The sequence below is a fragment of the Mesocricetus auratus genome, unplaced genomic scaffold (genome assembly GCF_017639785.1).
Source record: "Mesocricetus auratus isolate SY011 unplaced genomic scaffold, BCM_Maur_2.0 Super-Scaffold_100004, whole genome shotgun sequence".
NCBI classification, from domain to species: domain Eukaryota; kingdom Metazoa; phylum Chordata; class Mammalia; order Rodentia; family Cricetidae; genus Mesocricetus; species Mesocricetus auratus.
This window is the reverse complement of record NW_024429189.1, coordinates 97,814,050-98,085,840: the sequence shown is the minus strand read 5'-3', so window position 1 is coordinate 98,085,840 and position 271,791 is coordinate 97,814,050. Positions and strand designations below refer to the sequence as shown.

Below are 271,791 nucleotides of genomic sequence, written 5' to 3'. Positions count from 1 at the left end.
GCTGACCCAGGGGAACATCTTTGGGCTGCCTGGCAGGTTTGAAGAGGGATTTGGAGTCTTGAGACCCTCTAGACAATGCAATTATTCTTCTAAGGTAAGAAAGAAAGGGGAAAAACTCCCAGAAATCCCACACCAGCTGCCTTGCTGTGCTGGCAAACAAAGGGGCTCTGTGTCTGTGCAAGCCTCCTCCCACCCTCCAGCCTGGAGCAGGCTGCCCCAGCTTCCAGCCAGACCCTTCCCAGCCTTCTTGCCCAGGCCACAATGAGTACTCTGTGCAGCCCCACCAAACCAGAAGGGTCAGGCCGATGCACAGGAATAGCGGAATAGAGGGGTGAGCACAGTGGGCAGGCAGGGCAGTCCTGCTTGCTTGCACCCTAGGAAGATCACATTTGCTCCCACCTCCTGAGGCTGTGTACTGCAGCCCCATCAGACACCTACCAGTCTTCAAGCTTCTCCGTTTGTAAGTGGGGGAGGGCTACCTACCTGTGGAGTGTCGGTAGAATGAAACAAACACAGGAGAGAAGTGTGGTCACCTACAAGTGCTACCTCACAAACAGGTCAAGGAAGGAAGGTCCCAAAGGACTGTTACAGAGGATGGAGTCACCCTCCAAATGCATAAAGCCCCACTGCATGTAAAGGAACCCAAAGCTTTGTCTTAGCTCAGAGCCCAGCCCCAACCCAACAGAACCTTGGTATCAATCAAATACCCACAACTTGACTCCCAGCCCAATCCTAACTGAGTCCGAGCCCCTCAATCCTGACTCTGCCCGACCACCCTCCCCATATTCAATGGTCGTTAGGCAACGCCAGGTTCATGACAGGGAAACAGTAGAGGGACCTCAGTTCACAGACCAGCAGTAGCCCTGATGACAACCAAGGTCCCAGCTTCCTCCTGGCGCCTGGCTTCCCTCCCAGCACTGTGCCTTTGCTATGCCCTCTCTTCCCTCAAAATGTAGTTCTGAAAAGGACAACTTCAAACGGCTCCTTGTAACCCCATTCCAGAAGAGAAGAGGGGAGCCAGGCACTCTTGGCAGCCCTTGACTGGCAGGACACACACGAACACACACACACACACACAGGACACGCCCACCCTGTGGGTGGGGGTGGGAGGTACATTGGGAGGGGTGAGTACCCTGGACCAGACTTAATTTCCTGCTACACTGCAAAGCAGAACAGAGATAAGGCACTGTCATAGCTCCCTGAATGAGCAGACCCAGTAAGCAGCCTAGTTGGGAGATCACCAGAGTTTACTCTCTCACACTTACAGTCACAAACAGTGCCCTCCTACAGGACAACTTCAGCACCACAGTTTTCATGTATGTTCTGAGATGTGATCACCAACTTTCCAACATCAATAAGGTGGATGACAGGCTAGTTGGCTTTTGGTTTTTTGTTAACTTGACACAGGCTAGAGTTATCTGTGGCAAGGAACTTCACCTGAGAAAATGCCTCATCAGGTTGCCTACAGGCAAGTCTGTAAGGCATTTTCCTGATTAACGATGTGGGATGGGAGGGCCCCGCCCATTATAGTGGTTCTATCCCTAGAAAAGTGATCCTGTGTTCTATATGAAAGCAGGCTGAGCAAGCATGAGGAGCAAGCCAGTAAGCAGCCTCCCCTCCACAGCCTCTGCTTCAGCTCCTGTCTTGGCTTTCTTCAGTGGGCTGTGACTCAGGACATGTAAGCCAAATAAATCCTTTCTTCCTCAGGTTAATTTTTGGTCAGTGCTTTATTACAACAATAGAAACCTAAGACAGGTGAACTCATCAGTAAAATGGGTTGTGTGACAACACATGCAGAGGCCTAGAGCCGAGCACATGACAGCAATATTTCTTTATTCTTCCACAGGAGTCACCATAGAGAAGACTGAACCAGATGAAAAGATGTAGGTGGAGCTTGGAGGAAGCAAACCCACCCAGGAAAGGTCACAGGCCCTCCTCTCACATTAAGCTCTGTGAACCCGACAGAGCTACCCATTCCATGGAGACACTCCTGTTGTCTTACAAGGTGGGAGAGTAGGGTCAGCCCAGAACCCACCTACTGTTGGTACTTGGGCCTACCAGGCCAGAGTTCACGAGTGCTGACTTCCAGTATTCATGCCCTAGTGTAGCCCTTTCCTCTTCACCTGATCTTTGTAGCTAAGAGGACATTGCTGAAAAGATAAAATGTGACATCTAACACTGGGTTATAAAAGACACAGTGGCCATGCCATCCTGCCAAGCAGGCACGACCCACCATGGAAGTAGATCCTCCACCCCACCCTACCCACCCCCACCTTCAGGAGGCCTGCAGCCTCCTGGGAGACCCTGAGCCAGAGCCAACTCGCTCAACTGCACTCACAGATGAGCTACAGGTGAGGATTTCACTGTTTTAGAGCTACTAGTGTTGAAGCAATTCATTGCCCAGAAATAGATAATGAATAATCTTCAGTTTCCTATCCAGGAAGCCTTGAGGGTGAAGGAGATCCCAGGGTAACACCTCCATCACTCAAGAGCTCCATCCCCGCCGTTCTGAAAAGCAGAACTAGAAACCAGGCACTGACAGGAACATCACATTCCCCAGGAGATGTCTACTAACACCTACACTCACAGCACCTTGTTTAAGCTGGACTCCATGGGATGGAGCCCAAGCATGGGTATTATTTTAGGGTCACCTGTGAAGCTATTTCAGGTGCGGGCTTCAAATGCAGAGACTCCAGGGGACTGATGCTGTATCAGAGGAGGAGGCTGGCAAAGTTGAGGCCAGAGCATGGCCAAGGTCCCCCTTTATGTTGTCACTGCCTGGCTTCCAAAGTCCTCTGCAGCCCAGATCTGGATACACCTGAAGCCATGAGTGTGCTTACCATCACATTCATCCCTGCTTTCCCCTCCTCTGCAGCCTCTGCAGAGATACTTCCCCTGCAGGAGAGGGCCCAGGACACAGGGCTGGGTCTAATTGAACAAGCTTGAAAAGCCTTTTCACGTCACACTTGCCCTGGTCTGGATGCTATGCTCCCCATCAGAAGGACTCAGTGAGATCTTTATTTACACGTTTTTGTCTCCTACAAGATTCAGCCTTGCCTTGTACTGCATTTGACCCTGAGGAGGACACAGCATCAAATTATAGAGACAGGGCTGCCCCGAGGCTCACAGCTAGTTAACTCAAATGTACAAGAGGCAGCTAAGATCCAGACTAGGGATCCTAATAGTCTGGGAAGCAGTCGGTTCTGGTTCCAAATGGTGATGCTTAGAGGCACTGTTGATGAAAAAACTCTCCACATGAGATCAAGGTGCCCCCTGCCCTCCCTACCAAAGGTCTCCTGCTGAGCTCTGAAGCCCCAGATGCATTCACCTGACCTTCCTTCCATGCCTGAAGAGTTAGAAATAGACATCTCAGGGGAGAATGCATTCCCCCTTATCCTCAGGGTCTTAAGCCACACCCAGGAGCCTCACAGAGACAGCTACACAAACAAGCCCTGTGTTATTCCTAGGGAGCGTCCAGGCCCACCTGACGGATAACAGAATGACCCGTGAGCAGCATTTTCCATCCCTCCCCTCCAAAGGGAAGGAGGCATGTAGCCACCCAACCAGCAGCAGATAGCATCGGTCTCCACAGGTGTGTCCAGTGGCTGTGGAATCTGGGTGGGCACAGGTCATGTGGGTGGGATGTCAGTTTCTTATTAATTCACAGGAACATTCTAGGCCTGGACTGGGCAGATCTGAAGATCACACACACAGTGAGAGAAATCCATGTTGAACCAGAGCCAGGTGGTAGGGACAAATCTTTTATTCATTGAGCATGTTTTAATGAATGCTACTCTTTGGCAGCCCTGGGCACCAGGAATACAGAAAAACTAGAACTGAACGTGACAGGTTGCCAGGCACGCCTTTAATCCCAGCACTTGGGAGGCAGAGGCAGGCGTATCTCTGTGAGTTTGAGGCCAGCCTGGTCTACAAGGGCTAGTTCCAGGACAGCCTCCAAAGCCACAGAGGAACACTGTCTCAAACAACCAAAAAAAAAAAAAAAAAGAACCTGACAGGTCAGCGCATACAAGAGCCACAAAGAAAGAAGTCGGGGTGGGGGACAGGGAGAGCACCGGCTCAGAGGAAGTGAGAATGCTGCGTGGACCTCCCGGAACTTACAAAGGAGGATGTGGAGTCAAGGCAAGGCAGGCCAGCATGACTTCAATGACCAGTCATGACACTGCTGGGATAAACCCAGACTAGTTCTTTGTCATCAAGCTGACCATGTTACCCTCATAAGTCTAGATTGTGAGAAAGATCAAAGCCTACCCAAGACCAAATACCACAGCTCCACAGATTGAGGGATGAAGCCTGGTCTCTTCTCCTGCCAGGGTCATCACCAGAGGTGAACAAGCTTCTGCAGGGCACAGCCCCTATCGCACACACCCCCAAACACAGCAGAACCCCGCTGGGCATCACCTGCACTGACTAGGCACCACCTACAGAGAGAGGCAAACGCACCCAGCATCACCTGCAGACACAGGCCAATCCACCCCGGATGTGAGTCATCATGCCCAGGGCCAGATGCAGCCGAGATCCAGCCTTGGTGAATATTAAAGAAGGGCACCTAAGCTGGCAGATGAAGGGGTGGCTTCCTCGTGCGTGTCTTTCCTCTCCCTTCCCACACTCTGGCCACCCCGCTGGGGCAAAGGAGACTAGCACCGTCAGCACTTTCTGCTGACTCTTTCAAAACCACTCGCAAGAACTGAGGCCGTGAACACAGCTCAGCCACTCGCTCCCCCATCCCTCAGTGGCCCTCGTGACTCTGCACAAAGCCCAACTGTGCCTGACAGTAGATGGGGGGGCAAGCCTATCCTCTCCCCTGAGTCACAGAGCCTCCACTTCACCCAGTCTGAGACTTGTGTCCTTGCATGCAAAACCCTTCAGCCCCACAAGAGCAGGGCTGTCTGAGGTCTGCTGGATCTGGGGAGCATTTGCAAGGAGGGAGCCCTTGTCTTCAATAAACCACTTTCTAGCAAAAGTAGCAAAGCCCGCCCCCACCACTACAGCACAAATTACAAAGCTGAGGCACATGATCCCCAAAAGCATCTACATTAACGAAAGAGCCCCCCATTCAACAACAGATGAGCACCAGAGCAGACAGACAGACTGCTATTTGATTCTCATATTCTATACCAAGCTCTGGGCTGGGTTTTCCATTCACCACATCCACCCGTTGTGCAGATGAGGAAACAGGCTAGGAAGGCTGAAGACAGCAGATAGAGGCCACAGCAGGGTCAGATTCAGCTCAGTCTTTACTGAGTTCCCAGGCCCTCACCCTCACCACCCCCACCCAGGGCAGCAATCCCTGTCTTACCCCTCCCCACTGTACACATTATGCCAGGCACTTGGGGCTGGGAAGAGTCACTCAAAGTCTGTCAGCTCACCCCAGTTGCACAACCTGAACCTGGGACTGTCACTAGGAGGCACCTACCTCATGGCCGGGATGCTTGGAAGACCATTCTAGTCTCCCTGCTCCAGGGGTTAGCTTAGGCTTGCCAAGCCAACACTGTCAAACTCAAGCCTTCACCTTAGTTTCTCCTGCATAAACAGGGTACAGGATAAGGCAATGTTACTTTGCCAGGTCAAATGGAAACTCCAAGAGTGACAATCCATGATCCCCACTAGACAGTCACCTCTCTCACTAGACCAAGACTTCCCCCTCCTGGTGAGTTTAGGGTGCTAACAAATGCAGGAGGCCAGTCAACGAATACCCACACAATACACAGGCAGGCAGTCTGCAAAGCCAATGGCGTTGCCAGCAAAGGCCACAGCTGGGTCTAGGGCCTGTGACTTATCCCATAAAACACATGGGGAGCTAAGACACCGAGTTTACGCAACAGACGTACCCTTCAAGTCTTTCTGTTAAGTTCAAAGAGACTCAGTAACTCCCTGCTTTTGAAGTCAAAGGTCTCTCAAAGCATTCTGCCATTGTCGCTATTTTTTATGGATCGAGTTGAAGGCACAGAGTGTAGTGCTAAACACCTTCCTGAGGAAGGTCCTGGTCCTCACAGCAATGATTCCATATTACAGACACAGACGTGGGAAGTGAGTTCAGAAAGGTCATAAATGTCATCCTGTGAGACACTATGCCTGGGGCCCACTCTCATTTCTGTCAGGGTAGTGTTCCATTGTCCTTCCCAAAGCTACTCTCCAAACTCCAAACCCTTCCAGTGTAACTCAAAGCTTTGCATTGTGTATGGTTTTATGTTAATTTACCAAAGTTAAGGAGAGTGAGAGTCCTGTGTACCGAATAATGAAAGTTCTTTTAACACTTTCTTCAAAGTGTTTGCCTGCAGGCCATCCTAGATGTCTCCTGCCACCATTACCCCAACATCTATTGATCTGGAGTCTAGGGTTTTAGTAGTCTTTCATAGACAACACCCTCAACCCCAGGATCAAGGCAGCAAGAAGACGGGCAGAGTAGGGTGGGGCACAATCACAGGTTTAGGCGCAGTTCTGAGGGAGATGCTGGATGACGAGAGAACATCAGGTGGAGCAGAACCTGGGTCTGCCAGTGTCCCCTCTCTGTGAAACACAACAGCAGTAGCCCATGAAGATGGGGGTGGGGCAGGAACTAGCTCACAGCTGGCAGGGGTGGCTAGGTTCTTTGTTTTCTAATAAATCCCAACTCACTTCCAAGTAAGGCTTCTCCTGACCTTAAATCATACTGGCCTTAACACTCTTCCTCAGCAGACAGAAGACTGGATGGCAGGCGTATTAGATCCCACACCAAGTCACCCAGTTATGCCTAAACCTAAACGCAAATCCTTTTCTCCAACCTCTACCCTTGGATCTCTACCCCTGGACTTGCAGAGAGACGGGGGCTCCAGCCTGTACAAGAGCAAGGGCAAAGGACACTGGGATGCAACATACCATAGGGTTGGGCTGAGGCTGGTGGGGAGCCCCACTGAGTATCCTCTGCCCAGACTTCCCAGGGGGCCTAAGACACCAGCTTGTCAGCACCTGACACTGCAGAGTCGGCCCCTCCTCTAGGACTGCTGGGATGCCACACCCTGCCTCCCCACCTGAGCTGCTGAACAAAAAGTCTTCACACTGCAGATGTGCAGGGGAAGGGTGGGAGAGCTCAGACTATCCCCACCAGTCACTGGGAGGCGGGGGTCAGGCACCCCAGACCACCTCCTCCCCGTCGCCCTGTGCAGACCACACCCACTCTGAGAAGGTCACAGAGACTCCTGATATTTTGCAGAATGATAGAATCTGAGACTCAGGGTCACATAAGCAACCACTCCCCACACTTGGAGCCGCGCGTGGGGGCACAGACACTGGGGATTCCTGTGAGCACTGCCATGATTCCCATCTGGCTCCCTAGGGCCTAAGTAACTAAGACAGGCTCCTACCAGCCTCTTACTTTCGCTGTTTGTTGTTGTTACTATTTTTTATTTGTTTTGGTTTAAGATTTGAGATAGGGTCTCACTATATAACCCAACCTGAAACTATTGGCCACTTCCTACCAGTGGGATTACATGCAGTTAACACCATGTCCTGCTTGGCCCCTGTTTTCTCAAGGGGATCCTCTGGTCCCCCCCCAGGACCAAACTTGTGATATCTTACCCCCCCACTTCCTCACCGCACTGGCCACTACTCCTGAAGCCAGTCCCTGCTGCCCTAGCCCCCCACTCTTCCTTTGCCTAAGCACTGCAGGACTCCACCCCAGCCTTGGGCGTGTCTCTGCTGGCTTTTGTGTCTCTCTTACCGAGGCAGGCCCTTCCCTGGGTCCTTTCTGGAGACACACATCACTTCCATCCATCTGTTACTCACACTAGTGAAAACTCAAACCGGGGCTCCATGTCACACAGCCCTTCAAAGGAGGCAATATTCTCCCCGTGGCATAAATAAGAAACTAAGTCACAGGGAGGTTCAGTTTCTTGCCCGGAGATCATGACCCTGCTCAGATAACTTTCGGAATGAGAGGGTGAAAGAGGAGTACACCAAGAAAGTGGCAGGGTAGTGTGACACTGGCAGAAGTCCCTCCCAGGATTAGAAGATCCAAGCCTGCTCGTCAGGTCCTGGGCATCAAATCAGTCCTTCTGGGTCCCTCAAACACTCACCCAGTGAAGAGAACAGAGACCACAAGAGCCCAAGACCAGCTCGGGGCCTGGGATCCATCTAGCCTATCCTGGCCTCTGCCAAGCCTTTTGTGTCCACCGACTGTCCCACCAAGCCTGTCTCTCAGGAAACAAGCCTTCAACCCTTCCTTTTCTTCCAAGCTGAGCCCATCCACCATCCACGTTTGTGGCTTCCAGTGAACAGCATCCGTCCACACCAGCCATTCCCAAAGGGGATTCTCCTGCTTGGAAAGCTATTAGGAAACTTTTAAAAACCCATATTTCCTTAGCCAAATCAACTTGAGAAACATGAGATCTTTTTTTGTTCCTATATAACTTGTCTGGACCTCCAATTTTCATAAACACGGCATGGCCCACCCCACATGATGGTAGAGCAGACCTGCCAATTTCTTCTCTTATTTGTTTCATAATCCCTAAGGAGACTCACACCCATCCTTGAGAAATGGTACCCCCAATCACCCTTCAGGAAGGCCTGGCAAAGTGGGGAGACAGGCTTGACTATACACTCCTTTGAAGAGTTGGTAGAACACCTGCAGAACTCAACCTAAAAGCAGGCCAGCCCCAGCCTTGCCAGCCCCTCTGGGCGCAGGGTGACGTTCACCTTCCGTGTCTGTCCTCCCACCTTTTACCGGAGAGTGATGACTGCATGCTGGTGGTGCCAGCATCTAGTGGGACCTCAACTGACTCTTAGCTGCGCTGAGCCAAGACTGCAAGAAGCCTTGGGAGAGCCCAAAGCAACCAGCTCTCCATGCAAATTACTCACTCCACTGCATCATTAGCACACAACTTTTAATGGTAAACCAGAACTTAGGTGTATTAAGCTCCTACTCTGGAAATACACAGTGCCCCACCCAGCAAACTCTGTGACATCATTCCATAGGGGAACAGAACCTCTCTGTTTACAGACAAGGAAACTGAGATGGCAAGAGGGAGTAGACACTTGCCTGTAGTGGTTCAACCCAGGCCCTGACTCCCAAATACACCCGGGAGGTGACCAGGGCAGAGCTCGACCACAGCCGCAGCTCATGTGACCATCAACAGCAGCTACAGGGACTCCCACAGGACCAAGGGGAAGGCAAGTGCACACTGGAGGAAGACAGGGCTTGTCAGAAGTGTCAGCTGTGCTGGGGCTGAAGCCAGCCTCAGCCCCAATCTCTCGCTCCGCCCTGGCTAGAGGAAGGGTGCTCATCCCAGATTGGCTCCGACACCAGACAGGGCTGCAGGCAGAGATAAGGTGCCCTGTCTGTCATCTACATGTCACCCTGTGTGAGACCCAGTCTACATGTGTGAGACCCAGTCTACATGTGTGAGACCCAGTCTACATGTGTGAGACCCAGTCTACATGTGTGAGACCCAGTCTACATGTGTGAGAGAGACCCAGTCACCCCAGACCCCCCTTGTGGTCTTGAAACGCCAAGAAATCAGGCCTGTGCTGCCAGCTCCTGAGACCCAAGTGCCCACAGGTCCCTCATCTAGCCCTGCTTCCGGGCAGGCCACCCACAAGCATCCTCTACAGGTCTTTCTGCCCCTCCCCCATCTGCTCCTTGCTCCACAGAGGCTGCTCCCTGAACTCTGCCAAAATAGCCCACAAGGGACTTCTGTAGGTCCCATCTGAACTGGGCCTGTCACATAGGATACAAGTCTAAATTCTCTGCACTGATAAATGGCCAATGGAGTAGCAATTCTACACAACCTATGCTCTTAAATCCAGTCTCAACAAGGCGTGGGGCACACCTTTAATCCCAGCACTTGGGAGGCAGAGGCAGGAAGGTCCTGTGAGCTGGAGGCCAGTTTGTTCTACGGAGGGAGTTCTATCCAGAAGAGCTATAGAGTGAGACACTGTCAAGAGAGAGAGAGAGAGAGAGAGAGAGAGAGAGAGAGAGAGAGAGAGAGAGAGAGAGAGAGAGAGAGAGAGAGAGAAAAGGGGGAAATGCATATTCCCAGACCTTGCCCTCAATCAGACAGGACTGACCTGCATTTTAGTAAGCTGAACAGATGGTATATCTGTGCTCAAGTCTGAGAAGCACTTTTTAAAGCCCCAACTCTAATCATAGTGTGATAGCCATGGCCTGTAACCTTCAGTGGTTCCCTGGGGCCTGGTATAAGTCCAGGTTCTGCAGCTGGGCAATCAAACTTTTTCCCAGCCTGGCTTCAACCTACTTCCCCAAGCCTGACCTCCTTTTCCACTCTGGGAATGCCACCAGTCCTCTGACGAGCTTCAAGACACTCTCAAAGCACAACTTCTTCCAGGAAGCTTCTCCAAAGTGCACCTGGCATGACTGACTCTCTTTTATTTCCTGAATAGTGATAACCGCACCCTTTGTCCCTGTTGCCTCTGAACACCAGGCTGGGCACAGGAGATTCCAGATGCCAACAATATCTAAGAAGATCCAGTGTCCAGCACAGGTTCTGCACTAGTTTCCAATTCAACTCAGCAAACTAGGATGCAGGCACAGACAGGCCTCCTCCATAAACCTACTGACAACTATAGCAATGCACTTGGTGTGCACCTCAGTTTCCCCAAATGCAGAAGAGACTGTTCAACAAATCCTACTTTCTCTTCTTGGGAGGATACAGAGGATCTGCCCAAGTAGAAGAACAGATCCCATAAACTCTGGGGCTCAGAATTTGTAATAAACATCACCCCCATGTGATCAGCAGCCCCTCCTCAGCCAGCCCATGCCCTAAAGATGGTCATGTATCTGGACGTATCCCTGGAAAAGGCTCAATTGCACAGTGCCCTGGCCTGGGCCCCAGAACTGGCACCCCTTAGAACTGCTGACCTCCAATAGCAGAGAAAAAAGTCTCTCTCATCCCATTTTTCAGCAAGGCAAAAAGAGGCCAATGCCACTCCCAATTCATTGTCTTTATCCTTCGGCTCTGCACTCACATCCTATCCAGCTACCTCAGACCCTAGCTGGACTCTCAAGAGTCAAGCTTGAAGCACTGCCTCATTGTTCTAGGCAGGATCATGAAAAGGCCAGCTTGTCTCTGGAACCCCATTGAGCTTTGTCCTCTCCAGGGAGGGGGAAATTCAAAGAAGCAGTGACAGCGACATAAACCAAGAGGTGACATTCTAATTAGTGTTTAGACTAGAAGCACAAGTCATCCCCCCAGAACCCTGATATCAGTGAGCATGAGCCCCAATCACCTGACCAAGAAGAGAGTGAGGCCAGAAGCAGAGAGTCTTGGCAGCCCATCCCAAGCAAGAGTCCTGCTTCAAAGGGTGTCAGGCCCTGCTTGTTAAGAAGCCCTCCACTGGCCCAAATCCAAAAGGCCTGGATTCCAGAGGCAGATGATTTGGGTTCAGACCTCACTTCACCACTATTAGTTGTAGTACTTACTGTATCTCCAGTCTGCCCTCAATAAAATGGAAGAAAGGACAACCATGTAAGTTGCTAAGAGCATTAGAGTCAATCTGAAGTCCTTAGGTGATACCTGGTGCCCACTGAGCACACTGGGGCATTGCCAACCCACTTGCCCTTGGCCAGATTTCCTCTCCTTTGCCCTCTTTGCCACCTAAGTCAATTCATGGTATTTCCTAGATCTGCCAACCTCACCCCAAATATGAACTGTCAGCTCCTAACTTCACTTCTTGACTCACATATGACTGCTGGGTCTATCCTAGGTTCCTCTGTCTTCCAAATCAGAGGTGCCCTGACTTTCCCCCTCTGAAGTATTGGCCTCATGATTCAACACTCCATTGACTGTCCTGTACAAACTGGGAAGCTGTGGATAGCAAGATGAGAGTTAATAAAAGCACACACCAGTCCCAGCTTCTTCTTCCTCTCAGCTCCCTGACCCCCCAGGGTTTGAGCATGCAGAAGCCACCCAAGGGAGTAGACTGAACTAAATCCCAGGCTGTCCCCGTGTCCTGAGTTAGAGACCCTGCTTCCTATATTCCGCATACCCACTGTCTTGAACACATGTACACCTTCATCTCCAGCCAAGAAAGCAAAGGAAATCATTTAGCTGCAACCCACACTGATCCCCACATGCCTGGTCTCCCTTGTTAGACAGGAATGACCTCAAGGTACCCATATCTTCTCAGCTTCCCTTTTTCACATCCTCCTGGCTGGCTCACATTCTTGCAGCAATTTGCACAACTGCTTTTGTGGAAACAAAACTCTTCAGGATCACTTAAGGCTGCAGGAGTCTCCTGTGCTAACTGTAACACCCATGTCTTCTTCCTGCCTAGCACAACCCACCTTTACGGATCAATATTTCCTGAGTGGTACCTACAGGGCACCAAGAAAGATGCTTCAGATACAGCAATGAGCCAACTTGTCAACAGACAGAGCTTTTAGGAGACCCACAATGGGCCAACCAGTCAAGGTTTTAGCCCTTAAGAACCCCAAATAGCCGGGCAGTGGTGGCGCACGCCTTTAATCCCAGCACTCAGGAGGCAGAGGCAGTCGGATCTCTGTGAGTTTGAGGCCAGTCTGCTCTACAGAGCTAGTTCCAGGACAGCCTCCAAAGCCACAGAGAAACCTGTCTAGAAAAACCAAAAAGGAAGAAGAAGAAGAAGAAGAAGAAGAAGAAGAAGAAGAAGAAGAAGAAGAAGAAGAAGAAGAAGAAGAGGAGGAGCCTGAATAAAGTCAAGATAACTGTAACTCTGAAACATAAGATGAAGAAAGTAAAGCAAGTTCTTTGGAGAAGCATGTGTAGAGGAAGGGCCTTCTACATAGGCTAGGCTGGTATCTGAGGAGGGTATATTTAAATTTAGAACTAAAAAAATATAAGCAAAGCATGTACCATAAAAAGCCCTGGGAAATAATCTTCAAGTCAAGGAAGACATCACAAGCAAAGTCTCTTGGTTGGGGGAAAAGCTTAGGGTGTTGAAGAGACAGATGTAATTCAGTTTGTCTGCACGGGAGACTATAAAGGTGACAAGAGTCAAATAGGCTGGGAGGTCATCAGTGGCCACATGACAGAAGGTCAGAGAGGCCATGGGAAGGCTTTGAGATTTTATTCAAGTGTAATAAGTCATCAAGGAATAAAATGATCTGATCAAAATGTTCTATGTTATTCTTGCTACTCTGTTGAAAATAGATGCAAAAAAGGTAAGCAGGAGCTCTGGGAGAGGGATACTAAAGTGCTTCGGGAGACTTAAAAAGTGGCTTGGCATGGGACAGTAGCCTCAGGTGACAACAACAGAATCAGAGCACGGAGAATGGATCCTAGATGGACTTTTCAGAGAGAGCCAAAAGTTCTTGTTCTGGGACTGGCTGTGAAGGGTGAGCAGAAAGGAGTTCATGCTGCCTGTCCTAAAAGATGGGCAGATTACCAGCCGTTTTCAGATGGCAGAACCTGAGAGGTTCCTGTCCCCAGTGTTGTCAGGATCCTGCTTCATCCACATAAGTTTTCCACCAACCAGGACATGAAAAAAACAACCAGAAGAGTGGAGGACCCAGCTGGGGCCAAAGACAAAACCTGCTATTCAAAATCATGAGCATGAAACACTTAAGATCTTTGTGTTCGAGGCTGGAGAGATTGGTCAACGGTTAAGAGCACTGGCTGTCCTTCCAGAGGACCTGGGGTTCAATTCCCAGCACCCATATGGCAGCTCACAACTGTTCCAGGGGATCAGACACCCTCACACAGACATCCAAGCAGACAAACTACCAATGCACACAAAATAAATCAAAATGATACATTTGCATTCATAAATTTTTAAATCATAAGAAAGAATGAAAACTGGGGTAGAAAGTGAGCAGGGGATGGAGAGAAGGGGAACCAGGAGAGGGGGTGCTGAGAACAGAGCCCTGGAGCCCTCCAACATTTAAGGAAGGGCTAAGTGAAGAGGCTATAGGAAAACAGGATAACGCAGACGGGCAGCGGGGAGGAACTGGAGAGCCCAGAGAAGGATACAACTCTGGGACAGAGCTTTTAGGAGACCTGCAGAGTGGGCAAAGCCTGCTAGAGTGGCCCTTCACTGGAGACCCTGGCTGCCGCTCAGGGCCACCGCTAAGGATGCGACTTCGGAGCAAGACACACTGTAATGGGAATTGGCTCCCTGGCTTCAAGGGGGTGAGGTTCAAAGCAAAAAGGGAGACTGAAATGAGAGGGAGGATATACACCTGTTCCCACAACCTGCTGGGTAAGAAACCTGGGGAACAACACATAAGTGATGGTCATAGGGCCCAGGAGCCTACGAGAAAGCATGGCCCTTCAGGCACTGTAATATTCCTTCCTGTCTAAGAGGTGGCAAAACGCAAATACGAGGGCCATTTACACACCGCCTTGACCCTCCATTTACCCCGAGCCCCGCTGACCTCCACTCAGAGCCTGCTGTTTCCCCCAAGTGGACCCCAGGCAGGATCATGCTGTGACAGTATCAGTAGGTTCCTCCATCAACCTGTGGGTATGGCTGGAAGAAGAACCAGTCACTGTGCGGTGCTTGCTCCGGGTGCAAGATCCGAGAGGTCCGCGGATCGCTCACCTGCTCCACAGCCGCGCCACCCCCAAGCAGACAGCCGGCCTCGGCACCCCTTCCCGGTAAAGCGACTGCTCCAACTCCCCCTGCCCTTCGTGAACCTGGCTCCCGCCAAGCATGGGGCAGACTGCAAGCCCTGGGGCGGCCCTCGGGAGAGCTAGTCCCCATTCTTCCCGCTGTCCCAAAAAGACCCGCGGACGCCGGGCCCCTGCCGCCGCCGCGAGCTGCGCTCTCTCCGCTCCCCAGCGCGCACCCGCCGGGCCGCCAGAGTGTCTAGCCGGCTTTGTCTGCGCTGCCGTGCCGAGCGCTCGGGGGATGCGGCCCGGACCCCGAGGTCGCAGTCGCCCGCGACAGCCGCCTCTGCCCACCGCCGGCCTCCGTCGGAAGCCCCTAGCCTGCCCGGTGCCGTGGCTGCCTGCGTCCGGGCCGGGGAGGCCGCGCCGTACCTTTCCCTGCGGAGCCGGGGAGCGTCTTCGCGAGCGGCCTCGGCCTCTCCGCCTCCCCTCCTCCGCAGCCGCCGGGCTTCCTCCTGCAGCCGCCGCTGGGACCGTAGGGCCGAGCCAGCCGCCGCGGCCTGTGCGGGGGCCCCGCTCCGCCTCGCGTCCCCGGCCCACCCCGCCTGTGCGCTCCGCCCCGGGCCCGCCCACCGGAGGCGGGGAGCCCGAGGCCACACGGCCTGGAGCCGCCGCGGGGACCGCCACCTGTGCTCCCCTATCTTGCAAATGGGGCGCCTCACCCACCCATCTGCCTAGGAACAGAGCCAGCCCTGCGCTGCCCCGCCCTGCAAAGCCGACGAGGTCTTCCGGCACTGTAAGAGCATGCCCGCCTCAGTTTCCCCAGACTCAGGAGTCGCCCTTTGGAAAGGAAAGAGAGCCCCTCTGGTCCTGGGCTGCCTCCACTCACTCAGGGCTCCTTTGGGTGTCCACGTCAACCCAGAACCTAAGTTGAAAGAAAAAGGCCCAAGGTCTGAAGTGGCTCTTTTTAAAAGGTGTGTTTCCCTATAAAAACCCCCAAACTTTTAATGAAAGCTAAAGTTAATATTAAGTGACACTTTTTTCTTTTTAAAAAATTATATTTGCTTAGAAGTCACTTGTTAGCGGGGTAGTGGTGGCATATGCCTTTATTGCAGCTGTTTTCAAGACTTCCTAATGCTGCAGCCAATACAGTTCCTCATGTTGTGGTGACCCCCAACCATAACATTATTTCTTTGCCACTTCATAACTGTAATTTTGCTACTGTTATGAGTCATAATGTAAATACTTGATATGCAGGATATCTGATATGTGACCAGGGTCACAACCCATAGGTTGAGAACCAATGTTTAATCCCTGTACCTAGGAGGCAGAAGCAGGCAAATCTCTCAATTCAAGGCCATCCTAGACTATAGAGTAAGTTCCAGGACAGTCACGACTGTCAGGGCCCATAAAAATGGCTTCACTTCATCTTGGCTTAAGGTTAGAGAGTTCAAAACTACCCTTACTCTTCCAAGGTTAAAGCCATAAAACCTAAAGGTCCAAGGTGTGACTACTGTAGGATGTTTGGCCTTCAGCTTGAATGTCTTCTCTAGATAACAAAAGACTTGGTCTGAGGTATGGTTACTCTTAACCCTCAAGGACAGTTAACGAGAGATTTAGTCTAATGTGCGGTTACCAAATTTTTGGAGAAAGAACGCCTATTTCTTTCTTGTATCATAGTAGTCTTTTGCCATTTTCCCCTTTTTGGTTGGGGCACATAAGAATGTTGAAGAATAAACTTGGTGAGTTCAGTATTCACTGGATTACCCTCCCAACTCTATTTGTGTCTCTCTTTTCCTTAGTGTCTTTACCCTCAGTTTCTCAATCCACATTCCCCTCTCTGGTACAAACCGGCCAAGTCTGCTGGATACCACTGAAGCCCACAAAGACTGGCTGCTACAGGGGCTACTACAGATGGCTACTTACTACACAGGGCTACACTCCCCCAAAAAGAAAGAAAATGACTTATCCATCTCTGCACCCCTGTTCAGCTCTTCCTGTTGTTTTAGTTATACAGCAGATCAGCACTGGCTCCAAGAGAATACAAGTAAGTCCTTAATGTCAACAAAGCCCCTACTTTGGGCTGTGTCTCGGGAGGGTACCCTCCCCTGAGTTCAACCTGGGACAACAGGCCAGTGCTGAGCACAGGTCACCGTAGATTCAGCCACGAGAGAAACTGGATGTGATGACATATACTTGTGATCCCAGCCTCAGGAGGCCAAGTCAGGAGGGTTACAGAGTTCAAGGCTAGCCTTGGCTACATACCAAACTTCAAGGCCAGCTAAGCTGCACAATGAAAGCCTGTCTCAAAGGAAGAAGGAATAGGGGAGGAGCTCAGAAGAAGAACACTTAAGCTTTCCAAAGCTCTGGGTGCAATCCCTAAAACTGGGTTTTAAAAGGAGGCCCTGCAGAAATGGGCTCTGATGTTCCCTGCCTGAGGGAGCCACCTAGGAACCAACTTCAATTGGGGCAAATCAATTTCATATGTGAAGTTTCTTCTTGCTCAAAAGGTCTTGTCATTGACCAACCTTGAAGTCCCTCTTCCCACCCCTCTTTTAAGCACCACATCCTCCTGGGGTAGACTTCACACTTTCCTCCGTGACTCCTTCCCCCTCCAAAGAGTAGACTGATTCAGGATGGCTTTAAGGGCTCAAGCCCTCGGGTGAATTCTGCCTCTGTGTAGTTATTTGGTCTTAGGCATGTCATTTAGTATCTTCTTGTTTCGGTTCTCTCAGCTGTAAAATGGGCTTAGTAAATAGTACCTGCCCCAAAGAGTTTACTAAATAAAAATATTAATCTGGTCTCTTTGAGTAGGAAACTACTTTAATGGCTTTTGAGAAAATAAACAGGGGGTTTAGTTACTTGTGTAACAGACAAGCCCAGCAGTATAACTGACTCAGGTAAGCAAAGGCTCAAAAAATAGATAAATAAAAATCCAGACTTGGTCTTCCTATCCCTAACTGCCCCTTACAGTGAGAACATGTTGTCAGAAACTCTAGGCTCCTTCCTCACACCCTCTTTTCTTTCAGTAAAAATAGTTGGCTCTGACTGGTTCATATGCCATCCCAAGGCAATCCCTGAGGTGATGCCCAGAGTTAACCCATCTAGTCTAAGTGATATGGATAGAGATTGAAGAAGAAGAAGAATTACAGGGCCCTGTTTACTACCAGAAGGTGAACAAGCCCAGAGCTATGTGTGCCAAGCATGCCATAAGTTCCCCTCCAAGAGTCATTAAATATACACATGTTCCAACTGACACAGATAAGAAAGATCCATCTATTCCTGGGGCACTGGGCAAGGATTAAATACTGTTAAAACTCTGTTTAAAACTTGCTACTACTAGGGGGACATGGTAGCACATACCTTTAATCCCAGTGCTCTGGAGGCAGAGGCAGGCAGATCTCTGAATTCGAGGCCAGTTTGGTCTACAGAGCTAGTTCCAAGGCAGCTAGAGCTACACAGAGAAACCCTGTCTTTAAAAAAATCACTATTAATAAAAAGTTTATAGGTTCTTATTGAAGGTATTACTGATATTTATGTTCTTGACAGTAAGCAAGCAAAGATGCTGGGGAATGGAGAGATTTTGCTCCCTAATTACCAGCTACTGGATTCTATCTCTATTGGATTCTTTCTGCCTTGCTTTCTTTGAGCAAAAGACTGGCAATCAAACATCCAAGTGAACTACCCTTAGGCCAGTTGCAGCTGTTTGGAACACTCCATGGACACAAAGATTGCCCTGTTTTTTTCTGGCTCCTGAAGGCACAAAGTCAGGCAAGACTGTTTCACTTTGTAGCAGATTCTTTGCTATCTGAAGCTCAAATGAACTCAGATGATCCCACAACCATCTCCACCCAGGACAGAGGGAACACACTTCCCCTAGTGGCCTAGCAGAGGGACTACCACAACCTATTCTAAACCTGCAAACACAAATAGCCATTTGTATGTTAGGTGTGCTATCATTGGTGCACATATATGCTGTGATTGGTCCAAAGGCTCGTCTCCTAGCTAGACAGATTTGGTTCTTGATGCATCATCTGAAAGACACCCTCCTGTGCTGCCTCCACCGGTGATGCAACATTAAGCTCAATAAGAGGCTTCTCTCAAGTGGCTTTATCTACTTTTAATGGTACTGAAAGAAGCAGTAGAGACAGCAGGAAGCAGTGTTGGCAGAAACATTGCAGTAGCAGAGGTAGCAGCAGCAACAGCTCAGCAATGAGCAGGCCAAGCTGCAGAGTGAACCAGACAGCCAGCTGCTTGACAGCTGATGGAGAGACACATTAACAGTTACAGAAATTGGCCAGAGCAAAAGCGAGGGGTATGAAAAGAGTGGACAGAATGGAAAGCTGATGCATAGAAGGCTGTAAGGAGCACGGGAAGAGAAACTGCAAGCCCTGGTCACCGAAGGCTTCTAGAGGGCTGTCTGGTGTTAGAGCCAATGGTTTTAGGACGCCCCAGGCTCAGAAGCTGTGATACCTTCTGCTGTTAAGGGCTAGGAAATCCCGACTATACTACATACTTGTATTAGTTATACAATACAAGCTGTATACTTGCATTTGTCAGGATTCTCTAGAGTAAAAAGAGTTAAAGAATGAATTCTCTCTCTCCCTCCCTCCCTCCCTCTCGCTCGCTCTCATTTATTAGAATAACTTGCAGACTATAATCCAGCTAATCCAACAATGGCTGGATATGAACAGAAAGTCCAAGAAACCAGTAGTTGCCCAGTCCACAAGGCTGGACATCTCTGCTGGTCTTCAGTATACACTGGAATCCGGAAGAAGCAGGCTCCAATGCCAGTGAAAAAAATGGACTTGCCAGCAAGAGGGAGGGCAAGTAGTCAGGGAGTAAAAGCTTCCCTCTTCCATGCCCTTACATATTACATAGACTTCCAGCAAAAAGTGCGGCCCAGATTAGATCTGAATTAAAGATCTGGATTAAGGTGTGTCTTCCCACCTTAAACATCCAGATTAGAAGCAGACATTCACACTTCATACTCGCAGGTGTACCCTCCGCTTTGGAGTTGTAGTTAATTCCAGATGCAGTCAAGTTGACAGCCAGGAATAGACATCGCAATACTTACAAAGCTGATGGTCCCAAATGCCCTGGGCTGTAACACCACAGGGCACCACCTACCTCCCACGCTCACCCATGATTTCTATCTGGGTAAAATAAAAGGGACCCCAGCCAGAGGACCGAGGCATCAGGTGCCAGCACTTTGGAATATTTTTCTATGTTTGAGGAACTTTCCAAGCCACAGATCCTTCTCCACATCCCTACTTCAAAGCCAGAGCTCCTCTTTCCCAGGCTTCTCTGCAGCTAAGATGTGTTGTGAGATATTTGTACACTGTGTGGAAATGTATTGCTGTGATTGGTGTAATAAAAAGACGAACAGTCAATAGCTAGAAAGGTTAGGCAGGACTTCTGGAGACAGAGGGGGCTCTGGGAAGAGGAAGGGCAGAGACACCAGGGGTCACAGAGAGGAAACGGGAGGTGCAAGATGGAAGAGAGGTGACGCCACCTGATAGGACGTGGGCTAACATAAAGGTGTTAACTTATAAGAGCCAGTTAAAAACAGGCCTAAACTAAGGTCAAGCTTTCACAGTTAATAAGCCTCCATGTCATTTTGTGTGTGTGTGTATGTGAACTTGTGGCCCAAAGAAAAACCTGTCTGCATGTGGCATCCAATTTGGAGGTTCAAATACCCAAACATGGGGCCTGAGAAAGCTAAGAAAAATTCTAGACAAGGAGCTGGACATGGCTTCCTCATCCTGCCGTCTCCCAGGAAAGCCAGGGCTCCACATACAGAGGCACATACTGGCCACTGCCTACGGTCTGGGCCAAACCCATGTGCATTGCCATGCGCTAAGCAGAGTTATGTGGCAGCTGACATGGTAGTTTAAGATTTGTCTCATGCAGTCAGAGAACCCTGCAGGTGGTTAGTAAAGCCAGGTCCAGACACAGAAAACCTCTAAAAAAGGTACAGTGTGCTTTAATGTGCTTAGATGTTAAAGAAAGAAAAAAAATGGGTATAGATAGTCACAGAAAAAATAGTTTAAAAATAATAAGTAAAGTCTTTAAAGAAAAGATAAATATAAAAAATAAGCTATATAAAGATGGGAAATACACAAGGTGTCTCGTTCCTGTATGATACTTTGTTGATTTTGAATTTTTTAAATGCTAATGTACAAAAAAACAATAGCTGCTGAGAGACATTGGATTATGAAACTGCTCAATTAAACCTACCTATATATTTAAGTTAAGAATGTCTTAACTTCAAAATGGAAGTCAGAAAATATGTTGCATTTGGGGAGAGGTTATGCCTTTGTTTCCACAGGAAACAAAACGTTATGGTTCTTTTCCAAATTAATGAAGATAATATTTGCTTGGGGGAGACCTCCTGAAAATCTTGACTACAAGCAGTCTAGAGAACACACACCCACATTCCCAACAGGTGGGAATGGGTTGTTTTTGGTCATCCAATAGATTATGGATGCTCATCCACATTTACAGGGGTTGTATACAAGTTGTTGCAGGTCATGGTCAGGAAAAAAGCTAAACAAAGGAGATTAGGTTCAGGGATCTCCTTCTGAAGGGAAAGGGGGGGACATAGAATGATGGGATAGAAGGGTGGATTGTTGAGTCTACTTTTGAACAACCGCTAGTCTCAAATATTTTACCTTGGTATGGATTTTTTATATAGTGATACAAATTTAAGGTTACTTTGTTGTATTATATATGTTTCTAGTCTTGTTTAAGGTATTGTACATATGCAGCTCATTTAAAAATGTAATGCAAAGTTCTAGTCCTTAAAAGCTATGATTATAAACCTCATAGGATAATTAAGAAAAAGGGGGTTAGTAGTTAGTCATCTATAACAATCAAACTTGTAGTCATGCTAGGTATGTTTTCAAGGTCATGTAGAAATATATTTTAGATAGATAGATGGTCTCCAAACACTTCAAAGACAGACAGATTATGGCATTTTAAATGTTTTAATAACATAAGGCTTTTTGTGACAGTGAGACATGTCTGCTCCTGGCAGCACTATTTTGCTTCAAAAAAGAGTGGTGGACATCAAAGAACTTCTGTATGGAGTTTGCTTTTATTGTGTCAAAGTTATACACTGGGCAAAAAAAAAACTACCCTTGCCCCGACTGCTCACAGTATACTGCTCAAACTGGACAAGGAGGATACGAAAGAGGGCAGCTGCCGAACTTTGCCAAGACAAGGTAGGACAGTTCTTCAAAATTCCTGCTTCACAGAAAAGTTTGTCAAATATTCGAGGCCTGTAGGCCAAAGATGGATGCCCCAACGTTGCAGAGGAACCTTGAAAGACTGTCCAGGAAGCCAGATGTCAATATCATTTCTATAGTTTAGGGAGTTCTACACTTCCTGTTTACTCAATTAATATTGTATCCTTCTTGGGTCTTTTATGGAGCTAAAAACTAGATAGTTATAGTTTTACAGTTTTCCTTGTTATCAAATTCAAATAAGAAACTTACATAAGAGATGTGAACTTTATAAGGCTGAGCAACATAAAGGTTTAAGTAGTTTATCTAAGAAGATGTTTTTAGGTCTAAAAAGATATTTTTCGGATGGTAATACAAATTATGATGGAAAACGATTTAGGTATAAAACTTTGGACTCATTAAGATAGAGATAGATAATAGAATAATCTCTCCAAATTTGACAAATACAAATGGATTGGGCATTGCTAATGTAATTCTTACTTGATAATTGTTCTTATTGTATGTAATTTTACTTATTGTATAAAATTATAATATAATTAGAATTAAAATCTTTCCTTTTTATTAGACAGAAAGGGGAAATGTGGGATATTTGCAGTGTGTGAAAATGTATTGCTGTGATTGGTGTAGTAAAAAGTTCATCAGCCAATAACTAGAAAGGCTCGGTGGGACTTCCAGGGATAGAGAGGACTCTGGGAAGAAGGGTGGATACTCCAGGAGATGCGGAGAAGAAACAGGAGGTGTAAAATGGAAGAGCCGTACCGCCACCTGAAAGAATGTAGATTAGTATAAATGCATTAATTTAAGTTATAAAAACTAGTTAGAAACCAGCCTAAGTTAGGCCAAGCTTTCATAATTAATGTCTCCATGTCATTTTTTGTGAGCTGACATCCCAAAGAAAAATCCATCTACAAAGATAATCACACAATGCAGGCCCTGCCAATGAGGGGAAATCACTAAAAATTTGTATGTAAAACTGTGGTAGAATATTATTTTAGATGATGGCTTTTGTTTATGCTGCATTTGTTTAACTCTGTAAAGCTGTGATTCTTTGCCTGTCTAAAACACCTGATGGTCCTACTAGAGAGCTGAATGGCCAATAGAGAGGCAGGACCATGGGCTGGCAGGCAGAGGGTACAAGTAGGAGAACCAAAGGGAGCAAGAGAACAAGGAGATGAGGATGTCAGGGGCCAGCACCCCGTCATTCAGCTGCACAGCAGTCCACAGAATAAGAGTAGGATTTACAGAAGTAAGAGAACAGGAAAATCCCAGAGGCAAAAGCTAGTCAGGTTAATTTAAGAAAAGCTGGCAAGAAACAAACCAAGGTAAGGTTGGAAATTCACAAGTAATAAGCCTCCATGTGTGATTCATTTGGGACCTGGGTGGTGGGCCCCCAAAAAGAGAAAAAAACATCTTGCTACATAAAAGGAAGTAATATGGAGAGCCAGAAAACTCAGAATCTATTCAGAAGAAGGGTAGCAAGGTAGAACTGGGGGTTTTAGGACAACAGTGGGAGGGGTAATGGAGTGCTTGCCACAATAAATAAAAACTCACTTTCAGATGTCTATTACTGCATAACTCCCCCAAACCTAGTAGCTTAACCAAAACTCTTATTTCTCACAATTCTTTGAGTTAACTGGACAGTTATGCTGCCATATGGTATCAATTAGACACACAAATGGAAATCCAGCTGCAGCCACACAGGACATCCCCAGAAGAACAGTCTAGACTTCCTTACAACAGCATGGCAGCTGGTTTCTCAGAGGGTCTACACGGAAGCTGCTATGCATCATAAGACTCTGGCCCAGGTCTGGCAAGTAATCACGTCTCCTGCACTCTCTGCCAGAAGTCAGAAAGCCAGCCAGGACTCAAGAGAAAAGTAATGGGTGGGGAAAGAAGGGGAGAAATGCTGTAATTATATCTAATCTCAAAAAGAAAAGAAAAAAAGATAAGCCCAGTCCACCGTGTGTAGTAGAGCTGAGCGTTCTCTAGGGTGCCCATTATGAATAGCACAGATTAAATGGCTTAAATAGCAGAACTCACTGTCTCAGAGGTGTGGTAGGCAGTTCACAATCAGGATGCCAGCAAGATTGGTGCCTCTAGGAGGGAGAATCTGTTCCGTACTTCTCTCCTGGCTTCTGGAAAGTGCAGGCAGTCTTTGCCATTTTGTGACTTCTAGATGCATCACCTTGGTCTTGGTTATCATCTATAAATGGTCATAATAACTTCATTTTTTGTGTTTGATTACAACTGTAAAGAATAGGGCATACCAGCTGGACGGTGGGGGCGCACATCCAGCACTTGGGAGGCAGAGGCAGGCAGATCTCTGTAAGTTCGAGACCAGCCTGGTCTACAGAGCAAGTTACAGGACAGGCTCCAAAGTCATACAGAGAAACCCTGTCTCAAAAAACCAAAAGAACAAAAAACAAAACAAAAAAAAATAGGGCATACCTTTAATCCCAGCACTCAGGAAGGAGGCAGAAGCAAGCAGATCTCTGTGGGTTCAAGACCAGCCTAGTCATCATAGAGAGTTCCAAGACAGTCAGGGATGTGTAGAAAAACCCTGTCACATAATGACAATAATAATAATAATGTTAATAATAATAATAAAATTTCTAATTAATGCCAAACAATGTCAGACTTGAGGTACTGGGGGTAAGACTCTAACATCGTTTGGAGGAAACACAAGCCATCATGTAACAAATATGCACAAAGTTGTGGGAAACCTTGGCAGTCATCTTTGCAGATAATAAACAAGAGAGGAACATTTCCAAGGGATGCCTCTCTTATGTATGGGAACAGATTCCAGAGGCAGGCAGGTTCTTTAAGGCCTTACAAGCGATACTGGAGGTGGCAGCAGCCTTGGGTATAGACTGTTTCTTCTCCCCTACCAAGGGAAGCAGGAGAGAAACACAGTGGATTCTCCCTCCCAGAAGGAGGTCAGGACTGTTGACATTTCCCCTTCATACTTGATGTGCAACCAGGCCAGAAGACCAGCTGCCTGAAAAGCTCTGGATGACTGGAAATCCCAGGCCTCCCTCAGATTATTCAAAACCCCTCACCTAGACTATTCGTTTACATGAGCGTTGCTTGTTCCCTGACTTTTTGTCTCTAAATCTGTGGATTTAGACCCTTGTACTCAGAGTTTAGGAATGTGGTCTTAGGCAAGAGTCGTGCCTCCTTGTAAATGCCCATCACCACCATTGTCTAACCTCCCAAGGGCATGCCCACTTCCTGCCACCAACCCAGAAATTTTCATCCACTTACAGCCTAAACAGAACATTTTCATCCACTTACAGCCTGAACAGGTCATCACTCAGAATTTATGAAAAAGAAAAAGCAACAACTAAGGAGGGTATATCATAGCACATACATCACAGAAAGACTCAATCAAAGCAGGCAGACAGAGAGGGCATATGGGAAAAACATACTTGTTCAGGGCTCCTTTACTTATATGTACCTAACTCGTTCATGACAAATAGACACTGGAATTAAGATAGAGTTCAACATTCCCACACCCTGTGCAGTCCTTCTCGCTACCGAGATGCCACCCACTTCCTGAAGAGCTGTGCAATGTGTATTCACTCCAGAGGTCTGTTCTGAGTCCTGAGCCATGCCCAGGCGGCTGGGCCATCGATGTCAGCAGCCCAGCTGACTGTCCCAGCCATGGATGCGTACAGAACACTGAGCCTCTTGGCTGCAGTGAAACAAACAAATGTAGTCACAGTGTGTGTCAGCATCCTGGCCCTTCCCACACTGGGGGGCCTTGGTAGATAGTTTGCTGACCACAACCCATGTGTCAGCAGGGAGTAAACAGGCTGTCTCTGTAGCAGATGCCACATACCAACTAAACAGGAAAGGGAGGACTTAGCCCACACAAGGCCTGCCCTTGATGCTCCATGATGCAGAGGAGAGCAGAGGACAGGAGGAAATGCAGGGGCAGGTAGGGTGGGGTGGGCAGCAGTAACACACGGAGAAGAGTGAAGACAGAGTCAGTAAAGGAGACAGCAAAGACGTGTGGGTGGGATCCCAAAATCAAACGCTATGACCGTACTTGCCAACTCCTCTCTCTCTCTCTGGTCAATCAAGACCCAGCTCACTAAATCTGACCTCCTCCCATCCTGCCCCTGTTCCTTGTCTCCTAGAGACCCCCATCTGTCCTTCCACCATTTACCAGGCCTTGCTCAAGATACAGATTGTCCTGGAAATCTTCAGTGATTAGATCACCCCGGGACCTCTCCCTTTGGTTCCAGAAAGTATCTCCAGTTAGGAGAGCCCTGGTTTACCTTTGGGATGGGTCTTAAATCTACTTATAGTTTAATTACACAAAATCTCCGTTTTCATAAAAGAGCACTGAGCCCTTTGTCAGTCTGCCCAGGGCCACCAGCAAATCAGGAACAAATTTCACCTCCTAAACTTAAGCTTCAACCCTCATGTTTTCTAGAGCCCACATCTTTTTTGGCTCATCTCCCTGGTTTTAGTGGTAATTTTGCCTTGACAGGAGCACCACAGGGCTCGTGACTCAGGTAGGAGGATAGGCTGTCGACTTCCTGGGAGAAGCACTTACCCATAAACAGACCATCATGTGAGTCACTAGCAGGACCGGCTCTGAGTCATCCTTGCTTCCATTTCAGCTGAGAAAGAAAGCACTCCTCTAGGATAGCAGCCTGTTCATTGCCTTTTTTCCCCCCCCAGCAGCACTGAAAGCGGGAATTGAACCATACGGAAAGGTGGGCCTACATCCCTGTGGCTGTCCTGGAAGGAGAACCCTAGGAAGGACAGTCGAGAGGCCTTTCAAAGCACGGTGTGCAAGGACAAAGAGCAGGACACAAAGCTCAACGTTCCAATTCAGACTCCAGAGACAACACAGATGGATGCATTTGAAGAATGTCTTCAACATATTTTTTTAAACACTTCCTTAGAGAGATTTGAGAGTTCCTTTAAATGGCACTGCATTCCCCGTGTGGATTGGTAGATCAGTGAAAGGAAAGGCCTGCTGCCTGGGAGGACAGCAGCCATGCTTGCCTGGACTTGCTCATGCATATGTCCTTGGCTCTCCCCCCCCCCCCCAACCCCCCAGTCAGTGCGTCTAAGATTTCAGAAACTCTGGAGGGTTTGTGAGAAACCAAGTAAACCAGGCCTCACACCCACAGTTTCTGGTTCAGTGGGCGGGGGAGGGGCCCTGTGGTCTGCCTTTCTGAGTTCCCAGGTTGATGCTGCTGGACCATGAACTCACTTTGAAAGTCACGAGTATAGGTGGCTTCAGCCTGGGCTCTCTTCACATCCTCAGAGGACTAAGAAGGTCGCCGCATATTCAGGTCACTGGCTTCCCAGAGCACTGCCCTGCCAGCCCACTGCCCTTGTCCTGGGAGTTGTCCTCAGTCCCCACTGTGACTTCTTTTTACTTTCATAAGTGTTCTCAAGTCTCTTACACCCCCTAACCATCTGGTGACCCAGCTTCACTTCACTGAGAACACAGAAGCCATTGTTAGTGTTTCTACTGCAGCACTAAAGGCCATGACCAGAAGTAACTTGGGGAAAAGGAGGGTTTATTTCATCTTATAGCTCTCAGGTCACAAATCACTGAGGGAAGTCAGAAACTCAAAGCAGGACCTAGAGACAGTAGCTGAAGCAGAGACCATGGAGAAATACTATTGGCTGGCTGAATCCCCCATGGTGTGCTCAACCTGCTTTCTTATACAACTCAGTGCCCATGCGTCCAGGGAAGGCATTATCCCCAGTGAGCTAGACCCTCCCACATGAATCCTTTTTTTTTTCAAGGTTATTTCCAGGTTTATTGAAAATATGACACAACAGGCTCAAACGGCTCCACGTGGTGTTTTGAAATTCATCCCAACTGTAGGCTGAGTGACCTGCAGGTTGGAGAGACTGCCGAAGTCCAGAAGCTTCAGCATTTCCTTGGTGTCAGGATCGACCTCAATGATCTCCTGGTCTAGGGCTGGACCCGTCAACATGGGCCGCGTGCGCACCAAGACCGTGAAGAAGGCGGCCCGGGTCATCATCGAGAAGTACTACACGCGCCTGGGCAATGACTTCCACACCAACAAGCGCGTGTGCGAGGAGATCGCCATCATCCCCAGCAAGAAGCTCCGCAACAAGATAGCCGGCTATGTCACGCATCTCATGAAGAGGATTCAGAGAGGCCCCGTGAGAGGCATCTCGATCAAGTTGCAGGAGGAAGAGAGAGAGCGGAGAGACAATTATGTGCCTGAGGTCTCAGCCACATGAATCCTTAATCAAGAAAACATCCCCTAGGCTTGCCTGTAGGCCAATCTAATGGCAGCATGTTCTCAACTGAAGTTACATCTTGAGTTGTGTCAAGCTGACAAAAATCAACCAGAACAGTAATTTTGTCATCGTTACCTCACTCACGTCAGGATCTCAGTCTCTTCTGGAAGGCACAGGGGGAGTCCCGCTTCCAACAAAGGTCCTTGCACCACTCAGGTTCCTCCTTCAGTTCTCTCTCCTGCTTAGACCGCCATTCCTTCTCTAGCAAGGCATGCCCAGCATGCATGGGGAGTAAAGCACCACTCCTCAGTGCAGAGCAGAGCTTCTTCAAAGGGTTATGAGGGGTTCCCCTCACCCACTCCTTCCTTCCCAACCCACTTCAACCTGGCTTTCATCAGAAGGAAACCCTGTGCTAAAGCACCAAACACTTCCGTTTGGCTGCATCTGGTAGTTGTCACCTCTTTCAGACCCCCAGAAAACTTCAGCACACTGAACGCTGCCTCCTACAAGGTGCCCTTTCCACTTGTTGCTAATTTTGGCCCTATACTCTCTTGTCTTCTCTTTCCTTCTGGACACCACTACACTCTTTAAGTGTATCCTGACCACCACTACCCCTTTCCCTACATTCTCTCTGGCCTCATGGTTCCAACATGGCACTTGCTAAATCTTTATTGACACTTGGGTCGCTATCTGATCCAACTGCCCAAGCATCTTAATCTTAATGTGTCTCAAATCAAACTTTATTCTCTCTCCATGTACATATTAAAATATATATTATATTAGGGCAGGTGACATGGATCAGCTGTGAAAGCCTAAGGGCCTATATTACAACTCCAGGATCCATGTAAAGGTAAAAAAAGGGAACCAATGCCACAAAGTTGTCTGATAAACATACACCATGGTACAGATTAACACCCCACAATTATAATAATATAGTAAAATATATAAATATACCACATTAAAGATATAATTTCAAGTGTATAGTTCAATATCATTGGATACCACAGTATGGATAACTACTATCTCTACCCGAATCCAGAACTTCCATTGTCCTAAACTCAAAATCATGTATCCATTAAACACTAACCCCAGTCTTGCCTAACCCTCAGCCTCTGGTGATGGCAACGCTGCTTTCTGTCTCATTAAACCTCACTAGTGTAGGCAGCTCATAAAACGGGAACCATGTGGGTTTTGTTTCTGTGTCAGCCTGCCTGACTTTTAAGTATCTCAAGTTCTACCATCCCCCAACGGCCCCAACACACATTGAAATAAAAATGTGTCAAAATATATAGTAATAAATTTTTAATGTTACCAATGAAATCATGATACAGCACTGTGTTTATTTCCTATTTGTTTTGAACATGTGCGTGTGTATGTATGTGCATGGGTGCCAGGGGACTTATGTGAAAACAAGAAGACGACTTAGGGGAGTCAGTTCTCTCCCTCCCCCTTGTGGGTCTGGGGACAGAACTCAGGTTGTCAGCCTTAGCAGCAAGGGTCCTAAGCTGCTGGGCCACCTCATAGCTCCATGCCATGACACTTACTAAGTTTACATTTTTATCTCATTATACTTACTTAAACAGCTGTACCTCAAAGGATGCTTCATCAAATCTAAAATGCCTTCCAATTTAACATGCAGCCTCATTTCAGAGATGTTTCAAACTAGCAGACTTTTTTGTTTTAGAAAGTTTTCCTATATGTTCTCTGATACTGCCCCCCCATGCAATTATACCTGTTTATAACATTCTTGCAGTGGGGTGGATGGGGTGGTGCTTTTGTTACAGCCGATGAGCACAGGTTGATGACTGAAGTCCACTTTCTATGAGAGCCCATTCTTCACATTGTTTATGACTTTTGACAAACATGAATAACAGACATCCAGTGTGCTGGCTAGCCTTATGTCAACTTGACACAAGTTAGAGTTATCTCATGGGAGGGAACCTCAATTGAGAAAATGCCTCCATAGTATCCAGCTGTAGGGCATTTCCTTAATTAGTGATTGATGGGGGAGGGACCGGCCCATTGTGGGTGCTGCCATCCCCGGACTATTGGTCCTGAGTTCCAAAGGAAAGCCGGCTGAGAAAGCCATGGGAAACAAGCCAGTAAGCAGCACCCCTCCGTGGCTTCTGCATCAGCTCCTGCCTCCAGGTTCCTGCCCTGTTTGAGCTCCTGTCCTGACTTCTTTAATAGTAAACAGCAATATGGAAATGTAAGCAGAATAAATCTTTTCCTCCTCAATTTGCCTTTTGGTCATGATGTTTCATCATGGCAATAGAAACCCTAACTAAGATATCTGGCACTGTAGTTCTTACAGAAGAACAGTTTTGCTCTCCTAAAAGGATGCTGTAGTCCACCCAGCATGTCTCCCTCCTTTAGAGCCCCTGGCAATCACAGATCATTTCACTGTCTTATAGTTTTGCCTTTTTCAAAATGTCACAATTTGAATCATGCTGCCTTGTCTGCCTGGTTTCTTGCATTTGGCCTCAAAATGGTTACATAGTCCTTAGACAGCTCTGAAATGTCCTGATGTGTAGAGCCTGCTCATCCTACCAAGTCACGGTGCTTTTGGTAAACTTACTGTACTTTTTAATAGTATTTGAAGTTATTTTCCCCACTGGAACTCAAGCTTCCTGAGTTGCTCAGGGTTATTTTGTATCCATATATACGGGAGGAAGTTTGAGATGGGGGAGAGAAGGGCCAAATGTGTTCATCTGATTCAGTACTTAGCAAAGCAGGTGGAGAACTCATCAACTACAACTACCCGGGGAACAGGACTGAAAGAACAGTCCTGGGAATCCTACTCGACAGCCACAAATGTATCCGGTGTGGGGTGGAGGTGTTTGGGGCAGGGAGGGAATCGTAAAATAAAATGAGAAAATGTGGGATTGAGGTATTGTCTGTGTGTGACTTGGCATCTCTGCAACATGATGTATATGCTTCTGTGTCAGAGACTGGGGTTGCATGAGATGGAAGACTCCTGCTTCTTGTTTTTTATTCCCTCTTTTGTTAAGGTATCATTTACAACTAGCGACTCGCTTTTTCAGTACAGAGTTCCACAGCCCTCAGCACATCACACAGTTGTATTATTATCAGTATAAGCAGTGTACAAAAGTTTCATCACCCCCCAAGAGTCCCCTTTGTCCCTTTGTAAATACCCCACACCCTGGAGAGCATAGAGAATAAATTGTGCCGTGCAGCGAGATGTCTTTGGAATCTGGTCTTTTTCACTTAGAAAAGTGTGTTTGAGATTCACCCGTGCCAATATGCCTTTTGGGAGTTCTCAAGAGTTCACTGTCCCTGGGCTATCAGCCTGTTAGCAGCCTTTGAGTGTGAACTAGCATTCAGTTACCCAATCACTCACTTGCAGTTGAGGGACAATAATTGTTTTCTTTTTTAGAAGATTACAAATGAAATCACTAAATACTTAGATATAGCTTGTGTGAGGATATCAAGGGGTTTTGTTCTTGTTGCTGTTACCATTTTGTTGTTGTTGTTGTTGCTTTGGGATTTGGGGAGGGAGTTCTCATTTAACCCAGCCTGGTCTAGAACTTGCTGGGTAGTGGAACCTGGTCTTGAATTCCTGATCCTCCTGCCTGCACACCTCTACAAATCCTCCAGGATTAAAGCCATGTGCCCTCATGGCAAGCTTTATTCCACTTGGATGTATCCTGAGAGTTGATCTCATTTTTGCTAAATGAAGAGATAAATTATTTCTCAAACATTCATTAATACTCTTGAGAGCATTAAGTCAGCTTTGATGTAGTAAATTTCATACTATTTTGGCAAAGGATTATGTCAAGAAATAATTTTATAACATAACTCAGTTCCACATGCAATCACATGTATAATCACAGTAGACATTCCATCAAATAGCTTGTACAATAAATTTGAATATTTTCCTTGTCATAATTTTTTAATCCTAGACAATTGATTTAAAGATTCATTAAGGAGGCACAAATCTCTACCTATAGAACCCCAGCTGGGCATATCTTCTTTTATTAATTAAAACTGTGCTTTGACGGTTTCAGGAATGGGGATAATGTTTTCTGCTCACTCTCTCCTACTCTTACCTCCTGCCTTGTCAACCCCCTCTTCACCTCATTGTTTTCTTAATTTGTGATCCCAAAGTGGCAGGTGATGCTCAGCACCGAGGCATGTCCTTGTAGCCTTCCTGCATCTTCACCAGTGAAGTATCTATTAAAACTTTTATCTTCTTATCATTAATTTTGATAATTCTTCTTCCTATCTCAGTGTTTTTAAATGGAAGATCCATGAAATGAATCCATCATTAGGGCCTTTAGGCCATATGTTTCTCACTTTGGTTTGTATCACAGATTTCAAAACAGTCTTCCTGATAAAAACAAATGTTCTGGCCTTGAAAGTACTTTTATCTCAGAGCGTGCTATAGCGGTGGCCTCACTTTGTTTGGCAGAAACTCCCGAGAGTTGGTCAAGTAGCAAATCTATGGGGGGAGCAGGTGCGTGTTTGGCTCTGAGAGATAACGGAGGGCAGAGCTCCACGCATCGCGCGGCACCCCTGCCCGGTTTGTGTTCGCTCTACTTTCAGCTCTTCGGAGAAATGTTTGTATGACTTCATTTCATCTTTCTTCAAAAACGTTTCAGATTCCCCCACACACACCCCGGATACCCTGAAAACACCATTCTCACTTCCTGTGTGCTTCTACTACTATCTAATTTAAGTGTCTCTGTCTCCCCAACACAAGCTACCTGTTGTTAAGAACTGATCACATAGGACCATTGTAATAGCTCGGCAGATAAGGGCACTTGCTTTGAAGCCCGAGGACCTGAGTTTGGTCCCCAGGACTCTCATGGAAGGAAAGAACAGATTTCCCTAAGCTGTCACACGCGCACACACACACACACACACACAATAGGTGTCATTTAATTTTAAAAGAATTGATAAAATATATAAAGCAAAATTGACAGCAAGAAAAGAAACTCATGATTTCTCTAAGAATGAAATTCAAAACAAATGTCTTTTAACAATCTAGAAAGTAAATTAAGCATGTTTAAAGAATACAGTTTATCTGAACAGTAATCCAGTTAGTTCACTTGAACTGAAGGACAGGTATAGAATTTTGCAGCTATGAAAAGAAAATGCCATCATTCTTCTTGAATGCCTACATGGTATTTATAAAACTAACCACATGCATGACGACCACATAATTAACCACATTAATTGACTAGAGAGTAATTTGCAGCCAGTAGCAAGGAATGGGCACCAGGAATGTTCTCTCGGTAGGAAACAATTGACCTAGCTCTGGAGAGGCAGCTCAGTAATTAAGAGAACTGGCTGCTCTTGCAAAGGAACCAGGCTTTATTCCCAGCAGTCAAATGGCAGCTTAGAAACACCTGTAACTCCAGTTTCAGAGAATCTAAAGTCCTCTTCTGGCCTCCACTGACACCGCACACATATAGTGTACAAACACACATGCTGGCATAACACTCATACACATAAAATACATCTTTATTTTTAAAAGAAATTAGCCAAAAATAATAACTTTTTTAAGGCTACATGTGGTGGCAAATACCCTTAATCTCAGCATTAAGGAGGCAAAGGCAAGTTGGTCTCTGTAAATTTTGGACCAATCAGAACCATGTAATGAGATCCCATCTCCAAAAATTTTTAGAAAGGTAACTTTGAAAAATGTTTTTGCTAGCCGGTCAGTGGTGGAGCATGCCTTTAATTCCAGCACAGGGGAGGCAGAGGCAGGTGGAGCTCCAAATTTAAGGCCAGCCTGGTCTACAAAGTGAGTTCCAGGATGGCCTGGCTTATACAAAGAAATCCTGTCTTGAAAAACCAAAAACAAACAAGCAAACAAAAACTTCTAACTTATTTTAATGTGTTTTAAAATCAATTATGGACTAAAGAAAAATCTATATAACCATAAATCAAGTATGAGGTTAAGAAAAATACTGTAGATGGTTGAGAGATAGTTTGGTGATTAAGAGTGTTTACTGTTCCAGTAGCATAGCATAATAAATGGGACCTCCTGAAACTAAGAAGCTTCTGTAAGGCAAAGGACACAGTCAGCAAGACAAAAAGGCAGTCCACAGATTAGGAAAAGATATTCACTAACCCCATATCTGACAGAGGGCTGATCTCCAAAATTTACAAAGACTTAATAAGCAAGTCTCCAAAACACCAAAGAATCCAATCAAAAAGTGGGGTACAGAACTAAATAGAGAATTCTCAGTAGAGAAGACTAAAATGGCTGAGAGACACTTGAGAAAGTGCTCAACATCCCTAGCCATCTGGGAAATGCAAATCAAAACAACTCTGAGATACCTTCTCACTCCTGTCAGAATGGCTAAAATCAAGACAGTCTATGGACACCCCCAAGGATGGCCTCACCCTCCCTGGGGAAATGAGAGGGTATTGAGAGGTTGGTGGGAGGGCGTGGGAGAAGGGGAGGGAAAGGGAGAGGGAACTGGGATTGACATGTGAATCAACATTGTTTCTAATTAAATTTAAATTTAAAAATAAAAATAAAATAAACTCCAATGACAGTTTATGCTGGAGAGGATGTGGAGAAAGGGGAACACTCCTCCACTGCTGGTGGGAGTGCTGACTTGTACAGACACTTTGGAAATCAGTATGGAGATTCCTCAGGAAAATGGGAATCTGTCTACTACAAGACCCAGCAATTTCACTCTTAGGCATATACCCAAAAGATGCCCATTCATACAACAAGGATGTCTGTTCCACTATGTTCACAGCAGCATTATTTGTAATAGCCAGAACCTGGAGGCAACCTAGATGCCCCTAAAATGAAGAATGGATAGAGAAAATGTGGTACATTTACACAATGGAGTACTATTAGGCTGAAAAAAAAAAGCGATGGAATCTTGAAATTTGCAGGCAAATGGATGGCACTAGAAGAAACCATCCTGAGTGAGGTAATCCAGTCACAAAAAGAGAAACATGGTATATACTCACTCATTTATGGATTTTAGACATGAATCAGGGGAGTGCCAGCATATAATCCCACTGCCAGAGAGTCTAGGAAACAGAACCTTCATCCTGCGACTGATGAAAACAGAGGCATAGATACCCACAGACAAACACTGAACTGAATTCCTGGAATCCAGTGTCAGAAAGAGAGAACTGATGGGCAAAGGAGTTAAAAGTGGGCTGGTTTAACCCACAGAAACAGTTGGCCTGAACAAGGGGGAGCTCTGAACTCCAGATTGATGGCTGTGTGGGAAGCATGGGACTGACTCAGACTCCCTAGGTAATCTATGGGGCCTTGCGTAGTATTTACCCCTGGCATACAAGCAGACTTTGAGTGCCCATGCCACAATATGGGAGGCTCTCTCAGCTGGGACTCTTGGGGGAGGGCCTAGGCCCTGCCCTGGACGAAATGACAGTTACTGGAGATCCACCATGTAAGGCCTCACCCTCGTTGGGGATGGGAGTGGAGATTGAGTGGGGGACCTGGTGGGGAGGGAGAGAGAGAGGGAGCTGGGATTGACATGTGAAACAAGATTGTTTCTATCCTAAATAAAAAAATAATTATTTTTTTAAAGAGTGTTTACTGCTCTTGTAGAGGACCAGGGTTCAGTTCCCAGCACCCATGCAGCAGCTCACAACCTACACAAACAGAGAAGAGGCCTATGATGGCTATTCTTGGTTGTCAATTTGACTACATCTAATCTGCATCTTAGAGATAATCCAGATCATTGACCTGGGAAAAGACTTGCCTTTAATCTGAATCTTGAAGACACACCTTAAACCCAGATCTTTAATCTGGCCATGCCTTATGCTGCAAGCCTATATAAGGACATGGAAGAAGGAAGCTTTTCTCTCTATCTCCTTGGCCTCATCTCGCTGGCAAGTCCATTCCTTCACTGCCATTATAGCCTACTTCTTTGGGATTCCAGCATGTACTGAAGACCAAATGAAACATCCAGCCTTGTGGACTGAGCAGCTACTGGATACTTGAACCTCCCATTCATAGCCAGCCATTGTTGGATTAGCTGGATCACAGCCTGTAAGTCATCTAATAAATCATATATATGTACATGTATGTGTATATGTATATATATAAATATATGTGTACATTTGAGTGTGTGTGTGTGTATATAGAAAGAGATTCATTCTATAAATTGTTACTCTAGAGAACCCTGACTAATACAAGGCCATTTGTTCTTGGTGTGTGTTAGCAGCCACAGTGTAGACAAAGTCACAACCCAGCCATGGCAACTCCTAGGCTACACACAAATTAATTTCTGACCACCAAGTGACAGCAGGAGTTCCATGGGGCACAGTCAGGACAGAAGAGTTGGGAGGATGAGAAGTTGAGAACGCTACCGCCTATTCTATGTACCTGAGGTTTCATGGCTTACTCCTGTTGAGTACTCTGAAGCATAAACGGCCACCATCAGTGTCCCCACCTTAAAACAAGTGTGTTGGACTTTAGTGTCCTGATTTGAGTCACTGATTAGTTTTTGGATCACCACGGGAGTAGTAGACAGGAGCATAGTCTTCCAGATGAGATGTCTGCCACCATCGCCTGGGCAACTCTCTTGAGCAGAGACAGGCACAAGCATCTAACAGTCAACACTAATGGCAGTTGAAGGATGGTCACATGGGCCAACGAATTACATGTGACATGGCCAGGCTACCAACAGCAGCTACTATAACAATAATTTTTTGTTTGGGGTTTTGGTTTGTTTTCTTGGTTTTGTGTTTGCTTGTTTGTTTGTTTGTTTTCTCTATGGAGTCCTAGCTCTCCTAGAACTCTCTCTGTACACTAGACTGGCCTGGAACTCACAGAGATCCACATGCCTCTGCCTTCCAAGTGCTGGAGTGAAAGGCATACAACAACAACACCTGGATAATATATTTGTTTGTTTATTATGTTTTAATAGGACCCCAGAATTTAGTAGGCCCCCTGTCCTTAGTATGACTGACTCCATGATGGAAGTACCATTCAGGCCATAAAGTTCAGCATGTAGATAGTACTGCCTGCCAAAATGAAAACACAGTTCCTGGGAAAGTATCTAAATGTACTAACCTTGCATTTTTAGCTTCTGTAGTTCTGCTCTGGCTAACTGTCCTTGTTAACTAAAGTATGTCAACCCAGGACATGGTTTTTCCGCTTAATAAAAGCTCACCCTGAGAAAAGCTCAGGGTTATACTGGGATCCTCAATACCCAGTATAGTCACCAGTTTTCTATTGACTTAAACTCATGTCCAAGTGGTCTTCTCTGGTGCATATCCCACAACAATGTGTTTGAGTGTTTGCCTGCAAGCATGGATACCATCTGCTTGCAGCACCTGGGGAAGCTAGAAGTGGATGTGGAATCCCCTGGAACTGGATTCACAAATAGTTGTGAGTATACATTGCAAACTTCCAAATCATCATATTCTTTTGGAGATCGTTTTATTTTCCACCAGAGGAAAATAAAAGCATTAGTACAGTTTTGAGCCAAATTTGAAGCAAGATTTAATTAAATAATGCCAGGTAAATGGGCTATGGCCAGGTCCATTCCAGAGTCCCTAGAAAATGGCCATGGGTCACATTTTGCAGAGATTTATAAAGGCAAACCCAGAAGGCTCCAATCAGGTCCAATCAGGAGCAATCATATATCCTGACATATTTCCTGCTTGTGAACCTCTCACCCACATGTGATCAAACAAATTTGGGTTCAACAAATTTGTTTAGGGGAGTGAAAAGATGTGCCTTGTTATTCTCCATAAACAATAGCCTCCAGCATTTTTGAAGTATCTGTCCTTGGGCAAGGGGCTTGCAGGTTAGAGGAATTTTTGTTTTATAGATCTCTTTTACACAGTAATTAAAATTTACAATATAACTTTGGCTCTCACACAAGGTTTCTCTATGAAGTACTGGATGTCCCTGGAACTCACTATAAACCAGGCTGCCCTTGAATTCACAGAGATCCTCCTGCCTTGGCCTTTACAGTGCTGGGATTAAAACCATGCCACCATATCAGGGCTTTTATACATTTTTTTGACCACTTCTAAACTCTTTCCTCACCCTAAAATCTAAAAGAATCTTTGACTCTCTTGTCCTTTTTCTCCGCCTATTTGAGGAGCAAAAACCCATCTGCCTTGTGTTTCTGTCTTTAAACTACAGCAAAGAGGCCCAATGGCACATAGTCAGAGGAATACAGGGACACCTATGTGGTAGTTTGGATGAAAATGGCCCCATAGGCCCATAGAGAATGGCACTATCAGAAGGTGTGGCTTTGTTGGAGAAAGCATATCTCAGTTACTTTCTCCTTCCTGCAGATCAAGATGTAGAACTCTCAGCTTCTCTCCAGCACCATATCTACCTTATGCAGCTATGTTTACCACCACAATGATAATGAACTAAAGCTCTGAACTATAAGCCATCCCCAATTAAATGCTTTCCTTTACAAGAGTTGCCATGGTCATGGTGTTTCTTCACAGCATGGAATCCCTAAGACAACCTGAAAGAGGGACATAGCCATGAGAGCTACTGGGATATCCAAAGCTGGACAGAAGGTTCTGAGGAATTCAGGCAGTAACATCAGGGTTTCTCTCTGTAGCTTTGGAGCCTGACCTGTAGGCCAGACTGGCCCCTAATACACAGAGATCTGTTGGCCTCTGCCTCCTCAGTGCTGGGTCTAAAGGTTTATGCACCACTGCCCAGCTCAGGCTATGACATCTTGCCCAAGGGAAGTGTTAGGTAGACATTGCTAAGTCTAGGTTGGAAATTCAAAAGCACAATGAGTATCTCAGATCTGTGCTATGCTGCTTTTGTCTCTTTTCTTTTCTTCCTTTTGAATGTACAAACAGCACAGGCAGTGTATCAACCTTACTATGAATTAGAGTAAAAAGCTTTGAGGTAATACAGCATAGAGATGGGCATTTCATCTGGGGGGCAGCTCCTCCTCTGGTATTTAGTCCTGGAACAGGAAGGGACATGTATTCAGGTATGTGGGACTACACGGGACTAATTTCACATTTGACTTTTATGCAATCAAGTTAGATCAGGTTAGCCTCTGTATTTGAGATGGTATTTGAGAGTTCCTGGCAAGGGGTGGGCACTGTGTCAGGCTTAGAGGCCACTGAGGAAGGACCCCTCCTTCCTCTCCCTCATAGTTTTGGATCTACCTCTGCGCCCCTGGCAATGCTAGAAAGGAAAACATTGACTTGCCACTTCTTCAGACATAAAAGTTCATAGGAAAGGGAGAACAGTGATGGATCTGACCTTTGTGGAGGCCATAAGGAAGGTCAATTCCTCTGAGTCAAAAGAATAGAATCTAGGTTCTACCCTCCAACCCTGGACATCCTAGCTGTCTCAAACATAACAACTATTGTTCCCTCCCGTAAGAGTTAACCCATCTAGGCCTGCCAATCATCCGGCAAAGGGACAGTGCTTAGTTAGGGTTTCTATTGTTGTGAAGAGACACCATGACCACAGAACCTCTCATAAAGGAAAACATTTACTTGGAGCTGGCTTACAGTTCAGAGGCTTAGTCCATTATCACCGTGGTGGGTGCCATGTAGGCAGACATGGTGCTGGAGGAGCTGGGAGTTCTACATCTTGATCCTCAGGCATTGGAAGCAACTGTGCATCACACTGAGAGTAGCTTGAGCAAAGAAGACCTCAAAACCCACCACCAGTGATACACACTTCCTCCAACAAAGACACACCTTCTCTAATGCCACTCCCTTTTGGGGCCCATTTTCTTTCAAGCCACCACATTCCACTCCCTGGCCACCATACATAGGCATGTAGCAATCTCTTAACTGTAATCCCTTGTAAAATCAAAATAAAAGAGCAGATCATGTACTTCCAAGATATAATGGCACAGGATATACATTTACCATTCCAAAATGTAGGGAAGGGAGCATAGTGATGAAATACTGAACCAAAACAAACCAAAAGCCATCTGGGCAGACTCCAGACTCTGCATCTCCATGTCTGATGTTAAAGCATTCTTCAGATCTCCATCTCCTTTCAACCTTGTTGACTGCAGCACACTTCTTTCTCTTGGGATGGTTCTACTGCCTGTTAGCATCTCTCCTCAGCAGGTGTCCCATGGCTCTGGCATCTGCAACATCTTGGGGTCTCCAAGACAATCCAGGTCCTTGTATTGCCTGGGACATTCTGGTGCCACCCACCATGGTCTAGGCCATCCTATATCAGTTAAGGCATTCAAGACAGCCCCTCACAGTGGCTGGAGAGATGGCTCAGCAGTTAAGAGAGATTGTTGCTCTTCTAGAGAACCCAGCATCCACATATCAGTTTACAACCATCTGTAACACCAGTTCCAGAGAATTCAAACCCTCTTCTGGTCTCTGAGGGTGTCAAGCATGCATGTAGTGCTCATACATATACATGCGTGCAAAAGGCTTATACACATAAAATTAAAAGAAGTCATGCAAAGGGTGGAGGCCAAGGGCTCTGAGCCAGAGAGACACAGTCACCTGGTACCAGGACTTTGAGAAAAGCCAGAAGGCAAGGGAAGGACTGTGCTTGAGAAAGGAAGTCTCACATCCAGGATAATGGTCAGAAGTGGAAAACCCCACCAACGACCCAAATGAATGGCAGACAAAGCCATCAGCAAATGAGAAAGCAGCTTTGTTGCAGTTGGAAGAGAGCAGATCTATTAAGGGTGGAGCAGGTGGGTAGGGTTCCACTGTGAAGTGCTAGGAAGTGGATTTTTGGTAGTCTTATTCCCCATGAGTGAGGCAGAACAAGATCCAATGGCTTTTATCAAGCAAGGGTCAAGCAAGAAAGGCACAAACCACCTTGGTCAATCAAGGGGTGGAGGGCAAAGGACCCGAGGTCCCAGAAACATCCCAGTGGACCATCATTCAAAGGGTGGGGGCCAAGAGCTCAGATGAGCCCAAGAGAGCTGTGGTTGCCTGGTACCAGGACTTAAAGAAGCCAAAAGGCGAGAAACTACACTCAAGAGACAGATGGGCCCTCACTTGTGGAAACAGCCAAAGGTGGGGAACGGGGAAGGGATCAACAATCCTGCCACTTTTGGATGGAAGGACTCGGCGATCTGGAGAAGCTAGGCTGTCATATGTAGACTGGGTTCCTGGGCCCCAGGTTTGCCCCAAACTGTCTCCTGGCAGGAGGAAACACCAGGAGAGCCTTCCCAGTCAGGGAACCAAAGTATTTTTTAAAAAGTGTCATGAGAGAGAAAGATGTCATGCAACAGAGTTCAAGTGGAGGGATTTTTTATTAGGGGAAAAGGATCTTAAAAAGGAGGGATGGGAGGGAGAAGACTGGCATCTGGGGACAGGAGCATCAGGAGAGAAGAAAGAGAAGAAGGGGAGGGGAGAGGAGGGAAGAGAGAGAGGGAGACAGAGGGAGAAGAAGAAAGAGACAGGATGTGAGCAGAGCCCCACTTCTCCCTGGAGGAGCAATCATTGGTACCACAGCCCCCATCTACAAGAGGTACTCCCTGAAGTACAGGATTCACACATACCCATTGAGGAAGAGATGGGTAGACAACAAGGTAAGAGTATACTCTACAACATAAAGGGCAATATAGTACCACCAGAAACTGGTGGTGCTACAACAGCAAGGGCTGAACATCCCAAGGCAGATGATGCAGACAGAAATGACCTTAAAAATAACTTTATGAAGATGTTTGAGACCCTTAAAGAGGAAATGAAAAATTCCCTTAAAGAAGTTGAGAAAAAGAAAAAAAAATTGAAAGAAATTGCTCTTAAGGAAAACCAAGAAAAACAATCAAACAAGTCCAAGACTTGAACATTGAAATAGAGACAATAAATAAAACACAAAACAAGGGAATTCTGGAAGTGGAAACTTTGAATAAATGATCAGGAACCACAAATGCAAGTATAAACAACAGAATACAAGAGCTGAAAGAGAGAATCTCAGGCATTGAAGATACAATAGAGGAAATAGATTCATCTGTCAAAGAAAATGTTAAATCCAACAAATTGTTAACACAAGATATTCAGGAAATCTGGGACACCATGAGAAGACCAAACCTAAGAATAAAAAGGAGGAGACCAACCCAAAGGCGCAGAAAATATATTCAACAAAATCCTAGAAGAAAACTTTCCCAACCTAAAGAAGGAAGTGCCTATGAAGATATAAGACGCCTAAAGAATACCAAAAAAGTTCCCTTGCCACATAATAATTGAAACACAAAATATACAGAATAAAGAAAGAATATTAAGAGCTGCAAAGGAAAAGGGCCAAATAACATACAAAGGCAAACCCATCAGAATAACACCCAACTTCTCAATAGAAACAATGAAAACCAGAAGGTCCTGGACAGGCGTTACACAGACACTAAGAGACTATGGATGCCAGCACAGTCTAATATAAACCCAAAACTTTCAATTACCATACACAGAGAAAGCAAGGTATCCCATGACAAAATCAGATTTAAACAATACCCGTTCACAAACCCAGCCCTACAGAATGTACTAAAAGGAAAACTCCAACCCAAGGAAGTCAACTACATCCACAAAAACACAGGCAGCAGATGATCTCACAGCAACAAAGTCCATTATTTCCTCACTATGCTCCCTTCCCTACGTTTTGGAATGGTGATGTATATCCTGTGCCATTATGTGTTGGAAGTATGTGATCTGCTTTTTGATTTTGATTTTACAGGGGATTGCAGTTAAAAGATTGCATGGCTCTCAGAAGAGACTTTGAGCTTTAGACCTTTAAATAAATTTTAGACTACTATAGACTATGGGGACTTTTGAAGTTAGGCTGAATGCATCTTTGCATTATTATATGACTACATGCCTATAGGGACCAGGGAGTGGGATGTGGTGGTTTGAAAAAAATGACCCCCAAAAGGAGTGGCACTAATAGAAGGTGTAACCTTGTTGGAGAAAGTGTGTCACTATGGGGGTAGGTTTTGAGTGAAGAATTCAAAGCATCTTTACTTGCAGATGATATGATTGTATACGTAAGTGAACCTTAAAGTTCCACCAGGAAAACTCTGAACCAAAGCAAGACCAAAATCCAGCTAGGCAAATTTTAGATGCTATATCTCCATGTCTGTTGTGAAAATGCTCTTTAGATCTCCAACCACTTTCAGCTTTACTGACTGCAACACCCTTCTCTCTCTTTGGGCTGTTTCCACTCCCTGTTAGCAGTTTTCCTCAGTAGGCATCCCACAACTCTGACATCTGCAACATCTTGGGGTCTCCAAGGCAATCCAGGCTTCAACTTCACAGCTTCCCTCAATGGCTTCACTACTAGACACCTCTGGCATATGCCTGGCCTCAGCAGCTTTCCTTAGTGAAGAAGGAAGATGCCATAACCCCTTTCTTCTGGCCTTGACTCTAAAGCCAGAACCATGTGACTGAAGCTGCCAAGTTCTGCTGCTTGGTTGGGCTGGAACAGGGCTCCCTTGTTCAGTTATATCCTCACCAGCTTTCTGTTTTCAGTGGTTTCCCTCACTGCCTAAACTTGGCTGTCCTGAAACTTGCTCTGTCGACCAGTCTGGCCTCGAACTCACTAAGATCCACCTCCCTCTGCCTCCTGTGACACAGGCATTTTTATATAAATATATAATGCACATTCTAAATTAAAAATACACTTTTTGAAGGCAGAGGCAGGAGGATCTTTGTGAGTTCGAGGCCAGCCTTATGAACATAGTGAGTTTCAGGACGGCCAGGACTACATAGAGAGACCCCCCCACCTCAAAAAAAAAGGAAGAAAGGAAAGAAAGAATCTAAGTAGCATCCCCCATGACAATATACACAAAGTAAAAAGTCCTACCCACTAAACGAGCTTTAAAAAGTTACCCAATGTCCCAAAATGAGCTAAAGGAATTAGGAAATTGAACAATGAAGCACCCACCAGCAAACAACTTCATTTCTATAGAAATCAAAGGAACATCAACATGGCCTCCAGCAGCAACATGGACCACAGACATCAGCATAGCCTGTGGAGACAGCACAGACCTTAGACATCTGCATGGTCTGCAACCAGAAGCCATGTCAACGGCCATGATCTGAGCTGCCTCAGAAAACCACATTAAAGTCCACAATCCATGCTGCCCCTTGGCTTCTATGGTAAGGAGGCTTCTTTTGCAGTGGCATGGATGACTGCAGACTCATAGTGAAGAATGAGAAACATTGAAGGCTTCTGTGGCAATCCCTCCCCCCACTCCCAAAAAAGAGGGAGTCCAGACCGGAAGCTGTTAAAACTGTGATAAAGATGCTAAAGAAGCCGGGCAGTGGTGGCGCACGCCTTTAGTCTCAGCACTGGGGAGGCAGGGGCAGGAGGATCTCTGTGAATTCCAGGCCAGCCTGATCTACAGAGAGAGTTCCAGGACAGACTCAAAAGCTACACAGAAAAACTCTGTCTGGAAAAAACAAAAAATTTTTAAAAATAAATAAATAAAAAGCTTAAGTGGAGCTCCTCACGGTTGATGGCTTCTGGGGGCTATGGGAAGGACTCAGTTCCCCTTAAGGAGCTGGCCACTGGGAGTTTGACCATGCTACTAATGAGTATTACATACAACACAAATTGGACTTAGTTGTTTGCTTGCTTGTTTTTGTTGGGAGGGCACAAGAGTGGGAGTGTAGACCTGGGAAGAATGGGAGCTCCTATTTGCCAAATGAGAAGTTTTCATTGGTTACTTTGTCTCCACTCCTGAATTGCATACAACCCCAGGTATGGTGTGGGTTAGATATCTTGCTCAATATGTTACAGGTCATTGAACAAAGAGAGGTTTAACTAGCCTTGCTGGGCAGAGCCACAGGTTTCCCATAAGACTTGGGCTTTGAATTGAACTCATTAATTGCATAAGACTTTAGGGTCATCTCACTTGGGGAAGGAAAAGGGGGTTTTCGTATATAGCTGCATGGAAATACCTCTTTTGACTCTAAATGAGAAAGATATGCACCTCTGCCTCATCCAAAGACAGATCCATAGCTAAGAAGTCATAGTGTCAGAAGAAATCCTGATTTTCAACTTTCTCTTTGCCAGAGGGTAGGGCTATCTGAAGTTCCCAGAGCATCTTCCATCCGTGTTCTAAAAGACTTCCTTGCCTACTCTCTTAGATCCTCAGCTGAAATCAAGACACAAACAACCTGAGCTTAACATCCTGCCTAGTTAGAGCGCAGCAGGAGCCTTCAAGCCTCAGGGATGTATTTCTTAACAGCAAACAAGGCTAAATTAAGCGTTTCCTCTGTGGGAGGGAATGTTTAGAGAGATCACTTAAGTCCAGTGCTTTATTTTTTTTTCATGAATGAAAAAAATAAATTAAAAAAAAAAAGTTTTGCCACCAACATCCTCCAAAGTCGGAAATTCCACTTAACACAGCTCCCAGCTCCACTTCCTGCTGCAGAAGGAAGATGGGTTCCAGTCCAGATATTCTGGGCCCAGCCTTGGCTGGCTTCCCATGATGAGGTGTTTATTTGGCCACCGCCACATTCCTTCTCCACTCCGTGTCCCATTGCAAGCTTCCCTCCTTCCTGTCTGCAGACTGAGGGCAGTGGAAAGTGGCGGCCCCGTTTCAAATGGCTTTCCCTTCCTCTGTGCTCCCATCCCTCCCCGTTGCTCCTCTTTCCCGCTCATGCTCTGCTCATCACCCAAGCCCTTGGAATCCTTCTGCTCTCATCACTCATTAAAACCATTCTTTTTTTCATTTCTAATTTTGAGACAGGGCCCTGGGATGTAGCCCAGGCTGTCATCCTACTCCCACTTCCTGGGATTATAGGTGGATACCATGACACCTGGCTACTTGTTCACTCATGGTGTTGTTAGGGATAGAACCCAGGGCCTCATGCATTCTATGCAAGTGCTCCATAAGGGACTCTGGCAAGCCCACACACAACAAACACGGCTCTGGCGGGCCCTGCCCTTCTCTCCCATCCCCTCTGCCTTGCTAAAAAACTATTAGATTGCCTCTCTAAAGCTGCCACCAAGGACTAGTCCCTTATCTGGCTTCTTCCTCCGCCAGAGGCTTACTACCAGTGTTCAGCAATCAAAAGCCCCCTTTGGCTCACCTAACTAACATGCTCAACTAAAATCAAGCACCTCATCCTAACATGGGGTTTCCCCTTTACCTTTATAAACCACCATTTGCCTATATACCATGTCTGTCTCCTCTCTATCCAGAGGCAGTGCTTTGTCAGGCCCTGCCCCACTCCCAACAAATACCCCTGCTCTCTTTCCCTTGTCCCCCTCCCCTTCTCCCTAGTGCTCTATCTCCTTTACCACTACAGGCACCATCTTATTCTAACCCAGACCTCCCCTTTTTCTCTTCTTAAAAATTACACCTGCAAGGTTATTTGCTACTGCTTTTCTGTCTGAGTGAGAAAGCAGTCACTTTAACTTTTCTTCCCCACTTAATAGAGGATCTCTGTGAAAATGTATGTTTGAGTGTGGTTTGTGCTTAATTCATGTGAAAATGGATTTTTCCATACAATGTATTCTGATTATGGTTTCCCCTTCCCCTAACTCCTCTGAGATCCTACATCTCCCCTCCAATCTGAATCCACAGCCTTTCTGTCTCTCCTTGGAAAGCAGACATCTAAAGAAGAAGATGATAAGATAAAGTGTTCGATTCAACAGCATATATACAAAATTGGAATGATACAGAGAAGATTAGCATGGCCCCTGAGCAAGGATGACATGCAAATTCGTGAAGCATTCCATATTTTTGACAAAGAAGCTAAAATTATACAATGGAAAAAAGATAGCATCTTCAACAAATGGTGCTGGCACAACTGGATGCTGGCATGTAGAAGAATGCGGATCGATCCATATCTATCGCCATGCACAAAACTTAAGTCCAAAGGGATCAAAGACCACAACATAAATCCAGCCACACTGAATCTCTCAGAAGAGAAAGTGGGAGGTACCCTTGAACAAACTGGTACAGGAGACCACTTCCTCAACATAACACCAGTACCACAGACACTGATTTCAATAGTTAATAAATGAAACCTGAAACTGAGAAGCTTCTGTAAGGCAAAGAACACAGTCAACAAGACAAAATGGTGGCCCACAGAATGGAAAAAGATATTCACCACCCCACATCTGATAAAGGGCTGATTTCCAAAATATACAAAGAACTCAAGAAGCAAGTCACCAAAATACCAAATAATCCAATTAAAAGAAGGAGTACAGAACTAAATAGAGAATTCTCAATAGGGGAATCTAAAATGGCTAAAAGACACTTAAGAAAGTGCTCAACATCCTTAGCCATCAGGGAAATGCAAATCAAAACAACTCTGAGATACAATCTTGCTCCTGTCAGAATGGCTACAATCAAAAACACCAGTGACAGTTTATGCTGGAATGGATGGATATGGAGGAAGGGGAACACTCCTCCACTGCTAGTGGGAGTGCAAACTTGTACAACCACTTGGAAATCAGTATGGAGATTCCTCAGGAAAATGGGAATCAGTCTAACACAAGATCCAGCAACTCCATTCTTAGACACATACCCTAAAGATACACATTCATACAATAAGGACATCTGTTCAACTATGTTCATAGCAGCATTATTTGTAATAGCCAGAACCTGGAAGCTCCTCAACTGAAGAGTGGATAGAGAAAATGTGGTACATTTATACAATGGAGTACTACTCAGCAAAAAAACAAAACAAAACAAAACAAAAAACAAAAAACAAAACCAAACAAACAAACAAAAAACAATGGAATCTTGAAATTTGCAGGCAAATGGACGGAACTAGAAGAAACCATCCTGAGTGAAGTAACCCGTCACAAACATGGTATGTACTCACTCATATATGGATTTTAGACATAGAGCAAAGGATTACCAGCCTGCAATCTACACTGTCAGAGAAGCTATGAAACAAGGAGGACCCTAAGAGAGATATACATGGTCCCCCCAGAGAAGGGGAAAGGGACACGATTTCCTGAGCTAATTGGGAGCATGGGAGAGAGGAGAGGGAGTTAGGAGAAAGATAAGGGGATAAGAGGAGGGGAGAGGAGGACATGGGGGAGCAGAAGATCAAGTCGGGAAGAATAGAGGAAAGCAAAAAAAGAGATACCATAACAGAGGGAGCCATTATAGATTTAAAGAGAAATCTGGCATTAGGGAAATGTCCAGAGAACTACAAGGATGACACCAACAATCTAAGCAATAATGGAGAGGTAAATGCCCTTCCCTGACAATGAGTTGATGACTACCTTATATGCCATCCTAGAGCCTTCATCCAGTAGCTGATGGAAGCAGAAACAGACACCCACATCTGAACACTGAGCTGAACTCCTGGAATCCAGTGGCAAACATGGAGGAGTGATGAGCAAAGGGGTCAAGACCAGGCTGGAGAAACCCACAGAAACAGCTGGCCTGAACAAGGGGGAGCTCACAGACCCCAGACTGACAGCTGGGAAACCAGCATAGGACTGATCTAGACCCCCTGAATAGGGGTGTCAGTCAGGAGGCTTTGGCAATCTATGGGGCCTCTGGTAGTGGATCAGTGTTTATCCCTAGTATATGAATGGACTTTGGAAGCCCATTTCACATAGAGGGATACTCTCTCAATCTAGACACACGTAAAACAAGCTTGTTTCTAATTTAAATAAAAAAGAAGATAACATAAAATAAAACAAATAAATTAGAATAGGACAACACAAACAGAAGAAAGAGTTTAAAAAGCACAAGAAACACATATAGACACAAGATTCAGATACTTTAACACACACACACAGAAATCCCATAAAAACCCAAAACTGGAAGCCATAGACACAAAGGATCAGTAAGGATAATAACAACAACAACAATAATAACTAAAATGTTAAAATACCCTGACTAAACATTATAAGACCAAGACCCTCCAAAGATGCTGTTGGCTTTATTTTATGTTATCTATCTATTGTTAGGTATGGGGCCTATCCTTATATGTGGTTTGTATATCCCATGTTGACATTAGCTGTAGGTTTGCTATAAATCACTATTATTTTGAGATGTTTCCCTTGCATCCCTAATCTCTCCAAGACTTTTATAATGAAAGGATGTTGCTTATATGGTAGGTTGCATTTATTGATTTAAATATGTTGAATCATCCCCCCTCCCATCTCTGAGAAGAAGTCAACTTGATCATGATGAACTTTTAGATATGTTCTTGGATTAATTCTGTAAGTATTTTCCTTTGATGAGCATGTAGTGTCCTTTTATATCTCTTCTGATGTTTTAGTTTGAATTTATGTTCATAATGGAAATTGGTCTGTAATTTTCTTTTTTATTGGGTCTTTATGTAATTCAGGAATCAGGGTAACTGTGGTGCATATAAAACATTGAACAGTATTTTGGTTGTCTCAATAATCTGAGGTGTGTTGGCATTAATTCTTCTTTGATAGTCTGGTAGAATTCTGCACTAAAACCATCTGGCCCTGGACTTCTTTTGTTGGTAACTGTTTGAGATAGTCTTTTGAGGCAGGGTTTCTCTGTGTAACAGTCCTGACTGTCCAGGAACTCACTTTGTAGACCAGATTGGCCTCAAACTCACGAGATCCGCCTGCCTCTGTCTCCCAAAGTGCATGTGCCACCATTGCCCGGCTGTTGGTAGACTTTTAATTACTAGTTTTATTTCAGTTGTGATTATAGGACTGTTTAAATTGGTTATCTGATACTGATTTAACTTTGGTTGGTGGTAAACCAAAATACAAGAAAATTATCCATTTCTTTTAAATTTTCCAATTTGGGGGTACAGGTTTTTTAAAGTGTGCCCTCTTTATGATTCTCTAAATTTCTGTGGTATCTGTTTTAATGCCTCCCTTTACATCTCTAAGTTTGTTAATTTGGATCTTTGTTCTTTGAGTTAATTTGGCTAAGGGTTTGTCAATCATATTTATTTTGTCAAAGAACCAACTTGGCGTTTCATTGATCCTTTATATTCTTTTACTTCTATCTGATTGGTTTTAGCCCTAAGTTTGATTATTTTTTGTCATCTACTCCTATGGGACATTATTTCTTCTTTTTATTCTAGAGCTTTCATGTGTGCCACTAAGTTGGTAATATAAGAACTCTCCACTTGTCTTGTAGGCACTCAGTGCTCTGGACTTGCCTCTTAGAACCATCTCCATTGTGTCCCTTAAGTCTGGGTATGTTGTGTTTTCATTTTGATTCAGTTCCAAAGTCTTTCATTTCCTCCTTGACTCATTTTTCATTCAGTGGTAAGTTGCTCAGTTTCCATGAGTTTGTAAGCTTTCTCTTGTCTCTGTTATTGTTTCTGATATCCAGCTACCTTGATGGTCAGATAGGATGCAGGGTGTTATTTCAATTTTCTTGTATCTGTTAATATTTACCTTTACGTCCAAGTATGTGGCCAATTTTGGAGAAATTTTCATGAATTTCTGAGAAGATAGATTCTTTTGTATTTGGGTAAAATGTCCTGTAAATATCTGTTAAGTCCATTTGGTGTATAATGTATTTAGTTATAGCATTCCTCTATTTAGTTTTTGTCTGGATGGTCTGTCTATTAGTTATAGTGGGGCATTAAAGTTACCCACTATCACAATTTGAGGACCAATATGTGATTTTAGCTATAATAGTGTTTCTTTTATGAACTTGAATGCCCTTGTATTTAGTGCTTAACTATTTAGAATTGCAATGGCCTCTTGGTGGATTTTTTCCTTTGATGAGCATGTAGTGTCCTTTTCTATCTCTTCTGATAGTTTTAGTTTGAATTATATTTTGTCTGATACTAAAATGACTACACCAGCTTGCTCCTTGAGTCCATTTGCTTGTAATATGTTTTTCATTCTTTTACTCTGAGGTCACTTATCCTTGATGTTAAGGTGTTTCTTAGATGAAGCAGAAGGATGAATCCTGTTGTGTTTGTTTGTTTGGTTGGTTGGTTGGTTTTTTGTTTGTTTGTTTTGGGGTTTTTTTTTGCTTTTTTTCTTTTTAAATTTCCTCTGCTTTTCTTTTTTAATTTATTTACTTTTAGTGCATTGATGTTTTCCTGTATGTATGTCTTTGTGAGGGTGTTCAGTCCTGTAGAATTGGAGTTACAGAAGCTATGAGCTGCCATGTGGATACTGGGCATTGAACCCAGGTCCTTTGGAAGAACGACCAGTGCTCTTAACTGCTGAGCCATCTCTCCAGCCCTGAATCCTGTTTTATAATCCAATTTATTAGTTTGTGTCTTTTTATTGGAGAATTGAGGCCACTAATGTTGAGAGGTATAATGAACAGTATTTGTTGACTTTTGGTATTTTGCTGTTATGCTATATCTCTCTATATTTGATTTTCTGGTTGTGGTTATTTATTCCTTGTGTTTTCATTTGTTTTGTTTTTTCCAGAACATTAAAATCCTAGGATGTTTATTACAAAGATTAAAACCCTGGTCCTCTTACCTTATAGCCTTATCCACATACTTTTGGCAGTAAGCCACCAGGGCTTTGGAAATGGACCATCAGAAGGCATAAATTTGGACCACATGACCACCACCCTTCACAGAGACCAGGTTATTCACATCAGGAAATCACTCCAAGAACTTATCCTGCAGCAGCATGAGCGGCTTGACCATCTCCAGGGGTCATTCGCCTTGATGATGCCCTTTGCCTGTTTGCAGTGCATCTCAGCTGCCGGCTGTCTCCTTGTGACTGCAAACCTGCATGGACTGCAGCAGACCCTTGGACGGCATGCCCTCAAGTGTGAATGTGAGCTCCTCACCAAGGGGTGCCACCCTGGGGGGAAAGCTAGTGTTCTGATGATCATATGTTGTGTGGAATGTCTTTTCTGGTTCAGTCTCTGTTGTGTTCTGTGTGCTTCTCGTGCCTTGATAAGCATCTCCTTCTTCAAGTTAGGGAAGTTTTCTTCTATAACTTCAAAATCTTTTCTGTGCCTTTGACATGTGTTTCTTCTTCCTCCTCTATTCCTGTTATTCATAGATTTGTTCTTCCCACTGTATGAGGTTTCCTGGGTTTTCGTGCATGGATTTTTTAAGATTTCATATTTTCTTTGACTAGGTGTCCATTTCTTTCTCCTTGTCTTCAATGCCTGAGCATCTCTCTTCCATGTCTTGTACTCTGTTGGTGAGGCTCACCACTGGGATTTTTGTTTGCCTTCCTAATTTTTTCATTTCCAGTTTTCCCTCAGTTTGGATTTTCCTTAGTAATTATACTCCTATTTTCATGTCTTGAAATGTTTTCACAATTTCATTCTACTGCTTGTTTGCATATTCATAGATTTTATTAATGGATTTATTCATATCCTCTGTAAAGACCTTGAACATATTCATAACAGCTATTTTGGAGTCTTTGTCTTACACTTTGGCCATGTTGCATTTCTCTGGGCCTGCTGTAGCAGGGTTACTGAGCTCTAGTGGAGACATATTGCCCTAGCTGTGTTGTGGTTTTTTTCTTTGTTTTTGTTTGTTTGGTTAGTTGGTTGGTTTTGGTTTTTCGAGACAGGGTTTCTTTGTATAGTTTTGTAGACCAGGCTGACCCCGAACTCACAGAGATCCACCTGCCTCTGCCTCCCAAGTACTGGTATTAAAGGCATGTGCTACCACCACCTGGCTATTGTGGGTTTTTGGGGGGGGTTGGTTTTTTTCCAGACAGGGTTTCTCTGTATTGTTTTGGAGGCTATCCTGGAACTCGTTCTGTAGACCAGGCTGACCTCAAACTCACAGAGATCCGCCTGCCTCTGCCTCCCAGGTACTGGGATTAAAGGCGTGCGCCACCAACGCCCAGCTATTGTTGTGTTTTTATGCTATCATCTAGGTATCTGGTTTGGGGATGACTGTAATTCTAGATGCTGATATCTGATGGGGGTGTCCTTCTGTATATATGCTTCCCTTATTGGTTAATGAATAAAACACTGATTGGTCAGTAGCTAGGCAGGAAGAATAGGTGGGGCCCTGAGACAAGGCGAATTCTGGGAAAAGAGACAGAGAGAAGCCTTGAGAGTGTAGCTGTTGGGAAGATAGGATGCCAAACATTCTCCAGTAAGGTAAGACTGTGTAGAAATTCACAGATTATCAGTTATGGGTTAATAATTAATTATTAACAGAGCTAGCCAGTAAGAAGCCTGAGCCATTGGCCAAACAGTTTATACTGTGTCTCTGTGTGTTTATTTGGGGTTGAAGGGTGGCAGAACCAGGCAGAACAGAAACTCTGTCTACAGATATCTGGTGTTGTCTTTATCGGGTGGTGTTCCACTCCTTGGTTTTTGTTGCCCTTTCTGGTTTTTAGGAGAGTGTGGTGGCTGTGTTTTGCCTGGTAGGGAATGCTTCTGAGATCCTGCCAGGTGTGGCCACTGGGAATCCTGGGTAGAATGTGTTTCTAGGTACTGGGGAATAAGCTTAAGAAATGGAGAATGATTACAATGGGGTGGAGTTGCTGAGAGGGTCCCCAAGAGGGAGGAACACACAGTGTGCCACCAGGATCTGAGTTGAGGCCTGGGAATGGGGTCAAAGAGGAAGGAGAGGCCACAGCAGGTAGTCTGCTGCAGAGGTGGGAATGAGACAGGGAGATTGGAATTGGGGGAGAGGAGGCAGAGTGAAGATTGCCTACCTGGTTCCCTGGCCAATGTGATCTGCACGTTTCCAGTAAATGCTGATGGGGGTTGGTAGCTGAGAAAAAAAAGGGATGGGGAGGTGAGGAAACTTGTAGAAGATCTGCGTGGTCCCCTGGAATGGAAGCTGAGAGTACTGAAACTGCTCTTAATGACCCTGCCCTCAGTGGACCTTTGTATATCCGACTCTGATTTTCCCTACTGGGAACAGCCTGACTCAGCAGCTGTTTCCTCCTTTCTTAGAAGCGTACCTGTTTTCTTTGGCAGGGGCTCCTGGCTTTCCTCTCACTGTTCCACAGCCGTCTGGGGCTCCTTCCTCCAGCTCATCTATGCAACAGTTCTTGGAGTTTGGGGTTAGTGCTTCCTTCTAGCTCCACACGGTCTTCTGTGAGTGGCTAAATTTGTCATCCATAGACCAACCATCCAGGGATCTACTCTTTTTCAGTCTAAATGAGGTCCCTAACCTTTCATACATACTCCCAACTACTAGATGTTAGATGAACTTAGAATTCAAATAAAATACAAGTACAAAGAAACCTGTTTCTCCATCCACTCTTTGGTTTGTTTCTTAACTTCCTGACACTAGTACCAATCATGCTGCTCAAGTCATACCTGCTTGGCAGCCAAACCCCATCAATTGTACCTCCTTAATAGCCCTCCTATCCATCTGCATGGTGAAGGCTGCAATTATCTCCTGGATGGCCCCATGCCTCCACTTGGGTCCTTCTCCACCCATTTCCCATTCAATACTTCACTGAAACAATGCTCTTGAACAAGTGGGAAAAGAAGTTTTTCTAATAGAAAAATCAGACTCTAGGCTGGGGAAATGGTTCAGTGTGTAAAGCACTTGCCATATAAGTGCAGCGTTGTGGCTTGAATCCTCAGCACCCATGTAAATAACACATGCAGAGGAAGCAAGATATACTGGAGGACAGGTAAAGCCACAAGCCACATGGCAACACATAGATTAATAGAAATGGTATAATTTAAGTTGTAAGGGTCAGTTAGCAATAGCCTGAGCTCGGCTGAGCATTTATAACTAATATTGAGTCTCTATGTTGGTTATTTGGGAACTGGAGGACAGAAAAGAGAAGTCCACCTACACTTATAAAAGAAAACATTTCATTGGGACTAAGTTACAATTTCAGAGGGTTAGTCCATTACCATTGTGGTGGGGAAGATGGTGGCAGGCAGGCAAACATGGTGCTGGACAAAGAGTCGAGAGTTCTGTATCTTGATCCACAAACAGCCGAAGTTAAAGTGACACCAGACCTAGCTTGAACATCTGAAACCTCAAAGCCTGTCTCCACAGTGACACACTTCCTCCAACAAGACCACGCCTCTAATAGTGCTGCTCCCTTTGGGCCAGCATTCAAACACATTCTTTGGGGACCAATCGTATTCAAACCACCACAAAGGCCAAGTAAGCATCAGCTACTGAGATACCTGCATCCACTACATCACCTCTATACTTCCCTGTGACCTTTCCTCTCAGCTCAGATATCACCTGCCTTTCTGAAATATGCTGTCTGACCTTCCTGCCTCCAGGAGATACCGTCTGCACCTGCAACACCAAACCCAGGTGCTCCTGAAGCCTCACCCATGCTGTAGGCTCCTGGAGGGCAAGACTAAGTCTTGGTGTCTCAGCCGCTCCACCCTGGAAATGTGAATGTAAATTTTAAAAGCAGGATATTAATTGATAATTTCAAGGATAGCTTCATGGATAAAATGGAGTTTTCAATAGACCCTGAACCTGTGAACACTCTAGATAGGTAAAGCAGTTCAAAGAAATACTCCTGGAAATGGCCTTGGCTGTGCCTATTGGCTCGGTGAAACACAATGCAGGTGTGTGACATATTGAGTAGGGTACAGGTATTGGTTACACCGTCCTTTCCACCTTTCCTGATGCCAGGAAGTTGCTACATCATGAAGCTGAGGAATTAAAGCTGTTCTGTGCTGAGAGGAGTAAGAGGAAGCAGGCACCTAAGGGCTAGATGTGGGGTATTTCTAATTTTTTGTAGTTTCATTTTCATTTGTTGTACATGCTCTTTATTTCATTGCAGAGAGTCAAAAGTGCAAATAGATATAGATCATCCAAACCCCAGCTCCTGGGGAAAGCAATGAAGACAGTTTCAATGCATTTCTACCAGGTTTTAAAAAAAATGTTTTATTGAATTAGGTCTGCCTTTAACGTCTCACGCTCCTTGCTATGTTTGGTTGCTCTTTCAGAGACTCGTGCTGCCAGTCACCAATGCCAGGAGCTGTCTGGAGCCCATCTCACTGTTCTGGCCACTCTGTGCTCTGTTGAGCCCCAGGAAGGTGTCAGGTGGACACTGTGAGGCCTGGTACTGTGAGGTTGGAACATTCTGGCCAGTGATGGAGTTCTAGCTCTAATAAGCAGACCCAAACCACACGTTCACAACACAAAGGCATCGCTGCACACTGCTCTCAGCACACCTGCACAAGAACACATTCAGCCGCAGTTATGTAGACACTTCTCTACATGTGAAAATACACCTAGGTTTTTTTGTTTTCTTAAATATTGGTTGGAGGAAGGGCATGGGAGAGGGTCTTGTTTTTTGAGGGCAAAGATGGCCTCAAACTCTGGGCCCACCTGCATCAGCTTTCCAAGTGCCCAGAGAAAACAACCCTATTCACACAACGTATGCCAGCGCATCCTAATCTCCAGCACACACAAACCTGTTACAGACTCTTACACCACACACACACACACACACACACACACACACACACACACACACACACCAGAATGGCTTGGAGGTGTGAGCACTCAGATGCTCCTGCCACCATGCCGTCACTCTGCCATCATGGACTCTAATCTTCTAGAACTGTAAGCCCAGTTAAATGCTTGCTTTCATAAGTTGCCTTGGTCATGGTGTTTTATCATAGTAATGGAAGAGTAACTAATACAGAAGTTGGTACTAGGAAGTGGGTATTGCTGTGACAGACCTGATCATGTGTTTTGTTTGTTTGGCTGGTTGGTTGGTTTTATTTTTTAGGAGGGTTGAGAGTCATACAGACTGTGGAGGCCCTGCTTAAGAGGTTTCAGAAGGGAATAATATTAGTAACTGGGCTCTGCCTTTCTCCTAAGAAATTACCTGAGGCTAAATAAAAAAATAATGAACTATTTTTTTGGTGGAAGAAATGTCAAGACAACCTCATTTTGACTCTGTCACATGGTTATTATTAGTAACCAGTCTTATGCAGGTCTACAACAAAGAAGAGGAGGTAGGGCAAAAAGAAATACAAAATGTACAGTTTGGAGAAGAACGGGATACTGATGAACTAGAGGTTACAGCCCAGGCTTGTGCGGAAGAGCGGCTGCAGCAGGTAAGGAGATGAGTGCCTTCGGGAATTCAGGGAGGGGTGTCCTTAGGGCAAGACCCCACTAGTGAAAGGGAAAGACCCGGGGAATTTTCTACTCTCAGAAAGGAACAGCAGACAAAAGCTACTGCAGGGAGTCAGACTAAGCAGAGTCATCCATGTGCTTCTGGATTTAGTCTCAAAGGATAAAAGTAACAGGGTTGTGGAACCTTTGTCCGGGGTTAAGGAGAGTTGCTGAGGTATTAGAGCCTCCAGGATTTTGGGCAATGCCAGAATTGGGAGACATCTGCCAACAAAAGCTACAGACAGGGAGTGGAACCAGCCCAAAAGAGAGAAGTATGATGCAGTCAGCAAAGCTGGAGGACAGAGCCATCTAAACCCTTTGACATCAGACATGAAGTTGCAGGACTTAGAGTTGGCCCTGCTAGGTTTTGGTCTTATTTTGGCCCAGTGTTTCCTCACTGTGTCCCATTCCTCTCTATTGAAATGGTAATGTGTATTCTGTACCACTGCAAGTTGGAAGTGTGTAACTTGCTTTTTTTGTCTTACAGGGGGCTATAGCTAAGAGACTGCCTTGGGTCTCAGAATGTACTTTAATTTTTTTAACAGTGTTGAGATGTGAAAGAGTATGGGGACTTTGGGATTGGCCTGAATATATTTTGCATTATGGATTAGAGGGGCCCCATAGGTTCACATGTCTGAATACTAGGTTCCCAGTTAGTAAAATTATTTGCAAACGATTGGGGGCAGTACTTTAAGGTTTCAAAAGACTTGTGCCATGCCCATTTCACTCTCCACCTCTTGCTTGGGATTCAAGATATGAACTCTCAGCTGTTCCTGCCACTGTGCCTTTGTTCCCTCACCACGGACTCTAACCCTCTGGAGTCATAAGCCCAATTAAACACTTCTTTTATGAGTTGTCTTGGTCATGGTGCTTTGTCATCACAATAGAAAAACTAACTAATACAAATTACAGAAGGGAAATCAGAAAAAGATCTCATGATGTTTTAATTAAGTGTACATATCAGACACACAGGTGTCCTCCTCCACACTCCCGGTTGTAAACACACATCCCAACATCTAGAGGAAGGAGGGACACCTGAAGACAGGAAGTATCTAGTAAACTATGGGGAAGTTGTCATCCTAGGTTGGGTGAGACTTTTCCAAGGAGCAACTATTTTAGAGTCACCCACATCATTTCTTTGAGCAAACCTTACCCACACACCTGTAAACAACCCCTCCCTTTGTCCCTGTAACACCTCACCCATGCTTCTGCAAATGAAGCCAACAAACTCATTGGTTCTAACATGTGTCTCGGGTAGAATTGCTTCGGTCTGAGGTTGGAAAAAAAGGAACACAGCCACTCCCTGCAAAGTGTGCCCCTGTGATGTGTGGCCAGATGCTGACCCTGATTCTTTGAGGCCAAGAGGAAAACCAGCCACCAGGGCATGTGACACACTGCAGGAACCTCTCCTGAGTGACTCTCCAGGCAGCCTGAGGAGAGTATAATCAGCCCAGACAGCTGCCAGTCTGGCAGGTGACACCAGGCAGTTAAGGTTATTTTAATTTCGCAAAGCTAAGCCAAATGACTGTTTAATTTTTACACCGGGGTGTTGTATGGTAATTCATACCTGTTGGTACCAACAGCAGCTCTAGGCATCTGAGAGTGGCAGAGAGCTGGAGCAACTCAAGTCCAGGATGGGTCTAACTTGTGGAAGGGCAGAGTAATCCACACCAGTGTCCTACCAGGAGAGCCGGGGACCAGCCCCCTGTACCTGTGTCCACTAGTCATTGGGTGGGACCTGTGGAGTCAAGTGGGTACTTCTGGGCATGGGGAGGAAGACCCGCTGGGAACAAAGCTGCCAGAGCTCATCCACTGCAGCTGGAGACAGTGGGAAGACACTGCTGCCAGGAACACAGGCTGGCATCAGATCAGCTTCTCTGCTCTTTTTTAACAGCACTGGGTTCAAGCCTTGGTTCTGCATCTGAATGAGGACCAGAATCCCTACAGACCCCATAAAGCTCACCCACTCCCACAGCTGCAGGCCAGGCAGGCCAGGAGTGAGCTTGTCTCGCCAGCCTCTGGACAGCTGCCAGGGGAAATGCTGGTCTGCAGCCACACGGACAGCTGCTGGTGATTGCAGGTTGAGTTAGGGGCACAGACAGGATTTCCTGGTAAAAATCAAGAGCTCAGCTCCTGCTGCACACTCATTTGGAGCAGGCATAGGGAGAGGGCTGGGAGAAGAAAGGCAGGGCTGAGGGCTTGGGTGGTGTCCCAAGTTATAAGTTGCCAAATGAAGAAAGGTAGTAGGTAAGCCCACTCCACTTCCTGGAACAAGAACTCCTTAGACACTGAGAGTTAGCTTGCAGGAAACTCTGTTTCTGTCCATATCCCACTAAGGATTCCAGGGAATGATGCAAAATTCAGCTCCATTTGTCAGCAGAGCAGGGTGCAAAGGCTATCTGTGAGATGTTCATAGCAGACTAAAGGATCCATGTGTGGACTCAGCTCATTTAAAATGAACTCCAGTTTAAGCCCAGCATCCTGAGTAATCAGTTTTCCAGGAAGATGTTCCCCAAAGGGCCTCAGACCCTCAAAGCAGCCAGTAGAGCAATCACAACCGCTTCCCTGCCAGCCAGAGCACTTCCTACAAGAAGGAGTGGACACACAGAAACTCACTTCTGCAGAAAGAGAATTCCCTGATTCCTGAAATTGAATGTGGTATGGATTCAGGAATGGCTTGCTCAGGCTCAGGCAATGTTTCTCTGCGTCTTTCCTGCCTTCTTCTGAGTTGACTCCTGTCCTGGATTTAAGGACTGTGGCAACTTTGATGTAACCTCCGCCCACAGAGCCCTTCAGGGAAGACCCCTCTTCATGTTACCTAAGTCCTAGAGGCAGTTTTGTTTAAGTCTGGTTGGTCGATTGACTCAGCAAACATCCCCTCAGACAGGGCTGTGCCCCTGTCTGGCTGCCAAGCTGTTCGGTGGCCTGTTGTCTGGCTTTTGGGCTGCCTCGCTACCTAATTATCTAGTTGGCTGTGTACCTAGCAACCTCATCAAAGGCGGCCTACCTGGGCTGGGACTTGGGTTCTGAGGACCATTTTGCTTCTATCAGCCCCTGAAGATAAAGGAGGAAAAGATTTCATTTCTCAGTCTTGTCCTCACTGAACTGACTTTACAAGTCTGCTAGATCCTGTTGAGGAAATAAAGGAAGGTTCCTATTTCTCCTGTAAGTGCCCTCTAAGGAACCAGGGAGTGGGTCCTGGCCTGAGTTTCTGGATGGTCAGCTCCTGACCTCACTATCACTGAGGATAGAAGCTATAAAGAGACTGAGATACAGCAGAAAACAAAGAGCCTCGTCCCTGCCATGGGCTATCTTAGTCACTATTCTATGGCTGTGAAGAGACACAATGACCAGGACATCGCTTGTAAAAGAAAGCATCCAATTAGGGTTTGCTTACAATTCCAGAGGTTTAGTTCATTGTCATCCTGGCAGGAAGTATGGCAGCATGCAGACAGACTCTGAAGGAGTAGCTGCATCCTGATTCACAGGCAGAGAAAGAGAACTGGACCTATCATGGGCCTTTAAAACTGCAAAGCCCACGCCCAGTGACACACTTTCTCCAACAAGGCCACACCTCCTAATCCTCCTAATCCTTTCAAATGGTGCCATTCCTTAGTGACTAAGCATTCAAATATGTGAGCCTATGGGGGCCATTCTTATTCAAACCACCACAGGGGCCCAGAAGGAGGCAGGCAAATTCAAATCAGAGTATTTCTGGGGGCTTAATAAAGACATCTAACATACAGATCCCCCACCCCTGAACTTACCCAGCCAAGATGTCTGCTTCTGCATGTGGAACACATTTTGCTATTCTATATGAGGCGAAAGCACCTGCTCAGCACTGTCTCAACTGCCGCTTAGTCAGCCTTCCCTGTCCTTCAGAGGGCTGCAATTTACTATTACCACTGCCATCAAAGTCTCTGCAAGCAAGAGTCTGGCCACACCCAAGTTTCTCTCTGGCACCATTGCAGGTCCAGTACTGGGCTGTTCTATAGATGCAGACCCTGAGCTTTCCAGCTCCCCAACATGGTTTAGAAGCACCCCTAACTTAAACAAAACCCTGAGTTCTCATTGCTACGATGAAAATGGTATCTGCAGGATGGACAGCCGGTCCTTTGGTGAATCTGGACTGCAGTGGGAAATTACCTTCCCGGTTCTCAGTCTCTTGACATGTGGCATGGTACAGAAAAAGGCCATCCATGGGAAACTTTGGGGTCAACCTAGTAAACAGCACCCAGATGCCTGTGTTCACACACCTCACACATAGCATCACCACCATCACAGGTGACAGGAGTCAATCGAAACCACTGCTTTTCATACCTGTGTTGGTCAGGGGTCTCTGGAGAAGCAGGACTGCTAGGGTGACTGATTAAATCAGCTTATGCAATACGGCCAAAGTACAATAAGCATCATGAATGCAAATCTAAGAACACAGTGGTTGCTCATCCCACGAGGCTCGGTGGGATCAAAGGCCTGGAGGTTTCCTAGAAAGCTGTGGGTTCTCAGTTCGTGGTGGAAGCCAGAGAAACTGGTCCTAATGTCACCAAAGTAATCAGCAACAGTAACAAGGTAAATTAACTTGGTGTCCTGAAAACCTGTGCTGCTACCCAAAGCTGCTGCCTATCTTGGGGTGGCTCCTCCCACACTGACTAAGGCAGTCAAGGCTATTCCCCACAGATGTGCCCACAGGCCAGCCAGATATGTACAATCACTCAATTGAGGCTCCATACTCAGGCAGTTCCAAGTAAATATTTAAAACCAACCATCACAGCCTTAATTAGGACATCCCTGATAAGGGACTCAAGATGGGCACAGCTGCCCAAGCTCCAGCCAACAGAGTAATATTTTCCATGGCCAACCACTGACCATACAATTTTACACTCTTAGTCCATTGCTAATGTTCTGACTGGTCTCTGGTGGGAGCAACATCCTGTATCTAAGGAAACACTCCTTTGGAGTTAAGAACTGTGGGAGTTTCTTGTCTCTCAGAAACAAATAAAAGCCAATCATAGGCTGCAACCTGTAGCCATGAGTGTTGTAATTTAAGAAAAGTGGCAAGCAGAGGGGATTTTTATTAGGGAAAGGGAAGGGGAAAGATCAGTCTCTGGAGAGAGGAGCAGCAGGAGAGAAGAGAGAAGAAAGAGGGAAAGGAGAGAAGGAGAGATAGGGAGATAAGGAGAGGGGGGATGGGAGGTGGCCAGGGTCCTTTTAAAAGGGAACACAGTGAATACGCACAGGTGGTGCTCTTAGTGGCTTGGCCGCAGCTAAGAGCATATCATATCAGAACCCCAAGGACAGGCCAGTACAGATGCCTGAATACTAACAATGAGAATTCCAAGGGCCATGCTGCCACCAGGGCCATGATGATCTGAGTGGCTTGCCTGTCACCCAGGGTCATGATGTCAACCAGTCCAGAACTGTTGCTGAGGACCATGTCTGGGTCTGTGGTCTACTTCAGCTGGGGTCTGTGATGATATCTGTGGCCCATGTTAGCAGAGAGGGGTCATTGGAACTTTCACTGACCCTGGGATAGCTGGCCCTGTCCCTCGAGAGCTGGCCCCACCCCTCTCCCCAGGCACATACCTCACCTGGGCAGCACACTACAGCTGACCCTGCCGTAGGAAAGCAGGTGAGCTGACTCTGAGGGTGTGAGAGCAGGAGAACCCCATTCCGGCCCCCCTCATCTGCCACACTGTGGCATGGATGAGGGAAAGATGTCTTCCCCACTCTGCTCCTTGCTACCTGTGGCAGGCGAGAGGCCTGGCCACAAGAGTGAGAGAACTAGGTCTGGCCTACACCAACTACAGCACACAGGAGAGAGAGCCCTGCACTAATCCTGGGCAGCACGCTAGAGCTGGTCATTGTCGGTGTTCAGGTGACCCAGCCCTAAGCGAATTCGAGCAGGAGAGCTGACCACCCCTGCCTCATATGCCACCTATAGCAATCAGGAGAGGATACCCTGCTCCTTGCCTGGGCCAAACAGCAGAGCTGATCCTGGTGGTGTGAATGTGGGTGACCCAATTCTGAGAACTTGAGAGCAGGAGAATTGGCCCTGCTCCTAGCTGCAGGCTGCCTTGGGTGAGCTAGAGACCGTGGCAATGCTGGAGAGCGTATCCAGTAGTGATAATGAGGGAAAGCTAGCAAGCTGAGCAACCCAGTCCAGAACCAGGGCAATGAGTTGGCCCACCCCAACATCCACCTCATCTATGAACTGTTGGAGCAGGTGAAGGGGATCAAGCCATCGATCCAAAACAGCAGGATCTCCATGACACAGGACAACAACAGGATATCCAAGAGGAGTCCCAGTGAGATCCCATTATCAGTCGTGTAGCAGAAGCCAGGCCAATGACTCATGGAAATGGACACTTGCAAGTAAAGCCGAATGGGCTAGAGGGTAAACTGTGTGACTTAACACAGTCACACTACAACTTCCCTTCCACAAGATTCTTCTCTCTCTCTTTTCTGTTTGTTTGGTTTCTTTGTCTTGTTTGGTTTTTTGTTTTTCTTTTAAATTTGGTTTTGTTTTGGGGGGTAAGTTGCAGGGACAGAGGGCAGATGCAAGGGACAGAGAGATGAGTGGGATCAGAATGCACAATGTGAAATCCCACAAAGTATCAATAAATTTTTTAAAAGCCAGTAACAGAAGTTCAGCACACACAGCACACACCCAAACCACAAGCTGTCAAGCCCTCATCCATCTGAAGTTCCAGCATCTTTGACAGCAGTATCTCACTTCCTAGAATACACAACACTTGGCATGTTTTTAGAAACAGCTTAATTAAGATATAATTTGCTGAATGTTGTGGAAAATAGCATAATGGGGTACTTACCTGGTGGAGCAGTCAAAGATGTGGCCTCTTCTCCCTGTGTTTTTTTATATGCTTCTTTTCCCCTTTTAAGACCATCTTTTCTACTTCCAGTATTCTTTCCCTCTTCTGTAGAATAGAATTCCAAGTCTAGAAAAACAAGGAATCCCCTTAAAACAGCTGTGACTGTGAATTCATGGAAATGTCCCTATCTTTCCAGTCCTAGTCCTAGTGTTCCACCTCTGCTTCCCCATCCCTCTTCCACATCCCACTTCCTGCTTCTCCATCCCTCTTCCCCATCCCTCTTCCCCATCCCTCTTCCCCATCCCTCTTCCCCATCCCTCTTCCTGCTTCTCCATCCCTCTTCCTCATCCCTCTTCCCCATCCCGCTTCCCCATCCCACTTCCTGCTTCTCCATCCCACTTCCCCATCCCTCTTCCCCATCCCACTTCCTGCTTCTCCATCCCACTTCCCCATCCCTCTTCCCCATCCCTCTTCCCCATCCCACTTCCTGCTTCTCCATCCCTCTTCCCCATCCCTCTTCCCCATCCCTCTTCCCCATCCCTCTTCCCCATCCCTCTTCCTGCTTCTCCATCCCTCTTCCCCATCCCTCTTCCCCATCCCTCTTCCCCATCCCTCTTCCCCATCCCTCTTCCTGCTTCTCCATCCCTCTTCTCCATCCCTCTTCCCCATCCCTCTTCCCCATCCCACTTCCTGCTTCTCCATCCCACTTCCCCATCCCTCTTCCCCATCCCGCTTCCCCATCCCACTTCCTGCTTCTCCATCCCACTTCCCCATCCCTCTTCCCCATCCCTCTTCCCCATCCCTCTTCCCCATCCCACTTCCTGCTTCTCCATCCCACTTCCCCATCCCTCTTCCCCATCCCTCTTCCCCATCCCACTTCCTGCTTCTCCATCCCTCTTCCCCATCCCTCTTCTCCATCCCACTTCCTCATCCCACTTCTCCATCCCACTTCCTCATCCCGCTTCCCCATCCCTCTTCCCCATCCCACTTCTCCATCACACTTCCTGCTTCCCCATCCCACTTCCCCATCCCTTTTCCCCACCCCTCTTCTCCATCCCACTTCCTGCTTCTCCATCCCACTTCTCCACCTCTGCTTCTTCCAGACTTATAGTCATCTATGTTAAGCCACCTTCCCAGCCATTCTGTTGTTTTGACCTGAGGAGTACATGTTCACTTCCTCAGAATTCTCTCTTACTCTTCCCTGCTGTGCCTTCAGATAAGCTGAACATTTCAATTTTTTCTGTTTTTCTTCCCCCAGACTTTTTTCTTTGCTTTTGGGGTTCAGAAGGTTCTGCTTCTGAGTGCCCAGATGCAGCCTTGAGCTGTACATTTTACAGACACTCGTGTGTGTGTGTGTGTGTGTGTGTGTGTGTGTGTGTGTGTGTGTGTGTGTGGTGTCTGTGTTTAACTATTTGGTCTGCACCCTGTCTTCCTTCTCTCCTGAGTTTCTTCTTTCTACTTTTCTGTAACAATGTAGTTCATTTTTCTTGAACTGCAGGTTTTCAGTACTTGAATATTAAATATGTAGTTACCAATTACTAAAAGCAGGAATGTCACTGTCTTGGAAAATATGCCAGATTTCTTGGTGGTTCTTGTCGGGCGGTGGTGGCGCACGCCTTTAATCCCAGCACTCAGGAGGCAGAGGCAGGCGGATCTCTGTGAGTTCGAGGCCAGGCTGGACCGACAGCCTCCAAAACAATACAGAGAAACCCTGTCTCGTAAAAACCAAAAACAAACAAACAAAAAAAAAAACACTGTATTAAAAAGAGCAGAGAGAGAGGGCTTCTGGGTAAGATGGTGGTTTAAGGGTATGTCTGAGAGGATATTGATCATAATAGAGTAACAAAGAGAAGGGAATATTGCATCACTGGATCTCCAGGATCTACTCCCCCTCCATTAGACTCTGTGGGCCACTACTTGCTGCTGCCATCATCGACAGAGACACCAGCTGACCAGCCTCTTCCAAGAACTCTCTCACAGAAGTCTTGCCACTAGGAATCAGTTAGAAGGACCCCCTGGTGACAGCAACCTGAGAACTTCCATGGATGCCCCAAGAGAGAACCCAGATGCATCACCCCCAAACAATGCACAAGCCCAAAAGAGTATTGCAGGATTACCTGCCTGGCCTAACAGCAGCAATGATCTAAACAGCAACCAACTCAGCTAGTCACAGCCAGCTCATGCGCTTTTACACATGTTCTATTTCCCCAACATCCTCAAAGCTAAAACCACTGACACAATCCTAGACAAGATATAAGGGGAAGTGTGTTCCTGGCATCCTGTTTGCGGTAACAGAGCCTTACATTTCCCATGAACCCACTGGTCATGCTTAGTTTATATCTTATTGGATGGCCTATTTCCTTCTTGTTTTTGAGTAAGATGAGTTTACATTTAATTTTGGGAAAGAGATATCAGAGCCTGGTACAGTCTGTAAACATCTTAACTATCTTAGTTACAGAGTTTAATTGGACTTTTAGGCAATTATCTCCAAGTGACCCTTATACGGGTATGGCCTGGGTACTTCTAAGGGAAGAACTGGACTAGTGAAAAACAGCACAGTATAATCCAGTGTGGCTCTTAAGGAGAAAAGAACCCAAAAGCTACACAAAACCCCATCGACAGACAATCGGTTTGTCTCCAAGCCCTTTCTCCTTTACCATTCTTCCTTCTTTCTCTAAGAGCCAATCAGTTAGCAAGATGGACCTAATCCACTACTGTTTTTGTCTTAAAGAGTTTCCCTTTGTCTTTCTCTTTTCTCCATACTCTTTCCTTTTCAAAGACTGGTCTGGCTTGCAGGGGTCTCTGTGGCTCAGTCACCTGCCTGAGAAATAAGGTTGTTTTGTGTTATCTAATTTCCCATCTTTATCATTCCTTTTCAGTTTACCTCAAACACGAATATACATAAAATTTAAAAATAAATAAAAACAACCTACAAGACTGTTGGTGTTTTGACAGTTTCAGAAATTGCTCTTTGGGGTTTAATTGGAACACAGTATTTTAGTTAAGGAAAGAAAAATACTTTCTAAAGTTGTTTAAAGAAAAATGAAAGAGAGAATAAATAAAGTAAAGAATGGGGGGCCAGCAAAACAATTAATCAGGTAAAGGCACTTGCCTGATGACTTGAAATCTGCCCCCAGGACCCACATGGTGAAAGGTAAGAACTAACTTCTGCAAGTTGTCCTTCACACTTACACAAGCCTACACCCATATACACACACACACTTGAACACACACAGGCAATAAATGTAATAAAAATTTTAAAAGAACAAAAGATGTAGAAAGTTGTAGACATAAAATATACCTTTGGTAAATGTTAAATCAAAGGAAATACTTCTAGATTTAAAAAGAATTTTAAATAGCGATTTTTGTCCCAAGTTCAAAATAAAGCTAAGACTGAAGATGAAAACCAAAAATCTGAAACACGTAATAAAAGGTCTGTGTATTAGTTGGGATTCTGTAGAGAAACAAATGAATAGAACATGTTTTATAAAATAGATTCCTCTCAGGTTCAATGGAGAGCTTCAGAGATGAACTTTCAGGTGAAATATCCTGTAGTCACGCTAATCACAAACCATGGGAGAACCTGGGATAGAGATCCAAAGTCATCTACAGAACAAAGGACATTCCTTACATAGACTTTGGAGGGTAGGGGTATCTGATTGTAGGTGATCATTAGATATAGATATAGATATAGAATTAGATAGAGATAGGGATAGAGATAGAGATAGATATATCCATCATTTAGGAACCTTATCACATGGCACCACCCTACATAAGACTTCTCCATGCTAGGAGCTTAGCTGCTTAGCCAAGGCACTAGATAATATATACAAAGTGATTGATCCCTTCTATAGCAGTAGCATCTTGATACAACATTCCAGCCAAGGAAGGAAGGAAGGGACTAATGGACCAGGGGTTAAAGGGAAGTGGGGCCCAATAGATTAGGACATCAACTTTCATTCTGGCTTCTTCCTGCCAAAATTGGAGCATCTTGGGTGCTAAGGTCAAAATCCCTCATTCTTCATCCTATGATGATATCAAGGGGATGTTGTGCTATGAGTTCATGTATCATTCTAGATTGTATGAATCAACTAGAAAGGGGTCTTTCAAGTTCAAGGATTCAGCACCATACTTTAAAGAATTAAAAATTCTATACATGTTTAGTGAAGAGATACACTGAGACGGGTTTCAGGTGATCAAGTCCTTTAATTATGCTGGCTACTCCCAGCAGGAAAAGCTAGAATATGGCAGAAATCCAGGAACATCCCATCTTCCTTTCCCCGCCTCCCAAGAAAGGGTTTCTCTGTGTAGCCCTGGCTGTCCTGGAACTTGCTCTGTAGACCAGGTTGGCCTCAAATACAGAGATCTGCCTGCCTCTACCTCTGCCTCTGCCCCTGCCCCTGCCCCTGCCCCTGCCCCTGCCCCTGCCCCTGCCCCTGCCCTTGCCCCTGCCTCTACCCCTGCCCCTGCTTCTGCCTCCTGAGTGCTGGGATCAAAGATGTGTGCCACCATACCCAGCTCTCTTCATCCCTTCTCAAAGCTTAGTCAAAGTCCTTTGTGTTTTGTATTATTACCAACCATTTTACTCTTCTGCTATACTTCCTTGTTGGATGTTTTAGACCAAGTTAGCCAGGTTGGTTGGTTGGTTGGTTTTGCTTTTAAGGCTGTCTGAGGCGCTGGACTTTAATGGCTAGTCTTTGGAACTTTAATCTTTCCTCTCTGTGTTAAGCCATCTGTTGACATGGGTCAGGGTCTTGCTGACCACGTGGCTTCCTGTGGAAGCATGAGGCACTTCCCTCTGTGCTTACTCTTGCTGTGGAGCAATCTTTGTACACTGGAAATATGTATTACTCTCATTGGTTAATAAAAAAACAGTTGACTTCCCAATAGGTGGACAGATAGAGGTTAGGTGGGACTTGAGACAAAAAGACAGCACAAAGAAGAAGGTAGGAGTCTCAGGAGTCATGAGGAGATGTGGAGAGAAGCAAGATGAACTTGCCATGTTGAAAAAGGTATCGTCACATGGCAGAGCAGAGATAAGAAATATGGGTTAATTTAAAATGTAAAAGCTAGTTAGTAACAAGCCTGACGTATCGGCTGAGCATTTATAATTAATAATAAGTCTCTGTGTGATTATTTGGGAACTGGCTGGTGGGCCAAAAAGTCTGTCTACATGCTCTCCTCTTTGCAGACTACAGTAGTAGCCTCTGATCAAGAATACAAGTGACTTACCAGAGCTACAGAACACTTTGAGAGGTGTCTTGCCATTCTCTAGGACCTCACTGGCAGAGGCCAAAACATGGGCTAAGATGGTTGTTTAACACCCACCCACAAAGTCAGTTACATCAGGATGTTACTAAAACTTAAATTGTCTGTCATTCTAACAACTGAAGCAAAATCAAACCCTCATGGGACAGAAAAAAGATTCCCAGGGAGGGGAGTTGAGTGAGAGCAGCCCCATTTTGACAAAAAGCACCTAAGTTAGGTTAGCATAGATGTAGAGGAGATAGAAGTCCATGAGGAGCAAGAGCCGGTGATATGGGCTATGTTCCAGGAAGTAAGAAAACTCCTGCAGCTGGGCACAGAAGTCCTTGTACAAGGGAAGCCATAGGAAGCAAGGAGAAGAGAGTTTTATTTTCTCAGTCCAAGGGAGGGGGACCCATGTCTTACCACAGAATGATGACGGAAATCCAGCAGTAGCCGGGAACAGAAAAAGATGTCACCCAGGTCTCTTTTCATCTTCCTGGGGTCCCCTGGACCTAGGTTCTAAAAGCTGATGCTGGAGGCAGGAGCTCATGAAAGACCCAGGAGGGATGAGAAAGAGCCCAGTGTGCATCTGTGCTGCAGTTTTGAGTGCATATGGAGGAACCAAGAATGTTGGAGACAGTTGCCCATGGCATGCAGAGGAAGGGGCAGTTCCGGTTTGTGTAAGAAAGCTCTTACACAAGAGCGTTTCTCACAATGTCGCATAAATTTTCTTTAAGATTTTTTAAATCAAAAATATTCTCAGGACCTAAGCCATCACCAAGTTGTGATTCTGGCTGAAAAGAATTACAAGAGAGAATACATTTTTCTTCATTCACTCTCATCCCCCAGATAGATCACTTTATGATTTTGAACTAGACAGCCAAGGAGGAAACCTTTGAGGCAGCAAGACTGAGTGGTACCCATTGGAGAGAGAGCATTTGTTAAGTCAAGGGGAAGTGGGGAAAATAAGAATAGATACATGACTTTGTGATTCTCGTTCACAGTTCCAGAAATGGGTGTCCTCAGAGTGCACCACTGAGATCCTACTGTCATAGGCAACAGGGCAGCAGACTCAGAGCTAAACCCTGTAGAGAGCCTCCAGCCCAGTGGTGGAAGTGTGGGCAGTGAACAAGGGACCCCAAGAACCCACAAATTTGCAGTGGGCAAAGTTCTGATAAGGAAAATACCTCAGAAAAAAAGGTCCTAGAACCTGGAGGAGGGCCAAGAAAGAGAAACGGCCACCAGAATCTCTGATCCAGGGGAAGCCTGCTCAAAAGTGTGGAGGGGAGGGCTAGCTGGCAAGATGACTCCATGTGGACAGGCATTTGCCTGTAAGCCTAATGACCTTCAAACGCCAGCACCCACATGTTTACCTGTAAGCCTAATGACCTTCAAATGCCAGCACCCACGTGCCTGCATGGATGGAAGGAGAGAATCAGCACTCAAAAGTGGTCCTCTGGCCTACACACACACACACACACACACACACACACACACACTACATACATACACACATACACACACTACATAATACATACACACACATACTACATGCATACACACACTACATACATACATACATACACACACTAAATACATACATATACATAATACATACATACACACACATACATACACACTACATACATACATACACACATACATACAGAGAGGGGGAGAAAGGGAAAGTAAATAAATAATTTAATGTGTCTTGGGGGTGCCAAATAGCTAAATATAATGTACTCACACACACAAAGAAGCCAACACCAGCTACCTTTCAAGCGCCAGGGTTTCACCCCATGTGTTTCAAATAATGAAGATGTCAGGTGAAATTACCTGGAGTAAGGCCAGCCATTCACAGATGTGGAAGCTTGGGCAGGAGACCCAATAGCTCCTCTCAGAACAATCAACACTCCTTACCTACAGACTTTATAAGAGAAGGGTCTCTGGGCTTACCAGGCTAGGGAAGGTACCAGATAGGCTGTAAGGCTGTAATTTAGGAAGTTGATCCTATTGTCTCAACCCTCCTCTGGGCTGCTACCTGATAGGAGTTTAGCAGTTAGGGCTGGCACTTGATAGGACAAAAGACTGATCCCTCTACAAGGGTAGTAGTACCTGTGACCAGGGAACAAGCTGATGGTAAGTGTAGGGGTGTGTGTGTGTTGTAAAGGGGATGCACTAAAGGGGTTTATAACCAATCATGGGGGATCCACAAACAAGGCATCTGCGTGTTGGAGAGACTGAGAATCTAGCTGTTCCACACACCAAGCTGTGTGCCTCTGCGGTGCCAACATGTGCTGAGGGCCAGGGAGATTCCTACTCACCCAGTCACAGGTCTTCAGTCCACACTTACCCAAAGGGGCTTAATTCTGATGTCCCAACGGAGCAAGAAGCACTCGCAGGCTGCCGGTGAGGGCAGACAGGCTTTTCCTCAGGCCTCCTAATGTCTGAACCCAGTAGGGAAAGGCTACCTACCCTGAGGGAGAACCTCCTCTCAGTTACACCTTCCTTTACTTAGTTAAAGGTTATTTAAACTCAAGTCAGATTTCCAGATGTCAGGAGAAAACTACACCGATTGTAAACTTCAGACACTCCAAGTCAACTTTTATTATTTGAGTTTTGAAACTTTTTTGCCAACAAGAATAAAACAAAGACAGTCTAAAGCCCCAGAGGAAATGATTATAGACACCAGAACAAACACAACAGATAACTTTCTCCCTGGGAAATCATATATTTCCCCAGGCAGATAATAACTGCTTTCTCAAGAGACCCCAGTCTAAAGATGGGACTCTCAGAGGAAATGGATGCTGGGGCTATGAGAAACCAAGACAGTGAAAAGTAACTTCTCATGATGGGGGTGGGGAGGGGGAGCAGAACTTTGCCTCCTCCGGAAACAGGAAAATTTAATGTTAAGATGGGATGGGCCTCCAGCTCCAGTGAAGGCTGCCCTTAGAGACTAGAGATGTTCAAGGGTCCCTGGCGAAAGCTCCACTCACTCCAGATTACCATCAGGTGCCCTGAGGAAGTCTTGGTATGGCAAATAAAAATCTTAATTTTCTTTTCAATATGGGAGTTTTCTTCTCTGCCTTAATCAGTAAGCTGGGGACCCTTTCTAAGTAAATTTATATAGTAACCAGTGTTGTCAGGAATGTCCAAAGGCAAAGGGGTTAACACTGCCAGCTCCAGCCTTGGAATTTTATATACATACATATATATAATGTATATCAGAATATACATGAATTGTGTATGTTAATATATATGTATGTATACATATATATCAGAAAGATATGGCACAACATTGGAGGGTGCTCATCTAGAAGTCCAGCTAAACTCTGTAATCAAGATAGTCATGTTTACACACTATATCAGGCTCTGAAACCTCTTTCTCAAAATTAAATGTAAGCTCATCTTACTGAGAGAGAGAGAGAGAGAGAGAGAGAGAGAGAGGAAGAGAGAGGAAGAGAGAAAGAGAGAGAGAATGGGCCATCCTATAAGATATAAACTAAGATGGATAGTGAATTCTTGGGAAATATAAGATTCTGTTACCCCAAACAGAGCTCCATGAACACACTTCCCCTTATGTCTTGCCCAGAATTGTGTCAATGATTTTAGCTTCAAAAGAGGTTGGGAAAATGGAACATGTGTAAAAACATATGAGATGGTTTATTTGTTTTCTTTATCTTAAAGGATTTCTTTGTGTAAAGAAAATGTTAATCCCACCAATCTAAAATAAGAACCATTAACACATTTTAAGGCCAGTTTTGAAGCAAGCTTTAACTAAATACTGGCAGGTGGATGAGTTTTGGCCAGGCTTATTCCCAGGTTCCTGGGAAGTGACCAAAATCAAGTATGCCAAGGTCTTTAGAAGGAAAACCCAAATTCTTTGCATTTCCCAGCAGGTCCAGTCAGGGGCAAGAATATATCCTGATGTATTTCCTGCCTATGCAACTCCTGCCCACATGTGATCGAGCACATCTGGTGCAGATGGGTCAAACAAACTTGTTTAGGAGAGTAAAAACTTGTGGTTTGTTATCTCCCATAAACAACAGAGTCCAGCATTTCAGGACCTAACTGTCTTTGGGCAAGGGGTTTGCAAATCAGAGCCATTTTTGTTTCATGAATCTCTTAGGCATAGTAGGCATAGTAATTAAAACTTAAAATGTAACTCTGGCTCTCAAACAGACTATAAGGTGTTTTTTGGTGTTTGTTGCTGTTGTTTTGGGTTTTTTTTTTTGTTCGTTTGTTTGTTTGTTTGGCGTTTATTGCTGTAACCATGGAGTCCCTAGCCCCTCAAGAGACAGACATTAACCATCCTAGCTACTTGTGCCTTAGAAACTGAATAAAATGAAGTCCACATGCAAAAAAAAAAGTCATAGAAGCCTATCAGCTCCATCCCTGTAATGACCCAATAGACAAAACAGATGTCTCAGCTGGGGAAATAATACCTTCTGGTGACTGCTGACACCCAGGGTGAACAGAGGCCTTCTTGACCCTGACTAAAAGAACTTTAAAGAGAGTATTCTCTAAAATGATTCTCCATTCTGTGCCTTCACAGCCTCAAGGACATCTTAGAGACAAGCTGAGCTGACTGATTTCTGTCAACTTAACACAAGCCTAGACACATCTGGGAACAAAAGTCTTAAAAGAGGAATTGCCTGCATTGGCTGGCCTTTGGGCAAGTGTACGGAATTTTCCTTTTGTTATTGTTATTTTGTTTCGTTTTCAAGAAAGAGTTTCTCTATTAGCCCTAGCTGTTCTGAAACTCACTCTTTAGACCAGGTTGGCCTTGAACTCAGAGAGACACCTGCCTCTGCCCCCTAATTTCTGGGTTTAAGGGTGTGTATCACCACCAGCCTGGAATTTTCTTAATTAACGATTGACTTGGGAGGGCCCAGACGACTGGAAGGTACAACCACTAGACAGTGATCCCGATTGATGTAAGAAAGCAGGCTGGGCAAGCCAGTGTGTAGCATTCCTCCATGGCTCCAACCTCGGCGGCTGCTTGAGTTCCTACCCTGACTTCTCTCAGTGTTTGACTATGACCAGGATATGTGAGCCAAATAAATTTTGAAACCCACAAAGTGCTTTTGGTGTTTTATTTTACTGATACACCAGAGACTCAAACTAAGACACAAGGTCATTTAAATTCAAGAACCATTTAAACAAACAGAAAAGGATATCTTCCTTATAAATACAAAGGCAATCCCCATTTACAAGTCCCCCATTCCAACCCGTGGTTGGAAACTTAATTTGGGTTTTGGTTCTAAATTCTCTCCCTGCTCCACAGCTGAGATACTATATACTCAATGATTGCAACATCTATTTCCCTTTTAATTTTGCACCATTAGATACCGTCTTTAAAGTGTGTGTATGTGATACTGGAGAGGGGAGTCGGTAGTTAAGAGCATCGGCTGCTCTTGTAGAGGACCCAGGTTCAGTTCTTAGCATCCATATGGCAGCTTGGAACTCCAGTGCCCCCTTCTGGCTTCCAAGGGCACAAGACATACATTAAGACAAAACACTCATATACATAATAAAAATAAGAAAATTAGTAAACCAGCTCGTGTTTTTACATGGTCCTTTTTCCAACCTCCTTTGAGGCCAAAAACACTGACTCAACTCTGGATAAGGCACAAAGAGAAGGTATTCAGCAACTCCTGAGAAACTTCTTTCCTTTGTAGAAGGCATGATTGACACCACTTTCTTTGTTTCTCCTGTTTTACCATGGACATAATGCCTGTATCTAAAATAGTGATGCTGTGACCATGAGATAACAAATGTGGGGAGATGCATGGACACAACAAGATAATGAAGCGGAAATACAGGAAGAACCTGGTTGCCTGTGTGGCACTCAAAGCCACAGCAGACTGACGATTTCTAACATCCAGGCTTCTTTGAATAACAGAAGCTATGTTTTTCAATCCCATCATATCAAATAAGATTTGATGTTTGCTTGCAGCTAAACATACTGACACATACTATTTAGAAGAATAGCTCATACTTTAGACGGGAGAGATTATAACTATGAGTACCGCCTTTAGCAAGCTTGTTAGCCAGCTCTCTGTTTCAGTAATTAATAGCTAGGGTAAGTCACTCAAAAGGAAGAAAGCATTTTTTTTTCTCATTTCATGACTCAAGCAATTTCAGTTCATGGTTGCTTAACTCTGTTGTGTTGGGTGAGTGGCAGTTCAGTGAATCAAGGCAGGGAAGATGTCATAGAGGAGAATTATATTACATGGCATCCAGGAGCCAGAAACAGGAAGGTGAGTCTTAACACCCCCTACAAGGGCATGTTCCCAGTGACCTAACTTCTTCACCTAGGTCCAACCTCCCAAAGGTTCTAAGCTTTTAGAACCAAGCATTTAACTTAGGAAGACATTTCATACAGAACTATATGAAGAGAGAACACATTCTAGGTCAGGTGTTAAGGGGACATATAAACAAGATAACTTAAAATCATGGTAAATGAAGAAAATAAATAAAAGAAAAAAGTACAGGCTAGTCAAGCCTCTTCTATAATATAATGGGCAGGGCATAAGGTAGAAAATGCAAACGCCACAAACGTTCTCAGTTGATCCACTAGGAGGCGGAAGAGCGTCCACTCTGGCTACGCTCACTCTTGTTCTCAAATTCCGGCAGGAAACAAAAGACTTCGGTGAATCGGGTAGGGGGATGGGGTGTCTGGAGCATGTCGAGCGTTCCTTGTACCCTCACCTTTGCAAGCAAGAGTTTGACCACTCAGGGAACCAAAAAAGAAGGGAAAGGCACAGGATGAAGCTGGAGAAGACAGAAGGCTCCAAACAGTGAAGAGCTGAAGGGCTGGGACTTAGCCCTTAAGTGCAATAGAAACATTCACAAGTTTTTCAGTGTCACCGCCGAACACTGTGGGTAAAAGACTTCTAGCTGCAAGGTGAAATTCGGAAGCAAAAAAGTCCATGGGAAAAGGGCTACAGTACATACAAGAAAGGCAAGAAAAGATTAAGGTTATTTATTAAAATGGATAAAAAGGAAATCATGGCATCTGATAAAAACAGATGGGCTATACTGATGGCAGAGGTCTTTAACCTCAGCACTCGGGAGCCAGAGGTAGGTAGAACTCTGCCGTGACAGCCAGAGCTACATAGTGAGACCCTGTCTCAAAAACTACTGGGGGGGGGATTTCCATGTGTTAGGTTAAAGAAATAATTTGAACTTAGACGGGTACTATATGTTTTATATGCAGAACTTAATTTTAAATTCTGTGTGTGATGAAACTACAAAGGTGGACAGGAGAGGAGAGAACCTTAAAGGAGGTAGGAAAGCACAAGTTAATGTGACGACCATGCAGAAGAAGGGTCCTCTGCAAAATGAAAAGCAGCCATTCGGGGTAAGGGGACAGAGGGAAAGGTGATGGTTGGTAATGGATGAGACACAGTGTAAAACGCCACAATGAAACCTATTACTATTATGCTAATCCAAAACTTAATAGTGTAAGGGAAAGGGGGCCAGCCAAAGAAACACACCCTGAGCAGAACCAAAGAAATACACTTTGACCCTGCAACAAGAACCAAAGAAATGTACCCTGACCCTGAAACCAGTGCCAAAGAAACACACTTTGGCCCTGGAATCAGAGCCAGTGAAAGAAATACACCCATGCCCTAAAATTAGAGCCAAAGGCTAAAAAGGACCAGTGAAACACACTTTGGCCCTGAAACCAGAGCCAAATCTGACCCTAAACCTATGCAGAAAACTAGCCAATCCCTGAGCAGGAGATCCAGTCAATCTGAGCTCAGAGACTGAAATCTGACCAATCTCCACTCTAGAAATCTCCCTGAAAAACTCCGCCCCTAAGAAGCAGTATATAAACCCTGTGCCTGTTCAGCTTGTGGCTGTTCCAGCTACCCAGCTGTCCTCTGCCACCCTGGCAGAGGGCAGCTATCCTCCTGGATTCTTCCTTCCCAACAAATCTCTTGAATGAGGTTTGAGTGAGACCTTCTTTCACTGGAGCAGAGATGACCCTGGGCAGAGCAGAGCAGAGCAGGGTTGTAACACTTTTGGCTGGGGAAACCTTCCCTTGGCAAATGAAAGTTGTTACACTCGGTTCTTCTGAGGAATGTAGCCAAACTAACATCATCACACACACACCACCTCCAGGAAACCCTGTCCTGCTGGAACAGAGCTGATACATTGGGGAAGCCTTTCCCTGAAGCAGGGCTGTAAGGTGCTATGCTTACTGTGACCTGTGGTATTCCTTGGTTCCGAAGTTGCCAGAATACCTTTCCACCCGAGATGTAACACTCACTATTCTTTGGCTCCCAAGTGCCAGGATCCATTCCTGTCCAATCCCATCCGAGCCGTCAAAATGCTTAGAAATAGTGGTGATATATTATTTATGATTTATTAAAGCTTGCCTGAAGATTCAGAAAAGCAAAGTCAGACTCAAACTATAGAGACAAGGCAGTGGTGATACACACCTTTAATCCCAGCAGTCAGAAGCTAGGAGATGATAGGACACACCTTTAATCCTGGGACTAGGATTAAGAGATAGACAGATCTCTGTGAGCCCAAGGCCACCCAGATCTACACAAGATTAATCCAGTCCTAAAGAGAAACAGTTCACACGAAGATGCTGTCAGCACCTGGAATCACACGCCTTTAATCCCAGCACTAGAGGAGTATAAAAGATAGGAGCAGGGTCTTCAGTATTCAGTATCAGGCATTCATTCTCCAGCCACACCAAGGTTAGGAAGACATTGAAGTCTCAGGATTCTCCAGCCATGCTGAGGAGAGGTTATAGTCTGAGGTTTGGTAGAGCCAGGATCACCATTCAGTATGAGGTAGAGTAAGAACTAGTGACCAGCTGCTTTGATTTTCTGATCTTCAGTTTGAAGTTTGAACCTCAATATCTGTCTCTGGGTCATTTATTTTTCATGCAACAATTAATTATAATAATAAAATGTGTAATGTGGCTGGGCAGTGGTGGTGCAGGCCTTTAATTGAAGCACTTGGGAGGCTGAGGCAGGCTGATCTCTGTGAGTTTGAGGCCAAACTGGTCTACAGAACAAGTTCCAGGCCAGCCAAAACTACATAGAAGAACATCATCATCATTATCATAATAGTAATAATAATAATGTGTAATGTGGTGTCATTTTGCTACCTGGAGGACCAGCCTCCAGCAGTGCAGGGCTCAAGGGGAAATCCACAGAGTGCATACTGTGACTTTTTTATCTGCTGCGGTGAGGGAAAAGACACTCACACAGTCTCTTGGTGGTTTTTTCTTTATTCTTATGTATCCTCTCCTTTATTTTTCCTCTACAGCTTATATCCCCCCAAAAAATCCTTCAGGCAATACAGAAATTACAATGTGGTTACAGTCTATTTTTCAAGTGAATGAATACAGGTAAAAACATGTTTTTCATCTCTCTTACATGATTAAAACAAAGTCATCCCAAGAACCCACATACATTTACATCTAAGTAACTTGTTATAGATTAACAAAGTGAGCAAGAGGGGTATTTTTCCCAGCCAGCCATTTCTTTTGCGGACAGGCTGCATATTGCAGTTACAAAGAAAGAACCAATTGCTTTCTTACTTATCTTGAAAGGTAATCTTATAAGGAATCTTTTGTTTGGTTGGTTGTTTTATTTTTCGAGACAGGGTTTCTCTGTAGCTGTGGAGCCTCTCCTCTGTACACCAGGCTGGCCTCAAACTCACAGAGATCTATCTGCCTGTCTTTGCCTCCCTTGTGCTGGGACAGCCACTCCTACCAGATGTGCCTGGCCAGCCTACTGACAGTCAATTGGCAGCCTGAGGGCTTCTGGCGAGGAACATGGTCCCTGAAGTTAGGAAGTTCTCACCAGGTAAAGAGTGCATGCAGGGTAATCCCTCCAGCTTCTCTCCCGCTCTTCCCTGGGTGAGAACAAGGGATGCCTACACTCAGGAACCCAGAGCCTGGAGAGGGACCCAGACCCTGGAGAGGGCTATCCCTGTAGCTGTGACAGTCCAGGAAGCTCTTGCAGCAGCAAATCTCCTGCCCACTTCTACACAGGCCCAGGGGAATCTTCAATGTCAGTGGCTCCCTGCCTGCTTTGGTTTAGTTTTTGAGAAACAGCCTAGGCTTGCTATGCAGCCTAAAACTCACAGTCCCATTGTCTCAGCTTCCTGAATGCTGACATAACCGGTGTTTTATGCTACCATGTTTTGGGTTTTGACCGATTAATGTTCCCCCAGGGACCCAGGCTTTCTTTTTATGACGTTGCAAAAACCAAAGGCTGCATTCTCACCACCTTATCACTTCAGCAAAAAGGGGGTTGTGAATTCTCTTTTAAATTAATGAATATTAACTGTATAAAGCAATAGAGCAGAGGAGATAGCCAGCCTAAAGATTTCCCTCCATTTGTCTTGCAGAAACCCCTTGTGCCCCAGAAAAAGCCCTCCACCCTCCCCAACCTTTGAAGATGGAGGTTTGAGACAGAAAGGCCTCCTCCTTTCCTGAGGGCTCTTAGAGAACCAACCAGCCTCCTTCTGCCTCCTGGGCTTTGGTTGAGTGGCGGGCAGTATGACCCTCATATCTGTCAACATGAGCACCCTGGCCACCTTTGAAGGACCCTCCTACTTACGTGCACCCGGCAAGAGAGTCCTTTCCTATCCCAAGGCTGGTTGAGGAACCCTTGTTCTGTCTTCTTAATGCTTTCTCTTAGGCATTCCAGATGTCTCCAAGGGAGCTTCTCTGGCCTTCCTATGCCTTAGAAGCTTGCCTTCATTCCAGAGTCCTAGACCCAGCATGTGCCCCTGTTTTCCATCTCTGGAATTCGCTCTGCTTGCCTGACAGTGTTCGGGTGTGCAGTTTATGAAGAGACCAGGTCCCAGCACAGAGCACCTGAGAGTTCCCATACTCCTTTGCTCCCCCACTCAAGGTCTCACCTTTGAGCCTCTGTAACTCACAGGTCCTCTTTCTCCCTCTGCAAGGACTCCCCTCTTCTCCATCTGTTATGACTTGAATGTGAAATGTCCCCCTACAAACTCGTGTGTCAGAACACTCAGCCCCTACCTGGCAGTGTTGTTTGGGAGGTTCTGGAAACTTTAGGAGGTGAAGCCTGACCGGAGGCACGTCTGCATCTTGCCCTGGACCTCCCTGCCCATCTTCTCTCTCCGCTTCCTGAACACTGAGAGCTGAAGAATCCCCTCTGCTACATCTTCCCACTGCCATAATTGTCTGCCCATTATCTTTTCTCCCTTAAGATGGTCTCTCAGGCATTTTGGTCACAGCTGTGTAAAAGTGGATTGCACGCTGTCCATACCCAATGCTGGGACTTGTGGAGTGGGGTGTCAGCCTCTATGGTAAGGCTCAGCTCACATGAGTCTTCCAAAAACAGAAACCATCCCTTCCCACCAAGTTCAAAACTCCCAGGCAGTCGAGGCCAACAGTGCCAGGCAAAGGACTTCCCAAGGAGACAGTGAGGACAGCATACTGAGTGAAGTGCCCTCCTCTGCTGGGCAACTCTCAGACCTTAGCCGTACATCCATCCTTGCCAGGCAAGAGATAAGAGAATGACATCATTTTCTCTTTCTGTTAAGAACCTCTTTTTCCCAGAATCAAAACAGCACAAAGCTCACATATGGACCACATGGGGGCACAAGAGAGAAGGAATGACAATGACATGGACTTTCTGTAATACACACCAGGTCATGTTGCCAATAAATCCTCATCACTGACCTACCTGAAGCACCTTTTGAAGGATTAGTGCCCTAAGAGCCTCAGGTAGGTTGAAGTTCTTACCTGACTGATCACACCTGTGGAAGCCTCTGAGCAGGCAACCCACATCCCAACCCCGCCATACCGGTACCTACCGCTTCCAACTGCTGGGGAACTGACCTGCAGATGGAATCTTCCATCTGAACACAAGTTCCCCTTTTCCATGGTATAAAACTCCAATACCCCCCACACCATGCATACACGGTCTCCACATCTGCAGAGAGACCGTGGTCCTTCAGTTCTGATTAAAGAACAATTCTACTTCTAGGGATGCCCGTGTGCTTTCTCTTATTTCCAAGTCACCTCCATCAATCCTGATCTAACACCCATATCCAGAGTTCACGCCCAGTCTGTTCATGGCATCTGCCCCAGGCAGCACCATCTAGAGATGCTGTCGAAAGGGCTGTCCTGGGAAAACCTTGCTGAGGATCTGTGGAAGGAGGAAAGTGGTGGTGGGGTGGTAGAGGTCTCCTCGTTGAGGACCTGTCTGGATGTGCACAACTTCAGGTACAAGCCCTGTGAGTGTCAGATGAGCACCCAGCTGAATCCGGCAGATAGCTAATCCCCATTAAGGGATCTGGAGTCCGGCAAAGAACATCCAGGATAGAGGAAGCAAGAGAGTGAAGTCTAACCAAGGGCCCCCAGTGGAGATTACCCATGATGCATTTAGAATCTATCCTGCAGAGGAAAAAGCCCTGGAGATCAGGGAGCTGGAAACCTGGCATTACTTCATGGAAGGTGGAGAAGCACACAGTTCATCTCCCCCTCCCCCTCCTCAAAAGTCTTCCTTGATGAAGACATAGCAAAAAAAAAAAAAAAAAAGTAGAAGGCAGAGAGTGACATGAGCCCTCAGTGCTGTTACCTCACCACCTAGGGCCCTATGTGAGTCTACGATGCTGCAACCGTGATGCCCTTACCTAACTCAACCACGTTTAAATACCAAAACTGGTAGCCTGTGCTCTAATAAACTGATCTTCATGTTCCCCTAACCCTGGCCTTGGACTGCCGGCCCCACTTAGTCCACGGTAGCTGTCACTTACTCAGTGTGTAGAGAGCACCTGCCATGCTAGATCTTTTACTAGATAAAAGGAACATTCAGTAAGCAAATTAGAACAGCTCCTTCCCTTCAAACCAGGTGTGGTGGTACATGTCCATAATCCTGGCAGTCAGGAGGCCAAGGCAGGAAATTGTAAATTGGAAGCCAGCCCAGGCTACCCAGCAGACCTTGTCTTAAAAACAAACCCTGAACCAGTCAGAGTGTCACATGCCATAATCCCCAGCATTCAGGAGGTAAAATAAGATGATAGTGAATTCAGGTCCAGTCTGAACTACATACTAACTCCAGGACCAGCCTAGGCTACATGGAAAGACCCTGCCTCAAAAAATAAGTAAATAAATAAACAAACAAATATATATATACATACATACATACATACATATATAGTCGTGGAATCTTTTTGTACTCTGTGAATATGTGTCTTTGCCAAGGTGCCTTCTGATTGGCTAGGCAGAAAGAGGAGAGCCAAAATAAGAGAAGGTTGAGAAGAAGAGCAGAGTCAGGAGACACAGGGAGAAGCAAAATGATTATGCCATGCTGAAATAAGGAATATGGATTAATTTAAGTTTTAAGAGCTAGTTAGTAACAAGCCAGCTGCATTAAAATTAATATTAAGCCTCTGTGTGGTTATTAAAGAGGTGGCAGTCCCGTCAAAAAATTCCACAGCCCACAACAACCACACATTACCTAACATATATATTGTCTACATGAAACTCACTTCAAATATACTATAGGTAGGCTGAAAGGGAAAGGGTGGTTATGTTATACATCACCAGCTTAGAGGGAAGCAAGAGTGGCTATGCTCATAGCAGATAAACAGATGTCAGAGTGAGGGGAATGTCCAAGAATATTATATAATAATGAGATGGTCGATCCAAGAAGACATGGCAATGCTAAAAAACATGTATGCAGACATACAGAGGATAGCTGGCTGGTCATATAGAAAGAAGAAACAAATGCCTCTGTAGCTGGAGACTTTAACTTCTCTCTCGACTACAGACTCAGACAGAAAACTAGCAAGGAGGGCCTAAGGAAGTGACTTGGTGGGCAAAGCATTTGCTATATGATCTTAAGGACTAAAGTTCAGATCTCCAGCACCCATGTAAAACCCACCTCTTGGGAGGCGGAGCCGGGAGATCCCTGGAGCAAGCTAGCCAGCTAGACAAGCCAAATCAAGTGAGTGACATATAAGGTGGAAAGTGACTGAGGAAGGCCCCCTCTGGCCTCCACATGCATGTGCTCATTGTGTCCTCCTGGGCACACGGGGATGATGATGCTCCCAGTTGGTCTGCGGACTTGGAAGAATGATCCTGGCCACGTGCGAGTAGCTGTTAAGTATGCCCTTAGCATCGCCTACCACCACACGGATTGTGCTATTATCTGCTGAGACTGGAAAGGCCCTGAAGGTGCCATGGGACTGGGAAAGGACGTGCCCCATGAAGAGGTGCCTATGACATCCAAGCTGTGGAACACCAAGTACCACCCCGAAAATGTGGAAGCCAACCTCCTGAAGACACTGACTGACTCCATCTGGACTCTCTGGATCTGTGCCTTATGTCTTCAAACAGGAAGACAGTTCCTTCCCCAAGAATGCCAATGGAACCATCTGGTGTGGCCCTACCCACTATAAGGGGACTGAAAAGTCTCTAGAGGCACTAGGCGCACTGGGCTGGCCCAACTTCAGTGGATGCTAAACTGCTGAGATACCCAGTGTGGTCTCTGTGTGGTAGAATGGTACCTACGCCTGGCTCACGATGAGTTCACTGACCACTGCAAGCACACGGCTTAGAGGTGAATGATAGCCTTTGAGTTCCCCTGATGGTGCTTGACACCACCACAATGAGCCTGACCTGCTAGAGGAGCCAGTGATCCTGGCACTGCTGAAAGTGTGATCAGTCTCCAGCTAAGATCTTGCTCGGGTGGCGGGTGGCAGGTTTAGTAGGAAGTAATCTGCATCCCCAAAGAAAGACCTGCCCTGAATGTGGGTGTGATCATCCCTTGGGTTGATGGTGAGTACCAGCATCCATCTCTCTCTGCTTCCTGGTTGAGAATACAATGTGAGCACACACCTCACAATCTTGTCATCATGCCTTCCTCACCACGATGGACTGCATCCCCCTGAACTATCGGCCCAAATGTAGCCTTCCTGCCTGACATTTTTGTCAGATATCTAGGCATATCCATGGGAAAGATAACTAACATAGGAATAGAGAATACAGTCATCGTTGCCAGGGTTTAGGGGTGTGGAGTAAGATAGATGGGACAGAGAGGTCACACAGGTGTGGTGACTGACTGCACAGTGAATACATGTGATAACATGTGCATGCTCTATCAATATCAGTCCCCGGTTTGAGACAGGACTAAAAAGTGAGATGTCACCAATGAAAGACTCCGGCAGGGCTTTTGGGGGACCACTCTTTACCATCCTTGCAACTCTCTGTGAACCTATAAGCATTTGAAAGTGAGCAGCTTTTTAATCGGTGTATGTGGGGATCACAGACCCTGGCCGGAAACCCACCCCTTCATCAGTCTGGGAGCAGGCAGCTGCGAGACAATGTTTACTGAAAACAATTCAGTGCCATAAGCTCTTGATAAGGGCTCACTCACTGAATCACCCTGACTTTGATCTTCCTGATGGCTAGCTACTCCCTGCTGTTCCCAATTCTGGTGTCAGAGATTTAACCAGCAGCCAGGAGGAAGGAGAGGGCTCTGTGAGAGGGCTGTTGGAGATTTGTGCATGTATGGATGGCAGAAGCTTTTTCTGGAGGGAAGCATTTTTCTTGGGAAGTTCTCCTAAGCCAATTTGGGGAGCATAAAGTTTTCTTAATGCAACCGACTGGTCTCTGTGTCATCAATCCTCGCCACATTTTCGGATACAGGCTGTGCAGGAGGTGCGGCAATTGGAGGTCCCACCGAGATTGTGAAAGCGAGGTAAGTGGGCGGATTCGTCTCTTTTTCTGGCCAGGGACAGATTGGGGAAAATAGAAAAAGAAACGATGGGAAATAGTCCCTGGAAGTTTAAATTACAGTATCACATAAAAAAGTTACTTGAAGAACAGGAGACTACAACCATGGAAGGCTTTTTAAAATGGATTGAACGAGAGAGTCCATGGTTCATTACTGGGGGAGGCTTAAATGTCCCAGATTGGGAGGATGTCGCCATGATTTTCAGAGAGCCGAGTGTTGGTGGCACAAGCCTTTAATCCCAACACTCAGGAGGCAGAGATAGGTAGGATAAAGGCCAGCCTGGTCTATAGAGCGAGTTCCAGGACAGCCTCCAAAAGGATAGAGAGAAACCCAGTCCCAAAAAAAGGGGATGGGGGGGTAAAATAGAAATAAAATAAAAAATCTCCAGTCTTTCACCTGATCCACTGAGGTCAGGAAAGTAAAGGGAAACTCAGAGATCTAAAAGGCTGGCCAACAAGTAAGGCTATAAGTATGTATTAAAAAGGGGGTACCAAGCTAGGGGTACCAGATTAAATGTCTAGGCCCTCGCCTGACAAATGTCAGGAAAGCAAGGGAACGTAAGAGATCGCCCTCAGTTGAAGGGTGGATTGGATTAAATCTCTAGGCCTTTGCCTGACACAAGGTCAGGAAAGAAAAGGGGAACTAAGAAGTTGCCCTCAATGGGAGGATGGATTAAAGATGGGTAAATTTAAAAAATTGGTAACAGTTAATAAATGAGGTATTAGTATTCAGTAAAGAAAAAGGCAAAGGTATATAAAATAAAAATGTTTGGTTACATTTATATGGGGTAGGTTAATGATGCAAATTTAAGGTCAATTTTATAAGTCATCTCTAAAAACTTTTGGCAAAAGCCTGGCCTCTCCACTTTACATCTACAGAATTACAAGGAGTGGGTATGGCTATAGCCCCTGAGTGTAGCTCAGAACTTCTCAAATGAAGAAATGATGAGGGACATATAGGACTTTTTCAACCTTTTGTTTTAATTCAAGGATTGACTGGAGTTGTTCTGTTAAAGAAGTTTCATTTCAACAAACTAATCATAACTTAGGCAAAAGGAGAGATATGTATGCATGGTCTGTGTGTATAGGCATGGCCACGTCAGTATGTATGAAGTGTGAAATGTAAATGCATGAATGTTGACAAAAGCAACTGTTCTAATTGCCTTGGAGATGATTAAAGGGATACTTAAATCCCTTCAAACAGTTAAAAACTACCTAAATAGATTTAGATATAGCCAAAAGAAACATCTAGTCAGTCGGTTAATATCTTAACAAAAAAGTCAAGGGTTAAGCCTTCAGAGCCAGTCAATTTAAAAAAAAAAAAAAGAGAGAGGTTTTTTTCAGGGAACTGCCCCGCAGCTTTGGCAGGCCCCACCCCCAAAGGTATCTGTGTAGATGCAAATTAGGCCTTGTCAGCTGAGATGCAAACAAGGCCTTGTCAGCTAGTTTAGAGCTGGTTAGAAAAAAAAATCACTCACAGACTTCAGATAATTTTCAAAAAATTATTTGGGGCATGGTATAGTTTATTATCCTTAAATGATTCTCAAAAGTATTTAATGGTTATGTCCCTTTTAAAGGACATCTACTAATAATTTAAATAGTGATCCCAATTCACCTAGATAGTTGTCTAAGAAGGGTAGACAAATCCTTCTACTGTTATGGTCCAACTTCAAGAGTTCAAACAAAATTTAAAAAAATAAAAAAAGGGGAGTAATGTCTCTAGTCCCCACATGATTCATCGAATAATCCACTCCTCATTTAAAAAATTTTAAAATGTAAATGCCAGTGAGCAATCTGCTTCAGACAGATTCTGGCATAATGGAACTTGAGCAACTATTACTCAGGTCAAATGGAGACATCCATACACTAGACAGTGGAGAAGACCCTAATTTGGGGTTGAGGGCATGTTTGTGTTTTCTTGCAGGAAAAGAATAAAGCTTCAGCAGCTGTCACAACATTTGGTGAGATGCATGGAGCACAGAAAAACTGGACCTGAGACCGTGGGAGCCTGCCCAAGCCAGTTCGAGATCTCTTAAATCGGTGTTCATGAACCTTGATGTCATCAAATCTACAGCCCGAGAAAGAAATAAAACAGTCGGTTCGAGATTTCCAGTTTCTCAACAGGCCTGCTACATCAACCTCCTGGACCTGTGAGTTTTTATCCCGAAGCCAACAAAAAATTGGAAGAATAGCAGTTTGCCCTTGACACACCTTAAAACAACAGAATTCATTTTGCCAGTTTTTCCCTTTGGGGGAACAAAAGGACCCATTTAAAACATTTGGACATTGGTATGGACTGTGATGAATGGCAAAAGCCTCTTTTCAGTATTTGAACAGGATATGGTCACTTGAAATATCAGACTTGGTGGTTCCTGTTTCTGGAATCGCACCTATGCCAGTGTATTTTTCTGGAGAAATGCAATTTGTCCTAATGCAACAAAAAGGAGACTTTGACTCAAGTTACATATTCAACTGAGGCTACTGACGTTAAGTCAACAAACAGCATCACCACAGGAACAAATTGGTACTCTGTAAATAGCGCAACAAGCCTCTTGTTCATATTTTTTATAATGCTACATGTGTAACATCAATGATTGTACCTAATGTATCTGTGCAAGTGCACTTTCTAAATGCTTTCCTAAGTAGATCTTGGAATGATGGTAAACTTTATCACTGTTTTGACCGTCAAATTGTAACTGTAAATCACCCTTGTAGCAAAGAAAGGCTGGTGGTAGAATGCTATGGCTCAGATCAGGGGATGGGCAGATGACAGAGAGGTGCTATGTTAGTGGGGGTCCTAGGAATGGTGACAGTGGCAGTAGGCATTCTGGCTTCATGCTGAGTTCAAACGTGCCTTAGCCCATGGCAATCCCGATAGCCATAAAGCCTGATTACAGATGATTCTAAGATAAGGTTTCTCTGAGGACAGGCAACTTATGGGGTACAGTCCCCCCCACCTAAGGCAGGGGTAGCAGGGTACCCCAAAGACGGGGTGGGGGCCACCCCATTTGACCTAAGACAGGAGTGCCTCATAAGAAAATAAAAAAGGAGGAATTGTGGGGATCACAGACCCTGGCCGGAAACCCACCCCTCCATCAGCCTGGGAGCAGGCAGCTGCGAGACAATGTTTACTGAAAACAATTCAGTGCCATAAGCTCTTGATAAGGGCTGGCTCACTGAATCACCCTGACATTGATCTTCCCGATGGCTAGCTACTCCCTGCTGTTCCCGATTCTGGTGTCAGAGATTTAACCACCAGCCAGGAGGAAGGAGAGGTCTGTGAGAGGAGTGTGAGAGGGCTGTTGGAGATTTGTGCATGTATGGATGGCAGAAGCTTTTTCTGAAGGGAAGCGTTTTTCTTGGGAAGTTCTCCTAAGCCGATTTGGGGAGCATAAAGTTTTCTTAATGCAACCGACTGGTCTCTGTGTCATCAATCCTCGCCACATTTTCGGATACAGGCTGCGCAGGAGGCGTGGCAGGTGTGAGAGGAAGGAGGCTTGTCAGTCAGCAGGCCTTGTAGAGTGTATCACTCCTAGCCGCTGGGAAGGTCTGAGAGAGGACCTTGCATAGCCCTAAGAGAGGCACTTAGAGCAGGGAGCCAAGCTTCCAGAAACCAGGGCTTCAAGAGAGGGTAAGCCAACTGGGCAGGAGAGGCCACGGGCACAGAGAATGTTCTCCTCACTGGAGCTTCAGACTGGCCTACTCCCAGCAGCAAGCTCAACAGCTGAGGAGGGACACCTCAAAGGCTTCATAACCCAATTGTGAACGTTTCCCCTGCCTTTAAATTTTTTATTAAAAAAATAATAAATGCAGCCAGGCATGGTGATACATGCCTACTATAATCCTAGTACTGGGGGAGCTGAGAAGGAAATTCACAATTTTTAAACTTTTATTTATTTTAGCCAGGCAGTGGTATCCCACGCCTTTAAATCACAGCACAAGAGGGAGAGGCTGATGAACCTCTGTGAGTTTGAGGCCAACCTGGTTTACAGAGCAAGTTCCAGGACCTCCAGAGCTACACACAGAGAAACCCTGTCTCAACATCGCCTCCTAATTTTTAAAATGTATTTTATGTATGTGAGCATTTTGCATGTATCTCTGTACACCACAGGAACATAGCCCTACAAAGGCCAGAATAGGGTGTCAGGTCCTCTGGAGCAGGAGTTACAGACAATTGTTACCTGCTGTGAGTGTTGAGAATCAAACCCGGGTCTTCTGAAAGAACAATAGCTCTCAGCCACAGAGCTCTCACCCCAGCCCCCAAGAAAGACCATGTAAGGCCAGCCTGGCCTACATAGCAAGTTCAAGGCCAGTTTCGTACATAATGAGACTCTACCTTTAAAGAGAACAAAACAAGGCAGTGGTGGCACACCTTTAATCTCAGCACTTGGGAGGCAGAGGCAGGTGGACCTCTGAGTTGGAGGCCAGCCTGTCTACAGAGTGAGTTCCAGGGGTTTTACACATAGAAACCGTGTACTGAAAACCGGAGGGGAGGAGCTAGTGTATGCAATCTCCACTGGCAGGAGTGAGGGAACTCAGTCGGTTTTGTGGGTCGAGAACAGAAAAGGAGTGAGCTTTGGCTTTCACATGAGGCAAACATGGCACAAGCTTTTGCTACGGCGGGAAGTCGCATGTAAGCTACAGAGCCTAGAGGGACAGCCTACACGGCAGTTCCTGGACCCGGGGCCAGTCTTCCACTCCTCTGTGGCTTCTCTTTCTGGAGACTCAAGAAACCAGTCTGTTTCAGTCCTTGACAAGCCTCTCAGCCAACTCTCCCTTGGCCCTAAGACTCAGAGGCAGCAAGTTCCCATGTGCTCACCACTATGCTACTCCACTGTAGGAACATGACTACCCTGGCTTCTGAGTGATGACTGGAAGAACTGAGATGGAGCACGCAGGACGAGGGAGAGCAGCTGGGGCTGCTGACAAACACAAGGCGTCAAACGAGCGTGGGCTACTCAAGCAGGCTACCCTGGCTGGACGGGGCCCTGTTTACTGTGATGGGGATAGTTGTAGTGCAAAGGTTTACTCTTTTTCCTCTTTGACCTTTTGAGGGGCCCACCACCCAGCTCCAAATAAATCAAACATGAAGGCTTGTTCTTAGTTATGAAACCCAGCCTTAGCTTGGCTTGTTTCTTGCCAGCTTCTCTTAAATTATCTCAACTACCTTTTGCCTCTGGGCTTTTTCCTTTTCTTCTTACGTATCTTACTTTCACTCTTCCTCCATGGCTGGCTGGGTGGCTGGGTGGCTGGGTGGCTGGGTGGCTGGCCCATGAAGTCCTCCTCCCCTGTTCTCTTGTTGCTCCTCTCCCTTGTTTCTCCTTGTATTTGTCCTCTCTGTCTGCCAACCCTGCCTATCCTTGCTCCTGCCTCACTATTGGCCGTTCAGCTCTTTATTAGACCATTAGGTGTTTTAGACAGGCAAAGAATCACAGCTTCACAGAGTTAACCAAATGCAGCGAAAACAAAAGTCACACACCATAAAATAATATTCTGCCGCAGATAGTGGCAAGGACTGGGGTTAGAGGATCATGTGTTCTGCGTCAGATTTGCTCAGCCCTGGGAAACAGGACACTGGACTCTGTGGGTCTGGAGCCTTCCCGAACTGGGTCTGCACCAGGGTTTGGAATAACCTTTAGGGCAGGCAGGTCCGTGGAAAAATCTAGATTCCCCCAAGCACAAAAGCAGCAGCAGGACCTGCTTATAGATGTTGGAGTCAGAAGAGATGGCCACATAACCAGGCAGCAATTATAAAGTGACTCAATTCCTACAGTCGCACTGATGGTTACAGTTAGAAATCAGAGTCGAGGCCATCCTGCAGTGGCCACACAGTGAGCGGCTTCCAGGTCGGCTTGGCTGTGCTCCACAGCTTCATCCTTCTCAGCTCCTCCTTCCCAGGAATTCTAGAGCACCTCTTCTAACTTCCCACGGGGCGTCATGATCCAGGGCTGAGCAAACTGGCACAAAAACCTTTCGGTTTATCCAAATCCACTGGCCCTAGGCCCCAAGTTTACTTTTGTAGATTCATTTGCATGCATTTTGCATTGCTCAGCAAACCCTGGATTCCCCTTTAAAGTCCTAGTGCAGTGGCTCTCAACCTTCCTAAGCTGCGGCTTACAGTTCCTTATGCTGTGGTGACCCCAACCATAAAATTGTTTTTTTTTTTTTTTTTTTGCTACTTCTTTACTATAGTCTGCTACTGTTAGGTCGTAATATAAATACCTGTGTTTCTTGATGGTCTTAGATAACCCTATGAAAGGGTCGTCTGATTCCCTTGAGGGGGTCATGACCCACAGGTTGAGAAGCACTGCCCTAGTTTAGCCGTTCTTCATTCATATCTTTAGGAAACATGGGTTTTGGAGGTGGGGAGAAAGAATAGGTCTCAGTATTCATTCAGAAGCTGTTCACAGAGGAGTCCAAACTCCTTTACTAAAGCCAAGATCTGAAGGATGCGCCTTACTTCCCTGCTCCATTCCCCAGCATGGCAGTTCTCAACCTGTGAGTTGTGCCCGTTTTCAAGGTTGAATGACCCTTTCACAAGGGGTGCCTAAGGCCATCAGAAAACACAGATATTTACATTGTGATTCGTAACAATAGCAAAATTGCAGTTATGAAGTAACAATGAAAATTATTTTATGGTTGGGGTCACCACAGCATGAAGAACTGTATTAAGGAGTTGCAACATTAGGAAGGTTGAGAACCACTGCTCTAGCACACGCTGGGAGGGGACAACACCCCCATCCCTTAAGACTCTCAGACTGGAAGGGGGCTGGTGCGGTAGGGGAGACCCTAAGGAGGTGAGATAATTAGGTCACACTCCTTTGACAAGTCACCCTTCACTCACTGCAAGAAAGCATACCTCCCAACTTTGTTCCCCAAATCCTGTGTCAAGCTTGCTCTAGCCCCAGAAGATCATAAAGACCACCATAAAATCAACTTAATTTAGTAAGTTCAACTTTATAGAAAGTTGCCAAAATTTTTCCAAGGTGGTTGTACCATTTTCTAAACCATATGTAAGCACAAATTGCTGTTTCTCTAATTCTAGTCTCACAAAGACAAATAGCACTTCCTTGACTGTCCCGCATCGGGTATAAGATGCAGGCCCTGGCTGTACTTAGCCTCCATTCTTTCCTGCCTGACCTCTCCCTCCTCTCTCCCTCCTCCTCCTCCACTCATTTTCAAGCAGCCCGGCTGCACATCTCAAGCTGGCCGTGAACTTCTTTGGCCTCCTAAGTGCTGGGATCACAGGTGCATGGCCTGAATGGCTAGCACCTCTGCCGCCTGCAGGTGCTCTAGTTCCCCATAATTTGTCCCAGTTATTGTCACAAGTCCCCAGATTGTCTCACTTGAGCTCAGCACATGTTCTCTCCTAGAAAACCAAGGTCTTAGAAGGCACACAGGGGCAGCAGCGCACCATGGGCCCTGCCATTCCAGCCTGAGCCTCCAAATTCCTTCAGATTACATCCATTTAGCCTCCTGAAGTTGCCAACCTCAGACAACAGTAAGTCTGCTTGTCCTAGATAAATGGGGGGTGAGGATGAGGCTGCAATAGTCTGTAAAGTTGCTGCAAATGCCTTCCCCTTCCCCTAAGACTTGCCCTGGGCTGATAGATGACCCTGGGAGACTCTATTTACCTACTTGTCCCCAACAATGGATTGGATAATGAGGACAAAAATGTGGTCCATTCACATTTAAAGCTCCCTGTGAATTGGGCTAAAGGTAGAACTCAACTGGGATTCCCTTGCTGTTGAACCCTGACCCATGCCCAGTCTGCCCCACGCATGCTCTCCTAAACGCCCCTTTGGTAAGTCACTCGCTCCAGAAGCCCATCACGAACAGCCTCTTACTCTGGAAGAAAAGATACCTTCCTACTTTGTTCCCCAAACCCTGTGTCAACCTTTCTCTAGCCTCAGAAGACCCCCATAAAATCAGCTCCTGCTTCTGCTTCAACCACTGTCTGCAAGCTTGTGGGACTGGGAGTCCATGGGACCAGGTTGGAGCCTGTTACCCACTCCTAACCCTTCTCCAGTCTTCCCTTGTCCCACTTCATCGCTCTCCCGGGAGCGCACCCACCCGCCACCATATTTCCTTTTTCCTCATGCAGGACTGCTTTCCCACTGAAACCATGCTCTGCACAGTAGATTCGCCTGACCCTTGAAACAGTCTCACTGCATCAGTGCCTGTGACCCCCTGCATCAGTGTCCCTGTCATCAGTGCCCCTGTCCCCCTGCATCAGTGTCCCTGTCATCAGTGCCCCTGTCATCAGTGTCCCTGTCATCAGTGCCCCTGTCATCAGTGTCCCTGCATCAGTGCCTCTGTCCCCCTGCATCAGTGCCCCTGTCATCAGTGTCCCTGCATCAGTGTCCCTGACCCCCTGCATCAGTGTCCCTGCATCAGTGCCCCTGTCCCCCTGCATCAGTGCCCCTGTCATCAGTGTCCCTGCATCAGTGCCCCTGTCCCCCTGCATCAGTGCCCCTGTCATCAGTGTCCCTGTCATCAGTGTCCCGGCACTAGTGAGAAAGCCAGAAACCATTACCTAAGCTGTTGAAGTTTAAGATGCTTGCAGAGCCCCTTCCAGATCCCTACAATTTTGCAACCATGGGTTGTTTTGTTTTGTTCTCTGTTCAAGGCCTTAGCTAGCTTGGAAATCTCTCAAACTCACAGAGATCCTCTTGTCTCTGCTTCCCAGGTGCTGGGATTAAGGTCTGTGCCACCACACTCAGCCTCTGTGTTTATTTTGAAGGGAGTTCCCAGTCGGCATCAGCTCAGGCTCCTCAGAATCTAACTTTGTCTTTGGAGAAACTGTGACTCTAATAGGGAAGACAGTTTGCCCAGGACACAGGCTGGTAGCAACAGAAGCAGGATGTGGCCTGGGTTTGCTGCTTCCCAAGTTCTTTGTCAAGACTGCATCCTATGACTATCCCCAAAACTCCCCTAGGAGTAGGCTCCAGGACCCAGCCCTTGGGTCCTCAACACTGTAGCATGCAGCTTTCCCTGCTGCAGCCATCAGCTCCTCCCTCTGCTCTGGCACATGACTGCGGGATCTTGCCAGGTCAGAATGTGCTTGCACAGAGCTCTATTTAAATCTCAGAGGTACCTACATAGGTGTCGTCAATGGAGAAACACACAGAGACTTAGAACTTGTTTGCCTGTATCCTCTTAAACAGCAGGATTTATAGGGCACCATGGAAGTCGAACTTACGTCAGTTAACATTTGCTGTATAACAAACCACCCCAAAATATAGAAGCCTAGGACAACAACTATTTAGACCCCCCAGTTATGCAGACCAGCAACGGGGGGTTGGCAGTTTGTCTCAGCTGGACTTTCTCATACATATGCAAGCAGCTGCCAGGTGGCTGGGACCCGCAGTCAACTGGCATATCTTATCACTTGCCCACATGGGCACCCGTCCTCCAGTGCAGCCTAACTGTGTGTACAACGACTGGTAGAATTCCATGACAGCAAGCACAACTGACCACAGTCTCTAAGGGTCTCAGCACTTACACAGCACAAAACAAGCGCTAGGCCAAATATGAGGATTAATTTCATGTGCCCACGTGGCTGGGCACAGTGTATTGGTCAAACATCACTGAATAGTTTTGTTTTAATGACGTTCACTTTAAGTTGCAGACTTCAAGTCAAGCATAAGGATTAGCCTCCATGATGTACTTGGGCCTCATCTAATCAGTTGACAGCCTGAATAGAACAAAGACTTTACCTCTCCCCCAACAAAAGGAAATTCTCTAGTACAAAGACAGCCTTCAGAAGGAACCTGCCATTCTTTCTTAGTCTCCAGCCTGCCAACTTATTTTGCAAATTTTTGTGACTATGTGAGCCAGTTGCTTAAAATAATTCTCCCATTCACCTGCGTATCCTGTTGGTTCTGTTTCTCCAGAGAACCCTGACTAATGCCCTAGTCCAGATTTCACCCCTTGATAGGATGGGTGGCAGAGTCACATTGTCAAGGACAGGGCACTGGAGGGGCCCAGTCTAAGGGCCTTTGCCAGGGAGCCAGCACAAGCTGAAAAACAGAGGCAGTGTGAGTAGAGTTTGGAACTCACAAACTTGGGTGTCTGACTTTGAACACTGACATCCTGCAGCCCAGGCATGTGGAACTTTTAGCAGTCCCTCTCCTCCCTGGGTTCCACAAGCTTCTATGGGAAAGAAGGGACTCTGCCCCTGGATTTGAGACTATAGATCTCTCCTACCCACCTATTCCCACTGCCTTTGATTCCTGTGACCTCTTCCATCTTCTACCATTCACCTCGAAACCCATTGGGGGAGCGGGAAGCTGCACTAGTCTGCCCGGAAAATCGTATGCACTCTGATAGAAATTTAGTCTGGTCCCTCACATGGCCCCAAAACAGTTGGCAAAATGGCCAGGACATACTGAGCCTCCCAGAGTGAGCTCTGAATGGACAGACAGGAGGAGTGGCTCTTGCCTGATACAGAATACACAGAGTCTTCGGTACTGAGACCTGCAACATCGGCATCCAGCTATACAATGGGTCCAGATCACAAATAACCAAGACAAGGGGCACAACTCAGACCTGCGTAGCCTCTCTTGTGTCCGCCATGCTCCTTCTGTACTATTAGCTCTACTCCTGCCAGCACGCCCCTGCACTCCTCCAATTGCTTGACCAGTTGGCTAACTCCAAGCTCCCAACTCTGTTTGGGCTCCTGTTTACCCTCCTGTCTAGGCTCTATGAGTCTGACAAGACCAGTTGGCCTTGCGCTGGTTCATATGCTGCTGGCTTCCCCTTCCCTGCCTGCTAGACTCTGAGTAGCTGCAGTGAATGGATGGCGGTTATCAGAACCAGTACAGCAGGCACTTGGGGCAAGCATGGGCAGAGTCAATCTATTAGATAGCAACAGCAGATTCCAGAAGACTCATGACAGTGACCTAAAATATAGTGGAAGACCCAGAACCCATAGACTCCAAAGTTTCAGCTCTCGGTCCATCACAAACCCACCCCACATGATTAAGGCCTGTAACTTGGCTTTTCGGTTTGTCCCCATGCTAAATGTCTATGAGAAAGATCTAGAACAGATTTCATAAAAGCTCCCTATCTCTTTGGTGCTACATAACTTCAGGGAGCCTCAGCTGCCTTCCATGTACAAATCTCCATGTCCTCACTTAGAGGGTTTTCCCTCTAAGCTTCAGAAGGCTACAGAGCAGGCTTGAAGAACCAGGGGACGAACAACCCTTGGAATAATCCCCCATCTGTAGCTCAAACCCTTGGTCCCTCAAGATTACCCTGGAATACTCAAGTTTCTCAGGTTATCCACAATAGAAGCCGGCTTGGCAAGACGCCATGTGTGGGCTCTTCCTCCCTGCCCCCCATCAAACTACGCTTAGATCCTAATTTGAGTGTCTACTTCTAGTGGAGCATAAGGACACTACCCAGCCCTGTCAGACACAAGCAACTTGTGATCAGTGTTATGCTGGGACTAGTGGTAAGTGTCAGAACCCAAGGCTATGTGAGAGGCTGGCAGTCTCTCATTTCTCTGGACCCAAATGCCATAAGAAAACATGAGAGGATGCAGGCAGGGCTTCTCCTGTTGTCCCAGAACAGCAGCTGAGGCCTGAAAATGAGGACATGAGGTACAAGGTACCCATATTCTAGAATGAACAAGAAGTGAGTCACAGACAGCCAGGCAGTCTGACTCTTCACTTCCTGAAAGTGTGGAGACCTGTTCCTCCACCCATTCTGCCTGAAGGGAAGTCAGAGGTGGGGTGAGGGAGACCATAATGAAGATGTCACCTGGAATGGCAGGATTTCTCTTTGGCTTTCTAAAGCAATGGACTGACTGGGAGTTCCAAGTTAACTGGGGAACTATAAGTGACATCTTTGTCCAGTCCATTGTGCATCTCTAACTCATCTCTTACTCTTCACAAGGGCCATCAGAAGCCTCCGGTCTAGTCTTTGTGTCTCTGCCGTCAGTCTCCTGCCTACCCCAGTCCTAACATGAGTCCTTCTGATTAGGAGTACAGTTTTGTAGCAGAGTGCTTGCCTGGCCTGTGCAAGGCACTGGGTTTGATCCCCAGCAATGCCCAAAATGGAACAAAGTAAAACCGAGCATACAACATAGATACTTGGGAAACTGAGGCAGGGGGGTTGCTTACCTCAGGATTTCAAGATCAGTCTGGGCAACATAGTGAGACCTTGTCTGAAATGAATGTCTTTCAACATCAACCTGGCAAGCTAGAGCTCAGGGATCAGCTGCTGCCGCCCATGGCTTGTGTGGTTTGTGAGCTAAGAATGGCTTTTACATTTTATTTTTAGACAAAACAAAACTATGTGACAGCTATTTGCCAGAGCCTGCTTAAAGTCTGTATCACATCTGACTTAAAGGGACATCCTTATACCACTCAGACGTATATACCTTAAGCCCATACCCAGACTACCACCCTCCCTCCTCATGCCACGTCAACTACCTGCATTCCAGAACTCACTCCAGATGTTCTATCAGCTGAACCTAAGCCTGTGAGCCTTTCCCTGCTCAGCCTACATGGCAGGGGCTAGCTGCTACTTGCTCACACAGGCTCACAGCTGGGTGAGCAGTAAGTGACAGAGGGAAGGGCAAAAAGAGAGAGATTGCCTGTCATTTCTTCCCAGGCACTTGCACTAATGTGGTCCCTGCTTCTACTAGTTTTGACCTAAGCCTTCGATCCCTGCCCCGCTTCAAAGGCTTAGTAACAACGTCCGTGCCTTTGCTAACTTCCAGGCTGCCCTCGACTGACTTTTCGGTTCTTCATCATCCATATGACCAACTCCTCGCATTTAATTACCTCTGTTTAAATGGTTTTTGTTTGCCTGCTAGGACTCAACTCACACACCATCTCCCAAGCACGCACACTCTCAGAGTTTCCTCAGTGCTCTGTGCCTTTGACAGTTTTACGCAAATAACATGCTTTTACTCATGACTTCAGAGATGATTGGATGTCTGTGGTGTTCCTTCAAGGCCAAGGGTCAACAAACTACAATCAAATTCGGTTCACTACCTATTTTGTTTATATAAAAAAAAATGTTTCCTTGGAGCACAGTCACACATTCATTTACATATTGTCTGGCTACTTTCGGTTTTAATTCTTTCCAGCAATGACTAGTAACCATTTTTATTTCCTTGACTCACTCTCTCTCTCTCTCTCTCTCTCTCTCTCTCTCTCTGTGTGTGTGTGTGTGTGTGTGTGTGTGTGTGTGTGTGTGTGTTGCAGATCAAACCCAGGGTTTCTACATGCCAGCCTTCTCCAGCTGCTTTCAAACTCAAACATGGTAGAAGGAGAGAACCAACTCCCATAAATTATCCTCTGACCTCTACACATTCACTGCAGCATTGCATATGCATGATAAGTGTACACACACACACACACACACAATTTTAGTGCAATTAAAAAAAATTTTAAATGCAGAATCCAAGGCCCCATCCCAGATGTACCAAGTCAAGAGTCTGCAGTGTTTTTTATTTATTATGTGTACAGTGTTCTGCCTGTATGTACATCTACAAGCCAGAAAAGGGTACCAGATCTTATTACAGATGGTTGTAAGCCACCATGTGGTTTCTGGGAATTGAACTCAGGACCTCTGGAACAGAAAGCAGTGCTCTTAACCTCTGAGCCGGCTCTTCATCCTGACAGCCTGCATTTTAACAAGAGCACTAGAAAATGGAGCATCCACCTGCTTGAGACATGCTGGTGGGGGCATCAGAGAACTGTCACCCAGCAGCCCCACCTGGTTTTGGTGGCCTGTGGCCTTTGTTCATAACTGGGGCTTCATCCCTCTAAGACACCAGGGCCCAGACTGTTCCCATTATGGGAGGCTTCCAGCCGCTGGCCGCTTGCCCAGTGCTCTGGCAGGTCCTCAGCACAGGAGACAGCTCACTTCCTCCTCCTGGAACTGCTGGGGCTGCTTACAACAGAAACATCTGAGAGTTCTTTCCAACACAAGTAAAGATGTGTCTGTCCAGATCAGGTTTCTTTGGAGTTGGTATTTATTTATTTACCCATCTACAGGGGCTTCTGGGTACCTGATACACTGGCCTAGTGATGGAAGCAGAGAGAGGGGAGCCACTGGAGGAAGACTTAGGGAAAAGCCAGGAGCTTAGCTGTTGCTGCCTCTGAGTCTTTGGTCCTTCTGGAAATCTTCCAGGCCACATCTGGAAACCACATCTGGAAGCCATGATGTCACTGGACTTTTCAGAGCAGCAAAGAGGAAGGAGGGGGGAACTGTACTGACGTCAACACAGACCACCCAGGAGCCTGTAGCCAGAGCACTAAGGGGGGGCGGGGGGGGGGAGGAGGCTAATTTCCCCCCACCACACTCCTGTCCCCACTCCAGCTCTGACTCCAACACCTGATGAAGACAGATCCAACTCCAGCCCAACACCAGACACTGATGCCATCTTGGGCTCTCTTCTGCCTAAGCTACAAGCAAGCTGCTGAAGCTGAGACACCTCCTCTGTGGATCCTTCTTCTCTTCCTGACTCCTGATAGCAGCCCTCCCCCAAACAGATCGCTTCTTCTTTCCCATTCTCTTCTAGGCCCCTCCTCTGTGTAGCTACCATCTCTTAAAAACAAAACCCAGGCCGGGCGTTGGTGGCGCACGCCTTTAATCCCAGCACTCGGGAGGCAGAGGCAGGCGGATCTCTGTGAGTTCGAGGCCAGCCTGGTCTACAAGAGCTAGTTCCAGGACAGCCTTCAAAGCCACAGAGAAACCCTGTCTCGAAAAACCAAAAAAAAAAAACAAACAAAAAACAAAAAACAAAACCCATAAACTCATGAAAAAATGTGCAGTCCAAAAGATATATAAGATGCCCCCTCACCCTCCACCCCCACACCCATCCACCCCCCCACAACACACCCCACCCCCACCCCACCCCCACACTTACTCCCCCCACCCTCCCCACTCCCCCACCCCCACCCCCACCACAATCCTCCACTGCAAGCTCAGAATTCCTACCCTTATTCTATAGCAATCAACAAGCCTAACAGAGAGCTGGACAAGATCAGGGCCCTAAGGCCAAAAGCTCACCTGAACTGCCTGCCATTTATCAGGGCCTCACATCGTCCCAGTGCTGGATTCCGAATCACCCAGACCATCAGATAAGCCTTTTGTCCAGCAGCTACCTGCTGACATCCCTAGTTCTGTGAATGGTTATAGCCCTTCACTGACCCAGAGGCTGCAAATTCAGAGACCTGTTTCCTCCATATCCCTTAAAGCATCCCCTACCCCTGTATACACCCCTTGGAATGCAGACAAATCCCGTGACTCTCTTTCTAGAAAGTCACAACAGGGATCAACTGCCAGCCGGGCCTCCAATCCCTTGGACTTCTCACTTCCACCAGCTTCCCTGTGTACCCCCTCCCTGTGCTCACATCCTTCGCAATGTAACTTTGTGTTACCATCTCCCACTAAGAGACAGAGAGCGTTCTCTTGTCTCTTTGATCTGGCTGTCCCTATGAATTGCTTTGGCTACTATAACCTAACAGAAATGATGACATACTAAAAATCTGAGCCTAGGTTACAAGGGGCCATGGGAATTTCTACCTCTCCAGGAAACCTGCACAGCCGCTATGAAAATAAGTCCTCAAGAGCCTTGTAGAGGATGAGAAGTCATGTGACCCAAGGACCCCACAGACCCAGGGCATCAGCCAGATGCCAACTTCATGAGGCAGCCATCCTGAACCTAGACTGGATTACCTACCTAGACCGAAGAAGTATGCAGAAGATCCATACATTAGTGAGAAATAGTAGGTGACTAAGGCTTGAGAGCTAGGTCAGTTGGTTACTGCACAAGCACAAGGGCTTTCATTCCATCCCTAAGACCACATAAAAAAGCTGGGCTCAGAGGCACGTGTTTGTGATTGCAGTGCAGGAGAGCAGGAGACAGACAGATGTCTGGGTCTTGTTAGCCAGTCAATCTAGCCTGATCAGTGAGTCTTGAGTCCCAGATCCTGTATCCGAAAACAAAGTAGGGCCCAGCATGGCACACACCTTTAATCTCAGCACTCAGAAGACAGATGTAGGCAGATCTCCATGAGTTGAGGCCAGCCTGGTCTACCTAACGAGTTACAGGACAGTCAGGGATACACAGAGGAACTCTGTTTCAAAAGATCAAAAGAGTCTTTCCTATCACATGCTATGAAACTTGTATTTAGGACAAGGAATTGGAATCTCTTTATACCACACCCACATTGTAAGATTCATTCAAATGTTTTAATCACCACCACCCAGTAAAACCTTTGTTTACAGGAAGGTTCTCTGCTGTTTCCATGAATTTTATGGACTAGAGCGATGACTCCTTTCTCCTTGTAGGAGTGACCCTTTCCCTCTTCCTTCATTTCAGACTTGCCAATTAAATTAAGACCGTGAGTTCGGATCCCAGCGAATAGTCACCACTAAGTTAGAATAAAAAAGCAAATCACTTCCTTTCTCAGTGTGTTTACTCTTCTGAGCTCACCCTCTTGATCAAGAGTAAAGTCTGCTGTGGTGGCTCCTGCCTTCAATTGCTGCAGCAGGAGGACCCCTGAGTTCGAGGTCAATCTGAACTACAGATTGAGTTCCAGGATAGCAAGGGCTACACCGAGAAGCCCTGTCTCAAAAAGCCGGGTGGTGGTGGCTCATGCTTTTTATCCCAGCACTAGGGAGGCAGAGGCAGGCAAATCTCTGTGAGTTCAAGGTCAGCCTGATCTACAGAGTGAGTCCCAAGACAGCCTCCAAAGCCACAGAGAAACCCTGTCTCAGAAAAAAAAGTTAAAATATTATAGATAGGGCTTCAGATTCTTTGCCTTTGTCCCTGTTTCCTCAAGGCAATCACCTTTTCTATGCACTTAGAGCCACATTAGGTATTGTCTCATATGCATGAGCTTATGTTCTAGAAGTGTGTTCTGCAACATGCATTTTCGTTTACCAGCTTGTCTTGGAGCTTTCTTTTATATTACATGTGTTTATCCTAGAATGTGAACAAACCATAGTTTAGTCACTTTCTTTTTAGTAGGCACACAGGCTGTTGTTGTTAATCTTCTAGTTTTGACTTTTCCTAACATAGATGCAATCCTGAGTTGACTTTTTAAAGCTTCAACAACTGACACTATTTGACTTGCCTGTATACCTTCATCCCCTGCCTGGCACAGTTAACTCTGAACTCTGTAAATCACCAGTCAGAACACAGCCAGCGAAGAAGAAAGGGTAAGAGCAATCAGCCATAGCAGAGAGCAGAATCAGGCTCCGTGGTGCAGCAGTAGAGTGGGTAGTTGTTTATCAACCTGACATGAGCTAATGAGAAAGAGGGAACCTCAAATGACACAATTCCTCCATCAGAATGGCCTTTAGGCAAATCTGTGGAACATTTCCTCAATTAATGATTGATGGAAGATGACCTAGCCCATTGTAGGTGTTGCTAACCCTGGGCATGTGGTCCTTCGTTATAAGAAAGTTGGCTGAAGCTAGATGGTGGTGGCACATGCCTTTAATCCCAGCACTCTGGATGCAGAGGCAGGCAGACCTCTGTGAGTTACAGGCCAGCCTGGTCTACAGAGAGAGTTCCAGGACGGCTAGGGCTGTTACACAGAGAAACCCTGTCTCAATAAACCAAAAAAAGAAAAGAAAGCAGGGTGAGCAGTCATGAGGACCAAGTCAACAAGCAGCATTCCTCCATGGCCTCTGCTTCAGCAGCAAACAAGGATGGGCCAGCTTTTCCGATGTTTCATTCTCTTCATACAAACTTCAAGAATAGGCAAAACTGTCCAGATGATGGAATACACCTTTAATCCTATCACTCAGGAGGTGGAGGCAGGAGGATATCTGTGAGTTCAAGGCTGGCCTGGTCTACCCAGCAAGCTCCAGGACAGTGGGGACTATAGAAAGAGACTTTGGGTCAAAAAAAAAAAAGCAAAAACAGGCTGTAATCAAATCAAGCATCTCCTCTGAAGAGAGAGATGGAACAAACAAGGAAGGCAGAAAGAACTCTTTGAGATGCTAGAAACATGAACATGCTATACATTGATCTGGGTGTATAAATACTTGTACATGTACAAGTATGTAAATGGGCAAGAAAAAAATCACTAAACTAAATCATTAAGATGCATATATTTTACAATAAGTGAACTAAAACATAATCTCTTAAGGAACAGCACAGTGAAAACAGCTATTGAGACAAAATGGACTCAATGGTTTGTAGATTTTTTGTCTCATTTTTCTTTGGACATTTGTCTCATTGGTCTTTTGCTTGTTTATTTTGATTTCTGGTTTTGTGGTGTTTTTGCATGTCTTTCTTGGTTTTTGTTTTTGTTTTTAAAGAAAGAGATGAATGTAAAGTCGGATGGGTAGGGAGGTGGAAAGCATCTGGAAGGAAATGGAGGAGGGAAAACATGATCAAAATATATTTGTGAAAAAACTTTTTTTCAGTTAAAAAGAAAAGAAAAAGAAGGTGGCTGTTGGACCCAGCTATTTCTTGGACCACCCAGCTGCTCATGATGATTCTGAAGGTGAAATGCTGTGGTGGGCAGAAGGGAGAGGTATTGTCATACTTTCTTTTTCTGAACATCTCAACTCCTTTCCATCCTTTGGAGGAATCCAGCATAATGATTTGTTTTTTCTGGTGATGAAGGCACAGGCCCAGAGCCAAGCTCAGCCTTCCCACAGTCATGCTTCCCAGAGCTTGGAGTCTGGACAGCGAGAGCAAGGCCACAAGGAGTGCTAGCAACGGCAGCTCAGCTCACAGGCACGTTCTCTCTTACTCAGTCCTGATGAATCCCATAAGCCACCCTCTAACCAACAACAAACTCCTCCTCTCCACTTAGGCCAGAGTTAGTGTCTGTGGTTGGTGACCAAATGCCCTGGTCAGGAAATGCTGTGATGATGAGACCAGAGATCTAGTTGGTGTTCTAAGTCATTCTGGTTCATCAGGTTCAAGATAGTGAGAGGAAGACAGTCCCATGAAGAGCTCAAGTCACAAGGTAGAGAGCCATTGGTAGGGAGAGGCCCTAAAAGGGCAGAAAAGCTGACCCAGCCAGATACACTAATTTTAGCTCTGGATGTGGGGGGCCAGGGCTTACCATTCTTGATATATTCAGTGGTAAGGGAGGACTAGTCCAGGGCATTTAACCAAATACTCAGAATTCATAACCTAGAATGAACACTAGGAACAGATTTCAAAGAAGTAGGGGTCAGGGAATAAAGTTCAATGAAGGAAATGAAGGGCTTCAGGGTGTCCTTAACAAGAGCAGACTGACCTTCTGGTGTGAGATCAAGCTGAGGATGTGGCTCCATAGGAGAGCATTTGCCTAGCATAGGCAAGGCCTGAAGCTCCGTTCCCAGCACTACACAAAACACACAGGAAAAAAGGAACAATAGAGTATGATAGTATGAATAAATGTACATGCAGACACAAATACAGATAGACAGATACAGAGAGAGTGAGTGAGAGAGAGAGCGATCTCAAAAAAAGAACACAGAACAGAGATAGGATAGGAGAGTGTGCCCAGGGAACCCAATCAATAAGGAAGAAGCCAAAGTGCAAGCTGCCTAAGGTCACAAGAGAGCCCTTTGTGGAAGCCTTGAGTAGGCAGCAAGATGCTTTCAGTATCAAGCTGGACTGCTTGTCCAGCTTAGGATGACTCAAATATATTGGTTAGGCAGTACAGTAAAAAATAAAGCCCTTCAAAATAAAGAGTCTTGAATGTCATAATTTTATTTTTGGATTTATTTATTATGTATACAATATCTGTCTATATGCCTGCAGGCCAGAACAGGGTGCCATTACAGATGGTTGTGAGTCACCATGTGGTTGCTGGGAATTGAACTCGGGTCCTCTGGAAGAACAGCCAATGCTCCTAACCTCTGAGCCGTCTCTCTACCCCCGAAGGTCATGACTTTGTGAGTCTAGATCAACTCAGCAACCTTTTATCGTCTGGGGTCATCATGTGTCCATGATCAGGTATGAGACTAGGAGGCACTTTCTGATATTGCCTGAGCTGAGCTAGACATGCTCTAGCTCCCCAAGATCAATTACCCTCCCTAGGTTCACCTTGTTTACATAGCAGTGTCTAAGAGACCATGTAAAAGCAGGTGTTAAAGCCTAAGCTCAAAAAGGACTCAGCATTACTTCCAGCACTTTCCATTGGCCAAAGCGAGCTACAGACTCAAACCAGATCCCACTTGTTATGATATAGCGCAAGGGTAACCTTGGTGGATTCCATGGCAGATGAGGGTGATGGAGGCGGACATGCCAGGCAGACAGAGCTTAGTGAGAAGCTTTATTAGGAAGGGGAGGGAAAAGCCAGGCATTTTCCCAGCGCTTGGGAGGCAGAGGCAGGCAGATCTGTGAGTTCAAGGTCAGCCTGGTCTACAGAGCGAGTCCCAGGACAGCCTCCAAAATAATACAGAGAAAACCTGTCTCAAAAAAACAAAACAAAAGCGGGGACACACACATACACACACACACACACACACACACACACACACACACACACACACACACACACACACACACACAAGTAAAGAGACACAGAGACAGAGAGAGGACAGAAGAGAAGAGGGAGACAGGAAAAGTCCTGTCTGCCCCAGGGGAACAGCGGGAAAGAAAGAGGGAAAAAAGAGAGCATTCGAGGGTGGAGGTCTTTCTTTTAAAGGGGTCCTTTGCACCTGGGCTGACCAGGGTACTGCCTGAATGCATTCTGCCAAGTGACAGGGGCAGGCCAGCATAATGCCTGAATCCTTACACCACCTCTCATTGGAAAGGGCTATAAATCCACCAGGTACGGGGTATCAGTTCAGATTGGGGCAGTGAGTAGACAACCACTTTATAGTCATCTTGCTACATGACAATGATGAGCTTGACAAGGAATCTGCCAAGATCTAGGATTTCAAGAAAATCCTCAAACTACCCATTTGTTCCCTAAAAGACAGCCTATGGCCCAACTCTCCAACAGGAACTCCCTTACTCCTTTCTCTGAGGTCCTCATGCCCACATGAGTAGCAAATATTGCTTTGGGCTCTTACTACTTCCAAATACCAGCACCCGTGAGTCTTTGCCCGTGCACTTCCTCCAGACTCTTGACCTCCTTCTGTCCATCTGTAGTCAGAAGTTAACATTGTACCCCAGTAGCCTGTTCAACAATGGCTGATAGGTGTCATAATGTGTACAATGGCTCCAATGGCCCAGGTCTGCTCCTCACATGGGTGCTGGGACAACAGAACCTTTAAGTGGTGAGACCTAATAAGGACTTCTAGTCACTGGGGGTGTGCCCTCGAGGGAGACTGTGGAACATGATCTCTTTCTCCTTTCTAATTCCCAGTCACCATGGAGTGAGCCAGTAACCTCACTACACACTTCTGCCATGGTATACACCCCCTGTCCAGGACCAAAGTGGCTATGAACTGAAAACTACAAAAAAAGTTTCATCTTTTTAAGCCCGTTTATTCATATAATGATTTGTTACAGTAACATAGTAGCCCAACTCACTGGCTTCTTTCTTACATGGCTCATCCTCACTCCTCACATCCCTACTGAAGGTCCTAAGATCTCTTTAAAGTTATTTGCGCTAGACCCTTTATCGTCTGTTGCCACCTCCAGTGAAAGCAGCCCACCAAGCTAATGTTATTCCCCAAAGGTGCTTCCAGGCCAAATCTGTTCTCTTCTCAGTGGTTGGAGTAACCATACCACAGCAGGACCTTTGCCCATTCAGAAAACACCTCCATCTCCAACCATGAATGCTAGAAACACCCAAAAAGCAGTTTCTTTCTTAGAAATCCTCCTCACATGTCTAAGGACTCTTGTACAATGACAGTCAAGGCCCTTTTGGCTGGAGAGAGGAGTGGCATATAGCCTATTTTGTGCACCATCTCTGATCACTTATAAGATCTAGTTGGAGGTTCCACCCAGACTTTGGGTATGAGGGTACAGATAGTGAAATCTTTCTTGAGTGTTAGAAGGAGTTGCAATGGTCCTAAGTCTACCACTGTGGCTATTTTTGGTAAAGTTGGCTTTTCCCTCAGCACACATGTCCCTTTTCTGCCTCTGGCTGCCTCCTTGCTCCATTCGAGAAAGCAAATCTGCATAGTGGGCATGATTATTCATGCATGAAGAAACTGGTTCTAAGCTGGGAGTAGCTTTCCCAGCATCACAGAATGAATAATAACAGAGTGAGATTTTCAGTCAGGCCTCTCTGACACTAAAACCCCTGCCCTAAGTCCTTCTTGAGAAGAAAGTCCCCTAAAGGAAGCAGTTCTCCTAAGGGAGCAGCTCAACCCCCTGCCTTACTGTTAAGAAACCTTTGCTGGCCCAATGATGATGGTGCACACCTGTAATTCCAGTTTGAAAAGCACAGGAAGCCAGATCTGAGTTTGAGGCCAGCCTGGTCTACAGAGCAAGTTCCAGGACAGCCAGGACTATACAGGAAGACTGTGTTTTGCAAAACCAAAAGAAGAAAGAAAGAAAGAGGGAGGGAGGGAGGCACCTTTGCTAACCAATGCCCTGCATAGTTGGTTATCTTCTCCGGCCAGGTGGGATAGAAGATTCTTCGAGAGCAACGAAGAGCCATTCTCCGTTCCACAACCCCTCTGCTAGGCCTTCTCCCTAACCCCTCACAACCCACCTTGGTCCTGGGCTTTCATTTACTTTCTGTCTTTGAGTAGCTGTTTCCCAGAGAGGGCAGAAAGCCTCTGGGAATGATGAGATTTTAACTAGAGCAGGAGGGACTGGGCCACCTCCAAACCTCAAAGTTATGGAAAAACCCCACTGAGGGCTTCCAGGGCAGTGACTCAGCACTCCAGGCTGCAGCGGGGACTACACTACAGACCACGGCCTAGGCCTGGTGCCTGCTGACCAGTCAGCCAGCTTGCTTTCGGTTTGGTTCTGAACACTCTCCCAGGGGGCAGCTGTTCTCATCAGGACTTATCTGGCTTCAGAAAACGGCAATTTCCTATTCCAACAAGTCTCAAGGCAGGATGCCAAGACCAGCCCGGAGTCTCTCTTCCCAACGAGTGTAGGCCTCAGCTCCCCTCACCCCAGGCCCAGATAGAGCTGGCAATACTGTTCTTTGTGGGGAACGAAACAGGAATGAGGGGTGAGAACACAAAAGAGGGCATGATGGAGTCTCAAAAAACCTTCCTGAAGATGGGGAGCCCTCCCCCCAGCCAAGAACTCCCTCCTCCAAAAAGGTGCTCATCTCTGCCACCCCGCTATGAACCACTGGGTTTCAACAGGCTGCTTTGGAGGCCACACAGGAAAGCTGTACACCTGTGCCAGTCAGTCTTCCTCAGGAAGACTGGGAGCTAAGGATGGGAGAAGAGAATGTGAGTTTATACGAGCTTAAAATGGAGGCTGTCTCAAGCATGAACTGCAGCCACTGCCATTAGCACACACTACACATTTCTGCCAAATGAGCAAGAAACTTAGCATGCAGGCGTACCAGGATGGTAACGGGGTGTCCTGGGTTAAGCCATAGCATGCAGGCGTACCGGGATGGTAACGGGGTGTCCTGGGTTAGGCCATAGCATGTAGGCGTACCGGGTGGTAGCGGGGTGTCCTGGGTTAGGCCATAGCATACAGGCGTACCGGGGTGGTAACGGGGTGTCCTGGATTAGACCACCACACTGAGAACGAGGCTCCAACACAAGAGGGCCTCAGTAACTGTCTGCCCCCACTCCTTTTGCATCATGAAGTCATTTCAGTTGGGTTAATTTTATGTGTCATCTTGGCTGGGTCGCAGTGCCCAGATATTTGATCAAAGAGCATTCTGGATGGTTCTGTGAGGATTTTTTAAAATTAATATTTAAGATACATTTAATAAAGCAGATTGTCTTCCTTTATAGTTTGGATATAAAATGCCTTGCCTCTGCCAAATGTGCATATGCTAAAAAGTTAGTCTCTAGCCAAGCAATGGTGGTGGACACCTTTAGTTTCAGCCCTCAGAGGCAGAAGCAGGTGGATCTCTGTGAGTTCCAGGCCAGCCTGGTCTACAAAGCTACTTCCAGGACAACCAGGGCTATACAAAGAAACCCTGCCTTGAAAAACAAAAACAAAACAAAACAAACAAACAAAAAAACCTTGCTATCCAACCATTAGATGTATTCACTGAGAGGTAATTTGATCATTAGGACCCTTGTCCTATGGATGGATTCATCTACTGCTGGGTCCGTATTCAATGACATTATTAGGAAGTGGTAAGAGTGCTAGGAGGTAACCGGAGAAAGTGGGTCATTATGAACTTGCCTGTATCCTATCCCTAATCTTTCCTCTCCGTAGGTTTTGTTTTTCTTTGTTTTGTTTTGTTTTGTTTTGCTGCTGTTGTTTGGTTTTTTGTTTTGTTTTGTTCTTTTTGTTTCTGTTTTTCGAGACAGGGTTTCTCTGTGGCTTTGGAGTCTGTCCTGGAACTAGTTCTCATAGACCAGGCTGGTTTTGAACTCACAGAGATCCGCCTGTCTCTGCCTCCTGAGTGCTGGGATTTAAAGGCGTGCACCACCACTGCCTGGTGACACACTACATCTTATCTGATGCTTTTCACACTACTCTTGCGTGGTGTGTGTCCATGAGATGAGGAAACAAGAGCACAAACATCCAGACGTTTCTACAGGACATGGTGTACTGGAGTGAAGCTGACTATGTGAAATCCTGTCCAAGGATGGCACAGCAGAGCGATGTCCTAAGGACCCCACTGGACAGTTTGTTTCTAGCAATGTTCATGCCATGTAGTCCCTGGGCCTCTAACTCAGTGGAAGTCTTCTAAGAGTTCACCTGCTCTCACATCAAAATCCAGTGAGTCAAGTGGAACGCAATCTGTAGAAGTCTGGTGTGTGTGTGTGTGTGTGTGTGTGTGTGTGTGTGTGTGTGTGTGTGTTATGTGGCATGTGTGAATGGTGTAAGTGTATGTGGTGTGTGTATGTGACATATATATGTGATATATGGTATATGTGTATGCTATGTGGTGTATGTGTGGTATGTGGTGTATGTATTATATACTGTGTGTGTGGTTTATTGTGTGTGTATTATGGGGTGTGTATGATATATGGTGTGTATATGGTATGTGGTGTATATGACATGTGTGTGTGATACATGGTATGTGTTCTGTGTGTTTTGTGTTGTGTATATATGGTATATGGTGTGTGTGTGGTATGTGTTGTTTGTGTGGCATGTAGTGTATGTACTGTATACTGTATGTGTATATAGTATATGGTGTGTGATATGTGATGTGTGTGTGTGACATGATATGCGTGTGGTAGGTGGTGTATATATGGCATATGGTGTGTGCCTGTGGTATATGGTGTGTGTATGGGTAAGCACACTTGCATAAGTGTTTGTGGAGGTCAGAACAGGATCTTAGTGTCTTTCTCTACAGCTTTCCTCCTTATTGCTTTGAGACAGGGCCACTCACTGAACCAGAGGCTTGCTGTTTTGGCCGAGCTGACTGACCAGCTAGCTCTCAGAATCTGCCTGTGTCCTCACCCTAGTGCTGGGGTTACAGGATGCACAGACATGACTGACTTTTTATATGAGTGCTAGGATCTGAACTCAGCTCCTTGTGTTTGCAGAGCAACTGCTATTATCCACTGACTCACCTCCCTGGCCCCGTTCCGTGTTAAGTGTCTCTGTAGTTTATAGAGCTTACTCCTATGCCTCCACTAACCTCTTTTCAGATGCAGCATACTCCCCAAGCACCCCCAAACACTGCCTCTCACCCCTTTAATGCCTTCCTTGATATTCCGAGGCCTAGCTTGCCTCTTCTTGAACTTCACACAAATAGAATTACAAGGTGCACTCGTTCACATTGTAGCTCATATCAGCAGTTGTCTTTTTATTGCTGAGTGCTAGTCTGTGTGTGAATAAAATCCAGCTGAAAATGGACTTGCTGATAAACCTTTGACTTGTGTTCTAGGAAAGTTCTTACATACTTTTGTGGTGACCAAGAATTTTTGGATGTTGTTACAGTCCTAAAGGTGGAATTTATTGAGTCTTTATGGCATAAATTGCGCCTCCAAAGGAAATTTCATAGTCACAATCATCAAGTTAAGAGTAGCTGTAGCCAGGCGGTGGTGGCGCATGCCTTTAATCCCAGCACTCGGGAGGCAGAGGCAGGCGGATCTCTGTGAGTTCGAGGCCAGGCTGGACCGACAGCCTCCAAAACAATACAGAGAAACCCTGTCTCGTAAAACCATAAAAAAAAAAAAGAGTAGCCCTTGTGGTGGGTCCTAATCCAATATGGCCCATTTTCTTCTAATAGAGAAACTCGGGTACATCTACACACAAAGAGCCATGGGAAGAGTCACCCAGGCAAATGCCATGTGACAGCAGGGTCAGAGGTTGGTGATACCGCTACCGACTAAGCACTGCTGAGGATTGCTGGTGGCACTAGAAACTCAGAAAGGGGCCTGAGATGGATTCCCTCTCAGAACCTGGAAGATAGCAGCACCCACCAACACTGCCCTATGGACTTTGACCCTCCAGAAGAGGATGAAGGTAAATGTCTGTGATTGGCAGCCACTGGGCTTCTTTGCAGCCCTGAGAAACTAATGCTGTGACGTCATGTGTTGCCCTGCAGTTTGCCAGGGTGCCAAGTAAGACATTCCCTAGGGAGAACTGACGATTTGACTCTAGGGAGGACTAGTATCTAGCCCAACATTACAGGGCTGGCAAGTGGTGGGGCCAAGACTGAGCGTAACCACTGACTTTTGTAACAAATGAACCCCAAAGAGCATCCCCACCTGAGACTATTTAGTCAGACAGCTACAGGCTCCTCCTTGGAGTCCCATCACTGGTGACTCACCTCAAGTTTCATGCTATGAGTCAGAAGCCAGACTCTGAGCCTTCTAAAGGGGCAGTTACCCAATAACCTGATGATACCAAAATGACACATGAAATTCCTGCCCATTTTTTCATAATATTTTCAAAATGTGGGCATGTGCACCTGTGCACAGATGCTCGTGCATTTGTGAGCATGTGAGTGCAGAGGCGAAGTCCAACCTTAGGTACTGATCCTCAGGAGTTATCCACCTTGGCTATTTTGAAAAAGTGTCTCTCATTGGGCCCTGGAGCTCACCAAGTACACTAGAGTGGCCGGCCAGCTGCCTCTTCCTCCCCAGTGCTGCAATTATGGGTACTCCTCATGCCTAGTTTTTCACAGGGGTGATGGGGCCTAAATTTGGGTCTTATGTTTATTTTACAGACAGGGTCTTGCCACATATGTCTGGTTGTCCTGGAGCTAGTTATGTAGATCAGACTGGCCTCAAACTCACAGAAACCTGCTTGCTTCTGCCTCCCCAGTGCTGGGATTAAAGGTTTACACCAGCATACCGGGCATTGTACTTGGGCCCCTTACTGACTGAGCTATCACACCAGCTCTAATTGTGCCATGCATAAGACAGTAAATCTATCTTCTTCTGGGTCGTTGACTCATTACAAGCTTTTAAAGTCCAAGAGAGGCTTCACCCTCCCTCCTAACCCTAGAGAGCACTGGCACCCCAGTGTTGGCCTCTGCACATTCTCAAACACAGGGAAAGAAATAGAAATGGATGGAATAGAGACAAGCCAGAGGGACAGCACTGTTTACCTTTGCCTCTAGGAAACCGGGCTGAAACAAAACTCATAGAAAAGAGGAACTCGCCGGGCGGTGGTGGCGCACGCCTTTAATCCCAGCACTTGGGAGGCAGAGGCAGGCGGATCTCTGTGAGTTCGAGCTGGACCGACGGCCTCCAAAACAATACAGAGAAACCCTGTCTCCTAAAACAAAAAACAAAAAACAAAAACAAACAAACAAAAAAAAAAGAAGAAAGAAAAGAGGAACTCTGTCCCCTCTGCCCTAGGACACCTGACCCAGACTGCTAGCAAGACTGTCACCCAGTCTATGGTAAGTCTGTATGCACTGTGACCAGTACACCCCTTTAATGATCTCATTGGCTTGTAGGATGAGGATTCCTTGTTTTTCTCTAATTCTCTCAGACTCCTGTATCTATCACTGCTTCTTTCTTTTCCCCTCTCTGTGCCTCTTAGGAACATTTATTCTGTGGCAGCCTTGGTACTGGGAAGACAGAAATGAGTGATGCCACACTCCTGCTTCTTGGGATCCATGGGTCTCTTCCATTGTACTTGGCATTTTAGGCCAAGACCACAGTCTCAATTTCCCTCCTCTCCTCCTCTTCCTCCTCCTCCTACTCCTCTCCCCCCCCCCCCCCGCTTGTCCCCTTCTCTCCCTCTCTTTGTCTCCTTCTCTCTCTTTGTCCCCTCCCCGTTTCCTTTCCATTCCCTTCCTTTCCCTCTTTTTAGTTCTAGAACTTAAGTCTTGGGCTACCTACATGCTAGACAAGTGTTCTGACACTGGCTGCACCCCCAGTTCTTCTCCCACAGTGGTTTCATCTGCTTCTAAGACTAAGTGTCTGTTTTCCCCCAACATCCTACTCTGCCTCTGGGACAACCCAGTTCCTACCTATTGTAAAAGCCATCTCCTAAAAACAAGTATCATCCTCCTTTTTCTTCTTACGACTTTTCAGGGAAAATGGTAAGTTTAACACATGAGCTAAATCTCCTCTCTTTCTCTCAGAGTTCATCGTACTCCTGAACAACAAGAATTCAGCACCTGCTGTATGCCAGAATCTGCTTCTAGCCCCAACATGTTGAGCCTCTCCAATATCCCCAGGAGGTCAGCACTACCAATTTGATATTTTATCAAGGTTCTTCCTTCTCCTGCTGTTATCCTTCTTCATTGTTAGTAGGGACACTTCCCCAGCCCTGCTGACATACTCTACCCATGGAATGTGGGTGGAAACAGTGTGCCCCTGTGAGCTCTACACTTAAGAGTATCATGTATTTCTACTTGTCATACTAATGTGTATGGCCCATAAAAAGAATATGCTCTTGATAGCTGCATACCTAAATCAAACCCATAGTCTGAGCCCAGCCCAGCAGAGCCTGTGGGTTTTGGAATGAAAGCTAAGGGCTTATAGGCTAGAAGTCACAGAGCCTAAGGGTTGTTTGTTAATAGCATTAGTGTAGCAATCGCTGACATGCTGCTATTTCACGTTTGACATAAGAAAACTGTGGCCTGAAGGGGTAGAGTTTCAAGATTCTGGAAATGATAAGAGATGGAACTAAGGTGCATATCCACACAACCTGGCTGCAGCTACAGTGTCCTACATAACTCTTGCACAGAGAATTAGCATTCTCAAGCATGCTTATTGCCTCTTGTATGTATGTGGTTGTTAAACTCTGTTGTCAACTCTATGGGATTCAGAACCACCTAGGAGACAAGCATCAAGATGTGTCTATAAAGGATTATATGAATTAGTTTAATTGACCACCCTAAATGTAGTAGCACCATTTCCTGAGCTGGGGATCCTCCTGAGCAGCATAAAAAGGAAAAGGCTAGAGAGAACCAGCATTCATCACTCTCTGCTTCTTGACTATGGCAATTGTGACTAGCTGCCTCCTCAACCTCCTGCTTCCATGACTCCCTTGTATTTGATCCAATATTTCTTCAGTGTGTCCCCATCCCTTCTATATTTTATAGCCTTTAATTCTGAACCAAAATAAATGTTTTCTCCCTTGTCTTAGTTATTGTTCAATTGCTGAGAAGAGACACCATGAACAAGTCAACTTTTTTTGTAATTGGTGTTTTACCTGCATGTATGTCTGTATGAGGATGTCAGAGTCCTTGGAACTGGAATTATAGACAGTTGTGAGCTGCCATGTGGATATTGTGACTTGAACCTAGGTCCTCTGGAATGACAGCCAGTGTTCTTAACTGCTGAGCCATCCTCTCCAACCCTGAGTAAGGCAACTCTTAAAGAAAGCATCTAACTGGGGGCTTGCTTATAGTTTCAGAGGGTTAGTCTATGTTCATCATGACAGGAAGCAAACAGGCACGGTTTTGGAGAAGCAACTGAGAGATTTACATTCTGATACCTGGGCAGCAGACAAAAAGAGACAGACACTGGGCCTGGTGTGGGCCTTTGAAACCTCAAGCCCACTCCCAGTGACACACCTCCTCCAGTAAAGCCCCACCTTCTAATCCTTCCTAAACAGTTCCAACTACCTAGGAGCCAAGCATTTAAATATGGGAGCTCATAGGGACCGTTCTCACTCAAATCACCACAATCTACTCCCTGGGCCCCATAGGTTTGTAGCCATAGCATAATGCAAAATGCCTTCAGTCCAACTTCAGAAAGTCCCCATAGTCTACCACAGTCTCAACACTGTCTCAAAGTCCAAGGTCTCTTTAGCAAAAGCAAAAGCAAAAAGGAAATCACGTAATTCTAACATACAATGGCACAGAATATATATTACAACTCCAAAAGGGAGGAATAGGGATAGGGACACAATGAAGAAACACTGAACCAAAATAAAACCAAAATCCAGCAAGGCAAACACCAAATCCTATATCTCTATGTCTGATGGCAAAGGACTTAGATGACTTTTCCCTTCCAGCTTAGCTCATTGTAACACACACACTTTTCTCTCCTGGCCTGGTCCCACACCCTGTCTGCAATCGTCCTTGGCAGGCATCCCACAGCTCTGCCATCTTCAACATTCTGGAGTCTCTAAGGCAATCTAGGCTTCACCTTCACAGCTTCATGCAATGGCCTCTATAGGCCTCCATGCAGGACCTCCCCTGCCACATTCCTGGCCTCGGTAGCTTTCCTTAACCATGGAGGAGGATTCCATAACCCCTTTCCTACACCCTTCTTGACTCGAAAGCCAGAACTACAGTAAGATCAAAGTTACTCCAACAAGGCCACACCTCCTAATCTTTCCCAAACAGTTTCACCAACTGAGGACCAAGTTTCAAATCTATGAGCCTATGGGGGCCGTTCTCATTCAAACCATCATATCCCTTAAATTGCTTTTCCCAGGATATTTTAGCACAGCAACAGGACAAGTAACTAATACAATTAGTACAATGTATTTAGTATATATGGGTTATATACATGTGTGTACATAAATTCATATAGAAATATCTAAATACTATATATTCTGAATACTTAAAATCTCTATACATATGGCAACATTGTATATATATGTGTATGTGTGTATATATACATATATTTGTATACATATATGTGTGTGTGTGTGTGTATATAACATATATATAATATGTTCCATTCTGTGGATGTATTCAAATTCCTACAGTATGAACATAGCAGCTTTTGCCAGTGTTCACCATCATAAGTAGCTACGACGAGCATCTGCGTAAGTCTTTCCTCTTGGGTCTCAAGTCTCTCTAGAGTGTATGTTTGAAAGTAGAATTGCTGTGTCTTCCACTCTGTATTATGACATTGCTTTTCAAAGCTTTTTCTTTTAGGTGCTGGGAATCCAACCTAGACCTTTGCACATACATGCTCGACAAATGTTCTCCATCAAACTATATCCTTAAATCCTTTACAGATGTTTATACCAAACTTGCATCTGGGCATAAGATTTAAAGGTAGGGTGTGTGATTAACTAGCAATGTGTGTACAATTACAAGAAGTGTATGAGATTATCTGCTAGTTGACATCCTTGTTATACTGAGTGATGTCAGTGCCTCATACAACCCCTTCAAGCTGGTCCAATCCTGGCCCAGATGTTGTGTGTATTGGTTGCTAGTGCTCCCAAACACGCCCTTACTAGTGGATTGCCCTCAGCCCCCAGTGAGTCAGCCCAGACATACCATAGGTCATTGTTCATCTTTGCTATTTTGTCTTGGGTCCAAAGGGTAGAAAGAAAAAAATGAAGACAAAGGAAAGAAGCTATAGTCCCCATCTTCTCTAACCTTGACACTACTAAACTCTCGTGTGCAAAGAGAGGTTTAGAGGGAAGGAGAAGAGGAAGAAAGGAAAGGAGGACTGACTCTAAGGAAGATTCACTTCAAAGCTTCCCCCAGGGAAGACTTGCTGGAGGGTGGGAGCACACCAATGTCTCTCTGTAAGTGAAAGGACTATTGAAAGACTTGCATCCTCCCCTGCTGGGAAAACCCTCTGTTTCCAGCATCCACCCACCCACTTGGTCCTTCTTAGCTTTGTCTATTTTCCTCTTGTCTAATTCCTAATTGTAGTCACACATTTTGTTTGTTAAAAGCATCTCCAAGCAAAAAACAGTGTCTAATGTATAGCATCAACTCAGTATTTATTAAATAAATTAATCAGAGACGACATTTTTGTTTTGTTTTGTTTTGTTTTTTGAGACCAGTTTCTGTATGTAGCCCTAGCTGTCCTGGAATTCCCTCTGCAGACCAGACTGGCCTCAAATTCAGAGATTCCCCCTGCCTCTGTCTCCCAAGTGCTGGGATTAAAGATGTGTACCATCACCACCCAGCTTTACACTGCATTTTTTTAAGACACAAAAGGGAACTAGTAAAAAGGCTCAATGGAGAAAGAGCTTGCCCCACAAGCTTGATGACCTGAGTGTGGTCTCCAGAACCCATGGGGAAAGAGAAAATCAACCTTAAAATTGTCCTCTGACTTCCACATTCATGCCCAAATACATTCTCTCTCTCTCTCTCTCTCTCTCTCTCTCTCTCTCTCTCTCTCTCTCTCTCTCTCTCTCTCTCTCTCTCTCTCTCACACACACACACACACTAATAATAATGACGACGATAATAAGTTTACCTATATTAGTTTTTTTTTAAGTCACAAAAGGCTTCAAGAGGACCCTATGCTTCCGATTGCTCCCAGCCGATTACAAGCCATGCACACGTACTGGGTACCAAGTGTGAAACCAGAGCCACATTTCCCAGGACAAACCTCCTTCCTTTTATGTGCCCTCTGTATTCCTAGAGCCCTGGCCAGTCATCTCTTTCTGCAGTGATCGCACACCAGACAGGCACTGCCCACTCTCTAAGTCTGGGCCAAATTCCTCTTTCTCTCTCTTCATATACACATTCTGGGCAGCCTTTGAGACTCTTCCCTGTAGCGGCTGGGAATGTAGCTGACAGTGTTTGCATTGCATTCACAATGCTCTGGGTTCAATTTCCATTGCCACATAAGCTGGGGGTGGTGAAATATCCCTGAAATCCTAGCACTTGGGAGATGAAGACAGGAGGATCAGAAGTTCAAGGTGGAGTTTCAAGGCCAGCCTAGGATACATGAAACCCTATCTAAAAACAAAAGCTTCTTGGACTACACCTGTGCTTTCATCCGTCTATCTGGGGCCACTTCTTCAGAAGTAGGATCACCTTATCTGGACCTTACATTCTTCCTAAGTTCCTTCCCCACTTTGTTTAAATGGGATTGGTTCCTGGAGGCTTATATGTTTGAATACTTAGCCAAAGCCCCTGCTGCACCCTTTGATGGAACTGTTTGAGAAGGATTAGGAGGTGTGGCTTGTTTGGAGGAGGTATGTCATTGGGGGTGGGCTTTGAGGTTTCAAAAGCCCATCCTTTCCCTAGTTAGCTCTCTCTGCTCTCTGCCTTGTGCCTATGGATCAGATATAAGCTCTCAGCTACTGTTCCAGTACCATGTCTTCCAGCTGCATGCCCCCCACCACGATGGTCATGGACTCACCCTCTGAACTGTAAGTAAGCCCCAATAAACTCTTCTATAAACTGCCTTGGTTGTGACGTCTCTTCACAGTGATGGGAAGTAATTACATCATCTCACTTCTTCCACTCTTCCTTCTAGGCCTATGCTCTCCTCATCCTCGTGTGGACACACTGAATAACCAATGAATTATGTATATTTCTTCTTTATGTATTTCTCCATTTTATATCCTAGCCCATTATGCCACCATCCTCACTCCTCATCACTGGAACTCAGAACCCTTTTCATTGCCAAGGGCACTGAGGCAGAAAAAACAATGGTCCCTCAAGATGTCTTCATCCAAATATCTAGAACCTGTAGATACACTACCTTCTTGTATTGTTGGGGTCTATCCCCAGGTGTTAGTGGGTTTTCCCTTAGTGCAATGAAATATCCAAGATAATCAGTTTATATTGAGAATGTTTGTTTTGGTTTACCAGTTTGGTGACTTTAGTCACTGATTACTTGGCCTTGTTTTTAGGGTGCTGTGATAACATAGTATATCATGGCATGGCATGTGAGAGAAGAAGTCTACTTCATAGCTTCCAGGAAACAGAGAAATAGGAAGTAACTAGGGTCCTAATATCCCCTTTTAAGGGACCTAACTTTCTTCCACTACAACCAACTCCTTTTTTATTTTTGTGAAAGGGTCTCACTAAACAGTCCTGACTGGCCTGGAACTTGACATGTAGACTAGGCTGGCCTTGTACTCACAATCTGCTTGGCTCCACCTGGTACCACTAGGACCACCTCTTAAAGGTTCTATAAGCTGGCAAGTAAGCCTTTAACTGTGAGCATCTGGGAAAATCTCTTCCACACCATAGCAGGTCCTCATACACAAAAAAGATGGACACAAAAGAACTATAGAAGGATATGTGAAACAAATGTGTTTGTGTATTTAGGAGAGAAGAGAAAGGGAGGGAGGGAGGGAGGGAGGACAGACCTGCAGTATGTATGACAACACAACAAAGGAAAGAAAGGAAAGGGGAAATTGTACAATTACATTATTTATATATTTATTTATTTACTTGATTTTCTGAGACAGGCTTTCTCTGTACAGCCCTGGATGTCCTAGAATTCCCTCTATAGACCGGGCCACAGAGATCCACTTGCCTTTGCCTTCCAAGTACTTGGATTAATGCACCACCACCACCTGGCTACTTCAAATTTTTTAAAAGAAGAAAGTATTTTAATAAATAATAATTAAACTTCTCAAATTTGGTGTGCATAATGAGAACCCCATATACTTAACACGTTCAAGAAGCTGAACAGTATCCAAAATTACTCAAGTAATAGACACCAAGATATCATAGACAAGTACCTGAAAACTAAAAATGTAAACATCTTTAAAGCAGACAGAGAGAAATGATGCACTATCTATAAGGGAGAAACCACTGGAATCATAACAGATTCTCCACAGATACTCCAGTCACCAGAAGGAAGTAGCATAATATTCTTAAGTGAATTTTTGGCCTAGAAGTCTATATTCATTTAAAATAGACTACAGAAATGAAGGGGAAATCAGAACATTCAGAAACCATACGCTTAAAAAATATCCAACAGTTAGCTGTCTCCCCTCTCTGCCTCCTGCTTGTGGATCTGATGTGAGCTCTCAGCCACTGCTCCAGCAGCATGTCTGCCTGTCTGCTGCCATGTTTCTCCCCATGATGTTCATGGACTCACCCTCTTAAACTGTAAGTCTCCATTAAACAAATTCTCTAAGTTGCCTTTATCATAGTGTTTTGTTACAGCGCTAAAAAGTAATTAAGACACTTCCCAAGGGCATAAAATGAGAAGTCAGAGAAACTAGATCACTCATGCATACCCTGTGGGTATTGTACAGCCATTCTAGAAAACAATTTAGCAATTTCTTATGAAACTAAATATTCAAATTTCCATGTCAATCAGTAATTGCACTCCTGGGCATTTCCTCAAGAGAAATTATAAACACATAAAAACCTATATAAAAATGTTTCTCTTGTAGTACACAGACTATAATGTTCATATTGGAAACATGCCAGGTGTCCTTCAACAGGTAAATAAATGATAAAGGAAAAAATTACCATCCATATAATGGAACACAACTCAGCAATAAAAAGAAACAAACTATTGATTCATGCCACAATATTGATAAACCTCCAGAAAAGTATCCTGGGTAAATAAAGCTAGTCAAAGTTACACACTGGGTGGTTTCATTCATAGGGTCCCTTTGAAATGATACAATTATACACATACACATAGAACACATTACATAGCTGCCAGGACACTGAGACATGGAGGTGGGAAGAAAAGAAACAAGAATCATGGCAAAAGAGCAGCACATGCAACCCCTCTTCTGCAACTCACCTGTGATGTGACTACATAGACCTACACTATTTATAAGCTGCACAGAATGCACATGCAGGAGGTGGTGAAATAAAATTTTTGCACTAAAGCAATGTAAGTTTCCTGGCTAACAATATCATGCTATATCACCTGGGAGAAACTGGGTGAAGAATACACAGAACTACTGTTTTGTTTCTTATAACTCAATGTGAATCTAACTTAAAATATTAGTTCAAAGAAGTGTCATTGGAAGGAAACATAAGCAAATGCAGGTGTAGTCAGATGGTTTGAGGAAATACATCTTAGAGCAAACATGCATCCTTGCCATTGAATGATTTCCTAGAAAACATGAATAAATATGTTCTCACCCAGATAGGACACCAATGGAAGATCAAAGAAATTACTGCACCCTCATCTAGCTTGGTGAGCCAACCAGTTAATTGGGCTTACTTATAGGCCTGGGGATGAAGAGTTACTTAGAGAAATGTGGGCAATCCTTAAACAGCAGCACTCCTGCAAAGTCCCACCCAATATGAATGGCAGGCTCCCAAAGGCTGAATAGATGAAATCTTCCCTCCACTGCAGTTAACCTTTCACCCCAATATACCCCAGCATCCCCTGAGACCATGTGAATCTATGAGAGAGCAAGATGAATGGAGAGGCTATAATCTCAGCCACTTTTTCTAAGGGATGTCAATATGTCTGATTTTCTAAAGGTCTCATGCTACCAAAACTGCTCTGAATTCAAGATACTAGTGTACATGTCATGCCTGAAAGATGTAATTCCACAGTTCTCCATCCTTCCTCTGTTTCTTACATGCCCCCACCCACTCTCTGCAATTTTATCGAGCCCTAGAGGGGGTAATATACATGCATGATTGTTTTTCTCCCATTTATGGTTGATCATTGGGCCTCTATATCATAGTAATAATCACTTTTTCTCAGTACCTGGACCAGTTATTATCTCTGCAATAAACACTAACTACAGCAAAAAAGGATTTTCCAAGGCCAGCAAAAGAAATAATATATGGTGAATGTAAACAAAAGTTTAGGAACCAATTAGACAGAAACATCATGTCAAAACTTGTAGAACTGAATACTACAGAGAGGACATTTTAAAGAAGGAGAGATAAGTCTTAATGACACATGAATTTACTAAACCCCCATGAACAACATTTACAGAGACGATCCTGAAAGCTAGTGATCCTGAAAGCAAGCCCTACACCTACTTCAAGACAGGGTCAAGACTAAAAGCCAAGCCTCCATATTACTGCAGGGTTTCTCTGTGTCTCGACAGTCACTCCCAAATAACCGCATGGAGACTTCTTAATTTTGAAAGCTCAGCCAGTAGCTTAGACTTTTCTTTAGCTAGCTCTTGTAACTTAACCCATCTGTATTCATTTATGTGCTGTTCCAACGCTCATTTATCTCATCCAGGTACTTTCCATGCTGCTTCTTCCATGTCTGGCTGGCAACTCCTCAGACTCCACCCCCCTCCCATCCCCCAGTATTCTCTACCCTGAAACTCTTGCCTAGCTACTGGCTGTTTAGCTTTTTTATTAAACCAGTCATAGTGACATATATTCACAGTGTAAAGGAGTATTCCACATCTCCTCCTTTTTGTCTAAATAAAGGTTTTTAATTCTTTTTTTTTTCTTGGTTTTTCGAGACAGGGTTTCTCTGTGCCTTTGGAGGCTGTTCTGGAACTAGCTCTTGTAGACCAGGCTGGTCCCGAGCTCATAGAGATCCCCCTGCCTCTGCCTCCCAAGTGCTGGGATTAAAGGCCACCAACGCCCAGCTGCAGGTTTAAATTCTAAATCCTCTCCTACTTGTATAACTGGTAATTCTAGAGCTAATACATGCTGAGGGGTGCTGATCCCCCCTAGAGAGGGGTGGGGGGATGCATGCATTTATCAGATCAAAACCAACCTGGTCAGCTCTCTCCCAAGGGGGGCAGGAGTTGGTGGCTTTGGTGACTCTAGATAACCTCAGGCTGATCAAATACTCACCCTCCATCCCCCCTCTTCGTGGCGGCAACAACTCATTCAAATGTCTGGAGAGGGAGCCTGAGAAATGGCTACCACATCCAAGAAAAACCAGCAATAAGCACTCTTTCTAACAATAATTAGAACCACTTCTTTTAGACAAAGTACTACTTGAAGGTCTGTGCCTCTAAGAATACCTAATTATAGGGTTGGGAAAAATGGCTCATCAGTTAAGAGCATTTGTTCCTCTTTCAGAGGACCCGGGGTCAGTTCCCAGCATATATACTTGGCAGCCCATAATTGCCCGTAACTCCAACTCCAGGAGATCTGGTGTCCTCTTCTCGCATCTGTGGACACCTACACTCACACACACACATCCACATAATGTTAAACAAGTCCACATAATTTCAAAATAGTAAAAATAAATCTGCTTTTAAAAATCTTGTTATGTGGTGAATACCTTTAATCCCAGTACTCAGGAGGCAGAGGCAGGATGATCTCTGTGAGTTTGAGGCCTACAGAGTAAGTTCCAGGACAGCCAGAGCTACACAGAGAAACCTTGTCTCAAATAAATAAATGAATGAATAAATAAATAAATAAATATCTTGTTATGACAGTGGTACAAATATAGTAGTCCTCTTGGTGACCAGAGTCTTTTACAAGTGTCTGAAGTCTTCCTGGGTTGGCCCTTTGTTAGCCCCAAGGGAACTCCTATACCTCTCTCCTGTGCTGCATCCCCCAATTCCTATATCCTGGGTCTTTCTCTGATTTTCTTTCTTGGTTTGGCAAGTACAACTTTCAGTATTTGTACATATTTGAAATCATCTTTATGCTACTCAATACTTGACTAGTAGTTTAGCTAGGTATAGAATTTCGGATTAAAGCAATTACCCTTTACAATTCTGAGAATATTACTCTAATATTTTAACTTCCAGTGTTGCTAAAAATAGTTTTGAGGTATAATAGCTAGTTAGAAAATGGAAAGGACACAAGAAAGGAAAGCATCCCCTCCCCAATTCTCCTGGTTATAAGCTTTTTTCCCTTTTCTCACTAGCTGATAGCCATGAGGTTTTCTTTTTTAACATTGTTTCCAGTCCTTTGCCATATAATTCGTTTTTAAAAAGGACTTTTCTAAAGTGAGTGCGTGTGTGTGTGTGTGTGTGTGTGTGTGTGTGTGTGTGTGTGTGTGTGTTCTACAGAAGCCAAAAGAGGGTGCCAAATCCCTTGGAACAGATCCCTTGGGATCTTATGAGCTATCTGAGATAGGTGCTTGGATCTAGACTCTAGTTCTCAGGGTAGAGTAGCCATCAGTTTTAACTACAGAGTCACCACGGCTCACCAGGAGGACTTCTTGTTGCTATTTTGTTTTGTTTTTGTGTAAGACTGACAAGACCACCTGCAGAAAACTGCACTCCCTTCTGTGAGAAACACCACAAATAAGATTGTTAAAAGTGCTAAAGAATGATGCCTCAAGTGCAACCATTTTGGGACCTGGACATGAGTAAGATATCTTCTTGATGTTCTGCTCTGCTAGTCCTTCCCTCAGGCTGCAGGCCACCCAATGTTTCTGGAAATGCTCCTCTTCAAGGACAGAATTCTGTGAGTAAGAGAAGGGAGCACACTACTTTCCCTAACAAATTAAGAGGCTTCAAAGTTCCAAAGTCGAAAGCATAGCTTCCCCTGAGGCACCTCAGTCACGTGGGATCATGTGCTCGCTCACGTGTGTCGTCTTTGCTCACTTAGTAGCTCCTTTCTTCACTTTGCTTTCCTCTGACTCATCCTGGAAATCTGTCTGTGGCAGACGTCAAGGGCTGAGGTACACCTGAGTCACGGTTCTCCAAGACCCTGAACACCAGTTGAGTTTCCTATTTCTGGCCATAGTCTGGAGAGGAGAAGTCTAGGGCTGTTCTGATTCTTGAGATTTAGTGTATGGCTTAATTTCCTCCATTAAAGTTTGTGGAACCTTTTTGTGCCAAGTACTGAAATTTCACAGTTTCCATGTCTTAGTTGGGACTGTTTTAATCTATTGGACACAGTGAAGGCTCACCACCTGGTAATTTATGGTTCCCACTTGGAGAAATGTTTCTTGAATTATCACTCATTATTACCTTCCCTCCTGTTCTGAAAGACCTACTGTTTTTGACTCCTCCTCCTACATGTGTTTTGCATTTGTTTTCTATGAACTGTCTCAGACTTTGCCTACACATCTTCTATTGACTTTTTCATTTCTGGTACTATGAGCCTGAATGTATGTTTATTTTAAAGCTGCTTTTTATTTCCTGTCTTAAAATAGCATCTATTCTTGATTTGTGGTTACAGTATCTCATCTTTGAGAAGAAGTCTTGATGTTTTCTAAGTTGCTTTTTTCTCCCTATTACTTTCTTTTAATATGTGTTATTGTTACTTGTTCTCTGTCTTCTGTGCTACCAGATTTCCTCAGATATCTGGGAATCTAATAATCTCTATTAGATATTACTGGTGTCCTACCCATGCCCAACTGCTGTGTGTCTGAATGCCAATGGGCTGTTCTCCTTTCCCTGGAGAGTTGTTCTTGACCAGGAACTCCCTTCCCTAATTTGTGACCTCTTTCTTGGCAGTCAGTGGCCAGAGATCTATTAATATCTGTATATAAGAAATCAGTCCTTTTGCTCCAAGATGAGATCAACTCTGATATAATTTCTATTTCAGAATTCCCTGTGGGCTGGATTGAGTTCAAATTTTGTTCAAGGCCATCTCCATGGTCTCCTTTCTCTATGGCTTCTGGGAGAAAAAGGGTGAGCTGTCTCTGAGCCCCTGCCCTCTGTAAATCACCTGCATGGGACATCCCATCTCCAGGTAACTGAAGGCATAGTTATGGTTCAATTTCATTTTTGCCTCGATTGCATTTGGAATTAGGAGGCTCACTCCCACATGTTTGTGAGGGTGCGTCCAGAGAAATTCAACTGAGAAAGTGGGTAGCACCGTTCCATGGCTGGGTCTTAGGCTGAATAACAAGTGGAAAGGAGAAAGCAAGCCAAGAACTGTCATTCATTTCTCTCTGCTCGGTGACTATGGGCACAACGTGATTGGTCGTCTTACACTCCACCACCACGCCTTCCCCACCATGATGGACTGTATCCTCTTCAACTGTGAGCAAAATAAAGTGTTCACCTATTATATTACTTCCCATTAAATATTTGTTCACAGAAACAATACAAACAAGTAATGAAGAAAATTGATTCCTCTAAGTGGGGCCTTCACTGTGATTACTTAGTATATGATTTGGAGACCTTTGCAACCAATGTGCAAAAGGAATTTGTAGAAATTTGGACACAGGGGTGGTGGTGGTGGTGGTGGTGGTGGTAGTGGTGCACACCTTTAATCCCAGCATTCAGGAAGCATGGGTAGGTGGATCTCTCAGTCTGAGGCCAGCATGGTCTACAGAGTAAGTTCCAAGACACCCAGGGCTACACAGAGAAACAAAAAAAAAAAAGGAATTTGGAATGGAAATTATGCTGATCTAGTAAAGTAACAGTAATAGTTTTCTTCTAAGATCCATGGCCTCACTAGCCCTGGGCAGTTAGCTAGCTTTCTAGTTCCAGGCATGACTTCCCTCCTATGGAATTAGACAGCTTTTGGTTACCTCCAAGATATGACAGCCACTTGTTGCATCGTTAGGGCTATCTTGCCATTGCAGCTTGGTAATTTTCCTCTCTTGGCAGCTCACATAGTATAATGTTTGGTACTATGAAAGCTAGACCACAGGAAGGAAGCAGGAGCTAGCAGGAATCTTCTTAGTCCTGTGCCCAAAGTGTGTTCTGTCATAAGCAACAGCGACTTACTTTCAACCTCTGAGAGAAAACCAATGGCAACAGTAATAGCCTATAATGTTTGAGGAGTTGCTTGGGCTACCCTGACAACTTGAACAGAGGCTTCTCATGCTTGGTACTGGGGTTTTTGATAGTCAATGGATCCTTACTTGTGGTGAACATTGCCAGCCCAAGTGACTTAACTTCATGCAATGTATGTAAAATATATATAGTATTATTTTAAGTAAATAAATACACAATAATTCCCCGAGACTCTCAAATTTCATCAGTTCTGTGTGCCCGTACTCCATCCCTCTACTTCTTTATTGCTCTCCTCCCCCTCCCCAGTTAGAAACTCATCCCTGGCTGGGTTGTGGTGATGCATGTCTTTAATCCCAGCACTCAGGAGGCAGAGCCAGGGGATTCTCTGTGAGTTCGAGGTCAGCCTGTCTACAGAGCAAGTTCCAGAGACACACAGAAAAACCCTGCCACAAAAAGCCAAACAACAACCACAAAAACAAATAAACATCTCTGGATAATTAAATAGCTAAGTGACTGGAAGGAAGACATTCTTCTAAAATAGTGATGGCATATTTTTTTTTCTGTTGCTGCGGTAAAATATCATGACTAGGAGACTTATAGAAGGAAGCATTCATTTGGGTCTACAGTTCCAGAGGGGTAAGAGTCCACTATGGCAGAGGTATATCATGGGGGAAGGAAACTGAGATCTCATCTTTTACTGTAAGCACGGAGACTGAAAGTGAGGTGAGACTTTACTCTAAAAACCCACACCAGTGAGCTACTTCCTCCAGCAATAACCTGCTCTATAAACTGCTCTACCAACTGGGGACCAACTCTTCAAATACATGAGCCAATGGGGGGACATCTCTTATTCAAACACCAGCCTTTCTGACTGGAGTGAGATAAAATCTCAAAGTTGTTTTAATTTTCATTTTCCTAATTGAAAGGATAATGGACACCATCTGAGATGTTTCTTAGCCATTTTTATTACTTCTATTGAGAATTCTGTTTATATTTGTAGCCCCATCCCTTTTTTAAAAAATTGGATCATTTGTTTTTATCCTTTCTGGGGGCTAAATATCCTGCTTTCTGCTCTGGGATGGAGGGTAGAAGGTTAGGATTGTGGGGGAGGGTCTGAAGCATTAAGTGTAGGAGATATTAACTCTATTAGTTACTGTTCTGTTGCTGTGATAAAATACTGTGATCAGCGAGGTTCTGTTGGCACATGCCTTTAATCCCAGCACTTAGGAAGTCTCCCACCTCAGTGAGTGGTGGTTTGAACTAGGGGCTGGGATGTAGAGAATTTATCAGGTAAGTGATCCCATGATACATGCACAAAGAAACCAGGAGAGGAAGATGAAGGGAATGAGGCCAACAATGGGAAAGTACATTCATGGTCCATGCCATGCCCAACAGGGGCTCAGTCCCTCTGAGAACTTACTTACTAAGCAACTCTGTTGAGCAGTCCTCATCATCATTTTCCTGATTATGATGAGGCTAACTCTAGCCTCTGTTGACTTCAATCTCTCCTTTGAGTACAGATGATCATCAGGAACTTAAAAATTTGATCTGGGCCAAATGGTGGTGGCATATGCCTTTAATCCCAGGACTCAGGGGCAGAGGCAGGGCGATCTTTGTGAGTTCGAGGCCAGCCTGATCTACAGAGCTAGGTCCAGGACAGTCAGGGCTACACAAAGAAACCCTGTCTCAAAAAAACAAAAAAGTTTGATCTGTGGAAGCCAAGCAGGCTGTCCAGCTCAGCTCCTCGAACTATTGGCTATGCTGCTACCACCTGCACCCCTAGAGACCACCACTTTCACTACGATTTCTTCCTCCCCTGATTTTTCCATCCAATTGTCAGGGCCTTTTCTTCCTACTTAGTTCTTGGGTTGAGTTCAAGAGGAAATGGATGCTACTATTGCCCACAGCTCACTCTAGGAAAAGGAACTGTGGTAGTTGTCTCCTTCCTCCATTTCAGTGTGTCCAGTCTACCAACATAGTTCCCAGTCACCGCCAGCTCATTCCAAAGCAAGGGAAAGGGAAAAGAGAGAAGAAGCAGAAGCTGTCCAGCCTGCCCTCCTGCCACTGTGGCACCCAGCTGGGAGGGTTTCTATCAGAGCTGCCTATGTGCTCTCCCATTGTACATGATGAGGCAGCCTTCTACATCCTCAAAAGTTGGCTTATGTGATGACCGAGAGAAGAATCTGTAAGGGAGCAGGAGCCTTTGCAGGAAGACACAACTTTCACCGCAGGTCTTTGGCTCTAATACAAGGCATTTCTTCCTTGCCTGCTTGTCATCCCAAGGATCTCACAAGAAAGGAAATCCTGGGAGTACATGTCTTCCAAATAGTACTAGAGTTTTGACCCCTCCACACTATCCCAGGCAAAAGTGATAAAATTACTCCATACATCTTTTTTTTTTTTGGTCCCTCCTTGATCCCACAAAACCACTATAATGGGATTGGGAATGGAGAGGAAACATGAGTTCAAGAGGACAGAGACAGCAGAAGGGACAGTTGCAAAGCATGCTAGTTAGAAGTTGGAAAACTGGAATGGATGATAATTGACTTAGCAACTCCAAGAAAGCTAAGGAAAAATTATTAACAACCTAATTTTCATGGAAAGGGGTGAGATGGAGAGAGGAGATTTGAATTAAGTCCTAGACACCTTTGGAATTAAGCAAACCAAAATCAGGAGAACTGGGTGAAAGGTGATTGAGAAACAGTTGAGTCTCACCTATTGTGGAGATTTGAATGAGGTGCCCCAACCCCAGTCTCTGGTGTCTGAACACTTGACCCCTAGTTGGTGGCACTATTTGGGAGGCGGGCTTAGAGTTTAAAGAGTCCTGTCTTTCTTCTTCATGCTCACAGTGAGGGCTTTCCCAAATCCAGCTCCAGCTGCAATGCCTGTTGCTTACTGCTAGATTGCTATGATGGACTCTTATCCCTCTGAAATCATAAGGCAAAATAAAACCTTCTTTAAGTTACCTTGATCACTGTGTTTTGTTTTTGTTTTTAAAACAGGGTTTCTTTGTGTAGCCCTGACTGTCCTGGAACTTGATCTATAGACCAGCGCTGGCCTTGAACTCAAGAGATCCACCTGCCCCTGGCTCCCAAGTACCTGGCTGATCACAGTACACTTGGGTTAGGGATGCCAGAAATATTCCAGATTCATCATGTGTTTGCTTTTGAATTAGTTTTCAGCTGTTGCACATTAAGAAACCTTTTACTGTTGCCAATTTTCTTCATGACCCCCCCCCATGCAGTGTGGATCACTACCCACATTTTGGGAAGTTGTGCCTTATCTCTCATCACCAACTTTTCCCACCACATATCTTCACTGATATGTTATTATCATCTAAAAACCCATGGTTTACATTAGGGTCCACTCTTGTGACCATACATTCTACAGGTTTGCACCAATGTGTGACTTGTATTCACCACCACAGTATCATACAGTATTTCCAGTGCTCTAAAAATTCTCTGTGGATTTTAAGAGGAAAGAAATTGTCTTCTGTGTTGCTAGGTAATCGTTGCTTTTCTAGTAGAGGGACCAACAGCAAGAGCTGCAGAGAGTGAAACAGCATGGTGCTGTTCTAGAAACAGCTGTAAAATAAAGCTCAAGTGACAGACGGGGCAGAGAAAATGAAAAGCCAGACACAGCAGATTTGCACAGAGAGAGAGAGAGAGAGAGAGAGAGAGAGAGAGAGAGAGAGAGAGAGAGAGAGAGAGAGAGAGAGAGAAATAGATCTGCAGGAGAAAGGGTTGAGAAGTCTGCAACAGCCTAGGGGAAAGGTGAGGAGGTCTGGTTTATACCTAAGTGAAAGCTATGCATCAGCAAACCTATGCTCAAAAGGCCTTCCTAGTAATTGCTGGATTGCAAGGAGATGGGGGAGGGGATAGCCAGCTCCCTGGCTAGAGAGGTGAGGGAGGAAGTGGCTGCAGCAGCTTTAATAGAAAGCGAGAGCCTCAAGACCATGGAGGGCTGTTCTCAGGCTTAGGGTAATCGAGTACCAGCAGAGACAGAGCATTATCTCAGAGACAACATGACTGAACCTTGGAGAGGGGGAGTCTGTCCTAACACTTAGAGAGGACCCTCATCAGTAGAGATAGTTTAAGTGGAAAAACAGAAAACAGAGCTGCCATGTACCGTGTGACAGGCATCGAGAAAGGAAAGTCTTCAGATAATCCCAAACAAGGGGTTATTCTTCAACAATTTCGTACGTGTATACAATGCATATTGATCATATCTTTCTCTCCCCACTTCCCGTAAGCTCCCCGATCCTTCTCCTTTCCACCTACATGCCCCCCTTTCTCTCGACTCACCGAGTCTAATTAGTGCTGCCAACATGGGCATGGGGATGGTGCCATCCACTGCAGTATAGACAACATACTAGCAGACACATAACTAAAGAAAATTAACACCTCCTTCCCCAGCAGCCATCAACTGCCAATAGTGTCTCAGTTAGGGGTGGAGCCTTATGAACTCTCCCTCCATCCCTGCTGGAATGCTCACTGGCTAAATTCTGCACAACTGTTGTTGAGTTCACAAGTGCCATGGCCATGTCATGTTCAGAAGAAAGCATTTCACAGCATTCCTTTGAATACACTGGCCTCTGCATTCTTTTTGCCCCTCTAACATGATATTCCCTTAGCCTTGGGGTAATAATAGATGTCCTGTTTGGGACTAAGCATTCAATAGTCACTTATTCTTAACTATTTGACCACTTATGAATTTCTGCATTATCTGTAAACAGAAGGTTCTCTGTCCAATCTTGGGAGCAGCACTAATATATGGGTACAAATATAAATATTTAGAAGGCAGCTTGACAACACGAACATTTAGCAGAACAACAGTACTTAGATTCCCCCCAGGGCTTGTCTCCTCCCAAACCATTGGCATTTGACCAAGTTTACAGTATCAAGTATGAATTCCTTCCTGTGAGGCAAGCCTCAGGTCCAATCAGAAAGAATTCAGCTAAACCACAACAATCATACCACTATTGCTCCAGTGGGAAGGCCTTGACTGACAGATCAGTATAGTAGCAGTAAGGTCCTGTGCTGGGTAGGGCCATTGTTTCTGTTTGTGTCCTACTATTGTTATAAAGCACCATGACCAAAAGCAACATGGGAAGGGAAGGGTTCATTTGCTTACATTTCCAGGTAACAGTTCATCATGAAGGGAAGTCAGGACAGGAACTCAAGGCAGGAATCAGAAGGAAGGGGCTGATACCCAGGACACAGAGGAATGCTACTATGCTTGCTACTATGCGTGCTTCCTGAGACTACCCAGAGCCACCTTCCCAGGGTGACGCCACGCACAGTGGTTTGTGCCCTCGCTCATCAGTTATCAATCAAGAACATGTCCTACAGTCTTGCCTACAAGCAATGTAATGGAAGCATTTTCTCAAGTGGGATTTCTCTTCCCACATGGCACTAGTTATGTGGAGATGAGGAAAAAAAAAACTAGCCACACCCTTTTCAAGGAAGATTCCTGACATGTATAGATAGGTTTATACAAGGTGACAAGTGATACTGCCCACAAAGGGTGGGGCCCTCCATCTCAATCATCAATCATTAATCAAGAGTATGTCCCACAGATGTGCTCACAGGTCAGCCTGAGGCAGTAATTCTTCAGCCGAGGCTCCTTCTCCCCAGATGACTTGTTTGTGCCACGCCCCTTCTTCTGTGCCCCATAAAAGGCCTTAGACAATAATCCGGGCACTAAAGTGTCTTCACTCGTGCAGCCTGCTGCTCCCTAGTAGTGTAGTGTATTCTGAATGTGTTTTTCTTTTTTGCTTTTCTTCAAATAAAGTTTTCTTGCTACTTTTGCACATCTGTGTGGGCTTTTATTTTAATTCCTTGAATAAGGGACCAGCAACATGAAAACGCTCTGCCCTAACGTCGGGTAGCAACCTACCTTAGTTTACTTGCCAAGGTGAAGGAATTAGGTAGGTCTTCACACTTAGCAGCAGTGAAGCCTTGGAGCTGCCAGGACGCAGCACAGCAGGGCTCCTGAGAACAGAAGAGGGGAGGGGGAGGGGGAGGGAGAGGGAAGGGGAAGGGAGGGCATGGGCGGGGACATTTCAGGCAGGTGTGGCCTGATTCTGGAAGAGGAAGTTGGGTAGAGGGCTTGTAATCTAACATCACTGATTTCTTCTTACTTCCCCTTTCGGGGGAGGTTTATGGGTTTTGCCAAAGCAGAAGGAATAGGCTGCTAGGCATTTTCTATGATGAATTAAGCCACAAACTATGGTTTATGTGAAGGATCTGGGAGGGAAATGGGGAGTAAGGTAAGGGAGGGCCCGAAGTGCAGTGCCCATACACCCTACTTAGAAGCCTTAGCGGTGGTGAGAAATGCTGCATGCTTCCACTAATCAGCTAGAATAGGCCTTGCTATTACAAGAAGGGCTCAGGGCTCCCAAATCCTGAGTCACTTTCTTGTCTATAGTGTAATACGAGCTGGGAGGGGGCGAGAGTAATGGGTAGATAAATAAATAAAGGCAATTAAATCAAGGACCGCACTGTTTCTTGGATGTGCCCGATTCCACTGTCTGGTCGGCAGCAGGTGGAACATCTAACTAGAGGTACTCCCCCTTTGAGGACTCTTGGGCCGGATGCTACGACAGAAGCCAAATTTCACTCTTTTAACAGTTAAAAATGTTCACAGACACGGAGAATACTAAACAGCAGAGAAGATGTGAACCTTACACCTCAGCATCAGGAATCTTCAATCCTACAGGGTAGCTAGCCAACAGCCTAGCCTCGCAGCGCTAAGCGCCGCGCCTGCGCACTGCAGACAATGAAGCCGCGCGCCCTCAGCGAGGAGGCGGGACTTGCCCGGGCATCCGGGTCCCACACCCCGCCTCCGCGGCATGAATGAGAGGCGCGGCGCCCGCCCCTCCCCCGCCGGGCCCGCCCCTCGCCGGGGCCGAAGCTATCAGTCGCCACCGCCAACTCAGCGGCTCGGACTCACGGACGCGGCTAGCTAGCAGTTCGCTGCCCGAAAGCTGCCGCCGCCGGGCGCCGCAGCCCTCACGCCTGCTGCCCACCGTCCGGGTGAGTGAGGGGAGGGCCGAGCCTGAGGCCGCACGGCTGAGGCTGAGGCTGAGGCTGAGACGCAGGCTCCGCAGGTCCGTCTCCGGGATGCTGAGGGCAGCGCGCCGGCCTCGCACCCGCTCCGAGACCGGGGGGCCGCGGGGCAGTCCCCACACACCCGCACAAAGGGCGGCGCGGGTTGTCACCAGGAGGTCACCCGGGGCTGGGCCCGGGTGGGGGAGGCGGGATAGGCGGAGGATGGAGGAGCCGCTGCCTCTGCGTTGGTGGTGGGGACGGACGCGCGTCTCGGGGACGCGGTGTGGCAGTGGTTTTCTGGTCCTGAGCCACTCCTTCCTTTGTGGCGCTTGTCTCGTGCCTGGTTGTCACACTGTGCAAGGCAGTGGTCTGCGCTGGCTTATTTACTGGGGAAAGTCATATGGCGGTCTCATCAGCTATGGGCGGGGGGGCGTGTGTGTGCTCGCAAGCCAGAGAATTAATGACCCTGCTTTGTTTCCGGAGACCCAAGGGGTGTGTGTTCTGTGAAATGAGATGGTCTGAGTCGTCTAAAAGGGCATATGGAAAAGAGGTGTAAAGATAACTTCACATCCTACCTGTCCGTGTCTGGTGTTATTTTGAGATAACATTTTTTTTTGTTTTTTGATTTTTTGTTTTTCTGGTTTTTTTTTTTTTTTTGGTGTTTCTTGTAAAATCAGTGGGTCTGTTCATTGAAAGTGTTACTCTGTATTATGTCGTTGTATATTTAAAATACATTGCTTTTGGGGTTGTCGGGGATACGCCAACATCCAGAGCATTGCCTTCTGAGCTTAGGTGGTTGATAATAGGTCTTTGTATACATATCTATAAGAATACTCCCATGTATCTAGGGCACTGTGTTACTCACTCTTCAGTACAGGTGAATCGTTTTTCTTGCCTCCCTGCCTTACAAAGTAAGAGGTGGTACAGCAGGTTCTCTTCACCTCCTTGTTTGTCCGCTCGCCCCGTGCCCCCCCCATGCTTTGGCAAAGGATTTTATTGCATATTCTCTTGGCATGCACCCTGGCTTTGATCTGAATATTCGAGTGTTTGGTTGGTTGCGCAGCCCAGCTCAACAGCTCATCTTACATGACTACCAGAAAACACCCTCCCCCCCCCCTTTCATCCTCCAAAGAGGGTAGGAAGCACTGTCGGGTCCCGTAGACTTTGACTTTTTAGGACTGCTAGCCTGTTCACTTCACCAGGTAAAAACAGATCTTTAGGCTAATACCAGCAAGGTGTGTCAGCCAACGCCTTTCATCCCATCATTTGGGAGGAAGAGACAGGAGGATCTCTTTGATTTCAAGGCCAGTCTGATCTACATCGGAATTTCTAGGCCAGAACTACCTGATGAGACCGTATCTCAACAAACAAACAAGCTATATCTTATTATTTTAAGACAGATTTGAATTTTATAAGATAGGTACTACTCTAGTTGGATAATGATATTTTGGTTTCCTTTTTACCCTTCTAATTTTGTAGAGTGAAAAGGCACATTTCAGAAATATTTTTGTTATCTTTTGATTCAAAATAGTGGTGATGGAAAAAACTCAGGAGTTTATATATGATTAATTGAGTGGGTTCAGGTTTCTTTAAGATTCTCTTCAAGATTATTTATTCTTTAGTCACATATATTTTCATTCCTAGTAAAATTTCAGTACAAAATTAAATGTAAACCTCCATAGCATCTGTTTATGTATAGACTCCCTGCTTAAAACATTTGCTTTTAATTTGAAGGAAATTTTCCACTGGTTGGATGTCAATCCATTATTCTTAATAAAATTCTTGCCTTGTTCATTTTTCTTAAACCAAACCATGGGTCACAACCCAATATGGGATTGCATAACTGAATGTGGGAGTCACAAATAATTAGCAATCCGAAGTTTCTGAATGTTCAGTGATCAAAAATTAATTCAAGGGGTTGGGGATGTAGTTTAGATGATGGATGGTGCATATTTGCTTAGCACACACAATGCAGTGCCCTGGATTTGGTCCCTTGGACTGAATTGGTGTTCCATACCTGTAACCCATTTCTCCTTGGGAGATTGGAGGCAAGAGGGTCTCCTTGGCTACATAATGAGTTTGAAGCTAGCCTGGAATACAAGAGACCCTGCTAAAGTGATAACAGTAAAAAGAATTCACAATCAGACACGTAATGGATCTGGCATTGCTGGTGTGGCAGTGCAGGACTTCACTGCAGCCTTGCTTCTGAGTATGCTCTGGCACCTCATGCTGTCACACCAACCATGCCAGTGAAGGCTGCCTGAAGTACCTTGGCTCAGATTCTAGGCTATTGTCTGTTAGAAGTACAGTGGTTTTGTTTGTTTGTTTGTTTTCTGAACCTAGAAAGTTCTGTGATCCTATTGAAATGTAATGGTTTAAAGCTGAGGATGTGGCAGACTCCTTTAATCCCAGTACTCTGGAGGCAGAGCTAGATGAATCTCTTGAGTTCAGGGCCAGCCTGGTCTCCAGAGTGAGTTCCAGGACAGCCAAGGCTATGCAGAGAAACCCTGTCTTGAAAAACTGATGGATGGATGGATGGATGGATGGATGGATGGATGGATGGATCTTTGAAGAGAAAAACACTGTACCTATTGTATTATTTAAATGTTTTTAAAGACAGGATCTCACCACATAGGCCTGGAACTCAGCATTGTAAACCAGGATAGAATATTTAGTGGGCAGTGGCACACAGGTGGAACTCTGAGTTCAAGGCCACCCTGGTCTACATAATGAGTTCCAGATCAGCCAGGGTTACATAGTGAGACCCTATCAAAACAAAAGCTGTTTGAGTTGCTAACTTGAATTTCATTAAAAAAAAATGAGTTTTGATTTAGGATTAGATTTCCAACAACTTCAGAAATGATCCTTTATCAGTTATTTTTTCTCTTTGCTGTGATAAAAATAACTGACAAATGACTTAAGGAGGGGTCTGTTTTGGCTGGCAGCTTGAGGATGTTGTGGTAGGGAAGTTCAAGACAGGAGTACAAGTCCCCTGTCAAACTGTGTCTAGTGGAGAAACAGAGAGTGATAGACATGATGTTTCCTTCCATCGTGTGAGGATGCTGCCATTCACATTCAAAGGGTGGCCCCTCTTTTTTTTTTCAAAATAATTATTTTGTTTTTTGTGTTTGGATGTTTCTCCTGCAAGTGTGTCTGTATCGGCACATTGCCTCGTGCCAGAGGGAGCCAGAGAAAAAGAGCATCTGATCCTCTGAAACTGGCATCGCAGACAGGTGTGAGGAGTCAATGTGGGTGCTGGGAATTGCATCCCAGTCCTCTGGAAGATGAGCCAATGCTTTTAACTGCTGGACTTTTTCCAGCCCAATCTCTTCTTCAATCAAACCTTTGGGGGGAAGGGGCACCTTTATAGACATACCTTGAAGTGTGATTTTTATGATGATTGTCCCATCAAGTTGAAAATCAACATGAACCAATGATAGGTCCTAAACATACTTCTTCCATTTTGTGCCATATATTTACATAAAGAAGCACTTAAGCATTGACATTAGACAAAACAGTCACCTCTGAAAATGGTGATGCTGTATGTAGCATAAAATATGTAGCCACAATTTAATTCTCTATATAAACGTAAACAAGCAATATGCAAATTTGCCTTTTGCCTTTAGTAAGTGGTAAAATTGTACAAGTCAAAGAGTTATTTTGAAATAAAATTGTTGTAGGTTTATTATCAGTAAATGTTTGGCTTAATTTTAAAACAGTTTTATATGCCTCTATTCCCGAGGTTACAAAAACATTTCTGAGGTGAAAGGGGATGAAAATGGGAAAGATGGCCCTGCCTTGGATGACTAAAGAGATTTTTTTTAGGGTCTTAAATTGGTAAAGGTTAACTTTCTTGTTTATTTTTTGTGACAGGGTGTCTCTGTGTGTGGCTCTGGATGTCTTGGAACTCTGCTCTGTAGACCAGGCTGGCCTTGAACTCACAGAGATTCATCTGCCTCTGCCTCCCGAGGGCCGGGATTAAAGGTGTGTTTGCCACCACCACCCGGCTAAAGGTTAACTTTTAAGTTTGATAGGTTTGGGTTTTATGATGTAGAATTTGTTTATTTTTGAAGCAGGGTTTTACTATAGACCAGTCTGGCCTCGAACTCAGAACTGCCTGCCTCTGCCTCCCAAGTATTGAGATCAAAGATGTATGCCACTACACCTGGATGAACTTTAAATTTTCAAGAGTGACTTCTGCCTCCCTCCCTTTTTCTTCTCTCTCTCTCTCTCTCTCTCTCTCTCTCTCTCTCTCTCTCTCTCTCTCTCTCTCTCTCTCTCTCTCTCTCTCTCTCTCTCTCTCTCTCTCTCTCTCTCTCTCTCTCTCTCTCTCTCTCTCTCTCTCTCTCTCTCTCTCTCTCTCTCTCTCTCTCTCTCTCTCTCTCTCTCTCTCTCTCTCTCTCTCTCGTTCCTCATATCAGAAACCACCTTCCTCCCCCATTCTTTGTCTCACATCCCTTCACTACTCACGGTTCCTGTATTTGTGCCCTCTCTCTTGCATCATTAACTTTGCACAGGTCTCTCCATGTCAGCTCATAGGCATGTTCTCTTGCCATCTTTGAAAACAGAGCACCAAATTTAATAAACTCTCTTTGCCTCCCATCAGTCTGTCCTGTTTACCTGATGGTTAAGATGTCTCAAGTGAGAGGTACACGCTTTGCCTGTCTCGTTATGTAGGACCCATCATTCCTAGCTGGTATTGTTGACTTACCTTCTTGTCTCTTAGCCCTACTAGGATGCCAGCGACAAGAAGGCAAGAACCTTTTCTATTCTGTAATTCAATTTTCAACCTAGTCAGCTAGCTCTTGACTTTTAATTTTTCTAATAAGAAAATCCTTTCATTTTTGTTTTATTTATTATTTTCTACACTAAAAGTTCTAGGCATTGGTGGCACATGCCTTTGATTCCAGCATTTGAGAGGCAGAAGCAGAAGGATCTCTGAGTTTGAGGCCAGTCTGGTCTACAGGGCCCAGGGGGTTGAACTCAGATCATCAGAGTTGTTAGGCAAGAACCTTCACCCTCTGAACCATCTCATCAGTCCTCTCTTCAATATTTTTGTTTAGAATACTTGTATCTCCCTAAGATATTATTGGTCATGAATATAGCCTATTTAGTTTTTTTCTTTCTTTCCTCTTCCTCCCTCCTCCCCATTTCTTGCCCATCTATCTGTTCCCCAGATTATATCATGTAAAATGATCTGCAATTGGCCAGGCAGTAGTGGTGCACACCTTTAGTTCCAGCACTCTGGAGTCAGATGCAGGCCTGGATCTCTGAGTTCAAGGCCAGCCTGATCAACAAAGAAAATTCTGGGGCTATTACACATAGAAAACCTCTCAAAAAACAAAATGAAGCTGGGCAGTGGTGGCACATGCCTTTAATCCCAGCACTCGGGAGGCAGAGGTAGGCGGATCTCTGTGAGTTCGAGGCCAGGCTGAACCAACAGCCTCCACAACAATACAGAGAAACCCTATCTCATAAAAACAAAAAGAAACAAAACAAAATGAAACAAACAACAAAAAAAAACAGTTGACAAATGAGCAGAGCAGCTTATAGCACTTCTTAGCAGTTTGGTAATTTGATAAATCGTTTTGATCGTTTGATAAAATAGTTTAACTTTGAGCCAAGTACTATTTGTTTCTTTGGCTCAAAGGTTCCTTCTTCATGTTCGTCCATGCTGTTATCTTATTCACTAATTTTGTTTTTCCTTTTGAAACAGTTGCACTATTGTGTAGCCCTGATTGGCCTGGATCTCCCTGTGTCTGCCAATCTGGCCTCCATCTTGAAAGACCCTCCTCCTCCCTCTGCCACCTGTGTGGTCAGATTGTAGTTGTGTGCCAGAACTTTCAAATACCCAGTGTCATCAAACAGATTTACTCATTTATTTTCATTATTTGAGACAGTATTTCATGTAGTCCAGGCAAGCCTTGAGCTTAGTTAACTATGTGGCTGAAGACGACCTTGAACTCCTAATCCTCAGGATTATAGATAAATGCTCTCAAATATACTAAATTCCTAGCAAACAGATTTGCTTTTCCAGTAACTGTAAGATGTCCTTTTTACCTTCTAGTAAACTAAGCTAGACAGGCAAATATATGTTCAACATACTTTACTACTTGGAGTGTATATACAGGCTGTATAAGTCCCACTAGAAAGGGCTAGATCTAACCTAGAATCAAGAAATTTTTCCTATGGTTTACATTTTTTGTTGTTGCTTTAGATAGAAGTTAACTTAACAACTATCGGCCTTTTAAATCGAAAACTGAGGATATTTTTTAGTTTTAGAAATTGTTTCTTAAATTAATTTGGTAGTTACTCTGCTTTCTTATCTAGATTCATAATGGGAACTCTTATAATCTGAGCATTTCAGACCTCAGATGTAGTGCTGTGTAAATTGAGGGTTTTAAAAGAATGCCAGATGGTTGAAAAGGAATTGTGAGCACTCCAGTTAGTTCCATCCTTTGAAAGCCAGCTGGATAAACCTTCTCTGCTCTGGAGGTAAGAACTAGACACTTTGTTCCATGCCAGCTGGCCCCTGAATAGCTGGAAAGTGGCCGTATTTTGGGTTGGCCACTCTTGGAAAGCCAGCCTGGGCCTTCCATCTACCCTACGGATAGTCATGTCAAAGAGTTAGTTGCTCCAGGCCTCACTCTATGGAGTTGAAGTCAGCCTGCAGTGTCAAGGGAAAGGAAGCCACTTAGTATTGCAGATGAACTCTGTGCTATGAATTGCTGTGGGAAAGTGTAATGCAACCTGAATTTTTATGAATTTAATGCTAAGGATAGAAGAATTGCTTGTCAATAAAAATGAGTGTTTTTATATGGAGACTTCCTCCAATTTACCTACTTTCATTTATTAACATCTCTTAAAATGAAGTTTGCTTGTTATTTTCATTTTTATCTTGTAAAATTTGGGTCATTTGAGTAAGTAAAATTTTTTTACCTCATAAAATTTGCTTTATAAACCATAGGCCTCAGTAGAGGACCAATTCTATATGTTGTATCATTTTATTTGCTAATGATTTACTAATTAGACAGGTGCTTGTATCAGGCAGTTCCTTACATCCTTTAGCAAATTTAATATATAGGGAAAAATTAATAGATTAGTTTAATTAAGTGTGGTACTGCTAGTATGAGCACCCGTCTCATCTGTCCCTCTGATGACGATATCTTTTGGATTCTCAACATTAGTATCCTAATTCAGACTACAGTCTTTAACAGTTGGCTAGTTTTAAAAAGAATTGGTGCAAAGGGAATTATGGAAGGGTTCAACACTTCAGAGCAGCAAGTTCTGGAATTGCAAAGGGGTGGGGCATGGTAAGGGACACTGTATAAAAAAGTTTTGTCATGTGGAGATTTATGGAATGTTACTGGGCAAACTACCTTTGACAGAAAAAAATTACTCAATCGTATGTTAATTTTTTTCATTTGGAGATTGAATGGTTCTGTATCACTGGTTTGTTAAATTCATCTAAACAAATTATTCTTTCTTAAATCTGAGCATGTGAAATTATACTTTGTGCTTAAACTTAAAATAGGATCTTGTTTCTACAGCTTGTGTATGTCTATAATAAAGTTTCTTCAATCAGCTGGGTGGTGATACTACTGCACATCTATCATCCCTGGGCTCAGGAGGCAGAGGCAGGCAGGTCTGAGTTCAAGGCCAGCCTGGTCTACGACTTCTAGGACAGTCAAGGCTGCACAGAGAAATGATATCTGGGGGAAAATAAATAAATAGATAAAAATAGTTTCTTCAGTCTTTTGGTTTTTTAATTTTGTCTTTGAAAACAAGTGAAAAGTAACATTTCTTTATTGAGACAGGGTCTCACTGTGTAGCTTTGGATGTCCTAGAACTCTCTTTGTAGATGTAGACTAGGCTGGCCTCGAACTCAGCGCCTCCCAGTTGTTGAGATTAGAGGTGTAACCATCACAGCTGGCCCAGATTTGTTTTCTTTAAATGACAAAACAGTATCAATAATTACAGATAACTTTATGCAAAATCTTTTACATAAATTAGCATGCACTGAAAACATTGTATACCTATAGCATTATAGGTATTGCTTATTTCTTCCTTACAACTATGCTGAAAACAGTTCATGGATTATAAAGATCAAAGAAGTAATTTCCTTTTTAAAAAATAATTTATTTTTATTTCTTGTACATCAGTGTCTTGCATGCATGTGTGTCTGTGTGAAGGTGTCAGATCACACAGAAGTTACAGGTAGTTATGAGCAACCATGTGGGTGCTGGGAACTGAACCAGGGTCCTGGAAGAGCAGCCAGTGCTCTTATCCCATGAGCCATCTCTCCAGCTCCCAAAGAAGTAATTTCTTGAAGTTAACAAGTCCAGGACACAGACATCTCCATAGCCCGTCACCTACTAGAGTTTATGCTGCCAGCTCTAGGAGAGTATTCAGATGCACTGACTGCAGTGGGTGAAGAAGTTCAGATCCTTTGCAAAGACAGACTGCAGAGCTACACTGATTCTTCTGCCTCCACCTCCCAGTTTCTGGGATTTAAACTACCACAGCCAGCTACAGATTCCTAATAACATCTGCAAAAACCCTTTGTTTTAAGGTCACATTTAGGTTTCTGGTACAGATTCATTTTTCCTCATCATTTAACCATTTAATGCCATGAGGACAAAACTTCCTGATAATTTTTAGTGTCAGTGTTTTGTGTCAGATTAAGCAGGTGTCCAGTAGACCAGTACAAGGTGGGGAAAGCACAGAAGGACAGAAGACCCAACTTCATAGGAAGGATTAAGGAATCAGCAGATGTACAGGGAGAGAGCTGTTCAAGATAGAACATGAAAGGTTCTATAGGACTGGAGATTGAGAGAGGGCGTGGGTGGGACACTTGCTTAAACAACCCCCAGAACTACAAAATTATTGTTCTGATTAGAAGCAGAATGTTTTGTGCTTAGAAGCTACTTCTGGAAGGCTATCGATTTTTCTTTCTGCTTTACTTTGAACATCCTGGGAAGATAATTTGCAAAGTGAGCTCCATAGATCCTTAGCACCATGTGTGGAATATGTTGTGAATGTAATGTGTTAAGATACTGTCTGGACTGATGGCTGAGAGGCGAACAAGGCACTGATGCAGACTCCATGAATGTAGTGCCAATGAGGAGGCCACAGAAATCACTGGGGCCTTAGGTAGTAGATCAGTATTTACCATGGTGTATGAATGATCTTTGGGAGCCCATTCCAAATAGAGGGATGCTCTCTCAGCCTGGACACATGGGGAAGGGCCTAGGTCCTTTCCTGGATGAAATGACAGACTTTAGAGATCCCCCCAAGGAGGGCCTCACCTCCCTGAGGAATGATGTGGGGACTGGGTGGGGGGACAAGGGAAGAGGGGTGGGAGAGGGAGCTGGGACTGACATGTGAAGCATTCATGTTTCTAATTTAAATAAAAACATATATTGAGGAAAAAATTTAACAAAGGATACTGTCTGGAAAAAGACGTGAAGTAATCAAATGTAAACAAAAGGAAAAGCATCATTTAGTTCTGAATGTAGCTGTGTCTCAGTTCTGTTCCAGTTCACTGCCACCATTCATTTACAACTCAATTCTGTGAACAGGACAGTTCTGGAGAGTAGACACCTGCATCAATAAAAGGATGTGTGTTTGTATTTGGAGATTCTGCCTGTTATTCTCTCTCTCCATATTCTATAAAATAGATTGTACTGTGTTATAGATTTTCAGTAAAAGAATGTATTTCAGGTATAAAACCATATTGTGGTCTATAGTTGTGTGACTGTTTTATTCAAGGAGAAATGGGTGTTTCCCATATAATTTATCCTATGCACACTGAAAAACCAGTAAGGTGACTTTTAGGCATGGGTTCCCTTTATTTTCTGCCTCAGATTAATACTATTTGTTAGACTCAACTACCTTTTTATTTCTTTTGTTTTTTTGGGGGGTTGTTGGTTTGTTTGCTTTGTTTTGTTTTTTGTTTTTGTTTTATTTTGTTTTTGTTTTTCCAGGCAGGGTTTTTCTATGGCTTTGGAGGCTGTCCTGGAACTAGCTCTTGTAGACCAGGCTGGTCTCAAACTCACAGAGATCTGTCTGCCACTGCCTCCCAAGTGCTGACATTAAAGGCGTGTGCCACCACCACCTGACTCTTGTTTTTGTTTTGGCTCGAACTCACAGATATCCACCTGCTTCTGCCTCCCGAGTGTTGGTATTTCAAATCTGGATTACAAGCCGGGGTCAACACACCCAGCTAGCTCAACTGTGTTGTTTTTCAAACTTCTGTTTGCAAGGGGCTTAGATTTTGTGAGGAAGAGCTGTAGTATGAGTGCTCCCATATGCTACCTCAGTGGTTACAGCAGCAGTTCTTAACCTGTGGGTTGAGATGCCTTTGTGGGTGGAATGATCCCTGTGAGCTAATACCATTGAAAAACACAGCTATTTACATTACAGTTCATAACAGTAGCAAAATTACAGTTACAAAATAGCAGTGAAAGTCATTTTATGGTATTGGGTCACCACAACATGAGTAACTGCATTAAAGGGTGGCAGCATTAGGAAGGTTGAGAACCACTTAGTTAAAGCGTTTGCCACACTTGCTTGTTTCTCTTAGCTTTTTCTTTTTCACTTTCCCTTGCTGAGATATTTTAAAGGTAAGTCCAGGTCATTCTGCCTCTTTATTTAGGGCAGTTCCTTTTCTTTTTGTTTTATATTATGATCTCATCACAGGAGCTGGATCCTGGTCCTGTGACTCTCACATGTGGGCTTTGTCTGCCTCTTCATCCCATGGTGCAGTTTGTTGCTATTGTCTGTATTCCATTCAACACTGAATCACACTTAGAGGCTTTATGTATCTGTCTACTCCACTTCAGTGTTGCTGAAAGACCATTGTGATAGTCATAGTATAAGTACATTTCATCCGTGGTGTAATGAAGACTTTTCTTACTCTGATATCTCTTCTACAGTTGTTAGCAAGAATTCTGTAAGATCTTTATCTCATCAAAGGGCTTTATAGGCTGACCATAAATCCACTTTATATGAGAGGCTGCCACTGTAAATTTATACTGGTGTATACTTGGTAAAAATAAGTTTAATCAGATAAGGAAGGGATTTGCTTGACTTGAGGATTTAATCTTTTGTCTGTTTGAGTACCATTTCAAGATGTGAATTATTTCTTTTAAAATTGAAACTAACTCTAATATCTCTGCAGACTAAAAGTGGAAATATATGAAAGCCTATTTTAAGCAAGCAATGGAAGGAAAGCCTACTAGGTTAGGATACCAAGTTGGGATTTCCAAACGTTGATTTGACCCAGTCCTTCCTCAGATGCAACTGAACACCCATTCCACTCATTCTTCACGGACTGCTTGTTGGGTGAATGTTACTAAGTTCCCAAGAAATAATGAATCAGGAACCAAAACAAGTAAAGGTATAAACACCACACATGACATTGGCTTTAAATTTATTTCAGCTATCATAAAAAAATGATACTTGCATATCTTTCTAGACCTTATTTCCTCCTTCTTCTTTTCCTCTTCTTTTTATTCTTCATATTTTGAAGGGAAAAGTAAAACTTTTATTCTACACACCTAGGACTAAACATATCTTTCAGACCTACTTATTTCTTTTTTTTGTTTGTTTTTCAAGACAGGGTTTCTCTGTGGCTTTGGAGGCTGTCCTGGAACTAGCTCTAGTAGACCAGGCTGGTCTTGAACTCACAGAGACCCGCCTGCTTCTGCCTCCAGAGTGCTGGGATTAAAGGCGTGAGCCAGACCTACTTACTTCTTAAGCAAGATTTTATTTTTAGAGAATTAAACCTTTGATCTACAGCTAGTTGGACTACAAAATCTCTGCTTTCCTCATAATTTTTAAAAGTATAATACTGAAGAATCTTACCTGTCCAGCTTTTTTGATTTCTTGGAAGAATTGCGATTTGATTTCAGATTCATAACTCTAAGACTGTTGGAGGCCTGCTAATTTGAATATAATCTCATCCAGAGTTTCTAATTAGTTCATTTCCCCATTTTAATTTGGTTTACATCTGTTGTGTACAAAGAGCTTGATTGATCAGATCTGTGAGGTACATATCTTCTATAAAGATAGAAATAAAAGCTATAGGACATGCTTTGTATTTTTAATGTTTTATATTTTTTCTCCAAAACTATTGGACTTTTTATGCATGTGTCCCTACAATACTGTATTTTTATGAAATGGTGTATAGGTGGAAGAAAATGAATGTTGCACACTTAAATTTTTTAAAGTAGAGCCGGGCGGTGGTGGCGCACGCCTTTAATCCCAGCACTCGGGAGGCAGAGACAGGCGGATCTCTGTGAGTTCGAGGCCAGGCTGGACTGACAGCCTCGAAAACAATACAGAGAAGCCCTCTCTCGGGAAAAAAAAACAAATAAAGTAGAGATTCATTTGCTAATATTTTTATCTAACTTTTCACTTTATGAGCTAGGTGATGGTAACGCAAGCCTTTGATCCCAGCAGGCAGGCAGATCTCTTGATTTCCAGGACAGGCAGGGCTACACAGGGCTACAAGTTTCTGTTTTTTACTTTATGCTAAAGAGTTCTTCCATCATTTCTCATGATCATTTTTTTCTTTGTTTGTTTTCTAGACAGGGTTTCTCTGTTTAACAGCCTTGGCTGTCCTGGAACTCACAGAGATCCATCTGCCTCTGCCTTTGCCTCCTGAGAGCTGGGATTAAAAGTGTGGGCCACTACTGTCCAGCATCTTCTTATACTTCTTTTTTGTTGTTGTTGTTGTTTTACGAGACAGGGTTTCTCTGTATTATTTTGGAGGCTGTCGGTCCAGCCTAGCCTCGAACTCACAGAGATCCGCCTGCCTCTGCCTCCCGAGTGCTGGGATTAAAGGCGTGCGCCACCACCGCCCAGCTCTTCTGATACTTCTTAACTTCACATTCTTTTAAGAAATGCTGAGGAAGCCTCACTTGCATTGTCCTGCTCCAGTTTCCCTTATTTAATCTTTTGTTTTTATTTATTCCCTGAATTCTTATTCTCAGGATTTCCTTGATTTCAGAGGAAAATTAAACAGATTAGGGTTCTTAGCTTAGTATCCATCTCTATACAATCTCTAATTATACTGTTTGAGAAGTTCTTTTAAAAGTATGTGCTAGTATGATTTCTCCATAGATGAGTCTTTGCTGTGCTATATTGTTTACTTTAGAAGCAATAATACTGTAGTGTGGTCTCCTAAAACTGAAGTATGCCATTATAAAGGGATGCCTTAAAAGACGGGAGACAGAGACCATTACAGAAACCCACAATTCAGAGAACAACTGATAGTGGAGTAGCCAGCCCCAGGTGATACATCTGCAACAAAACTCCATACCTAAGGCTCAGGGAATCTCATGGAAGAGGGACAGAAAGATCGTAAGAGCTAGAGGATCAGCAAGCTGCACAAGTGTCTCCTGGAAATGATAGGGACAGTGTGGCTGCCTAAACAAGACCTGAACAATGACAGCACCAATAGACAAGCTAACATGAAAGGGGGCAGCCTCTAGTCACTGCTGAGGGAGGGAGAATGAGTCATCCCTGGATGAGCCCCCAGTTCGTTATCCAATACCAAATGGTCAGCCCTGAAATCGTATACATACAAGCAACTCAGCAAGTCTGTGTGTGTGTGTGTGTGTGTGTGTGTGTGTGTGTGTGTGTGTGTGTGTGTGTGTGTGTGTAAAATTAAGGGAAGCAAGCATCAATTTAAGAGTTAGCAAGAGGGGATGTGGAAGGGGTTGTAGGATGAAGAAGAAAGGAGAGATAATGTAATTATATTCTGATTTTTTAAAATAAAAAAAGGCTATACAACAAGAACTGGGTATTATCAGTAATAGAGTACTTGTTTAACATGCAGGAGGCCCTCCCTGTTCAAAACATCCCCTCACTTAAGCCCATAGATAAAATCAGCATAATTGTTTTTAATCATTGATCCAAGACTACAGGTGATCATTGTTCCTCATCTCAGCCAAAGTAATCTAGTGCAGAAAATGAACTTTCTACTTGCTGAGTTTAACAGTTGCTTTAGAATAGCCACAGTGTGCAAGTCATTGTGCCTAGGCACTGGGCAGAGGACTCATTGCATAAGTTTAGATAAGATGCACTTCCTTTCTGTAAAGAGTCCTTCTAGGAGATTGTGTCACCACTTTGTTGCCTCATGCCCTTGCCCTCTTTTAATGCAACCAGAACCCACAAGATGTGGACCCCACCATCCAGTCTTTGTCCTATTGTTATTTCTTATGGTGAGGACCCCTATAAAAGGCAGTGAACCACAAGACTTAAACTCTTGGAGTCGGAAAAGCTGTTACATTTTACAACAAAGTGTAAATGTTTTGTCTTTTTAGGATAGAGATGCCAATTGGGCCAGTGTGATGGCTTAGCAGGTAAAGGCACTTGCCACTAAGGCTTGTAACTTAAAAATATCCCCAGAACCCACAAGGTAAAGAAGAGACCCAGCTGCTTCAAGTTGTCCTCTGACCTTGACATAACATTCCACGTGTACACATGCCTGCTCCCATACACAAAAAATAAATAAGCAATTTATAAATTTTAATGAATTAATATAAAAAGAATATTCCCATTGTTCCATTGAACATTGTATTTGGGTTTACTATCTTTATTCATGTCTCTTATCATCTTTTATTTGCCATGTATCATCTAGTTTGAATTTATAAATGGATTACTCCTTTATCTGATCCACTAAGTTACAGTTTTTTTGTTTTTTGTTTTTTTGGTGTTTTGAGACAGGGTTTCTCTGTATTGTTTTGGAGGCTGTCGGTCTACCCGGCCTGGAACTCACAGAGATCCGCCTGCCTCTGCCTCCCGAGTGCTGGGATAAAGGCGTGTGCCACCACCATCCGGCCATTTTAATATTCTTTTCCTGAAATTTTTCATCTGATCTGACTGAAAAGTTCCTGTAAAACTTAAACAGGATCTTCTTGGACATTTTAATACTTTCCACAAGCTAACTTCCTATAAATGCAGTGAAATCAAGTAGAGCTTGCATTTGACTTTTTTATTAGCTAATTCCTAATTCTTCTAAAAATCAAACTAATACTTTTTATACACAGTAGATGCCATTGATATTTTTTGAAAACAGAAAAAAGCAGAGTGATACAGGGACAGCATACACTAGTTGAGCAAGTTTTGGCCTTATTTATTAACTGTGTTCTTTGTCGCAGATGGAAGTAATTGCAATACTTGAGTTACTGTGAATTTAATTTAGTTCCTTTAACAAAGTACTGTCTAATAATTATTGTTGCTGTATGAGGGCTAGTACATTGGAAGAAATGAACACAAAACACATAGTTGTTGCAAATAATATGACTAGCTTTGCCTGCCTAGTGGCGAGATGTGCCTGATTAGAGGTTTCGCTCCAGTGATTGTCACATGGTCTGAAAAATTGTTCCTATTTAACTTAAGTTCATACTTTTTTTATCTCTTTAGGAGGTTCCCTATGTATCATTTCTGAGAGTTTTGTTTGTTTGTTTGTGGGTTTTTTGTTTGCTTGGTTGGTTGGTTGGATTTTTTGTTTGTTTGTTTGAGACAGGGTTTTTCTATGTAGTTTTGGAACCTGTAGATGAGGCTGGTCTCGAACTCAGAGATCTGCCTACCTGTGCCTCCCAAGCGTGCGCTACCACTTGATAGTTGTTTTAAAGTCTGTTCTTCTCCAACCTTTGAATGCTTTATTGAAACAAAATTTACATGTTCATAGTTTGTTTATTTAAATGTATGATTCTATTCTAGGCTGGAAAGATGGCCTAGCCATTAAGAGCATCTACTGTTTTTGTAGAGGACCCAGATTCAGTGTCCAGTGCCACATAGTGGCTCACAACCATCTATAACACCAGTTCCAGGGGTCTGATGCCTTCTTCTCACTTCTGCAGCAACAAGCACATATGTGGCACATATACATACATGCAAGCAAAACACTCATAGATAAAATAAAATCTAAAATAAAAATTTAAAACAACAAGAAAGTTTTTACTGCTCCCATATTGGGTACACACGCCCCACCTCAGGCAGCTTACATTACATAACTATAGTTCTAGGGCATTCAACACCTCCTGGTTTCAGTGGGCAACTGCACACATGTGACAGATAAACTCACATAGGAACACACATACAATAAGGAAATAGTCAACTATACATTCATTGGATTTTAGTTTGTTCCTAGATTTGGGAACATTATTGCTGTCCTAAGAGGGAACCTCATTCCTCTAGCCTACACTCTCTACTCCTTACACTCCACACTAAGCAGCTGCCAGTCTTCTGTTTCTACTCTCAGTCTTTCATATAAACAGAGTCATACATTATGTGGCCATATGGGACTGGTTCATTTGACTTGATGTTTTCAAGATTCTATGGCTATCTTTTTGAAATACTAAGCTTCTCAGAAGCACGCTGACCTATGGGAGGAATAGATGGAATGACTTTCATTAATAAAGAAAATTGACTTGTGTGCCATGGCTCACTTTCAATCACAAATAATGAGAAATGCTCTCTAAATAGTTACTATAGGTATAGAGTAAAGAATGGCGTTCTGTAGAGAATGCAAAAGGTTAACTCTTTTGATCTCGCTTTGTGTGCATGTAATGTCATATTTTTCCATATACAGGAAATACTGTGAGACTCGGGTTATTGTAATCAAAACTGTTGCAACACTGTCATTTTTATTTTTGTTTCCCTCCTTTGTAACTGGTTTTTCTGTTCTTTGTTCTGCATAACTTAGACATTGTTGACATAATTTCTAGGCTTACACACTACATTTTTAAGTTATTGAGTTTTATGAGATGAAAAATGTTTTATTTCGAACAGCCAACTATTGTGTATGACAGACTGAGTATCCCTAATCTTAAAATCTAAAATGCTCCAAAATCCTCATGTGACTAGTTACACTCACAAAATAGATACTATAAAAAATGGAATACACGGCTTTAATTATATGTATTCAATATATACAAATGCAAATGACTTTGTTTAGACTTGTGTCCTGACCCCAATATTTCACATTACACACCTACACAGAGAGTGGGTGGGGAGATTATTCCAGAATCCTAAAAAAGAAATTCAAAGCTTGATATGATTCTGGTGCCCATCATTTCAGATAAGTATTATTCAACCTGCAACATGAATGAGATTTTGGGATCAGGATATATATAAGTCATATAGAGTTAGTTAGATAATTAGTAAATGTATTGCTGATGGTTCCAGACTACCTCCACTATCAACGTTAAGATCACATTGTAATATCAAATTTTCTGTGCTCTAGTTAGTTATATAATATGTCAGAACTTGGGGCTCGGGAATATATATGATCTTAGCAAAAAGTGTGTTTTTCTGAACTAGAATTAGGATCTGTGATCTGATTCCTGAATGTCTGTGAATACAAAATAATTTAAAAATAGTACTGACCTAGATGATAAGTCTATGTGAAGGGATCAGCTATCAGTGACAGAAAACCTCCTGAAACAAGTTTTTTAAAAGGCTAAAAATTATTTCCTTATGAATGTAAAAGTTGTCACAGGACTAGTATGAAGAATCATGGAGCAAGGGACCATAATACTAAACACCCCCATTTTATCTTGCCATTCCACCTTTAAGTTATGGGTAACCCCATCCCTTCCTATGTTTGTCATGCTATGAATAGAACCTAGAACTTGTGCGTGCTGGGAAAATACTGGACCAGCCCTTCTTGAGTAGCGTGGCATGGTGTCCACACTGCAGAAAGCAAGGTAAAGAAAGGGATGAAAGTAGAAGACAGTGTGTGCTTTGTTAAGCATGATTTCTAGACACTTTCCTGTGATCCATTGCAAGTGTCGTAACTAAGATGTGGACAAGTGCAACTGCAAGGAGCGCTGGGAAGGGTTGTAGCCATTATGCCCACCTAAAAGTCTAGTCATGGGAAGGAAAGGAGGACAGACATTGCAGGTGGCAGGAGAGGGGGCAAACTATCATTCTCTGCCACAATCCTTTTTGGTTAAATTACTTTTAAGCATTTTATTTATATATTTTATGCATATGACTGTTTTGCCTACATATATGTCTTGTGCCACATATGTGCCTGATGCCTGCAGAGGCCAGAACAAGGATATTTGATCTCCTGGAACTAGAGTTAAAGATGCTTGTGAACTGCCTGTGGGTGCTTAGGACTTAAACTTAGGTCTTCTAGAAGGGCAGCCAGTGCCCTTAACTGCTAAGCCATCTCTCCAGCCCCATGCCATTATCTTGGTAATCAAAAGAGAAAACAAAGGACACTCTTCATTATGTCTCTTCCTCTAAAGAAGGGTTCTATGTTTCTAATACCTGATACTATTTTTTCTTTTCTTTTTTTTCTGAGACAGGGTTTCTCCATGTAGCTTTGGAGCCTGTTCTAGAACTCTATTTGTAGACCATGCTGACCTGCCTCTGCCTCCAGAGTGCTGGGGTTAAAGGTGTGTGCTACCACCGCCTGGCCTGATTTTCTAAATAGATTCTTTTCTTAGAGAATAAAGTCTCCAAGCTTAATAGAAATATCTCTTAATATGTCATTACCAGGGCTGGAGAGAGGGCTCAGTGGTTAAAGGTAAGCAGTGCTCTTGCAGAGCATCCAAATTGAGTTCCCAAGATGTCATTTGGCTTACAACTACCTGTAACTCCAACTACAGGGGTATCTGGTCTCCATGGACACCTACCCTTGTGTATTTACAAGTGTGCATGCCCATACACACATGTAATTAAGTAACAAAAATCTTTTTTTGTTGTTGTTGGGTTTTGTTTTTGTTTCCGCCACCCCCCCCAACTAAAATCTTAAAAGGAATGTCATTCTCAGATGTGGTGTCTAGCCCTTTAGTCCCAGTACTTAGGACACTGAGGAAGGAGAATAGCAAGTTTGAGGACTGTTTGGTCTGTATCCCGAGTCAGAGATACTTGACAAGACATGATCTCAAAAATAAAACACAGTGAGAATAAGTAAGTCATCCCTTTTTCTGTAGTTGGACTATTGTAAAGGAATAGTCTGGAGGATACTTGTTGGAATTTATGAGCCAGTCTCATGAGTTGTGTGAACTTTCCATGGAACTCAGTAAGTCCTAAGGAAAATAATCAGTAGGGAATAGACCCAACCAGACAATTACCTTACTGAGGCATTTATCTTTAGGACTTCATCAGTTCTAATCTTGTAGTAGGAGAAACTCAATTTTCTAATATATCCATCTGTAAAAACCAAATCATAGTGCTTTATGTGATGACAGTTATCATACCAATGGTGTAAATATTTTTATTATATAAAGAGAGGAAAGCTTCCAGGACTAATGACATTGGAAGAGTTGACTCTTTAAAAAGCTGTTTAGAAAAGATTGTTCATCATTCTGGAATGATTATCACCTTCTCAGGATGTTTTAAAATCTAAAAACAGAACCAGTGTCAACTCACACGCCTTTAATTCCAGCAGTCAGGAGGCAGAGGCAGGAGGATCTCTCAGTTTGAGGCCAGCTTGGTCTACAGAGTGAGTTCCAGGACAGACTCCAAAGCTGCAGAGAAACCCTGTCTTGAAAAACAAAAACAAAAAGAAAACAAAAAAAGGATAAGAGAACCTAGTGAGCTTCATTCATAGAGGATCTTACCATGTCTCTTAAAGCAGTTTGGATATATATGTACTCAATATGTAATAATTATTATATAAAGGCTAAACTTTCTCTAGGTTCAGAATTTAAATCTGAATTGGAATCATGTAGCTCAGCAACTCTAATGCCACCAGTAAGAAAAAGGAGCCCACATGAAGAGAAAACCTAGAGTGTTCTCTCTCTCTCTCCCTCCCTCCCTCCCTCCCTCCCTCCCTCCCTCCCTCCCTCCCTCCCTCCCCCCCTCTCTCTCTCTCTCTCTATTTTTTCAAGACAGGATTTCTCTGTAGCTTTGGAGCCTGTCCTGGAACTCACTCTGTAGACCAGGCTGGCCTCAAACTCAGAGATCTGCCTGTCTCTGCCTCCTGAGTAAGAGGATTAAAGGTGTGTGCCACCACTGCCTGGCTGCCCAGTGCCATTTAATATCTTTGTATACTTGACTTTAGTTATTAATAAAATTATTAATTTACTTGTCTAGAGGCTGAACAAATTCAAGTCCTTTAATTTAAAAGCAAATTAAATCTTTCATGACTCCTCCATTAAACAAAGTTGTATTGATTTCTGTCTGGTGACCTGTGCTTTTCTAGGAACTTATGACTAATAGTTGGCTTGTTTGGTTTTATTGACAGGTGTTTTAAGTGCAACTGACCTATTCGGGTTATCACAGTCAGTTCTCTCTACTTAGAGAAAGGCTCTCTGGGACCTGTGAGATGACTTGGAGAGTAAAAGTTCTTTCTGTGTAAGCCTGGACACCCGACTTAATCCCTGGAGCCCATGTAAATGTGGAAGGAGAGAACTAACTCCAGAGTTGTCCTCTGACCTCCATGTGCACATTGTGACACACATACATGCGTCATTCCTTCCAGTGCATGCAACAACAATTTTAAAAATTAAAGAAAGGGCTCTTTTTCTGTCTTTAGAGCCACTCTGGCTCTTATTTCACAATGTTTTCCTAGTTGTCACATAGGTCCTGTAATTCCCAGGGCTAGTAGTGTTCAGTGTCCAGTGATGTTTCCTGAAATGCCATAATGTTTTCAGAATAAAATGAACCTTGATTAATTTTCATTTAGAAGACAGTTCTTTGTCATATATTGGAAGAGACTAAATACAAGGTGAGAGCCTGGATTAGATCCAAAAACGGGAAACCAGTAATGGGAGAACCAGTCAAGTTTGAATGAGGTCTATAGTTTATTTTAATAGGAGTATACCAGTCTTGTTTTTCTTTCCTAAAGAAAGATGTTATTTAATATTAGGTGATGCTAAGTGAAGAATATGGGAACTCTGCAGCTTTCCCATAAATATGAAATTATTGGGAAACATTTTTATTTGTGTTTTTCCTTAGAGTCGGGATCTCCAAATAACCCTGGCTGTCTTGGAGCTTATAATGTTGACTAGGCTAGCTTCCAACTCAAGAGATGCACCTGCCTCTTCCTCCTGGGTGCTAGAATTAAAGGTGTGCACCATCATGCCTGGCCCTAGAGAAGTTTTAGATATATACCTCACTCAGAATTATTTGAAACTTGTGATATGGGCTCTTCTTGAGGCTCTATCAGTACAGTGGGAATGCTGTAGGGTGTATCAGCCAGCTGACTGCTAAGAACCAGTCACAGGCTGCTTTGCTTGTGCCTCTGCTCAGCACTGCCTGTTTCCGCGTGCTTACAAAGTCCACAGGGCAGTCCCTCTTGGGGAAAGTTTAGGTCCAGGTTTGGGATTCACTAAATGGCTTCAGTTTGGGCAGCCAGTTTTATTGTTTGGAGTCTGTTAGTTTTTTGGGGTTTTTAATCTATATATTGCAAAGTATAGTATTTTACATGTATAAGTTTTAGCCATAAACTGTAAGGCACTATAGAGAATGCTTGCTCTGATTACTGTCTTAAAGAATTGGTATAGAAAAAAAGATTTGACATTTTTGGGGGGTTTTGATTTTTGGTTGGTTGTTTGTTTTTGGTTTTTTTTGAGATAGGGCTTCTCTGTGTAGCCCTAACTGTCCTGGAACTCACTCTGTAGACCAGGCTGACCTCAAACTCAGAGATATACCTGCCTCTACATCCTGAGTGCCACCTCCACTGGTCAAGATTTATCAGTTTTATGTATTATGGGTTAAGTTGGCTCTCTCTCTGGAACCTTTCCTAGATTTATTGTGTAACTGCATTAAGTGCAATCAAAAGCCATAGGTGATATATTTATAACTGTGCTTATGATATTTTTAGTATTATTAGCAGTGTGAACTTGAACCAATAGGATAAAGACTCATGAGGCATTAAGTTCAATATTGTAGTCTACTAATTACAGAGATTTTACTTACACTTTATTTTAACCTATTCAAACTAGTATCTAGAGCTTTGACAATAATGGCACTAGAAAGAGAATTTCAGCTATGAAAACCTGAGATATGAAATATAAAGCCCAAGATACCAGTGGAATCCATAAAGTCTGTGACCAAGAAACTCTCAAATGGTTACATTACATTGTGCCAGAGGGTGCTGGGCAGACTGCTAGGGGAGGAAATGCATCAGTGGTCTCACCTATCACTGAACCTTGCATACTACAATACTGATTTGCCTGGCAAGATGTGCCTGCTAGTGCAGTAGGAGCATAATGGTTATGAGGATAACAATAACCAACAGCTTTCTAATTGGTTATGAGGCCTGCTCCCCAGGAGGTATTTCATGCTTGGTACTGTAAACCTGGTCAAAAGTCCATACCTGTGTGCTAGCTAGCTTTTGTGTCAACTTGACACAGGCTAGACTCATTTGGGAAGAGGGAACATCAATGGAGAAATTGCCCCTACCAAATTAGCCACTGGGCAAGCCTTTGAAGCATTTTTTTTGATTAATGATTGGGTGTGGATGGGCCCAGTCTGAAAGAGGAGGCACCAACCCTGAGCAGGTGGTCCTGGCTGTTGGAAGTAAGTGGGCTGAGACCTCCACAAGGAGCAAGCCGATAAGCAGTGCTTTTCCATGGCCTCTGCTTCAATTCCTGCCTCCAGGTTCTTGCCCTGCTTGAATTCTTGCCCTGACATCCTTCAGTAGTGGAGTGTTACCTTGAAGTGTAAGATGAAATAAATCATTTTCTTTCCAAGTTGCTTTTGGTCATGGTGTTTTATCTCAGCAATAGAAAAATATAAGACAAATAGTGAGAAAATAAGTCTAGGGGTGTTAAGTGAAGCTTTCCTTGAGAGGAGCCTTCCCGCCCGCCTGGTTCCAGATCCGCATCAGTCCCAAATAAACACACAAGATGCTGTATTAATTATGAAGCTGTTGGCCTTGCTTGTTTCTTACTGGCTAGCTCTGACTTAAGTAATTACCCCATAATTGTTAATCTAAGTATGTCTCTTACCGGAGAGGTTTCTGGGCTTCCTACCCCAATGGCGTTACATCTCGACTCTCTGTGTTTCTCCTTCCCAGAATCCTCCTGGACTCCTAGTCCCTCCTATCTAGATTCCCTATTGGCCAGACAGTGCTTTATTGGCATAAGACTTCCCCCAACATAGGGGGAACCTGCAACTTTGTTAAATAGTCATGCTGTTAGATTTCTTCTAAGTACAGCTTTGTGTTGCTTTCAACTTGGGTCAGAGAAGTCTCTTTTTGAAGTGGGTAGTGGTTAATGCAGAAACTCATAACTGTGTAAAGTGCTGAGTGTAAGTAAGCTGAGTGCTCAGCTGTGTATGAATTACACACACACACACACACACACACACACACACACACACACACACACACACACACGCGCGTCACCCCACCGTAGTCCAAGGCTCAGAGAACACTACAGAGGAGGGGAGAGAGAGAAAGAATGAGAACCAGGGGATGGGGAAGAGAACTGTGAAAGACTGGTTTCCAGATAGGACATTACTTCACACACCCACATCAATTAACAGCGACTGTTGGAATCAAGCGGTTTTCAAACAAATATTTAGTATTTCACACTAAATATTTTCTTTAGATGATCTGTCTTTATATTCTAGTAAATATGTAGACTTATATTAAACTAACAAAATGTTTCTTTTGTACTGATAATGTGACACTTACAGATTTTTTTAGTTACATCTATTTTGTGTCCTGCACCTGTGTAGGAACCAGGAGCTGATGAACCATCAATGCAGACTCAGATCCAACTCTATAGGAAGGCGTGTGTTGGCCCCATTGAATTTGAGAGCTGTTAAAAGGTGGACATTTGCCAGGCAGTGGTGGTGCGCACCTATAATCCCAGTCCTTGGGAGGGAGAGGCAGGCAATCTCTGTAAGTTCTAGGCCAGCCTGGTCTACAGAGTGAGTTTCAGGCTCCAAAGCTACACAGAGAAACTGCCTTGAACCCAACCCCATCCCCCCAAAAGGTCGACATTCATAGATAAATAAGAGTAAAGTTATTATTGACTGTTATTTTGATTTCTTTTGTTGTGAGGAAGATGTACTATTTTCTTGGGAACAAAATAGCTTTTTCTAAAAATAAGCAATACTATGCTTAGAGTTTACTGCAGATTGAGAAGGGAGCTACTCTTTTCCGCCTATTTCTTTTCAGTGCCTTTGTGTAACTGACTATGAAACTACTTTACAGTTTGTGTTTTGTACTGTCTAAGCATCACAGGATGGTGGTGATTATTGTTTTAACAATCTAAGAATTCTGTGCTTAGATTAGATATGGTGGTGCATGCATTTGATCCAAGAACTCAGTAAACAGAGGGAAGCAGATCTCTGTGAGTCTGTATCTAAGTTCAGACCAGCCAGGTCTACATAGGGAGAAACTGTCTCAAGATGGATGGATGGATGGATGGATGGATGGATGGATGGATGGATGGATGGATGGATGGATGGATGGAATTTTAAAACTTCTGCACTTAGAGCCATGCATAGAAGTGCACATCTCAGCTTTTGGGAAGAGGTAGGAAACTAATGAGTGGTTTTTTTTTTTTTTTTTTTTTTTTTTTGGTTTTACGAGACAGGGTTTCTCTGTTTTGGAGGCTGTCAGTCGAGCTTGGCCTCGAACTCACAGAGATCCGCCTGCCCTTGCCTCCCGAGTGCTGGGATTAAAGGCATGCGCCACCAACGCTCGGCAACTTATGAGTTTTAAGACTGAGGTTTATATAAGGACATCCTGTCTCAAAACAAACAAACAAACAAAAAATCTAAGCAAACAGAAAAGAACTTTCACCAAGCTGGTTGTAAGACCATGAATCAAATAGAATCCAATAATTAAAGGCTGACAAATAGATTCTTTGTAGTATAGCTTATGCACTGTGTGCCTGAGACAGACCAGAAGAGAATAGAGGATGACTAATTTGAATCCATCATCACCACAGTGAAAACTCTTAAAAGTCTGATGAAATTCTTAAGTTTTTTGTTTGTTTTTGTTTTTTGAGACATGGTTTCTCTGTAGCTTTGGAGGCTGTCCTGGAAATAGCTCTTGTAGACCAAGCTGGTCTCAAACTCACAGAGATCTGCCTGCCTCTGCCTCCCAAGTGCTGGGATTAAAGGCATGCACCACCACCACCCGGCCAGAAATTCTTAAAAGTTTTAATGGAGACTTCATCATGTAAAAAGATGGGGGCGAGTCTTTATAAAACTGACATAGGATAACTGACACTTCAGCTGGGCTGTGGTGACATACACATGGTGGATCTGAGTTCAAGGCTAGACTGGTCTGCAGACCACGTTCCAGGACAGCCAGAGCTATATAGAGAAACCCTATGTTGAAAAACAACAACAGCAAAAGAATAACTGACACTTGGAATAGGGCAGAGTAAAAAGACCCATCAGAATAGCAAACACTCATGCTCCAGTTACGGCACACAAATTAAAGGCAGCAGCTCAGGCTTGATTTCTTGGCAATACCAGCCAAGCGGAGAGTTGAATACATACCCGGAGGGATCAGTGGCCAAACAGCAAGGGGATCAGCTGATATCACCATTTACAGAGCAGGGGAGGATAAAGACTATTAGAGGAACCGTTTCGATTTTTTAAAAAATGATTTCTTTTTTATTTTATGTGCATTGGTGTTTTGCCGGCATATATGTCTGTGTGAGGGTGTCAGATCTCATGGAATGGAAGTTATAGACAATTTCAAGTTGTCATTTGGGTGCTGGGAATTGAACCTCAGTCCTCTGGAACAGAGTGGCCAGTGCTCCTAACTACTGAGTTATCTTTCTAACCCTAGATCCCATCCCCCACCTCTCTCTCTCCTTTCTTTTTTCTGTTTCTTTCCTTTTTCCCTTCCTTCTTTCCTTCCTTCCTTCCTTCCTTCCTTCCTTCCTTCCTTCTTACTATAGCCCTGGCTGACCTGCACTCGTAAAGATCCTCTGGTCTCTAACTACTGAGTGTTAGAATTAAAGCCTTTTGTCCCACAGCCGGCTCTGTTTAGCATTTTTATTTCTTAAAAGCAAAGTACAAATAAAGTAATAAAACTTTCATAATGTTCTTTTTTACATTGTTACTGTTATTTTATGTTTACTTATTTGTGTGTATGTGGAGGTCAGAGAACAATTTACAAGAGTCAGTTTTCTCTTTTCCACCATGTGGGTTCCAGAGATGGAGCCCGGACTTGGCAATAAGCAACCGTACCCACTAAGCCACCTTGCTGGCCCCTTATTGCATTCTTTAATGAAAAAAGGTAGAATCAAAATAATGAGGTGGTTTATGAGTGAAATAAAATGGAAAGATCCACATTGAAATAGAGATGGGACAAGTAACTAGGATATAGTATTGCAGTAGTGTAGGTTTTATTCCTCCAATTCTCCACAATGAGGATGGGATGGGAATGCAAGCAGAGGCAAGTTACAGAAGCTGCTGCAGAGAAAAAACTCCTCAGAGTGGAGTCTGTGACAGGGCTGCTTTCTTTTCTTTTCCACATTGGGCACTTGAAGACACAGCACCCAGATAACCATCATTTCTTTGTTGGCTGCTTTTGCACAGCATTCTACCACTGGTCTCACTGGGCTGCCCAGGCTGGCCTGGTCTCACGGCTGGCCTGCCCCAACCCCACTGACGTGCTGGGATTATAGGCCTGCACCACTAAACTGGTAAGTCAGCTTCTTCACCAGAAAGAATAAAAGATAAAAATGACCTCAGACTAACTCGAACGATGTAGAAAAGTTCACCAGAGAAATGTTTTAAAATACCGGGCAAGTGTCTTGCTTCGCTCTTGCACTTAGGAGATAAAACAAAATCTTATTCCCATAGAACCTGATACCTGTTTCCAGCAAGGAAGTAATACAGAGTATTGTAAAAGCCTGGAATGCAAAGGGATATCTTTGAACTCCAAGTGGTAGAGACTAGCGTATCTGGAAAGTATGTGACCCTGGTGCCACCAGGGCCACCAGCTTATGCTCTGGCTCAGTGCCTGCCAGTGCACCACCATCTCTGAAGGGTCTACTTTGCAGATTTTCACTTATTTCCTTAGGGGACTGTCTTGACAGAAACAGAACTATTAGCATATATAATCTAACTATATTTGGTGTTAGAATCAAGGAAAGCATTTCTTCCCTGGTATGGAGGTGCTTTCTGGAGAATGCGGGTTTTTGGCATTCACTGGTGACATGGCAGGAAAACATGTTTAATCATACATATGTAACGTATACTTCATATACAGTGATTCCCAACACTATCTCCTTTCAAGTCTTTTATGTGAGGATGTAAACAAATATTGGTCATTACTGGTATTTTTTTTTTTTTGCTTTAAAGTGTTGCATTTTGAAACTATATTTGTAGCATACCAATTTCAAGATATAAAAGTACATATACATATATATATATATATACATATATATATATCCCTGTTGTCTTAGGACTCTTGTTGCTGTGATAAACACCATGACCAAAAGCAATGTGGGGAAAAAAGTGTTTGTTTCTTCTTACATCTTGTTGTCCATCACCTAGGGAGTCAGGGTAGGAACACAGGAAGGAACATGAGAGGCAGGAGCTGAAGCAGAGCCTGTGGAGGAGTGCTGCTTACTGACTTGCTCTTTGTGGCTTGCTTGGCCTGCTTTCTTACACAACCCAGTACCACTTGCTCAGTGGTGGTGTGGCCCGCCTACAGGCCAGTATTATGGAGGCATTTCTTAATTAAGATGCCCTCTTTCCAGATATGTCTTAAGTTCGTGTCAAGTTGACAAAACCAACCAGCACATGTGTTCCTTAACTTCTCACCAAAGCAGTTGGTGTTATCAGTCCTTTCAGTTTCTTAATATCCTCCAGGTTTTGCTGTCTTCAAGCCAATTCCAGCTGTTCATATCCTGATCCACACGGGCCTGTAATTCCAGTACTGGGCAGCTGAAAGAGCAAGATCTGAAGTTCAAGAACAGCCTAGGCAAGACTATGCCTCAAAAATAGAAATAAAACACAAAGTAAGGTTCTATATTCTCTAGTGAAATATGCCAAGCTTATGTAGCGGTTCATGTGTTTTATTGGCCTCTGTTGTGGTAGAGAGTTGGCAGTAGATGGAATGGGTGTCAAGGCAGACCCAGAGCTGCTGTCTGATTCTGAAAGGCTCAGGTCATTGTAGTAGGGCCAGGTACCGGACTACACAGTGAAGCTGCATTGTGGTCCATCGCCAGGCATCAGCAAGAAAGAATGTTGTCTTCTGGACTTGTTCCTACAGTAGCAACATGAAACAGGGCTCTAGCCCTGGCTACTAAGACCACCTTTGGTTAAGCTAGAACACAAAAGATTGTATCTTCTGCATCACCAAGCATGTGTTCAGAGTCTGGAGCAACTGCTGGCTTACTTGTTAGGAAGATGAACTACAGACCAGCAAGTTAAAAGTATTTTTATTTATTGACATGTCTTTAACTACTTTTAGTGACATAGGTAAAAAGTACACATTAAATCCTGTGTTCATTTGCGTTTATGTTTTACAACTGGTTTCTCTTGAAGCACTCACAGCTCAGAGCTGAGTAAACCTCAAGTGCTTTAAGACTTAATAGATAACAGCAGTAGCTACATCTGTCTTTAACCTTCTGTGGTAGGCTAAGAAAAAACAGTAGCTTTTTTTTGATATTTTATTTTTACGTATTCAGTCTTCTGCCCGCATGCCAGCAGAGGGCACCAGATCTCATTCAAGGTGGTTGTGAGCTACCATGTGGTTGCTGGGAATTGAACTTAGGATCTCTGAAAGAACAGTCAGTGTTCTTAACTGCTGAGCCATCTCTCCAGTCCCCCAGTAGCTTTTTTCTATGTCAAAACAACCAATTTAGAAAATATTACATGTAATTTTAAATATGTATATTTGTGTATGTACACATATACTTGGAAAATTATAAACTTATTTGAATATACTATAAACATCTATCTATCTGGACATGGTGGCAAACACCTTTAATCCGAGCACTTGGGAGGAGAGGTAGGTAGATTTCCATGATACAAGGCCACCCCTGGTCCACATAATGAGTTCTAGGCCAGCCAGGGCTACATAATGAGATCCCATTTTAAAAAATAAAAAAACAAATATATCTAAAATAGAATAAGATAAATGAGAAGAATATAAAGGTGTATTTTAGCTCAACTTGTGCTGCTGTAACAGAATCCCACAGACTGGAGACATTAAAATTAACAAAGGGACTGATAATGGCTACATCTGGTAAAATGCTTCCCACACAAGCATGCCGACCTTAGTTTGGATCCTCAGCACCTACATAGAAGACTGAGTGTATTAGTGCTCACCTGTAATTCATCACTGAGGAGGTAAAGAAAGCAGGTGCTTTCTTGGCTAACTGTGTGGTGGTATGAATGAGAGTGGCTCCCACAGACTCATGTTTGTCCCCAGCTGGTGGAACTGTTAGGGAAGGATTAGAGGTGGAGCCTTATTAAAGGGCCTGTGTCATTAGGGTTAGTTGGTTGGGTTGTGATGAGACTGGGTCTCTGTATGTTGCCTTGACGGTCCTGGAATTCAGAGGCCTACAACATTCCCAGTTAGTTCTGTCTCAGGCTTTCGGTCAGATGTAAGCTCTCAGCTACTTCTCTAGTGCCATTCCTGCCTGCCTGCTGCCACACTCCCTACCTTGATGGTCATGGACTCTAATCCTTTGGAACTGTGAGCCTGCAATGTAAGTGTTTCATAAGTTGCTTTGATCATAATGTCTTGTTACAGCAATAGAAAAGTAACTAAGACACCATCCAGCTAAATTGGTGAGCTCAGGTTCAGTGAGAGATCTTGTCTCAAAAATAAGGTGAAAAGCTAATAAGATGGTTCAACAGGCAAAGGTATGCAAGCTTGGTGGACCTGAGTTCTGTCCTTAAAACTCAGGGGGTGGGAGAACAGACTCCACAGAATTGATCTCACTCTTCCTCCACATACACGTCATGCACACGCAACAATAAAACTTTAAAACTTAAGATTGAGTGCTCACTTTGGCAGCATATGTATTAAAATTGGAGTGATACAGAGAAGATTAGCACGGCCCCTTTGTAAAGATGACATTGAAATTTGTGAAGATTCCATATTTTTGAAGAATAAGTAAAAATTAAGATGAATTGATAGAGGAGACACCAGATGTCATTGATCTCAGGGAGGAAGCCTGTTTCATGAAAAAGATGGAGAACATTTGAGGAACACACAAACACAGGCACTTACAAATGTGTACATATAAATACCACACACACATACACAAAATTAACAGACTAACCCCCATGATATCCATTCATGAGGGAAGAGCCTTGTTGCTGTACAGCTCTCGAAGTCTTCCTATAATATTATTGCAACAGAAATTAAACTGTAACATAAATTTGGAAGGAGACAAGCATGACTTTAGCAAAACCTGTTCTTATGTTCACTATTCATTTGGTGTTCTTTTCAGCCACCTTCCCAAGAGAACATTTAAAAAACCTGAGGACATGTCCAATGGCTCAGAGGTTAAAGAGCACTTACCTCTTCCAGAGGGCCTGGGTTCCGTTCCCAGTACCCACTTCAGGTGGATCTTTTACTCCAGCTCCCGGGAATCCAATGTCTTCTGGTCTCCTCAAGCACCTACACCGATGTGCACTTTTGCACATGCAGACACATACCTATACATAATAAAAATCTTTAAAGTAAACTTAACTGAAAAAGAATAATTTTGAAATATTAAAAAGAAAGCAATACTGCTCTACCTTGTATAAATTACTAATGTGCTTAAATTACATTAAAACAAAGCACTAAATGCTGATAAAGGACATCACAGTATTTTCTTCTTTTTTTTTTTTTGGCTTTTTTTTTGTCTTTTTTTGAGACAGGGTTTCTCTGTGGCTTTGGAGGCTGTCCTGGAACTAGCTCTTGTAGCCCAGGCTGGCCTCGAACTCACAGAGATCCGCCTGCCTCTGCCTCCCGAGTGCTGGGATTAAAGGCGTGCGCCACCAACGCCCGGCTCATCACAGTATTTTCTAATATATATTCATTGGGGATTAAATATTTTAATTTAAGAAACAAAACTATGAAAATGTGAAAAGAGAATATCAGTGAACATTTCTTTAATCAGATATGAGAAAACCAAAAATAGAAAAAAATAAAGAGTGACTGATTATTATTGTCAGAGCAGCCAGACAGGGACCTGAGTAGGCACGCTTATCTCACAGAAATAAAATCTCGGTACTCTTCACTAGATATCTGTCCTTTTTCTTCCTTTTTATTTTAAATTTGAATATAGGCAGAATGATTTATCTCCTTAGGGAAAAATAGCAACACAAATACAGTAGATGACAGGAAGTGGTGAAAATTGTGACTAATGGTAACTTATTGGCATGTGTTCACATTCACAGGCACTCTATAGACTGTAAAAATGCCACCCACCCTATTATGCAACAGTACAGCCTGCAGAATGGCCATGCAGCCCCAAGCTGTGCCTTACTGTGAAAAACACAGCTTAGTTGTAAAGTGATTGCCTAGCATGCTTATGAACTATATATTCTTTAAAGTCAGGTCTTCTTGAGCCAGTTTGGCTATTTATATACCTATAACATCCATTAATCTAAATTAGGAAATTAATACTCAAAGTCTCATTAGTTTTTTTAAAGATCTCAGCATAACATTTTCTTTTTAATATTTTATTTGGTTAGTTGACTCAAACCTGCCTCATTTTTTTCTTTTAGTTCATCTATTTTTTTGGTTTTCCCTTTATTTTTTCTGACTTACATGATTTGTTCTAAAATTGAACTATCTAGTTAATTTTCAGTATTTTCCTGTTCTTTTAAAATTGATAGTATAAATGAAAGGTTATGTTTCCAATTTCTGTCTATTGAAATGAACATTCCATGCTTGAGCAACTGTCTTTGGTAGGATGGAGCATCCTTTGGGTATATATACCCAGAGTGGTATAGCTGGATGTGGTGCTATATTATTTATGATTTATTAAAGCTTACCTGAGGATTCAGAACAGAGTCAGCCACAAGTCATAGAAGCTTTAATCCCAGCAGCCAGAAGCTAGGGGTTGGTGGGATGCACCTTTAATCCTAGTACTCATGATTAAGAGGTAGATGGAGCTCTGCAATTCCAAGGCCACACGCCTTTAATCCCAGCATTAGGGAGGTACATAAGACAGGAGCAAAGTCTCAGTATAGCATTCGTTCTCCAGACATACTGAGGATAGGAAGACATTCAGTCTCAGGATTCTCCCTTCACGTTGAGGAGAGACGGAAGGATCAGCCACTTCAGCCTGAGGTAGTGGTAAGAGCTTAATGGCCTGCTGCTTTGCTTTTCTGATTTTCAGCTTGAAGCTTGAACCCCAGTATCAGTCTCTAGGTCTTTTATATATTGTGTTACAGCTAGATCTGGAGGTAGGTCAATTCTCATCATCTTGAGGAACCACAACACTGAATTCTGTAGTGTCTGTACAAGTTTACAGGCCCACCAGCAGTGAATGAGTGGTCCCCTTCCTCCACATCCTTGCCAGAATGAACTGTCATTTGTTAGCCATTCTGGCAGGTGTAAGATGAAATCTCAAAGTAGTTTTGGTTTGTGTTTTCCTAAGGATGTTGAACATTTCTTTTGTTTCTCGGCCATTTGCGTTTCTTCTTGAGAGTGCTCTATTTGATCTGATCTGGACCCCATTTTTAAATTGAATTGTTAGTTTTTGTTTTTTGGTTTTTTGGGGGTTTTTTTTTTGGTTTTGTTTTTTTTGTTTGTTTGTTTGTTTGGTTTTACAAGACAGGGTTTCTCTGTATTGTTTTGGAGGCTGTTGGTCCAGCCTGGCCTCGAACTCACAGAGATCCTCCTGCCTCTGCCTCCCGAGTGCTGGGATTAAAGGTGTGAGCCACCACCGCCCGGCTGTTAGTTTTCTTGATATCTGGGTTTATTCAACTTCTTTATATATTATATATATATGTATCATTGGTAAAATCTTTTCCCATCTTGTAGACTGCCACCTTGTTCAAATAATAGTGTTCTTTGCTATGCAGGAGCTTTTTAGTTTCATTTATTGTTGATCCTAGTGCCTCTGCTGTTGGTGTTCTGTTTAGAAAGTCTGTACTATGCCAATACATTTAAAGCTATTCCCCATTTTCTCTTCTATCAGGTTCAGTGTATCTGGGGGGTTTTCTTGTTTTGGTTTTGGTTTTTGTGTGGTTTGGGTTTTTGTTTGTTTTTTTGTTTGTTTTTTGAGACAGGGTTTCTCTGTGGCTTTGGAGGCTGTCCTGGAACTAGCTCTTGTATACCAAGCCGGTCTCAAACTCACAGAGATCGGCCTGCCTCTGTCTGTAGAGTGTTGGGATTAAAGGCATGTGCCACCACTGCCCGGCTTCAGTATATCTAGTTTTATGTTGAGGTCTTTGATTTATTTGCAATTAAGTTTTATCCAGGTTGAGAAATAGGGATCTATTTGGATTCTTTCTACATGCAGCCATCCAGTTTGATCAATACCATTTGTTGAAGTTGCTGCCTTTTCCCTGTGTGTATTTCTGGCTTCTTTGCCAAAAAGCAGGTGACCATAGGTATGAGGATTTATGTCAGGGTCTACAATTCCATTGATCAATATGTCTGTTTTTGTACCAATACCATACTCTGTAGTACAGTTTGAGGTAAGGGATGGTGATACCTCCAGCAGTTTGTTTATTATTTAGGATTTCTTTAGCTATCTTTGCTTTTTGGTTTTGTTTTAGGGAGTGTGTGTGTGTGTGTGTGTGCGTGTTTCCATATAAAACTGAAAATTGTTCTGTCAAGACCTGTTAATGGAATTTTTATGGGAATTGCACTGAATCTGTATATTGCTTTTCATAGGATGGTCATTTTTTACTATGGTAATCCTACCAATCCATCTTTTTCAGTTTCTTCAGTGTCTTAGTTTTTATCATACAAGTCTTTCATTTGCTTGGTTAGAGTTACCCCAAGGTATTTTATATTATTTGATGCTGTTGTGAAAGGTTATGTTTCCCTGTGTTCTTTCTCAGTCTGTCATTTGTATATAGGAAAACTGCTGATTGTGAGTTGATTTTTGTCTCCAACTACTTTGCTGAAAGTGTATTATCAGCTGTAGGAGTTTCCAGTGGAATTATTAGGGCCACTAGCATATGTAGTACAAATTCTAACTGTTCAATAAAAACTCAGTCACATATTGGAGTTAATGTTGAAGGTCAGGGAAGCAAAGCGGCCAGCCACTAGAGAGTTCTTACCTCTACCAATGCTCAGACCAAAGGGGCAGTCTAAGTATCCTTCAGTGCAGTCTAAGACTGCACTGCTCCTCACACTGCATCTCTCTTTTGTCTCCTGCCCACTTGTATTTCTGTCTCCATTATCACCCCTGTTTCCACCTCACTAGTGCTGGGATTAAAGGCATGAGATTCCAAGTGCTGGGATCACCTTTGTGTGAGCTCTGTTTCTCCTTTAGACAGATTCAATCTCATGTAGTCCAGGGTGGCCCTCTGCCTCTCTCTCCCAAGTCCTGAGATTAAAGGTGTGTGACACCACTGCCTGGCCTCTATGACTAACTAGTATACCTAGCTTTGCACTCTGATCTTCAGGCAAGCTTTAATTTGTTAGATCATAAACAAAATATCACCACAATCTTATATATCATCTGCAAATAACAATACACTGACTTCTTTCCAATTTGTATTCCCTTGATCTCCTTCAGTTGTCTTATTGCTCTTGCTAAGACTTAAGTACTATGTTGAATACGGAGAGATGGATAACCTTGTCTTGTTCCTGATTTTAGTGAAGTCGCTTTGAGTTACTCTATTAAGATGATGCTAGCTAAGAGCTTGCTGTAAACTGTCTTTATTATGTTGAGGTATGTCCCTTGTATCCCTAATCTTTCCAGGACTTTTATCATGAAAAGGGATGTTGGATTTTGTCAAAGGCCTTTTCTGCTTCTAATGAGATGGTCATATGATTTTTATCTTTCAGTTTGCTTATGGTGGACTACATTTACGTAATTACAAATGTCTAACCACTCCCTCCATCTCTGTGATGAAGCCAACTCGATCATGGAGGATTATGTTTTTGATGTGTTTTTTTGTTTTGTATTTGTTTTGTTTTTCAAGACAGGGTTTCTCTATAGTGCTTTGAATCCTGCCCTGGAACTCACTCTGTAGACCAAGATAGCCTCAAACTCACAGAGATCTGTCTGCCTCTGCCTCCCGAGTGCTGGGATTAAAGGTGTGTGCCACCAACGCTTGGCTTGATGTGTTCTCGTATTCAGTTTGCAAATATTTTACTGATAATTTTTGCATCTATATTCAAAAGGGAAATTGGTCTGTAATTTTGAGTCTTTATGAGGTTTGGGTATCAGGGTAATTGTGGCCTCATAAAATGAATTAGGCAAAGTTCTTTCTGTTTGTATTTTGTGGAATAATTTGAGAAGTATTGGTATTAATTCATTGAAAGTCTGATAGAATTCTGAGCTAAAACCATCTGGTTCTGTTACTTTTGTTTTTTTGTTGGTAGACTTTTTAATAATTGCTTCTAAATAGAGGCAATAAATAGGGGTGCACAATTAAAAATGGGATACAGAACTAAATAGAGAATTCTCAGTGGAGGAGTATAAAATGACTGATAGACACTTAAGAAAGTGCTCAACATCCTTAACCATCAGGGAAATGCAAATCAAAAAAACTCTGAGATATCATCTTACTCCTGTCAGAATGGCTAAAATCAAAAACACCAATGACAGTTTATGCTAGAGAGGATGTGGAGAAAGAGGAACACTCCTCCACTGCTGGTGGGAGTGCCAACTTGTACAGCCACTTTGGAAATCAATATGGAGGTTCCTAAGAAAAATGAGAATCAGTCTACCACAAGATCCAGCAATTCCACTCTTAGGCAAATACCCAAAAGATGCACATTCATACGATAAGGACATCTGTTCAACTATGTTCATAGCAGCATTGTTTGTAATAGCCAGAACCTGGAAGCAACCTAGATGCCCCTCAACTGAAGAGTGGATAGAGAAAATGTGGTATATTTACACAGCGGGAAAAAAAAAACAATGGAAATCTTGAAATTTGCAGGCAATGATGGCACTAGAAGAAGCCATCCTGAATGAGGTAACCCAGTCACAAAAAGACAAACATGGTATGTACTCATATATGGATTTTAGACATGGAGCAGGGGATTGCCAGCCTACAATCCCACCACCAGAGAGTCTGGGAAACAGAGAGGACCCTAAGAGAGATGCACATGGTACCACAGAGAAGGGGAATGGGACAAGATCTCCTGAGTGGATTGGGAGCATGAGAGGAGGAGAGAGGGAGATGGGAGAAAGAGAGGGGGAGAGGAAGCTATGGGAGAGCAGGAAGGTTGAGTCGGGGGAAGAATAGAGGAGAGCAGGATGAGAGTTACCATAATAGAGGGAGCCATTATAGGTTTGAGGAGAGATCTAACAATAGGGAGATTTCCAGAGATCTACAAGGATGACACCAACTGGCAATCTAAGCAATAATGGAGAGGCTGTCTTAAATGTCCTTCCCCAATAATGAGATTGATGACTACCTAGAACCCTCATCCAGTGATGGAAGCAGAGGCAGACACTCACAGTTAAATACTGAACTGAACTCCTGGAACCCAGTTGCAGACAGAGAGGAGTGATGAGCAAAAGGGTCAAGACCGGGCTGGTGAAACCCACAGAGACAGCTGACCTCAACAAGGGGGAGCTCATGGACCCCAGACTGATGGCTGAGAAGCCAGCATGGGACTCATCTAGACCCCCTGAATATGGGGGTCAGTGAGGAGGCCTCGGCAGTAGATCAGTATTTACCCCTGGCATATGAATGGACTTTGGGAGCTCATTCCACATGGAGGGATGCTCTTTCAGCCTGGACACAAGAGGGAGGGCCTAGGCCCTGTGCTGGATGATATGACAGACTTTGGAGATCCCCCAGGGAGGGTGAGACCCAGGGGAGGGAGGGAGGTGGGGTGTTGGGGGAATTGGTTGGAGGCAGGGTAGGAGGGGAGGGAGAGGAAGCTGGAATTGAGATGTGAAGCAAGTAGTTTCTAATTTAAATAAAGGGAAAATGAATAGGGGTTCTTAAATTTCAGTAGGGGGCATATATGCATCAAGAAAATTATCCATTTTTTTTTTTTTTTAGATTTTCTGGTTTGATGGAGTACAGGATTTTAAAGTCTGTCCTCATGATTCTCTGGATTTCCTCATGTCTGTTAATTTGCTTCTTCTCTCTGTCTTTTAGTTAATTTAGCTAAGGGTTTGTCAATTTTATTGATATTTTCAAAGAATCCACTCTTTGCCTCACTTCACCTCACTGATTCTTAGTATTATTTTTGCTATTGTTTTTGTTTCTATTTTATTGATTTCTGCCCTGAGTTTGATATTTCTTGCCATCTATTCCTTTTGGGTGTGAGTTCTTTTAGTTTTGGAGCTTTCAAGTGTGTTCTTACTCATATGAGTGCTTTGAACTTACCTTGTAGAATCACCTTCATTGTGTCCCATAAGTCTGGGTATTTATATATTCATTTTCATCCAATTCTAGAAAGTTTTAAATTTCTTTCTTAATTTATGTCTTGACCCAGTTTTCATTGAGTTGTTCAGTGTCCATGAGTTTGTTTCTGTTGTTGCTGTCATCCAGCTTTGATACACGGCGGCCAGAGAGGATACAGGGATTATTTCAGTTTTCTTATATTTGTTGAGACTTGGCTTTGTGACCAAGTATGTGTTCAATTTTGGAGAAAGCTCCATGAGCTTCTAAGAAGGAAGTATATTTTTTAGTGTTTGGAAGGAGTGTCCTATAAATATCTGCTAGGTTCATTTGGTTTATGACATCATTTAGCTCCAACATTTCTCTGTTTAGTTTTGTCTGTTTATTGGCAAGAGAGGAGTGTTGAAATCACCCACTATCGCTGTATGACAGTCAATATGTGATTTAAGCTGTGGTAGTTTTTAGTGTTTTTTATGAACTTAGGTGCCCTTGTGTTTGGTGCATAGAAGTTAAGAATTGCAATGTCCTCTTGGATTTTTCCTTTGAGTATGTAGTGTCCTTCTCTAGCTCTTCTGATTAGTTTTGTTGTCAGATATTAAAGTGGCTACACCAACTTGCTTCTTAGGTCAATTTGCTTGGAATATTTTTTTTTCATCCCTTTTCCTCTGAGGTGATGTCTATCCTTGATGTTAAAGTGTGTTTCTTGGATGCAGCAGAAGGATGGATCCTGTTTTCTTCTTCTTCTTCTTTTTTTTTTTTTTTTTTTTTTTTTTTTTTGTTTTTCGAGACAGGGTTTCTCTGTGGCTTTGGAGGCTGTCCTGGAACTCGCTTGGTAGTCCAGGCTGGTCTCAAACTCACAGAGATCCACCTGCCTCTGCCTCCCGAGTGCTGGGATTAAAGGCGTGCGCCACCAACGCCCGGCCGGATCCTGTTTTCTATCCAGTCTGTGATTGCCTTTTTTTGTTGGGGAATTGAGATCATTGGTGTTAAGAATTATCAATGAGCAGCATTTGTTGATTCCTGTTATTTTGTAGTGAGTATGTGTATGTCCCCCTCTTTCTGGTCTATAATTATTTATTCCTTGTATTTTCTTGGGTGTGGTTAGCCTCTTTAGATTATAGGGCTGGATAGATATTGTTTACATTTAGTTTTATCTTGGAATATCCTATTTTCCTTATCTATTGTGATTGAAAGTTTGGCTTGGTATAGTAGTTTTGGATGGCAACTGTGGTCTCGGTTTGTAGAACACCTTTTGTTCTACATTAGGCTTTAAAGTCTACACTGAGAGCCGGGCGTTGGTGGCACACGCCTTTAATCCCAGCACTCGGGAGGCAGAGGCAGGCGGATCTCTGTGAGTTCCAGGCCGGGCTGGACCGACAGCCTCCAAAATAATACAGAGAAACCCTGTCTTGTAAAAACAAAAAACAAAAACCAAATAAAGTCTACACTGAGAAGTTAGGAGTTATTGTAATAGGTCTGCCTTTATATGTTCCTTGCAGATTTTAATATTCTTTCTTTGTTCTGTATATTTAGTGTTTTTGATTATTGCATGCCAAGGAGAATTTCTTTTCTTGTCTGGTCTATTTTCTATGCATTTGCCCTGGGTTTCTTCTCCTTTCTCTATTCCTCTTCTTAGATCATTTCATAGTGTCTCAAATTTCCTGGATGTTTTGTGCCAGAATTTTTTAGGCTTAACATTTTCTTTGACCAAGCTACCCATTTCTTCTATCATGTTTTCAATGCCTCTTTCATCTCTTGTATTCTGTTGGTGAGGTTTGTCACTGAGGTTCCTGTTATAGTTCCTACATTTTTCATCTGTGGATTTTCTTTATTGATTCCACTGTCAGGTCTTAATTGTCATTTCCTTCTACTAGTTGTTTGTGTTTTCATAGATTTCTTTAAGAGATTTAGTCATTTCCTCCTATGTTTCAGCCAAGGCAGATGGGTTATTTTTCATATATTACCATTATAAATACTGGTAAGTTATGAGGTGAATACTGCTACATATAGGGGTGCATTATTAAATAACCTGAGAAGTTTTAATACATTTTTGTACCTTGAAGCTTTGGTGTTGATTAATTACTAGCATTATTTTATGATGTGCATTATGAATGAATGTAAACTGAAATGCTTTATGTTTTGAATCTAATAACATTGGTAAATATTTGGTGTGATAATGAAGGAAGGACAAGAATAGTAATACTTTAACTAATTTTAGTTCAGGCCAAGCATTAGAAAACTTGCCTCTATGGTTCTAAGGGAGTGTGAGAGTTTGTTTTGGGATTGTTTGGGGGGGTTGATTTTTTTAAACAGTCTTGGCTATGTAGCTTTGGCTAACCTCAAACTCATAGCAATTCTCCTTCCTCCTCCCAGTGGCTGGGATTACAGACATGTACCACCACGCTTGTCCACACCTAATTCTTTTCCATTCTTTCTTTCCCACAGTTCATCCATGAGCTCAGATTTCCCACATTACAACTTCAGGATGCCTAATATTGGATTCCAGAATCTGCCTCTCAACATATATATTGTGGTTTTTGGCACTGCTGTATTTGTCTTCATCCTTAGTTTGCTCTTCTGTTGCTACTTGATTAGGTAATCTATTTTTATTATTTTCTGATATTTCAGAATATGTTAAACAGTTATTTCTACCATAAGGCCAAAATATGTGTAAGAATGGGCCAATTTTCTAAGGCCATAGTGGCTTAGCATTTTAACTGGCTGTGAGTTGGTTGTTCAGTAACCTACTTTTGTTCAGTCTTTAATCCTACCAGCTGATGAGGTGTTTTACTCTGTAGGAGAAAATGGTCTTCAATAACTCTTCCACAATATTAGTGCCCCATCCAGATACACTTAACATCATCATCTCCAAGACTTAACCTACTTTCTCTTTTTAAGTTTTGTTTTGAGACAGAGCCTCAATCTATGCATCCCTGACTGGCTTGGTACCCATTATGTAGACTTGAACTCTTGCAGATATCCCTGCCTCTGCTCCCAGAGTCCTGATTTAGTCTGTTGGAAGTTGCTCTTGTAGCAGGCATTTGCATCACTGTCATCTGAAGTCATGAGTCAGAAGACAGTATCTTAAGACAAAAGCTATGCCTTAAAAGGCATCTTACAGCTGGTCTTTCAAGACTTTAAATGCCTCTCTGTTGCAAAAGTTGGGTATTCACATAGTTATTTATCTGCATAACACACTAAACATTCCACACTGCAAACATTAACTATTCACAGAGACACGGGACAGAAGAGTTCACCTCACTTGGGATGAGGTGATAGATTTTGTCACTAATGATTCATGCCTGGCTGAGTTGTTATTATCTAAACACTTTTACCTTTTACATTGTTAAATAGAACCTAATTTTCAAAACCAAAACTAACTTTAAAAAGTCTGTATAAGTCAAGTTTAGTAGCAAAGACTTGTGACTTAGTACTTCCAAGGTGAAGCCACATGATCAAGAGTTCAAGGCCAGCTAAGCTGCATGGCAACACCATATATCAAAAAACAACAATGAAAAATGGTACATGAAACCAGGCATGCTGGTGCACACCTTTAATTCCAGCACTCAGGAGGCAGAGGTAGGTAGGAGCATCTCTGTGAATTGAGGCCAGCCTAGTCTACATAGTGAGCTCCAGGATAGCCAGAACTACATAGTGAGACCCTGTCTCAAAAAAATAGTAAAATAATTTGTATTCTTCAAAGAGCTTCTTTTTAGAGTTAAAAAAGGGTAGAGGTATTTGTGGGGTTGGGTTTTGTTTTTATTTTGAGACAGGATCTCATTCTGTCGCTCAGGCTAACCTTAACTTCTGCTCCTCTTGCCTCAGCCTTCTGACTGCAAAATAGTTTTATAGGTAAGAGCCACCTGCCTGTAGTTTCTGATAATCTGGCATGTGATTTTACATTCTTCATGGCAAGTCTTCCCTGGCTGGGCATGATGCTCTTGCCTGTAATTATAGCACTCAGCAGGCTAAGGCCAACTTTAGCTCAATAGTGAGTTCCAGGTGGGATAGAGTAAGACTCTGCCGCAAAAAAATTTACATATACATATACACATATATACATGCATGTATTGAGAGAGAGAGAGCCAGTGCGAGTGCCAGGTAACCCACACAGTCCTAATACTCAGGATGAAGCAAGTCTGTCCTGAGTTCAAAGCCATCCTGAGCTACACAGCAAGACCTTGTCTGAAAGGAGAGGATATAGGGTATGGTAAAACCTGAAGAGAATAGCAAGGGTTTGAAACAACTGATGCATAGAACTTTAGGATTCTAATCATGGATAGGTAAAAACAAAAAGAAATTATAAACCAAGTCCCCCTTCCCCTTCAGTACTAGGCTTATGCATGCTAGACAAGCATTCTATCTCTAAGCTATAGTCTGGTCTGAGCAACAAATAATGATCATATTGAATTTTAGCCATAGAGCATAGGTAAATTTTGGGGTTTTGTTTTTATTTTCAGACATGGTCTTACTTTGCAGCTATGTAGACCAGGCAGGCCTCAAGTTCAGAAATGTGCCTGCCTCTGCCTCCCAAGTGCTGGGATTAAAGCTGAATGCTGTCATAACTGGCAGCCTTCACTCTTATGTGTGAATTCCAATTAAATAAATAAGAATTAGGACCACTAGGCAAGGAAGGCTGATGCTAATGGAAAGACATCATTTTAACCTATCTTCCCAAGATTGTGTCAGAAAGTTACAGTTAGTGACTTTATTATTGGCAATACCTGAACCAACTGATTTTAGTTAAGTGTCAAAAGTTTGAACAGCTGAGAAACTACCATGAAAACGGAGGCTATGGAGACATTAAATGTAAAATGGTATCCCAAGTTAGACTCTTGTTAAGGAAAAGACATGAGTAAAAAACCTCGTGAAATTCAAATGGGGCCTATTGTTGATAGTTGGCTGATATTCTGTCAGTATTATGCCATGTAGTTTTCTAGTTGTATTAACTATACTATAGTTCTATAACTGTATGCATTGGGAAACAAGGAGAAAAATATATGTGAGCTGAGTGTGGTGGTGTAGGGTTATAAGGCAGGGAGTTCTTAAATTCAAAGCCAGTCTGGGCTACATAGTAATACTGTCTCAAATGAAATATATATATGGATTCTATACCTTTTGTATGTTTGCTTTAGAATAAAAGTGTTTTATGTATCTACATGAATTTCTGTGCACCCCATGTGTGCCTGTGGAGACCAGATAGCATTGAAACTGAAATTATCGTCAGTTGTGAGCCATCTGATGAGGGTGTGAGGAATACAACACAGGTTCTCTTCAAGAGCAGTAAGTGCTCTTAGTTGCTCCACCATCTCTCCAGCCCCTGGAATAAAACACTTTAAAATAGCATATATTGGCACAGGGTGTTAGTTTTCTAGGACCCTCTCAGAGCACTATAGTGAGCCCAGACAACAGAAGTGTCCATCTCTTTGGGCATGTCCACTAGAGGCCTCTTCCTAGCCTTTGGTGACAACCAGCAGTCCTTAGTTTTCCTTGGCTTATGGATGCTGTTTAACCTCTGCTCTGCAATCACTTGGTCACTTGGCCTCTTTCCTATCTCTGCCTGTTGACTAAAGATACCAATCACACCAGATCCAGGATTCAGAGTTTTTGAGGGATGCTGTTGGATGCTGTATGAAGGGCAGGAAGATGGAGCACTGGGGTTGGATGCAAAGTTTGTGAGAAAATCACATGTTGCATATGGCATTTGATATCAGACACATAACTGCCTCATTCATGGGGAAAAGAGGATCTTCATAAATGTTTTGAAGCCAGTAAAAACTGGTATAAGGATAAAAAGAATCTAGAACCCTACCTCACAATACATATAAAGTCTAGGCATAGGTAGATCTCAGCCTTAAATGTGGTAGGTAAAATAGTACATGATTTTTTTCAGAATGCAGGACATTGTCTTGAGTAGCCCTCCCAGGCTGGCCCCAAATGTCTATGTATCCAAGAATGACCTTGAACTTTTGATCCTTCTACCACTGTGTTGGGATAATAGGTTTTGTCTTCAAACATTGGCTTCAGGAGAGGTACCTTCTTAATCTTTGACTAGGCAGACATTTCTGTAACAAGATTCAAAAAGAATCTGTTAGGGACTGTAGATTGGAAGAAACCAAGTAACCCATGCAAGAGTCTAAAAGCAGACATAACTAATCTACATTGATCGGCGATAAAAAGACAAATAGGGCCAGGTTCTTTTTTTTCTCTGTTGGTTCGGTTTGTTTTTTCAATGTAGCCCTGGCTGTCCTGTAACTCACTTTGTAGACTTGACCTTGAACTCAGAAAGATCCATCTGCCTCTGCCTCCCGAGTGCTAGAATTAAAGGTGTGCGCCACCACCGCCCAGCAAATAAGACCAGTTTTAAGGATGGACAGTGATTGGGAAGGATCATTTCAGAGGCTTCAGGGGTCCTGGGAATAACCCATATTTTTATGTGGATGGTAATTATTCCAGGAGATGCATATTTTAAATTTCTGAACTGTGTACTTAGTTTTTGCACTTTACCGAATGTGTGTCTTAAGTTTTTAAATTAAGTATGAGACAAATTAAATAAGACTTAACTTAATACACATAATTCTTATCTTCACTAGAACATCTAATATCAAAATCTTAATATCAAACTGTTCATTTGTGTCTTTTAGGCTAAGACATCAAGCACACAAAGAATTTTATGCCTACAAACAGGTGAGAAATATAATTACAATTAGCTTTTATCATACTTTGCAATAAACTTTGAGACTATGATTCCATAGTTTAAACTGGGCTTAGCTTAACATTAGCTCATCTTAGCTTTTCATTTGTCAGTTTGTAGCACAGAATAGATCAATATGATTTTCTCATGTGATCTTCTTTTAGTATTATTTGAAGCTATAGAAATTTTAAAGGATAGAACAAAATGGCAATTTCAGTCAATATTTGCTGAAGAAAAATGCTGTTATCTGTAGCCCTTCAAATTACCACTGACAATAGAGTGCACATTCCACTAAGTGGATCTTCTCCTTCATGAACAATAAAGCAGCTGTGTTCTCCTCCTCAGGTCACCCAGCTGTGTCTCTGTGTTCTCTTACTCCAGCTCACTAGCCTTTCACTCATGTTTTTTATAACCTCAACTTGCCTTTGTTGGTGGTGGCAGGTTTTATTATTTTGAAACAGGATCTTATGTGCCCAAGGCTGACCTGGAACTTATTTTGTAGTCTAGGATAGCCTTGAACTGGAAGCAATCCCTGTCATGCCCTAGCCTTGGTGGCACTGATGTCACATTTTAGAGTTGTGTATTCTTCTATTTGACTAGTGTGGAAGTGTTTGAAATGAACTCATTGAAGTGAACTCATTGTACACCTGTTAATGACTACCCTGTGTTTCTCTCCAGCACTACTGTGTGGGTCTAAGACAGTTGAATGTTGTAGTTTTCTAAATGAGTGAATCCTTTTGTTCTACCATAATCTTGAAAATCTACAAGATGTTTGCATGTAAGTTAACTGTAGAGTAAAACTGGTCTTGGTGGCCATTTAATAGATAAAACTGACTGGGAACTAATCAGGTGAGGTGATAAGTAAACGTGATCCTAAGATGAATAAGCTTTTTAGCATATCATTCTGTGGCTGGCTGGTAACTTGCTTGTGATTTCTGAAAACATGGTTTGCCTTCAAAACCATTTTCCATTTAAATGTCAGCCACCCCAAATTTAGACATTTTTACCAAATTTAACTTGCCTGATTTTCCCATTTAAGATAAACATAAGTAGCCAGGTTTGGCACAGACCTTTAATCCTAGCACTCAGAAGGCAGAGGAAGGTAGATCTCTTTGAGTTTGAAGCCAGTGTAGTCTACATAGTGAATTCCAGGATAGAGCAACACAGAGACCCTGTCTCAACTGCCTCCCCCCTCAACCTCAAGGAAGCAAATAAAAAAATAAATAAAATTTTGAAGAGTTAAAAATTCCTTAATTTTTTATTCTTAGTACCACTACCACAATTTACAGGGCAATAAACCTGGTATAATGAAAAGAAAAAGAAAGACAAAGCTACACCAGATAAAAGACCCCAGGAATGTACACGTCTAATTGACACTACCTCGCATTGATCAACAGCTGCACTTTTTGCAAACTGTGGCTATGACCGTCCTGAACAAGAAGGGTTTCCTGTTTAAGCTGCAGTAGCTTTTCTGACTATGGAACATCCTTCCTCCTGAGGCAGATTTTTACAGTTCCTCTAATGCATTTAGAATGACTGCCTCAAAGTAACCTGCAGCTTTCCTGACAACTCCTCACTCCCTCTCCTGCTAAGAACTGTAGCTCTTTTCTGCTGTATTCTTTTAAAACCTCCTGCTACCATATCCACTACTCTACCACCAGATCCACAGCCACCACCACAGGGACTGCCTGAGCTTTTTCCACCAAAGCCGCCCCTTTCATGGGTCCATAATTTGACTGCTGTTGTCCACTCTAATAACAAAGTCATTATAGTTCCCACCACCACCATAGTTACCTCCACCAAAACTTCCTCCGTCATTGTAACCATCATACCCTCCTCCACCACCATATCCACAACCCTGGTTTCCATATCCTGGCCCACCACCACCATAGCCTCCTCTACCACTGTAACCAGGACACCGCCATAGTTGCCACCATCACCTCCAAATCCATTCTATCTACCATCGCCACCTCCATAACTGCCTCTGCTTCCACCACCTCCACCATAGCCTCCTCTTCCACCCAAGTTTCCACCACAATCAAAATTACCTCCCCCACCCCCAAGTTTCCTCCACGACCCATAAAGTTGCCAGATCTACCTCCATGACCTCTGTGATGCAGCAGACTGCATCTCTTGTTTAGAAAGGGACTTTTTCACTTCACAATTATGCCCTTTAATGGTGTGGTATTTCTGAACAATTTCATCAACAGTGTCATGATCATCAAAAGTTACTAAAGCAAATCCTCTCTTTTTTCCACTCTGCCTGTCTTCCATAACTTGTTTTTTTTAGAATTTGCTTAAACTTTTTTTTATTTAAATTAGAAACAAACTTGCTTCACAATTGCTTCAATCTCAGCTTCCTCTCCTTCCCCTCCTCCCAACCCTTAATCTCCACTCCACTCTCCAGGGAAGGTGAGGCCCTTCCTTCATAGGGGAATCTCCAAAGTCTGTCATATTATCCAGGGCAAGGCCTAGGCCCTCCCTTCCATAACTTCTATGGTTTCATTCTTGCCATAATTTTGAAAGTAGTCTCTCAGATTATGATTATATTCTTCTGTATCTTCTTTAATACCACCAACAAAAATTGTCTTCACTGTTAATTAAATGGGCATCAGGCTTTACAGAATCCTCTCTAGAAACAGCTCTCTTTGGTTCCACCACACACCCGTCAACCTTGTGTGGCCGAGCACACATTGCTGTATCTACCTCTTCAACACAAAAGGAGGTCACAAAATCAAAGCCCCTGGAACGTTTTGTTTGGGTGTCTCTCATTACCACACAGTCTGTAAGTGTGCCCTATCTCCCAAAATGTTCTCTTAAGCTATCATCTGTGTCTTCAAAGCTCAGACCACCAATAAAAAGCTTCCTCAATTGTTCTGGTTCCTTTGGATCATGACCCTCCTACCCCCGGCAGCGGTGATGGCCAGAGTCAGGCTGGGGGCGGCCAGGCCACAGTTTTACCTCCATTTAAAAGATAAACATAAGTTTGGTCTGGGGTTGGGAGACTCAGTGGTTAAGAGGACTTGCTGCTCTTGCAGAGGAATCTCCCAGGTTTGATTCCCAGGACCCATGTGGCTTATAACTGTAACTCCAGTTCCAGGGGATCCGACTGTCTTTTGCCCTGCATAGAAACAGGCACACACATGGTGCACAAATACACATGCAGGCAAAGAACCCATGCTCATAAAATATAATTTTACTTCTGTGGGTGTTTTGCCTGCGTGCTTGTCTGTGCACCATGTGCATGCCTGGTGCCCTCAAGCCAGAAGAGGGTGACAGATCCCCTGAGACAGGAGTTGCAAAAGGTTGGGAACTGCCATGTGGGTGCTGAGAATTGAACCTAGGTCCCCTGGAAGAACAGTCAGTGCTCCTAACCACTCTTCAGTCCAAAAATAATTTTTTAAAGGTAAGTCTATTCTCAGATTTTCCTTTTTTGATGGAATCACATTCACTTCAGCTAATGTTTGTTACCACACACCCAGGACTAATCTAAATGAGATTTTTCTGAGGACGTGAATGAATAATAAACAGGTGTCCTGTGTGAGCAGATTTAATGAAGCTCATGAATGCCAGAATAAAAGAATAACATATTTATTTGGGGATCACTTACATAATAAAGGTAAATAGCTGCCGTGGTCTTTTGTCCTTAGAGGCACAGGATGACAATCAGGTCTCAGACCATAACCTCAAAAGACAGCAAGTGAGACCCCTCTTCTTCCTTATAAGAGATCATGTCACACATCGAAGCCACGCCCTAAGATTCCGAAACTACTGGCAGAAATGAATTCCCACTACACTTCCAAAATTAAAATTGACTTTACATTTTAATCTTTTATGAATTACTCTCATCAACCAATGCCACATAACTGAATTGTGGTTATTGCTTCCACCAATTTCATCACAATCCAGATGAGCATGTGTTAAGATTTGCTCTATCCTCAAGAAGATTCAGAAGTAGAGCTGAAGATGTAGCTCAGTTAGAAGAGGCTTGCCAAGTATGCACAAGGTCCTAAGTCCAATCCTCAGCACCCCCTAAACTGGGCATGAGTATACACCTGTAATCCTAGCCATTCAGGAGGTGGACACAGAAAGAGCAGAGGTTAGAAGTCATTATTAGCTATATAGTAAGCTCAAGACCAGCTTGAACTACATACGAACGTATCTTTAGAAAAATAAAAAGTGCTTTTCAGAATATTTAAAAGAATGTTGTTAATCTCAGCATTCAGGAAGAGGCAGACAGCTCTCCATGAATTTATGACTAGCTTGATCTACATAGTGAATCCCAGGCTAGTCCTGTCTTACAAAAGGTTAGAATATTGTTTCAAAGGAAAATGAACTAGATACATACATGTTTCTTATCCACCTATATAATATACACATATAAAATATGCATATATTTGTCGGCAGAATTGAGAAATTCTTCAATCACTTCCGTGCATGTAGCAGTGGGAATTGAAACCTGAGCCCAGTACATGCTAGGCAAATACTCTGACTACCATGTACATATTCATGTGACTGGTGAGATGGTACAGTGGGTAAAAATGCATGCCTACGTATTTATGTGGGTGTTAGAGCATTTTTTTTATCTTACAGGTTATATTAAAAGAAAAAGTAAAAGAACTGAATTTACATGAGGTAAGTTGCTTTTAAGTATTTTAATCTTTCCATGATTCTCAAAACAAGTGGTATGCTTCAATACCTTCGTTTTCAGCTGAAAAAGATGGGCCCTTCCCTCTCCTGTGTCTTATCACTTACTCTTCTGGTCACTGACAAAATACCTGACAGCACTTAAAGAAAGGGTTTATTGTGGCTCACAGTCTGGGTAACCATTCATCACATCATGGTGAAGACCTGGCAGAAAGCAAGGCATGAGCAGCTCACACTGTGTCCTCCAGTGAGAAGCAGAGAAATAAACACTGATGTTCACAAGGCTTTCCTGCCCCTCCTCGCTCTATATTCAATGTGCATAGTCAGCCTGCACTGAAGGTTTGTCTTCCTCCTCAGTTAGACCTCTCTGAAAACATCTAGTGTGTCCTAGGTGACTTCTAAAAGCCAGTCAGGTTGATAATGAGGCTTAGCCCTTACACAAAGTCTCAAGATTTTTCAGGGATTGTTTTTGAGACAGGTTCTCATTTGTAGCCCAACGTGTCCTTGAATTCACAACAGTCCTCTTGCTTCAGCCTCCCATGGGCTTGTAGGCACAACTAACTCAACATGCCTGTCTTAAGGATTGCATTTAACATTATTCTATATGCTGACTTTAACTACAGATGTACAGAATGTGCAGCCTGATCCCCTCAAGCTGAGTTTCAGGAACCCACACCATGTTTTGTGGTAGACACTGACCCCACTATGACTTAACTTTCAGCTCTGTGCTGTGTGTCTAGAAGACTTCAAGCCTCGAGACGAACTGGGGATCTGTCCATGTAAGCATGCCTTCCACAGAAAGTGAGTACTGGTAATGACAATATTTAATATGATCCAACTTATCTAGGCTATGGGGCATTGCTAGCCAAGCGTGATGGCTTCATAATGGGTCTGTAATGTAAAAACTGACAGCACACCACAGGGTGGGGCACATGCATGTGTACGTGACATTAGGAGGGAACAGGGAAATGGAACATGACCACCACTGCAGGGTTGGGCAGAGATCCAGCCCATCCTGCACTTCTATAAACAGCTCTTTGGCTGGAACTTTCCAACAACTGTTTCCATCTCTTGAAGCTGTATTTTAATCACAACCAGTTACAACAAATAGTGTGGATATATACATGGTGTTGTAGGGCCACCTTCCTTTCTACAGACACATTTCATATCCTCTTCTGGAAATTTTATTTTTCCTGCTTTCCTACATAGGCATACTTTATAGGAAGTCACACATGTGTTAGTTGTGGTACCATTGTTACCTTGTGTGAGATAGAAACCTTTGGCTTGTCAGGTATGTGGACTCTAGGGCTGAGATCCCACCCTAGGCTCCTTGCTTACTGTAAGTCTAGAGCTGATGTCTTCCACCTGGCTGTCTTGTTCTACAGGTGCCTTGTTAAGTGGCTGGAAGTCCGGAAAGTGTGTCCCCTGTGCAATATGCCGGTGCTGCAGCTGGCCCAGTTGCACAGTAAACAGGACCGTGGTCCCCCTCAAGAGCCCCTCCCTGGGGCAGAGAACATTGTATAGCTTGCTGCGAGAATCAGACTTGCTGGATGCATCAGTGTGGAGCCAGGAGGAATACAGCAAACTTTGTTTGGGCTGCTCTCTGCCTGGGGCACCCACTGTCACTTTCTTTGCCTCATGAAGAACTCCTGAGCCAGGCAAGCTGAGACCCTAGGCGTCTGGATCTTGTGACAACCAAAGCCCTCTAACAACACCCTAGGCCAAGAGGAGTGGATGAGCCTGTAGGCTTGCTTCCAGAAATTTCCTAAGCATCTCTTGCTGTCTCCCAGGCACCTCTACATCAACCAGAAGGGAAGATAACACGGGTGTTAGAGAAAGGATCTGAGGCTGGGACTTTAATGCCACACTCACCTGTGGACCTATAAGCTGCTGTGTAGACCTCACCTGCCTCTGTTGCCACAAACCCTCTTGGCATTCTGAGTCGTGAAACCAGCTGTTCTATCAGCTGAAGCACAACTGGCTGCCAGTTCCTTTACTAAGACCTTCTTGGAACCTGAAGACTAATGGAACAGCAGCAACACCACTCGCCACACACACATACACACACACACACACACACCAGTTCACACTTGCTGTCAAATCTTCCAAGTTGAAGCCATTAGAACACTTGGAAAGGCCTGGTCAGGAGCCATCCCTCTTCTGTTTTCCCTCCTAGTCATCAGTAAGACCCAGCAGGAGCTTGACCCTGAACCTCCATGGTCTTGTGTAAGGTATAGCTGCTGGCCTCAGCCCACTAGGCCCCTCAGATGGCTCCAAAGAGGAGCTACTTTCTCAGCAAGGCCGTCCTTACCCACCTGGATGACCAGGACGCTGACACTTTGTTTCTCTCTTCTCCTTTCCCTCCCCTCCTCTCTTCTCCTTTTCAACTTAAGAAAAACTGTCTTACTGTATTTTTAAGTATTTATCCCAAATAAGCTCCCTGTAACTCCGAATCGTGAAGCCAGTGAGCCACTTGGAGTTGTAAATAGTTTGAGGAAGCTCCTGCATGGCTGGCCTTCTGTTGGTGTGTACCTCAGTTATTTGGACTTGATATCCCTAACTGAAGGTGTTTTTATATCAGAAATGCATGCTGCTCTTTGGCTTTTTCCTGTCCAACTTTTCTAGAGATGATTGCCTCCAATGGGATTTGTGGACCCTGTAAATTAGCCATGTAAAGCACAGAACATTCTTTATACACAGCTTGCTCTTCCCTCCCTCGTCACAACAGTGCCACTGTAATGCCTCATCAGTCGCTCTGCCCTGCTGTCCCACAGTTGTAAGGAGGAAGTTTTTGCAGGAAGTACAGTCTGGCATGGAGAGGATTGGGGGAGGGGGGCTTTGCTACTCTGTTCTTGGCATCCACCCAATCTTAGAATTAGAGGGGACCTGCCTCTGGTAGCTGAGGTCAGATGGGCAAGAAAATTCTTATTTGTCTAACATTAAAGTGCTAAGGAAGCCAAATGTGGTAGACACACCTGTGTAGTCCCAGCTGAGGCAGGCAGGGCCACAAATTTGAGACCAGCCTTGGCTTCATAGTGAGATCCTCTTGCAAAAGGGGACTGGGGGCGTGGGGGTTCTTGGCAGAGTCCATTTGGAAAATTACAATCTAGTCGGTAAGAATTGGCTGTCCCCAGTGTATGCTCTATTTATGGCAGGCCAGCTGGATTCCTATACAGAGCAAGGGAGAGTGAACCATTTTCTGAGAGCCTTAGCCTGATTGGCCCCAAAAATTCATGCCTATGTTTCTCTTGCTCTTCTGTTAGGTTTGTAGCACCAGAGTCAAATGCCCACTCACTCACTTTACAGTAAAATGTTTTCAGTGACCAATGCCAGAAGTAGGCTTCTTCTGGCCTATTTTGTTATAGGCTAGCATCCATCATTTCATATTGCATAACTGGATATAAGGAAAAGCTATTACCACTCACAGCTTTTGTAGAACCCTGATCTTTTGCCGCAGCCTTTTCTATCCCTGTCCTTCCTACTAAAAAGCCAACCTCACCAAAGCTCTGTGGAAAGGTAAAATTGCTCATCAGACCTCCAGACAGACTGAGGTGGTTGGTGTGCAGCCTGAATAGTCAGACACTTTTAAAGTACTGGGGGTCCATTCATTCTGCTGGACCTGAATGAGGTCCCCTTTCTGCACAGTCACTGTTAATGTGGTTGCTGCCTAAAAGGCATTCTTTGGGCTGGAAGCTGCAAATGTGCAAAGTTTGCTTCTTGGCTTGGTGATCACCTCCTGCTGCAGCAGCCCAGCCATACCTCTCCCAGCCATTCTGACCCAACATTTATGCCTGATGTCTCTAGGTCTCCCACCAGTGTTTTCTTGTATATTTGAAGTTGGCTGAGCCATACTATGCTCAGACCCAAACTTGCAATGAGGCCATCATTTTCTAAGTGTCTGGTAACCTCTGTGTGTGTGTGTGTGTGTTTACTCTTGGACTATCTGAACTCAAGCATCTGAAATGTCTAGAGGATTGGGTGAAAGTCAACTGAATTCAGCTGGCATTAGAAATGGAACAAATCAGATTCCTACTTGAGTCACTACAACATAGAAGACATTAACATGTTTTACTTTACCATGTGCAATTTTGTTTGGCCTATCCCTGACCAATATGGTTCTTATAGCATGTGCTTACCTAACCAGGAAGTGGGACAAAACAGCCAGGTAGGGACAGGTGGCCGCTGGGTGAGATCTATACTGAGGAATACAGAAGACTCCCACCATTGCCAGATACTGTTCTTGACTGGCTCTGTTGCAAAGCTTGCTGACTTTGAACAGCCACTCTATGCTGTGCTGAACACGTACAACACAACTTGAGAGTCCATAGAGGTTCCAGGGAGATCTATGTAGAAGTGCTTGCACGAGTTTGAATTAATTGTTCACTCACTGCTCACTTGCTTTGTGCTTTTCTTCAGATCAGCCTCCCAGAACCTCCTTTCCTTAGCCACCACCCAGGAATTGTAGCATGGTTCCTAGAAGACATGCCAGTCCAGTTTGGTGGGCATAGGCATGGGGACCACCAGGAGCTGTTGATAGTACATACCTTCCTGGTGACAAACTCAAGAACTTCCTGAACTGTGAGGCTTCCCCTGGCTTTACCACAGTCAATCTTTTTGCAACAGGTTCCTGGGTTGTCCTGAAACTATAGACCAGGCTGACCTCAAAGTCAGAGATCAGTTTTTCCTCTGCATCTGCTGCAGTTAAAAGCATACCTGGCCTCCACACTGAATCTTGACTTGGTTGCTCAGTCTTCCTTTAGTCTTTGAATAGGTAATGCTTCACAAAATTCAAACACCACAGTAGCTGTCTTCCTTACAAAAGTGTCCCATGAGCACTCAATTCATTGTTCCTCTTGTCTCCTTTCAGGGGAGGGGTGTTTGTGGTGTGTACTCGTTGAGAGACTTTATACAGAAAGCCATCTCAGAAGTGAAGGTAGCTACATGAAAAGTGAGCCAGAAGTGGAGGCTGCTTTTACATTCACATTCCTTTTGTGCAGGTTCTTTTACAGATCTGTCCCTTACCCCTAATAAAACGAGCACAGCTGATTTCCCTACCCTCTCCAGAATGACAGTCTTCCCCCTAGCACTAAACAGTCTCTTCAGGTGCCTGAACCAGTTGCCTTTCCAAGCTGCAATGGTCACTTAGTTGATGTCAGTGTTTTGGGGGGAGGAAAGCATGGCTCATCAACATAGAGGTCTCCTAAGTCCCCAGGGTTAACAGTCATTACACCTAAGTGTCTGCAAATGAGACACTATAGAAGCAAATATTTCCTACAGAATTCTCCCCTCACCCAACTTTCTCATAAACAGAAATCACTTTTTTTCTAAGCTCATTTTTGACCTCTCAATTTAAAAACTAAAGCAGCCTCCTCCAGGCAACCCCAAAAGAAAGCAGTATGTGCCTTGCTCCTCAGCATCCACCACCCAAAGTTTGCCCCACCTACCTGCTTCCCTGCAGCCTAAGTGTGCCTGTGCTCACCCCAGATGAACCTTGAAAAGTGAGACCCATCCTTCTGGTACTTGATACCTCTAGCCTGGTTAATCGATTATGAGCACTGGCTGCTCTTCCAGAGGACCCAGGTTCAGATTCCAGCATCCACATGGTGGCTCATAGCTTCAGTCTGTAACTTCAGTTCCCGGAGACGACTTCTGGCATTTGAGGGCACCAGGTACACACATATACATGCAAGCAAACACTCAATACACATAAAAATGAATCTTTAAAAAAAATGGAAGCATCACAGTATCTAAATCTTAGAGATGAGGACCTGAAATGCCAGGTAAAAGCTTTTAAATAAGATTTAACACAATTTGGGTACGCTAATTGAGCTGAACACTTGTCAGCCTGTTTTCACATTCAGCTTTAGAACCCAAATTGCTGCAAGATGCTTTTATTCTAGTTAGACCAAGCAAGTATCCACTTTCTTAGTTCCTTTGTTCATAGGGTCAGGGAGAACACACCCCTGCTGTTTCAAAGACATGATGTAGCTAAGAACATGGCCCTATCAGTGTTAAGGGACTTGTATGGATCGGAAACCTCAGCACCACCCATTCCATTCCAGTATGGCTGATGTGGAGAAGCAGGGCATCTTCCTGGTGATGGCCTGGAAATGGTGCCTCTGAGTCTCTTGACAAGTCATGGCCAGGAGAGTGGGGGAGTGGCACTTTAGTCTTGTAGTTTAGCCTTTTGGGGCTTATTTACTAGATATAACTCCCTTAAAAAAAAAGGTTTATGAAATGCTGAACCCCAGGTTTCATAGACTGTTTGTACACTAAGAATTCTGCAGCAGAATATTTTTAAACATTGGTTTTTGTAAGCTATATTTTTGTATATTTAATTGCTATTTTAAAACTTTAATGCATTTTTTGCTAATCACTTGTTTAAAAATTAAACATGCATGTAATTGACCCAAACACATGTAAATAAAGGGCAGATTTTGAAATACTTTGTATTATATACCTGTCAACTTATGGGCATGAAACTGAACGACCTCTGACCTGTCGTCCTTTGGCATGGGGTAAGGTGGGGCACACTGATGGGAAAAAACCCATCAGGCCTCAGTGACAGCAAGAAGCCAGACCACATCATCCATTCCTACTGTTACCACCAGCACTTGAGGTAGCTTGGTATATAGCTTTATCCTTTGATAGTCTGCAACACTACGAAAACTTGCCCCAACCTTAAGCCTCAAAATCCTGTAAATGTGGCTGCTTTCCTCCCCTAACACAAGGCAGTAAGCTGTTCAGCTTCAGCCTATGACTTCACCAAGGTCACACATAATCCTGGACCTGCCTCTGGGCATCCTTCTAACCCTTCCATCAAGAACCCGTTTAGCATTTTGCTCTCTGATTCCCAGGTCCCTTTACTCCAGGTTGCTTTCCCTACAGCCTGTTCCTTCACTGCCCATCTCCACATTTTCCCATGCTGTCTCTAATTCAAATGTCCCAATGCTTTGGGTGTTCTCAAAACCAGGCACTCAGCACCTCCTGTCTCTCTCTCACCTCCTACACCAGTCACCAGAGCCCATGAAACATTTCCTCGTCATACAGGCATCCTTCTCCCATCTCACAGCCCCGGCTACTTTCTCTGTGCTTCATGGCCACAAACCCTCCTTCCTACCTGAGTGGGAGGAGTGAGGTGGAAATTTTGGCCTCCAAAGAAAGTACTTAGACAAGATGGTTCCAACAGGCACTTGGATGCAGCTCACAGGTCAGAGGTGGCCGTGAGATGCAATGTACACATTTCTGCAGATAGTGCTGGGACCAACAGGAGGACAGCTTGGAGAGACCCACAGCTGAGCTTGAGTGTGGAACTGTCAGGATAAATCAGTAGGTAGACAGCTGCCAGGGATGAGGCGCTGAAACACCCTTTGCATTTACAATGGCGTTATACTAGTGGTGTACACATATAATCCCAGCATTTCAGATGTGGAAGCAACTGCATCAGCAGTTCAAAGTGAGCCTCAGCTATACTGCAATATTCCACATTTGAGATTAGCCTGAACTACAGGAGACACTGTCTCAAAAAATAAAAAGAACTCTCCCATGGAATCACACTGGGCTGAACAGGAGGAAAGAGAAAACAGACAAGTAATGGGAGATGTAGAACTATTCACCCCCTTGCTGTGTACCATTGAGGCTTGCCCTTCTGAGCTTGTTTCTTCAATGTAAGAAGACAGAAATAACAAATACAAAACACTTAAATGATTCTGCACAGAAGAAAGGTCCAGTTCCTATCAAAAGTGACTCATGGCCTGTCCATCTCAGCAGACTTCTGAGTCATCTCCCTGTAAGTATCCCACATACTAGCATCCTGAAGAACGTAAGTTATTCAGTAAACATTGTTCCTCCTCTGCCACTCGGTATGAAAAGATTAAGCACTCTTGCTGTCGCTCTGGCACTTCCTTTTCAACCAGCTCACCACCTCCATCAGGTCCCAATCACCTACCCAAGAGAATTCTACCAGAAGTTGTGTCTCTCCACACAGTATAGAGGACAGAAAGTGCCCTTCCAAAATTCATGTTGAGCCAAGTTTGCAGAACCTTGAAATAAACCAGTTTCAGTATGCTAACACAGAGATTAAACATGAACCAGAATGTGCATAGAAGACGACCTTCAAGGGCATACTGACAAAAACCAGTTAGATTCTAACACATTTCCACAGGACAAGCAGTCACCTGCTAGCAGAAGGACAGACAGCTCTCCACTGCATATCCAGTGGGTGATATTGGAGTTCAAAGCATCTTGGAGTTAATAGTACTACACTGAAGAATAACAGGGAAAAAGAAAACAGTTCCTTACTGGTTGCTAGGTTAGACAGAATTTTAAGAATTTATCTTGATGACTTAGAAAAATACATTTGTTTCTTGCTCTGATTTGGGTAGTACACGATCATAAAACATTAAGTCTCTTCAAAAAAAAAAAAAAAACAGAAGTCCACAGATGCCCCTTTCAGGAAGTCCTCTGGGTAAAAGTCAGGGTATCTTCAACAGCTCAAGAAGTGCACCAACAGCTCCAAAATAACCCTGGAGGGGGAAAAATACACCACAAGTAAGATCACTTTTTAAAATTCTTTTTAAGTATGTGTGGGGAGTGTGCATGTGAGTTCAGGTACACAGAAACTAGAGGTGTCGGATCCCCTGGCATTGCTTAGACAGTTGTGAGCCACCCAACATGAGTGCAGAGAGCCAAATTTAGGTCCTCTGCAAGAGCACTGTGCTATCAGCTACTGAGTCCTCCCTCTAGTCCCACAAAGTCATTTTTATCTCCTGCAAGTATAATTACTATATTAAACAAAGCTAGCATGTCCCTTTAACACCTGACCCATTTGCTTCCTGAGTAGAGTGCACAGCCAGTCTGGATAAGTCCTAAGGAACTCCCTTTAAGGGAGGGGCTGGATGCTGGAAATGCCCGACAAGAAGAGGACACTATAGCAGCTGAGGGAAGAAAGGCTCAGATGTGGCAAGGATTTTATTCTGGTTAATTTGGAGGTTTTTGTTTGTTTTTTGTCAACATGACACTAGAGCAAGAGGAACCTCAACTGAAAAAAACGCCTCTAATTAGGGTAGCTTGTAGCTAAGTCTATTTGACATTTTCTTGATAAGTGATTGGTGGGGGAGGGGAGTGGTGGCGCGGTCCAGCCCACTGTGGGCAGTGCTAGTCTTGGGTTCCACAGAAAGCAGACTAAACAAGGCACGAGAAGCAAGCCAGTAAGCAGTTTTTCTCCATGGCTCCTGCCTCCAAGTTCCCACCCACTTTGAGTTCCTGCCTTGGCTTCCCTCAATGAACTGTTACCAGGGATATGTAAGCCAAATAAACCTTTCCTTCCCAAGCTGCTTTGGTTATGGTGTTTATCACAGCAATAAAACCCTAACAAAGACAGATGGTGGCTGTCCTGTCCTGGGGCAAAGGCCTGGACACTTCCAACAGCCAAAGCCTAATGGTGTCAGTGAGAAGAGACACAAGCTTAGTAACACAGGATGAAAGCCTGGAAGGAGGGGGAAGCAGGAAGGGGCCAATCCTACCTGTGCAGAAGGGGATAACCTGGTCTACACAATTCCAGACCAACCAGGCTACATAGTGAGACCCAGTTTAAAAATTAAAAATTAAAAAAAAAAAAAAGCCCTACAGTCTCCAGCAGTAAGGAGTGGGCTCAAACAGGAATCTGAAGCCAAACCAAAAAACTAAATGAGTCAAAACCCTCACCAACAGAAGGAGAATGGCAGCTAGAATCAGAAGAATCATACAAAGGACAGACTGCATCAGTCTCCAAGCAGGAGGTTGGAAATTCAAATATTGTAAGAACAAACAACTGGACTGGGCTATGGCTCAGTGGCAGACCACCAAGCCAGAAGATAAAGCCAGGGTTAAATCCCCAGGACTATCCAAAACAACAAAAATTAAAAGAGGAAACATGAAAATCCTCAAGTCCTAGTGGCAAATTCTAACAAACACACTAAATAGTATACCTAGGAAGGCAACAAACTGTAGGAGTCACTTAACCAAATGAGGGGAGATTCAGCAATGTTCAGGATTCAGGAACCCATCATACAAACCCAAGGGTACTCTCAGCTCTAAGTGATGTAGCTTCAAAATATGTAGCTCCCTGAGTCTGAGATTTATTTTATAATGAAAGAACAAAGAAATGAAAGAAGGGAGGGAAGGGGGAGGGAGAAAAGAAAGAGTACATTGAGTTCCACGGAAAACCCAGGACCTACTACTGAGTAAATAAAAAGGTCACAGTACGCTATTTAGTACTTTGGAAAGTATTAAGTAAGAAAGGGGAGGATTAGGGAGTTGGTGGCGCACGCCTTTAATCCCAGCACTCGGGAGGCAGAGGTGGATCTCTGTGAGTTCAAGGCCAGCCTGGTCTACCAATCGAGTTCCAGGATAGGCTCCAAAACAATTCAGAGAAACCCTGTCTCGAAACACCCCCCCCCAAAAAAAAAGAAGAAAGGGGAGGCTTGAGAAGAAAGCACACCATGCCTCCACAGCTACTGAACCAATTGCCTTGTCATGAGAGGGCACACAAGTATCTCAGGACCCAAGAGACTGAAATAATGGATGACAGGCATCACCATGCAAGTCCAAAACCAAGAACAAATGGCCCAAGCTAAGCAGAAGGTAAAAATGAGCAAGCAGTGAGAACAGCAAAAAAGAATCCCATAAAAGTGTGACTATAGGCTGAGCTCCCCTTATCCAGAATGCTTGGGACCAGAAGTGGTTCTGGTTTGGTTATCTTCCAGATTTTAAGGTATCTGTATAGACTTACGTGTGTACCACATCTAATAAAAAAAACACCTCAAAGTTTCAAGTTTGCTGCCCAGAGATGTTTAACCTGTATACAAGGAGGGGATATTATCCTAAGAAACTAATTTCCATTTTACATAACAAAAGGTACAACCTTTTGGTAGAAATTGTGCAAGAGATAAAATTACACTAAGATAAACATTTTTTTTTTCCTAGAAAGGGTTTTCTCTGAGTAACAACTCGCTCTGGCTGTTCTGGAATTTGTTTTGTAGACCAGGCTGGCCTTGAATTCTGAGATCTGCCTGCCTCCCAAGTGCTGGGACTAAAGGTGTGCACCACCACGGCCCAGCTAACATTTTTTATTCTAATATAAAGCAAAATAAAGTAGGTCGGTTGTCACAGAAATAAGTATAGGGAAAGATTATAAACTGTAAGAAACTTACAACAATTACTACCAATTTACTAATATAATAACCTTACAAATTAAAAATGCCTAGCACATGTCTATAATTCCTGCACTCGAAAGAGGAAGAAGGAACATCACAAGTCCAACGCCAGCCTAGTCTATACTTTGAGACTATGTCCCTAAAAACCAGCAGGTAAGATGGCTCAGCAGGTAAAGACACTTGCCACCAAGGCTATCGACCTGAGCTTGATACGCAGGACCAACATGGTGGAAAAGGAGAAGTCAATTATTTTTTATCTTAACATAGCAGGAGCCTGCCCATGAACACATGTGTATATGCATGGATATACCCATACATACACACACTAAATGTAAAATACATATTAAAAAAAAAAAAAAACACCAGGCGGTGGTGGCGCACGCCTTTAATCCCAGCACTCGGGAAGCAGAGGCAGGCGGATCTCTGTGAGTTCGAGACCAGCCTGGTCTACCGAGCGAGTTCCAGGACATGGTCCAAAAAACAATACAGAGAAACCCTGTCTCGAAAAACCAAAAAACAAAAACCAACCATGCACACCTCTAATCCCAGCACTCTGGAGGCAGAGACAGGCGGGTCTCGAGTTCAAGGCCACCCTGATTTACAAAGCAAGTTCCAGGACAGCTACAAAGAGAAACCCTGTCTCAGAAAATAAATAAATAAATAAATAAATAAATAAAGTTAAATGACTTAAGTTTAAACCTTTCGGATGAAAGGATATATGTACTTGGATTTTAATTATGAAGTAAGCAATTTTAAAAATAACTTTAAAGTACTTTTATCAAATCATGAAACACTTAAATATGCACACATTAAAGTCTCATTAATGTTTGTAGTAACATTATCTAAGCTCCATCAGCACATGAACTAAAACAACTACCCACCCACGAAGGGGAAGGAAGAGAATTGTCCCCAAACAGGGAAGAAGAGAGAAAGAGGGCGCTTCCCGATTCCTTTTCACCCTGGCTTCTAGCTGTCTGCCTGTTATGTTCTCATTAGAGTGTGGTTCCAGTGTGCAATGATTTTATTACCACTATTCACTTCTAGAACATACATATGTAAATGATACTTGACATTAAAACATTGTCATGAAAAAGCAGAACACACGGCTTGTTTAGAGAATACAGGGCAATGTTCATCAGTGTCACCTTCCTTTGGGCCTAAGGGTATAGCTGAGTAACAGAACCCTTGCCCACCTAGTACAAAGCCCTGGGGGTTGATCCAAAACACCAAAAAGAAAATAATTTTTTTTCTTTAAAACCATTTAAACTTTCAGGCATGGTGGCTCATGCCTATAATCCCAGCACTTAGAGAGACTGTAAAAGTTCAAACCAGCCTTATCTACGCAGTAAGTTCCAGGAGATCCACAGCTACTTAGGAAGGCCCTATTTCAAACAATGACAGGAAAAAAAATCTTGAAACTTAAACTAGTTGAACACCTACCTCATTAATTTAGTAAGAAATTATTTTCAGAAACAACAACAAAAGCCCAAGGCCACTGTACAGTTAGAACAGGACCACTACAGCCCTAGTCAGTCCTTTAACTGAGCCCTGGAAACAAGTCACTCACCTCGTGCTCTGAAAACAGTGCTTTCAGCTGCCCCTTGGACCAGTAATCCAGAGCATATGCCAGAAGTCGCATGGCGATTGTGTTGACTCTCAGGAAATTGCCGACAAATACAACCTGGTTAATGTTCTGAGCACAGAAAAGCTGCAATGAGTTTACACTCTTGATTTCTGTTTTCTCATAAAGCTCCACCCACCAGCATCATATAGTTTTCAGAGCAACTTGACTGGATCAAATTCAATCCAACTGGTTCACATCTAATGAGATTTGATGGTCAGACAATTCAGGGCCCACCCCAAACTAAACCCAGAGAAAGATTATGAAAAAGACTGTTAAATGTGATAAACAAGGGAAATTTAACAGTAAACGAAAAACAAAAAACAAACAAAACCCCAGCAGGACCCCTGATGATTAATTTTGTCAACCTGATTAGATTAAGACACGCTGGGGCACTAGTGAGGCACGTTAGGTTGTGAAGTCACTTGGAGAGAGGTCCAAGTGGGATGGGGCACTCTGAGGTGGAAAGCCAGCTGAGCACCACACTCACTTCTCTCCCTCTCAGCCCTGGTCCATTCACTTGTGATCAAGAGTCTCACATTCACACTGCCACAAGTGCAAGCAATTCTTACAGCCATGCTTTCTCTCCTCGAGTTCAAGTAAAACTTTAGTCCCCTAAATTGCTCTTGCCAGGAATTTGGTTACAGCAACATGAAAAGGAATACAGTGTGCCAGGAAGACAGATAAGGTGCTTGTTCTGCAAGCATGAGGGAGTACCTGAGTCAAATCCCAACACCTACTGGTTGCACATACCCATAACCACAGCAACTTCAAGGCAGGGGGATCCTGAGAGCTCATAATCTATTTCAAGGCAGTAAGATGTAGAAAGATAAAGGAAGACGTGCAGAGTCCTGCTCAGGCATCCACATACATAAGCATGGGTATGCACATCTGCACAATCATATGTATAAGCAGGAATGGGGAAAGAATGGATGGACAGGCAGAGACACAGAGAGAGAGGACAGAGAAGAGGAGAAAAAAGAGAAAAGAAAACAGAAAAGCAGCACAGAAAATTGGTGCCAATGGGCCAGCAAAATGGCACATCAGGTAAAAAATGTTTACCTCAAAGCCTAATGGCATGGGTTCAATTCTCAGAACCCAAAAGGTAGGCCAGAACCAATTCCACAAGCTGCCCTCTAACATCTACAAGCATGCCATGACACATGGGCACCCCAGTCCCACATACACAATAATAATTACATTTTAAAAGAAACTGGTGCCAAGAAATGAGACCATTATTGTAATAACACTGACCATTGGAGGAATGCAGAGGTCTGGAACCTAAAGCACCCTAGAGATGGGAAAAATTGGAAATTTAAAAGAAAGGAGAATGAATCCAGATAAAGTGACTCTAATTGTTAAAGAGATTATTGCCATTACAGAGAAACACCAAACAACAGAAAGATACTCTGAGTTCAAGAACCCCCCACCTTCAAAAATACTCTAAAATACTGGAGATGCCAGGAACGTGGGATATTTACCAAGAAAACCTCTAGACTCCATGGGAAGTCAGTTCAAGAGAGAAGCAACCACCACCATTAGCTGGCAGAAAGCTATGAAAGCCTGCTGAAGCCTAAATCATCCCTGGGCATGGAGCTGCAAAAGCTGACATTTATCCTATTCTGTTACATAGTCTGGTATTTCCTTGCTGTGCTCCTGTTCCTCCCTTATGGACGGAAATGTTTATTCTGCCTCATTATACTGGAAGTTGTACTCCACATTTTGATTTTTACCATTTTGAGATTATGGCAAGTCTCAGAACCAACTTTTGTCACTGAGACATATTCTAACTATGTAGTCTCAGTGGGCCTGGAAATCACACTGTAGACCAGCCTGGCCTGGGAATTCAGATATCTGCCTACCTCTGCCACCTGAGTGCTGGGATGAAAGGTGTGGTTCTCCATGCCCAGCCTCAGAACCAAGCAGCCTTATTAAAGTAAATAACGCCTTATTCATGCAAACAACTCGATTAAATGCAATGAGCCACAAACAACAACAACAAAAAGACATGAGGTGGGGGGGTAAGAAGAAGACAACAACAACAGATAATGAGGAAAAAGTAAGACATTAGGGTAAGGGATGGAATGTTAGATTTAAAGTGAAGAGTTTGGATGACAAGTTGACAAGGGGTAGGCTTGAGATGGGCAGCACTAATTGTCAGCATAGCTGTGGTAGGAAGCATTAGTGAGGCACACCTTTGGCAGTGTCTATGAGGCATTTCCAGAAGATAATTAAGAAAAAACTTGCCTTGAATGTGGGCGACACCATCCTACAGACTGAAACATCAGTTGAACCAGCCTTCATCTGTTTCCTAGCATATCAAGATGTGAATGAGCACCCCCACTCTTCTGCAAGTTAACCTACCATCATGTGAGCCTTCCCTACCATGACAGACTATACCCACTATATAGACTATACAGACAGATATATATGTGAGCCAACATATCCTGCTCCTAAGTTACTTTTGTCAGGTATTTGGTCAAGGCAAGGAGAAAGTAACTAACCCAAAAGAGGGCTTGACACTAAGAAGCAAATTACACAAGGTGTGTGACAGCTAAAAATGATTTAGCTTCAGCTGTGAACTAAGGAAGCAAAATGTAGTCTACCTGAAATTCTACCCCCAAATTCAGTAAAGCTGCCCAGCATGCTAAATATGCTCAAAATGGGTATACTGCTGTGCAAAACTCCTCAGCAATCTCTACCAGGATCCATAAGCACAATCATAATGTAGGATGATCACAACAGTCACACCCAAGTCAGCCCTGTATCAAGAATAAAATAGCCAAAGAACAAGTTTATACTTCAAAATACTTACCACTGTCACCACTTCCAAGAAACCAAATGCCCAGTTCTATTTGAATAGTTTATAACAAAATAAGAATCTGATCAAATATACAGTCATGATGTAGGGGAAGAAACTTAGCAGAGTGCTTGCCATGCAAGTGTGAAGTGCTGAGTTAAATTCCCCAGAATCCACCTAAAAAAGCAGGAGCAGGAACAAGCTTATCATCCCAGCACTGGGGAGGCAGAAACAGTCAGATCCCAGGGACTCACTGGCCGGTCACGCTAGCTAATGAACAAGTTTCAACCAGTGAGACCATGTCTCAAAAACTAAGGTGAGCCAGGCATGGTGGCACACGCCTTTTAATCCCAGCACTAGGGAGGCTGAGGCAACCAGATAACTAGGAGTTTGAAGCCAGCCTGGTTTTGATAGCTAGTTAAAACAAAACAAAAAACAAGGTAGACAGAACCTGAGGAACACCCTAGGTTATCCTCTGACCTTCACACTTGCACAAGCACACACATGCATTCACACACACAAAACTCACCCACAAACCATACATCTCAGGTTAAAAACATAATGTATGCACATCAACTAAAAACTTTAAAATACTTATGCACAGCTGGGCGGTGGTGGCACACGCCTTTAATCCCAGCACTCGGGAGGCAGAGGCAGGTGGATCTCTGTGAGTTTGAGTCCAGGCTGTACCGACAGCCTCCAAAACAATACAGAGAAACCCTGTCTCATAAAACAAAACAAAAACAAAAACAAAAACAAAAACAAAAACAAAAACAAAAAACTTATGCACAGAAAAGAGAACATTCAGTAAAGGAAAAATGTTATTCAAATGCAGTACTTTTAAAAAACCTGGTATATAGTATCTTCTAAATTAAAATTTAGGCAAATCCTTTGGGCCTTGAGGTCTCCATTTAAGGTATACATCTATATTAAAGAGTAACTTTAAACCAAAGTGTGTAAATAGGGACAAGCCATAAAGCTGCACCAACTGGATGCTAGATACTCTTTCCCTAAGGGCAGCCCATTCTTGGTTCTTTCATAGCCCTGTACAATGCTGCTTGACCTGAATGCTACAAGGCAGCACTGTAAAGAAGCTGAAAGCACGAAGACAGCTCTGCTGAAGTGGAGGGAACCAAGGCGGGCCTTCCTCTGACCGCTCAGTCTTCTCTCCCAGCTTCAGTGGCTTCTTGTGAATTCCTTTCCATACCTCAAAAGCACCCAATAAACACAGCATCTAGATTCAGCATTGTTACCCATCATTCACCCCACTCCCAGCTCAACTCTGGCCTCCTTCCTGATCCCCTCCCTTTACTTTCTCCTCAAAAGAAGCATTCACCTCTAGGAAGAGAAAATATGTGTGAGAGGGGCGGGGGTTGGGGGAATCAGCGAAGATAAATCTGTTCCTCAAGTGTAAAAAGTTTGTATTTAAAGTCTATCCCATGTAACTACTATTGTAAGAAGACAGATACTGTGTAAGGCTGAGGTGGGACCCATTTAGGAAAGTCAACATGTCCCCTTAGAGTTACAGAACAATCTCATGTCCCCTTACTTCATTAAGGGCACACATTCTTGCTATGGAGCCAATGTTGTTGGTGATGGTGATCAAAGTTGCTCTGGCAAGGTCCTCCTTACTGGCAGCCTCTCTCTTCTCCTTGCTCATCATGTTTCCAAAACTGTGATGGAGGAAAAAATGTCATTGCTGAAACAAAGGCAACACAGTCCAAGAAAACTTCAGTGTTACTTTACTACGATAAAATGACTTTACAATAAGCCTTTCCATTTTTTATTACACAATGATCGAAACATCCACTGGAGTGCTCATCTTCAAAAAAAAGTCCACAAAGCACTCTAAATGAGCAGATAACTCACCCTCTCTTCTACTAAAATTCAACTCTGGTACCAGATAGTTCTCTACCCAAGCAGCATCCTGCAGATCCACTGAGAGGCAACACTGCCTGATTTGTCACCAGAGTTCCAGGAGACATCAGTAGGTCATCCCTATTGTGCAACTGTTCCATTCAGATGGTCACGATCACATCTATTATAGAAAACTTCTGCTATCAGCACAAAGTACAAAACAGCTGAGTCCCACAGTGAACTACTAAAGTTCTAGGCTGTCCTAGAAGGTAAATAAAAGACTTCAAATTTATTGACCAGCTGAAGTGCTACATTAGTAACTGGGACCCAAACCCAAGAATAAGGAAGTGTTGACCAGTGATCAAATGCTGGTCAAAACAGAATCTACAGCATTTACTCAGTTCCTATTACTCAGAAAATACTTGCACATGAATGCCTTTTCTATTATTAAAAACCAAGTCCTCCTGTGAGTTCGAGGCCAGGCTGGACCAACAGCCTCCAAAACAATACAGAGAAACCCTGTCTCATAAAAACAAAAAACAAAAATAACCAAGTCCTCTGCTATGCATGGTAACTTACACCTTAATACCAGCACTTAGGAAGCAGAGGCAAGTAAATCTCTAGGAGTCCAAGACCAGTCAGGGATACAAAGTAAGACCTTATCTCAAAAACAAAACAAAACAACACATGTGCTGTAACACAAACACAAAAATTGCATCCCCAGGGGGGGCTAGAAAACTAGTTCACTGGCTGCCCTTCCAGAAGACCCCTTCAATTCCTAGAACCCAACATGTCAGCTCATAACCATCTGTAAGTTTCTAACTTCATTCCCAGGGAATCTGATGCCCTCTTCTGGACTCTATTGGCACCTGGCCTGGCCATGGTATTCAGGCAAAATATTCATACCCATAAAAGTAGTTACCTTAAAAAAACTACAGCAAACAAATAAATTAATAAATAAAATTAAGGAAGTCCCAAGCTGAGCATAATAGCACAGGCCAGCATCTCAGCACCTGAGAAATCAAGGCAGACCTGGGCTTTACAGTGAAAACCTGTCTCAAAAAGAGCCAGAGGGAGAAAAGACTTCCATTTTTGATAGAACTACAGAGAATTAAACAGGAATATACTTAACAAAATATAATGCTTTTGCAGTTGAAAGACAACCACCACCTAAATAAAAGGAAAGAAGCCCATTTTCCTGGACCAAAGACTTGACATCATTAAGTTGGTACTATTCAGGTCTACAGAAATAGCTCAGTGGTTAAGAGCACTTGCTCTTACAAAGACCCAGGTTCAATTCCAAGAACCCATACAGAGGCTCACAATGGTCTTTATTTCCAGATTGATGTCCTCTTCTGACCTTCATAGCCACCAGACACACTGGGTACACATGCATACATCCAAGGGAAACATAAAATAATAATTAAAAAAATAAAAGCTGGCAATACTCCTCAAACTGATCAATAGAGTCAACACAGTCCCTATCAAAATCCCAGCTGTCTTCTTTACAGACATTGCCAAGTTGGTCCTAAAGTTCATACAGAAAGTTAAAGAATTCAAAAACAAGTTAAAGGGCTGTGTCCTGTGTGTTTACCACTTCCCCCTTAAAAACTTAATACTGTAGTAAACAAGGGAATGTGGTACCTATCTAAAGACAAATCTACAGAGCAGAAGGAAATTAAGAATCCAGAGATAAACTGAAACATCTAGAGTCAACTGACTGTGACAAAGGCCTCCAAAGAATAGGGAAAGAGCAGTCTTCAGCAGATGGGTCAGTTAGAACAAGTAAAAACACCATGTAAGCTGTGCGGCGGTGGCACACACCTTTAATCCCAGCACTCAGGAGGTAGTGAGTTCGAGGCCACCCTGGTCTACAAGAGCTAGTTCTAGGACAGACTCCAAAGCCACTGAGAAACCCTGTCTCGAAAAAACAAACAACACCACCATGCAAAAGAAACTATATGGAGCTCTATTGTGTACCACACAGAAAAGCTAACATAGAATGGGTCATAACATAAATGTCAAAGTCCAAACTATAAAACTCTTAGATGTTAATCTTCACAATCTTAGATGGGGCAAATGGCACTAAAAGCACAAGGGATAAACACATAAATAAGGTTTCACCAAAATCACAAACTTCCGGCTGGGTTTGATAGCACTTACCTATATAATCCCAGCACTCAGAGGGCAAAGACAGAAAGAGGAACAAGCATCTTGAGGCCAGTCAGGACCACACATTGAAACCCAGTCTCAAAAAAAACCAAATGAGGCTATAGGTGTAGCCTCAATGGGTAGAGTGTTCCCCTAGCACACATGGGGCCCTATACATGATCCCTAGCACTAAATAAGATGGACACGATGGCACAGACCTGTAATCACAGTACTCAGAAGGTAAAGACAAAAAGTCAGAATAGTTGGGCAGTGGTGGCACACGCCTTTAATCCCAGCACTCAGGAGGCAGAGGTAGGTGGATCTCTGTGAGTTTGAAACCAGCCTGGTCTACAAGAGCTAGTTCCAGGACAGCCTCCAAAGCCACAGAGATACCCTGTCTGGAGGGGGAAAAAAAGGTCAGAACATAGCAAGGTCAAGGTCAATCTGAGATACAGGAGAGATACCCTGTCTGGAGGGGGAAAAAAAGGTCAGAACATAGCAAGGTCAAGGTCAATCTGAGATACAGGAGACTTGTCCAAAAAAAAAAAAGAACTGTCTGTACTGAAAACACCATCAAGGAAGTGAAAAGAAAAAAAAAAGGGGGGGGGACTATATCAATTACATATATACACACACATAAATATATATATATGTTAGATAAACACATACATAAAATAAAGAACTTTTATTTACAAGAATGTTAAGAATTCTTGAAGCTCAGCAGGATGGTAGTGGAGAGGTAGAAGCAGGCAGATCTCTGAGTTCAAGGCCAGCCTGGTCTACAATACAAAGTGAGTTCTAGGACAGCCAGGACTCAAAAAAAAATTCTTGAAGCTCAATAAATAGAAAAAATAATTTTAATTAGCAAAAGGCTTCAACAGACATATTCCTTAAATGATAAACAGAAAAACAAAAAGTCAAGCCTGGTAGCACATCCCTGTTATTCTCAACAGTCAGTTTTCCACGCAACTGACACTGGGATTGATTCCCATGGGTCTCTTTTTCTTTACACTGCAGCTAGGTCAGCTTCTAACTGCAGGCTGCCTTTGTGCCCAGAATCAATAATACGGTTTCAACTACTTGCATGAGAAAATGAAGTTGCTAAAGCAGTTTATCAAAGGAGTGAGTAGAACTCCTAAACAAAAAGACAATGATATAGAATAAGTTAATCTCTAAGATCCTGGGGCTGTAAAATGGTATGGTCACATCGGGAAGTAGTCTAGTAGTTCCTCAAAGGACTAAACATAAAGTTACCAGCCATCATATCAATTTCATTCCTAGGTAGAGATCAAGAAAATTAAAGCAGGTTAGAGTAGCACAGGCTTTTAACTTAGTAGGCAGAGGCAGATAGTTTTCAAGTATGAGACCTGTCAAGTCTACAGAGTGAGTACCAGGAGAGCTAGGGCTACATAGAGAAACCCTGAATCAAACAACCAAACAAGCAAGGAAACAAAAAGAAAAAGGAAGAAAATTAAATGTCCATACAAGGACAAGTACACAGGTCTTTATTACTATTCATGACAGTCAGAAAAAAATGGGAACATCCAATGTTTATTAATACATAAAATATGGTATAGTCACATAATAGATCACTCAACAATAAAAAGAAATAATTCAGTAAGTGACATGAAGCTGGTTATGATAGGTCATACTATATGATACCATATATATGAAATGTTCAGTAACCAAATCCAGAGACAGAAAAAAAAAAAAAAAAAGAGGAGCTGGGAAGGGTGAGGGGTGAAATGGAAAAGTAACAACTAAGGGCTACAAGGTTTCTTTCTAAAATGATAAAAAAATATTCTGAAATTGAATTATAGCAATAGCTGCAAAATTCTGCAAACACACAATTAGCCACCAAATTACACTCTTAAAAAAAAAGACAAGTGCTTGTGTATACCAGACTAGCCTCAAATTCACCATGAAGCACAAAATGATCTGGAATCCCTGATCTTCCTGCCTCCATCCCAGGGTTGAAATTATAGACATGTACCATACCTAGTTTAAACAGTGTTGGAGAATCATATGCACTAGTACAAGGGCTCCATAAACACTAGTACATACTCTACTAACTGAACTATAAAATTAAATATTTTAAGCAGATAACTTTATAAATTACACTTCAATGAAACAGTTTAAAATAAAACATATACCTAATAAGATTTTAGTTCTAAGTTTCTTACTACATACATACTCCCTTACCTTGAAGCCACAGCCCAGCCTGGCAATCCAAACCTTTCATAGTCTCCTCCATAAATGTCTCGAACTAATTTGTCCACTTTGGTGCTATCCCCACGAGATGCCATTTCAAGAGCTTCTTCAAAAGTGCTACAGCCAGTAAGAAGACAGCAGAGACCAAAGAAAGTTCCTCCTCCAAGACTATGATTAAAAGCAAACATGTAGTATTTTTAAAACACAGGAATGGGATGTTAAGACTTATGAACTCCAATCAATATTCATGTATCAGTCTACTCTTGCCCCAATTAAACCATACATGATACCAATAAGTTGGCAAGAAGACAAATACAAGTGCCTTATAAATACAAAATGTGTATGTCCATGTGAGCCAACAAAGTAGAAAAAAATATATATAGCCCATCTCCCTGTGCATGTCTCCAGCGCTGTCTACTCTTACTGCGTATAAAAGCCTCAGGTACACATAAGGCCAATATACCCAGCGTCATGTTAGCACCTACCTTCTGTCTTCAAGTGCAGAAAGACCTCTGAAGTCATTCAAGCACCCGTATCCCTAACCCACCAAACTCCTCTATTGAAACCTCTCTAATGCTCTCATTTGTTGGCTAATGGGTATTATTATACTCATTAGGTAAAGAGTTATTCAAACCATCGGTTCCTTTTTTTCCTCAAATAACCCTTGAACCTTAATCAAAACATTCATTTTCTTTCATCTAATCCTCCCTTTTCAAATCATTTTTCTAGTTATGTATCTCAATTTCTAGATCCATACTGTCTTAGTTCATTTTCTATTCCTGTGATAAGACACCATGACCAAGACGACCTATATGAAGAAAAGCGTTTATTTGGGACATACAGTTTCAGTCCATGACAGTTATGACAGAAAGCACAAGAGTAGGCAAGCATGGCACTGGAGCAACAGCTGAGATCTCACTCACATCTTGAGACACAACCATGAGGCAGAGAGAGCTAACTGGGAATAGCATGGGTTTTTGGAACCTCAAAGCCTACCCCCAGTTGACAAATCTCCTCCAATGAGGCCACCCTTCTTAATCCTCCTCAAACACTTCCATCAACTGAAGACCAAGCATTCGAATATTTGACCCTATGGGAAGGCATTCTCATCCAAACCACCACATTCCACCCTGGCCCCCATAGGCTTGTAGCCATATCATAATGCAAAATGCATTTGGTCCACCTCCAAAAGTTCCCATAGAATTTCAGTCTCAACACTGTTTCAAAGTCCATCCATGTCTCTTCCAAGACTCAACACAATCTGGTAACAGTTACCCCATGTAAAAGCAAAAAGTAGATAACATACTCCCAACACACAATGCAAAGAATATACATTACCATCCCAGACAGAGGAAAGGTGGCAAAGTGAGGAACTACTGCACCAAACCAAGACTGAAAAACAGCAGGGCAAACTCCAAATCTACTATTTCTGTCTGATGGCAAAGGACTTTGATGGCTTTTCCCTTCCAGCTTTGCCAACTATTACACACTTCTCTCTTTTGGGCTGGTTCCATAGCCTGTCTGTGACTCTCCTTAGTAGGTATCCCAAGGCTCTGGTGTCTCCAATAATTTGAGATCTCTAAATCTAGGCTTCACCTTCACAGCTATATACATGGCCACTCAGGGCCTCCATGCAGGGATTTCCCTACCATATGCCTGGCCTCAAGTGGTTTTCCTTAACCATGAAGACTCCACAACCACTCTACTATGTATGTATCCTTCTTGATGCTAATATCATGTAGATAATTGCCAAGTTGAGCTGTCTGCTTGGGAAGAGATCTGGCCCCTTCCTGGATTACATTTGCAGCAGCTTTCCTTTGGTGGTGGTTTTTGTTTTGAGCAGAAAATGTCTCAGGCATTTCCTTCTTACAAGTTGAAGGCTTAGCTAGGTCATTTCTTGTTCTGAGGGTACCCACCCCTTTTATTTTCCATCAGGCCTCACCTTATCTTTCAGCACAGGCCTTGGTTCTGATATTAAATCTCCTAATGCTATTTTTCTACTTCAAATTGTGCATTTTGTATTTCTGTTTCACTTATTCTTTTGCACTGAAGATCTTCATAACAGTTATTGCTAATAATCACATGATTTGAAATCTTCTCAGCCAAGAAAATTATCATTTTTCAATTTTGCCTCGGCAATTTCTTTTAGGACAAGAGCAGAAAGTAACCACATTCATGCCAGAATATCACAAGAATGATCTCTAATGCAGTTGCTAATATTGTTCTCCTCTGAAACACTTTGTTTGTTTGAAACAGTCTCTATATCTGTATTTTTTCAACCTATGGGTTGCAACCCCTTTAAGGGTCAAATGATCCTTTAACAAGGGTCATCTGAGACCATCAGAAAACAGATATTACAATTCCTAACAGTAGCAAAATTAGCAAAGAAAACAATTTTATGCTTGGGGGTCACTACATGAGGGACTGTACTAAAGGGTCACACAGCATTAGTAAGGTTGAGAACCAGTTATATAGCCCCAACTGCCTGGAATTCTTTAAGACCAGTCTGGTATTGAACTCGGAGATCCTCCTGCTACTGCCTTCTGAGTGCTGGGATTAATGGCATGCACCACACCATACCTGACACCATCTGAAACCTCTTGAGCTGGGCATCCATAGTCACCATTGCTCTTACTTAGTACTGCTGTCTTCCAAGTTCCTACTAAAATGGCCCTAATCCAAAGCCCCAAAGTCCACATACCATGAGCCTGTCACACTAATAGCCCATATTCCCTGGTACCAACTTCTGTTTTAGTTACTTTTCTATTGTTGTGGTAAGACACTATGACCAAGGCAACTTTTGGAAGTGTTTATCCCATCATGGTGGGGAGCATGACAATGGGTAGGCAGGCATGACACTGGAGCAATAGCTGATAGCTCACATCTTGAGACAGAGAAAGCTGGGGAAAGGCTGGGGCTTTTGAAATCTTAAAAGCCCACCCCCAGTAACACATCTCCAACTTTCTAATCCTTCCCAAACATTTCCATCAACTGGGGATCAAGTATTATAAAACATATGAGGCTATGGTGACCATTCTTAGTCAAACTATCACACAACACACCATCCCATTGAATACCCCTTACCCTATGGCCATCCCCTGGTAACCTTATACCATTTTCTGGTATAAATGCATGTATGCACATGCTAAAGCATGTATGGATGTATATGCACAAAGTCTACAGGTTTCAAAGGAAGAACTTTTTCTTGCCTTCTCTTCCAAAGTTCTACCTGGTTAACTTCAACTATTATATATATGCCCACTATAAACTATGGATGCAACAGGTCTGTTAAGGTAACACCTAATGAAATAATGATAATAAAGAAAAAGCCAGGTGGTGGTGGCGCATGCCTTTAATCTCAGCACTCAGAGGCAGGTGGATCTCTGTGAGTTTGAGACCAGCCTGGTCTACAAAAAGTTAGTTCCAGGACAGGCTCCAAAGCTACACAGGGAAACCCTGTCTGGGAGGAGAGGGGGGAAATCCTAAGCAAAAGAGATTAAAAAGCTCATGATGATATCAGAATGTTTGAAGAAAACTAGCATGTACTTACATAGTTTTAAAAAATGTAAATCTTTCACTTTTTTGTTTTTGTTTTTCGAGACAGGGTTTCTCTGTATTCCTGTAGACCAGGCTGGCTTCAAACTCACAGAGATCTGTCTGCCTCTGCCTCTCGAGTGCTGGGATTATAGGCGTGGGCCACCAATACCTGGCTCTTTCACAACATTTTAATGGGTGCTATATGTATATGTGGTGATACATTATTTATGATTTAATATAGCTTCCCTGAGGGTTCTGAATGTAAATCCAGCCACAAACCAGAGGCCAGGCACATAACTTTAATCCCAGGACTCGGGAAACAAGCTGTGAGGTCAAGGCCATCCAGGGTTACATTAGAGTGAAATAGCCTCAAAGAGAAACAGCTCACACAAAGATCTCAGCACTTGGGATCTCACACCTTTGATCCCAGCTCTAGAGGTATGTAAGATAGGAGCCAGGCATTCAGTATTCAGTCTCAGAGATTTATTCTCCAGACATACTGAGGCAGGACAGTCCTTTCAGCCTGAGGTATAGGTAAAGAGCTAGTGTCTTCTTTGATCTTTAGCTTGATCCCTGTATCCGTCTCTGGGCTTTTATTATTCATGCTACAGGTATGGTTCAGTGATACCTGAGAGCTCAGTAACCCTAAATCAAACTATAAACAATGACTTATATGGCAGATTTACCTGGTGCCTGTGACCCTCTTATAATTATCTTTGGAATACACTGCTAAGATGCTAACCCCTGAGCCAATGTTCACCAGAAGCAGAGGGTATGGATTTTTCAAATCAAATGGTAACTTCTGACATTTTTCAGAATCAGCAGGATTTTCAAAATAATAGCACTGTGACCGTCCATTGAATCCAACTGAGTCAATGTACAAAATTCCTTTTATTAAGCAATCCAGTTCATCCAGTTTGCGAAGTTGAAGATCACCTATCTGTAATAAAATAAGAATGTAATCAGATTTTCTATTAAGTCAACAATTTTTTAAATATGGTTTTCTGAAACAAAGTCTCACTGTAACCTTAGCTGGCCTAAATCCTCTGGCACCTGATTGCTAAGTGCTAGGACTACTACGGGTATGAGCCACCACATCTGGCAACAAACAGAAAAATTTTTAATTCCATTTAAAAAGACATCTATCTCTACACTTAAGGAACCATAAAAGTGTACCCATGGATATTTGCTTTCTCTGGGGAAAGGAAAAGGAGGATGGACTGCCAAGACACACTCTGGTTCTCAAGACCCAAAGAGTCTCCAACCAAGCCAATGCAACTGTGGGGCTGTGTGCAGAGACAGTGAAGCAGAGATGTAACTGAGGCCATGGCTTATCAGCATACCTAATAACAATAGCAGGATCCATAAAGACTGACACGCTGAGATGGAAAGATAGCTCAGTAGGTAAAGTTTTGCCACCCAAGCATGTAGGCCATTTCCATTTCCATACACTCAGAAAAAGTTGGGTGTGGTAGCACACACCTATAATCTCTGGGCTGGGAAGGGGAAATTCCTGGGGCTCTCTGGCCAGATGGCCTAGTCTAATCAAGTAGCCCATATAGACAGCTCCTTAAGATTAACACCAAGGTTGACCTGGAGGTCAATATCAAGTCTTTCTCAATAACTGTCTACCTCATCTTTGAGTCAAGGTCTCTTACTGAAGTTGCTAGCACTTGCTGACTACCTAGACTGGCTGGCCAGCCATCTCTATTCCTAGCACTAAGACCACAGGCACACACTCAGCTTTCTAATATGGGTGCTAAGGATTCAAACACAGGTCCCCATGCTTGAGTAGTAGGCACTTTGACCACAGGGTCACTTTCCCAACACCCTTCATTCCATGTAGTTTTCATCATGAGAACATGAAAAGGAGAAACCCTAATAGCCTACGAACCTGCTCTTAAAATACAAAGTCCAATTTGCACTCTTCCTTTGGATTCTCACACAACTGAGGCTCTATTAATGGCCTTCAGTTTTCAAATTTTTATTGCAATGGGGCCTCTACAGCATCTACCTAGCTATCTGGCCCACTGGGAGACTCTCACAAAAGAGTACTTGCTATTCTACTCCTTACCTGAATTTACAGATGGGGTGGGGGAGGCACTGAAAACTGAAAACCCACAAACAATGTATTAACAGACCACTAGTTTAAACTTAAAGTCATTAGACAACATCTAAAATCTATAGCACCTGCCGACCTGATGTTTCCACCAATGCAATTGGAAAAGCACTGACTTAGGACTTTTTATTCTGCAACATCTTCCACAAAAAAATGTCATTCATGTTGTTCAGGGCAGCCCAAATTTGTGTTGCCAAACCTGGCTGCTTGTATTTGGTTCAGAATAAACGTAATTCCTGTCAAGCAAGAGCTATACTTTGTGTTGACAGAGTCAAAAAGGGAAAACCTCCCTCAGTCAAATACTCTCATTTGGTAGCATGAAAAGAGGTTACTGAAGCTGGGCAGTGGTGGCGCATGCCTTTAATCCTAGCACTCAGGAGGCACAGACAGGCAGATCTCTGTGTTTGAGATCAGTCTGATCTACAGAGCAAGTTCCAGGACAGGTTCTAAAACTACAGAGAAATCCTGTCTCAAAAATCAGTGAAAGAAATACACCCTGGCCCTAAGGTTAGAGCCAAAAGGTAAAAATGATCAGTGAAAGAAACACACTTTGTCCCTGAAACCAGAGCCAAATCTGACCCTAAACCTGTGCAGAAAACTAACCAAACCCTCAGCAGGAGATCTAGCCATTCATTCTAAGCTCAAAGATTGAAATCTGATCAGTCCCCACCCTGGAAATACCTCTGGAAAAGCTCCACCCGCTAAGGATCCCTATATAAACCCTGTGTCTGTTCAGCTTGTGGCTGTCCGGCTGCCTCCTTCCACCCTGGAAGCCACTCTCCTGGATTCTTCCCTCCCAATAAACATCTTAAATGAGGCTTGGGTGAAGACCTTCTTGTGATGGAGCAGAGATGACCCTGGGCAGAGCAGAGCAGGGCTGTAACACTTTCACAAGGGAAACCTCCCCCTGGCAGAGCAGAGTTGTTATACTGGGGGGTGGGGGGAGCAGAGCCGAACTGTAACGACTTCACTGGGGAAGCCCTCTCCTGCTGGAGCAGAGCTACTACATCGGGAAGCCGGTCCCTGGAGCTGGGCTGTAAGCTGCTACGCTTACTGTGACCTGTGGTATTCCTTGGCTTCTGAGCTCCAGAATACCTTTCCATCCAAGCTGTAACACTCAGTATTCTGTGACTCCCGAATGCCAGAATCCCTGTCCCATCTGATCCACTCCAAAGCTTACGTATACCACACGTATACACCAAGATCCCCTGGAACTGGAGTTACACATGGTTGTGAGCCATCATGTGGGTACTAGGAATCATACCTACTCTAGAGGAGCAGCCAGTGCTCTTAACACTCAACCATCTCTCCAGCCCCCACATCCCCCTAAAACCACTATTAATCAGGCATGCTGGAAAGCAACTGAGGTGGCAGAAGAGAAACTATGTGGTATATACAAGATTGGAAGCAGCTTTGTAGAAGATGGTGTGTGTGTGTACCACATGTGGAGATCAGAGGACAACCTGTGACATTTACTTTTTTCCTGATTCTGCACTGGCCTGGAGTTTTCATGAATGGTGCCCATTGAGCCCCAGGGATCCACTTGTCTCTGCCTCCCAAGTTCTGAGTCAATACCCAGTTTTGTTTTGTTTTTTTGTTTTGTTTTGTTTTGTTTTTGTTGTGTCGTTTCTGAGATGGGGGGGTCTATGTATCCCTGACTGATATGGAACTTGCCATGTAGACCAGGCTAACCCCAAACTCACAAGACATCCCCCTGCCTCTGACTCCTGAGTGCTGCTGAGATTAAAGGCATGGACCACCACAGTCAACTTAATTTTTTCTAGGTCTCTGAACAAGTAGTATCATATACCCTGCTGCTAGAAATACAGGCAGTTTTGACATGGGTACTGGGAACTCAACTCAGGTCCTTGCTGAGCTACCCCTTCAGCCCACACACAGCCTTTTTTGTGGGTTCTAAAGAATGAACTCAGGTCCTCCAAACACTTTATCTCCCTAGCCCAGGACTAAATTTTTAATTTTTGTTTTTAACTCCTTAATAAGGATGTAATGATGATAGTTCTTGTAGGCTCTTACCATGCTTATCCCATATTCAAAGTTTTCATCCTAAAGAAATGGTAAAGTGCTATGCTGATACACATCAACATATTTCAACCAGGTAAGAAGCACACTACCCAACTCCTGACTGTCACTAGTTTATATATAATGTTCACTTCCCTCAAGAATATTCAAGCTCCATTAAAAATGAAAATGATTCTACCTCTTGTAATTGGCATCATTTTAAACAATCAAATTACCATAAATTGTATATAAGCTAAAAAAATGCATACTGTGAGAAAATCCTGTTCAAATTTGTATGATCCACCTCCAGTGGCACAAAAGACAGTGTGGAGACTCGAGAAGTTTTTATCTTTGCCCATTTGAATAAAAGCAGGCATGTCATGGGTGGGAAAGCGTATAAAGTGCAGATTGCCTTTGCGTCCACACAGAGTCAGGTCCTTCAGCTCCAGGTGCACGTCCCGAATCCCTGTGGATCCATAAGCCACATTGGAGGTCAGGTACTTGCGAATGCTTTTCAGACTCTCCACTTCCTCCTTTTCTTCTTCAGCAGTGATGTCTTTAGGTTCAAAATAAACCAGCTTGACTAAGGTCCCACCAATATCCAAGCCGAACCATGGAAAAACTAAATGGGAAAGAAAAAAAATGTCAAATATCTTTTTCTAAAAATAAAGGTTTATATTTACTTGACTAGCAACTTATTCCACAGGCTATGGCTTCTAAGGAATATTATTCTAAACAAAAAGATTTTGGGGAGAAGAAATATGAATAAAAAATATCAAAGTATTAGGACAAACTAACTTTTTAAATATTTTTGGTTGTGAGCTATCCCTCCAGCCCCAAACTAACTTTTCTTTTCTTTTCTTTTTTCTTTTTTGGTCTTTTGAGACAGGGTTTCTCTGTGGCTTTGGAGGCTGTCCTGGAACTAGCTCTTGTAGACCAGGCTGGTCTCGAACTCACAGAGATCCGTCTGCCTCTGCCTCCAGAGTGCTGGGATTAAAGGCATACGCCACCACTGCCCAAACTAACTTTTCTTATGCTCAAACTATACTATGAAATACTTCAAAGCTAACAAATTAAGTTTTAACTCTGAAAAACAAAGACCATGAATGAAAATCTTCACCCTTCCTCCAACTCGGAGGAAGGAGTGTTGAGACTTCACAGAGCTCTAGTACTCACACTAAAGAGCAAGCAAAGTCCAGCCCTACCTAAGACTCTCCAGGGTCAATTCCTCTCAGCACTACTCTGAGCTCGTCATCCAGCTAGTGACAGAGTACTTACACCAGGCCCTAAGTTCATTCTCTGGAAAGACAAAAAAGGAAAACACTGGCAGCTTAAAAATAAAAGGCTTCGATGGGCTTTAAGTCCAAGCTATCTGCTGCTCCAAAAATACTTTAAAGCTAAATAAATAGGGGGCAGAGAGAATATCTACTTGGTGGCTCATGAATGTATTTAACTACATTTCCAGGAGGTCTGATATCCTCTTTTGGACTCCATAGACTCTAAGCACAAGCATGGTATACAGACATACACATAGGCAAAACAACCATACATATAAAAATTTTAATTAAAAAATAATTAATAGCTTCAGGAACATAGGTAAAGATGGGCATATATGTGCCTTCCCAACCCTAAATCTAGAAATCTAGAAATGACTAATAAAACCTTAAGTTCTTTATTAACATTCTTCCCTAAAATAATTCTGGAATACACACACACACACACACACACACAACCTAGACAGTGTCTGTTCTGAACCCTCAAAAGGAATGCTAAAAAATGCTGGAAGCAGCAGTGAGGGTGGAAAAGCACACAGGGGTGCTCTACTGAAGCATCAGATGGAGTGAATATCTGCCAGGATGACACAGCGGCCATGCTGACATGGTCAGAAAATAGATTTGCAGTGACTTAATAGTCTACCACCAAGTTCTCTCTACCAAGAGTACTTCTCACCATCACAAAGGCAAACAATCTCTTCCCTGAGTGCATGGACCAGAGAGAGTCAGGAGAGGCAGAATAGCATCCACTTGGCTACTGTCACCCAAAGGGAGGACAGCCTTCACACCTGGTCATACATAAATCCCAATTCTCAACTACACTCCATCCCCGGAGACAATAAACAGAATCTACACCCATGACAGATCAACATGAATTCCCATTCAAGGATGAATCACTAAAAAGGAATGAGTACCACCAAATGATAAAGTATTTGAAGAGTTACAGGAATAACGAATAGTAAATGTCTTCAGGCACATGTGATCATCTATGAAAAATTAGAAACTAAAAACTATCAACACCACAAAAATTAATGCAAGATTTAAAAAGGTAAACAGAATGATACTTGTAAGTTTGTGTGAAACTGATAAATAGGAGCTAGAAAAGAATGCTCACTGCTCTTACAAAGGATCAGAATTTAGTTCCCAGCACTCCTATCAGGTGGCTCACAACTGCATGTAACTACAGCTCCTCTGGCATCTATACTCACATGCACATACTGACACATGAACACACATACACATAATTTCAAAGGAAAATAAATCTTAAAAAAAAAACCCAGATGAATAAAGTTTATTCCTAATCATGGGGTGAGGGTGCTTTCAACACTCACCCTAGCATAAACTATGAAACTCAAAAACAAGCTGAGTGAAAGAAGTCTTGCAGAAAAGGCTGCATACTCTAGGAAATAATCACTTCTGCAACTAGGAAAGAAAACAAACTGTATGATCATACAGGTAAAGAGAGGAAAGGCTTCAGAGATACAGTCAGCAGTGACCCAAACCTTAAACTGTACAGTAGGGGGAGTGTGAGAGTCACAGAGTCATATACTCTAAACAAAGCAAATACACTTAACAGTAAAATGGGAGTGCAGACACATAAAATAGAAAACAAAACTAAGAAATCCTCCCAAAATGCCTCTCAAGAACAAAAAAAAAAGTCAGAAATAGAGGTAGAACCAAAACCAAAAGCCTTCTCTCAATAGCTCTAGAAATTTCTCGGGACAGAGTAGAAACACTTAGGAAGACTTTTTAAAATCCTACTAAAGCCAGGTATGATGTGATATATTTAGTCCTAGCACAGGTCAATCTCTGAGTTCTAAGCCATTTAGTGACCCATAGTGAGACCTTGTCTTACAAAAACAAAGAAAAGAAGCCAGGAGGTGGTGGTGCACGCCTTTAGTCCCAGCACTTGGGAGGGAGAGGCAGTCAAGACTTCTCTGTGAGTTTTAGGCCAGCCTGATCTACAGAGTGAGTTCCAGTACAGCAGAAGCTACACAGAGAAACTCTTTCTGGAAAAATCAAAAGTAAAATAAGTGAAGAAATCTTACTAAATTTTCAAGAAGAACCAAAGTTCCTAGGAAGAGACATAAATTACACAAAGGTAAGCAGTGCTCTTCATCAGCAACATGAGTGTTAGAAGACAAAGGTACACAGGCTACAAATAAAGCAGAAAGGTTTAGAAGTAATATCTCGTCAACCAGCTTTCAAGCAGGAATCCAAAAGAAACTTTACACACAAGGACTGCCACTCAAAGAGTCTTTGAATCGTGAAGATGCACAGCAGCATAATTTTACATTTCCAAGAGCTGTAAGAAAGATTTTTATCAGCCGGGCGTTGGTGGCGCACGCCTTTAATCCCAGCACTCAGGAGGCAGAGGCAGGCGGATCTCTGTGAGTTCGAGGCCAGCCTGGTCTACAGAGCGAGTTCCAGGACAGTCTCCAAAGCTACAGAGAAACCCTGTCTCGAAAAAACCAAAAAAAAAAAAAAAAAAAAAAAAGATTTTTATCCACAAGCTACAAGCAGAGGAATAAGTGCATGCTGACTTTAAGATCTAAAATACTTACACAATTTCAACAAAGGGCATCAAGGAGAAAAGGAGTAGGAAGGGAACGTAGCACATCTGTCTCGTATGGCAAAGAAAGAGGACAAGACTGAGCAGCTGGCGACTAGAACAGAAAAGGATGCTTTAAAACAAAACAACACGCAGTGGTAGTGCACAGCTGTAATACTAGTATTCAGGAGGCAAAGGCAGGGGATTACTGCAAGTTCAAGACCAGCATGGTTATATGTAGAGTTCTGGCCTAGCTAGTAATTCATAATAACCATGTCAAAAAATAAATAAAAGCAACCCCAGAAGAAAAAGGAACATAAGATTTCTCAAATAGCTAGATACAGGCAGTAAGTCTACTGTTTTGGGGTGAGGATAGCCCAGGGAATCCAACCCCAGGCCTCACATACTGTAATGTGCATACCCCATGACTTAGATACATCCCCAGCCCAAAACGACTTTGCAGGTTTTCACCACAGAGAAATTACATTTGAGTAGATATGCTAACTAACATTAATGATTTACATATAATGGATATATAAGTAAAAACTTGACACAGATCTCTGTCAACAGGAATATTTTTACACACAGCTAAAAGCAAAATTTAAGCTGGGTATGGTGGTACAAACATCTAATTCTAGTGCTTAAGAGGCTGAAGCAAGAAGATGATTAAAAGTTCAAGAATAGGCTGGACTACACATATAAAAGTAGATGTATATAATATCATGTACAACTTCAAATGCTAGAAAAATAAAGTAGACTAGACCTAAAATAGGCAGAAGCAAGCCAGGCATGGTAATGCATGTCTGCAGTCTCAGGATCAGGAAGCTGAGCAGGAGTATTGCCACCATGACCAGGTCATCGAGGGCTACAAAGCACAACTGTCAGAAAAAAACCAAAAGCTGGGAAGATGACTCAGTGGTTGTCAGTGGTTCTCTGTTGCACAAGAGAACCTGAATTAGTATCCTAGCACTCACGTAAAAACCTGGTTGTTGCTGCATGAATGTCTATTCCCCCATCCCTGTGAAGGGTGGAAACAGGAGGATGCTGAGGCTTGCTGGCCTCCAGCCCAGGTCCAAGTGAGAGACTGTTTCAAAAGAAAAAAAGCAGCAAATGTAGAACAACACACCCAGTGTCTTCCTCTGGCCTCCACATTGTTTTTTTGTTTGTTTGTTTGCTTTTTGAGACAGGGTTTCTCTGTGGCTTTGAAAGCTGTCCTGGAACTAGCTTTTGTAGACCAGGCTGGTCTCGAACACACAGAGATCAGCCTGCCTCTGCCTCCCAAGTGCTGGGATTAAAGGCGTGCACCAACATCGCCCGGCTGGTCTCCACACTTGTAAAGGCATGTACACCGACCTACACAGACACCAAAAGATATAAATGAAAACAGAAAAATACTGTGCATAAAGCTACAGTACGACTAAAGAATAAGTAAAATCGTCTTGAAGTCATTAAAACAGAATAAAGAGACTTTTGAGTGTCTGATTATGCAAGTCCACTCCCATTCTTGAGACTGTCTCTCTCTCTTTTTTTTTTTTTTCTTTTTTGGTTTTTCGAGACAGGGTTTCTCTGTGTAGCTTTGGAGCCTGTACTGGAACTCACTCTGTAGTCCAGGCTGGCCTCGAACTCACAGAGATCCGCCTGCCTCTGCCTCCCGAGTGCTGGGATTAAAGGCGTGCGCCACCAACGCCCGGCTGAGACTGTCTCTCTTAGACTGTCTATTTCTACTGACTTAAAATAACAACAGCACTCAAGAAGCAGAGGCAGGTAGATAGATCTCTGAGTTCGAGGCCAGTTTATTCTACAGAGCAAGTTCCAGGACAACTAGGGCTACACAAAGAAACCCTGTCTTAAAATATACATGGACAGACGGACAGGCGGACAGATTGATGGATGGAGCAAGCAATAACTGAGCTGGGAATACAGAGCTCAGTGGTAGAGTACTTGCCTAGAATGCATGAGGTTCTAAGTTCAATTTCCAGCGTGGGGGTGGGATATTCTAGTAACTAGGAGCTTCATGTGTGTGCCTGGGTGTACACATGGGAGTCAGGAATCAACACTGAGTATGTACCGCAATCATTTCTCCACCTTACTGTCTAAGTCTCTCACTAAACCTACAACTCAAACACTTGGGTATACTGGCAGGCTCCAGGGATCCTCTTTTCTCCACCCTTGGGCCTGTATCATGCTTTTAAGTGGGTGCTAGGGATACAAATCAAGCTCCCCATCTCTACACAAGCACCTTACAATTGAGCTATCTCTAGTTCCAAACTTTTTTCTCTAAAAATTAATTTACAAAATCAATGATGAAAAAGGTCATATAAAGGGACTTTAAAATTAAGTACCTTTGTTTAAAAGGGACACAGATTTGCTGGGGGAAAGAAAAACTCATAAAAAGTTAGCTCAAAGGACAGAAGCTGACTCCCTGGGTAAAGTGCTTATTGTAAAAACATGAAGATAAAAGCCTTAGGCCCAGAATGCATACAAGGAGCTGAGCACCCCAGTTCCATCTGCAATTCCAGCATTCCTAACTATAAGTGAGAGGTGGGGACAGGAGAATCCCCCAAAATTAATAGGCCAGTTAGCAAACAAAGGGAACCTGTCTCAACCAAAATGGAAGACAAGGACCCATACTCAAGACTGTCCTCTTACCATGGCCCACACATGCCTGCACCCATGTGTACATGCACATACACAAAAGATTTTTAAGTAGTTCACAATGAGGAAGGAAAAAAACATGAAAATCAAAAGCACTAAAAATCTTTATCACTAGGAAAGGGGGTAGGTCCTTTTGGTTTCCAAAAAACCTTAGAATACTGAAAACACACCAGCTCCAATTGATCAACGCCAATGTTCCCCAAAAGCCAAGGAACCTCTTTTGTAAATTAGTATCAACAAGCTACAAAAAGCTTTGTTTTCTAGACAAACGAAATTTAAGGCTATCCCATTAGTGGCAATGAGTCCAGAAATCACCAATTTCCAAAGAACTTCCTCATGTGCTACATCATACAAGGAGCCATCTTTAAAGAAAGCGCTTTTCCTTCACAATACCAAAGGGGACTCTGACACCAGTGTTCCCATACTTCTTACACACTTTATTGTATATACATTGCCAAAAAGGTGTTTTACTGTCATTATTATATCAAACAGTTTTTCAGTTTCACTAAGCCTATTTTTCCACCTGAAAACTCAAAGGGAGATGGCTCAGTGAATAAAGACTTACACTCTGCAAGCACAAGTCCTTAGATTCAAAAAGAAAGAAAAGAAAAACCAGCACAGCTGTGCATGCATGTAACCTCAATATGAGGGGGGATGGAGTGGATCCCAAGAATTCACTAGCTAGCCATCCTTGCTGATAGGCTATCTCTTACTGATAGGGGGAAAGCTTCCTGTTAGTAAGAGACATTGACTCAAGGAATCACACAACAGAAGATACCTTATGCCCTGTTCAGGACCATATATACATCAGATGGGCACATGTACCCTAATTCTCAATACACGCACCACACACACACACACACACACTCACACAAAACCCTTACCTCATCAGATGAGACCTAAGTAAAATGCCTGGGGCCCAGTGTCTAACAAACACCTAGAAATTGGTATCTATGGGGCTAGAGAGATGGCTCAGTGGCTGGGAATACTGACTGCTCACCCAGTGTACCCAATTTCGATCCCCAGCACCCACACAGCAGATCACAACTGTCTATAACTCCAAGATCTGATACCCTCACACAGACATGCATGTAGGCAAAACACCAATGCACATAAAATGAAAACTATTTTAAAAAAAATTGGTAGTTGGCCGGGCAGTGGTGGAGCACACCTTTAATCCCAGCACTCGGCAGAGGCAAGCGGATCTCTGTGAATTCGAGGCCAGGCTGGACCAACAGCCTCCAAAACAATACAGAGAAACCCTGTCTCATAAAACCAAAAAAAAAAAAAAATTGGTAGTTACATACCTATCATTAGCATCTTGCTGCCATCATTTTTCCCTATTTAAAGCAATGCTAAAATTGCCAAATATTTGCCAAGCTACAACTCTACCAAGTTACATCTTTACCCCATATTTCTTTTTTTTTTTGAGACAGAATCTCATATATTCCAGACAAGTCTTGAATTCACTGTATAACCAAAAATGATTTTATCCTCCTGCCTTGTCCTCTTAGTGCTGGAATGATACAGGTGCCATCACACCTGGTTTATACAATCCTGAGATCAGAGATTCCTGCATTATGGCCCCAGTCTTCATATTTTCTTTTTAAAATCTTATTCTCTTGTGCCAACAGTATGTGTATTGAGGTCACAGAACAGCTTTTCAGGAGTCAGTTCTCTTCGTCCACTTTATTGATACAGGGACTCTGATTCTGCTTCTAGCCAATTCTCCTGTCTTTGCTATACCTGAGACCAACAATAACAAAAAACCCGTTTCTTCAGCAGGTTCATTATCTGAACTAGTTTATCATGATTTATCTGACAATCAGAGAAAGCAAAGAAAAGGAATATGGCCAATATCAGATACCGTATTAAAAAAGTAAATAGGCTGACAGGATAGCTTAGTGGGTACAGACACCTGCTTCCAAACCTGACCACCTGAGTTCAATCCCCAAGACTGACCAAACAGGAGCAAACCAATTCCTACAGGTTGTCCTCTGAACTCTCCATATGTGTCTTCACTTGCACACATACAGATACATACACACCAAAATAAATAAGTATAAAAATAAGTAAGCCTTCAAAGCAATACAGAGAAACCCTGTCTCATAAAAACAAAAACAAAAACAAAAAAGTAAGTAAACACCTGTGGTTTGTTTATACTTGGGGAAAAAAGGTAAGGGATGTAGCTCCGTGAGCAGAGTGCTTGCCTAACATTCAGAAAGTCCTGGGTTCAATCCCCAGCACCAGATAAAGCAAACATAGTAACAAAAACCTGTAATCTCAGCCTTCTGGAGGTAAAGAGGATCAAGTCCAAGGTCATCTTCTGCTATACAACTAAGGATCAGCTTGGGAAACAAGAAACGCGGTCCCCAAAAAATAAATAAGCCCAACTTTTGTGTGTCTAGTACCTTCAAAAACTTCTGAGGCCAATTTAATACAACATATACAGCCCAACACTTTTTTTTTTTTTTTTTTTTTTTTTTGGTTTTTCGAGACAGGGTTTCTCTGTGGCTTTGGAGGCTGTTCTGGAACTAGCTCTTGTAGACCAGGCTGGCCTCGAACTCACAGAGATCCGCCTGCCTCTGCCTCCCGAGTGCTGGGATTAAAGGCGTGCGCCACCAACACCCGGTGCAGCCCAACCACTTTAACATACACATATGTTTTCCCAATTGTCTTTGAATCCTTCGGAGCTCAATGACTTGTTTATAAGGCAACTTTTTTTTTTTCCTTTTTGAGACAGTGTTTCTCTACATAACCCTGCCTGTCCTGGCACCCAATCTATAGACCAGGCCAGTCTTTGAATACAAGGATCCACCTGCCTCTACCTCCCAACTGCTCAGTCAGATTAAAACCATGAGTCACCACATCTCATTAAGGCAGCTTCTTCAACACCTCTTCAGACTTTGTTTTGAGACAGGGTCTCTCTGTATACCTGTCCTGGAACTCATTCTGTAGACCAGACTGGCCTTTGAACTCAGTGATGTCTGCCTCTGCCTCCCAAGTGCTGGGATTAAAGATGTGAACCACCACCTTTCCAATTCTTATTACAACCACTGAATTGGAACCCGAAATCTGCTCTAACTCTCTATAACATTCATATATGAGAATGTACAAGTACAAACTGAAGTTCAAGCATGTGCATGGGTGTAGCTCCTCAGGTGCCTTCTACTTTTTGAGGCAGTGACTCTCATTGGCCTGAAACTTTGCCAAGTAGGCTAGGCAACTAGCCAGTAAACTTCTAGGGATCTGCCTACATGGCCATGACTGTATTTACAGGCACATGACAGCATACCATTTTTTGCCTGGGCTCTGGTGATTTGAACTTGGATCCTCATACTTCTGAAGCAACCAATTTACTGACCAAGCCACCTCCCCAGCCCTGTAGGTCTTTTTTATGATCAGTACTTAGTAGTCACAATTTTTCCCCTTAAGACAGCTTGAACACAGAAGATCATGTTTGTGTTTGGCCTAAAGCAATGAAAAACAAAAAACTAGCAAAACAAACAATTCAGTAAAAGAGTAGATATGAGCAGAAGCACAAAGGTTAAAATTCCTAAATTGCATTTATATTCCACCAGAGTAGATACTTGTCACTGAGCACCATTTCTCTGATAGTGAAACAGACTACCACCACATATCTTACAGGCACTCAGAAGGCTCAACTGAGCTGGACCCACAAAACTAATTAAAACTAATATTCCAAATACTGTGACCAGTGGCCACAAACAACTATCTACATATGGCTAATCATCGAATGTTAAACCTCTAAAATCAACAATCATGTCAAATAATGTAATACAAAACAGGCCCATAAAGGAACTATATTTTTTTCCTGTTTTTGAGACAGGATTTCTCTGTGTAGCTTTGGTGGCCCTGAAACTCACTCTGGAGACCAGGCTGGCCTTGAACTCAGATCATACTGGAATCAAGAACTGTAATCAAAGGTGTGCACCACCACCACCTGGTAGAACTAATGTTTTTGTGTTGCTTAAAAATCAGGTACTTGCCAGGCAGTGGTGGAGCACACCTTTAATCCCAGCACTCGGGATGCAGAGGCAGGGAGATCTCTGTGAGTTCGAGGCCGGGCTGGACCGACAGCCTCCAAAACAATACAGAAAAACCCTGTCTCGTAAAACCAAAAAAAAAAAAAATCAGGTACTTAGTCAGACATTGGTGGCACATTCCTTTAATCCCAGCACTCTGGAAGCTCTGGCAGGTGGATCTCTGTGAGTTCCATGCCAGCCTGGTCTACAGAGCGAGTTCCAGGACAAGCTCCAAACCAATACAGAGAAACCCTGTTTTGAAAAACAAACAAAAAATCAGGTGCTTGGTGCACAGGCCTGTAATCTCAGAATTTGGGATGTAGACAAGAGAATCAAGAGTTCAAGGCCATCTGGACTATATGAGATTGTCTCAAAACAACAAAACAGTTGCTTGAACCAGGGATATTATATACCGGACAGTGACAAAACATGTACCACATGTACAAAGCCCTGTGCTCAAACTGACTCATGGAAGAAAGAGGATGAAAGCCTAAGAGGGGAGTGAGTGGTGGTGGTGCATTTCTAATCCCAGCACTAAGGAGGCTAAAGCAGGGTTGTCCTGGATAGGAGACCAACTTGGCTACACTGCAACTCCTGTCTTCAATTAAAAACAAACAGGCCGCAGAGATGGCTCAGAGGGAAGCACACCTGGCTGCTCTTCCAGAGGACCGTTCAATTTCTAGCACCCACATGGCAGCTCACACCCGTCTGCAATCCAGCTCTAAGTGATGTGACACCCTCACACAGATGTGCAAGCAAACAAAATAACAATGAAACAAAAACCAGACACATCAGGGTCAGTGAGATGGCTCAGTGGAAGACTGCCCTCCATCCCCAAGAATAGGGAAAGTTGTTCTCTGATCTACACACACACACACACACACACACACACACGCACGCACGCACGCACGCACGCACGCACATGCACACTCACCCACACACATTCACACACCAAAATACATTAAAAAGTGGCTTCCTTTTTTCTTTTTAGGACAGGGTCTTAAACTTCAGATCCCTTCGACTCTCAAGCAGCCTGTATTATGAAATCTCTTGCAACACGAGAAAAGACAATATATATACATACATACATATATCTTTCCATGACAAACCAGAGCTACAGCCAACCACTCAAATCACCGATAAAGGCAATTGGGCAGTTAGTTGGGCTGGGCACAGACTACCCAACACAGGCTTCACACACCAGGCCACGTTCCATAACTCTCACAGCCTGCATTAATCATTTAGCTTCCTCATATAGTAAGCTGACAACCAAGTCTTAACCACGTGTAATGCACAGTATGATGCAAAGTTCCTATGCACAGTAGCAGGGCAATTGACACTTTGAGCAATAATAGCTGCTAGACAAGTCTTAAAGGGGAGAAAATACACAAGGTAAGAAATACAAATTAGTAATAAAGTGAGAAACCGATTCTCTGTAAAGAGTAACTCCCTAGGCAAAACTGAGGAGCAGGTCGACACCCCTCCAAAGAAAAGGTCGTAATGCACAAAATGCTACAGCTGGAACCAGAATTCCCGCGAACTGGAAGGAAAATGGGGGAAACCTCTGGGGGCGAGATGACCTGAATTGTCTCGGGAAGACAAGCAAGCAAGAGGCGTACCAAGCCCAGACTCGAATGTTAGGCCCGTGGCGCCTCACGGGGAAAGTTATCCAGTGAGCTCGAAATCGCCAAATAAAAGGCTTAATTGGTGAACGCGGTAGGAAACCCAAAGGGTCTGGGAGAGGAGGCGCCTTCTTAAGAATAAAACCGAGGCATTCTCAGGAAAAGAACGCCCCAGGAGGCGGGGAGGAAGGAAGTGGCGGGGACTCCCCGCGCGGGCAGCGCTCGCGCGCAACAACGACGACCAGCTGGGGCACTTACGCGGCCGCCTCTTCCGGAGGCCCTCGCCGCGCGGGCGGGCGGCCGAGGCGGTGCCGCTGAGGGAGCCAGGCCGCTCTCGTCTCACGCCCTCCGCCGCCCCGGACCCCGGAGGCACCGCGCTACTCGCCCGGCGCCTGAGCGGTTCCCGCCTCCGCGCTTCGGCGTCCACGGACACCGACTCGCCGGCTGCGGCTGAGGTGGCGGCATCCCTGCCCTGGCGCTCCATAGGCGCACCGAGCCGGCCCGCTCCCATCCGCAGCAGCCACCGTTGCCGCCCGAGCCAGCCCCCCAGCGCCGCCTCGCCGTCTTCGCGCAGCCCGCTGAGCGCAGGCGCATGCGGGCTGCCGCCTCTTCCGTTGCGCCAACGTGCAGCGAGCCAATCCGAGCTGAGTGTAGGCGAGTGACAGGCCTCTCGTCCAATCGGCTCTGTGACTCGAGCCGAAGGGACCGCGCTGCCACCCAATGACAGGCATTCAGGACAACGGAGCCGAGCGGGCAGTGAGTGATGGCGGCGGCGCACGGAGGAGTCGAGCGAGGGGCGCCCCCTCTTGTACAAACACGAGAGGGGTGGCCAGTCAACTCCCTTTTTCCCTAGAACTCTCCCGGGACGTTGCCTAGTCTCTCCTCGCTGCCGAGTGCTGGCGCTCGTGAGTCATGCCTTCCTTCAGCCCATTAGAGCCCCCGAAGCCATTAGTAGCCAGTTTAGCAGAAGGAAGGACTTTGAGCCGTGACTAACCTTAACTTTTGTCTCTGGGTCTGGTTCTGTAGCTCGGAAGGGGCCCCAAACCATCCGTACTGTACAGGCACCCGTCTCTTCCTTTGTGTTTGGGCTACTACCCTTCATTCCGGGTACCAGAAGGAATGAAAAGACCTGGGTTGGTCTCCATGGCAACTGGTGGGAGGAGGTGGATTCTAAATCCTTTACTTACCTCCTGTCTGAAGGAGGCGGTGTGAAGGCCAGGAAGTTGGGTTGGTTTGTGTTTGAGCTTTTTTGCATACATGTATGTTTGCCTGTGCCCCAGGTACGTGCCTAAAGCTCGCTGAGGGCAGAAAAGATCGAGGGATTCACCAGAGAGTCCAGGAACCTATCCCTGGCCGGCCCTCTGCAAGAATAGCTAGTGCTCTTAATCACTGAACAGTAGCTCAGTGGTTAAGAATATTTGTTGGTCTTGCAGAGGAACAGGGTTCAGTATCTAGTACCTACCTACATGGCAACTCACAAATATCCATAATTCTAATTCCAGAGGATCGAACATTCTTCTGACCTCTGCAGGCATCAGGCACACAGAAAGACGTGCAGGCAAAACACTCATATGCATAAAATTAAGAAAGAATGAATAAGCCGGGCGGTGGTGGCACACGCCTATAATCCCAGCACTCGGGAGGCAGAGGCAGGCGGATCTCTGTGAGTTCGAGGCCAGGCTGGACCGACAGCCTCCAAAACAATACAGAGAAACCCTCTCATAAAAAAAAAAAAGAAAGAATGAATGAATAAGTACTGTCAATGAAAAAGGGCTGGAGGATTGTGCCTCGATATCATGAGACTGGCAGGGTGATTAGCGGGAAGCTCAAATGTGGGCCTGTCTAGGATAGCTGAAGCGTCCTCACAACATAGCAGCTGGCTTTCTCCAGAGTGGTGTTCCGTGAGAAAATAGAGGTGGCAGTGTCTTTTATGACATAGGCTGGGAGGTCATACTCCATTATCTATGCAATATCCTGTTACTAAACAGGCCATCCGTTTTCAATATGGATTGGTATCACACAAAACCATCAGGAAAGAGAACTCTTAGAAGCACATAGAGCCCAAAGTCTGCCCAGGGCTTCCAAGGAGTCACATTCCCATCTCGCTCTCTTTTTTTTTTTTTTTTTTTTTTGGTTTTTCGAGACAGGGTTTCTCTGTGGCTTTGGAGGCTGTCCTGGAACTAACTCTTTATAGACCAGGCTGGCCTCGAACTCACAGGGATCTGCCTGCCTCTGCCTCCCGAGTGCTGGGATTAAAGACATGTGCCACCATCGCCCGGCTCCCCGTCTCTCTTATAATAGGAAGACAAACCTCTGATTTCCACTGAGTTATCTTGCAGCTGAATTAGAGTGTCATTGTAGAATGAGTAAAAGATAATATTGTCAAAGAAAAATAAATAACTTTTTAAAAGATTATATTGTCTTAGTTACTGTTAAAACCAAAGCAGCATCCTCCAAAACAACAGTGCTGAGGACAATGTCCTAAGCAGAAGGATTTTGGTTTGGGTAAACAGAAGCCTAAAGACCCTTATCTTTCTGGAACTAAAAGTCCAAATAAACCCTTCTCTCCATAAGTTTCCTTGGTCCCACTGTTTTATCACAGCAATGGAAAATAAATTATTATTATTATTTTTATACTGGGTTTCTCATCATTTCTAGGTCCCTCTATAAATAGAAATGTGTGTAAGCATGTATGTGGGAGGAGAGGAGGCTGAGATAGACCTTGGATGAACTCCACATTTTTTGTTGTTAGAGACAGAGTCTCTCACTGAACCTGAAGCTCACTGATTCAGTTTGGCTGACCAGCCAATGAGTGTCAGAGATCCACCTGTCTCCACTTCATCCTCAAGGCAGGAGATACAGACACAGCACCATGTCCTGCTTTTTCTGGGTGTTCTAGAGATCTGAGCTCAGCTCCTGTTGCCTGCATGGCAGGTACTTTACTGACTAGGCCATCTTGCAAGCCCCAAACTCCATTTTTGAATAGAAAAACACATCCTGAACATATGCTAATATTTTCCATTTTTTTTATAGTTGCTGACATTCAATATATCTTACTTATATTTCCTCTTTTATCTCTCCCTAAACTTCAAGTTCTAGCAACATTAGTACTTATCTGATTTACCAATAAATAGATAGTAGTTTCAGAATTAAAATACTAATATTATTTGCAGTTCTTTGTGTCCTTAGGACATACCACAAAAAGGATTGTTACATTTGAAAGTCACTTGAATTAATTTCTCTTCATGGAGAGTAACACAAAATTGTTTTCCATTTCAACTCAATTCAGTTTGATTAGGATTTAATGTTTAAGTTTAGTTCTGGGGATGCAGTGCAGTTGGAGGCATGCTTGCCTAGCATGCCTAAAGCCCTGGGCTATGTCTCCAGCACCACATACATCAGACACAATGGAACACTTCTGTAATCCCAGTACTTGAGAGACAAAGGCAAGAGGCTGAGAAGTTCAGTGTCATCCTCCACTATGTGGTGAACTGAAGGCCAGCTTTATACATGAGCTCCTCTTTCAATAAGTAAATTAACGAATAGTATGTAAAGAAGCAAACTATTTAAATTTAGCTTTATAATTATATAGGAGAGTAACATTATTTCCAAAATAAAATCAGCATATGTGTTATGTTCAGAGAAGTCCAGTTTCCATACTCCCTCCTCTCTGTATACAGAAAATTACTATGGTTAGGATGTAGTTTGTTCCCCCCAAAGATTCCTGTATTAGAAGCTTGGCCTCTAGGGTGACAGTTCTAGGAGGCTGTGAGACCTTTAACAGATGGAGTCAAGCTGAGACTATAAGTGGAACCCTTCCTCATGTCTGCCTTCCTGTCTTGCTCACACCACTGTTTGTCTGATAGGAATTGATACAGTCAAGGGCGCCTTCTGCACCTGAAATCATAACCCATAATAACTATGAGGTACTGACTAGTATTTTGGTTTTTTTGTTTTGTTTTTTGAAGGGGGAAGTTGGCTTAATTTCCAATACTGTGGTATCTACAGGTTTGAGCATCCCATAAAGACAGAGGTGTTAAAGACTTGTGCCTGCTGTGTTAGATAGCTTCTCACTGCTGTGGTAAATTAGTGGTTTACAAGAAGGAAGCATCCATACAAACTGGTGGCTAATCTTCATTGTCAACTCCAATAGGTTGTTGAGCATAATTGGCCACCGTAATCTCACAGGGAATGGCATTATTGGGAGGTGTGGCTTTGTTGGAGTAGGTGTGGCCTCGTTGGAGGAAGTGTGTCACTGTGGAGGTGGGCTTTGTGGTCTCATATGTTCAAGTCACACCCAGTATCTCAATTCACTTCCTTTTGCCTACGGATCAAGATGTAGAACTCTCAGCTCCTTCTCTAGTATCATGTCTGCCTACATGCTGCCATGTCCCATCAAGATGATAATTGACTAAAGCTCTGAAACTGCAAGCCACCCCAATTAAATGTTTTTCTTTATAAGAGTTGGTGTGGTCATGGTGTCTCTTCACAGCAATAGAAGCCCTAAGACATACCCATACAAACTGATGGCTGATAATCATTGTCAGCTCACATAGGTTTAAATAACTAGGAAACACACCTCAGGCATTACCTATTAAAGTGTTTCCAGAAAGGTTTAACTGAGAAGGAAAGCTGGGTACTGAATGTGGGTGGTGCTAGCCCATGCACTGGAATCCTGACTGAATACATGGGTGAAATCTAACAGCACCAGCTTTTATCCCTTCCTCCTGACTATAAACGCAATGTGGCCAGTCACTTCACACTTACACCACCATGCTTCCTTGACACTCACTCTCAAACTGTAAGCCAAAATGAGCCCACTTTTTAAGTTTCTTTGGTCAGGTGTTTTACTAACATAAGGGTGCTTTACAGCAGCTCTCAACCAAATCAAGCTGACAATGTTGACCACACTGGGGAGGAGATACTAGGGACAAACAGGAGGTAGGACCTCTGACACATAACTGTGCCATCTGAACAGAGGTCCAAAGCAATGGTGGCCACTTGATCATGGACTGGAATCTCCAATGCCATGAGCCCAATAAACTGTTTTTCTTTATAATTGTCTCAAGATTGCATTATTGTAATGAAAAGCTGACCAATGTAACCTCAATATGGGTGTTAGGAATGGTATTAGATTGCTGAGGGAAATGCTGATTCATCAATTCCTGATGTCACGTGGCCAGAAGGATTCAGGTTCTGTTTTGCTCTGTTCTCCATTTCCTTAATGGTTTAGGTAGTATTATTTGTATTGTCATGTCATTTGTTGTCAGAAACTAAACCCGATTCAACCAAGCTTAACAAGATCACATCATGGAGTGCCATAAGAGATATATCCAAATTCAGTGGGATAAAGGACATACATTTTAATCATTGTTCTTTGCCTTAATTTAAAAAAAAGGCTTTTCAGAAAGACAGTCTCAGTCCCTATCCAAGTTAGAATCAGCAAGTTAGAATCTGCATTTTAACAAGTTTCCCAAGGGACCTGCATTTCTACTGAAAGTTGACAAACTCAGAATTTTACATGTATTCATATATTACCCATGTGGTTATGTCTTAGTTGTTTTAATTTGTTTTGTTTTTGTCAACTTGATACAAACTTCAACTATTTGGGAACAGGAACCTCAATTAAGAAAATGCCTCTACTTGTGCAAGTGTTTGAGTATTTTCTTGATTAATGACTGATGCAGGGGAGCCCAATCCACTGGGGGTGTTGCCATCTCTGGGTAGGTGGTAAAGAAATCTGGATGAGGGCCTAAAGAGAAGATTTAGTGGTTAAGAGCACTTGATACTCTTCCAGAGGACCTGGGTTCAGTTTGAGCACCCATATCAGATGGCTCACAACCATTATATAACTTCATTTCCCAGGAAATCTGATGTGTTCAAGGACACCTGCACTCATGTGCACATACCTGCCTACATAACTAAAAATAATAAAAGTATTTTTAAAAAATCAACAAGTTAAAAAAGGAAGAATACTGACTGAGAAAGACGTAAGGAGAAAGCCAGTAAGCAGCACTCCTTCATGGCTTCTGACTTCCTGACTCTAGGTTCCTGTCTTGAGTTCCTATCCTGACTTCCCTCTGTGATGGAGTGGGACCCGAGAGTTGTAAGAAAAAAATGAACTCTTTCCTCCCAGACTTATTTTTGAATATGGTCTTTTATCACAGCAATAGAAACTCTAGTTAGGACAAAAATAACACAAAGTAGTGTGGTGCACTTCTTTAATTCCAGCACTCAGGACCTGGCAGAGGCAGGAGGACCTCTGTGAGTTGGAGACCAGCCTGGTCTACAAGAGCTAGTTCTAGTACAGGCTCCAAAGCCTCACAGGGAAACCCTGTCTCGAAAAAAAAAATCTGGCAATGAAGGGAATTACTAAGCTATCCTAGGATGCAGATGACAGCCCACCCTACCACACCCTCTAGGATCCAGGAGCTTGTCTTTGAGTAGAATATTCCTACCCCATAAAGAGCATAAGAGTGCAAAGGAGAAGAGGTCTCAGTTCCTGCCCCCCAGGTTGAAAGCCCTGGCAAGCAGCATTTGGCCAGGGTGGGCATTCGTAAGTATAAGCAAACAAGTTTTAGAAGTAATAATGGCAGAATTCCTGCACAGGAGTGGCCATGAACTAACAATTCTAAAACCTTCATTATAACGGTAAGTCATGGAAGAGGAACATCATGCAATTCATGATGTATGAGTTGAAGGATATATGGGTTTGAACAAGAATTAGCCCCATAGGCTCATATGTTCTAATACTTGGTCCCCAGTTGGTAGAGATGTTTGGGAAGTATTAGGAGGTGTGACCTTGGAGGAGGCATATCACTAGGGATGAGCTTTAAGGTTTCAAAAGACTTCTACCATTTCCAGTGTGCTCTTTGCTTCCTGCTTGCAGTGTTTGAGATGTGAGCTCTCAACAGTTCATGCTACAAATGCCTTCTCTCCATCCTGGACTCTGACCCATTGAAATTGTAAGCCAATTAAAACGTTTTTCCCATTGGTAGGAGCTCAACTCTACAATCTCACTTAATTGGCTAATGGGCATAAAGGGGGCGAAGGAGGCTCAGGAAAAAACGAGCCCTTGTTGGTCTGTTGGGTAATAATCTGGGGTCAGGAGGAATTAAGTCAGGCTATACTGGACAACAGCTCTGAGTGGCAAAGAATGGCGTAGCCCCAGCATACTCTACCTGTTCCACTTACAGAAACAATATGCCCAGGTATCAAAACAACCCACCCTGCTCCCAGTCAAACCACAAAATGTGCTCCACCTGAAAGGACTGAGCAGGCGCCATAACAGGTTGCTCAGTCTTCTCTCAGAGATCAAGCTTCAATTTCAGTTTCCTGAGACTGAACAAGCAGTTTCTGATAAAAAGCCACGGATAAAGGACTGTCAATCTCCAACACCCCCAACAGCAAGTAGGAGGCCTGGTACATGCAGTACTAGGCCAGGCCAGGCCTGAGCCAGCCTCCACAGCAGCCCAAAGACATGGCCTGGGACTTATCCAGGTCTGCCCCAAAATAGAAAATTGTAGCCCTGACCAGCCCCAGACTAGCCCCAGCCAATTAAAACATTAATATTCCCACTTGCTTAAGCCAATCATATTTAAAATTACCTAACTTCCTTAGATACTCTCCTCAGTAAGGCTTAAAAGAAACCCCCACCTCCCTCTCAGGGTCATCGCCATTTTGCTTTTGTGTAGGTAGGTAGTGAGCCCCAGCATGCTGGAATAATAAAAAAGACTCTGCTTTTGTATTGGATCTGGTCTTTTGGTGGTCTTTGGGCGTCTGGACTCAGGGCACAACACAACCTTCAACCCATGGAAAGGTTGGGACCTCCTACTGTTACAGCAAAGCACTCTCAGCCTCTTGAAATCAAGTCTGTCTGCTTCTCTGGCTCACTTTTCTTACACTAACTATTTTTATAGAGGGGGGAAAAACCTTTTTTATATTGGGGATCAAATAGAGGGCTAGATAAGCATTCTACCAATTGTGTGAAACTTCTCCTGGGGAAATACAGCACATATCTACTCTCCCCAGATAGGGAAACCCATGAGAGATCGAAGTTCAACTTGGTGGACCAATGAGTTTTTATTGAACTCACAGGAATATGGATATAATTACTTACAGATCAGAGATGGCTAAAATGCAGCAGTATCATTAAAAAGCCCACTGATGATGGCGCTCAAAAGCTGTACCCCGAACAGAAGCTCAGGAGATTTGAGAGTCTTCTCTTGGCTACTCAGATGGCCTGAGCAGCCCTGACAGCTGTTTACTGATTCCATCAGCTTTGGGGCTGAGCCTCATAGAACCTTGTAAATTTCAGCTTTCCTGGACAAGTTTGTTTACTTCCAGAATATCATAAAACTTCCTTCTTCCAGGAGGAAATGGTTTAGTTCTGGGAAAACTGTCATATAACACTAAGTTACATCAACAGCCAGCTCAGGGTTTCTGTTTTGCTGTGTTCTGGTTTTTGTTTGTTTGGTGGTGGAAGTTGTTATTCACTACAAAAAACAAAAACCTCAAGCTAGCCATTGTTATAGCTCATGCCTGTAATCCAATACTGAGTAGATCAAGGCAGAAAAATTGCTGCAGGTTCAAGGCTAGCCTGTGATACATAATGAGTTCCCAGGCCAGCCTTGGCTACAGAGGGAGACCCGCAGAAAAGGAGAAAGGTTGGGGAGGGATATTAGATTTCTGAGGCAGCTTCAAGAGATGGAGGGCAGAAAAATAGAGGTGTCTGATCTTCAACAGACAGGCAAGATACATGGCCAGGGAGCAGACTCTACTGAGGGAAAATGAGCAGTCTGTCAGAGGAAAAGAATGGCTTGGCTCTTTATAGGGGTGAGGGAAAGAACTGCAGCACTTAGCCTTCTGGAGTTGTCTGCTCGAGGCACGACGGGCTGTCTCAGCAGATCATCAAGCAAGGTCCAGAAAGATTTTAAAGGAAACACTTCACCATTGCAAAGAGAGCAGATTCTTTTAACTGTTTCCTGCTGAGGAGGGCTGTGGTCTAAGGGGGCTTATTTCCAGGTTGTTGTAGAGGAGGTCCTTTGTCACTTAAGCAGATGATTGTTAGAGTAAAACTGAGAGCTAGTCCGAGAGTTGGAGGGAGGAGTAGAAGGAGGAGAGAGGTAGATTGAGCCCATGAAAGGAAGTGGGGGATAGGGTTAGTTGAGGGTGACAGTGACTAGAACCATTGCCAAGAGTGTTGCACCAAAATGAGTCAGCAGAAGCATCCGGGAGCTACCGAGCACTGAAGGAAGGGAACAGAAGAAAATAGCGGACCAATGTAAAGAATTGTATGTGGCCTGAGATAAAAGAAAGGGATGAAGGTCCCTCGTAGCCAGAGTTCTGCACAGCATCTGAAAGTTCCTTTTGCAGATGTATCAGTAACAACCAGAGCAAATGGAGCTGTTGCAGGATGAGAGTCATCGGGAGAGCTTATGTGGGTATGGGGGGGTCCAGTAAGTAAAACATTTAAAAGATGGGGTGAAATGTAAGTACAGGAATAATATAGAGGAAAGGGATCAAGGGGGAGGCGTCAGAGTAGAAGGATACCGAAGCCTGTGCATAGGAAGAGACTTGTGGCTGAATTTTTGTCTGGTCCCAGTGTGATCTGGACCAGCAAGCCATTCTTCAGTGCCAGGGTCCTGATGAGGAGGTGCCAAAGGATGAAAAAGGTAGAGAAAATAAAAATTGAGGTCGGCAGGTCTTGCACAAACCTTTTCTTTTGGGGGGGGAAGTAATGGTGAGTCTTTCTCTGTCCTGCCAGCCAGCTTCCAAAGCAAAACATGGATACTTATTATTAATTATGAAAGCTCAGTTGATAGTTTAAGCTTGTTTTTAGCTAGCTCTTATAACTTAAATTAACCCATTTCTATTAATCTGTGTGCTTCCCTGAGGTTCGTTTACCTCATCTACATCCTGTCCATCCTGCTTTACCGCTTCCTCCGTGTCTGGCTGGCAACTTGGCCCTTTTTCTTCCCAGCACCTTCTGTGCCTGGAAATCCTGCCTAGCTACTGGTCATTTAGCACTTTGTTCTAAGATAGAGTTTCTCTGTGTATAGCCTTGACAGTCCCCAAACTCACTCTGTAGACCATGCTGACCTCAAACTCACTGAGATCCGCCTGCCTCTGCCTCCTGAGTGCTGGGACTAAAGGTGTGCACCACTGCCAGGCTCAGCTTTTTATTAAACCAATCAAAGGGACACATCTTCACAGTGTACAAAAAGGTTGTTCCACAGCAGGGAAGGGTATGTGGTACAGGGTTTCTCTATTGTAACCCTGGTGGTCCTAGAACTCTCTCTATAGTCCAGGCTGTCCTCCAACTCAGAGATCTGCCTGCCTGTGCCTCCTGAGTACAAGACAGTCACCACCATGCCTTGTTCACAAACCTTTTCTTATACCAAGCAAGTTTATTAAGATGTACACCGCTGGGTGTGGTGATGCACATTTTTTGATCCCAACACTTGGGAGGCAAAGGCAGGCAGATCTCTGTAAGTTTAGGCCATCCTGGTCTATAGCTAGGGATATGCAGAAACTCGAGATGGGGGGAGGAGGAGGAGGAGGAGGAAGAAGAAGAAGAAGAAGAAGAAGAAGAAGAAGAAGAAGAAGAAGAAGAAGAAGAAGAAGAAGAAGAGCCTCTTATGGGGGGCAGGGTTAGCAGAGACAATGTTGGCAAAGAAAACACAGGATACTTCAGACATAACTGCCTTAGGACTGATAATACAGCCCAGGGGAATGAGTTGGGTCCCCAAGAATGGCAGTCTCAACTCTTCCAAGGCACAGGCTCCAGCATCAGACCAGACCATTCATGGACACAGACACAAAACTAAAAGTCCCCTTTGTCCTTTCATCTAAGAAAGTCTTGGATTGGTCTGGCTCTGCACACCTCTGTCTTTAGATCCTGTTTTAGTTAGCGTTTCTACTTCTGTGAAGAGACACCATGACCACAGCAACTCTTATAGAGGAAAACATTTAATTGTTGTGGCTTACAATTTCAGAGGTTTAGTCTATTACCATCATTGTGGGACATGGCAGCCTGTAGGCAGACATGGTGCTAGAAAAGGAGTTGAGAATTCTACATCTTGATTTACAGGCAACAGGAAGTAAACTGAGACTGGGTATGGCTTGAGCATATATGAGACCTCAAAGCCCATCCCCACATGGACACACTTCCTTCAACAAAGCCACACCTCCAAATAGAGCCACCCCCTATGAGCTTATGGGAGCCAATTGCATTCAAACTACCAAAGACCCTCCCCCCATGTCAAGCCAGTTAGGACTTATTTATTGGTACAGAAACACCATCATTCTTGGAGGAGGGCACAGAGCCCATCCTCAGCAGAAGTCACTTCATGTCATGGAGTACTGCAAACAGCCAAAGAATCCAGTTGGTCCTGAAGGATGTTTAGTTGATCTGAGATTTCTCCAAGGTTTTTTGTTTGGTTTGGTTTGGTTTTTTTTGTTTGTTTGTTTTGGTTTTGTTGTTGTTGTTGTTGTTATTTTTGTTTGTTTGATTGCTGGGGAAACAGAAAGGTTAATTGACACAAAGAAGGCTTCAACACAGATGTTTTAGTTCTGAGTCTCAAAAACAATGCCCAGAGTGGAGAAATGATGATGAGGTAAGTGGCCTATGGCCCATGACTCCCCCTTCAGAGGTCACCCAAACTGTTTTCAGGGTTTTAGGGGCCCTGATCTCTCTCGTCCTGGTTCAAGCAGCAGTCAAAGTGCCTCAGAGAAGAGTCCATCCAAAGGGCCACAATAAAACATAACAGATACAAAGATACAAAACATAAGTCGGTGGGTAATGAGAACATTAACAGACAGTTATTGAGGGAAGAAATTTTACAAGATTAACAGCATATAATGTTAATAATAGAGAGTTAACGTAAGATTGCAATTGTGCAACTAGCTGGACCATGTACCAGAGTTCTGTAGAAGGATGATGTAACTGTAATTAGTCATTTGTTTACATCAGACTCCTGCATAAGGAACAAGCACCTGGAAGCTTTGTAAAAGAAATCAGGTAAGACAATTTAAAAGAAAAATAGAAAATAGAATCCTATTGAATCTTTTATAGGATCGTCTAGCAAAGTTCCAAAGACACTGCTTGGATAGTCTGAGCAAGAATCCTAAAATTAGCTTTCCTAAAGAGGAAGAGCTGTAAGCTACGGTAAAGGGCATGACAACTGAACTAGCACTCAGGTTCCATATCAGCCGGGTGGTAGGCTCAGGTACAGGTTGCCTCATTCACAGACGCCTCATATGATAGTTTAGGAAACAATGGGTGTAGAGTAATTGATATTTGCCTCTATTGTTTGAAACATTTAGGATGTGAGTGTGGACTCCAAGTAGCTAGGAAAGTCCGCTGGTCATAGACTCATCTGCACAGGCAGGCACCTCTGACCTCAGGGAGGGGTGAAGAGCTTGAGGAAACGGAATGTTCCATCAAGTCCAGTGTAGCAGCCCTTCTCAATGCTCATGCCCCTCTGCAAATGGAAAGTGACTGTTCCTAGCAGACAGTAGAAGTCTGATACAAAATCCTGGCAGTGAGCATTCTGGGAAGCCAAGGGAGTTAAACTCAACCTCTGCAGAGATCAATGCAGAGCTAGAGATTTCAGCTCCCAACCTCCAAACAACCACTTCTCCACATCTTATGATCAGGACCAAGCAAAAAAGCCAGTCATGAGCTGTCACTTCTGTATTCCCCATACCACGACCTCCCAGGACAGGACCTTAATCTCCCTCCCCCTAACATTTCCCAGCTAGTGCCTGCTTTTGAGTCTCCACCAAATATAGAGACTGTCTTAGGGTTTCTATCACTATGAACAAAAAGCAACATGGGAAGGAAAGGGTGTGTTTCACTTTAGAGCCCATACTCCACCATCCAGAGAAGTCAAGGCAGGAATTCAAGCAGGGAAGGAACCCGGAGGCACCAACTGAGGCAAACTGACGGAAGAGTGCTGCTTACTGGCTGCCTCCCCACATCTTCCTCCACCACTCGCCATGAGCTGGGCCCTCCTACATCAATCACTAATTAACAAAATGCAGCACAGGCTAATCTGGTGGGGGCATTTTCTCCATTGAGCTTCCATCTTCCCAAATGACTCCAGTTTGGGTCAAGTTGACTTAAAACTAGCCAGTACAGTGGCTACCTCTTGGGCTCTGATTAAATGGCTTCTCTGTTCTCAATTGGTCTTTACTTCCCCATCAGGAACTGAACACAAACAAGACACACTTATAAAGTCAGCACACCAATGAGGAAATAGACCAGTGCCCAGAATGCCCCTTCTCAGCTCTGTCCTTCCTAGGCTCTCCATTCTGACTCCTACCCCTAGAGGTCAACTTCATTTGTTTCTGTACTTGGTAACTGATAGACCCTACTCTTTTGTGTGTACTGATTCCTGCTAGCCATCACACCTGGAAGATGCATGTACATGTGCTATAGGCACATACGTATGGCAAAATGGCGAATTCTTTTATATTAATTGCTAAATATTAATGTCACTGTTAATGTTCTCACAACAATGACAAAATACTTGTCTAAACAACTTATAGAGAGAAATTACTTACTTCAACTAAGTTTCAGAGATGTCAGGCCACAATCCTGGGCTCCACTGATTTCCAGACTGTGTTGAGGCAGTGTGCTGGGTTAGTTTCATGTCAGCATTACACAAGCTGGAGTTATCGGAGAGGAGGAAGCCTAAATTGAGAAAATCCCTCCATAAGATCAGGCTGCACATAAGCCTTGGGGCATTTTCTTAATTAGGGATTGATGAAGAAGGCCCAGCCCATTGTGGGTGGTGCCGCCCCTGGGCTTGGGTTCTATATGAAAGCAGGCTCATCAGGCATCGTGGCACATGACTTTAATCCCAGCACTCAGGAGGCAGAGGCAGGCAGATCTCTGAGTTTGAGGCCATCCTGGTCTGCAGAGGGAGAAACCCTGCCTGGAAAACAACAACAACAACAAAACCAAAAAAAGAAAAAAAGAAAAAGAAAAAATAAACCAAACCAAACAAAAAGTCTCTAAGCTCTCAAAGCAGAGCAAGCCATGAGGAGCAAGCCAGTAAGCAGCACTCCCTGGTCTCTGCATCAGCTCCTGCCTCCAGGTTCCTGCCCTGTTTGAGTTCCTGTGACTTCCTTCAGTGATGGATAGTGAGATGCAAGTGTAAGCCAAAGAAACCCTTTCCCCTTAACTTGCTTTTGGTCATGCTGTTTCACCATAGCAATAGTAGCCCTACCTAGGACAGGCAGACTGTCTCGCTGTCATCGTGGTGGGAATGCATGGAGAAGGACATTTAACCTCATGGTGGACAGAAAGATGGTTTGGGTAGAGGGACTGGAACAATACAGGAACCAGGGGCAGGCCCCTAATGACTTCTTCCTCCATCTAGGTCCCCACCAGTTGTAGAACAAGAATTTGATCCATGAGCTTTTTTGTGGGGGCCAGTCATCCAAACAATTACTCCATTTTACTGTGGCTAGCCATTCGGGGTTGTATCCAGTTTGGGGCTATTGTGGATAATGTGGTGGTTAGAAACATTCTACACTTCTTGGAGAAATCAAGTCTTTACTTCTGTGATAAGCATACCAAGGAATGGAATTTCTGGGCCATAGGTTAGGCCCAGTTTTCCAACAGGGTCATATCAACTGTCTTAGTCCACTTGCACTGTTATCAACAAGCACCTTAAACTAGACAGGGTAGAGACAACAGAAATTTATTTCTGGCATTATTGGAGTCAAGATTCAGGCACCAGCAAATTCAGCTTGTTCTATGCATCCAAGATTCCATATCCTCCCCCTGTGACCTTATGTGGTATCAGGGCAGAAGAGCTCAATGCCTTTTTTTTTTTAATTACAGTGTGCTTGTGTGTGTGTGTGTGTGTGTGTGTGTGTGTGTGTGCCACAGTGCAAGTGTGCCATGTACATGTGTGAAGATAAGAGGAAATGGCTTTGTCCCTCTATCATGTGAGTCCTGGGATCAAAGTCAGGTCACTGGGCTTGGTGGCAAGTGCCCTTTACCTACTGAGCCATGTCACTGGCCTTCAAGCCTCTTTAGGAGTGGATGAAATCCATTCTTAAGTTTAGCGCCACCATGATCTAGTCACATCCCAAAGGTCCACATCCTAATACCATGACTTTGGTACTGGGTTTCAATCTGTGAATTTTGGGAGAGGAACATTCATTCAGACCATTATAGCAACTTACATTCTTCTCACTTTATAAGTGCCAGTTGTTTTATGTTTTTACCAACATTTGATCTTATTCTCTTGTAAGCTCTCCCATATTTAGCTATTTGTATTACTAATTAGTAATCCCATATTAGTATATTGTATTATGACAAATGTCTCACACAAAAGCAACTCAGAAAGGACGGTTTATTCCGACTCACAGTCTGAGTGAGAGAACAACCCATCGTGGCAGGGAAGTAAGTCATGGTGGCAAACCTCTTGGGAACATCTTCCCAGTCACACCCAGAAGACTGTCTCCCATGCTGACTCTAAATCCAACCAAGCTGACAATGAAGATTTATCATCACAGCTGTTGCAGATTTATTATTTTTGAGATGGGGCCTTGGCCTTAAACTTGCAGCTATTCTCATGCCTCAGCCTCCTGAGTGCCATGATTTTGAGCATGGTATACCACCAAGAGACCCTGTCTTAAAATACCAAAAATGCCAAAAAACAAAACAAAACAAAAACAAAAACAAAAAACAGCTTGGTGGTGGTGGTGTGCCTTTAATTTTAATCCTAGCACCTGGGAGGTAGAGGCAGGGCCAGAGCCATTACATAGAGAAACCCTGTCTCAAAAAGACAAAAAACCAAACAAACAAACACACAGAAAACAAAAACACCAAACAAAAAGCCAGTAATATGAAAGCTTACTGTCCAATATCACACATTGTGATTCGTAGCTGAATGCATCCATTGTGTCTTCCTAACCATAACCCTTGAACGTGGCACAAGGTTAATAGCTCCTTTCAACACATAACCAGTGCCTGCCAAATCAATGGATTTCCTAAGAACTGGAATTATAGGTTTATATCCCTTACCCCATCACACGCAGCCTGAGGGCTCTGAGTTTGGGTACATACACAGAGATTATAGTCACATGGTTATGTCATCCCTGAGACTACATTACTAATAGACTGTCATTTTACTATTAGAGCAGATGACAGATCTTGGCATATTGGGCAGGAATGTTTTGGCGTGAAAATCTCACTTGGAATGTGGTCCTGGCTCCAGATAGACACCGAATCAGCTGGAGTTCACTGACATGTATCTGGGGTTCAGGGATCATTGTCTCCTCTGATCTTTCCTCCTGCTATCTTACAAGCCAGCTATAAATTTAGTCCATAATAGAGTCTCTTTCACAAGGTCAACATGAGGATTAAATGAACTAACATATAGTAAGTATTAGGCATAGAGCCCAGAACAGGCAGGGTGTAGGGTAAATGGGGGCACTTACCATTTGCTGCTGCTGCTAGTAGCAGGAATAGTGGCTAATTCTTTAGTGACATCTAGTAGGCCCTATAGCCACTGTAGCTGTGGGCTAAAGCGATACAAGTGGGAAGCTGAGCACAGTGCAGCATATGACTGTCCTTTATGGGAAGACACAAATTCTGACACAGACACATTAAACCAAGAACGCTCCATCAGTCTCCCTTGGATGGGGTTGTCTCAGGCCTCAGCTCTATGACAGTGCATCTGTGGAAAATACGGACCTTAGTTAGGACCTGTGTGATTCTATTCCTGGGAGGTGTGAGGAGTCATGTTACAGAATTTCAATTCTGCCTGCTAGAAAAGATTGCTGGGCCTGAGGTGGCATAGGACACAGGTCCCTGATGTAATGGAGCATGCCCATGGGTGCCAAAATGAGGGCATCTAGCGAGGGGAAGGAAGTGAAGGGGTGACATTGTACTGAATTCATCACAACAGGGCCCACTGGAACTTGCTGGGGTTAGAGCAATAGAGTGCTTGGGCTTTGGGGAATTCTTCACCAGAGAAAGAAGATGGGCAGGTCTCTTCTGCAGGTGAAACTGTGCGTAGGGGCTTAGGAAGCACTGGTTCCTCCAGACAACAATGATCATCCTAAAGGAACTTGTGTTTCCTCGAGTTCGTAGTATGCGTACCAGACACCTGTGGTACAGATGCTTAGTTCATCTTGTTAAGATCATGGCTGAAAGGAAAGCCTTCCCCAATTCTCCCTTCTACACAGCTGTGAATCCTACTGCAGCTGAAAGCAACACACACAAGCATAGGACTCCTGGGACCTGACACTGGCCAAAGCCTTCCTCTTCCTGAAGCTGGCATCTGAGATGCCTCCAAGTTGATATCAGCGAGATGAAGATGTCATTAAATGCAAGCCTAGTCATCAAAATGTGCAAAGTGTAGGGAAGACCTTTGACACTTCCTACAAATACTTGACCTAAGAGATGCCTAGTGACCTATTACTGTGCTTGAAATCCCACCATCTAGGTGACACTCTGTAGGGCTACATATTGTATCGCTGAGATGTCTCTTTTATACCCTGGAATGGCAACACACTAAAACTAGTAACCCTGGAAACTATTCTCTAGCATAGCCAGCATGTCACCTGGGAGAGGAAAGGGAGTCCAGGGATTGGTTAGAAACAAAGGTGATCCTGGAAGTGGTGGCCCATGCCTTTAATCTCAGCACTTGGGAGGCAGAGGCAGGAGGATCTCTGAGTTCAAAGCCCGTCTGATCTACAGAGTAAGTTCCAGGACAGCCAGGGCTACAAGAGAAATCCTGTCTCCAAAAACCAGATAGATAGGTAGATAGATAGATAGATAGATAGATAGATAGATAGATAGATAGATAAAGAAACAAAGGTGATACAAAAGTAGTACACACAATTCAACTTGGGGACAAATTACATCTAGAATTCATAGCATGGGTTGAAGTTTTCCTTGAAATTCAGAAAGTACAGGTCATTAGGTCATTTTTCCCTAGGGCATGCAGGGAAGATTGTGATAGCAACCACCATCTCTGATGCCTCTAAGGTTTATGTTCACAAGAGAGGTCAGAGATGGAGTTGGCTCCATGCCTATCCCTTGTCCGGCAAAGGGCACCTTTAAAAACTCATGAGAATACCCTCAATACGTCTCATTGTATTTCTTTTCTTTTTCTGGAGACAGGGTCTCACTGTGCAGCTCTGGCTGTCCTGGAACTTGCTATGTAGATCAGGCTGGCCTTGAACTCACAGAGATTCACCTTCCTCTGTTTCCTGAGTGCTGGGACCAAAGGTATGCACTACCAAAATTGGCCTAAATGGACCTCATTGTATGTCTGATATAGATGTGACTAAACTTCCTGCCCATGGAAGAAGAAAATATGCTAGCACCTATCTCTAACTATGCAGCCAAGACACCCAGCACCTTTCCATTTAAAGGTGATAACATGTATCCAACCCCTAAGAAATGAAGAACTCACAGATTTTCACAGATAAATTCTTTTAATTTAATTATCTTGATAAAATTAGAATGCAGTAGCACATATGTATGCATATTTGCCCCATCTCACAGGAGAGAAAAGTGAGGCCCAGAGGTGTACACTTTGTCAGAGATCACAGGGCCAGAGAGAGACAGAAGCACTATGTAGGCCAAAGCTATTCTCTCAGAGGCAAAGAGTGTACCATTACCACCATGTACTCTGCCTCTCAAGCTCACCTTAGTTCAACCAGGCTGGGCAGGAGGGTAATTACTTGGTAGTCACACCCTCTGGGCTAGGTACTATGTAAATATCTATGTCCTTCAGTCTCAGAAAAGCCCAGTGAAAGGCCTCACTGTCCACACTGGGAAAAGACTACAGAAGGTAAACATCTGCTAAGGTCAAAGGAAGCGGGGAACTGAAATTCAAGCCCAGCCTGAGCTCCGCCCACTAGGTGTTCCATCATCCTGGGTAGGAAACCAAAGAGAATGGAGACCAGGAGGGAGGAGGTGAAGAGGTGGGGTTAGGAGGCTGGAGCAGGGCTCCCAGCGTCTTCCTCAGGCCTGGCAGCTGCTTCTGGCTTTCTCAGGGTCCACAGGGAACCGCCAGACCTTCCCTCAGGGTTGCCTAGCTGTGGAGGGGGACCAGAGAGACAGGATTCAAAGCTCCCTAGGAACCAGCCACTCTGCTGCTCCCAGGCTCTAGTACCAAGGCCTTAGGCCAGGCTGCTGGTGGAAGGCACAAGATGTTACGGGAGCTCTCACAAATACACCTGTGCTTGTGTTTCAAGAGGCCTGGGCAGGATGAGGAGCGCTGTCCACAGAAGTGTGATGCCTCCTGATCTTCAGGCTTGGGCCAACACGGATGAGGCTGATGGGGACAGCTCCTTAGGAGCACATCACACGAAATCCTATACGGCCATGTGGGAAGGCCAGAAGCAGTGGAGGTATTCTAGTACCCCAAAAAGCTAAAGACCAGAAGATGGCATGAACTAGGATAGAAAGAATGTCTCTCCCCTACTCCACAGTGGATGGAGCCTTGGTGCAGCTTCCACACAGATAGCTTGATGAACCTCACCATCTCTAAGTTCCCCTGACTTAGCCTCCACCAGCCCGAGCCTAGAGACTGTGCTTGGCGGAACTGGGCCAGCGAACGGCACGCAGCTGAGGCTTCATTGGGCCAGGTGCCTACTACGGTACAGCATCACTCCCAGGAACGCAGCCAAGAGTGCACCGGTTGCCCCGAGCCACTTGACCCAGGATATTTGACTGGCACAAAGCTCTTCGTCTTCTGGGAGCTCCTGGGTGGCTAGTGGCCCAGGATTTCCTGCCAGGAGGTCAGCACTGGGGTCCTCATCCACCTGGATCCTAAAGGATGAATACTCACTCTCCTCTGGACCACGATTGGGTTCAGAGCCCAAGGAGCTGCTAGGGCTGATGGCAAGGTCCATAGAGCATCCTGAGAATGGCTCATCCACCTGGGACAACAGCACACCTGGTTTGCCCATCTCTGGCCCAGAGTGCAAGCTCCTCGAACTGCTATCTGGTCTGGGCAAGCTGCTTCTAGTGGTGACTGTGGTTGCTGGAGTCTCTAGGGTCTCCTGGAAACACAAGGAGAATGTTGGAAGGGATTCCTGTGACAGGGAGACAAGCTTGGTTGTGTGGCCAGGGCATGAACTAGCATCCCACAATAGCTGAGACCACCCTCTCTTGGGGGTTCAACACATCAGTGATACATACACAGCCAGGAAGGAAGTAACCAAGACCCTGTAGTAATCCTTCCAGGGCAGCCCTCTCATACTCACTGAGCCCTCTCATACTGTGAGCATCACTGCTAGGGAGCCCATGCTGGGGTGTGACCCATATTGCACTACCTGGGCCTAAGAGTCACAAGGCAGCCACAAGTTCTCAAGGCTTGTGAACTTGGTTCCTTTAGGTGAACAGCTGTAAGGCCTTGGGGAAAGGGACTGTAGGGGTCACTGACTGGAGTAGCTGCTCCAAGCTGTATGCTTGAGACCACTGTCCAATGAACAAGGCACATGAGCCACCATGTCCATCCCTCACTACTTCATCTACAAAATGGTACTGCTGAGCTTAACTGGGGGCTTTGAGCTCCAAATGAGTTAATAAACACGTCAGTGGGGATGGTCCCATGCCCCACTCTGCTGAAGGTCTATCATTCCTCCTGGAAAACAGGGGGTAAGGGCTGGATGAGGCTGATTCCCATCTGTCCCAACAACTTGAAAAACCAGACCAGAGACAGCACAGAGACTAAAAGGGTCAGAGGGCAGGGCAGAGGACCAGCTGTCTTGGCAAAGTGGACTGAGTGACTATTAGGAGGAATAAAGGCTCACCTTGGCTTGGTTGTTGATCCTATTGGGTGGCAGTACGTTGGCAGGTGCTTTGGCCACACTAACAGGCACTTTGGATGGCACTGTGCCAGCATATACTGAGTTGATGGGTAACTTTGACGGTGCTATATTGGTGAGCACAGCAGAAGGCATTGCAGCAGTGGACTTTGTACTGATGGGCAACTTGGAGGACACTTTGGAAGACACAGTAGTCACTGGTACCACTTTGGTAGAAGGCACTGAGCTGGTGGTCACAGAATTTGTGGCAGTTTTGGCCTGGTCTCCAGCTCCCTTTGCCAAAGCCAATCCAGTGGAAGAGGAAGACAAGGAGGTCTCAGGAGACGGAACTGATACCGTGACCCCAGGCAAGCGGCTTGTCCGCACGGTGGTACGTGGAAGAGGCTGGAAGGAAACAGTTGGAGACACAGGTCCATGGAGTGGTATGGAGTCAACACCTACAGGAGGGTAGACAAAAACAGAAACAAACCCAAAGGATTGTCTTACATTAAGGGCTAGAGAAGGGTCCCCATGCCATCTGGTCTCCCAATTTCCTGCTTGTGGAGAAGACTCAGACCTTGACACAGAGCCCTAGTCGGTCCTATCACCAAAATAAAATGGCCTCTGTCTTCATCCACACCAAAAAACTTGACGTTCATTAGAAATTATTCTCTTTTTCTTCCACCCTGGACACTAGCCTCTTCTCCCACGTCTGCCTCTTCTACTTTGTTCTGGGCATAAGTGTAAGTGACCTAAGACATTCCCCTCACCGCTGTCCCCCTCCACCTTCTAGCAAGAGCGGTCCTGAATCAGGGCAAGGGACAGCAGGATGGCTCGGTAGAAGCACTAACACCAGTCAATCGTACCACAAGCATACACCCCAAGGAATAAGGACCTAGTAGTCCCAGAAAGGGAGCTTGATCTGGGGAAATCAGAAGCAGCAGGTGGTAACAGTGCATAAGGGTGATGACATCAGACTCTTCAGAGAACTCTCAGGACACACATGTCAAGGCTGACAAACATCAGAAGTGATGTCTGATGCCTCCCCTTAAACCTAATAGAAAATCTCCAGGCACCTGTGATCACCAACATGCTACAAATGAAATGTCCTTAGCGCCATAGTTCACAGCAGTATTTCCAGAGAAATGTCTTGTGATAAGATGACATTAAAAAGTGCAGTGACTGAGGGCTGTTTGGGGATGAAAGAATCTGGGAGCACTAAGATGATTTCTCCCAACCTTTAACTACTTCACACAGCAATTCTGGGGCACTGAGCAGGACCAGGCATCTGTGGCAAACAGAACAGAGTTAGGAAAGAAGAGGTGAGTTATCCTAGCCTGGAAAGCCAGGGTGGATAGGATACAGTCCTGACGGGGAGCACCAGGTTCTTCTGACCCCTGACTGACTCATCTGGAGTCTCCTGGTATCTTGGTTACTTTTCTATCACTGTGACAACACCGTGACCAAGACAACTTATAAAAGAAATCACTTAATTTTGGGCTCACAGTTCCAGGGGGTCCATGAGGATCATGGTGGGGAACATGGCAGCAGGCAGGCAGGCATGGCAATAGAGCAGTAACTGAGAGCTTAGACATCTGATCCACAAGCATAAGACAGACAGACAGACAGACAGACACGGAGACGGAGACGGAGACCGCTATGGCATGGGCTTTTGAAACCTCCAAGCCCACCTCTTTGACACACCTCTTCCAACAAGACCATACCTTCTACATAGTTCCACCAATTAGGGGGGAGTAAGTATTGAGATGCAGGGGCCTCCAGGAGCCATTCCTATTCAAACCACCACAGCTGGGACGTAAAGACCTCCTTGTGCAGAACGGTGTTTAAGAGCTCTTTTATCAAGTGGGAGCTCACAGACCCCAGTCTGACAGCTGGGGAACCAGCATAGGACTGAACCAAGCCTCATGAACGTGGGTGTCAGTGGGGAGGCCTGGGCAGTCTATGGGGCCTCTGGCAGTGAAACAAGTATTTATCCTAGTGCACGAGTGGACTTTGGGAGCCCATTCCCTATGGAGGAATGTTCTCTCAGCCTAGATACATAAGGGAGGGCCTAGGTTCTACCCCAATGATGTGTCAGACTTTGATGATCCCTCATGGGAGGCCTCACCCTCCTGGGGAGTGGATGGAGGGTGGGATAGGGAGTCAGTGGGGGGCATGGGAGGGTGGGAGGGAGAGGGAACTGGGATTGGTATGTAAAATAAGGTAGTTTTTTAGCTAGGCGTTGGTGGCGCACGCCTTTAATCCCAGCACTCGGGAGGCAGAGGCAGGCAGATCTCTGTGAGTTGGAGGCCAGGCTGGACGACAGCCTCCAAAACAGAGAAACCCTGTCTCGTGGAAAAAAAAAAAAAAAAAAAAGGTAGTTTTAAATTTAAACAAAAATTTATTAAAAAAAGAAAAAGAGCTCCCTTGTCAGCTAGTCCTGTGCTATCCCTCATTCAGGCCCTGGACAATCCCTACCAGGTCCTTTTATCTGAGTGCAGAAATAGCCCTAACTCTCTCTCACATGCAGCAATGTACAGAAATATACACAAACCTACACGGCAATCACACCCTCCAATGTAATTTTGCCAGTTTCTCCATCCTCGGAATCTGGACGGGCCTTATAACTTGTTTTGACCACAGAAAACAGCAGGAGTAATAAGGCCAGTTTTGAGTCCATGCCTCACAGCCCTGACTTTCTTTTACCCAGAGCCATGCCCAGATGCCATGAATTGGGTTTGTGTGCTAGAGGATGAGAGAACGAAGAGGCACCAGCCAATGGATACTAGAAGCACAGGGAATATCTGAGAGAGTGTCAACAAGACCAGAAGACCTTCTCAACTGAGCCATGTGCTAATAAATGACTGCAATTTAAGCTGCTACTACTCTACACACACACACACACACACACACACACATGCACGCACGCACACACGCATGCACGCACGCACACTCTCTTAAGTGAATACCCCTATCTTAAGTGAATACCCTTTATTCCTATCCTGAATCCTGTCCAAGGAAAGCCAGTGGTAACTGTACCCCAACCTTCACTTGGGAGGTCTGAGAGACCCTGTAATACCACATCTGGCCAGTGGTAACTGTACCCCAACCTTCACTTGGGAGGTCTGAGAGACCCTGTAACACCACATCTGTGCATACTTGCTGTGGAGGTGTCACCCGCTTCTGGCTCTTCACCATGATACTCTGCGGAAGGCTGAGGGCTGACAGCTGGCAGGTTGGACGAGGGCATCAAAGAGCCTCCAGACATCCTCGGGATGGCCCCGAGGCTGGCCTGTGGGACTTGCTCTAAACTCTGCAATAGAAGAAATGGTAATAAAGCAGCTGCATCTCCCAAGAGCTGACAAAGAGGATCAGACATTTATGGGGCATCTGTAAGACCCAGTCCCTGTTCCCAGCATCCGGGAACCCTTGCCTTGCTTCTGGCCATAGGTTATCTTCACATACCAGGGGGTAGCTCACCAATAATACACTTGCCTAATATAAGTTCCTGGTATCTATTTGGTTTTGTTGTTGCTGTTACTATTTTTGCCTTGTTTTGAGATACGGTCTTATGTATCTCACTCTAGCCTTGAACTTACTATGTAACTTCTGATCTGCCTCCCTCTACTTCCTGAGTAGTATTCTCATTAGGTATGAGCCATCATGCCCAGCTTATATGGTGTTGGAATCTGAATTCAGGGTTGTGTGTATGCTAAACAAGAACGCCACTAACCGAGAACTATATCTCTGACTCCTAGGATGACCTCAAGTGCCTTAAAACAAAACAAAAAAACTATGTACTGCCCAAGTTCCCTATCCATGTGTCTGTGTCTGGCTCTGCATATAGCCCTTCCTTCAGCAGTTTCTGTGCAGACCCTATGACTTCAGACCCAGTCTGGGGTCTCTTCTACTGCCCATGGCTGACTCACTTCCTCAGTAGAACTAGTTATCTTTCCCCCACCCCTGACTTCACTACTGATAACTAAGAACCTATTACCATCCACCCATGACTTCTGAGCTTTCATATCACCTCCCCCACTTTCAAATTTGGTTACCCCCCCCCAGTCCTTTACTCAGCTCAACATGTCACCTGACCATTGCAAAGACCTCAACACCATGGCCTCCTAGTTAGCAGATGACACACTACTGAGGTGACCTGGCCAGCAGTCAGGTAGCTAGTGAGGGAAACCCAGTATTCTTAGCAGAGATAAGGCACGGTTTTCAGGAGGTAGGAAGGGGCTTCTAGAAGATGGGATGGGCAGAAACAGGCAGGCACACAAAAGCAGATGCCTTGAAGTAGACTGGGAACCTACCTCTCCTGGGGACTCTGGTGGCTGGGTATCCTGGACAGGTCTGGGGTAGCCTGGTCTCTCTTGGTAGCCATTGTCAGGGATGCTGTGGCTTGGAGTAGCAGACGGTACAGAAGTTGTGGCAGTAACTACTGGTAACTCCAGTGGGGCTAGGGAGCGGAGCGGAGTCCCTAAAGGACAAAGATGTAGTGATGCCCAGAAAAATCAGAAGTATCCTGGTAGCAAAAGAGGCCTGGAAGCTTTGAGATGCCTCCCTTCAGTAACTTACTGACCTGATATGGTATGAATTCATTAGAGGTGATAAGCATCACTGGGGAGGGGGCAGGAGGGATAGGAGCTGGAGAAGACAGGAAAGGTGACGAGGGCGGTGGAGGGGCAAGAGCCCAGTGACACTGTCAGTGGTCACTCCCCTCCGTTCTCTCACAGCTGTCATCCCCATCTCCCACCCTACCACAGTAATCATTTCTGCTTGAGAGAGCACTGCTGACTCCCACAAATGAAGAGGCCAACTTGGAAAGAAGAGAGGAACAGAGAAAGAAAAGAAAGCATGGTGTGTTCGAGATTGGCTTGATTTTTCTTCCTGGTTCTTCTCTCAGGCCCAATTACCAACGCCCCGCCCCCCATCCCCCACCCCATCACATGACTTGGCAGACATTAAGAGGAATTAAGGAGCAACTAGGCAGCTGGTTGGGCTTAGAAACCAGGATGTTCTTAGAGAAACCTCGGGAGGGAAAGAGAAATGAAGAGTGGGGTGAGTGATTGGGTATAGACTCTACACTCTATGTTGTAGAGAAAGGGGACAGGAGAGAAAATGAGGACCAAGTAGGGAGGCAGACACATGAACTACAAAACTGACAGCAGGTGCCTTGTGCTGGGCAGAGGGGAGGCGTGGAACTCCAGCTAAGCACTCAACAGGCATCACCCTGTGGTGTCTATCCACTGCAGCCACCCGAGGGATGTGGCCATCAGCCGCACTGTGACAGACTACGAGATTAAAGGATATTGCCAAAGGGACATAGTTAGTGAGTGGCTCAGGCGGGTTAAGCCTGGGTATACCCTATAATGGAGAGTGGTGAAACTAGAAAGGCAGGAGGTAAAAGGTGAAGGAAGAGGAAGGCTGCAAGCATGAGGAACAGGCAGGGACCCGGAAGAAGGCTAGGGCAGGATGCTCACCAGGAGGCAGGTAGCTCTGATACACTCGAGTCACTTGGTCAGCCAGCCCAGGCAGCTCACAGATCCTCAGTGCCCGGATGAAGAACTCTACCCAGCCAACCCGTCTCTGGAGCTTATTGAAGAGTTCCCAGAGTGTGTCTCGGTTCCCTAGTTGTGTGTAGGAAGCCCGTAGTCGATCCTGGAAGACAGGACAGTCACCCTACTCAGGCCAGGTTGCCTAGCCTTTTCTCCCCTTAGACGAGAGCTACTACAAAGGGACACCAAGAAAGCCGTAAGAGGAAGGCAGTTACCTGAAACTGGGTGAGAGGGAGGACAAGGCCAGGGTGGTAGCCCGGGTATGGAGTGAGGAGGAGCAACAACAAAGGATGCTGCCAGGAAAGGCTCTGGCCGTGTCTAGGTTCACAGGCACTGCCCCATCAGATGCTATGATCATCTCCACTTTACTGCTAAGGAGGCAGAGGCTTAGCAGAAGCAAAGCACGAAGGATGCAAAGCTTGAATCAGGCAGCCACTAAAGCAAAGAGAAGAGGGAACGAGTTGGGAAGGAAAAGGGGCCCAACAACAATGGGATAAAAGGGGCAGAGAAGAAAAGGGCGGGGCCAAGAACGGGAAGCAAGACAAGTAAGAATACTGGGGAAATTCTAGACATACACCAGCAGCTGTAGCACTTTTTATTCACTGGATTCACTTGAAAACTATCAACCAGCTTGTAGTCCCAACACAAGGGAGGCTGAGACAGGAGGCTTACAGGTTTGAAACCAGACTAGGCTATATGGTAAGACCTTGTCTGAAGAAGAAAGAGAAAGGAAGGAGAAAAGAAGGAAGGGAGAGGAGGAAGAAAAGGAAAAGGAAAACTTGGTAGAGGATTAGGAGGAAGAGGAGGAGAAGGAAAGAAAAACAAGTTTCAATGCACAGGAAATATCTACTACACAGGGTGTCCTGATAGACGCCCAACACAAGGTGAGGCCAGCACACTCTCCTAACTGCCCAGACCTACGCTGTAACAGTATCTGCAGGGAGACTGCACAGCAAACAATGGTACTCCTGAGACACCTACAACAGGAGGCCCCAACAGCACAGGCAGCTGCTGGGAGCACAGGAGCCCATGCCACCTGAGAAGAGCCAAACTATAAACCACTTCATGGCTGCTGAGTGCAGGAGCCCGCAGCAAGTCCTGATGAGGCAAGACACTGGTGGAGTCCTCAGAGCTGACACTCCAGACTTTAGTCCAAGATAAGGTCCTATGAGAGAATGAATCAAAACCAACTAGGACCAAGATCCAAAGACAAGCAAAGAGAAGGCTCTGAATCAGAAGCCTAGAAACCTGCCCACCTGGTACCATGTTCTTGAGTGCAACATAAAAACGAAAGGATTCAAGCAGGTTAGAAAAGCCACTGGGAATAGCTTAATCTAAAAGTCAGAAAAGCAGGGCAGGCAGCAGCCTCAGAAGCCATGGCCTGGGAGAAGGGCTGGGACAGGCTGAACTTGGAGGGCACAGCCCTGTGCCCGGTGCACTGGCCAGCTGGGGCTTCCCTGACTCACCTGGTCACTGGCTGTGAGGCAGGGCAGGTAAGGCAGGATCTCCAAAACGTCAAGACAGCAAAACTTGCTGTGGTTGTCGCGGATATACTTATAGGTCTTGTCCTCAGCGAATGTCATGGCTGCTCAGCTTCTGGAGTGGACTCCGGCCCTGGAAAGGATGGGATGGACGGAGACATGGACTAGAAGAAAGATCACACAGGGCAACAACTTGGCAGTGGGGGTGGAGGAAGGCAATTCTTTCTCAGCTCTTAGAATCTTTGTTTTTTCCTCTAGCTTTTACTTCTTTCTTTTTTCTTTCTTTTTTTTTTTTTCTTTTTTTTTCTTGGTTTTTACGAGACAGGGTTTCTCTGTATTGTTTCGGAGGCTATCGGTCCAGCCCGGCCTCAAACTCACAGAGATCCACCTGCCTCTGCCTCCCGAGTGCTGGGACTAAAGGCGTGTGCCACCACCGCCCGGCTACTTCTTTCTTTTTTAACGATTTCTTTTATTAATTTTAAAAATCATGTATATGTGTGTGGGTATGAGTGTGGATATGTGTGTGACGGAAGGTGCCTGGGGAGGCCAGAAGAGGGCACTGGAACCCCTGGAGCTGGAGTAACAGGAAGTTGTAAGCTACCAGATGTGGGTGCTGGGATCTGAACTCTGGTTCTCCAAACAGCAGAGCACTCTCCAGTCCTAATCTTTCACTTTTTTTTAATACTGTCTTTTTTTAATTTAGAGATTTATTTATTTATTACATATACAGTGTTCTGCCTACATGCCAGAAGAGGGCACCAGATTGAATTGTAGATGGTTGTGAGCCACCATGTGGTTGCTGGGAATTGAACTCACGTCCTCTGGAAGAGCAGTCAGTGCTCTTAACCTCTGAGCCATCTCCCCAGCCCCCAATCTTTCACTGTTGTTACTGCCTGGATTCAGAGGCTCGCAAAAATTTTTCCCTGAAAGTGAACTGATGAACAAAGAGCTACCAATCTGGGGCCCACTTCCGCCGTTTGGGTTTAATCATTTTCTAAGGTTTGTATTGCTTGTGCCATTAGCTGCTAAGACTGTGAAAGACACTAGACCCCATCCTATCTCTAAAGAGGGATAATACAAGAGTCACCTATAAATACTGCCTCTTCTGGGTATACTGAAAGCAAACAAACAAAGGGAGATGCCAAAAATGATGATGATAGGATAATGCGACTGTAAAGTTGGAGAAAACACAGCACCAAGAAACTGGAGGGCTTGCCAGCTACTCAGACCAAACAACTGAGGCATCTCAGATCAGACTGTTTCTGGATCATGATGCAAGTCCACTAATTTACCAAATATACAGGCATATGTTCTCATGGGAGAAAACTGAGTTCACTACACTGAAGTCACTCAGGGCAAATTACCAGCCCTTTCCATAAAATGGTTCAGAGAGAGGCTGGAGAGATGGTTTAGTGGTTAATGGAAAAACGCACTTACTTGAGAACACTAATAAAGAGGTGGTTTAGAGCAGTGGTTCTCAACCTTCCTGTCTATGCAACCCTTTAATACAGCTACTCATGTTGTGGTGACCCCCAATTGTAAAATTATTTTTGTTGCTACTTCATAACTTCAATTTTACTACTTTTATGAATCATAATGTAAATACCTATGTTTTCAGAAGGCCTTAGGTGACCCCTGTGAATGGGTCATTAGGAGAACCACTGATTTAGATGAGCTAGTGGAAAAGAACACTCGTTGCTTTTCCAGAGCACCCATTATCTGGTGGCTCAAAACTGCCCATAATTCCAGGCAAACCTCACTCTCTCTTCTAACCTGCACACACTTGATACACTCAGACAGACATACACATACATTTTTAAAAATCTTTTTTAAAAATGGTTCAGAGAGCTTGTGTAACACAGCAGTTCAGGCATGTAAGCTTAAATTTAAATACACACACACACCACGTTTTTCTGAGACAGGGTTTCTCTGTGTAACAGCCTTAGCTGTTCTGGAATTCACTCTGTAGACCAGGCTGGGCTTGAACTCACAGAGATCCACCTGCTTCTGTCTCCTGAATGCTAGGAATAAAGGTGTGTGCCACCACTGCCCAGCTAAATTTTTCAAAATATTTATTTTTAAAATTGTTTATGTGTATGGGTGTTTTGCCTGTCTGTATATTTTCACACCACTTTTGAGCTTGGTGCCCATGGAGGCCAGGAGATGGCATCGTATCCTCTGGAACTGAAGTTACAGACAGTTGTGAATGGCCATGTGGATGCTGGGAATCAAACCCAGGTCCTTTGGAAAAATAGTCAGTACTCTTACCACTGAGCCGCCTCCCCAGCCCCAAGATTTATCTATATTTTATGTGCATGAGCATTTTGCCTACATGTATGTCTGTGCAACAAGTGCCTACAGAGGCCACCAAATGTCATCCAATCCCCTGGAACTGAGTTATAAATGGTTGTGAGATGCCATGTGGGTACTGGGACTCAAACCCGGATCCTCTGGAAAAGCAGCCAGTGTTCTTAGCCATGGAGCCTTCTCTCCAGCTCCCTTAAGCTTAATTTTTTTTAACATGGGCCACTTTTAAATGCTCATCCATTTATTATCGTATGTGTATGATGGGTGTGTGAATGTGTGCAAACATGTCACAAGCACACATATGAAAAATAAGAGGACAGCTTTTGTAAGTTGACTCTCTTTCCATTTTGGATCCCAGGGCTTGATATCAGGCCATCAGGCTTACACAGCAAACACTTTTACCTGCTGAGCCATTTCACCAACCCTAAGTTTAAGCATTTAAAGTGCCTTAAATGCAAACGAGCATTCCTTATGCAGCACCACAATCTGCAACTACACGTGTTTGTTTACTTGTCTCTTACTTGCCCTCCCCATCAGGGCTAAGAAAGACAAGGTCACCGTGTCCTCCACATCCAATTTACAGACTATTGGAGTGCAGCTGGTCACAGATCTGTTAGCAAGATGGCAAGTCCAGAAGGTAATTCTGATAATGAAGAAAGTAAAATGAGACAATGGGACACAACTCCAGCAGGAAATACCTGGGCAGAAGGCAAACCAGATGCAAAAGTCCTAAGATGTGTGTGTCTCTTCAAACGGCCCAAGTTCTAAGAGCTTGGAGTACCTGAAGAGAAACTAGGTGAGTGGAGTGGTCTGGAAAGCTTAGAGGGGCGGAGGCCAAGGTCAAAGGTTAGCATGCAAGGTGTTGTGGGAAGGACTTTTTGGGTTTTATCTGGTGTGAAACAGGGGGATCAATGGAAAGCAGAAGTTCTGACTTGCACTCCAGGGTTCTCCGGAGATTCTAAGGCCTTTGAGAAGCCCAGGATAGAAGGGGGGTGACAGTCAAGAGACCAAGGGGGGAATGATGCTGGGTGTGGCCATGATGGCAACCACGGAGGTAGGGATGGGCTTTGTGCACACGGGAGGTGGGGCAAGAATCAAACATTGTTTCTTGGGAGCTGGGGCAAGTCAGGGAGAAGTCATAGAAAGACAGCACTTCAGAGCTCCATTTTGACAAGTTTAAGTTGTTGGATTCCAAGAGTACTGTTCAAAAGAGAAGAAGGAAGGGGGAGAAGAGGGAACCAAGTGCTCTTGTTTGAAACAGGAGGCCCCTGGGAGACAGTGTAACTGATACATGGAAGATGAAGTACCTCTGCCCAGTGACCTCAGCCCCGTGTTATCCCCCGCTAACTACCAAATGCTACATCCTCTGCCTAGTGACCTCAGCCCCGTGTTATCCCCCGCTAACTACCAAATGCTACATCCCCTGCTAACTACCAAATGCTACATCCTATGGAGACCTATGGATGCAAGGTCAGGAGATGACGGAGGTGAGATTAGGGTCTGTTGGGCCATCAGGTGATGAAAAAGAATAGCTCTGTGGTGGACAGGCTGATGAAACCTGCCCCCTCCTTGCCCAGATCACCTAGAAAGATAGGATGAGGGAGTCTAATCAGCGATTTTTAGCAGTCAAGCCACAAAAGTGAATGCACAGATGCGGGCACATAACCCCACCAAAAGCAGATAAAGTTCACATTGTTCATTCCTTGAAGGTTCTTTCAGTTAGTCCTTTGACACAATCACAAGCAAGAAGTGACACTATGCTACAGCACTGACACTGTGGGATTTGAACCCAGGCTTTTTTTTTTTTTTTTTTTTTTTTTTGCCGTGGGCTAACAGAGCATTGGAGGCCCCTGCAACAGGAGAGCCACAAAGTCTATCTTTAAGCCAAGGTCGCTCCCTGCCTGGGGGTGTGACTACAGGGTGAGAAGACGCAGCATTTATGCTCTTTGAAACATAAAAACCTCTCAGACACAGCTGGCGTTAAAACCGCTCTCACCGACACTCGCCTGAGTTCTGAGATCAAGGCCAAATGCCCTTCAAGTTTTTGAAGCTTCACAGTATCCAAAGCGCTTTTTTTTTCTTTTCCTTTGTTGTTATCCTTTTCCTCAAACTTCTTTCCCATCTCAGAGAAAAGGAGATAGATGGCAGAGGTGTCTTGGGCACAGCAAAGCTTCTGACCGGGTCAGGGAAAGAAATATCCACACTCCCGAGGGACAGGTCTCCTGGCCTCAAACTAGATAACTGGCGGGACCCAGGTCTCCAAGTGCAGGGGGGCTGTTTTGAACAGGTGTCGCTACCCACAGCTGTCAGACCCGGGATCGGGCGGGCGTCAGTCCGGACTGGCAGACCTACTCCCTGGAGCGACTGCCACGGGTCGTTGCGCGCGGTCAGGCCTCGCGGGAGTCACCGGGGCCAGGGAGAGGCAGGAGGCACTCCGCGGTTCTTCCTATCCAGCCCGGGCAAACGCTCTGCACCACCTACCGGCTCGCTAAGGGTGTTGAATGCAACTCGAGGAACTCCCAGGGTCCCGAATCCGTGTGGGGCCGGCCGCACTCTCCCATAATCAGGTCAGGAGCCTCCCCGACCCCGCGTGCCCTGGCTCAGGGGCGATCCTGCAGACTGCGAGCCGCACTGGGCTCCGTGCAAGGCCCCCTCCCTGAAGGGCGCTGGTGAGCACTGAGCCCTGAGAACCCACTCCCAGTCTGCGAACTTACCAAGAGGAAACCGGACTGGGCAACAGGTTGACCTGCCTGCGACCGTGCAGAACCCTCCCAGATGAAGAGGGCGGGGCGGGCGGGGCGAGCAGCGCGACCATTGGCCAGGGAGTAGGAATGAGGGAGGGGCGGAACCGGAATCTCGGTCATTGACTGGGCAGGGCCTGGACCGGATGGGTCGGAAGCATGGCTGTTGGCTGAGCTCGGAGGCCTTGGGGCGGAGGAGGGCCAGGCTGGTCATGGGGCCATTGGATGCCCCCCCCCCCAGTTTCCTGAGCCTCTGGTCTAGCTGCTAGTACTCCGTAGGCCTTTCTTGGGGGCCGTTCTAGTTCCCTGCAGAGGCGTGAAGGAGCAGATTATTTTCTCTCTGCTTGGACTAAAGCAGTTTCCAGAGGAAGTCCAGAAGCCCTGAAAACTGGCGTTCTTGGACTCGGTCCCACGCAACTCAAGCAAAGCAGCTCTTCTTGCCAACTGCTGGAGGAGAGAGGGTCTCCAGTGTCTGGCAAGCAGTGTTCCATAAAGGTGGGGGTGTCACGCAAATGTCACAGGGATGTGAATGCCTAGACAGGCCACACGAGTAAGGACAGTGGGAATATGATGTAACGAAACTCGGAGGTATGCACCCATGACGGGCGGTTAACAATCGCTTGTAACTCCGGCACCAGGATGACCGACATCTCTGATCTCCACTGGCCCCTGTACTCACACCAAGGCAATTGAAACTAAGATTATAATCTCTCCCCCTCTCCCTCTCCTTGAAACTAAGATTATAATCTCTTCCCCTCTCTCTTCCTCCCTCTCCCTCTCCCTCTCCCTTTCCCTCTCGTTTTTTGTTTTTTTGTTTTTGCTTTTTTGCTTTTTTGTTTTGTTTTTCAAGACAGGGTTTCTCTGTATTGTTTTGGAGGCTGTCCTGGAACTCGATCTGTAGACCAGGCTAGCCTCGAACTCACAGAGATCCACCTGCCTCTGCCTCCCGAGTGCTGGGATTAAAGGCATGCGCCACCAACACCCGGCTAAAATCGCTTTTTAAACTACATCCACTAGAAAAGTTCTAGTGGTTTTATTCTTAATTATGAAACCAATTCAGATGTCCATCAGTAAAATGAATAGGCAGACTGACTAGTATACAGCAGTAAAAGGTCCCACAATAGAAATAAGATCTCGCCATAGTGGAATAGGTAGCATTGCTAAATGGTGCTCGGCTAACAGAGACAAAATGCTTTCTGCATCCAGTCAAATGTTTCAACAGGAAGTAAAAACTAATGTACTTAAAAGGAAATCATATTAGTTACCTCGGCATGCCTAGAGAGTAGAAATGTCCTAGAGTCGACTGTAGGTGGTGAGTACATACATAAAAATGTATCAGCGAGGACTGGTGAGATCGCTTAGCACTTGCTGCCAAGCTTGAGGGTCAATTCCCAAAAGCATTGGCATCTACCTCCCCCCATAAATGTAAAACATGAAATATTTTTTAAAATGCATCAATGGCATACTTAATGTTACAGTTTCCTATCTAGCACAGTTTTCTGAAGAGAAGCCTAAGGAATTCCTTGGAGATCACTGAGGTTAGAACTGGTGCCAAACAGAATTAGTTACAGAACTCTTTGAGATTGTATTACTATTGGTCTTAGTTAGGGATCCTGTTGCTGTGAATAGACCCTATGACCACGGCAATTTAACTGAGGGCTGACTTACAGTTCGGGGGTTTAGTTCATCATGGAGGGAAGCCCGGCAGAGTGCAGGCAGACGTGGTGCTGGAGAGAGGCTGAGAGTTCTTTCTACATCTGGATCTTCAGGCAGCAGGAAGGGAGAGTGAGCCACTTGGCCTAGGTTGAGCTTCTGAAATCCAAAGCCCATCCCTGGTGACAGACTTTATCCAACAGGGCCACACCTCCTAATAGTGCCACTCCCAGTGAGCCTATGGGGACCATTTTCATTCAAGTCACCACACTGTTCTTGGTAGTTGTGCAGACAGTTCACAGCTTTCAGGGTGTACAAATCACACATAAATTTGCTACTGGGACAAGCATGGTGAACGAACTTCCCAAAGTTGCCCTCTGATCTCCACAATTATCAGTCCCCCTGACTGCAAAACAAGCTTGAAAATGTCAAAAGCAATTAAAAAAAAAAAAGTAAGTATTGGTGATTTAGTCTTGCTGCAAACCACCATGACCTCTTTTTTTTTTTTTTTTTTTTTTTGGTTTTTCGAGACAGGGTTTCTCTGTATTGTTTTGGAGGCTGTCCTGGAACTAGCTCTTGTAGACCAGGCTGGCCTCAAACTCACAGAGATCCACCTGCCTCTGCCTCCCAAGTGCTGGGATTAAAGGCATGCACCACCAACGCCCGGCCCATGACCTCTTATTTATTTATTTATTTATTTATTTATTTATTTATTTTTGGTTTTTTGAGACAGGGTTTCTCTGTGGCTTTGGAAGCTGTCCTGGAACTCACTTTGTAGACCAGGCTGGCCTCGAACTCACAGAGATCCGCCTGCCTCTGCCTCCCGAGTGCTGGGATTAAAGGCGTGCGCCACCAATGCCCGGCTCATGACCTCTTATTTAATGCTTGCAAAAAGAGCATCAGGCCTGGCTTCTAAATGTGGTTATAGTTAGCCCTGTCCTTGCTGGGCTTCGAAGGGCATTGAAATAATCTAGCTTCCTGGCCTACCTGGTTCCCAATCACCTGTCAACAGCTCTTAAAAATCTAGAAAAGGGACAATGTCATGCCTCTGGCATTCTGAGCCCCATTGGCCATATTTCAAATGTGAAATTCATCTGTGTATTGAGATACAGAACATTTCTATCTTAGAAAATTCTACTGGATAGCACTGGTCTACAGAATAACTTCAAAAATGTTAAGGTCGTTCTCTTTCTGTCATTACTCTGAGGAGGCAGGCAGGTCTTTGTCTCTCCTCTCTCTCTGTCTCTGTCTCTGTCTCTCTCTCTCTCCTCTCCCTTCACTTTCCCTACCTCCTTCCCTTCCCCCATTAAAACTTCCTATGTGAAAAAAAATGTTAAGGTCATGTGATGCAACCTATGACCCCAGCACTTAGGAGGTTGAGGTCCAGGTAAGAACATCTGAAGTTTGAAGTCAACCTGGCTACATAGCAAGACCTTGTCTCAAAAAAGAAAGGGGAAAAAATAACATCAAAGTCATGAAAGTTAGGGAAAGATCAGAGAACTATTCCAGACTAAAGGAGACTGTGTGGTATAACAACTGAATGTAAGGTGCCATCCTAGGCTGGGTCCTGAAACACACAGAAAAGGACACTCGTGGGACAAAGGTGAGATCTGAACTAAGCTTTTGGACAGTTAATGGCTCTATCATGTTACTGTTATGTTCTGACTGATGTATTGCAGTTGTAAAAGAGGCACTTGTGTTACTTGGAAACTGTAAGTCTGAAACTCTTTCAAAATTACAACATAATATAAGATGAACAGTTTATGGACTCTGGTTATTCATATTACTTTGTTTTGTTGCTTGTTATATTCCCCTGTTTCATAGCCACAATTCACTGTTGTCCAGGTCAGGGCTCCAAGAAGACTGTGCCCACTCTGATGGCTCAGCAGTATCAGCTCATGTTTTTCTGAGAGAGTAGTGGTTAGGCTCAGAGACAGTGACAGAGGGCCTCAGAAAGGGCAATACCTACATGCCTCAGTCCTTCAGGAAACTCTCCCTGACTTTACAATTTCACACAAATTATGTTTTCATTTAAATGGTGTCTTTATTTGTTTGTTTGTTTTTTGAGACAGAGTTTTTCTGTGTAGTCTTGGTTGTCCTAGAACTTGTTCTGTTGACCAGGCTGGCCGCAAACTCACAGAGATCTTTCTGCCTTTGCCTCTTGAGTGCTGGGATTAAAGGTGTGTGCCACCACTGCCTGGCTCAATTATTATTATTATTGTTATTATTATTATTATTATTATTTTAAACATAGTGTGGCCCCGTTATGAGCTGTGGTGGAAAAGCATGACCCTTGAATGGTAACTCAAATTCTAACACCTCACTACAGCTAGATCTTATTTTACAATTAAAAGGCAAAAGGAGAGACATTCCTTATGCCCAGGTCTCCTTCTCCTTTGAGGGACAACACCATCTTTTATAAAGGATATGAACTAGGTCCCATTTTAGAACGTTTATTCCTGTGAACAAGTCTGCTTTAGTGCTTACATATGTGACATCAATTCAAAATTCATGAGGGGAGCCCGAGTAATGGCTCAGTGGTGACAAAATTCATGAGGGGAGCCAGAGCAATGGCTCAGTGGTTTGGAGCACTGACTGCTCTTCTAGAAGACCTGAATTCAATCCAAGCACCCACATGGTGGATCATAACCATATGAGACTCCAGTTCCAGGGGAACCCATACGCTCTTCTGGCCTCTGTGGGCACCAGGTACACAAGTAGCATACAGATATACATGCAGGTGTCTACCTATACTCATAAAATAAAAATAAACATCTTTCCTTATAGTCTGTGAAGGAATGAAACTAAGTACAATCAGATCTTAGAGCACAGAGATTACTGGAGGATTTTAAACTTTAAAATGTTAAATGACAGCCTTTAAAAACCAAAAATTGCCCCAGGTAGTGGTGGTGCTAGCTTTAATCCCAGCACTTGGGAGGCCGGGCAGTGGTGGCGCACACCTTTAATCCCAGCACGCTGGAGGCAGAGGCAGGTGGATCTCTGTGAGTTCGAGGCCTGGATGGACCGACAGCCTCCAAAACAATACAGAGAAACCCTGTCTCATAAAACCAAAAAAAAAAAAGAAAAGGAAAAGAAAGAGAAATAGCTGCATCACCACAAAGAGTCACCCCAGCACAATAGCCTCGTGAAAGCTAGCTGCATTGTGGAGCCTCCTTTCGGTCAACCTTCCACTTCTTGTAACTCTAGTATGTTCCAAGACCACTTGTGGCTGGGGGAGGGCAAGAGAGGTAATAACTCAATCCAGCCCCGCCCGGACCCACCCGACCTGCCCATCCTCCAACTAGCTCCATTATCATCAACACAGACCCAACTACTTTTGTTTTGTTTGCTGCAGGGTTAAGTGGGTGAAGGTAAGCTCTACTCCAAGATGCCAATCATATTATGCAAAGAATCTTTCCCTGGTCATGCCTCTCCAGGGTTCCAACTTCCCATTATGGGGCCATACATGCCCTCGGTCCCCTTGCTACCCATTGGTCTAGAGCACTTCCCTCAGTGTGAGGTGTTCAGTTCAGGAACTAGAAGTCACTCTGGATATTTCATGCATGGAAAGACTTGGCTGCTTGAAGCATAATTTGCCTTCAGTGAATCACATCAGTCTTCATGTATGTGAGTGTGTCTGCGTGTGTCTGTGTGGAACCCACACGATGACCTCAGGTGTCACCTTCACCTTCAACCTTGTTTGGTGGCAGGGCCTCTCTTGTTTGCAGCTGTAAGTGTCAGGCTATCTAGAAGGAGCAGGGCAGTACTAGCACACAGCTTTGATCCCAGCACTTGGAAGGCAGAGGCAGGTACATTTCTATGAGTTCAAAGCCAGCCTGGTCTATAGACCAAGTTCCAGGACAGCCAAGGCTATACAAAGAAACTCTGTCTAGAAAAAAATAAAATAAAATCTGGAATGTTCCATATCCCCAAACCTTCTCCCCCACACTTAAAAAAGGAAGGGAGGGGGTCTCACATAGCCCAGGCTGGCCTCAAACTTGATATTTACAAACTTGCTAAGTAAAAAAGTGTGTGTGTGTGTGTGTGTGTGTGTGTGTGTGTGTGTCCTTGCCCAAGACTCATAGTGTATTTGTGGAGAGTGTAAGCTAGGACACAGTAAAGAAACCACAGAAATGACCACTCCTCCAAGGTTTGGGAGGTTTCTATTGTAAATATGAAAGAGAGAAGCCAGAAGCTTCTGGAAGAGTCCAGAGCAGAGAGAAAAAGAAACAGACTGTCGATTGCTGGGCTATCTCTTGAGAGCAGAGAAACTAGCAGGGAGAAGCAAGGGAAGAAAGTGGGGGGAGTGACCTTGCCGTGATAAGAGAGCAGAACTTCTGTGAGGGGAGTGAGCTGTAATCTGGAGCACCCTGGGAGTGAGCAGAGTGGGGGAGGAAGGGAGAGATGAGGAGAACCAGAAGGCTGGTGTGGGGGGGGTTGATATTCATTTGGAACAAGTACACGTCACTAGAGACTGAGGGAGCCTGGAGGTTAGCTTTCGACTTTGGTATGTAACCACAGGTATATGCCAAGAAAACTGGCTCTTTCTGGCAGGCAGGCAGGCAGGCAGAAACCCATTTCACAGGTTCCTGAGGAAAGCTGGCTGTAGGCTTTAGTCTATCTGCCAAAAGTCCTACAGCTCAGTTTGAGCTGAGCCTAGACTATCATTTTTTGGACCAAGTAAGCAGCTGCCCTTTTTTCTGAGTGCTTCAGGTCTTCCCTCCCTCACCATCATGTGGGTCCAAGAGATCAAACTCAAGTCATCAGGTTTGACAGCAAGTGCGGACACCATCACACTCCCCTCCCTCTCTATCATCCAATTGCTTTTCTGCTTCTATCATGGATAAGGATTTGAATGTGAAATTCCCCCTCAGGCTTACATTTTGAACTCTTGGATCCCAGCCAATAAATGCTGTTATTTTGGGAAGTTCTGGAAACTTTAGGTGTGGAGCCTACCTGGAGGAAGTTGGTTACTGGAATGTGTGCTTCTGAAGGCTAACCGTCCTTTCCGGTTATTTCAGCTGAGGATGGAGATGAGAGATGGTTTGGTTCATGAAAGAGGAGGCAAAGGATCACACACATCCTGTTATGTGGGTGCTGGGATGCAAACTCAGGTCCTCACTGTTGCATAGCAAGTGCTTTTAACCACTGAGCCATCAATCATGCTCACATTCCTTCTGTTCTTACTGGAACATTTGGGCTCTCTCGGGTTTGGATGGGTAAAAATAAAGCTGCTATGAACAAGGAAGACTTTCTGTGGGGCTATGTGTTTATTTCTTGAGTAAAGGGCCTGACAGGAGGCTAAGCTATGTTTAGCTTTATCAGCAGTTTCCAGGGTTCAAAGAGGCTGTATCCAGCTTGCAACAGCAGTGCACTGGGAGCTCAGCTGCTTCAGTCTGGCCCACTTCCTCACCAACACTTGACACGGTTGTATCTCACTGGTCAAGGAGTTTAATGCACAAATTCAGTTGACTACAGAATTGTGAGAGTCAGGGCACTGTCACTTGAATGGATTCAAGCACACATTACTTGAAAAGCTGAGGCAGGGGGACCACAGGCTTAAGGGTGTCTGAACTACATAGTATGGCCTTGTCTCAAAAATAACAATAACAAGCCGGGCGTTGGTGGCACACGCCTTTAATCCCAGCACTCGGGAGGCAGAGGCAGGTGGATCTCTGTGAGTTCGAGGCCAGCCTGGTCTACAAAGTGAGTTCCAGGACAGTCTCCAAAGCCACAAAGAAACCCTGTCTCGAAAAACCAAAAAAAAAAAAATAACAATAACAAAATAAAATAAAAACAAAACCTTGGAGGCTGGAGAGATGGCTCAGCAGTTAAGAGCACTAGCTGTTCTTCCAGAGGATCAGGGTTCAATTCCCAACACTCACATGGTAGCTCACAACTGTCTGTAACTTCAGTTCCAGAGAATCTGGCACCTCACAGATATACATGCAATCGAAATACCAATGCACATAAAATAAAAATAAATATTTTTAATTAATGGTAGAAAGCAAAACAAAACAAAAAACCTCATCAAAATCTTGGTCAAAAGTGGAGATGGCTGCTACCACCACCATTCACTTGGCTCTGAAAAGCCTCTTCAATACTGAAGAAAAGAGGCAAGAATTCTGGGGGCTAGCTTTAGACCCTAGCATCACTGAGTCCTGTTGTCAAGTGACAGCAGGAAGATGTCCTCTGTCTTCAAATAGCTCATGTGGCATCTAATTATTGACTCACTTCCTATTTACAGCTCCAGCTGCCAAGAAATCTGGGTGGTATAGTTTTGTTGCTTGCCAGCTCTCCCCCTGGAAGAAGGTGGGCCCAGCTGTAATAGTTGCCAGCTCCCCCCCTGGAAGAAGGTGAGCCCAGCTGTATTAGTTGCACCTTTTACTCCATTCACAGTTGTTTGTTTGGTGACGTGGAGCTAGTCTTCCTGCAGCAGGTCTGGTCTTGGTGTTGTATAACACTATTCCTGGGGAGACACGAATTTTAGCTCCTATCTACTCTTCCCAGACAGGGAGTCCATAGCAGTCTAAAATTTAGACTGTAAAGTAAGGATCCCACTTAGGTACAACTTGGTAAACCAGTGCGTTTTATTGGGGTTACACACAGGAAGGAACTCAACGGCAGCTGCTTCACTAAAATGCTCCCAACATGCGTGACAGCTGAGGAAAGCTGAGAACATGGAGCACACTGCACAGCCTGCAGGCGGCTCAGCAGGCTGGAGAGTGTTTCTCCCAGGCACCTTATGAGGTCTGAACCTCTTCTAGGAAGCACTGGTTATCAGCAGTCCTTACTGCTTACAAACACTTGGGGAGGAAAGGGCCCAGTGAGCCTGATCAGGTTGGGGGACTTCCTGAAGACTTCCGGTTGTTTACTTGACAGTCTCTCTTCAGGATGGAACATTTTCATCTTGTTTTAGTCCTGTGTCTTTTATTTTATTTTATTTTTTTTGCCAGTATGACTTTCTTGCCTGCATGTAGTCTTTGTGCCTGAGAATGCCAGGAAGGGGTGTTGAATCTTCTGGAACTGGAATTATGGCCAGTTGTGAGTCACTATATGGGTTCTGGGAATTGAACCTGGGTCCTCTAAAGAACAGCCAGTGCTCCAAGCCTCTGAGACATCTTTTCAGACCCAACATCCTGTGTCTTAACAAGCTACTGTCTAACACTGAATGTTTTATCTCAGAGGACATTGCTACACAATACTTGGGCTCACACATACCTGGAGGACTCTAGTAGGCTCAAGCATGGCAAACATCGTGCTGGCAGGCCTTGCCCTTCTCACATTCTTAAAGTCAGTCACCATGGTCTATTCCCTTATTTGGCCACTTCCTCCTCCTACCAACATCCAGCTATCAAAGTATTGAAGTTCACCAATCAAAAGCCCCCTCTGTCTCACATAATTAACATGCCCAATCAAAACAAACCAACTCATCCTAACCCAGGGTTTCCCATTTTACCTTTATAAACTGCCATTTGCCTATGGGCCACATCTGTCTTCTCTCTATCCAGAGGCAGTCCTTTGGGGCAAATATCCCTTCCCCCTCTCCCCTCATCCTCTATCTTCTTCTTTGCCTCTTATTCCCTGACCTTTGTCCCGCTGGGACAAATGAATCTCCTTTGTGCTGAGAACTTGGTTTGGGGGCAGTTGTGCTGATGATACCAAGCACTAGGATTAAAGGCATGTGCCACCCCACTGACATTTAGGTTTTCTTGTTTATGACAACAAATGAAAAATAAATAAATAAATCCTGCATTTGATTATTATTCCTTCTGTTTTGTGGTGCCCCCTTAGTTGGTTAGCTTTATTTTCCAAATTTTCTAGTTAATATTTAAGATAAGAATAATATCTGAAAGCCGGGCATTGGTGGCACACGCCTTTAATCCCAGCACTCGGGAGGCAGAGGCAGGCGGATCTCTGTGAGTTCGAGGCCAGCCTGGTCTACAAGAGCTAGTTCCAGGACAACCTCCAAAAGCTTCGGAGAAACCCTGCCTCGGAAAAAAAAAAAAAAAAAAAAGAATAATATCTGGCCGGGCGGTGGTGGCACACACCTTTAATCCCAGCACTCGGGAGGCAGAGGCAGGCGGATCTCTGTAAGTTCTAGGTCAGCCTGACCTACATAGTGAGTTTCAGGACAGCCAGAGCTACATAGAGAGACCCTGTCTCAAAAAACAAAATAATAATAACAATAACAACAACAATAATAATATATGGATCCGGGTGTGTGTCAGGTCCAAAGGAATCTCCACTTCCTCAAACTCCCAAAAACAGTCCAAATATCTAGAAATGAGTTCAACCTGACTACAGGAGGATTTCTTGTCTTTAGATGAATCCAGCATTTCCCAGGAATTTGTGAAGCTGCCTTCCCTCTACTAAAAGGAGTCATTTCCCTTACCTCTTGCAGAAGGGGCACATGACTACTGTGGTACCTATCAGCATATCAAAGCTGATGCTGGCAGGGCTCCCTCAGTATCACAAGTACCCCCTTACACATTTCAAAGTCCATGCTGGCATCCTGGCCCTCCCCACCTCCTCCCTCCCCTAAACTCCCTGCAGGTGGAGGGCTTTCCTCTCTAGCTACTCATTCTCCTTATAACCCTGCTGTTCTCATTATGTTCTACATCTGGTCTGCTCCTGCTTCTCTCACTGCGTTTGCTCTGTTCTCTGTCCCTGCCATTCTCTCTAACAGATAGCCCTGCCATGTCCAGTCTACTTCTCTCTCTCTCTCTAATCTGGACTCTTCTAGAGGCCTCTGGCTGTTCTCTTTCTCATATCTACAATAAAATTCCCCTTAACCATACCATGGAGTGGTAATGTCATCAGTTTATACAATGTGGTGATATATGCCTGTAGTCCCACATTTGGGAGGTGGAAGAAGGAGGATCAGGAGTTCAAGGTCAGCCTCCACTACATAGGGAGTTTGAGGTCAATCTGGGCTACAGGAGATCCTGTCTGGAGGAGGAGGAATGTGTTTCAAGGACCGCCTTCTCTCTCTCTCTCTCTCTCTCTCTCTCTCTCTCTCTCTCTCTCTCTCTCTCTCTCTCTCTCTCTTTCTCTTGAGGCACAGTCTCAGAACTCACTATGTAGACCAGGCTGGCTTTGAACTCACAGACCCTCATACCCCTGTCTTCTGAAAGCTGGGATTAAAGGCATGTACTGTACCACACCTGGCTCCAGGGGCTGATTCTTTCTTTCTTTCTTTCTTTCTTTCTTTATTTATTTATTTATTTGGTTTTTTGAGACAGGGTTTCTCTGTGGCTTTGGAGGCTGTCCTGGAACTCGCTTGGTAGTCCAGGCTGGTCTCGAACTCACCCAGGGGCTGCTGATTCTTATTCTCTGTTGTTCTTTTTGTCTCACAGATATGATCTCTTCCTGCATGGAGTTACTGGGTAGCACCATGCTATTGGTGGTGGAGCACACCTTTTTTGAATCAGTAGTTTCTGGGGCTATCTGGTAAAGTACATAAGCAAGAATAATGCCTTTAAATCTATAGAAAAATACCAAAAACTACCATCATGCTGTAATACAATTTACTAGCTATGTTACATTCACTTAATATTAAAGTGCCTAGAGGGGCAGTGGTGGCGCACCCCTTTAATCCCTGCACTCGGGAGGCAGAGTTGGTGGATCTCTGTGAGTTCGAGGCCATCCTGGTCTACAGAGTGAGTTCCAGGACAGCCTCCAAAGCAATACAGAGAAACCCTGTCTCGAAAAACCAAAAATAGAAAAGAAAGAGAAGGGAGAGGGAGGGAGGGAGGGAGGGAGGGAGGGAGGGAGGGAGAGAGAGAGAGAGAGAGAGAGAGAGAGAGAGAGAGAGAGAGAGAGAGAGAGAGAGAGAGATAAAGCAACGAACAAACTTCCATTTGGGGGCTAGAGAAATGGCTCAGTAGTTAAGAGCATTGGCTGATCTTCCAGAGGACCCACATGGCAGCTCATAACTGTTTGTAACTACAGTTCCAGAGGATCTGACACCCTCACACAGACATACATGCAGGCAAAACACTAATGCACATAAAATAAATCTTTTGTTTTAAAGAGGAAACTGCCATTTGATTGGCTCTAATAGCAGCTCCTCATAAAGCTGCAAACATGCAAACATCAAAAAAGAAAAAAGGAAGCCGGGCGGAGGTGGCGCACGCCTTTAATCCCAGCACTCGGGAGGCAGAGGCAGGCGGATCTCTGTGAGTTCGAGGCCGAGCTGGACCGACAGCCTCCAAAACAATACAGAGAAACCCTGTCTCGTAAAACCAAAAAAAAAAAAAAAAAAGGAAATATCATTTCAATTAGTGATTTGTGGAACGCATGATGCATTTCCTCACCCAACCCTGCAGAACCTCCTGAACTTTTTTTGTACACCCTGGAAAGCCTGTGGGTACCAGGTTGCACCCCTGACCTCATCCTACAATGCTATGAATTATGTCTTTAGTCTTCTAAACTGTGGCAGCTCCTTAGTTTTCACTAAATCCTGGCTCTTTTTACAGAAAACAGGTCAAACCCTTCAGAACATTTCCCTCTGTTAGGGTTAGTCTGAGGTTTCCTGATTAGATTCAGATGCAGTGTGTTGGTCTGTCTTTCGGTCTCTCTGTTTTGTGACCAGGTTCAATCCAGGGTCTCCCCCTAAGTGTTCTACTGAGCCATCCCACCTGCCTCAGGTGCAGTTTCGTTTGTTTGTTTGTTTACTTATTTACTTTTAAAGACAGTCTCACCACGTAGCTAAGGATGGCCTTGAACTCACTTTGTACCCCAGTTGGGCTTGAAGCATTCACTCTTCCTGCCTCAGCCTCCCTACTGGGATTACAGGCATGTGCCACCAATCCTGCTTCAGCACTCCTGACACTTGAAACCTATGTTGCAGCATGACCATGTCAGTTACTTCCATCCCTTGGCCAGGCTGTGCCCCAGCATTCACCTGCAGGGTACTGATCAGGGAAAGGTATTGTGAGCCTGTTCCCCATTGTTCGGAGGTCTTTGCACAGACTCTATTTTTAATTATGCCTGACCATAAGGGTTTTATGGTTTTGCTCTGTAGAGTGGCTAGAATCTTTCTTTATATTTACTATTTGTAGACCCAGGAAACTGCCGCTCTGTGCGTATCTCTTACTGTCAGCCTCTGCGTGGGCTTCTCTAAGGCTACAAGTTTGGTCTACTGGCCAGCACTCTGTTCTTACGGAGTGGCCATTCCAAGACCACATGAAATGGAGGACTGCCATTGGCTTATAATGCCATTTTCAGTCGAGCAAGTGTTGATTCCCAAGCAATACCTCTTTGAAATGCTGCCTCTTTGAAATCTTTGCTGCTTCAAATGCTCATGACCCTTTAAGCTAGCAAGGCCAAGTTGAAATTGCTCTGACCTCGCCACCATAAATCAGGTGACTGTTCCTGAGTTCTGGCCACGTTTTCTCCTGCCTTCCCTCAGGGAAGAAATCATGGGTGTGTACTAATGTTCAGTTCCAGCCTCAACTGGAGCATGCAGTGAAGAAAGAACTTCATCTCCCGGGAACATGACCCTTGAGCCTTTTGTTTCTGAATTCCAGGAGAGAGAAATTCCTGCATGGGGCTAGGTGTGTAGCTCAGTGGGAGAATACCTGCTAAGCATAAAAAAAGCCCTGGGTCCTGTATCCAGTACTGAAAGGCTAAGGTTGGCACGTGGTGAAATTTCAGCGTTCCCAGTCCCAAGGATTTCCTAGAAGCCACCTGCCACAAAGCACAGGATTTCTCTCAAGTCACATTCTAGAAAGAGAAACTGTGCCAGGTTAGTCTTGCTCTGTTCTCTGTTCGGCTTCTTACACTCTACTAAATTAATTTGAAAGAGACATGCAGTGCATAGTATAGACTGATGATTACAGTAAAGAGAATGAATAAACCAAAGCACTTCCAAGGCAAAGAGTGGGCAATGACCAGAGGGGCCACTGCTTGGACTGACATTACAAAATGGACTTTATACTGGTTCTTACGTGTCTGGGGCACAAGGAGAGAGGCCCATCTTTGATGTCCACCAAGCCTGTGGATATTTATCTAGCTACATAAAAGAAACAACACTGTGCATGTATTTAACTGCTCCTTACCATTCTGAGATCAGGTCTTGCTATGTAGTCATGCTGCTTAGCAACACACCCCCAACACCCACACCTACAGTGAAGGACTATGGGTTGATTTCAAGGCCTGACCTTCCACCTGAACCCTCAAAACACAATTTTCTAATTAAGATATTATTTGTATATGTGATGTATGTATATGTGTGCCACGAAGCACTCTGAAGGTCAGAGGACAATCTTGGGTGTCCATCCTTGCCTTCTACCTTGTTTGAAAAAGGGTCTCTTTTCTATGTTCTTTGCCGCCATACATACTGTGTGAGTTGGCCCACACATTGTCTTGTCTCTGCCTCCCTTTTGACCATATAAGCACTGGAATTACAGATGTGAGTTACTGAGCCTGGCATTGCGTGGTTCTGGGATTCAAACTCGGGTACTCAGGCTTGCACTGCAAGTGTTTTGATCCAATGAACCCTATCCGCAGCCCTGAACTTTAAAAAAAGAATGTGACAACCTGAGAATTGTTGGGAGGCAGAGGCCCCAAGCAGTGACCAGAAATGATTAAAAGCCCCTTGGGACTTTGGGGAATCAAGGTGCTGGGTTTGTCTCTCAGATGTACTTCTTAGGCTCTTGGTCTAAGTGTGATACTAGCACATGGCAGACCTTTCAGAGGTAGTTAAGGTAACCCAAATATCTGAATTCAGAACTCATTGCTGCTGGACACTTACAGATGCCAATGAAGAGACCAGAACTCAATCCTGGGGCTGGAAAGATGGCTCAGCAGACCTGGGTTTGGTTCCCAGAGCCCACATGGCAGCTCCCAACCATCTGCAACTCCAGTGCCAGGGGTTCAGATGTCCTCTTCTAACCTCTGGGGAATTGCAGACATATACATATACAGACACACACACACACACACACACACACACACACACACACACACACACACACACGAAACATTTATACACATAAAATAAAAAACTTAAAGGAGTGAAACTTTAAACTGCTCTCTATTCAGAGAGGCTCAGTCTGAGAAAACAGGGACTATCATTCTCAAAGTCTGGCTTCTCCTGTAGCAGGTTAATTATATGGGAAGGGGAAACTCTAGTCTGGTCTCACTCAGTGGTTGGGCTCGAATCTGAGTTCTGCTTTTCTTTCATTCTCTGTGTGTGAGATACAGGGGTGTTCACCAAGGCTACAAAGTCTTGCATTCATCCTGAGACATCAAGATTGCAGGTTAACTCAGAACAAACCAGTAGGTGGATATATATGCATTTTTCTTCCAAAGACATACAAATATGCTCTTACAATTTAGAATATGGATATAAAGCATCCCGAGCTGTCATCTACAGTGGAGCTTACTGTGAGGTCATAACTAATTC

At 44.3% G+C, this 271,791-nt stretch overlaps 5 protein-coding genes, 3 long non-coding RNA genes, 2 other non-coding genes and 1 pseudogene across 21 annotated transcripts in view; 4 read left to right on the top strand and 7 right to left on the bottom strand.

Annotated features, from left to right (window-relative positions):
• The window catches only part of Smox (spermine oxidase), a 33,777-nt gene extending 18,651 nt beyond the window's left edge, over positions 1–15,126 (bottom strand). For all 3 annotated transcript variants that reach the window (XM_005068652.4, XM_040746331.1, XM_005068653.4), the window contains exon 1: positions 14,973–15,126. The gene's annotated coding sequence lies outside the window, so the exon portion shown is untranslated. The remainder of the gene's footprint in view (positions 1–14,972) is intronic.
• Positions 15,127–21,976: 6,850 nt separating this feature from the next.
• LOC121140530 lies at positions 21,977–24,280 on the bottom strand. Its single transcript, XR_005877421.1, has 3 exons — positions 24,236–24,280; positions 23,828–23,990; positions 21,977–22,552 (listed from the first exon to the last, which is right to left on the bottom strand). It is a non-coding gene; the product is annotated as an uncharacterized LOC121140530 (long non-coding RNA).
• Positions 24,281–27,550: 3,270 nt separating this feature from the next.
• Positions 27,551–28,048, top strand: LOC101828260 (40S ribosomal protein S17-like). The gene has a single exon (XM_021226359.2). The coding sequence runs from the start codon at positions 27,725–27,727 to the stop codon at positions 28,031–28,033; it is 309 nt and encodes a 102-aa protein (XP_021082018.1). The 5' UTR covers positions 27,551–27,724; the 3' UTR covers positions 28,034–28,048.
• Positions 28,049–46,573: 18,525 nt separating this feature from the next.
• On the top strand, positions 46,574–46,679 carry LOC121140633. The gene has a single exon (XR_005877551.1). It is a non-coding gene; the product is annotated as a U6 spliceosomal RNA (small nuclear RNA).
• Positions 46,680–133,292: 86,613 nt separating this feature from the next.
• Rnf24 (ring finger protein 24) lies at positions 133,293–188,631 on the top strand. 2 transcript variants are annotated; one of them, XM_005068651.4, is made up of 6 exons: positions 133,293–133,420; positions 173,291–173,440; positions 177,490–177,532; positions 182,133–182,174; positions 182,908–182,987; positions 183,572–188,631. In XM_005068651.4, the coding sequence occupies exons 2-6, from the start codon at positions 173,298–173,300 to the stop codon at positions 183,708–183,710; spliced, it is 447 nt and encodes a 148-aa protein (XP_005068708.1). In that variant the 5' UTR covers positions 133,293–133,420; positions 173,291–173,297; the 3' UTR covers positions 183,711–188,631. The 2 variants fall into 2 exon arrangements, with proteins under 2 accessions (XP_005068708.1, XP_040602264.1); XM_040746330.1 differs by lacking the exon at positions 133,293–133,420 and adding an exon at positions 162,972–163,056.
• On the bottom strand, positions 152,325–162,760 carry LOC121140529. The gene is made up of 3 exons (XR_005877420.1): positions 162,674–162,760; positions 161,162–161,284; positions 152,325–152,617 (listed from the first exon to the last, which is right to left on the bottom strand). It is a non-coding gene; the product is annotated as an uncharacterized LOC121140529 (long non-coding RNA).
• Positions 163,352–163,457, top strand: LOC121140637. The gene has a single exon (XR_005877555.1). It is a non-coding gene; the product is annotated as a U6 spliceosomal RNA (small nuclear RNA).
• LOC106021034 lies at positions 178,774–180,645 on the bottom strand (annotated as a pseudogene).
• Pank2 (pantothenate kinase 2) lies at positions 181,115–224,857 on the bottom strand. Of its 7 annotated transcripts, none has more exons than XM_040746325.1 (7): positions 224,103–224,433; positions 211,966–212,318; positions 208,245–208,498; positions 204,013–204,189; positions 199,352–199,475; positions 194,949–195,074; positions 190,495–190,711 (listed from the first exon to the last, which is right to left on the bottom strand). In XM_040746325.1, the coding sequence occupies exons 1-7, from the start codon at positions 224,353–224,355 to the stop codon at positions 190,661–190,663; spliced, it is 1,338 nt and encodes a 445-aa protein (XP_040602259.1). In that variant the 5' UTR covers positions 224,356–224,433; the 3' UTR covers positions 190,495–190,660. The 7 variants fall into 7 exon arrangements, with proteins under 7 accessions (XP_040602256.1, XP_040602259.1, XP_040602260.1 ...); XM_040746323.1 differs by lacking the exon at positions 190,495–190,711 and adding an exon at positions 197,250–197,313 and having other exon boundaries at positions 224,103–224,432; XM_040746322.1 differs by lacking the exon at positions 194,949–195,074 and having other exon boundaries at positions 181,115–190,711; positions 224,103–224,432.
• Positions 224,858–234,799: 9,942 nt separating this feature from the next.
• LOC121140528 lies at positions 234,800–240,586 on the bottom strand. Its single transcript, XR_005877419.1, has 3 exons — positions 240,309–240,586; positions 237,414–237,543; positions 234,800–235,360 (listed from the first exon to the last, which is right to left on the bottom strand). It is a non-coding gene; the product is annotated as an uncharacterized LOC121140528 (long non-coding RNA).
• A 1,710-nt stretch (positions 240,587–242,296) lies between these two features.
• Positions 242,297–256,779, bottom strand: Mavs (mitochondrial antiviral signaling protein). Of its 3 annotated transcripts, none has more exons than XM_005068650.4 (7): positions 256,698–256,779; positions 251,662–251,809; positions 250,121–250,298; positions 248,951–249,117; positions 247,797–247,950; positions 244,644–245,095; positions 242,297–243,890 (listed from the first exon to the last, which is right to left on the bottom strand). In XM_005068650.4, exons 2-7 carry the CDS (start codon positions 251,776–251,778, stop codon positions 243,462–243,464), a joined length of 1,497 nt encoding a protein of 498 aa, XP_005068707.1. In that variant the 5' UTR covers positions 251,779–251,809; positions 256,698–256,779; the 3' UTR covers positions 242,297–243,461. The 3 variants fall into 3 exon arrangements, with proteins under 3 accessions (XP_005068707.1, XP_012967838.1, XP_021082016.1); XM_013112384.3 differs by lacking the exon at positions 256,698–256,779 and adding an exon at positions 256,465–256,685; XM_021226357.2 differs by lacking the exons at positions 250,121–250,298; positions 256,698–256,779 and having other exon boundaries at positions 251,662–251,800.
• Positions 256,780–271,791: the final 15,012 nt, after the last annotated feature.

Bases quoted from the DNA above. Each gene is read 5' to 3' on its own strand.
- LOC101828260 (XM_021226359.2), top strand. From the start codon at position 27,725: ATGATCTCCTGGTCTAGGGCTGGACCCGTCAACATGGGCCGCGTGCGC.
- Mavs (XM_005068650.4), bottom strand. From the start codon at position 251,778: ATGACATTCGCTGAGGACAAGACCTATAAGTATATCCGCGACAACCAC. The intron at 250,299-251,661 runs GTGAGTCAGGGA...CCTGTCTTCCAG, and splicing joins GCCTCACAGCCAGTGACCAG to GATCGACTACGGGCTTCCTA. The intron at 243,891-244,643 runs GTGAGCCTTTAT...TTGTGTTTCCAG, and splicing joins GGATCAACAACCAAGCCAAG to GAGACCCTAGAGACTCCAGC.
- Rnf24 (XM_005068651.4), top strand. From the start codon at position 173,298: ATGAGCTCAGATTTCCCACATTACAACTTCAGGATGCCTAATATTGGA. The intron at 177,533-182,132 runs GTGAGAAATATA...TTTATCTTACAG, and splicing joins AATTTTATGCCTACAAACAG to GTTATATTAAAAGAAAAAGT. The intron at 182,988-183,571 runs GTGAGTACTGGT...CTTGTTCTACAG, and splicing joins AAGCATGCCTTCCACAGAAA to GTGCCTTGTTAAGTGGCTGG.
- Pank2 (XM_040746325.1), bottom strand. From the start codon at position 224,355: ATGGGAGCGGGCCGGCTCGGTGCGCCTATGGAGCGCCAGGGCAGGGAT. The intron at 204,190-208,244 runs GTAAATCTGCCA...TTTTAATCATAG, and splicing joins AAGAGGGTCACAGGCACCAG to TCTTGGAGGAGGAACTTTCT. The intron at 190,712-194,948 runs GTGAGTGACTTG...TTCCCCCTCCAG, and splicing joins CACTGTTTTCAGAGCACGAG to GGTTATTTTGGAGCTGTTGG.